Source organism: Schistocerca nitens, chromosome 3, assembly GCF_023898315.1.
Source record: "Schistocerca nitens isolate TAMUIC-IGC-003100 chromosome 3, iqSchNite1.1, whole genome shotgun sequence".
NCBI lineage: Eukaryota > Metazoa > Arthropoda > Insecta > Orthoptera > Acrididae > Schistocerca > Schistocerca nitens.
The window spans coordinates 665177378-665425366 of NC_064616.1; the positions used below are offsets into that span (position 1 = coordinate 665177378).

A 247989-nucleotide genomic window follows, 5' to 3' on the forward strand; every position below is an offset into this window, starting at 1 on the left:
CCACAGCCACAAAGTCCTCAAAAGTGACAGAATCACTGCCTATTAATTCCTGAAACTCTTGCAACATCTTCCACAGGAGCTGCCATCTCATTCTCACAGAATCCGCTTTTGTGAAACAGTTTCTAATAGTTTCAGCACTGACTTCCCTCCACGAGTACATAATTAAATTCATTGCCTGTAAAATATTCAGCTTCAGTTGTGAGCTCTGCTGGCTTCCCGGTTTTCTTCGGTCCATCAAATTCAAGGCCTTTTTTTTTTACAAGGGTTGTCCTATATTTAACCTTAAGGGTGTGTAATATTCCCAAGTCCAAAGGTTGCAGGTGGCTGGTGCGGTTGGGTGGCAGGAAAATTACTTTCACATTTCTCAGAAAGGATATGTCTGGTGGATGTGCCGCACATCTATCCACAAACAGCAGCACTTTTCTTGCAGCACTCCCCATTTTGGCATCAAATTCTCTGAGAAAACGTAAAAATATATCACTCGTCATCCATGCCTTGGCATTGTTTGTATATTTGCATAGAAACGTGGAAATGTTTTTGAAGCACCTCAGAGTTTTTGGCTTCCCAATAACCAAAGATTTCAGTTTTTCACTGTCATCGGCATATGTACACAACAAAACGGTAAGACGTTTCTTGCTCTTCTTACCGCCATGGCAATTTTCCCCACGAAAAGTAAATGTCTTATCCAGCATTAAATTGAAAAACATGCCGGTTTCGTCAGTGTTATAAATGTCACGCAGTTTGTAGCCATGTATCAGATTAGGGAGAGTCTGCATCCACTGAGTTACAGTTGGTTTGTCCACACTTTTACTTTCTCCACATTCCGCTTTGTATACAACACCATGATGCTGTCAAAATTTATTAATCCATCCATTGGACGCCTTAAAATTTTCTATTCCTAACTGCAGTGATATTTGAAGCACCTTCTCCTTCAGAATAGTTAAGTTTATAGGAATGTTTGCAGCGCGTGCTTGCTGAAACCAAGTTAATAAAACTTCCTCCATTTCATCGTAAGTCGATGGTTTCACATGCATACGTTTCGAATTTCCACAATTCTCAAACCCTTCCATTATCGACGATCTGTTTTCATAGTAGTGTTGAGTGTTGACGGGACCAGTTCAAATTGCTTCGCTAGCTCCACGTGACTCACACCAGGAGATGCCTCCACTTTTTTAATAACAGAAAACTTCTCTTTCAGAAAAATGTTCTTCCACGTTATATCGAAGACACACTCTCACTGGACACACAAACTGTTTGCTGCTCAGCTCACACAACATGCTATGAATGCAAAGCATTGACTGAAATGGCACCAAAAAGGTCGCAAACAGAATGTGCGTCACATTTCATGTGACTGGGTTCTGCCACTGACATATGAAATACACTGAGCGTGGGCTTTCTGAGCCGGTGCAAATTGTGAATCCACAGAACAGAAAACTGTTTCTACATCCAGTCACTTAAACGTTATAAAGAGGTAAATAATTGACCAGGGTTCCAAAAATATGAGCATTACATGGAGGAAATTGTAATATAAAGGAAACTCAGTAAAGAGGAAAATTTAACATTGTTTATATGGGCTTTTAGTCGGGACTGAAAAAAACGAATGTAATATAGAGGAAAGCATTATATGGAGGAACGTTATAAAGAGGTTTCACTGTACATGTGTCACTTTCATAAGGTACCATGGTAGTGAGTCAGATGTGTGCAAAGAGAAAAAATTGGAATGTGAAATAACTTCACGAGGCCCTCAGCCATAGAAAATCACCAACTACTGCACTAAAAAAAAAGTTACATTTGTGAACTGAGGATGAAGAGGAACTGGCAAAGTTGCTAGAAAAGGATACAGAGCTATTTGGTGCAGAGTATGTCACTTTCTTTGCCACTTACACAGGACCAGATTCCTATTAGGTATTCTGCGCTACTTTATTAGAAACCATTCCACACCACCTCCAGAGAGTAGTGGAGAAATGTATCTGTTAGGAGCTCTATGGTGGCTTCATAGAAGAAAGTGGCAGAGATTGGGCCAGTCCCATTGTGATTGTCCTCAAAAAGGCACAGGTGGAAGCAAAGCTTCATGGTTCTGTTACCATTACAAGCAGCTGAATCAGCACATCGATTTTTACCTTCTCCCAAGTATCATGGTGACTGGAAAATCTGACACAAAGTCATTATTTTACAACTATGGATCTGAACTAAGCTTGCTAAGGTCTGCACAGGTGACACTTCAGGAACTATTGGACGAGGCACAAAGGGAACAAATAAACAGGTTAGTGCAAGGGTTATTTATATATCAACTCATTTTCTTCCAAGAATTTAAGGAGTGCATGGAACCAATTTAGAATGTACTGGAGCAATTTTGTGTTGTCTCTTACTCAAGAGTCCAGAAAAGCGTCATTTAGATTTCTGATTGACTGACTTTGCAACATTATTATCCATAATGAGCTCCAATTATACCCCTGGCTCATGCTAGCTGTGCAGGAGTTCTACACCTAAAACAGTGAAGGAGCTGCAATCCTTCCTGTGCATGGTTAATTATTATCTATTAATGTCTGGTCCTTATGTATCTGGATTATCAAAAATCCTTCACGCAATGCTAGCAATTTTATAGGGTGTGTTCCACACAAAGAAGCAAATGGCCAGGAACACCCAGTAACTTATGTCTCCATAAGGCTAAATAATGTGGGGAAAAATTGCACAACCTAGAACTGATGATAGTATGCACACTGTGGCAGGTGTACAGTTGTATACTGGCAAGCTTGCACAAGCAAGTTTCTAGACAGGTACACACCTTATACACCTTAATAATGGTCAGTCAGGGAGGAGGGGAGCAGTGAACTACTGATCAGAGAAACAGGTGGGAGACTCCCGATCCTACAGGGAATAGTATTTTAATACCTTGCACCCAGTGAGCAGAACTTACTAATTACAAAGTAACTGGGTTAGATGTTTATGAACCATTCACTTTAGCTAAACCATATCTTCCTTTTGAAATTCTGCCACCCATTAACCTCACCTATAAATAGAACCATGGACTCAATCTCAAAAGCCTCTCTGAATTAATCCATCATCACTCAGTGAAATCTTATCAGGAAATGGGTACCTTCTAGTCAGCTGCTGTAACAGTTGATCGTACGTAATCCCTTCCAGAGCCTACGAAGACTACAGCATAACCACAGTGATTCACATGTGTGTAAATTCAAGTGGCCCACCAGACTGTTACACTGAATATGTCCATTTCGTTTCCTAAAACTGAATCAGAGATTGATGCAAAAATTGGACACGAGACAGTAGTAAGGGTCAAACCTGAGCCAAAGGCTGAACAGTCTTGTGTGCTATTATCTACACTACGAGAACAACTAACACTAATTTACCTGACAGGCCACCTCAAATTTGTGTGTACAATGGCCTGATTGGCTAACTTCAAAGCTAATTTACTCAGAAACGGGAACTTACCAAAGTTTGTTCTTAACAATTATTTCTCAGCATAACCAACCCTGCAACACCCTTGCAAGCTTTTCAGACTGTTCCTGACCACCCTGTATAGCTTTCCCTGCCACAGCATGCACCACATTCTTGTGAGGTTTGCTGCTTGGCAGTGGATTCAACTAAATATACTCCATGATCCATATGGGCACCAGCCTTAGAATGTTGTCTGTCAGATGCCACAGCATAATTTGCTTTCAGAGCAGCTTTGTCATACCCTCATGCACTGGGTCAGTCGGTTACAAAGTAAGAATAATGGCTGAGCAGTATTAGTAATGTGCTGGCCTCTTCATATTAGTATTAACTGTAATTTATTTTGAAATGTTTCATACTGCACTATGGATAGTTGTCACTTTACAGATTTTAAATATCTCCAGTACATTATGTTTGACTGAAGAATGCTCATCTGTCAACACTACTTGCCAAAACAGTAGACTGTACCTCATTTGCTAAGCCACCAAACATCCTAATCCTACAAATTTATAAAATAAAAGAACAATTACTTGAACTGATTTTTCCTGCAAGATAAAAGTTAGCAAAATGCAACGTGCAGATAGTAATAACTGCTGAGCCATGCGATATTTATAATTTGCCATACTTGTGAAAATTCAAGTGTAATTGTTAAACAGTACTGTCAGTGTAATTGACTTAATCTAGAAGAATGGTGATCTAGTATCATGCAAAATAAATATTGAATTTAATGACACTGCTGCTAAATGTAGAACATGTCACACTTTGAATTAAATGCACTTTAACTAATATTTTATTTTAGATGTATAAAATGAAAGTTTTGCATAGCACGTGTATCCACTTACTCAAAGCATCAATACACTGACTCGTTATGGTGTTTTTGAATGTGCCCATCAGCTGCACAGGAAGTGAATGCCATTTCTCTTGCAAAGCTGCTCTCAGTATAATAATAAAAAAAAATCATTACAATACCCTGAACATACCTTAACGGAATTTCATATGGATATCCAGTTCATCAATGAGTGTGCTGATTTTTTGCTGTTCAAAATATTCAACTACAAGACTAGTTCTATGCAGACAAATGTATCGTGTGAGATGAAAACAATACCTACTAAAATATAAGGCATAAACAATTGTCATATATATGGGTCACTTCACTGATACTGACATGTGCGAACACATGGCAAGCTGCACATCCAATTAAATATATTGTCTCACAGACGCTGCCTCATCCAGAAGCATTTATTTGAAGGTTATTTAATGGATGATAATGGTTGCTTCACATAATGACAAACACACTTGCTCTCACTTTGCTAGCAAAACTCAAAACTGGAACTTCTATCAAGATAGTACGTCCCTGATGATCTGTAGTCCAGTGTACATGGAAGTTCAGTGTAACTGCTCCCTCATACAACTTGTGGTACATCTCTAAATTATTTCATCTTTATGACTTGTTCACTGTTGGATTTTTATCCTATACTTGGCTTCAGTAAGGGCAGACCATAGTTGGTAAGGGGGATGACGTGTTACACTGACAGGAATGTCAAAACACACACACACACACACACACACACACACACACACACACACACACAGAGAGAGAGAGAGAGAGAGAGAGAGAGAGAGAGAGAGAGAGAGAGAGAAGGGGGGGGGGGGGGAGGAGGAAGGAAGAGTATATAAAAGGCCAAAATTTCTGAGTAAAAAAAGTTACTTTATTAATTTTAACTATAAAAAAGAACTAGTTACATCTCTAGCTGCTTAACTTTAATGTAACTGTTTAAGTCTCATATATAAGGCATTCAATAAGTACTGCAAGTCTTTTATAAAATAAGAAAAATTAACATACAATAAAAAATTTAAAACTGAAATAAATACAATTTTTTATTAATAAATTTTTTACTAAAATGAAACATCAATTGTAAAAACATACACTTTTAACAGTGTTCTCATAGATTTAATAATTTGTGAATGATTTACGTTTCAGGATAATTATTTCCTTAAATACAAATATTTGTATATTGTACAAACTTAATGTATGAGTTACAAACATACAACAGTTAGCTTAAGATTAGATGAAGTTCAATATCCAGGTCTCTTGCAACTTAGTGACAATTCATTTGAAATCTCTGGTAAAGGCCGAACATAGAACTTCTGAAAAACATGGAAATGTGTGTACGTGGGAAAAATTCTACATTTATTTATCTATCAAATGCCACAAATGCAGTCTTATAGAAAAGAACTTTATCAAAATGGAACTGTTTACCAAATGTTTCAAGCTACTACTAATAATGCTATACAAAAATTAGTAGTCCTTTATATCAGTTCAGCACACTGTTTAAAATGACCTAAAGCATTTCATTATTTATGATTAATACATAACACAATTTTAAATGCAGCACTGACATTTATCTCAGTCTTTCATTTTATGGTTTGACATAGGTTACAAAAATATGTTAAGTGGGTTTGTCACCTCTATAAAACCTGTAAAACTATAAGTAATTTTCCAAGTATCAAACACCGAGGCAACTAGCCACCGGCAAAACTGCTAGATTGTAAGATAATCAAGTTTTTGGGCCTTTCTCAAATTCAATCTTAGGACATAATTTTGATTTAGTTAACTAATATTTTGTGAATACCAAAGAATTTTTTCCACTGCTGAGTACTACACAAATATTTATGAAGACCATACACAGAATAAAGCAAGGCTCCCAAAAACCTTGATGTTTAATTTCAACAGAGCCAGTAGGAACCTGAAAAGGACTTGCTACAGTCAATAATTATGACACACTTATGGAAAGCATTTCCATGTCACAATGAGTTTAACAAGGGTGACTGTTTTACAAGCCAAATTTCTCTCCCCCACATATTCACAGCCCAACATGTCTTGTTGAGTAACGAATCTTTCTTCACTATTGCACAGATTTTCTATCATCATTCGAACAGGATCTCTCACAACTAATATATACTAAGGCACTTTCTCATTCAAACTGCTTTATGGGGAAAAAGGTATGCTACTGTAACTTCAGTGTGTTATAACCTCTTTCATAGTTAACTGAAACTATGCAGAAAATGCAAAACAATTATTTAAATTCAAGTAATGGCAGTTTTCTTCCAACATCCTGAGTGCGTATCCATGGACTTGATTCAGCTAGCCATCCCATTATGGAAATTATGGCCAGGATTGATTATAATCATATCTGTCCACTTTTTAACATAAGACAGAGATAACTTTTAAAAAGTAATAATGCTGACAAAGTTTTCTGTTACTAACTTATGTTGTTAAATGTGGACAGTGTCACACTACCTACATTTAGGATATAGTAATTGACAGTAGTAATTATCACCATTTCACGACTTGTCTAGTTGGTGAATCACTCACTCACTTTAGTGTAGTAGTAGTAGTAGTAGTAGTAGTAGTAGTAGTAGTAGCAGCAATAATAGTAATAATAATAATAATAATAATAATAATAATAACAACAGACAACAAGTAAACTTGAAAATCTTGTTTTTTCCTGACCATGAGAGTTTATTGTCTTAAGCTCAGGATATTCTGTTAAATCATCATCGTAGCACTCCAAGATAGATACAAGGTATTAAACAGGGTAATAGATATTTTGAATCCCTGTGTTCTAGCTCTGAACCTGAAGATAAAATGACTGAAAATTTCATCTACACTTTGGGAAAGATGATGGAAAAAGTGGAACGGGCTTTTAATGTGGGACCACTGGTTACTGCAGGATTCCAGTTTCCTGTCAAAAATCTGAAACAGTGTTAACAGAGCGGGGTGGGGGGTGGGGGGTGGGGGGCACAACACGTTCCAAACAAAGCTCAGACATACTGTTACAATTTCACTATTGGGAAATGATGTGAGGTCAACATTTCAAAACTACAAACTGTTAAGTTGAAAAACTAGACTGTAATACTTTCATATGCTACTCACTGAATAATTACAGCATGAAAAAACGAGTATATCAACAAATTTTCTTCATACAATTGCAAACTGATTCCAAATGCATGATGTGGAATTTCATTAATGTTGTTATCTGTCCCTTAATCATATCGAAGTTAAATGACTTACGAATATTTGAGTTTATATCTCTACAGAAACTTTCAGAGAAATACTGTTCATCATCCATTTCGTATACTCTTCAATCTCGACAATTAATTTAACAATTTTTTAGCAGTCAGTGCTTTACAATAATAAATCTCAAGAGTGTTTCTATAGTTTCAAGCTTTGCAGGACATTGCAGATTATAGAAACAATCAAGAATGATTCAACCTAAAAAGTAAACACATGGCATATGTTTATGGTCGCCAACGGAGCATGAGATGACCACAGTTACATTGATTATTATACTTTCTCCTGAAAGTAATTAGTGTGTAAATAATAGCTGTAAGTAAAACAGCCGAAGTCCATGGAACTTTCAGGAAAGAAGTGGCGTGAATCAAAAAAGTGCCACCTCACACACACTGCTCACAACTCGGACATGATTACAACAAAATTAATTTGAGCAGTAGAATTAAAAATGCTAGAGAAATTTATGAGGAAGCTCAAGAAGCCCGAACATTGTGAAATGACAATCAGGTAAAATTCAACAAAGAAGTTGTATCATGACAGTAAAGAGAAATATGGAAAACTATTTTTATAGCAATAAAAGTCAAGAAAGCAGTAAACTGAAATGAGAATACAGTCAGAGCCAGGAGTATTTAAAGTTGAAAAACTTACAGGATCTCATCATCTACAGCGAACATTTTCGAAAGACTACGTCACAATATCAAAGTAATCTAGTGTCTATATATGTAGCATACATCATTGACATTTTACACAGTACACTGAGATAAAGGGTGAATCATTACTATCAAATTCCTTTGCAGCTGAAAGCAATACAGTGGGAAATTAATAGAGGAGGAGGAGGAGGAGGAGGAGGAGGAGGAGGAGAAGAAGAAGAAGAAGAAGTCGGTGGTAGTACCATTACTACTATTTTGACTGACCACATTTCAGGAAAACTGTGGACGTATCATCAAAGTGGACAGAAACAGAAGAGAGAGACTACAATACAAATCTGTAATTAATATGCGAAATCAACGTAAAAGTGATTTTTGTCTTGTATTTTCATCCTCTTCCACGTGAGTACATAAAATAATTTTTCTTCATTAGCGACACTTTCACATAATAATCTTAAGCTCAGTGTAAATTTTGGTAACACAGACATTTCACAATTAGTTTAAAATAATATTATTGACAGTCATATATTTATATATATACTGATGTTAAAACCATCAGATACAAATTGTGCCCTTTAACAATAGAAACATAGAATCACATACAGTGCCTTGGTAAACTACATAAATGGAATGTCATGGACAAAATTGTCTAATTTATGTATTAGTCAATGAACAACTTTCTTTATACATCAAAATATAGATGTTAATATGGTTACTAGCCCTCACTTGGCACAGCAGACACCATTTTATACATTGTATGGTACTGTATGGAAACGATATCAAGACAAATTTACCATCAAATGAATAAAAATACATTTTTGTGGACAAATGATAGTTTTGAAAGCTATATTCAGGTAAGCATCCCGCCAAAAATTATGAAGAGAATATACCAATGTCTGAAATGTTTTGTGGTAAGTTTATGGAATAGATTACCACATTATACTTTATTTCACAGCATTTCAGTCCTGTAAATACAATGCCTCTTGGCCAAGGTGGTCTAATAGGTACAGTACTAGACTCCGACCCTGGGTGTCCTGGGTTCAATCCTCGATAGGGTGGGGGATTTTTCTTTGTTACAGTCTTTCCAAGATGCCCCCACATCTATTTGCCTGCTATAGAATGAGTACTTGGGATCTTTCCAGGGGAGGGGAGGGGGGGTTGGGTTAAGATGAAGAGGGTGATGAGTCCACTGCCCTCCCCCTCCTAGTGCCATGCTGAAGAAAGGCTGTACAACACCAACAGTCAGGCCAATGGCTCAGTCATGGGCTGGTGCCACACACTATCTTAAAAACATACAATCCCCCAACTCACAATACAAGAAACCCAGCATCACACGTTCAGTTTCACTTTTGGATATACTGGGGCTATCTGATTACATTGAAGGAGTGACCCTTTACAATGGCTGTGTATAAAATATATTACAAAATATATATATATACAAACTACAGAAATGAGGTAACTCATTTATGCAGTCTGAAGTGTGTCTTCTGCCCATTCAAAATATGGATAAAGTGAGAATATGTTCACATTACCACTCAATAATGCTGACAAAAATGTTCTCTCACATAACACAAAGAATAAGACCACTAGTAAAGAACTCTCCCATTATTCTCTGTTATCTGTTATGAGGACTTTAATGTCTAAATTTCCTCCCCACCTATCATCCTGTAAGAACAAAATTACATTTTTTTAAAAAAAATGTGATGAATATTGTACATTATCACTGTATCATCTTTTTACTGAGACACACACATACACACAAATACTTTTTCAAAGATGACATTACAAGTGTTTGTATACAATATGGAATGAAATATAAACTACTTTACAACCATTCAAAAATAAAACTTTAGGTACTTTTACAATCACAAAATTCACTTACAAGCGTCTACTGATAGCTATAAACTTATGAATCTTGTTTAACATCCATGTTTGGGATGTAATCCATAGCCATAAGGCAAGCAAAAACAGTCATTATCATTTTTGGCTTCACTTCAGTAATGTCTTCTGGAAGCGCATACACTCTCGCTCCTGTCTTCCTCGCCATAGAAATAGCATATTTCGCATTTGCCAAGTTGTCCTGAAAATAAATGTGTGTACACAATTACAAATGTCGATCACAATGCACAAACTAATAATTAATAACATGTACCAAATCATTCACAAAAAATTAACGAAGTACAAAATTTACAAAAGATCATGTAAGAATGCAATGTAGAGAAAAAACAAAAGTTGTCTTCAAAAATAATAGGAAACCCAACGTTTCTGGGAACAGAATCACACAGAGGAAATTATTGCACAGAATCAAGTTGGCCTACAAAACACATGGCAGTGTTATGTATCCATCAGTGCAAGTACACACATATGGACAATGCAGATAAACAGACCCATAAGAATTCCACTGAAGGCAGATTACTGATCATAATTAGTTTTAAGTTTTTATCTAAAGATTCACAACTATATAATACACACTCACTTCATCTATGTGCATACTTAGGCACAGGTAACAGGACCAATTGTATTGACAGCTCTACGTCCTACACTAGCGACCATGCAGTTTCGTATTATAAGGCAGTCGTTGGGCTTACAAGCATTTTAGCTGGTGCCAAGTCCACCAATAATATGGAAGGGAAACACACACAAAAAAAAAAAAAAAAAAAAAGAATTGCCAATGTTAGTGACCTCTCCAGGGCAACTGGGTCTCTCAAGGTGGTTGGACGCCATTTAAATAATAAAGAAAAAAAAAACACATATTTGACCTCATTTATAAAACTGGTAATTGTGACTGTGGTTGACTAGTCTCTAAATGGGCTAATGAGAAGCATCTATCACTGTACTGCACTGGTATCTCATCAGTTGGTTTAAACTGACCCAACTTTCACACATTTCAAAGGATGCTATCTAGTTGCCTCTTTGGTACTTCTGATGTGGCGCACTGCCATGAAATTCACACAGGCTGCTCTGAATGTGCAGCACTTATTGTGCACCTGCAGTCATTTCAGCCAATGCATTCAAATTGTACCTTAATTCTTTGTACCCACTGACACACATAACTGTTTATATATTCCCAACTATGTTACAATTATCAAAGATATATTTTACTTTATTTCTGTATCACACTCCATATGTTATTCTCAGATGCTTCATCTCTAATTAATTTATTGTGATTGTCAATTTAATTTACAATTTCCATATATTCTGATGTTTTACTATACGTAAATCTTCTCTTACGCTGAGTGTAATTTTTAATACTTAAATACATAATTATATGAATTACAAATACCAGCATCGCACAATTTCATTTTGTTCATACTGCCCTCCTCCCACTGCTGGTTTGCATAGGCAGTAATTCAGGCAAAAGCCATTACATTTCTGACATGTTAATGCCAGCGTCTGTGCCTCCTTCAACGTCTTTGTGGATTTATCTTTCAAAAACGCAACAAGACAATCATGGCAGGTCAGAACAGCATGGGTGACATGTGAAGGAAATCATTATCTAGAAACACTTCTGTCCTCCTTATAACATAAAATGCAATGAAGTAAAATATGGTGCACAGACACTGATACACCACAAACAATTTACACTGGTGGATCATCTCAGCACAGGAGGTGCCCACGTGTCAGTGGATAGTGTCCTAATTTCAGTCATGTCAAAGCCACTTTTTTTGTTTCTGTTAATATGGAAACACTGTTGCAGTCACCAGCCTGAATTTATTATTTTTTACATTGGTTGGTTTAAAGGTGGGAGAAGGGACCAAACTACGAGGTCATCGGTCCCCTGTTCCTAATAAAACAATGCCACAAGCGTGAGAATAAAACGGACAAAACATATAACACGTAATGGAAAGAAAGGAAAAGCCCCAAGAACAAACGGAAGGCAACGAACACTTAAAGGAACAAAAAAGGACAAGAAAACAACAGAGAGATGCTAGAAACAGAAGAGAGTAAAACATGAAAACCTCCACCCTAAAAGCACTAGGGTGGAGGACACAGAGGGACAAAAAACATGCGCTAAAACCTACTCTCATGGATAAAACGTAAAACTAAAGCTGTTGTGGAGGCATTGTGGCCCAATACTGAAGGCAGAGTGCTGAGAAGTTAACAGTCTGCTGCAGAGCGGCTAAAAGTGGGCAGTCCAGCAAGAGGTGGATGAGTGTCATTTGGGAGCCACAGGGACACTGAGGTGGGTCCTCGTGACAGAGTAGGTAACCATGCATTAGCCATGTATGGCCAATGCGTAGCCGGCAGAGGACAACTGATTCCCTGCATGGAAGACTTCCACACATTCTTAGTCTCCTTAATGACACGCAATTCATTGTGCATGCTGTTATGCCATTCCATCTCTCAAAGCCAGAAAACACTGCAGTGTAAGACAGAACGCAGGTCAGCTTCAGAGATGCCCATCTCCAGAAGCGGTTTCCGAGTCGCCTGTTTGGCCAGCCTGTCCTCAAGTTCATTGCCAGGGATTCCGAAGTGTCCTGGGGTCCACACAAACACCATGGAATGACGGGACTGTTCCGGGGCACAGATGGACTTCTGGATGTTCGCTACCAGAGGGTGGCGAGGGTAGCACTGGTCGACAGGAGACATGACTCGCCAGGGCATGAGCGGTGCTCAAGAGCATGAGATATGGCCACCAGCTCCGCAGTGAAAACACTGCAGCCAACTAGCAAGGAGCGCTGCTCAATATGTCCTCCATGAACATATGCGAAGCCTACGTGACCATCAGCCATTGAGCCGTCAGCGTAAACCACTTCAGAGCCCCGGAATACGTGTCAAGAATCTAGAGGAAGTGACAGTGCAGCGGTGGGGTTAACTGACTCCTTAGGGCCATGCAAAAGGTCCAGACAAAGCTGCGGCCGAGACGTACACCATGGAGGTGTACGTGAATGGGCCACAAGTAGAGGTGGTAAATGGAAGGACTCCAGTTCAGAGAGAAGGGACCGCAAGCGAACCGCAATCCTTAGCCCCGATCTGGGCCGCCGATGCAGGTGATGGACTCCCGTGGGCAGGAAAAGGAGACGGTAATTCGGATGCTAAGGGGAACTACAAATGTGTGCTGCGTAACTGGCACGCAGTTGTGCACGTCTGATCTGCAGTGAAAGGACACCAGCCTCCACCAGTACACTGGTCACTAGACATGTCCTAAAAGCTCCTGTCACTAATCGAACCCCACAGTGGTGCACAGAGTCGAGTAAATGCAATGCTGAAGGTGCTGCCGAACCATAAACCACACTCCTGTAGTCAAATCGGGATTGGACAAAGGCTCTGTAGAGCTGCAGCAGCGTACAGCGAGCTGCACCCCAATTGGTGTTGCTCAGGCAACGGAGGGCACTGAGGTGCTACCAGAACTTCTGCTTAAGCTGACGAAGATGAGGGAGACAAGTCAATTGAGCGTCGAAAACTTGTCCTAGGAATTGATGTGTCTCCACTACAGTGAGTGGATCGTCATTAAGGTAAAGTGCGAGTTCCAGATGAACGCTACGACGCCGACAGCCGTGCACGACACACGACTTTGCGGCTGAGAACTGGAAGCCGTGGGCTAAAGCCCATGACTGCGCCTTGTGGATGTCTCCCTGGAGGCACTGCTCAGCAAGAACAGTACTGGAGCAGCAGAACAAAATGCTTAAGTCATCTGCACACAGAGAAGGTGAGACAGAAGGCCCCACAGCTGTTGCTAGACCGTTAATGACCACTAAACATAGAGAGAGACTCAATACAGAGCCTCTCACTGACACACAATTCTTCCTCAAAATGTGGTAATGGCACCCAGGGGACAGCACAGGATAGCACATTACTTTCCTTGCAAGAGTCCCATGGTGAGGGGTCTCACTGCTTATTTCTCTGGATTCCTAAATTGCCCAGTATCCACCAGAAAGATACTTCTGCCTCTTGCCGTTACAGTATATGAGGTTTGTCTAATGTTTTGGGCCATTCTGTAACCTGGGTACATTTGCTGAAGGGTCTGTAGGGCTCTTACAAAATCTGAGCAGACAAGAATATTCCATTACATCTGCTCTAGTACTTTCAGGATTACACAGAGCTCTGTGATAAAGTCTGTAAATTTGTCAGGAACCCTAATCCTTAAAGACAGTGTCAGCAGAAACTACTGAGCAGACCTTATTAGATCAAGTAAGTGTAAAACGGTTATTTTTTGTACGAGAATTCTGGTACTTTGCCAACTTTAAACAGTTAACATCATTACTAACAAGGGAAGATACTCGTTACAACCTTGCATTAATAATTCCGGCTGGCACACCATGCTCTGTGAGCTGCTCCTTCACTTTAATCCTAGATGGTCTTAGTGTTGTTCTGTTATGTGCATACACCTGACAGTAGCACAAGATGATTTGAGGCTGGAGACATTGCGATTGCCTGGACTTTACATGCATGTCCCACAATGAGGAATTTCTGCTGGATGGTTAAAGAGGTTTGTTTCTCCAGCCTTAGCACAGAGTCTGAGTGTATGGTTTGTTCTGAAGACTAATATTACCAATATAATGCCCTTACGGTAAACAGTCCAAGGTCTTTATATAGGATGGTCATGCATAGCCACTATGAGCAGAACCTAGCCGAAGAAAGGTTGTTCATAGTCTTTAGATGCTTTAGGCGTGGCAGCATGGCACGGTTTTCCCCTCCCCTTGTCCCCTTCTTCCACTCCTCCTCCCCCCCCCACCCCTCTTTTTAATCGAAGTTTAGGTTTAGGAACTTGAAGTACAAGTAAATTAAAAACATGATGTAAATGATTGAATTTCACACACACGCTCCCTCACACAAGTAAATTGAAGCCTTTTGTTTTATTCTTCTTAAAATTGTTCACAAAAAGAGAGAACAGCAGACAATAATGTTAAGGACTACTGAAAAAGGTTCAACTTAACACACTTCACTGATAAGTCACCATTCTCTTACGTATCAGCCTGAGTGCATAAGAGCACTGCATCCACTTTACATGCATAGGCACTCAATCTCATCACACGTTTTCCACATGGCTCAGGTTCACATCACCTTACTTGTCTTCACAGGGGGTGAGCACTTCCAGACTGCAACTCAACAAGCACGTGCCGCCCCGGCAAGCCACTGTATGGTGTATGGCAGAGGATACCCCATACCACTACTAGTAATTTCCCTTCCTGTTCCACTCGCAAATAGAGCTAGGAAGAAATGACTGTCTATATGCTTCCACATGAGCTCTAATCTCTCTAATCTGATCTTCACAGTCCTTATGCGAAATGTACATTGGCAGCAGTAGCATCGTTCTGCAGTCAGCCTCAAGTGTCAGTTTTCTAAATTTTCTCAACAGTGCTCCTTGGAAAAGAACATCGCCGTCCTTCCATTGATTCCCACTTGGGCTCCTGAAGAATCTCCGTAATAGCTGCATGTTGTTCAAATCTACTGGTAACAAATCTAGCAGCCCAACTCTGAATTGCTTTAATTTGACCTGGGCAAATCCCAAACACTTTAACAGTACTCAAGAACAAGTCACACTAGCGTCCTACACGCAGTCTCCTTTACAGATGAACCACGCTTTCCTAACATTCCCCCAATAAACTTAAGTCCATCATTTGCCTTCCCTACCACAATCCTTACATGCTCATTCCATTTAATATTGCTTTGCAACATTATACCTAGATATTTAATTGATGTTACTGTGTCAAGCAGCACAATACTAATGCTGTATTCGAACATTAGGTGCTTGTTTTTCCTATTAATCTGTATTAACTTATGTTTTTCTACATCTAGAGCTAGCTGCCATTCACCACACAAACTAGAAATTTTTTCCAAGTCATCCCGTATCATCCTACACTCATTCAACGATGCTATATTCCAATCACCACATCACCATCCATAAAGAGTTACAGATTACTGCTTACCCTGTCCGCCAGATAATTTACGTATATAGAAAATAACAGTGGTCCTATCACGCTTCCGTGAGCCACTCATGATAATACCTTTGTCTGTGATGAACACTAACCGTCAAGTACAGCATACTGGGTTCTATTACATAAGAAGTCTTCAAGCCACTCGCATACCTGGAACTACTCCATACATTTTTACCATTATTAACAGTCAGTGGTGTAACACCATGCTAAATACTTTATGGAAATCTACGGATATGGAATTCGCCTGTTCTCCTTCATCCATGGTTCACAGAAGCTCACGTGAGAAAAGGGCAAGCTGAGTTTTGCATGAGCGATGCTTTCTAAAATGCTGCTGATTTGTGGACAGAAGCCTTTCCTTCTCAAGCAAATTTATTATGTTCAAACAGAGAATATATACAAGGATTCTGCAGCAAACCCATATTAAAAGATATTGGTCTGTAATTCTTTGGTTATGTTCCTTTCCCCTAATATACACAGGAACCACCTTCATTTTTTTCCTATCACTAGGGACTTTGCACTGGATGAGAGATTGAAGATAAATGAAAGCAAAGTAAGGGGCCAATGCTCTAGAGTACTGAACTGAGATTCCATCCAGACCCGTTGACTTATTTGTTTTCACCTTTCAGTTGTTTCTCTACACCAGCGGTGCTTATTACTATGCCCTCCATATGAGTGTGTGCGATGGTATATTTGTACGACTCTCCTGCATGAATGATTTGTTAAATGCAAAATTTAAAACTTTGGCTTTACTTTTGCTATTTTCTACTGTCACACCAGACCGGTCAACAAGTGACTGGATAGAAGCCTTATATTTACTTAGCAATGTTATGTAGGACCAGAAACATGACTGTGGTAGTTTTTGTCAGCTTTGAGCAATAATCTTTTTAAAGGCACACAAATTTCTGTTAACTTTCACCTGCCATAATTTATTCACAGCCTTTTGAACTAGAAGTGCAACAGCCTTTGCTTTCAACATTTTTCGTATTTTGTTGTTACACCGTGGTGGGAGTTTTTCATCATTAATCCACTTACTTGGCAAATACTTCTCCAGAGCACGATTTACAATCCATCTGAACTTTGACCTTAATTCATGTACCTCCATCATACTGGAACTAAATGATGTCAATTCATTGTCTACGTGGGCTGCTAACAACTGTCTATATGCCCTTTCTACCAGACATACTCTCCTACCCTTCTTAATTGATTTATTAACTTCGGTTATTAAGGCTGTTATGATGACATCATGATCACTAATCCCTGTCTATACTGATACCCTCGATTAGATCAGGCCTGCTTGCAGCTATGATAGCTAAATTATTTCCATTGCATGTGGGTTGCCGACCAAGCTCCTCGAGACAGTTTTTGGTAAACACGTTCAAAAGAACTTCCCAAGCCTTGCCTGTCTGCACCCCCTGCAGTGAATCCGTAGACACCCCAGTCTATACTTGGTAGGTTAACCCTTTGACTGCTGGGGACATGTAAACTCGTCATGCCTCGTTGTTCTCCTGACGTACCCGATGTGTATATGCGCGACCTTGGGTCTTCCCTACAGCGCTAAGGACATGTTTACGCGTCCCGCGCCACCGGCCTTCCCACCGCTAGGGATGAGTTTAGGCGTGCTGAGTCACAGCTATTCGAGTGCTAGAGACATGTATACACGCAGAGCTGTCTTTCCACTGTGCTCTTCCAGTAACTGCTCAGTGGTCTGACTGTATAGTTCGAGAGTGCATAAATGTTTGTTGCTGTGTTCCCTCTTTGCAGAATTCAACTTAGATTCCTGTATTTTTATCAGTTTTCTTGTGTTCTACATGAGAAATGTCACGTCGCCGTGGTTGCACAGATAAAGAAATCCTGGATATTCTCACTAAGAGTTAAAGTAAATGTGAATTATCTGACGTTGTTAACAGTGATGAGTCTTCAACAGACTCTCGAAGCTGTAGTCCTCAGCCCTTTACATCACAAGGGAGAGAAAGAATTACAGCCAGCAGTTCCTCTGAATCCGAGGAATCAGAAAGTGACAGTGAAACAGTTCGGAAAAGAGCACGCGTAAGTGACACATTTGACTGGAAAGAAACAGATTTCCAGCCATTGAACCATTACTTCGATGACTCGAGTTCTGGACACGAATGTCAATTAGATACCGACCCAAGAATTCTTTCTTTTTTTGTGAATTTTATGTCTCAAAAACTGTTGCAATTTATTGCAGACAAATCGCTTTTATGTTTACACCAGAGAAAATACTATAGAATCTGTGAATTCTCAACTGTCAAAGTGGAAAGACACTGGATTTGAGGAAATGTATTGTTTTGTTGCTGTTTGACTTCTAATGGCACAAATTAAGAAGTCAAAATTAAATGATTATTGGTCCAGAGATACACTTTTGAACACAGCAATTTTCAGTGGAATTATGTCCCAAGACCATTTTTATCTACTTCTGAGAACATTACACTTCAATGATAACTGCAAGTACTGGAGGCAACAATAAATTGGGACGATTGTTGACAAAGTTCGTAAGACGTTTCATAATTCATTTTGCCCACATCACAAGCTTTGTATAGATGAAAGTCTCGTACTGTTCGATGACAATCATATTTTAGGTAGTTTATTCCAACCAAGCGAAGTAGATTCGGAATACAGGAATTTGTACTGTGTGACTCTCAGAGTGGGTATATTTTGGATTTTATTGTATATATATACAGGCGCAACAACAGAAATTGGGTTCCACAATTTTGGTAAAAGTGGCAATGTCGTGGCAACTCTCATAGGACCATATCTGGAACAGGGTCATATCCTATATGTCGATAATTTGTACACCAGCCTACACCTGTGCCTCTGGCTTCACAACCAAGGAACAGCCGCATGTGGCACTGTTCGTAAGAATAGGCGCAACCTGCCAAAACTGTAGAAGAAATTAAAACAAGGAGAAACTGAGTTTAGGTCTAGTGACAAGGTCCTTGCTATCAAGTGGTGCGATAAGAGGTTTACATGTTGACCACAAGTCACACAACACAAATGGCTGAAATGGAGAAGATTGACAGAAATACTGGTGAAAAAATAAAGAAACCGCAATGTATTGTAGATTACAATTCGACTATTGGTGCAGTTGGCTGTTGTGAAATGTTACTGAGCTCGGTGGGATCAGTGCGTAAGACTATGAAATGGTATAAGAAATATTTTTTTCACATTCCGGATTTGTGCATTCTAAATGCTCATGCTCTCAGCCAGTCGGTAACAGGGCAAAAAATGGAACTCGCAGAGTTTCACTTTTCTCTTGTAAGGGAGACTGTAGAAAAATATGCTACAGAATGGCGAAAAGCTGGTAGGGGAAGGCGCTACGATGACGAGAATCCTCTGCAATTCACAGGGAGACATTTTCTGGCTGTTATCGTGAGTGAACATTTGCAGAAAATTACACTAACATGCAGACACATGGTTTGCATGAAACAGAAAGTGCGCCGGGAAACTAGATACCAATGCAAAACTTGCAATGTTCCATTATGTGTTGTATCCTGCTTTGAGACTTATCACACAAAGAAGCATTACTAATTATTGGGAACTAAATCTGAGAAAATTTATTGATGCTTCTGAATGAATTACCAAGAAAAATTCAAATATATATATATATATATATATATATATATATATATATATATAACTTCGCCAGTACTGGTCCAAAGCCCGGATCAAAAACAAGGATGGGAAATAGACGAAACAGGTGTAAAATTATTCAAACAAAACCTGACTACTTCATATGTAGCAGTTTACTGGCAAATAAATGGACTTCACGATTGAGATGGCGGAATCGCTGACCTGTGGCAAATGTGATTAGGCCGAGTACATTTTGTCAGTATAAAAAAACCATATATTACTCTGTGCACGATGCATTTAAATTATTAACACGTAACATGGCCAGTTATATTCTTTTATCCTTAGTAGTACAAATGTAGATTACATTCGGTCTACTTGTACAAAACATGTTTTCCATAACTGATTTAAATGCCTTTGATCAATGAGAAACAACATGCCAAAGTCAAAACTCTTTTCTCAGTGCAATTTTTCTTGCTATCTTGCCTCTGTTGTTAGCCAATATTGAAAATTAAACTCATTGTTCTGAGGGGCTTAAAATTTGTAGTTCGAATGAGACTGGCTTTGAAGCATTAACAGAAAATGGTACTTGAAAAACAAGTATCGAATATACCCAGTTTTCATCTTTTCATAAAAATCAACATCCTTTCGACTAATTTGTAGATTATTGGAAAATAGTAGGGGAATAAAAATTTCTATTCCTTATCATTGTGCAGTCAATCTATTGAACTCTAAATTTCATTTTCATCATGCATTCACACTACTAGATATGCTAACCTGAAGTTTACATTGTTTTCAGACCTGATTTTTGCACCCAACTTTCATTCCAGTTGTACAGTTTGGTATGTTTTACTAAGCATAGTTTTTTTTTAGCAAAATCGGAACGAAAATACCGCATTTTTGACGTTCCTACTAAATCTTCAGTTTTGCGCTTAATTCATTGAGTGCTGAAAAGTGCTATGGAAATGAAACTTTCTATTTAAGAACCTTGTGTTGTTAGGTTACTACGTGCCAAGTTTCACGTTCATCATAGCATTAGTTCAGGAGATGCAAGAAGCCAAACTTCGAAATTCTTTCGGGCGCCTATTTTTTTGGCCGATTTACCCACAATTTTCTAGCTCAATATTATTATTCTTAAGACAATTATTCTTAAGACAATGCATAAAGTTGTACAAGATGGCCAAATTTTATTTTTTTACAGAAACTATGGTCCGAGATATTACAGCTCCAAGTCAGCAAAATTTCACACTGGCTCTGCACGAGTCGTATTCAGCCAAGAAATATTCAGCACAGCGCGCGTTGGGCAGTGGGCTGATCCGGTCCCAGCGGGGACTCTGAGGGACGGGCACGCAGCGCAAGTAGACTGATTACGCCTCAGGCCGCAGCGCGCCAAGCAGGTGACGCGCCTTTTGGTTGAGGGCCATCCACGTGGCTCCAAACACAAGGACCCTGGTCAACCCCAGGAACAATGCTGCAAACTGCAAGCTCCACTTGCACCCCCACAACCAAGGCCACCAGTCTTCACCACCTCTGCCACCCACCTGTACAAACTGAGGACAGCCTCAGAACCCAAGTGATAGGCATCATCGGTGGTAACGTGTGTTAGAACTTGCAGTTGACTGAACCCTGCATGCTTGATAGCCGCAGACAAGGCATCCTCCACATCTCTGATTCACAATGCTTCATTCCTCCAACATATTTAACAGTGGACTACTCGACATGCCACGGCAGCCATGGCCTGAGGCGAACACTACTCTACTCTTCGAATAAGTGTAAGTGTTCAAATGTAGTACCCCAACTTCAATACCCTTAGTGAACCACTTTTCAAATGACAATACACAGAAGTAGATCTGTGGGGTAGGTTGGCACAGGAATTTCTAATGCAGTTGATCATGACTTCATGACATGTTGGCACTTGCTGGTACACCTTATCTTTTAAATATCCCTATAGAAAAAAGTAAGGCGACCTAGCGGTCCAATTAATATAGCCACCTCTGGCAATCCACCGAACAGTGTTAACATGGTCTAATCCCTCCTGTGCTTCAATTGTGTAACGTGCTGGGCAACATTCATGCTGAAACCACATATGTTGTCGAACGTCCAGAGCAACTTTCTGCAGCAGCAGAACCAGTAGTTTCTGTTCCAAAAATGTTCGATATTTGTGTACATTCAGTGTGCTATCGATAAAATATGGACCAATGGGATTCTTCCCCATGATTCCACACCACACATTAACCAAAGAAGGACGTTAATGGTCAACTCAGGGATTTTTCTCTGCCTGGGGACTAGGTGGGTTGTGTTATCATCATAGTCATCATCATCGGTCAAATTTCTGTAACCAGTGGGGATTGTCTACACTGCAGTAATGCATGAGATGGCCACACAGTGACCGAACAGTTATCATTGCAAGTGAAAGCTGTACCCTTTATTACTTTAAATGAAAAGAGTCGCTGGGTGCAACTGCTTCCCTATGGAATCTAACCCGAGGTTCCATATTTAACACTGTGTCTCACTGTAGACTATTAATCCAGGTTCGAGCATACAGAATAGGTTCCCCGATACATGAGTTTCTCTAAGACCTCAGAAGTAATAGAACCCAGTATGTTGTCCTCAATGGCGAGCGTTCATCAGAAAGGGTATTGTCAGAAGCACACCAGGGAAGTGTGATGGAACTGCTCTTATTCTTTATGGACATGAATTGTCTGACAGATAATGTGAGGAGCAATCTGCTGATGATGCTGTAGTGTATGGAAAGGTGTCATCACTGAGTGACTGTAGGATGATACAAAATTAAATTTGTAACTGGTGCGACAAATGGCAGCTACCTCTAAATGTACAAAAATTTAAGGTAATGCAAATGAGTAGGAAAAGCAATCTCATAATGTTTCGAAAACAGCTTTAACAGTTTGCTGCTTGAGACAGTCATGTTGATTAAATACCTAGGTGTGATGGCATGAACACACAAGGATCGTATCAGGGATGGTGAATGGTAGACTTTGGTTTACTGAGTGACTTTTGAGAAAGTGTCGCTTGTCTGTAAAGAAGAACACCTATATAAAACTAGTGCAACCCATTCTTGAGTACTTTTCAACTGCTTGGGACCTCCATGAGGCTGGATTAAAGGAAGAAGACATTGAAGCAATTCTGTTACTTGTAGCTTCAATCAACATTCAAGTATTATGAAAATGCTTAGGGAACTGAAATGGAGGAAAGGTGACGTTCTTTTTGTGAAGCATTATTGAGAAAATTTAGAGAACTGGCATTCGAAGCTAAATGCAGAATGATTTTACTACCGCTAACGTACATTTCGATAAAGGACCATAAAGGTAAGAGATAGTCGGGATGGAACAGACACATATAGACAGTCAAGCTGGTTTTTTCCCCCCCTCTCTGTGAGTGGAGGAAGGAAAGAAATGACCAGTAGTGGTACAAGGTATTCTCCACAACGCACCATATTGTGGCTTCTGGAGTATGTATGTACAGATATGTGTATGTGGATGTAAAACAAACAACTTCCTGTGCAGGGCAACCACAGCTCAAGGACATTGTGAAAACAATAAAACACTAATCACTTGAATTATCATACACACTATAACAATTTATGAAGTCAACAATGATTAGGTGCTGCCAAAGGCAACAGAGCTGTATGAAGGTGCTTTTTTCACAACTTCTTGTGCCACTTCAGTATAGCTTCAGGCTTATAGCTGTTATATTTTCATTATATAGATGGAAAACTATGGAGTCCCAATTTTCGGTTTGATTCAATGTGGATAATTTCCCAAATGCTGGGACACTCCAGTTGTCCATCTACAATATAACAATATAATCACTATAAACCTATACTGACGTGAAATCAATAGGAGCAAACAAAGGACCTTCATACACTATGGGGAACACATCATTCTTGACTTTTGTAACATTATTATTTTATGATAGTTTAAATGGTTATCGAGGATTCTTTTCTGTTGAAGATGTGAAAGCTGAAATAACATCTGGAGGAAGATAATTTCCCAATGATGATGCTGTTCACACACAGGTTCTCAAAATGCTCCATCATCAAGGAGTGGATTTCTGTTGTGGAGGAACTGAACGATCAGTAGATCGTTACAACCATTGTTTACAGATACTTTGCGACTTTGTTGAAAAATAGTGTCATGTATTTGTCACACTACAAAGTGCAAAGCATCTTTCAATAAATGTCACTTGGTCTGCCATAATAATGTGTAACTTACTTTTTGAAGTCTGCTTCCATTAGCATGCAAAGTGAAAAGTGGTGCCAATGAAAAGTATCCTAAAAGTGACTAAGAGGTTTTGTGGTTTCTAGAAGACACACTAAGCAGTTGTCAACAATTCATTTTAGAGGCTTCCTTATACTGCTAAGCTGCAGTAACTACATGGTCAGATGCAATCCATTCAGGGTTAAGGGAGGAGATAGTGACAGATTCCTTACAAGAATCAAGGTATTGTCCAACAGACCTCATTCAGTTGCACTACATTACACTACAAGGAGGTAGTTCTTTAACCCAAATCATTCTAGCATTGCCATATGGCAACGTAGCACAAGTGGCATCATTTCCATGAAATGGTGCTACACACTTGTTGCGTCACAGATAATCACATCGGAATTTCATTGTTGGAAACTCGAGTAGGCGTCCGGTATAAGCTTGGGTTGGTTGTTGCTTTGCCATCAGCGAGAGAAGACTTGTGAAGTCAGCAAGATGTCTGAGGAAGATGATCCCTTGTATATGACAAGGTAAAAGTTAGTTTTGAATTATTTACTTATTCGATGCAGTAATGACACCTATTGGAGATTCTTGTTGAAATATGAATGTTTATTTTAGTATTTTCATTTTCCAAACAAACTGTATTTTAAAAGTAGTTTTATGGTATATTGTATTTTTGTTGCCATATGGCAATGCTAGGTCATACAGCGTTTTTCCCTATTGTTGACATTTTTGGTACACTATTACATATTTTAAGTTTTTTTGAATAGTTTCATTTAGAAATGAAGCTCGATTACAATTGATGGATAACTTTCTCTCTGTTTACACATTATTTTAGGCGCAATTTACTGAAAGGAGCCCTTGATTACTTAGAGGAAATTATGGACGAAGATGACAAGCCAACAGCATTGTATTTACAACTCTCTGAAACCGAAGATGAAGCTGTTAGCAGAGAAGATGACGAGGAAGATGAAGCACGTGGGTTACCAGATAACGTGACCATGGACAGTTAAAAGGTAATTGTGAAATAGTTATGAAAAGTGGCAACCGTATTGAGACTACTGAACAAATGAAATCACAACAAAACATGGAAGCAGAAACTGGACTAGATGAAGAAATTTTGGCTGAAGTTTCAAAATGTTCTCAACCAACTGTGAGTACTAATAATGAAGATATTATGAACAAACAATCTTGCAAGCCTTCAGTGAAGTTACAACGTATTCAGTTAACAAGTTCTACATGTACAATTCCATCATTCAACAAGAACACAGATTTCAAATGCGTGAAAGAAGAATCAGAACCAATTACAGCATTTCATCCCGCTATTTACCAGGATTGTTTTGGAACGCCACCCAATGAACAATTCAAGAAATTTTTCGACAACACTCTATAACAACATGTTTGTGATGAGTCAGGAAAGTATGTTATATTTCTTGGGAAGCCTAATCCAAACATTACCGTGGAAGAGTTGAAAGTCTTTATTGGCATTTTCTTTTAACTGGCTACAACTATCACCCACATGAACTATAATTTTGGAGCAATGATGGTGATCTAAAGAAGCAGTTTATAAAGAGAAAACCACTAAGATTTGGATACAAGGTTTGGTCTTTATGCACACAAGCAGGTTACCTAATAAATTTCAAAATGTATCACGGTAAAAATCCATGAACAGTTCAAGAGTATGAAGCAAGATTTGGAAAATTGGCAGCTCCACTTGTGACTACCATTGACGAGTTTGAAACATATGCCCAGCAACTCCCTTTCTCATTTTATTTTGATAATTTATTTACTGGATTTCCATTGTTAGTGGTACTGAAATCTCTTGAGGTCTCTGGAATAGGAACTATCCATGAGAACAGAATTCCGAAAAACTGCCCACTTGAAAGCAAAGCAGTTCTAAAGAAAAGGCCAAGAGGGTATGTTACTTCTATCAAAATGGAGGATACTGGTATAATTGTCACCAAATGGTTAGATAATGCTATTGTAAATTTTGGATCGATATAATATGGAAAGAATCCCGTTTCACTGGTGCAGCATTATTCCAGAGAACACAAAAAGAAAATGAGTGCTAGCCGGCCCTGTGTTATCAACGAATACAACAGATCGATGGGAGGCATGGACAGAATGGACCTGAATATAAACCTTTATCGAAATGGGAATCGCGGTAAAAAATGGTGGATTACATCTTTACATGGTTGGTTGATGTGTACAAGCATAATGCATGCCAGCTACACAGAATTTCCCACCCTACCATATCTCACTTAGAATTTCACCGCCACATTGCTATCTACTACTGCAATCACTATGGAGAAAAATCCAAAGGCCCAGGATGCAACCGTGCATTACAAGATATACCTTATTAAAATCTACGTTATGATGGACTTAACCACTGGCCAGTTCCGATTGAGAAGAAAAGGAGATGTGCTGGTGGAAACTGCTCCACAACTGACCAAACTCCATGCTCAAAGTGTGAAACTGGCTATGCATAAAATGTTTTCAAAATTACCATTTAAAAAAAGTACTAAACACAAGTAAAATATTATTGTATGTTCATATTTCATGCAAATAATGAAATTTCTGATGTCTGTACACAATAAAAGCTAGTACGGAATGAAAAATGCATTGTACTCTTGTTTTCCTCTGTATGACCCAGTATTGCCATATGGCAATGTATTGTTAGGAGAAAGTGAGAAGTGTGGAGGGGGAAGAGAGAAGAAAAATAAATAAATAAATAAATAAAAATAAAAAAATTGATAGTTTTTAGTTACAGGCTTCTCTCTAGTTATGGTTACCAACATTTTTCGTCTTTTTTTTTTTAATAATTAGGGACATAATGGGTTAACTGAACATTCGTGTGTTATAGCAGATCACTACACATTTTGTCTGGTCTTAGTATTTTATTACGAGCCACAGTTAGTTTGGTTGTAACTCCTCCGAACTAAATAGGCAGCTGGTCTGTTCAGTGTTACTGAAGCTAAGATCCTACCATGCAACATTCTCTCAGGTAATTCCATTTGCATTGGAATGTGGGCTCTTGACTGCTATTAGATATTATTTGTTTGAAGTATTTCACAATTGTGTTGGCTAAGCTTCTGGTGTAAAGGGGCTCTGTCTTGTTTAATAACGGGTCAATGTATTGCACGAAAGTGTGAGGCCAAGAGTGGCACAATATTATTCTCAATATTTATGTCCAGGATGTGTCAGTTAGAACTCTTCCTTCATAGCAAACATGTCGGTACTCTATGATGTAGAAATCATGTATTGCAACTAAGTTGTTTGCCTTGCAAATCATAAGCAGAAATTATGCAGAATGAACAAAACAAGTCTGAAGAGTTACCTGTAAACATTTCAACAGATCAGGGGCTTATTCATGGCAGCATAGATTTGTAAACCACAACAACTAATTACATATTAAACAAGTGAATGGAATAATTTATCATGTACACATGCTGTTTTCTGTGTATGAGCCCACCATGCATGCTCACTGGAAAGCTGATCTGATCTTAACTGCCAATTCTGAAACTGCTACAAGTATGCTGAGCATTTCTGCCGTTGTGACAATGAGGTATTCAGTGTATCCTAAACAGCTGGAATTTCATATCTCAAAGTACCACATGGTGCTTTAATATACATCCTCCAACAAACTCCCTTATCTTTTGTAATTTACTTTCTTTAATTTCTCTGTGCACATTTATTGTGCAAATATACTTTGACTGTTGGTGTCAAATGGTTAATACACTGGAAGACTTTGGCTTTTTTGTCTCATTGATTATGTAAAGAGCTTTTACACAAGCAATGCAGAAGGCTGCTAGGCTGTAAGCAGACGGATCGCAATGGGACTTCACTATGTCACCCACCTGCCCCTGACGGCTTAATGGCATTCCTTCGTCCACCATGGGACTTAATGTCTGGCAGGTTTTGCAAATGACTTCAGGAGCCCTGTAGTGTTATGTTCTACCATGTCCTAGCTGCTGGGTTTGTGTTTAAATACAGCCAGGTATTGAAAATTACTCAGCTGATTTTGTTTAACATCCATTCAGCTGGCTTGGTGTCAGGTGCTGATGTATCTGGCAGACGGGTCCAAATAATAGAAGTACTCACACGGATGCAAGTCCTCTACCATTGCTCAAAGTAGATCATCAGCAAGCACAGGAGAGCAAAGGGACCGGTCAATGCTTGTGGATGGCCCATTTGCAGTGTTAACAGTGTGTCACTTTTTCTGTATTGAAGATGTAGAGATCTTTTGACAAGGATGATCTCTCCGCTGCTTGAGCTTTGGGTCAAGGGTATGTAGCACCTCATTGCATGCGATGCACATGGAAATCTTCCAAGGAGAAGAAACAGATGGAGGAATTAGTGAATGAAGTTTCCAATGGCCTTGTTATCCACAAGTTGATGAGATCAGAGATACAGGGTGCACAGAGTTATTCTTCGTGGGGTGGAAACCTGAACAACTGCTTTAAGGTGGGTTTTGAAGGTAACAGACTAAAAAAGGCATGCATTAAGGATGAAAATTTTAACTCCATCTTTAGGTAATCCTCCTCATGCATGGTGCAACCTTAAAGCACAGGGTTGTCTGAAGGTTTGAATACATGCCTTGTACGCACAAGCAGAAGGGCCCACTCAAGGTAAAAAGTCTTACTTATTCCATGTGTATATTAAAATCTTTCACAACTAATTGCACTACAGGATCCATTAATTAGAGAGCTTTTTTTCGTTTCCCATGGTTTTTTTTTTTTTTTTTTTTTTTAAATGGTGGTACATGTAGGGCAGTCAGTGGACACACAGTAATACTTGCCACTTTGTCAGCATGTTTCCAGTTGCATTTCAAAGCAATAGTGATCAGTCAACACTAACCATCTCTTATCAAATCATTCTATGCTGGGTTTCTTCCGATTTTGTGTATTTTGGGCACAGAATTTGGCTTTTCTGTTGCGCTTCATGCTGTTTGAACTGCTTTGTGGGTCCAGTTGTGTGTACGAATTGTCTCTGCGGTTTGATAGCGACCTCCAGTGGAACTGCTTTAAACATAGCCATAGGTTTAATGACACTGACATTTTATTGAATGGGAGCACCAACAGCACCAAAAAAATTGCAAGGTTGGTTTCAGCCCTAAGATCTTCCTCAGGTGTGCACAACTGAAAAGCAAGAGTCCTTTTGTCATTTGGAATGCTCTGAACACACACAACTGGAGCTGACATTCAATAAAATTAGTACTGGTAGCTGCAGAAGCCCTCCAACTACGAAAAAAATGTAGGACAAAATAACAAACATTGATATTATTGAGGCTAGGATAGCAGGCCTCTATGGGGGGTGGTAGGGTCAGGTCGGCAGAGGTCAGGAGGCCAGTAATCCATCATAGTGGGTGGGGTAGCAATGGAGTGGTAAGTCAATGCCTGGTAGCCATCTGTTACTACCCGAGCCGAGGTCGTATTATCAGGAGGTCAAGTGAAGAGTGGGGTTAAGTTATCCTGTGGAGCAGCAGGGTGCTAATGAAACATCATTCAATTACACAATCTTTCATTGTGTGGGAGTTTTACAATTGCTCCATCTTCTTCCTGGTGTTGCCTCGCAACCACCCTGCTGAGTCTGTGCTGCTTGAAACAGCAAGGTGGCACTTCAGTACCTGGAGAGGAACTTGCTAGGCGCATGTCCTGCCATTGTTTGTGGCCAGTGATGTGGCCTGTAAGAGTGTGGCAGCCATGTGTGTCTGCAGCTTGGCATCACTGCGGACCTCTGCTGGAGCCTCAGCACTCTCCACGAGTGAAGTTGCACTTACGATCAATACCGGAATACTGCATATCCCTGTAGTCAGTTGTTGAGATGGTGGAAGACTTAACAGCAACACTGAGGAGAGCCTGAGTGGTGGTCCCAGCATATTCCCACTAAGGTGGCTCTAATACTGCCCCAGAAGTCCCCACTCCCTATCCTCAGTCAGTCACCATTGTGATCAGCAGGACTGCAACTTGCCTAACAGTCTCCTTCAGTGTAGCAGTGGGCTACAAGTTGGCAGCAGCTTGTAGGCACTTGTTGAATTCACCGAAACAGCCTGCAAGTTAACAGAGCTTGTTTTCAATTGGTATCCGTGATGCCGATGGAATGGCTGCACTCTGAGATTGAGCTTGAGAGGGACAGAGGTTTTATAGCATGCAATGACACGATGCCCTCCCGCCACAATGGTGACTGAATGTGTTCCAGTTTTCTGAGCCTCTCAGCTGCTCTAGTGTTTAACTTCACAGTTTCGGGATGTTCTTATGACTTCTCTAAGTGGTGCTACTACATTTAGCCTCATTACAGACAGTGTTCTGTCCACTCCACATTGTTGCCAAAGTTCTGAATCAGTTGTTCTTGGCTTTCATCTCACAGAATCTGATGAAATGAGTGCATAGCTTGTTTGTACTTCGGGCCTCCTGTGCTAACATTCAGTTATGACGTCGCTGCCTAGTCGGTAGACAGGTCCCATTTAGTGACATCTCAGTCAGTGTCTAACAAAACTTTATTGCAACTACAATAATCATGGTGATGTGCTGAGAAATCAGCACCATCAGGATGTAAGTGGCACACTCCCTGCGAGGAGGTGTGGCTATGTGCAGATGGTATGACAGCTTGCAGCATTGTGCAGCCAATGGGTGTTGGTGGCAGCAATCGTGCAAGCATGCTGATCACAGTAGTGGGCAGCAGCTTGCAATTCAGACTACGGACTGCTAAGCAGCACAAGATGGGGCACGCAGAATCACACCATGGTTCCAGTATAGATGAGATGGCTCACAGCAGCAGCAGTGTCTATCCAAATGAGCAGAGGCAGGCAGCAAGGAGTTTGCTTAAATGGGCGATGGTGGCTGAAAAGCCTCAGGCTTGAAAGACAGACTTCAAGACCGGGGGAGGAGGGGGGGGGGGTTGGCAGTGACACAGGTAGGCCCACAGGTGTTGGAGGGCACGAAGTCCGCAGCATTGGACTCACCAGCAGCAAGGCTGCTTGCTGCAGCCAGAAAATCCAGGTGGAATCCATGTATACTCAGACTTGCAGACCATCCAAATCCTACTATTCAACAGGCATTTAACAACTGTATGATATCTAATGCATTAGATGGAATGGAAGAGGATGATCTGTATGAAGAACTGAGCAAGAACGAACCGAGTGATAGTGATTCAGAATTATCTAATTGATATTTGAAATATTTTGTAAAGTTTGCATTATAAATCTAATAAAATTTTGTTTTATATTTTTGCTCTTAATTTCACAAGTGTTGCTCGTCATACATTTGAAGACTTCACTAAAAACCTACTATGAAAAGCAGACTGGCAAAGCCTCTCGGTTCAATTTCTGTCAATATGGCTGACACCATGTCTTTGACATTTTCCAACTAGTGACAAAGTTCCAAAGAATTGTGAATCACGTACTCTCTTCACCGCACAAATAATATGAACGCAAACATTACACCATCTATTCTTCCACATTCACTGATATCTCATCTAAATCGTGTTCACCTAACAAACTCGAGTGAGCTAACGGCCGACGTGGAGGAATACACGTATTATGTAATGTTTTCATTCATATTGTTCTTAAACTGAATAGTGATACAGTCAGAAACGAAGCACGGCATCTGACTTCTAGTATCAATTTTTGAATCTTAAATGACTAGAAATTCTGTGCAGACAAGTTATGTGGTTTTAAATGTTTGAAAGAGTAAATAACATTGCTTAAGCTCAACTGCTAGGCATACAACTTGGACCAAACTACTGTAGCTGTAGCTTTATCCATTCTATCTAATTTGTATTTCGTGTTAGGAAGAACCAACTTTATTTCAACCACCCCCCAAATTCGAGTCCCATTTTTAGGTCAGTGGCATATGTATACTACAGGTCTATACAATTCAATCAGCCAGGTCCACACTTGCACAAGTAAGCCTCATACAACTGAGTTTTAGAATATTCTCCAGAGAGTGCTTGCTAATGATTGCTTGGCCTCAACAACCATTCATTCCATCAATATACAGCACACCTTGAGAACTTTTTTCGTTTGTTTGTAAATAGAGGTTTTGCAGGTGACAGTTACATTGGATACTAGCCTTATTCATTCGTGTAAAATTATAATACTAGAAGTCCACATGAAAACAATTAAGTACAAGCCCTAATGCATAATTGCAACATGTACATTTTCCAGGTTTCAGCAATAGAAGAACAGCGAGTTCTCTATCATTCTACGCTCACAAGCAGGAAAAAAGAATGCAGATTAATTCCAAGGTGACAACTTGGCAACAATGTACACATTTTGCCTTGAAAGGGGAAAAAATGCATTGTTACATTATACAACTGTACTCAAATCTGTTTTCTGCAGACAAAAATCTAAATGGTAGCACTGAATACATGTAATACAGCATTAAAGAATATTTTGTAAGATGACATAACGTATCCTCACACAAGCATGCCTATTTTCTCACAGTTGCTCGAACAGATAATTCTTACCTCTTCTGCGCCACCTTCTCGTACTAAGTCATAGTTAATAGTTCCTGGTTTAATTGCATCAATGAGGTCAATCACTACTCTTGCATCTGCTAAAGATGAATCCTGTAATGTAAACAAATAATAAGATCCTCTGCTGAAATGAAGTACAAAGAAAAGTGATTTTGAACATTGTGCCAACAATGATTATGCCATTACATACAGTTAAATTTATTTTATTACTGAAATAAGTTACTTTTATTTCATATTGACCATTTGATAACATACTGCACTCTAAGTCTGCTATCTGTCACACTTTTGTCGTTAAAAATTAAGACATAGATGGCAACAAATCCACTCACAATTTCACTTTTTTTTTTTTGACATAATGCGTTTCCAATTAGATGATATCTCCAAGGGCTGACACTACTACCTTCTCTAAATCAAATGTATAATTTTGTGTGTCAAGACATTATACTACGCTAAAAAATTGTATCATTTCATGACCCTGTAAAAACCTTCGAAATATAACAAACGTGTACAATACTACGATGTCACATTCCAACTGTTTTTTATTTCTGAAATTAAATTTTATCTGACTATTCTTCACTCAACACATTTGATGCCACTACAGATGCTACACTGCACAAAATCAAAACAAAGCACAGTCAGTCCAATTCAGACAACTTGCAGGTAAAACAACAATCCAAAAAATTAAGAATTGTTACCTGTCTTCATGTATTGAATTATGGAAATACAAATCTTTTCCCACTGCATGCTTTTTACCAACTTTGAACAACAAACACATCTGGTAAAATGTAACCCCAGTGTTTCAGTATTTTACATAGCAACTACAGATTTACTGCAGATACTGTAACAATTATCAGCACCTCCTGTGAGACACCATACCTATAATTCATAGTTGTCGGATTTTAGCACAAGTTCTGAACTGCCTGTGTGAGAGACAGCTACACATGTCTACTTCAGTCATTTACTGTCATATAGAATAGCAGTTAGACTTTCCTCTTGTCAGCATTTTTGCTGATTACAATATTGGTTTTTCTGTTACTCTGAGCATAATTTTTATCAAAAGCTTGTTTTTGTAAGTATCCTTTCATTCTAACCCAAAAGAATTCCATGGCATTTAAATAACATATGATGCAAAGGAGCATCTAAGAATGAAATGTCTTTATTAATTGAGGATGTCTTTAAAGTGATTGTTTTCATTACTCATAGAAGTAACTTGGGGTTTAGTTCAAGAAAACTGGGCGATAAACTAAAGTATTTGGCACTAATTGGGCTATATAAAGCATTGTATTTCCTTTCGAAACTATTAGCAGTAATCTCACCATTGGGTATTCACAACTTGGTTTAAGAAAAATGCTCTGTTCAGCAACAGATTTATCTCAATCATCAATTTAATTTACCAGATTATTACTAGAGAATCAGCATTTAGCATGGTGATGATCAATTTTCCCAATCAGTGTGTTTTAAACCGTCCACAGTCAAGTCTGACGATGCAGCAACCTGTGCCTGAACACTCCCCACTTTAATAACCTGACCTATTATCAGCTTCATTCTTCATTAAATTACATACCATGTTAAAATTTTGCAGCATTGATTGTGCAAATTTTTCCCATCACCTACTTTCTCAATCAATGAAAAAACACATCTCATTCTATTTTTTCCTAGACTTTATCTACCATGGTAAGTTTTTCATGGATATACCTTGAGCAGCTACACAATTAGCTGCTTAGGGCAATACCTTGGATCTCCCAGTTACAGTCACACCTGCAATTTTTGATTCAGTTAACAAGAGGCAAGAATTCACTGATTACATTTGTATCTTAGCACCAACGACTATAGATATTGAGATGAATGTTACAAAAGAATGGAAAATGTTACTTCTTCATATATGTGATGTGAAACAGTCTGCAAATTACCCAAGGATAGAAAATCGAACATTCATCTTCAAGAATGAAAATGTGGAGTAACAATGCATAAATTCAAGAATATTGTACAATATTCTTTAGACTTGTTTATGTACTGTGTAAGGTTATGTGAGATGGGGAAGACCTGCTGCAGTTCAATAGTCTTGTTAGAATGTTGCTACAAAAGCCAAGAGATTTATAATGTATTTAAACAGAGTTTAAACTTTATAAATAAATGAAAGCTGAACAAAAGAAAAATAAACTGGAGGAGATCAATGCAAGAAGTGTTTAATGTGTCGTAAAGCAAAGTTTTGCCAACCAATCTGATGAAAAATTCTAAGATTTTTTTGATCTCACCTGAAGTCCTAAGGTTGAAAGTTATCATACGGTTACCAAAACTGAAGACCGAAATACTGAAATTGGTATTCCAAAGTAGTTTCACAACATCAGATCATATTACGGTTTCTCTTCGCAATAGTCACAAAAATCCCAGTACAGACAGACATTGAGATATGTAATTTCAGAAAGGAAAATTGACTGGAATTGTTCAACACAGGAAAGGTGGCTAGGCCTGATGGGATATCTGTATATTCCAAACATATCATGCAAAATAATTTGCTCTCCCCTTTGGCACTAGTTTGTCACAGCTTTCACAGATCACTGGAGCAACAAAGTATCAAATGCAATTGGAAGAAGTGCAGCAAATTCCCATTTCAAAGAAGGGTTATCAGACTGATTCACTGCATTAGTGTACCTATAGTACATACACTAATGTGTTTCAGAATGACAGACCATTTTTATGCTCATGTCGTATGACATATTCAAGGACAGAACTCTACTCTATTAGAGTCTACATGGAGTCCACAAAAAGCTTTCTTCATTAGACTCTGTTCACTCTGTTTGACCATAAGATCTAGATGGCAGCAGTGGAGGTTGTGCCCAGGTTGATACCATGGTCCTATACTATCAGAAGGACTTTAGTATGGTTTCACACTGCTGCCTACTGTACACAATAAGAGCCTACAGAATTTCAGCCAGTTTCAAGACTGGACTGAAATACCTAGCAACAACAACACGATATGCCATTCACATTGAGAAGAAATTGTTGGGCATCAAAGTTATTTTAGGTATACCGTAAAGGTGTGACCGATACTTACAGCAGGGATTGGCAGAGGATGGTCAACATAAACAAAATGTTGCATACAATGACAAAATAGGGAGAAAGACCATTTACCATTTTATAACATGGTTGATAGTAAATTATTCACTACAAACATTTACAATCATAAACTATTAAGGAGTATGCATCACAAGCAATTTAAAGATAAAAACAGTCTCCATGTATTCATTGGATAATTCCTTAGAAGATTGGATCTATCCACAAAGGAAGTAGATTACAAAAACCAGATACAACCTTTTGAATAATGCTTTCTAGTATGGGTCACCTACTTAATGGGATTAATGGAGGTAGAGAAGATCCGAAGAAGTGGAAGATCTTGCCAAGAATCCAAGAAAATTATGGTCCTATGTAAAATGACTACGTGAGTAGATTGTTTGTATTCAGTCATTTGTGGACTACTTTGGTGTCTAAATAGAAGACAGGAAAATGAAAATAGAAGGCTAAATTTTTGTATTTAAAAAATCATTCATGCATGAGGATTACATATAATTATTTCATTGTCGCATTCATTCCCATATATGGAGGCTAAGAAACAGGCATCACTGTTATTGAGAAGCCACTGAGAGTTGAAAACAAGTACATCATCACGTACAGGTGTAATCTCAGTTTGGTTTTACAGAGGGTCCTCTGTGTCACTGACTCCACACTTAACTCACAGTTATTGTTACTCTCATGCCCAGCACAAAGTCCCAAGTCACTGGAAAAAAGTGAAGGTAACACATGTAAATAAGAAAAGTAAAAGAACGGCCTCGCAAAATTACAGACCAATATCCTTTAAGACAGTCTGCTTCAGTATTCTTGAGCATATTCTAAGTCTGAATATAATAAATTTCGTTGAAACAAAAAAGCTTCTGTCCAGCAATCAGCATACATTTAAAAGCACTGCTCGTGTAAAACTCCCGCTTGTTCTTTTCTTGCACAACATCCTGCCAAACAAGTATGAAGAGTAACACGAGGATTCCATATTCCTAACTTTCCAGAAAGCATTTTAACAGTGCCTCAATACATACTGTTAAAGTCTCAGCATATGGAATATGTTCTCAAATACACGAGTGGATCGAATACTTCAACTAATAGAACCAAGTACGTTCCCCTGGACATTGAATGTTCATATCGTGCACGGATATCGTCCACCCTCTGTAATAAAAAAAACAGAGAGAGAGAGAGAGAGAGAGAGAGAGAGAGAGAGAGAGAGAGAGAGAGAGAGAATCTGCAAGATACATCTAGATGCTCGCTAAGAAGCACTCACAACATAAAGATGAATATGGAGGGGGGGGGGGGGCAGATACAGCAGTACAATAGCACTGCTCTTTGTTCTGTATGTGCATAAATGGTCTGGTGGATACAATGAGCAGCAATCTGCCACTTTTTGCTAATGAAGCTATAGTGTACAGAAAAGTGTTGTCGTCAAGTGACTGTACAAGGATACTCGATGATTTAGATTGAATTTGCATTTTGTTGTTATGAATAACAGTTTGCCCTAAATCAGAAATGCTCAGAGCACAGCCTGCAGACCACATGTGGACCACCTTTGATCTGATGGCAACCCCCCTCTCATCGTTTGTTCTTTAATTTTAATTTTTTTTTATTTCAACTACCTTTTTTTTTCCCTCCCGGAAAATGTGGTAGGAGGGTCTTGTGTAAACCAATAAATGGCATATTCCAGTAGTACCGTTTATGAAACAAATGATTTAAACTATTTTTTAAACTATTGTTTATCAGTACACGTGCGACAGCATTTCCAAACACTGCACATAAAAATGGAATTTTCTGGTGCTCATACCTCCTGGTTCTGTCACTGATAAAGGTAGGGTCAATTGTTTTGGATAGCCCTTTGACTATGGACGACTTGCATACACAACAGAAGGACTGTCTTAGTGTCACTATTCTACAGTACAAGGGGGGGGAGGGGGGGGGGTTCGCAATGAACATTATGTACTTCCTCCTGCTTAGACAAATGGAGCAAATCGGTTGGTTCTTTTTGCATTTGATGTCGTCCACAGTGGGCTTGATATGACTTATGGAGACATCGTTAGTTCATGAGCAGTTCTCAGGAACCCCCACACCCACACCAAAAAAAACTAACTTTATTTTCACCACCAGCAGTGGACCAAAATCCAGCAGAGGGTTGCAAAATGGCTATGCAAAGCAAATAGCCGAAATTAACTTCACACAAAAAATAAACATATTTGCATGTTTGTTTAAAAAGACTGCCTCATTCTACCTTCCTCAGTACTTTTAAAAATTTTGGCATTCGAACATATTCTCACTTTTTTATGCTGAGGGAGAAGACAGTAGCAGTGGCAAAGAGACAGAAAAGTAACAAATACTGGAAGATAGTGGAGAGTGGTTGTGTTATAGAAAGAGCGAAGGACACAATGGCAGTGTGAGAGAAAGAGGACACAGCGAAAGGCAAAGGTCCCGAGTTCAAGTCTCGGTCAGGCACACAGTTTTATTCTGCTAGGAAGTTTCAATTTACAGTGATGGATTAGTGGGTGTGAATTACAGTAATGGGAGCTTGTGGGAATCTGAGGTGAGTTTCATGTTAAAAACATGCAAATATGTTTGCACATCAAAATTTTTGGAATAATTTTTACAGGAGCTGAGAGAGGTAGAATGTGGCAGCTGGTACCCCAGTTTTCAGTCTGTCTTTTAAATAAGCTGGAACATATTTGCATTTTTTGTGCTACGATAGCATTTTTCCACTGGTTTTATTTTTCTAGGGCCCTTGTGTAGTAACAGGAGGTGCTTGCAGTCCACAGTACTATCAAGTCTGTACACCCCTGCTCTACATGAAGGAAAGTGGAAGTTAATGCAGATGAGTAAGAGAAAACATTCAGATACATACAGTATTAGTGGCTGGCACAATCACATCAATGAAACGTATAGGAGTAAAGGTGCAAAGCAATATGAAATGGAATGAACCCATATGGTCAGTAGTAGAGGTGATCAATAGTCAACTATGGTTAATTGGGAAAATTCAAGGGAAGCACAGCTGATCTATAAAGAGTAGTACGTACAGAACCCTTGTTTGACAAGGTTGGATTAAAGGAAGAAATCAAAGCATATCAAAGGCATACTGCTAGTTTTTTTTCCCGGAACATTTGATCAACATTTATTACAGAAATGGCCCATGAACTCCAATTTGAATCCCTGGAGGTAAGACAATGTCCTTTCTATAGAACACTGCTGAGAAACTTTTAGAGAACCAGAATTTGTAACAAACTGCAGAAACATTCTACCACCACCAATATACACCTATTGTAAGGACTCTGACAACAAGCTAACAGAAATTACTGTGTTTACTCGAATCTAAGCCGCACTTTTTTTCCGGTTTTTGTAATCCAAAAAACTGTCTGCGGCTTAGAATCGAGTGCAGAGTAAGCGGAAGTTCTGAAAAATGTTGGTTGGTGCCGCCACAACTAACTTCTGCCGTCGAATATATGTAGCACTATGCAGGCATGCTTTGCAGGCACAAAGATAAATACTGGCGCCAAAACCTCTGTGTCAGTAAAAAGAGAGAGAGAGAGAGAGAGAGAGAGAGAGAGAGAGAGAGAGAGAGAGAGAGAGAGAGGTGGAAGACGAGCTTTTTTTCTCCGCCACGAGTTTAGACCACTGCATTTTCATACATTATCCAACGAAGTAAATACAAATTCTGTATTGTTCATCTTCAAATGTAGCAGCATTTCAATGTACTATGAAAATCCGACTTGCAAGACTGTTTGGGATGTTTGTCAATATGGCCAACTCTACATTCTGAATTTTTTCCAACCTGTGAGAAGAGATGGTTGCTAATAGGAACTTTTATGAATTGTGAATCACATGAAGTATTCTCTTTACCATAAGAATAATACAAATATAAACATTTTGCCACATATTCTTTCGTGTTTGCTTCTATCTCATTTAAATCCTGTCTGCCTAATAAACTATGAAACTAGAGTGAGACAACAGCAAACGCGGAAGAATATACATACAGGGTGTTTCAAAAATTACCGGTATATATGAAAACGGTAACAAAAAATAAACAAGCAGCGATAGAAATACACCGTTTGTTGCAATATGCTTGGGACTACAGTACATTTTCAGGCAGACAAACTTTCGAAATTACAGTAGTTACAACTGTCAACAACAGATGGCGCTGCGGTCTGGGAAACTCTATAGTACGATATTTTCCACATATCCACCATGCGTAGCAATCATATGGCGTAGTCTCTGAATGAAATTACCCGAAACCTTTGACAACGTGTCTGGCGGAATGGCTTCACATGCAGATGAGATGTACTGCTTCAGCTGTTCAATTGTTTCTGGTTTCTGGATTCTGGCGGTACACCTGGTCTTTCAAGTGTCCCCACAGAAAGAAGTCACAGGGGTTCATGTCTGGCGAATAGGGAGGCCAATCCACGCCGCCTCCTGTATGTTTCGGATAGCCCAAAGCAATCACACGATCATTGAAATATTCATTCAGGAAATTAAAGACTTCGGCCGTGCGATGTGGCCGGGCACCATTTTGCATAAACCACGAGGTGTTCGCAGTGTCGTCTAAGGCAGTTTGTACCGCCACAAATTCACGAAGAATGTCCAGATAGCATGATACAGTAATCGTTTCGGATCTGAAAAATGGGCCAATGATTCCTTTGGAAGAAATGGTGGCCCAGACTAGTACTTTTTGAGGATGCAGGGACGATGGGACTGCAACATGGGGCTTTTCGGTTCCCCATATGCGCCAGTTCTGTTTATTGACGAAGCCGTCCAGGTAAAAATAAGCTTCGTCAGTAAAACCAAATGCTGCCCACATGCATATCGCCGTCATCAATCCTGTGCACTATATCGTTAGCGAATGTCTCTCGTGCAGCAATGGTAGCGGCGCTGAGGGGTTGCCGCGTTTGAATTTTGTATGGATAGAGGTGTAAACTCTGGCGCATGAGACGATACGTGGACGTTGGCGTCATTTGGACCACAGCTGCAACACGGCGAACGGAAACCCGAGGCCGCTGTTGGATCACCTGCTGCATTAGCTGCGCGTTGCCCTCTGTGGTTGCCGTATGCGGTCGCCCTACCTTTCCAGCACGTTCATCCGTCACGTTCCCAGTCCGTTGAAATTTTTCAAACAGATCCTTTATTGTATCGCTTTTCGGTCCTTTGGTTACATTAAACCTCCGTTGAAAACTTAGTCTTGTTGCAACAACACTGTGTTCTAGGCGGTGGAATTCCAACACCAGAATAATCCTCTGTTCTAAGGAATAAACCATGTTGTCTACAGCACACTTGCATGTTGTGAACAGCACACGCTTACAGCAGAAAGACGACGTACAGAATGGCGCACCCACAGACTGTGTTGTCTTCTATATCTTTCACATCACTTGCAGCGCCATCTGTTGTTGAAAATTTTAACTACTGTAATTTCGAAAGTTTGTCCGCCTGAAAATGTACTGTTGTCCCAAGCATATTGCAACAAACGGTGTACTTCTATCGCTGCTCGTTTAGTTTTTATTGCCGTTTCAAATATACCGGTCATTTTTGAAACACCCTGTATCATGTCATATTTATATTCGTATTATTCTTATGCCTAACAGTGATACAGTCAGAAATGAAGCACGGCAATTGACTAGATTTTTAAATCTAAAATGACTAATTTCTGTGCAGAATGTAATGTACTAAGGGGCATCTGCAAAGATTTTCAAATGGAGAAAAATTTCCGCTAAACTGTCGTTCAGAACATCATCTATCATACGCAGTCTATTATTTGGTTCTTGTTGATCATTCTCAAAGAAAGCAGCAGTGTAAGTAACAGCAAATAGCAGTCTCTTGAGCAGTGACAGGTCGTAAATACTCATTATCAGAATGCAGCAAACAATGCATTTTCAGCTTTGAGTGACGTAAACACTTATAACAAAGAGAACGGCACGCATCAGATCAAAGAAAAATAAGCAATCGATTAAAACCAGACGAAGCACGTGAAAAAGGAAGGATACTCGTATAAATACAGATGGAGCGTCTGATGCATTGCAATGGCTACCTAGTAAAGCGTAACCGCTAAGCTTATGACTCGAACCAAACAACTGTAGCTGTATCATCATTCATTCGACCTAAATTGTGTCTCGTATTACAATGGACCAACTTTGTTTCGATTTAGAGGTGCGGCCTAAAACTTCTCTCCCCCCTTGAATTTCGAGTCTCAAATTTCAGGTGTGGCTTAGATTCGTGAAAATTTTTTTTTTCCTTCATTTAGAGTCTCATTTTTCAGGTGCGGCTTAGATTCGAGTAAATACGGTAGTGTTCATATGAAGACAGACATTCATTTTCCCTCGTTCTGTTTGCGAGTGGTACAGGGAAGAGAGTGGCCAGTAGTCGTAAAAGGTACCCTCCACTATGCACCATATGCTCACTTGTGGAGCATGTATATACCAGGTGATCAAAAAGTCAGTATATATTTGAAAACTGAATAAATCACGGAATAATGTAGATAGAGAGGTACAAATTGACACACATGTGGAATGACATGGGGTTTTATTAGAACCAAAAAAAAAAAATACAGAAGTTCTTATGTGTGAACAGATGGCACTTCATCTGATCAGAATAGCAATTAGCATAACAAAGTAAGACAAAGCAAAGATGATGTTCTTTCCAGGAAATGCTCAATATGTCTACCATCATTCCTCAACAATAGCTCTAGTCGAGAAATAATGTTGTGAACAGCACTGTAAAGCATGTCCGGAGTTATGGTGAGGCATTGGCGTTGGATGTTGTCTTTCAGCATCCCTAGAGATGTCTGTCAATCACGATACATTTGCGACTTCAGGCAACCCCAAAGCCAATAATCGCAATGACTGAGGTCTGGAGACCTGGGAGGCCAAGCATGACAAAAGTGGCAGCTGAGCACACGATCACCACCAAACGACGCACGCAAGAGATCTTTCACACATCTAGCAATATGGGGTGGAGCGCCATCCTGCATAAACATTGTACGTTCCAGCAGATGTTTATCAGCCAGGCTGGGGATGATGCGATTCTGTAACATATCGGCGTACCTCTCCCCCGTCACGGTAGCAGTTACCGGTACAACACCAGAATCACACATTTCCTCGAAGAAAAAAAGGCCCGATAATGGTAGATGTGGTAAATCCAACCCATACCGTGACTTTCTCGTCGTGCAATGGAGTTTCCATGACAGTTCTAGGATTTTCGGTAGTGCAAATTCTGCAGTTGTGGGCATTGACAGACCCTCTGAGCGCGAAATGAGCTTCGTCGGTCCACAACACATTACTAAACCAATTGTCATCTTCCGCCATCTTTTGAAACACCCACACTGCAAATGCCCTCTGCTTCACTAAATCGCCAGGTAACAGTCATGATGCCGATGGATTTTGTTCAGATAGCATCGGAGGGTACGCCTAAGTGCCAACCAAACAGTAGTGTATGGAATGCCGGTGCGACGTGCGACTGCACGAGCACTGACTTCCCCGTGCATACTGTAGATGAACCCGCTACAGTCTCCATTTCTTCCTGAACTGTCTCAACAGCATTATGCCTTGTGCTCGGTCGGCCACTACGGGGCCTATCGTCTAAACAACCCATGGCTTCGAACTTCGAAATCATTCTCGCCACAGCTGCATTTGTCAACGGACCTTTACCCATTTGAATCCCCTTCCTATGGCGATAGGATCGTAATGCTGAACTAGGACATTCCCCATTCTGATAACACAGCTGCACTAAAAGCGCCTTTTCAGGTAACGTCAACATGCTGCGACTGCTGGCGCATCTGATTCTCTCTCTCATTACAGCTCCTTTTATACGCGATTGTCATGCGCAGTCACTGATGTTTTGCTGTTCAGCGCCATCTGTCGGACATTTTGTGAACTTTGGTCGCCCCCCCCCCCCCCCTCCTCTAATAAAACCCCCATGTCATTCCAAGCATGTGTGTCAATTTTTACCTCTCTATCTACATTATTCCGTGGTTTATTAAGTTTTCAAATTTATACTGACTTTTTGATCAACCGGTATAGAGAGAGATATGTAGAAGAACAGTATGTTTCATCACAGGTTCATTTATCAAACGTGAAAGCATCAATTCCAGTAGCAGAAACACTGAAGGGCGATTGTTTACACTTTGCTGACTGGAAGTCAATTTTGACCTTAGTTCAGGACTAAACTACTATATCACAATAAACTTTGATCCAGCGAACAAGGATCGGTGTATATCCAAATTAGTTTGTAATATGCTTGGCAACACTAATAAAATCAGCTATCTATACAATTATTGTTCTTCAACTGGAGATACTAATCTCACATTGTAGATACACAATATTTATTACTGAAGTAGTTACGTTATGAAGATGGCAAAAAGTAAGCCTAAAAAGGTGTGATCTTAAAGCTTTTCCCCAGCTGAAAAGTATTTATTTTCGGATGTCTTACTGTGACAGTATAAAGACATAACAGAAGGTAAAATGTAGTGAAATTACTATAGCCAAAAAAGAAAAGGTTTTCACTATCTTTTTTATGGTTGGCATTAGTACAATAAATGTGAATGTTTTTGCACAGATTAGTATAGTGTCTCCCCATGTCCTTTTTAACATCTTTGGAATGTTGTAGGATGGGTAATGGCTCAATGCTGTCTGTGAGAACCATACACATGTTTATGAAATATATGTGCATAAAGAGGCAGCTGATGTGCCCAGTGTACCACTTTACAGAAGGAACGCTTTAGTGGATGGGCACTAGTATGGGTAAGTGAAGCAAAGAATCTAGTGTTGCCCTTTCTTTCTTTCCTTCTTTTCTTTGTAAGTAAGGCATGGACTTCATGTCCAAATAATTTTACTTGCTTTATACTTTGAACACGTTTGCTTTTGTACTGCACGTTTACTTCAACAGCCAGATGATGGGAGCCTGACTCAAAATGCTTTGCTTAGGATAATGTTCCTAATACTACTGGCTGTATGCCAAAATCTTTATAACTTCTGGAGTAAATCTCATTCCCTTAGTCTCTTTATGTGCCAGCACATTTACACTTATCAACAGTATAAATCACCACACCACCACCACCACCACCACCACCACCACCACCACCACCACCACATGAAGTGGCCATAACTGCAGTAATATGCTTGTGCAGTGCATGACCTCATTAAAGGTTGCATAATAAAATTGTATGATATCTCCAAGCTTTAAGGTCTATGCTGAAAGAGGTGAGAAAAATGGCTATAACTTACAACTACTGATCAGTCTGAAAGGTAAAGCCATTGTGGCACCTTTTTTTCCTTATTTCACTGATTTTAGATTTGCTTATTTCCCAAGATCTCTAACAAGAGTGTATAGAAGTAATTGTTAAGTGTCACACATTTCAACTGACCACAAAAGAATCCTTCAGTAGATGAAAGGTAATCTAGAACAATAAGCCTGAACACAGTGTACAATGCTTTTGATTGCATAATGCTTTCTTTGTACAATTGTGAAATTATAAATCAATAAAATGTGTCATTATTCCCATTTTAATATCTCAAGTTGTGAAGTTACACCTATAACTGAATGTTTTATCCATACTTTGGTAATAAAATTCTACTTGTCACTCCATATATGAAATGTATTCACAGTTGAGAATAAGGACAACCATTAGCTGTGAAATGGATGACAGCAATGAACATTTGTGCCAGACTGGGGCTCAAACCCGGATTTCCTGCTTATCACAAACTGTCACCTTAACCAGTAAGCTATCAAAGCATGCTTCACACCAGACCCAAACTTCCACATGTCATCAACCACTTGTCTACGACCTGCGCTCTTACATAATCCATTATGTATATTCCCGTACAAAGTAGACATTTTAATTGAAAATCACTTGCCTGGAATCTGTGGATAAATATGATATTGCAATGCCTGTGTTGTCCAGAAGTACAGTGCAATGTTCATGCATGCATCTACCGACACCAGGCAATCAACTTTCAATTAAAATATCTCCCTTTTACAGGAATATACATAATGGATGTAATAATGCAGGTTATAGACACATGGAAGTTTAGGTCTGGGCATGAAGCATACTCAGAGCCTGAGGGTGAGGTGATCGCTCAATCTAGGGTTTGAGGCCCTGTCCAGCACAAATTTTCATTGCCATCATTCCATTTTACAGTTGATGGTTGCCCATATTCACAACTGTGAATACATCTCAGGTATTTCATAATGGCTGTAGTTGGCACAGTGCTTGTTCCTTTGGACTTTCGTTCATGTCCAAAGGAGCATTGCATTGTACTTCTGAACACAGGCACTGAAATATCGTATTGTTACTCCATAGTTGGCGTGCTATAAGTTACTCAGTTCCCATAAAAAAATTGACAAATGTCTGTAAAGCTTAAGTTCAGTACATAACAAAGAAGTATGTGCACAAGCATCTCTGTTTAATGGAAACAATGCAATGTCGTATATCTGATTACCTGAAAATTCTTCAGTGTACTTTTCTTCCTAGCTTGTGCAAGTTTATTGTTGACCCACGTAACAATTTCTTTTTCTACTATTGGACTTCCTGTATTAGCCAGCTGGGTCAATATAGACAGCGTATATGCTCTCATGAGCTGCCATATAAGAGCTATATGAAACAAAACAAGTTAAATGAGGGTGATTTGAATACCTCTGAAATGCTCTCAGCTGTGCATCTCTAAAAATAGTATATTAATTAAATTAAAAAAAAAAGGTTGAAACATTTACAGAATACAGGTTACTAGCTGTAGCTTTTCAAAAGGATACCTTGCAGCTTAAATGACTTGGCATCTACACTACTGGAAATTGAAATAAGAACACCGTGAATTCATTGTCCTAGGAAGTGGAAACTTTATTGACACATTCCTGGGGTCATATACATCACATGATCACACTGACAGAACCACAGGCACATAGACACAGGCAACAGAGCATGCACAATGTCGGCACTAGTACAGTGTATATCCACCTTTCGCAGCAATGCAGGCTGCTATTCTCCCATGGAGACGATCGTAGAGATGCTGGATGTAGTCCTGTGGAACGGCTTGCCATGCCATTTCCACCTGGCACCTCAGTTGGACCAGCGTTCGTGCTGGACGTGCAGACGCTTCATCCAGTCCCAAACATGCTCAATGGGGGACAGATCCGGAGACCTTGCTGGCCAGGGTAGTTGACTTACACCTTCTAGAGCACGTTGGGTGGCACGGGATACATGCGGACGTGCATTGTCCTGTTGGAACAGCAAGTTCCCTTGCCGGTCTAGGAATGGTAGAACGATGGGTTCGATGACGGTTTGGATGTACCTTGCACTATTCAGTGTCCCCTCGACGATCACCAGTGGTGTACGGCCAGTGTAGGAGATCGCTCCCCACACCATGATGCCGGGTGTTGGCCCTGTGTGCCTCGGTCGTATGCAGTCCTGATTGTGGCGCTCACCTGCACGGCGCCAAACACGCATACGACCATCATTGGCACCAAGGCAGAAGCGACTCTCATCGCTGAAGACGACACGTCTCCATTCGTCCCTCCATTCACGCCTGTCGCGACACCACTGGAGGCGGGCTGCACGATGTTGGGGCGTGAGCGGAATACGGCCTAACGGTGTGCGGGACCGTAGCCCAGCTTCATGGAGACAGTTGTGAATGGTCCTCGCCGATACCCCAGGAGCAACAGAGTCCCTAATTTGCTGGGAAGTGGCGGTGCGGTCTCCTATGGCACTGCGTAGGATCCTACGGTCTTGGCGTGCATCCGTGCGTCGCTGCGGTCCGGTCCCAGGTCGACGGGCACGTGCACCTTCCGCCGACCACTGGCGACAACATCGATGTACTGTGGAGACCTCACGCCCCACGTGTTGAGCAATTCGGCGGTACGTCCACTCGGCCTCCCGCATGCCCACTATACGCCCTCGCTCAAAGTCCGTCAACTGCACATACGGTTCACGTCCACACTGTCGCGGCATGCTACCAGTGTTAAAGACTGCGATGGAGCTCCGTATGCCACGGCAAACTGGCTGACACTGACGGCGGCGGTGCACAAATGCTGCGCAGCTAGCGCCATTCGACGGCCAACACCGCGGTTCCTGGTGTGTCCGCTGTGCCGTGCGTGTGATCATTACTTGTACAGCCCTCTCGCAGTGTCCGGAGCAAGTATGGTGGGTCTGACACACCGGTGTCAATGTGTTCTTTTTTCCATTTCCAGGAGTGTAATTTTAGTAAGCCAAACAACTATCATTACACATTTAATTAATTACATAAATGTGCACACAGGAAAAATCCGACAGCAATGTCAAATGATAAAGAGGGAAGTGACTGCTGGAAAGGTGTGAACAACAGGTACAAAGAATTTTAAATGACTATTAAATTGATAAACTAGGGAATAAAATCTTGATTAGGTCAGTATGAAGCTACAAAATGAAAAAAACAAAAGCACAAAACTGCACAATTGCTATAAACTTAATAAATACCTGTTTTAAATGACGAAGGGAGCAGGCAAACAGTGAGAGAGACAGGAGAGCAAGGAGGTGGTGGAGAGAGTGACAGGTTGAATATGAGGACAAGGAAGAGACAGTGAGTTGGGAGGAAGTGAGGTAGGTTTGAGATAGTTACTAGTGATGACAGTACCACCTCATGTGCCCACCTGGGAACAGCCAGGGCATAGCTTGCATGACTACAGGGCACAAGGTAAACATATGTGGGCAGAGTTGGCAAAGCATCTTGCGCATTTTCAGAATGTGCACAATAGAGCCATCTCCCACGTAGCCTACACTACCTGCAGCTGCCTGTAAGCATGATACGGGAGTACTCATCCCCAATGGGAGGACAGAAGGTGGTGATCTTTATATGGACCGAACCCAGAATTTGTTCCCAGAATTTGCCCGAAGTGAGTGGGGGAACCGTGAAGTCTTAATTAGGACTGACAAAGAAGGATTAAAATATACAGAGATCTACATACTATTCAAGGTTGGCAATCACTGGTGCTAGAATGGCCAAACTTAATTAAGCCATTCTGCCTTCTATAATCAACTTGGGAAAAGGAAACAGTAATAATCTGTGCTCACAATGATTATAAGGGAAATGTGCAGTTGGTAAAAATTACAAAAACTCACAATTCAAAGCTCTAAAGAGTTGTTACCTCCTTCACCAGTAGGTCCCTGGTGCTCTGATTTGTCATTCCTTATAACCCTGTGTGGGATTGTAAATTATCTCACTCAGTATCTCAAAAAAGAAGGGATAAAATATAAATTACACGAGATACCTAGAGAAGTGCCACAAGAGACTAACAGTATATCCATCGTTTAAACTTACATACAAGAGTTTAGAAAATTCGTTCTTTCAATATCATAACTTACCTAGTGTGAGAGTAGCATTTCCATCATTTATATCCTGGCCTGCAATGCCAACCAAAGAAAATTTAAGCTGTTTACCAAGCTCAACAGCATAATTGCAGTTTTCTAATTTCTCCATAAATTTTCGTAGCTTGGAGAATTTCCTGGAAAATAAGAGGACAATTGTTCATACAATATTAGTGGTACAGTCATCATCTTGTGGTGTTACAGTTTAAGGTGAAATTCCTCATTCGAGAGAGAGAGGGGGGGGGGGGGGGGAGAGCGCGAGAGAGAGAGAGAGAGAGAGAGAGAGAGAGAGAGAGAGAGAGAGAGAGAGAGAGAGAGAGGAGGGGGGGGGGGGATTCTCTCCAACACCACCTCACACAAAAATGGGTGCACAGTACAGGTGAGGTGGTGTGGTGTGGTGTGGTGTGGTGTGGTGTGGTGTGGTGTGTATTATGAAAATATGAATTAAAAAACTATTACAATATTTTTCACAGAAAGTTAGTGCACATCTGTTTTAGAATTATGCTTGCTCATCATAGTATTTAACACTTTAAAGCACGAGCAATAACATATGCCCCCACCCCACCTCCACTCTGCTCAGTCCATGGAACTACCACTGTTGTCAATGATTTTCAAATGTACTTAAATTTCTGTTAACATAATTCAATCGGCAACCAGATCACAGTGAGATGGATTTCCTTGGCTTTAAACTGACAAAGTTTACCTTTTCTATGCACGGATGAAAGTCTTACGGGTGTTTGTGTGCATGAGGGTATTTGGGTGACCGAGTGCATTACCTTAGTTCTGCAATTTTTCATGAAAGGTGAAAATGAAAGATCAGTTTGTTCTCCAGGTACCAGGCATCAAAGCCATCACAGGACAACAGATCTCATTGGAATGTGGTGTTAATATTTTTTCCACAACTATGTATGTTTCACCTTGTATATGATAATTTGAAGCAGCAAATTCCCTACAATCAATAGTAATTAACTTTCAATTGCTTTTTGATCAGGAGATAGTAGATGTTGGTCATTATCAAAAAAGGTAGATGTTATTAACAAAGTAATCTGGGTTTAAAATCTCTTACATGAGCAATGTTTATAATGACACTGCTAAGAGGGGGGGAATAATTTTACACAAAAGGAAAAACTTACTATTATTTTAATTCTGTAGATTTTTCTTTATGAGAATTTGCTACTTACATTGGTAATTCTGTGGTGTCACTGCCAGACACCACACTTGCTAGGTGGTAGCCTTTAAATCAGACGCAGTCCATTAGTGTACGTCGGACCCGCGTGTCGCCACTATCAAAGATTGTGGACCAAGCGCCGCCACATGGCAGGTCTAGAGAGACTTCCTAGCACTCGCCCCAGTTGTACAGCCGACTTTGCTAGCGATGGTTCACTGACAAAATACGCTCTCATTTGCCGAGACGATAGTTAGCATAGCCTTCAGCTAAGTCATTTGCTACGACCTAGCAAGGCGCCATGTTCAGTTACTATTGATATTGTAAATAATGTACAGACAAGAGCTACGTTCAACATTAATGGATTAAAGTTAAGTATTCCACCATCTGCGTCCGTTTTTCTAAGTTCTAATTTCCTTGTCCTGTTCCAGACCTCACGCCAGCCTGCGTGAGATAAAACTCGTGCCTTTCGGCTTCCTCTAACCTTCGTGGGTTGGCTCTCCTGCCAATCCACAACAAATTCATTGTTAACTCAACTGACTGCTGAACTTTTCGTACATAGTTTGACTGATACAGCATTTGCAGAGAATATTGGATGTAGCACCCTCTGACACATCTTAAGTCACAATGCACCAGCAGTTGGTACCTCTATGGTGACTACTGACTTCCATACGAGAAATCTTAAGACAAAGAAGTAGTTGCGCAAGATAAAATACAATCTGAATTTAAATGTATTTCTGATACACCTACCTTCACATTTTTATTCCACTAGCCCCCATGAAGTATTTTAGAAGCTACATAGTGTACCAGAATAATATAACGATCTCAATGTACTTATGGTGCAAAGAAGAGTGTGGTAGTGAGTTTCAAACCATTGAAGCTTTACCGTTTTAATTAATATCTGCCATGTGTTTCCTATGCCAGATAGGTTAAAAGAGAAAACTGGGTGCCTAGTATGAGGGAACACACTGTTTAAAGCAGTTTGCCTCAAGATGGGTATGTGCAGTACTGCACAACATGGAATTTCATTGATGAGAACTGATACCTTGACTACCGGTTCTTCTCATGCCTTCTGTATAGCTTCCTGAAGTTACTGTTTTCTTGTGTGCAGTGATGTAGAACTGCAATATGAACAGAAATCCCTCTTACATCACGCTAGAGATACTGTGGGAGCCATAGTGAGTACAAAATCAGTTCTTGCTATCTTACAAGGAGGGTAGCACTCTGCACTGGAGTCAGCCGAATCCTGTTCTCCTCAAGTATAGTTGCTAAGGGCCATAGCCAATTTGATCACGAACAATATGAGTGACGGAGTTCTATAAAAACAATAAGCACCAAGAAAACCTCACTTGTGTAAATATGGACATAATGTGATAGCCCGTATGCTTTATGTAGAACACTGACCCAGTGTGCGCTGTGTAAAACAGTGCCTCAGATGACAGGTTCTAGATGCTGAAGAGCATCAGTGAAAGACCAGGATTTTTGAAAACTGCATGCAGGGGAAATTACACAAACAACTTTTGAATTCCATGCACCAATTAAAGCACCTGTTAAGATTGTTTCCAACAATTACCATTTGTAGATAAACTGGTTTGTAGTTATTTGTTAATGTGTATTCTTCTAGTTTCAAGATGAGTATTGCAATTCTCTGCTACTGCAAGTGTGGTTAATACATTTCCTCGTCATTTTTAATTAAGGATCTCCATCATATTACTGTTCTTGTTGAGGTGGTGTGGCATCAGAGCATGTATTTTGATATGTCTTTGGGGTCTTGTCATCAACAAAGCTTAAGTACTATTTAGTTCACAGTCATTAAAAGGAAGTTTCAAGTTCATAGTGGTTGAGAGGGAAAGGCTGAAGTGTTGCTTCTGCCAAGTGTGTGTGATATTTAAAATTAAAATGGTAATTACTAGAGGCAGACATTATGGCAAAGAGTTCTGCCAGAAGTTCAGCAATACTCATGGGATCTGTCTTAAAGTCTCCATTAGCAGATAGTCCAGGGATTCCTATGTGTAGACAATGACAGCAAATGCATCTGAGCTTTATCTATACTTCGGAGTATGGTGTGTGGAGTCTCATAGGTCAGTTCTTTAGTTCTTCATTTCAGTAAGTACAATATAATTCAGGTGTCATAATCAAAAAAAAAAAACTCCACACATATTCCACTGTCATTGCTGAAGGCTAGGGCTGCACATTATGAGATCCTGCTGGGTTGGTGTGCTATCCACCTGGGCACACCTATATTCAACGAGCAGTCCATATCAAACAGAACTGCCAGATTGTTTTTTGGTTTTTCATTTTTAAACAATCAGTCCAGTTTTTGTTCACTCTAACTGAAGGTTTCCCTCATTGAGTGCCACTTTGCATAGTTACAATTGCACAGAGCCCTGTGCTCCAGGAAGAATGGATACTGACTCCACAGGATGCAAGGTGAGTGAATGGCAGCAGCAGTAATGCAATCTCTGCATGGTCGGCTATATTAGTTTTGCATAATAGTTACAACAAAATGAGGTCCAAATCATCGTGTTGTAGGGCTTGGCTATGTTGGTACTCTTTTTCATCACCTATTTTAACAGACAAAAACTGCTGCAAGCCTATTCCAAACACAATCCACAAAAAATACAGAAGATAGTAGGACAGTTAGACTAGAGGCAAAGAAGGGGTAGTAGTACAGCATAGATTCAACATCCTATGCTCACTACTTGTGTACTCTCAAAACAATTTTCAGAGCCCTATAGGGTGTACCAGAATCACTTCCCCTGTTCTTGTAAATGGTATGCACGAGGAAAGATTATCAATACCTCATTGTGTTGATCTCAGTTTCTCTAATTTTACCATACTGCTCATTTTACAAAATGTGGATGGGATGAGTTAATAATTTCTTATATTGTTTAGGAATGTGGGCACTCTGGAGATTTTTTTTTCTTTTTAGGATCTCTCACTGTGGTTCTTTGAGCAATTCTGTGACACACTTATACTCTCTAAAACAAACTTTGCTGAATTTTCTGTCTCTTCTGTTGGAACAACTTCTGAAGTTGCAAAAAATTCTTATGGGAGTAGACGAATTTGGCTTTAAAAATTACACAATTCACGAGTGCATCAAGATTCTTGCAATAATTCTTTTAAGAGCCTTCCCTACAAATGACTGTTGATCATGTAACCAAACATTCACAGGCCTTACTTAACATTTACATTTTAAGTCAGCTACTAGTATCTGCACCAAGTGCCAGTCATCATCATGTGTGCATTTCAAATCCAGTTTTTTAAAACCATATGCATCCTCACTCCTCTGTTCCCCTTACACATTGTCCTCTGCAAACTGCCTCAAAGGTGAAGATATTATCTGCCAAAACATACATTTATTATGAACAGTATGGCTCTCATTACATTACTATGACATGCAGGGTTCCTACTTCCACTTCAGACAATGTCTTCCCATTAGTACTGGAGACTTACTGTGTTGTGTTTACTAGCAGCCTTCAATCCAACCACAAACATGTCTGAATATCCCATGACAATTCTTTGGTCTACCATGTGACAACATTTAACTGCATCCACTTCTGGAAGTCAAGAACAACAATCTGGACACAACAAACTATTGCCTTCCAAATATGTGAAGGAGCAGAACACATTTGATTCTGCTAGTGATGATAGTTGAAAACCCATTTTTATTCCCACATAGTAGTAGTTCAGTGCCCAAATAGGATTTCATATTTGATCACAATTTTTATGTCATAATACTATAAGAAATAGACTTCACTGAAAAATGTCTATGAAGCTGTCCTGGGGCACATCTTATAGATGGGAACAAGTTGAGCCTCTTTCAACACTCATTTCTCCAGCAAAATCTTTAGAAGACAACCGATTGAATCTAACCAGAAAATCTGAAGAACTGACAGTGTTGAACATACTACTGGTGAGGACTAAATGCAGGTAACTATAGCTAAAACTGGCTAATATGCTATGCACTCTGAAGGAGTGCTGGCTCTGATACTTTACATCCATGGATAGATTACCAGATATTTTATCTGCATGTACTGCGATAATATTTTTAGTACAGTGAAAAATGTTCACCGTGAAACTGAGGAGATCAAAACACTTTTTCGTGTTAAAAGAATTGTGTGTTCATTGAGGCATAAGGACAAAAATGATGATTATGATGAATTTAGGTGGGGGCACTCAAACATCATGGTCATCAGCACCCTGATGAGAAGTCAGCATGCCAATCTCATGGGTGGGGAAGAAGGCTATCCCCACATGCGGAGCAGTTTATAATGCATTAAAGGCTGCCTCCCTTTCCTACCAATTTACAGATGTGGCCTGACAGTTCACAAACTTTCACCACTCTTCTAACACTGGAATCGGTATTGGCGAGGATGGTGGGTGGATCTCAATCAAGCCTGAGGGCTGGCCTGATATCAGTACGTAAGACACATGCTGGCAAAATATGCTGAACTGAAAGTGGCACACCACAAACCTTACACAGTGGTGGATCCTTCCGCCAGGAGGAGGAAGCCATGTGTTAAAGCGCTATCTCCATTGTGCAGCCTGGTAAGAAAGAACGTCCTTCCAGCAGTGAGCTTGACATGAAGTCCACCATGCCCGTGTGGTCGATTTGTGCGAACGCAGTTTGTTTCCTGACACCTTCAACCATTCAGTCTCCCACTGACACGTGATGTGTCAGTCAGAAAATGAGATGACGGCATGCAACAGGATGGGACACTGATGGACAAGACCATCCCGACATGTTTCCTCGGCTGCTTTGTAGGCCATGTCTTATCCTTGTACCCTGTAGTGGCCAGGTACCCATCAAAAGATCACCAGCTAGCCATGGTGTTTGAGCCACTGTAAGGAGTCATGGATGAGCTGAATCAACTGGACTACTGGAAACATTTGGTGACGAGCTTTTAGGGCACTAAGTGAGTCGCCACAAACAAGAAACCTTGTACAGTGATGCCTGTGAATCCTCTCCAGTGCCATCATAATGCCATTAATTCCACAAATTGTTCCAGAAGATGTGTTTTGAAAACCCTATCAGAAAAAACAGCAGAACAACCAAGGACATTCTCTTGCTGGGATCCATTTGTATAAACAACAATAAAACTCTGTGTGTGTGTGTGTGTGTGTGTGTGTGTGTGTGTGTGTGTGTGTGTGTGTGTGTGGAGGGGGGGAGGGGAGAGAGAGAGAGAGAGAGAGAGAGAGAGAGAGAGATAGAGAGAGAGAGAGAGAGAGAGAGAGAGACTCAGGGCAGAGGTTCTGCGATGGACCCATGTATCTCAGGAGGGACTAGTGATCTTGCTGTATTTTTGGAATACGGTAACTGCACCAAGGATTAAAGGTGGATGTACCCTCATATGATAGCTGGTTGAGTCCACCTGTCAGGAAATCTCTGTGCTGCATGGCCAGCGGTGGAATCTTCGTCGGCATGTATGATTAAAAGGTCAGGATCAATTTTTAAATGGTGGACTGTAGTTCTTTCTCGAGCTGTGAAATCAGTTCCATGTTGAGGCCTTTGGGGAATTTTGGTGAGGCAAGGTTCAAGGTTAGGAAATCTGGGAAGTTTATGTTAAGTAATTTGGGAACAGTGGGGCTGAATCACAGATGGATGAGTAAATTGAGTCAGGCAGAGTTCAACATTTCAGTTGGGCCTCAGTGCCCATAGACGACAGTTCCTGTGCTTGAGGGGGGGGGGGGGGGGGGAAAGAAAAAAAAAAAACTTTGTCAATGGATGAATATATCTAGTATTCTTTTTCACTGAGCCTATATGCAACTCAATGCCTCACCTATAGGGCAAGTAGCAACCTGTCCTTTCCATACTGTTGTTACAGTACTTAAAAAACATAACAGAACAGAACAGTAATTGCAATACTGTTTTCTCATGTATGGGTACATTTAGTACAGTAGTTTAGTACTTTTAAATACTGTTGTGTAGCGTAGGCATACAGTAAAGGCTCTCCTTCCTACAAACTGCATCAACATTATGTTTCTTTTCTTGATGTTGTTGTTGTTGTTGTTGTTGTTGTTGAAGGTAGGTGAAATGCTATGCAGGCAGCGGAACTGTACAGAGAGCAATACCCTGACAAGAACCCACCTTCCCAATGGACATTTTGTCCTCTTGTTGTGATGCTTCAGGAAACAGGAAGTTTAAACCATGTCAACGCAATCGCTGTAGCACTCGCACAGACAAAGCTACCAAAGTTACTGCTCTCGCTTCCGTTGCTATGAATCCACATGTGGGTACAAAACAGCTTTAACACTATACTGGCATTCCTAAAACAGGGTGTATACGTGGCCGACGAAAAAAAATTTCCGGATTTCCCGGTTAAAAATACACTTTCTCCCAGATGAAAATACACTTTTTCCTTGTTAAGTAACAGTATACTTTTCCTCGGAACTGTAAAAGTTATCAATCCTTTCAGTGGTTGTGGTCTTACACTGGCATAGAATTTCCCGGCACTTTAAAAAACTAAACTCAGGGGGAAAAAACACATTTTGGAAAGGTGTCTGATGTGCAGAAACAAGTACACTGCATATTTTGTATTACGAACGTATAAATTCGAATTCCACCAAACACCACATGTTACTTTCCGTAGAATTGAAATCGAGATTGCAATGCGCTTTTGTTAGCAGGTCGTAGCTCATGTCAAGCGATCTCGCCAGCCGATGACAGCGGATATTCAGAGCATAGGACACGTGATGTAGACAGCCAATAGCAACATCACTGTTAAGTTGCGCGAACACACAAATCGGGAAAGGTAATGGTTTAAATTAATATACATAGTGTTACTAAAAGAAAAGAAAAGCTTTCACGTACCCTATAATATTGGCCTCTAAGATTAATAAGCTGCAAGAGAAGCTAGGCTTTCACACGTAATGTTGATCTTTTTTGCGGGCGTTTCACTTCAAGATACATCACAGAAATGTGCCAGTAAATTTTTTAACAACGACATAAGTGTCTGACATTCTGGGCTCGAAAATATTCTAAATGGTCGTTCTCAAAGATCTGAATTTTGAATGAAAGTCAAACGCTCTGTTTTAAGAAATTCATCGGACATTGGCGCACAGAGTTCATCTTGTATAAAAGGAAATTTATTTTACTTGAAAGTAACGCTTTTCAAACAACCATTCGGAATATTTTCCCGCGACGTTATATTCGTTTCAGCAGTTACGCCAGATGACAAGCGTCGCCGTGCTTGCGCAGCTACGATGACCCAGGAAGCCTGGACGTTAGAGGATACCCCTAGAGCATGGGAATTTTGTGAACCCTACTAAAATGCATAATTTGACTTAAAGTGCACATTCGTATGTCCAGATTCAGATGTACCAGTACTGTATTATCTCATAATTGGTTCTTTATTATGGCATAATGCCATACTTGCTAGACGATGAAAACGTGCATTTAAAATGTAGCGAACAGTTGAAACTGGGCAATAGTGTGGAATTAAACACTTCGTTTCAAATAAAATGACTGCCTCAGCAGAAAAGATTAATTAAAGTCAAATTTCTTTAACAAACCAACAAAGATAACTTCATTGTTCTGCAAGGCGATTAACGCTTGACTGTCATAAAGGTAGAAACAAAATAAAATCAGAGACTAATAACTTATTTTAGCCTTCCGTAATTATGAGTATGTATTTTAATTCGGTTGATAGCTCCCGACCACAGGAATCCGTTTTGTTTTCATTTGACGTGAGAGCAATAAACGAAGAGGAAACAGCAAAATTACTTAACGTAAACACGAGTCACATGGAGGCTACCACCTCCCCACTACAACTTAGACTGCTCTGTGCACCAGGTCCAGATCTACGATATTTCCGAATCAGGCCAATATTAGATAGTGGCGCTCCCCATCCCTCGAGCATTTGAGGTAGGACGCCAAAAATTTAAAAAAATTGACTTTTCAAAAACATCTTCATATTGTAGCGCACGTCTTTCTGAAGTGTCTGATACATAAAACATATGTGATCGAGGCAACGTAAGACACGTTATTTGGTCTTAAGCGTGTCTAAGTGCAGTGCCACGCCTCTTCATACAGCATTCTTCTACGCCACGTCACTGTATTTCTCTCTGTGGAATTCAAACATGTAATATTTTGTAATGGATGTCATCAAACCTGTATTGAGGACAGTGGAAATTAAAATGCACTGTGGTGCCTTTCCTGATCCCAGTCGACCGGTTTGACATCTTACATATCTCTTTTTTAAAAGACACACACACACACACACACACACACACACACACACACACACACACCCCTCGCAATTAATACTGGGTGGGATTATTTGTGACCGGCAGAGCAAGAACTCTTCAGAAAATTTGCAGTCTTAACTGCCTATTAGCTAATAACTTGCTGTTCTGTGTGACAAAATTATATATAGGATACATAAAACGAGTAAAGACAAGAGACAAGCAAGACAGTGCACATTTCTTCAATCCTTAAGTCCTAGCTTTATTTTCCTCTCTAATCTTGCCGCAGCTTTATATGGCGTACTTTCCTTTCTGGGAAAGGATCTATTACGCCATCGAAGTTCGTCAACGTTTTGCTACATGAAAAAACGAAAGGTCATTGTCTAATATCAGAAAAGCTGTTAAGGGGATACGGAATCGGATTTTGGGTTAAAAAATCGAATTTTTTTTGTTGGCGTATTATATTCTGCCATGTTTCCTCTTTAAAATGACGTATCATACATAGCTCTACTACAATTATAACTATTTTATTTTTATATATTTGTGAGATCAGGTATTGCGCTCTTCACAGTGGTATAATGTTCGCTATGTCAAATATCTGGGAGATGGTGACTCTAAAGCATTCAAAGAAGTTTTGGAAAGCAAACCATATGGGAACAGTGTAAATATAAGCAAACTTGAATGTATAGGACATGTGCAGAAGAGAATGGGTGCCAGGCTGAGAAGGTTAAAATCAGTTATGAAAGGGAAAAAACTAGATGATGGGAAAACCTTGGATGGCAGAGGAAGATTGACTGATTCCATAATAGACCACATTCAGAACTGCTATGGCCTTGCAATCAGGCAAAATACAGGCAATCTTGAAGAAATGAGGAGAGCTATATGGGCTTTATATTTCCACACCGCATCCACGGATGAGCATCCACAACATGGTTTGTGCCCCAAAGGTGAAAACAGCTGGTGTAAATACAATAGAGGACTAACAACAGGAGAGAAATACATTCACCACCACAGTCTACCATCAGCCATCATGGCAGAAATAAAGCCCATTTTCAGAGATCTGGCTGACAGAAGTCTTCTGATGAAATGTCTTCACGGAAAAACGCAGAACCCCAACGAGTGCTTGAATAGTGTGATATGGCATCGTCTCCCAAAAACAGTGTTTGTCGGAATTAATACACTACATTTTGGTGTGTATGATGCTGTGGCAACCTTCAATCTTGGAAATATAACTAAATGCCAGGTCCTTCAAAAGTTGGGTATGTGTGTTGGTTCCCGTACGGTACGTGCTATGTTCTTTTTAGATCAGCACAGACTAAGGCATGCTGATAATATAATCAAGACATTAGTGAAAAAAGCAAGACAGGTGCAGAGGGGTGCCAAAAGAAGACTTGAAGATGATTATGAAGACTGTGAAGGAGGTATTAGCTACGGATCAGGAATGTTTTAATCTTCTTTCTCCGTTTCCCGTAAGTTTACTTTTTACTTCATCTAGGAACATTATCTCAGGTACTGGTCAACCTAGAAGTCTGAAATTTTTATGACGTAGTGACATAGGTCCCTATTGCATACTGAAACAACGATTTTTTAATTACTTGATTCACAAAAGACTTAGGGGTGATAGTCTAGTAAAAAGCGATGGAAAAAATTTACTTAAAAATAAATGTACAATATCTCTGTAAAAAAATACTTTGACAATAAACTGTTGTTTCAGTATTGTTGTAACATATGAATGCACATACAGTAAAATTTTTACCTCTCTGTCTCCAGTAGTTTGTGAGAAAATGTTCCCTATAGTAGGCATATATTAACATTGCGGGGATAGGTGATTCCGTATCCCCTTAATACAAATAGTACCCAAGACTGGTGTGGTTTCTCGATCTGATTACGTGTATTTTGTCACTGTCTGCTAGATAAAACGAAATAGGCCTGCGTAATATTGCAGCAGTTGTTACACACACCAAATAAACGAGACTGTTTTGGCACAAATGGTCATTTTTATAACACAACAGAATATAATTCAGGAAGCACCAATATCGAAAGCCCATTAGGCCTACTACAAGCATGTATGTTAGGAAATAATTTCACATTTCATTCATACTCTCTAGCTTCAGAAGCATGAGATTGAAAAGTAGTAGTACGTAACTTTTATAAAAATTTGGAATTGTCATATACTTCCGTAATTTGTGACAGTCTCCGTTTGTTCTCCTTCCTCGTTCTAACAAACAATCTTGTCATCACTAATTCTGTAACTATTCCTGCCAGTGTCAAAATTTCTCTCTGGTTAACTTCACTAACCCTGCCACAATCACTGGTTTAGTTATCCTGCATTTTTTCTCTGGTTACGCGTTGTTAAGAGCTCATACAACGCGTATTCCGCACTACTCCCAGAATAGAACTTTAGCGGCTGCTAGCCGGGGTCTGGCCAAAAATTTTCTGTCAAAATTTCATTTTCTTGGATACACGTAATCTTAGTTGCCTGTTATTCCTGTTAGTCGTTTATTTCCACTCTGGTAGCCTGAATTGATGGAATTCGCTAGTAATTATAACAACGCTGATAATTTGCAAACCCAGTCAACCAGGAACAGTTTACAGCGATTTTAGTTCACCCTTTCGGCTTTATTCGCTCAGCTCGTATAGACCCTTCCCCTTTTGTCTGCAGGAAAGTATTTTTCTAGATGCGATGGGGATTCCCTGGCAGAAACATCACTTACACTATGCATGCATTCAAAAATCAATTTATGATTCATTCAGAAAGCAACCTAGAATTTGATCAAAAAAGTTCAAAAACCAACAGGGATGCGTTCAAAATCATATGAGTAATCGATAGACCAACGTGCGCTGGATGCTAGGTGCTTTGTGAAACAAGGTCTTTTTCCTCAATAATATGAATTTGGCCCCAAGGGAGCTGACATGGCTCCACAAGTATACAAGTTTGAGGGTGTGCACAGAACTACAGGAACATCATGAAACAGAAGGTGAGCACTTCCCCCGGCTACACAAGTATACAAGTTTGAGGGTGTGCACAGAACTAAAGAAACATCATGAAACAGAAGGTGAGCACTTCCCCAACAAGATTTTAACTTGATACTTGGGTTCACTATTATGAGCCAGAATCAAAAAGACAAGGCATGGAGTGGAAGCACACCAACTCACCTGTCAATAAAAATTCAAAACCCAAGCATCAGCAGGAAAAGTCATGTTGGTGTTTTAGGATGCTGAAGGTCCAGCTCCAGCAAGACAAGGCACGTCCTCCTATTGCTGAACCAACCCAGTGAAAAAAAATGGGCTGGAAAATACTGCCTCATCCCCCTTACAGTCCTGATTTAGCACCTAGTGATTTCTATTTGTTTGCCACACTGAAGGAGGCAGTACATGGGAAGAGGTTCCAGGACAACTAGGACGTGAAAAAGTTTGTGGGAAATTTGTTCAAACATCAAGATAGAGTTTTTTGCAGCCACAATAAAAAAGCTTTTAGTCCACTGGAACAAGTGCATAAATGTTCAAGAGGATTATGTTGAGAAGGAGAAAAGTATTCTTTTGTATAAATAAATGCTTGTTTCTTCAGACAGTTTGTCTCTCTAATTATTGAATACCCTCATCGATATGTCACTTATGCACTGGACAAAATTTCTTTGTGCTGCACCTAACTACCTATAAACACTTTATATGATGTTTAGTATTCCTGGTGTAATGGGATCAGAAACTGCAATGCTGATTTGAACATAATTGTAATCTTCTGAGCTCTGATTGATGTTGAAAAAAATGTCTTCATCTGTCAATCTATGCTGTACACATAATCACAAACTGCAACAAATTCCTCTACCAAACATTTTACTAAATGTCAGCTCAGTTGCACTATATGAAAATGCTTAGAGTACCAAAGAATTCTGCATAGCAAAAGCAATTTTCTGTTATCAATGGAATCATCGAAATCCACACACAATGGAACCCATGTAATAATGTAACAAACAAATGGAAAATCTTTTCCTTAAATTGTAAAGTTTCAAGTTTTGAGTAATGCCTTTATCACTGGATTGTAGAACAATTATTGAATCTCAAGGTAAAAATACATGCTTTGTAGATTTTAATTTAATACTGATTGTTCTCCGGTTGCGAGAGAGAGAGAGAGAGAGAGAGAGAGAGAGAGAGAGAGAGAGAGAGGTGACACTTTACTTTTATCGTAAAAATCATTCATCTAAATCAAAAACCCCAGTGAAAATAGCGGCCAATTTTCTTATATTTTAAAAGATCACTGCTTTAATTTTTTTCCAGTGACAAGTAAGAGTACTGCACAGATCAATCCTAATTGCACCCTACCAACACCATAGTCCTTTCCTTACAGATTTTCCTCCTCAACATGATTGTTCCATGGTGAAGTTTTATCATGTGAATAATGGTAAAATAGGCCCATTGTTCTGATGTTTAAGACATCTTCTGCATCATATTGTTTAAGTAGTTGAAGACAACATATACTGCAACAGGCCTGCGGTCATTGTTGATACAAATTTCTCAGCTTCACTGCAAACATCTTTTAACACTCAACTGTTCCTTTTATTTTTCTCTCTTCTTGTTCTCAAATGTTCTCTCTCTCTCACTCTAACATACTACGTTTAAACATCTATCATATCTTGTTAGTTACAGTGAGTATTCGCAAAAAAAGAAAACAAAAAGTATAAAGTATTTTCCATTTTGATGTTCCTTTGCTGGAGTTAATGTCATTGCTTTTATGATACAAAAATCGCCACCACCTCCTGCTTCCAACAAAATGGTAGCTCATTCCCATACAAGAGAAAGAACAGAGGAGCAACAGTCCTTGTAATTTCTGCTCATGTAGAAGATGACACTTTCTAATATTTGTTAATGAAATTGTTAGCGTAACATTATGTGTTTCAATTTTCTATAATTAAAATCAAACCTGTAATGTCATGATCCGTTAATTCCATAGAAATTTAATTTCTTTTACAGGAGGTGAACACTGGCAAAACCATGTGTCACAGGTAATTTACATCGATTAGAGACATTTTACCATCTAAAATTTCTATATCGTCTGTGACAGAGTGGTGTTTTCTAGAGGATACGTGATTTGGAAGAGGAGAAAAAAAATTAACTAACCCTCAGCTACAGCCATCCAGAATTTGTCCTCTACTTTTACAGCACACCACACAATTTAGAACTTGTGTAAAATCTGATGTTTTAGCAAACTACAACAGACCAGTATTCCAATACAAAAGGATATTTATAAAACCATTCAATTTTCAAAAGTAAACATTTCCTGTTACAAAACTTTAAGGAAACCATGGAAAACCTAATTCTGGATGGCAAGACAACAATTTGAACTCCTGAATACGAGTGTCTCACTCAGTAAAATCTAATAAAATATTGTGTGTGTTCGTTTCTGAGACTCCAATTCATGATAATAACTCCTCCAATTAAAAAATGGTATTAGTTACTAACCAAACAGACATACCAATCAGTTACCATTAATATGAACAACTCTAACATGGCAGATGTGTTAAGCTGTGGACTACTACTAATAGCAAGAGTTCAGGAAAGGTAAAAACTGTAGCAATTATAAAAAAAACACTCAATACAGTGACAAGAAATACATTTAACATACCTGTGTACCTTGTTCCAATTGACAATTCCTGGCTTAATAATATCGTAGAGCTGGAAGATGACAAGACCGTCAGCCAAGTCAGAGTAGAGCCAATTTACATATGGTTGCACACCCATTGAGTTCATCCAGTTCCTGTAAGCTGGTGAAAACACATTATTCTATGAACATTTGTATTCAAGAGCATGACGTGAAAGAAGATAATGTAAGTGTTATTTATATTAATGTAAAAATTACACTGAATACCACACAATTTAATTTAACTGCTATTTGACTAAATATACATGGTACAAGAGCCATCCTAGAAGTACCAGACTTAACAAAGAAAACACAAAAATTTGGACGGCCACGTGGCACTACTGAGACATAAGGCCATCATGTTCAGCTTTTGGCTCTGGCGCATCATAGGGCATCTGCAATAGCAATTTGAGCATTAATTGGCACAAGAGAAGGCCAGTCGAGGGCCTGAAACCAACCTGTCTGCATGCTAGACACAATAGACCTACACTTTGAGTTATGGTCTGGGGTGCGATTTCATATGACTGGAGGAGCACTCTCATGGTTATGCAAATTTGTACATCAATCTAATGATTTGACCTGTTGTGCTGCCATTTATTGACAGCATTCCAGTGTGTGTTTTCCAACAAGATAATGCTCATCCACATAATGCTGTAGCAATCCAACACACTATACAGACTGTCAACATGTTGCCTTGGCCTGCTCGATCACCAGTTTGGTCTCCAAACGAGCATGTAAGGGACTTCAGACGACACCTCCAGCGTCATAAACAACATTAACCATCAGTGTATTGACAAGTGCATCAAGCATGGAATTCCATCCAAAAACTGACATCTGGCACCTCTACAACACAATGCATGAAAGTTTGCATGCTCGTATTCAAACATTCTGGTGGTTACACCAGTTATTAATGTTTCAGCGTTTCCCATTTGAAATAGCTTATCTCATGCACACATTAATCTGCAATCTTGCAATGTTAACCACTTAAATACATTACCAAGACACCTGCATTCCCAAAATTTCATTACTCTACATTAATTATTCTTTGATGTTAGATTTTTTGTTCTCTGTCAGTGTATAACAGAAGTCGACAATAATGCAGGGGGTGGGGGATGTACAACTGTATTATGTATTATCAATGGCAGTTTCAGATCCACTTGAAAATGGCCAAATGTAAAGGCTAGAACTAGTTATGGCCTTAATAAATTTCTTATTAATAATGGGAGTTGTTTTTCATGAAAGTTAGAACACTCAAAACTCAGAAAATTTTATTAATACATTCATGCTCAAACTTAATAGAAACCAAGAAATGGGAGATTTAGCAATTTCAATTGGTTGCCAGTATACATAAAGAAAAAACCGACTGCAATAATGGTGTGCAAGTAAGAAGGCAGATGCATGACACAGTTTGTGCAGAGGGGTGGAGCGTATCTGGTGACCGTACCAGTGTGTTCTCTCTTTGTTCCATGACACACTCCAGCCATCAACTAGCCTGGTTACTGGTTGGCTGGCTACACTGGAGAGGAAGCACTATATTGGGCTACTCTTTCTGCTTCTGGCTGTCCCAAATAAATTTACACACTCTGAAAACTGTATCAGTTGCTTCTTAATGTAACACTTGTCGAGTTTCTGTAATTAACATTACAGTGGATAAGTACCTTCACCACACCTAAACTAACATGTAAATTTACACTAACTGTTCCTCATTTTTGTACACCAAAGCACACACTACAGACATCCCAAATGACATTCTGGCAACTATAACTAGGACAATGGCCACACGGTATGAGGTCTACATTCAGATAACCGTCAGTTGCCTGCGTATGCAGTTTCATGTCACTTGTTTTACAATACTTTTTACTGTTTTGGAAGAGAATGGAAGCTGTCACAAAATTTATAAATTTATTTTACATGAAAAATATTTTGTTGTGAACAATGATGTAAGTGATTAGCATATGTGCCTATCAACTTTGACAACATGTTTGATCATTTGTATAGACTGCCTTTATATTTTATGCATTATTTTTTTTTTTTAAGAAATACAAAAGGTGACCAAAAATGTTACACAATTATTACTGTGATATCTATCTATCTATCTATCTACCTACCTGACTAGAAGCTTTTTTCACAAATTATGCAGAATGCAACTGCAAATGAATAGAAGAGTAAAAAATATTTATGCAAGTCCCACTGACAATGCATTTCAGATACAAAAAGTATTAGCCCACATGTACCAAAGTAGTCAAAACTGTTACACACTTTTCTAAATGCTGCAAGAATTGTAGCACCTAGCTGAAGCTATAAAGATCTGTAGCCTTGCAAGTAAGTAAGTACTAGTCAGTGTGTGTGTGTGTGTGTGTGTGTGTGTGTGTGTGTGTGAGGAGAGAGAGAGAGAGAGAGAGAGAGAGAGAGAGAGAGAGAGAGAGAGACTCAGGGTAGAAGTTCTGGGATAGACCTAGGTATTTGAAGATGAACTGGTGATCTTGTTGTGTTTATGGAATAGGGTAACAGCAGCAAGGATTGTAGGTGACTGTGCTCGTGTCTGACAGCTGGTGGAGTCCATCCGCCAGGAAAACCCTGTGGTTCATAGCCACAGTGCTGGACACATTTGTTCATGTTATTATCTTCATCTTCCCTACAAAATTAGAATGTATTTTGTAAGAATACCAGAAAAAATGAAACAAAAAACCATGGAATTTGCACCAAGTAACTTACACTGAGCAATTTTTCAGTTGTTCACAAGTACATTTATTTTATGTTAAACAACATATATAGGTTTTCCTCTCTGTTGCTATTCTTGCCAATGAGGAAAACAATTACAGAAGTGTAACTTGAATCCACACTCATTGCTAGTTCTCGTCGCCAGTTGTTAGTGTCTGTGATACTGCGCCGACGTGGACTCTTCGAGTATTTGCTGCACTAAATAATTATAAAAAGTGTTGTTATTAAGCTATTTTTAAACGTGTACAGGTGTTATAAATATAATATAAATGTTGTTGAATTAGTGGAAGTGTTAGTGAAGTATAAAATAAAATTAAACGGGGTAAGAAGCGTATTTTTCTTCTCGCGCCTGTAGCACGAATCCTAGGCCTAATTTCACGTGCACGAATCGTAAGTAAGCAGTGAATTAAACTTATAGATAAACGTTTCCAGTTGGTATAAATATAATATAAGTGTTGTAACATTAGTTGAAGTGTTAGTGAAGTGTTAAAGAAGATTAAACGGGGTAAGAAGTTTATTTTCCTTCTCGTGCCTACAGCACGGATTTTAGGCTTAATTTCACGCGCGCGTATCTTAAGTAAACAGTGAGTTATATGTAATCACCAGTTTTTTAATTCAGTACTCTTTCAATTTATTTATATCTGCCTGAATAGTTTCTAGGGTCCTTTGTTTACGTTTTACTCACTACTTAAATCAGCTTATACGATTTCTGTTTTTACCATGAGTGAGAAGTGTGTGACATGCCGTAGGATCGTTAGTTCCGGGGTATGGTGTGATGGGTGCTGTAGTTTCTTTCATTGGGGCGAATGTAGTGGCGTGGGAAATGGGGACATAAATGAGGCTCACCAGTGGTATTGTAGGATCTGTAGTAGAGATAGGAAAATACTGGAACAGGAAGGGAAAATTGCAGCTCTTCAAGCTGACCTAGACAAGGCAAGGGAGGATCTGGACAGGTTAAAGAGGGAGAAGGGTGAACAGAGGTGGGAAGTGGCAACAGGTAATAGGGGGAACAGGCAAAGGAGAGCATCAGACAGCTTTGTCATAAATATTGAAAATAGATTTGACCTGTTGCCTCAGTCAGAATCGGATGAGCCTCATGTAGCTGAAGCTGTAGAAAGGGCACAACAAGCTTTCAAGGACTTGAAAAAGGTAGGGAAATTTGTAAAGAGAAAGAAAGTTCTGTTGTTAGGTAGTTCCCATGGTAGAGGTGTTGGCCAACTACTGCAGGAAAATCTAGGTCCAGAGTACCAGGTCACAAACTATTTCAAGCCTAGTGCAGATCTGGGTCAGGTAACAGAGGATGTAGGTGCTTTATGCAAGGATTTCACAAAGGAGGATGCCGTGGTTATAGTGGGTGGTCCGGGAAATAGCATTGGCAGAGACTCTGAATATTCCATAGAGAGTGACCTGGTGAAGATAGCATCAGCAACGAAGCATACGGGTGTGGGATTTGTGTCTGTGTTGAGACGCCATGATCGGCCTCATTTGAACTCTTCCGTAGGGAGGGTGAACTTTGAGTTGGAGTGGCTGCTTAGGACGGATATAGGGTCCCATATTGGTTTGATTCCTGTGGATGCTATCGATAGGTGGGACTACACTAGGCATGGCCTTCACCTCAATAGGAAAGGGAAGGGAAAACTGTCTGGGTTAATTGCAGAAAACTTAAGGGGGGGGACACTGGCACAAGTGGTAAAATACCAGTGGTCACAGGTGTCAGAGGGATGCCTTTTTTAAGATAGGGAAGGGGGAAAGAAAACGAGTTTTAAGAGAGATTGGCAGACACACTCAGTTTGAGAAAACAGATGAACAGGAGTCAGATTTTATCATACAGCCTCCATTTAAACAGTGTTTAACAGAAAGTAATCAGAAACTGCCAGTTCATCTTCTCCAAAGCAGTTACAATCCCATTAGTATGCAGTATCAGTTATCTTTATTACACCAGAACATTCTGGGACTTAGAAATGAAGTTGATGAACTACTCATTTGTATTGATGAAATGAATTCATCTAACCAAATTGACATAATCTGCCTCTCTGAACATCAAGTGACCACTGATATAGATATGTTAGACATTTCAGGATTTAAGCTAGCTTCCTACTTCTGCAGAGTGGATATGGATGGAGGAGGAGTTGCCACATTTATCAAAAACTGCCATAAATTCAAGAACATTGACATTAATAAATTCTGTTTAGAGCAGCATCTAGAAGCATGTGCAACAGAAGTAGAGTTCCATAACAGATCCTATATAATAATAACTATTTACCGAGCACCTGCAGGAAATTATAATCTATTCTTAGATCATCTAGAAGCTCTTGTGGGTTATTTAACAGGAAGAAACAAAGAAATTTGGATTTCTGGTGACTTTAATACAGATTTTCTAATGCAATCTTCCAGTGAACATTCACTGCAGTTAGTAATGTTGTCTTTCAATCTAACTCACACTATAAACTTTCCAACTAGGATCACTAAATCCTCAAGGACAGCCATTGATAACATTTTTATAGACAAATCAAAGGAACAAAATCATATAAAACCTGTTATAAATGGACTATCAGATCATGACATGCAGCTCCTTGTTTTAGATGTAAATTCTAAGCAGATTATCAAGACTGCTAAATCTGAGTACAGGAGAGTAGTCAATCAACCAAAAATTGAGTGTTTTAGAAAACTGCTCAAAGATATGAACTGGAAAGATGTTTATAGTGCTCATGACATGAATGAAAAATATAACACATGCATGAACAATGTCAGTACCATGTTTGAAAACTGTTTTCCTCTAAAAGTTACTCAAATTGAACAGAAGTCTATAATAAAACCATGGATTACACAAGGAATAAAGATTTCCTGTAAGACAAAAAGGAAAATGTATCTGTCGACCAAGAATAGCTCCAATGCTGATGATTTAGCTAAATACAAGGAATACTGTAAAACATTAAAAAAAGTAATTCAGACGTCTAAACAAATGCACTACGTGAAGAAGATAGCAATGTCAGGGAACAAAATAAAAACAATATGGGATATAGTGAAAGAGCAGACTGGTAGAACCAGAAAGGAACAGGAGCAAATATCAGTAAGGGTAGACGACACATTAGTAACTGATGGATATAGTGTGGCAAATCTATTTAACAAGTACTTTATATCTGTTACTGATAGAATGGGACTTTCAGGATCAGTAAATAATGCCCTTGATTATCTGAAACTAGCCTTCACAAATAGCTTCAAGTACATGAATATATCACTCACTTCATCAAACGAAATAACGTCCATAATAAAATCTTTAAAAACAAAGCATTCTAGTGGGTACGATGAAATATCAACAACGTTAATTAAGGCATGTTCGTGTGAGTTTAGTACAATTCTAAGTTACTTGTGTAACCAGTCAATTATAACTGGGACATTTCCTGACTGGCTAAAATATGCAGATGTTAAGCCTCTATTCAAGAAAGGGGATAAAGAGATACCATCAAACTACAGACCGATTTCACTTTTGCCAGCATTCTCAAAAATTTTAGAAAAAGTAATGTACAGGCAGCTGCTCAACCATCTGACCACAAATAACATATTATCAAGAACACAGTTTGGATTTCTGAAGGGTTCTGATATCGAGAAGGCTATTTACACCTACAGTGAAAATGTACTTAATTCATTAAATAACAAATTACAAGCAGCAGGTATTTTCTGTGATTTGTCAAAGGCATTTGATTGTGTGAACCACAACATCCTTTTAAGTAAATTAGAATTCTATGGTGTCACAGGCAGTGCTGCAAAATGGTTCAAGTCATACCTCACTAACAGGAAACAAAGGGTGTCAGTGCAAAGGACTAGTGAATTAAGTCATCAGTCATCATCAGAATGGGAAGAAATTACATGTGGTGTCCCACAGGGATCCATCTTAGGGCCATTGCTTTTTCTTGTGTACATTAATGATCTCTCATCAGTTACACTGCAAGAAGCAGAGTTCGTTTTGTTTGCAGATGACACAAGTATTGCAATAAATAGTATGTCAAGTGTAGTTCTAGAAAGATCTGCTAATGATATTTTCATGGATATTAATAAATGGTTTAAAACCAACTCACTGACATTAAACTTCGAAAAGACTCACTATATGCAATTCAGAACCTGTAAGAGGTTTCCACCCAGCATATGCATAAAATACAAAGAAGAGCAGATAGAAGAGATTGACAGTCTTAAATTCCTGGGATTACAACTTGACAATAAATTCAGTTGGGAAGAGCACACCACAGAACTGCAGAAACCCCTTAACAAATCTGTATTTGCAATTCGAGTGTTAGCAGACATAGGCGACATAAAAATGAAAAAACTTGCATACTTTGCCTACTTTCATTCCATAATGTCATATGGTATAATATTTTGGGGGTAACACTTCAAGTCAAACAAAAGTTTTCAGAGTCCAAAAGCGTGTAATACGTATTATTTGTGGAGTAAATTCACGGACGTCCTGTAGAAACCTCTTCAAAGAACTGGGTATACTAACTACTGCCTCTCAGTATATTTACTTATTAATGAAATTTGTTCTAAATAATTTATCTCTTTTTCCAACAAACAGCTCAGTTCATACATACAATACCAGGAACAAAAATGATCTGCACAAAGACTTAAAAGCACTTACTTTAGTTCAAAAAGGGGTCCATTACTCAGGAACACTCATCTTCAATAATTTGCCAGTAAACATAAATTTAGTTACAAATAAAGATCAGTTTAAAAGGAGCCTGAAAGACTTACTAGTGGCCAACTCCTTCTACTCCATTGACGAATTTTTTAATAGAAACAAATGATGTATTGTATATATTCATACTATTAGTATTGTTATTTCAGCTAAAAAATAAATAAATATATAAATAAATAAATTTTGACATGTTCCACATCCCCGAGGATCTCCTCAGCACGGATCTATGGAACGAAAACTAATCTAATCTACCTAATTTCATAGGCATATATACCGATCACTTTTCACAATAAAATATACTCCTGTAAAATAACAATTTATCAGTTTTGCACTTTCACACTCCTGCAAAATAGTACCAAAATATTGTAAAAAGAGTGACTCAGAATCTCATGCACAGACAATTGACTAATTCCAACGCAGGCTTTGTGCCACTTGGCCACTGAACCAGTTAGAGATGGCTTTCCTCCTCATGTATGCCTCCAACTGACCTAAATCACTGACCTAGTTTTTTTAATTATCTGGTTACAGGTAACGTATGTATGACAACAATTTCCTTATTTTTAAGTGTCCGAACGGTTACACGTGATCTGAAATGGATCCTGCTTTATTACCTTTAACCTAGTTTAAAAAAAAGAAAACGCACACACAGTGACCAAAACATTTCCACAGAACTTACTTTCCAATGGCTCTGCAACCAATGTGATGAATTGTGTGAACACCAGTGGTTCACATTGTCTGGCTGTTGACACTAAAGGTGCATTTTTGTGTGCAGAACCTTTTTTTTAAAAAAAAGGAGAAAGCAACTTGAAATAACATGTTCTCTGTAAAACAGTAGCCATACTGTCAGAACAATAAATACATGTCCACACACGCCCTTATCCACACGTATGGTTCCGGTTGCACACATGACGATGACGACGACATCCTGCTAGCCCTATCCTGAGGAAAATGTCAGGGAACGTGACAAACAGGCCAATAAAATCCCCTTACTTAGACCCATTCACGTAAACAGTAATCAAACCAGGCTGATCAGCCTGGCAATGTAAAATCTCGTTAAATTTAATTTAATAAATAAATAAATAAATAAATAAATAATCTGCAGTAGAATTCTTCCTGTCAGCAGTCAATTTGAAAAGTAACCTGGGCCCCTTTAGTTTCCAGGTGGCTCCCTTACTCCATCCCTGGCTCTGGACCTCAAAATGCCCCCACCTGCAGTAATTCACAGCTCTCCATCACATGGGTCCTTAACAGCCTAGTTGCCTATGGACGGTGACTGAACAGCCATTGCAGTGGTGGCTGTGCAACCAAGACAGAAGCTAGCAATTTCGGAATGGACAAAGCCTTGTAAGCTTCGCATACCACAATGCAAAGACGTCAAATATACAGCAGATGCTCAGAAACCTCTGCACACAGGCTAGCAACTAGACTCATGTATTAAGTCCAGGCCTTGCTGATAAATAAACATGGCCTAGCACAAAGGCCCTATACAGTTTGTGCAGACAAGACCTGTTGGCTCTCAAGATCTATGACCGAGACATTTAAGAACGTTTACAGCCTTGAGAAATACCAGTTTTATTTCATAAGGCATAGCAGCCACATTAGCTGCTCATCAAAGGGGAGGCCAAGATATTTCACCTTTTCCTTAGGAGTGAGAACAGCATCCCCAGTTTTTAAAATGGGTACTTTAAAAAAAGAGAGGGCACAATTAAAATCAATGCAAACAGTTTTCTCCAAAGAGAATTTAAAACCTGTGGTGTTTACCCATTCCTCCAACCACCTGATTGCCAAATGCAATTGCTGAGTAGCCGTTGCAAGGTTGGAGGATGCACAGAAGACTGAGAAACTATCCACAAACAAGAAACAGTACCAGAAGTCATACTGCAGATGTAATACTGTTGATTGCAATGGCACATACCTTGACAGTCTGCACATACCCCTGACGGACTTCATTCTCCTGCTTAAAATAGACAGGACACTCCCAACCTTGTATCTAAAATACCTGACAGAGGAAGGACTGTATGAAAGTGGGTAGATATCCATTGAACCCCCCACTGATAATAGAAAATAGAACTAAAACAACATACACTGATCAGCCAGAACATTACGGCCACCAACCTACTATCGATACAAGCCTGTCCACACGATAGCAGGAATGACTGCTAGTCAGACAGATGCACAGTTCATGTAGTGTCAATGAGTGAGCTGTCTGTGTATAGAATGGGGAAGGTGCGCAACCTGAGTTTGACTGAGGTCAGATTATGATGGCCCAGAGCCTCAGCACAAGCATTTCGGAAACTGCAGGACTTGTCAGGTGCTTGACGAGAACTGTGGCGAGTGTCTTCAACATGTGGCAAAACCAAGGTTAAATCATGTTCAGAAATCATGGGGTTGGGTGGCCACCTCTCATTACAGATGTCTGACATCGTAGGCAGGGCACACTGGTAAAACAGGACAAGTGGCAAGCTGTGGTGGAACTAATATCAAGTTTAATGCTGAGTGGAGTATAAGAGTGTGCGAACACAGTGAACCGAACGCTCCTAACAATGGGCCTCCACAGCCGTGTGCGCCAACCTGAACACCACATCAGCTCCTATTACTGAAAGGGGCATGTGACCATTGGCATGGGAGGGTCTGAATCCATCGTCCTCCAGAGCAACAGTTCCTTGACATCTGTACTGCTGGGCAGTGACAAGTTGGTGGCAGCGCCATTATGCTCTTGGGAACATTCATGTGGGCATCCATGGGTCCAATGAAGCTCGTGCAAGGTACAATGATGGCCAATGAGTATCATACACTGGTTTAAGACCACATACACCCCTTGATGACTATCATGTTTCCCGACAACAGTGGCATTTCTCAACAAGATAATGTGCCATGTCACAAGGCCAGGAGTGTGACTTAGTGGTTTGAGGAACACTGTGGTGAGTTCCAATTTACGTTCTGGCTCCCCAACTCACCAGATCTGAACCCAATCTAACATATCTGGGATGTGATTGAACGTGGCATCACAGCTCATCACCCCCTCCCCAGAATATACGGCAATTAGGTGACTTGTATGCAGATGTGGTACCCACTCCCTCCAGTGACCTATTACTGCCTTACTGCTTCCATGCCATGATGCGTCACCACTGTTACCTGTACCAAAGGTGGACATACTGGCTATTAAGTAGGTGGTCATAATGTTCTGCCTGATCAGTGTAGTATCCTAGGCCTTTCCCAATTCAAAGAAGACATCAAACAAGGTGTTTCTTATTAAGAAAATTTTGCTGAATTACTGCTTCAAGCAGAGTCAGGTTACCGAATGTTGAGTGATACCTCCTCAATGCACAATGGCAATGACTTAGTAAGGACCTGGTTTCCAGAACCCACACTAGGCACCAGTTGACCATATGCTCCAATGTCTTTACACAGCTTATCAGACTAACGCTACAGTTAGTCTGATCCAGTTTTAAAACTGGGATCAAAATAAATTCTTTCCACAAGTTGGGGAAGTCTCCTGTCATTAAATTTCAGTGAACAGATGAAGGAGGACCTCCTCCACCTCCAGGTCCAACTGTTTAAACATGCTGTATATTATCATGTCATGACTGGGTGTAGTATTATGAGCTACTGGCAATGCAGAATCCAAGCCCAACAGAGAGAGAGGCTGGTTGAATCCCTCCATGCTGGTGGAACAGAAATCTTAGTCAAGCCTCTCCTGTGTTTCAAATAATGATGAAAGCTGGACCCTAGCTATAACTGGCCATGGTGGTCTGAGATGATGGAGCCATCATCTAAGAAATGATCCTCAGTGATGTTATGAGACACCCCTGCTCACGTGCAGCTGTTGTCGGCAGTCCTGAGATCTGCGTGGGGATCCTCCTGACGGTTTCCTATACTTCACTTGTGGTTGTGGTGTGGACCTATTAATGGATTTCAGAAAATCCTACAAAGACCTCTGCTTACTCTATCAAATTATTCTCCCTTCCTTTGTGCACACCATCCACAAGGTTGCAAGTTTCGCATCTATAGGGCACTGATTGAATCTGCTTATAGCCACCCTCCCGACCCTGATCACAGAATGACACTCGTTTTTCACCACGGGACAGGCTGCTGCCTAGGTGTTCCCACTGACTTTGGGATGGATGCATCCATGGCATGGTGGATCATGGCTGTAACATTACCCATCCAATCCTGGATGCTGTCACATTGCTCAAAAACAGCCAACTGCTTGTAAAGCAACAAGTTAGCCTTCCTGAACAGCTATCTCTGATGCTTCCTTTCGGGACATGCTCCATCAGGCAGCACTGTGTGCACTGAAGTCCCCTAAAAGGAGAAAGGGATGGGGTAGTTCAACAAGAATGTGCATGATGATACCACTGCAATGGTCTTGTGGGATGGTATGTATGCAGTAGAGATGGGCAAAACTGTTCTTTTCAGAGATTGGATCAGAACTGTTCACTCCCTGAAATGAATTAGCTGTTTTTCATGACTCACCACTCATTTACATAAGAAAATAAATGAAAGGCACATTGCCCTTTAAACTTGGTTTATTCCAGTACTATACCTGTATTTTGATCTTATTTGATCCTATTTTGAAGTAACATAGATAATGAGTAAGAATTTTGTATTGTTTATTGAAATTTCCACGATATGACAAAGTTTTTGATTATTGATTTATTTTGCACTAGCGTGGTTTTTTGGGTGATCGGAAAATGTTGTAACTTGAGATTTACATTAACAATATATTTGGCTATAATGTATTAAAATTTCATTAACCTCATACAAATACATCGCAAGCCATATATTTTTCCTTTCGAAGACGCCTAAAATCGCAAAATCCGTACCAGAATAAGAAAAAAAAAATATAAATTTGACTGTAAAACGAAAGTGCTGCATATAGCCTTACGCAGAATAAAACAAGGAAAATATTGGTGTATCACATTTTGCGATACGTTTATCGGTTCGCTCGTAATTAAAGCGTAAATTCGAGTGTCCATAATAAAAATCCTATAGTAAGAGTAGTCATCAGGAACCTAATCTAATCAGTTTAAACAAATAAAAATAAAATAAAAACAATTGATGTATACATAACATAATAATGTAATATACATAGCGGTATTACTATGAAGAACAATATCCAGTGGGGACAAACTCCGATGCAGAGGCGCTGAGTCGAGCAGGTCGAGCCGCGAGCTGTATTACTGCGTGAGCTGAGACCGCAGAGACCAGAGTGACACCAGAGTCGCTTTGCTCGACGCTCTGGTTAGAGTTGTGACGGTGGGGTGAGCGTTGAGCGGGCGAGTTCCGAGGGTGGGGGGAGCTCACCCGCTCCGAGACAAATCGTCCGCTCCCTTGCGAGCAGGTTTTTGCAAGTAGTTCCTATGTTATCCGCTAGGTGGCTCTCTGTCCTGTTGCTGGCATCAACTGCCCAGAGGGCAGGACGTGCGACTGAAACGATCACCGACAGAGTGCGATGCGAAGTTAAGCTGCGCCAGACACTGCACAGTGCACACGGCAGACGACGCACAGAGACGGCCCGGCATATGTGAAACACAAAATCCAATGGGGCACTGCACAATGCAGGCAGCCAAGGTAGAAGCAGGGCAGAGGCCGGCGCTGGCTGTGTTGTGTGGCGTGCACTGTGCTCTGACCAGCAGAGGCGCTGCTGATATGCTCCGTCTCTCTCTCTCTCTCTCTCTCTCTCTCTCTCTCTCTCTCTCTCTCTCTCTCTCTCTCTCTGCCTGGGAAACGTTTGGAGCTACCGTTCTTTTTTTCTGAATCACTGATTGTTCACTCCTTTGAAAGATTGAACTCTATGAATTAGTTCAAGAGCGGATCCCCCATCTCTAGTATGCAGAGCACACCGTGACAGCAACACGGGCCATTCTCCGAGCAGCGAAAGCTTGCTGTTTTGTGGTGAAAGGCAAGGGTGAGAAGTTGACTATGTCCTTAATGAACACTGCTACCCCTCCTTCTGCCCTGTCACCGGTAAGGTCATCTTTTCTGTAGAGGTGACAGCATTTAAGTACTGGTGCATCAGCCCATTTAAAATGTCTCTCTTTGAGATAGTGGCAAGAAGATCCATCCTGTATAAGGAGTTCAAGTCCTACAGAAGATTCCTGTACCCATTAGTATTCCATTTGATTATGAGAGCTATTTCAGCAGTGTGGTTTTCATTTACTCCTATCCTTACACCAGGGTGGTGAAGCACTTTTGGAAAGAGGGTGAGTGGAGGGTCTGTCCAGGTCCAGTGACAAGACGCCAAAGTCCATAATATTTTCATCAGCCAGACGTGCCGGAATGACATCTGACGGCACCCAGGACAGATTTTGACCTGAATGTTGCGACCATTTCCCTAGTCCCCTTCCCTTCAGAGATGATGGAGACTGGGGGTGTTTAGAGGCACTCTGCTGCCTTTGGCGTACCCTCTCAATGCTCACTGCAAAAAATGTTCAAAAAATGTTGCTAGCATCTTCTGTCTAAGCTGCCTGGGTAGCTATGTCTTTACTCACTTTGCTTTGGCATGTACAGGAGCAAGTACAGGTGCTGGTGGTGGATAACTGTACACTGGACAGCATTTGCATTGAGGCGTCTAACTTGGGGACAGGTTTCTGCAACACGGAAGCATATGAAGTGGCAACAACGGGTTTTTGTCATCTTATATTCTCTTTCAACTTCTGTGCAGGGTATAGCTTGTTCACTTATTTCCTGAGTTTTGCATTTTGCAGCAACAAGAACAAAGCATTCTCAGCTACAGACTGGGTGCAGAACAGTTTATGCAGATTTATGGAAACAGGTATTCAGTCTCAGCTTTATGGGGTGTCCTTCCACACTTCCCACTGATCACTTCACCTCCACAATCCAGCATCACACTGCCACAATGCTGGAATTTGTAGCACTGCATACGGTTAAGTATGTAATGCCTAACTATCCTAGGAACCCTGCCAAGACATGTTCAGGTAGTGTTGGAGAACTGAAGGTCACGAAGGCGGTGGTCTTCTAAATTTCTGCATTATTCCTTTGCATCCTCTGCTCCACATCCACTAATCCTCTGCAATGTCCATTCTGGTTCAAGTTCTGCAGTGTTGATGTATAACCATACCCTTGTTTGAGTTGAGGGAGTTATGTAACTCAATAGTTATGACACAGTAACCCAATTTTTGTGACTTCATTTCTGCTTTGCCCTTTTAGTCTCAAATAATAAGGAATGATTTCATAACTGCTTAATAGACTAAGGTACAAGCAAGCAATTCTAAGTCTTCATGGATACATGAGACAGGGAGACACTGAAATACGCCCTATCTCCCCTTGATCACTACTAACACATTTGGATTTGACTCCAAGAGCCCCGTTACTAAACACTATTTAATTATCAGGAGGACCAGCCTAGCTAATTGTCTTGGATGAGTGGATGTGAGTACTCCCACGCAGTAGACCCATCACACTGAGTTGCTAAGTCCTAGTTTGAGGGTTTCATCTTGGTCCCACGAGCAGCTCCACTCAGGATCCACTCAAGAGTCCCACTGCCTGAGTAAGTTAATAAAAATAAGGTGCAGTAGTTTCCCTAGAGGTTGCCCACTAATGACTGTTTCATCTCAACAACCATGCATCTCACCGGCAAGCAGCACCCCTCAAGACAGAGGGTTTTCTTGAGAGGTTTTTACTATCCTTGAGATCTCAGTGGTCAAACAAAAATCTCCATACCCTGTGGCACACAACATTCCACTGCTGTGCCATACAGTGGTGGCTGAAACTTGCCCAGAGTTTATAGTGAAAGAGGAATGGTGGTACTCATCAGTCCCCAGCTCAGGAACCCCGGGGTCTCCAATCCTGTAACCAAAAAACAAATGCTGAGCCCCTGAGGGTGGCTGCACACAGTTGTTGAGCAGCTTCGAATGGGCACCCCCAGTAAACACTGAATACCACCCAGGAATCTAATACTGCTATGAACTTCCAACCATCTTGGGTCATTTTGCTATAAAACACCTATTTACAAGATCTGTCTCTCACATCTACTCTTATCGCAACCCTGTCAGGGACATTTCTTACCTCATATAAGTCATGTTACACCACATACGAACTTCAATGTACAGCATCTAATGAGCGTAGATCCAAACCAATGATTACCGCCTAGCTGTCGGAAGGCCAACTCAGCTACACAGCAGGCTTCATAACATAATGTAATTGAATTAACTGATGCTTCACAATCCACAGTATTTATATTCTCCCCTCTCCCCAACACACGGTTTTCTAAACTGCGTAACAGTTAAGCAACCAACTCTGACGTGGAGTTCATCAATCCTAGTAGCTGGTGAGTGGTGGTATGCTAGTCTCTCAGCAGTCCAGGAACAGATGCATTCAATGCGTGAAAGATCAGGAGAACAGTACCTCCCTCTATATTGAGACAGTTTAGGACACCATGGGCAACACGCATTGTTGCATTCTACTGTTGAAAGATAACTTCACAGTGACATCAAACATAGGGCACAGGTACAGATACACCTTAATGCATCATAAATTTAATGACTGCTGTCCAAAGGTGATATTATGCACCCAATGGAACCTCATACCATTACAACACATGTTTGTCCTGCATGACAATGACTAATGCAAACTGCAACATTTGTTCTCCTCAAAGCATCCATACATGAATACATCCCTAGTAATATACACAAAATTGGGACTCATCTGGAAAGATGAAATGTTGTCATTCCTGTGCCCAATGTTTTATTCAGTAGTACCAATGTGAGCATACCTCTCTGCTGCTTCACGAAGGGAAGGCACATCAATGGCTGCCGTGTTAACCGTGGTGTTTCAGTAGTCATACAGTCCACGTAGATACTTGCCTTTCTGCAAACAAGCCGATTACCTAGTTCAAGGTACATGACATGGCTGTACGGTCATCCACAGTCAAATGAACAAAAGAGTCACTATCCTGCCGCTGTAAAATTTCGACATGAGCTGGTAGGATCTTCCCTTCTTACATGAAGGCATGACGACATGATCTCGCAAGGAAACAAAATTGCACATTTATTCTCAATGAGAATCTCATCGCGTAATTTTTCCTTATATACAGAATGTAGATGTCTTTACTCCTATGTACTCTGTATGGCTGCACTGAACCACTGATCTGGATATCTGAGCATGTAGCACACCTCTCATGCCAATTTGACATTTGTTATGTGCCACCTCCTTGGTATTGCAGTTTTAGTGACCAGCAGTACATATTTTTTCCAATGTTAGAAGCAGCACCTTCCCATGTGTGCCCCAGTTTTAAAGGCAAGGGGGCGCACGGGCACGGATGCGCAAGGATCCACACAGCCACCTCCACACATATGCATCACATTGTAAGAAGGAATCTAAGCATGCTGCACTTCCTGATTATTAGTAAACCTGCATGGCCATTAGGCAAACACAGAGTAGAATATTTTTTCTACAAAGTATCACTACTTTTGCAAATTCAACAGTAAATGTTTAACCTCAAGGTTTAATCTATTGCTCATTGTCATTTTCCTCAGGCTTTTAGTTAAACAACTCTTAATCCCTATTGTATCAGCAATTCTCTAATTAATCTTTTGGGAGCTGAAAGCAAATTACCCTCATCTGATTGAAGAGGTCTCTCAAAAGTACAAAACTGACTCATTATTACTTTAGACCTTTCAACTTAAAAGTTAGAAGTCTTTCATAACTTCATATGACTCAAAAATACTTACTTTTCTCTTCCCTGGTTTCTTCAATATTCTCTAATCCTTCAATTTCACCTTCAGGGCGATCAAGACCAGGATGGTTATTGAACAAGTTGGCAACAAAAGCAAGGTTAAGTTTGTAAATTCCATTAGTCACATCACTCGGTGTGACAAAACTACGACAACCCAGTTTCCCAGCTTGCTGGAGCATTATTTCTGCACGTCGCAGAAGATCTGGCTCCTGTAACAAAAATCAATTCAATTACATTCAATGTAGCCACCCTCTTAAAATTACATACTGATCACTTGGGAGAAATGTAGATAATGCAGCTCTCATAACAGGTTTTCATGTGGCCCTCTACTGGTGATTTAAGTCATGGCAGTGAAGAGAGAGAGAGAGAGAGAGAGAGAGAGAGAGAGAGTGTGTGTGTGTGTGTGTGTGTGTGTGTGTGTGTGTGTGTGTGTGCGCGCGCGCGCGCGCGCGCGCTCGCGCACACCAGTTTATTTTATGGAATCACCACAGTAAGACATTCCACATGGAGACATGACACAGTGGCAGAAATGAGCTGTTGTGTTTGGATATTCCCATGACCGTAACACAAATGAAGCTTCACGATTTATTGGTGAATGAATGCGGGCATGGGAATGGGCATGGGCACATAATGTTCCACACAGCCACCTCCCCACATATGCATCACATTCTTTGCAGATTCTTTATAACATGGTTTGAGAAGAGTGGCCATAAAAATATCCTACCCAACAGGGATCACAGACAAGTGTCATATTTTATCAATGAAAGTTGGTTTCAACCTGACCATAAATGGCAGTGTCAGTGAATGTAGATCCATCTCACCCAGTTTCCATGTGAACACCGTGAAAGTAACCCCAGGCAATAGGCATTTGGAGTATGGTACCTCGCAACATGTCATCGCTCACACCAACATATACATCGGCATGTTTTCAATGAGCAAAGCAATGCCAACTGGACAGCAGCTGAATGAGCCATTTAATGTTGCCTGAAGAGTCACAATTTGTCCCTTTTCATTCAATCATGGGGTCACGTGAGCTAACAGCCCAATGACCCATCTAACTTGCAATGTGTTGAGGTTCAAGTTTAAGCTACAGATAATTCTGTGACTGGGATGTTTTTCATAGCATTATTTTGGCCCAAACCTTCAGGTTACTACTAACATGAACCAGGATGTTTATTTCAAGATTCCCAATGACTGAGTGTTGCCCCCTCTTCTAAATCTTCACGAATCGTACAATGTAACAGCTCCAGTCTGTAGCCATGTTCACAGTGCAACAAGCATAAAATTTGCTGTTTGACGAACATCTGGGCACTACATTACAGTGTAACTGACCTACTACATCACCTAATCTTCATTCGACAGAAAATGTCTGGGATTATTTGAAATAGTGGGTGAAATGTTACAGTCAATATCCTCTGATCTTCCAGTTTCTGCAGCACAATAACTGATCCATTAAATTTCAGGAGTGCAGTCACATAAACAACTATTACTACTATTAATATTTCACCCATATATCCTTCAGCCATCTTCAAGGTGAGCCAACAGACAAGCTATTGTTTTAAACCACAGATGTTCAAGAGCCAGAGACATTGATCAGTGGCACAGAATATGTGTGTCTACATGGTCAAGCCATGCTGAAATACTGAGGTACCATTATTAGCTGCACTGCAGCAACATCTTTCTGAATTTATTAATGATAACACCAGACTTCAAGATTTGTCCAGTTTCAAACTGGTGTATCTATCAAATTCTTCACCAAATAAATTCCAGCTGCTTCTTTTACAACTAAGTGACCAGTGTCGATGCAGTGCTCTGCCACAGCTGATTTATTGGGCTGTTACAAGTTGAGTACCTATGGCGTTCCATGCAAGTTTCATGGACGGTGAGAGTCTTCTTCCTGATGTATGGAAAGCTAGACTCTCAGAATATCCTGCAAACCCCAGCCTTGTGGAGCGTCAAGTCATCTTTAACAGAACTCAAAAGTGCTGCTGTCTTCAGTAGAGGATGAAAAATCACTAACTTCGTGAGGATGCAAACTATTTTGATGGTGGGTTTCCCCCACAAACAGCACGAAAACCATAACTCTGTCTTCTTCGTCAGTCTTCTTGTCATTCACCCTCATGTCCACCGTAGGTTTTATTCATAGCGCCTTATGTACCAGTTGAGGAGAATACCCATTTGCTTCATAAATGTCCTGTCAGTGCAAGAGCTCATCCTGTAGACTGTTCTTGTAAGCAAAGCTATGTGAACCAAGGTTCTGATGCCAATCATCATCTGTGAAGGGTGGTGACAGCTAGTTGAGGCACGCAAGTCGGTAGGCATTGGCTTCTGATAAACTGCATGCCCCATGGTGTCATCTCTGATGAATCAAAACATCCAAAAATGGGAGGCATCGGTACTTCTTGATTTCCATCGTATTTTGGATTTTTCCATGGGTAGAATTTAAACGGTTTAAAAATTCCTGTAATTTGCCTTCAGCATGTGGCCACAGGACTTGCATGTCATCAAAATACCTCAAAAATACTCTAGATTTCAAAGATGCAGATTCCAGTGCCTTTTCCTCTAAGTCCTCCATAAACAAACTGGCCACCAAAGGCAACAAGGGACTACCCAAGGTGACACTGTCACTCTTCAAAAAAAAATTGTTATTTAATAAGTAGTATGTCGAGCTCACGGCATGTCTGAACAAAGATGAAAGCTTCAAATAGCAACAGAACCAAATAGCTAGCCTTGTTGTTAAAACTCTGTGGGAAAGCGTGCTGTCCACATACACAATTATGTGGGCTTTATTAGCAAACTTAAATCAGAGCTGTACATTCTCAGTGGCTTGTTTGTCACATTTGGTATGGCTTCCCTGATCACCAACTTACCTCTTTCAGAATCTCTCTTATTGGAAAAAGTTTTGGTTAAGAGGTTTCAGCTTTTTAACATGTCCCCAACTGTGAATTCTTTTCACTCAATAGTAAATTTTTTGAACAGTGACCATCACCTTCAGTAGTCCCTTATCACCTTCTTTCGACAATTCCTTTTTGGGGGATCTTGAGGAGGCAGCATTGCAAACTGCTGGTTACAAACCCACAGTATTTTCGAGGTATGTTGACGTACTTTTAGTGTGGTCCCATAGTGAGGATAAACTACAAGAATTTCTAAACCATCTAAATTCAATCCACGAAGAAATTCCTTTTACAACAGAAACCGAAAAGGAGTAATGCCTTCCATTTTTTGATGCTTCAATTTGTTGCAAAGATGATGGCACACACTGGGACACGTAGTTTGGACAAAGACAACTCGGATACATTTAAATTTACATGCAAATAGCTGCTACCATCTTTCCCAGATGTCTTCAGAATCTTGGTCCACAGAGCACATAGCATTGCTGATGAGAACATTCTCCAGAGTGAACTTTTACACTTATCGGGGCTTCTGAAGTAAAGGGGTATTCTCAATGTCAGATACACTATGTGATCAAAAGTATCTGGACACCTCCAAAAACATATGTTTTTTATACTAGGTGTATTGTGTTACCACCTACTGCCAGGTACTCCATATCAGTGACCTCAGTGGTCATTAGACATCGTGAGAGAGCAGAATGAGGCACTCCGCAGAATTCACCGACTTCAAACATGGTCAGGTGACAGAGTCACGTGTGTCGTACATCTGTATGTGAGATTTCCACACTTTTAAACATCCCTAGGTCCACTGTTTCAGATGTGATAGTGAAGTGGAAACATGAAGGGACACGTACAGCACAAAAGCGTACAGGCCAGCCTCGTCTATTGACTGACAGCGGCCACCGACAGCTGAAGAGGGTCGTAATGTGTGAAAGGCAGACATCTATCCAGACAATCGCACAGGAATTCCAAACTGCATCAGGAACAACTGCAAGTACTATGACAGTTAGGTGGGAGGTGAGAAAACTTTGATTTCATGGTCGAGTGGCTGCTCAGAAGCCACACATCGCGAAGGTAAATGTTTCCATTGGACAATTGAACGGTGGAAAAATGTTGTGTGGAGTGATGAATCACGGTGCACAATGTGGCGATCCGATGGCAGGGTGTGGGTATGGCAAATGCCCGGTGAACGTCATCTGCCAGCGTGTGTAGTGCTAACAGTAAAATTCGGAGGTGGTGGTGGTGGTGGTGTTTTCATGGAGGGGGCTTGCACCCCTTGTTGTTTTGTGTGATACTATCACAGCACAGGCCTACACTGATGATTTAAGAACATTCTTGCTTCCCACCATTGAAGAGCAATTCAGGGACGGCAATTGCATCTTTTAACACGATCGAGCACCTGTTCATAATGCATGGCCTGTGGCGGAGTGGTTACACGACAATAATATCGGTGTAATGGACTGGCCTACACAGAGTCCTCACCTGAATCCTATAGAACACCTTTGTGATGTTTTGGAACACAGACTTCATGCCAGGCCTCACCAACCAACATCGATACCTCTCCTCAGTGCAGCACTCCGTGAAGAATGGGCTGCCATTCCCCAAGAAACCTTCCAGCATCTGATTAAATGTATGCCTGCAAGAGTAGAGGCTGTCATCAAGGCTGAGGGTGGGCCAACACCACATCGAATTGCAACATTACCCCCCCAATGGAGAGAACCACATACTTTTAAGTCATTTTCATCCAGATGTCCAGATACTTTTGATCACATAGTGTACATATTGTACTGTGAATAAAACCTGTGTACGTAAGGAATGAGGAAGACAGACAGACTTGTCTTCAAAAATAGGTTGAATCCTCACCAAGCACAAAGTTTAAGTGATTTTTTCAGCTCCACTGAAGACACCAGCACTTTTGAGTTCTGTCAAATGCAATTTGATGCTCCATATGGCTGGGCTCTACAGGATCCTTTGAGAATGTAGCCTTTGTACATCAGGCAGATGACTCTTACAGTCCATGGAACATATACATACCACTATAGACACACCCAGCTTTTACAGCCCAACAAATTAGCAGTGGCAGAGCACGGCATTGACTCTGACACATGTGGTATAAAAATGTCTAAATTCTAATATCGGCTTCATCTTTTTGGGACCCTGTTGTGAAAGAAGTGAAGGAAATTCATTTGGCAAAGAATATAACAGAGATAGTGGTTCCAACCTGGGAAAATCATGTAATCTTACACTTTCTTTAACAGACTCACAAAGACATTGCTACAGTGTAGTTAATAATGATTCATCAATATCCCACCATGGATTAACCTATAGCCATAGAGTCAATTTATGCACACTATCTGCCACCAACCAACATCTCTAGCACTTTTGGATCTGTGGTTTAAAACAATAGAATGAGTAGCACGCAACTGCTGTTGAGTTAAAAAGTCATTCAAGATATAACCTGACAATAGCCAAATCCCAGTGGCAACTTATTCCAGTGAGAAGACATCAGCAAGTGGCTGAAAATTTATCCAAAATCCATTGTTGACAAAGGGTACACTACTAATGTCAGAATTTATTGGCACAAGGAATAGGATAGGAGGATAAGAAGAGGGGGAACAGTCACAGTGAGGGAATGTACAGGGTGAGCTGGGGGGGGGGGGGGGCTGACATGACAGGGAAGGGAGAGGTGGGTGCTGAGGTGAGAGGCTGAAGAGGATGGCAACATGCATATGCAGGCTGAAGGGGGGCGGAGGCACAGATGCAATAGGGGATGGACAGGTGGGGGGAGAGGAGGAGGGGGGGGGGGCTGCGGAGGTGACAGGCCGACCAGGGTTGGGCTAATGGGTTGAGAGGGAGAGGCACAGTGGTGAAGGGCTAACTGGGGGAGAGGAGGGTAGGGGGGCAGGCAGCATACAGAGATGACTGCCTGATGGGAGGCCACGGAGGTGACAGCTGATGAGGAGAGGGGTAATGAGGTGATGGACAAGGATGAGGTGAATTGCGAGTGGGAGAGGAAGAGATGTGTGCATTGTATGTGACACACATACGTGGGTGAAGCCGTGGGAGGGGACATGGCTAGGATCTTAAATACACAGCTAAAACTTCAATACACAATTTTTTAATAATAGCATCAGTGTTATACGATACTGATGGTGATTCAGCTGCTCTTACTGCTGTCGTTTTATGCAACCTGCAGTGTTCTAGTTTGCCTTCATAAACCACATGCAAGATTTTCATATTTTCTTGCTTGCTACACGCAAACTGTTAGTCCTACAACAAAAATGATCAGGACCTTTTTGTATGAAATTTAATGTACTTAAATTGTATACTAGGCTTGAGGCCATTGTTTGAGTTATTCAAGAAAAATGTACAAAATTACCCTCAAACTCGCCCTATTCTCACACTCAGCCCCCATCTGTCAGGGTTTCTAGTATGATGTTCATGGCACTCCCTTCTACTACTGTACAAATATTAGTGACTGCATGAATTACTTCCCTCATTCAACATTTTTTTGTCTTTGTTAGTTCACCTTATTATGACACTCGCCCAGTTTTGCACTTAAATATTGTAAAATTGAGGTTTGTGTAAATTTTACATAACAGTTTTTTTAAATTTTAACACCACAAAAAACAATTACTTCGTCGTATTTGGCAGGCCTTCTGACTACCAAAGTACTGTGCTTGTAAGTGTCAAGTTTGCATCAAATTGTCAACGTATAATTAGTTGTTGCGTAACTTTTCAGAAGTTGTTTTTCATTCATTATCCTCATGTGCACATTTAAATTATTAATGTTGACAAAGTAGCTGACTATGCTGGTGGTGTAACAGTCCAATTGAGAGACAGAGAAAGGTCTAATATAGGGAATAGTTCAAGTAGTCACAAATTTTTGTAAAATAGGAGGAGGGAATGCCACGAACAACATACTAAGAAATCCTGACTGGTGAGGGATGAGTGTGGGGCGGAGTTGTGTTTGAAGGTAACTTTTGTACGTTTTTCTTGAAAAACTAAAACTGTAGTCTCCAGAGAAAACACATCCCAGTACAAAATTTAGCTACATTAAATTTCCTACAAAACTTCCTGCTCATTTTTTTCTGTAGAACCACCAGTTTGCACATAGCAAATGAAAGAATACAAAAATCTCATTTGTGATTTACGAAGGTCAGCAAATAGCACCACAGGTTTAATAAAATGACAGCTGCAGGGGCAGGTGAATCACCCTGTATAAACAGCATTACATTTTTGTAACTGTATTAACATATTCCACAAGGTCCTGAGGTGCAGGCAGATTATGTAAGTACCTCACCATGGTATTTTGGCAGACAACCATTCAACCATCTTGAGGTGATGGCTGAAAGTGGCTAAACAGTTATCAGAAATACCATGGCAATATGTCAACATCATCCGGCTTCAATCTCGAAAACTCATGGTACACTCATTACACAGAAGAAAACTTCAATAACTGTATAAAAGCATGTTGAGGTCATACTTGTGGTTCACAGTATTAACATGCTTTCTTTCAGCCTTCCTCTTTTAATACCAGAACAGAGTTGTCCACATCTGACTGTCAGCTCTCACTCCAAATGCTTGTTATTTCATATTTCATCCTTGGGAAATGAAGCTAGTAATAGAATACTGTGGATGATTCAGCTGGAAGTAGATGAGCTGACAAATCTCATTCCAGGTTTGGGAAAGACAGATGATCACTTCTTACAGGTTTTTCAAGTTTTCTCACTATCCATCCAGCACAGCACAATGGTATGTTCCACAAGAGAGATTAATGCAATTACAGAATTTTTGGATAACAAGCCACTTGTCTTTAATAAAAGTATCAAACAATTTTCTGATGTTGCAATCACTTCTGATGTGAATGACCTGCGAGCTCATTATCAGCTGGAGGCAAATGGCCAACAGTAATATGGTTGCAAAGCCCCAAGCAGTAAGCAAAATTTAGTACAAACCACATGACTTTCCCTTACACTTTTAGAAACAGATGTGTGGTCTTGACCACTGGTCTGAGTACATCTTAGCTGTCACAGGGCATCTCATCTGATGTTTTTACAGCTGATCTCTGTGAATGGACCCAACAAGCACAGAGCATGCTCCAACGTTAGGTAGATGATGGAGCTCAGTCAGAGAAATTGCAGGCAGTCAGGAAAAAGGCCTGCATTCACTTGGTAGGTCTACCATGAGATCTTGTCAGAGATGTGGAGGAGGCACTGCCAGTAACTACTGAGCGCACTGACAGCAGCTGGCTGCAAATCTCGCCTCATGTCAGCATGACTGACACCTGAAATCGGGGTTCAGTTGTCATCCTCTGTTACTGCAGATAGCTAGATGAAATGGTGAAGACAACTAGCCTCACATGCTGTGGGCTACTAGGATACTGGTAGCAATGTGTGTGTGGAATGCACACGTGAGGTGTTTTTAATGGAAACTCCTCTACAAGCCTGATAAGGTGCAAATTTATTTTGGAGATGAGACATCAATTATGGAGAGTATTACTGACATTGCAGGTCAGAAAGTAAGTTAGTGTAGAAGTAGTTAACTACACCAGCATTCATGAAAAAATTCAAGAAATAGTCTCACTTATAAACGGCAATAATGTGCACGTAGAACTAGAGTTGAAAGCTGTATGAAATTTCAAGTGAAGAGAAATAAAATTTTAAATTCAGATAGGAATGTCTATTTCAAAGACAGACAGTGATGGTGGTGTGTTTATAGCTGTAAATAAAGCAATAATATCTTAAAAGGGTAGTACAGATTCTGGATTCAATACAATTTGGGTTTAGCAAGTGTGAAAGGTGGTTCAAATGTGGTACTTAGAAGCTTTTTATGAGGCTCCAGCCTCAAGAGCTATACAGTGGAAAAATTTGAGAAAGTATTGTATAAATTTTCTGATAATGTTATAGGGTTCGGAGGGGGTAGGGGGATTCAGTTTACGACCTATAGACTGCGAGACTAATATGACATATGTGGATGGTAGTACAGCGATTACTGCTGTATTGTTCTAAAATGCCTTATCTCAGCACTAACTTCAGGACTTAGAGGATTGGTTCATGAGGGTAACACAATATCTCGCTGTTACAAACACCCTTGGACTGTCAAACTAGACAGAGGGCAAGCAATGTTACTTGTTTACCTTCGTCGAGAAATGGCCCTGTCTAGACAGTTTACTGTATTGTATGCAGCACGCAGTATCAGCTCTCCATACTTCTACTAAGCGGTTGGCAGAATGTTTATGATCAGTGTTATAGGATATTGTCCTTAACATTACATACGACAACCAGACCGCCTACATCTTTACTTCAGCACAACCTGGTGAGGATTTAGAATAAGTTTGTTATCAGAGCTATTTCCCTACTTTCTTCTTTAAAATGCTGTAACTTCAGCCTAATTTCATGTTTTGTTTACCTGCAAGCAAAGCAACCTGAAGATTTTCAAAGAAAAGAGATTGCTCGCATAATAATAATAATAATAATAATAATAATAATAATAATAAAAACGGCGGTGGCATTCATTAATCATGAAAACTTAAACTCTTTAACTGTTAAGACTGAAGCCGGGATCACGTTACCAAGACATTGAGCGAAGAGTGGGGTCGAGTGATCCCATAAAGTACTGGGGCACTAATGAAATATCACTCAATTAACAATCATTTATTAGTGAGAATTTTATGTCACACCGTTTTCTTCCCAGCACTGCTTAGCAGCGACCACACTGCTTATAAGCCAAGGTGACACATCAGTGCCCCACGATGGACTTGCTGAGCACAGATCCTTGCACTGCCTGTGGCCAGCACTACGGTCCTGTCAGAGGAGGGTGCAGCAGCTGTGCGTGCCTGCAGTTTGGTGTGGCTGTGGCACGTCAGTGCTCTCCAAGAGTGAAGTTGCACTTAGGCTGAGCCCAGGAAGTATGCATACCACTTTCATCAGTTGTCAAGATGGCGTGTAGACTTAAGACCCAGCAGTAACATTAACATCCTGAGTAGCAGTTCCAGTACACAGGCAGTGTAGCGGTACTTTTACTGCCTCAGTAGTGGTGACACAGGTGCCCTGCAGCTAAGCTGAACAATCTGCAGGTAAGCAGACTGGGTTTTCATCCATGAAGACTGGCCTAGCCTCCATTCCGAGTCAGTGACCACTGTGTCAGGCAGGACTGCGAGATGCAGACCAGTCCCCTCTACAGTAAGACAGCTGTGGACTTGCAGCTATGGACTTCAAGTTAGCGGCAGCTTCTAGACACTTTTACCATAGCATCCTGCAGCTTAATAGAGCTGGTATGTGTAACGCACATGGAAAGGATTAACTATCACAATGAGCTTGAGGAGGGTAGAGGTTTTATAGGTGGTGATAAATTCATATGCAACTTCAGACATGTGATGAAGGACACTATACAGCACAAAGTAGCACTTTCATAACATTTCCGATAGTGCTACTTTCCACACAAGCATAAAAATCCCAACCAAGTTTCCTGGGATACATCTCAGAGGTCAGTGCTCGGCACTGTAGTGTACTCTGTCCTCCTGGGTGTTCAGGGTCTGTATCAACCAGCTGTCTTGCTTCTTTGGTCCTGTTGATGAAATGTTTCACGTAATCATCCCAAGCATTGTGCAGTTGAAACTATCATTTTCGACTAGTGGCCATAGAGCAGAAAGAACGGTGTGAAGCCTGTAATATCTTGCTTCACTGTGTTATACGTCAACATCATGATGTTATATCATACCCCAAACCCTTTTATTTGACATCAACATATATCAAGAGCATATCTGCCAGCATTTTATTAAAGCATTGTATGAGGCCATTCGTATGTGAATGGTAGGCAGATGTCACCCTGCGGGTGATGCCGCAATATGAAATTAACTCTGATACTTGTCTACACTGGAAAATTTTTACATGGTCAGAGATGATCACACATGGTGCTCCATGCTTCAAAATGACACCTCCTACAAGGAACTTTGCAATTTCTGGAGATGCAGCAGTCAGCACAGCTTTAGTGACAGCATAACAGTTGAGGTAGTCAGTGCAGACTATTGCTCACTGATTCCTGTTAGTCAACTTTAGGAACCTCCCCAAGAGTTCTATTCCAATTCAGTGGAATTGTACTACTACAGGTGGCATTAGTACAAGACGCCCTGGAGACAATTGCAGCATATGATTCTGTCATTGACATTCCTTACAGTGGCTCAATGTCCAACAGATCCATAGACATCTGGCCAATTATACCTGTGTCTGATTACATCTAGAATCTTCAGGAATCTTAGGTGAACAAGTGTTGGGACTGTCATGAAAAACTTCAGGATAGCTGGCCGTAGTTTAGGCAGGATGATGACCAACCCTTTCTACCCCACTGGGTCATAGTTACTCTTATATAATGCACCATTACTAAAATGTCCTTTTGTCAGTTCCTCCTCCTTCACAGCTTGTATGCTTTTCAGCGCAGTGCTGGATCTCCCGCTGATTCAGTAGCAATGTCTTAATGTAGCAATGACTAAAAGTACATCATTATTCCTGTCTTCTGCCATACAATTCCTTGAAAGGCAGCCAGGGCCTTGTGCTTGCATCCACTTTCGGGTACCACTGTGATGTACTTCTAAAGCCTCAGTGCCCATTTCACTATGGATTCGCCAGGCTAACCAGCCAGCACAAGGGTAAATTATTTTGCAAATAACTATGGCTCGAAAAATCAACAGCAAGGCACTCTTTCTCAGTTGTAGAGCAGTTCCTATTGGAAATCATAGTCGTCTGGAAGCATAAGCTATCACCTTTTCAGCACCTTCCTGTATTTGCACTAGAACTGGCCCTATTCCAAAACCACTAGCGTCTGTGTGAATTTCTACCTTGACATTCTCATCATACAATGTTAGACTGGGAAAGACTTTAGTGCCTCCTTATGACAAAGGAAGATCCTTCTTGCGCTTCTTTCCATGAAAATTTGGGATTTCCCTACAGTAGTTCCTGTAGGGGATTTGCCTTGCAACAGAAGTCCTTTACAAATTACCATTACTATGAGGGCTGTTCAAAAAATTCTGGAACTTTGCCCACAAAGTCTGCTCCGTTTACCTTTCACCTACTGTGCATGGTCTCCTTCCAAAGACTCTCCTCCACAACTGATACACCGCTCCGAATGCCGTTTCCATTTCTGGAAGCTGTCTTAGTACACCTCTTGTTAGATCGCAGGAAGTGCCGTCTGAAATTTCTTTAATTTTTTTTTTATTTTATTTCATCTATCATTGCAAATCTTCATCCCTTCAATGGGTTTTCAACTTTGGAAATAAAAAAAGTCCACAGGGGTCAGGTCTGGAGAGTACGAAGGATGAGAGAGCACAGTGATTTCATTGTTTTGGTCAATAGTCATGCATCAACAGGGATGAATGTGCGGGCGTGTTATCGTGATGCAGTAGCCAAGAATTGTCTCACCCTATTTCAGGCCATTTCCTTCTCACATTTTCCCACAAGAATCACAATACGTCCCAATAGTACTATTGATTAACCTTTTGTCCCTGTAGCATGAATTCACGATGAACTAATCACTCAAAGTCAAAGGAAACTATCAGAATGACTGACATTTGACCTGACCTGACAAGCTTTTTTGTTCTTGGAGAATCTTTTCCAAGCCACTGTGAAGATTGAACCTTGGTCTCAACATCATAACCGTAGACCCATGTCTCATCACCAAATGTGTTTCTCTCAATGAACATCTCTTTCTCATTTGTGCGATCCAAAAGTTCTTAACAGATTTGAGGCGAAGGTCTCTCTCGTCTTGAATTGTAAGCAGTAAGACAAACTTGGCAGCAACATGATGTATTCCAAGATGCGGTGTTAAGGTTTCATGACATCATCCAACTGAGATGTTGCATTTTCTTTTTTTTTTTCCCCAATCTCTCACTCACTCATCGATCGGCACGCACAATTTCGTTGACGTTCCTGACATGAAGGTTGTCAGTAGACATCGCCAAAAGACATAACCCTTAACTCTGAGGCCATCAGGAGGTATGAAGGCAATCTTTTCCTAGTTAGTCTCATAACCTCAATTTGCCAACAGTCTGCCTGCATTCCCAAAGTTGAGAAACAGTTCTGTTCTTTCAAGTAGTCTAGGATGTCATCAATGCACAGCAATGAATAGACTTTTTTGTGATTTTGTTGAATCGTCAGCTGTTGACGCAGAAACACCATGCACTGTCCTCCTTCACAAGGACCACAGAAGATGATCAAGAACACACTAAACGTTGACTGATGTCATCTTGCAACACCTTCCCCATTTTCTCCCACATTATCCATCATTCAGCTACTGACACCGTGTATGAGACTAATTGGTGGATGATCCCTAGTTTCAGTATGGTATGTACCACGCCACTTGGTCTGTTTCTTCTCCACTCCCAATTTGAAAGCATCTGAAAACTGATACACAATTGTTATTGCTCGCTGAAGATGTTCCTCAGTCAGGACAGATCCTCCCGGCAGTTTGATAGCAGCTTGCTCCCTTGCACTGTCTCTTGTGGTTGTGAAACATGACACTTTATCAATTATGCAGAGCTGCACTTCTTATTCTGGTTCAGCTGTCCAGAAAACATACATTTACAGATCGGTTGTGGCTGCTCATCGCAATTAGTGATCCAAAGTTGTTTATGACAACTTACAATGCCTATGATCATCACTGGTGTGTAAATGTAGCTTTTGGACATCTACAAAAGCTTAACAGTTTAACTAGGCATTTCGACTGAAACTCTTGTGATCAATGAAGGCTGCATAACTACACTGATGGAAGAAAAATCATAATAACAAGAAATAATTAATGTAGAGTACTGAAATTTCGGGAAAACATTTGTCTGCGTAACATATGTAAGTGATTAACACTGCAAGATCAAAGGTTAATATAAGTACAAGATAAGCCATTATAAATGTATAATGCTGGTATATTAAAAAACCAATGTAGCTGCCGGAATGTTGCTTGCAAGCATGCAAATATGCATGCGTTGTGTTTTAAGATTGTGAGATGGAGTTCATGCCTGTTGTACTTGGTCAGTCGATACAGGGACAATTAATGCTGTTTGTGAGTGACTCTGCAGTTTTCATCCGGTGATGACGCATGTGTACTCAATTGGAAACAGATCTGGTGATAAAGCAGGCCAAGGCAACATGTTGACATTCTGTATAGCATGTTGAGTTACAACAGCAGTATGCAGATGAGCATTATTCTGTTGGAAAACATCTCCTGAAATGCTGTTCATGAATGGCAGCTCAAGAACACTTATTTCAGAATGAACAAAATATTTGTAGTCATGGTGCATGGGATAACCACAAGAGTGCTCTTGCTGTCACACAATATCAGACCCCAGACCATAATTCCAGATGTAGGTTCAGTGTAAGTATCACACATACAGGCTGGTTGCAGGCCCTCAACTGGCCTCCTCCTAAACAAAACATGGCCGTCACTGACACAGTGGCAGAACCAGCTTTCATGAGAAGAAACAACAGATCTCTGCCTTGCCCTAAAATGAGCTCTTGCTTGACACTACTGAAGTTGCAAATAGTGGTTGTTTGCGGTCAGTGGAATGAAGGCTAAGTCTGGCTTGGAGTTGTCCTTGACGTAACCAATTTGTATTGTGTCAGTGTGGTGCCAATTACTGCTGAAATTGCTGCTGCAGATGCAGTACAGTGTGCCAGAACAATACGCTGAACACTATAGTCTTCCCTCTTGGTAGTGCCACATGGCCATCCTGAGCCTAGTCGTCTTGCGATCATACATTCTGAAGACCCCCATTGCCAGCAGTCGTGTAGTGGCTACATTCCTCCCAAGTGTTTCTGCAATACTGCAAAAGGAACATACAGCTTCTCATAGCCCTATTACATGATCTCAGTTAAACTTAGTGAGCTGTTGATAATGGTGCCTTTGTCACTGTAAAGGCATTCCTGAGTAACAACTCACCACATCCAATTTCAAAGGTAACTAATGCTCACAAGCTTCCCAGCTTTAATTAAAAGCAACCCTTATTTACATCATCATAGTGGCATTACCAGCACCACTCTTATGTGACTGGCATGAAACTGGAATAGATATTGTCATTCAGATATAAAAACATGCCTACCAACTTTCACTTATGTCACACAACTCTTTGGTGTTGCTTGGACCTTCATTAGCAGTTTGGTTAGCGCGGGAGTATTGTTCCTCAGTCTGGGACCCTCTTAACATAAGAAATATAGAATGAGATTTTCACTCTGCAGCAGAGTGTGCGCTGATATGAAACTTCCTGGCAGATTAAAACTGTGTGCCGGACCGAGACTGTAACTCAGGACCTTTGTCTTTTGCGGGCAAGTGCTCTAACAGTTCTGCAAGGTTCACAGGAGAGCTTGTGTAAAGTTTGGAAAGTAGGAGACGAGGTACTGGTAGAAGTGAAGCTGTGAGGGTGGGGCGTGAGTCGAGCTTGGGTAGCCCATATGGTAGAGCACTTGTCCGCAAAAGGCAAAGGTCCCGAGTTCGAGTCTCGGTCCAGCACACAGTTTTAATCTGCCAAGAAGTTTCATAAGAAATATAAACAATTGAAAGGACAGCAGCCCATTTCATCACAGGCATGCTTAGAAGTGCTGAAGCAGCATAGGTATGCTCATCTAATTGAAGTGACTAATGCTACAATAGAGGCATTTTGTATCACGGTGATTACTGTTTAATTCCAAGAGCACACATTCCTAAAAGATTCACCCAAGGTATTGCTTCCGCAACATATATTCCGTGAGAAGATCATGAAGGTAGAATTAGAGATATCTGAGGCCTTACAGTAGCTTACCAACAGTTGTCCTTCCCAGGCACCATTTGCAACTAAAAAGGGAAAGGGGGAAGTGAAGGTGTTATACAAAGTTTCTTCTGCCACACAACGTAATGTGGCTTGCGGAGTATAAGTGTATATTTACCAAACTTGAAATTATGACAACCAATCTAAATTGTGTATCTAAAAAAATAATCAATGTTTGAAAATATAATTGGATGGGTAAAAAAAATCTACTCACCAAGTGACGGCAGTAGAAAACACACACAAAAGTGTAAGCTTTTGGAGCCAGTGGCTCCTTTTGGCAGAAGGGTTGAAAGAAGGATGAAGCAAACAGACTGGAAAAGTTTAGGTAATGGGGGTACTTACAGGAAAGACATCCAGAATGCCCGGTCTGGGGAGAGTTATTGGACAGAACAATATGGAAAGACTCTTTCCTTCTCATCCCATCTGGTAAGTCTCCTCAGACCCCGGATTCTGGGCGACTTTTCCATAACTCTCCCAATTTCCAAACCTCCAAACCTCACCAGTGCTTTACCTTCGTTCTTTGTGCCAATGGCACAAAAAACTTTCATGTGTTTTTTCTCCCTCTGAAACTTTTATGAGTAGATTTTTTTATTTATCCAATTATATTAAATCTAAATGGTGTAATGGTTTTAAAATGCTGCTGTTATTAGCCTTAAAGTCATGCTATGACAAAAAATCTTATCACTTGTTGACATTTCAAAATTTACAGAGCTGCAATCAGAATTTTTCATGAAGCTACAACCGGAAAAACAAATTACTACACAGCTTTAACCAGTACATTTAATTAAATAATCGCTAGCGTCAACTAGCAGCTGATTCTTGAAGTCTGTTAAAGCATTGGCAATCTTTGGTTAGCATCCTTTACTTTATTTCCATTATACTTAAAGAAACTTACCATTAATGCTTCCATTGTCACACCACTTTCTGGTGGTGCAATTTGCTTCAGCAGGTATGTATAAATTTCTGAATCTACAATATCTCCCTGGAAGTTGCCACACCTCCTATACGGACAAGTAATAGGAAAACTGCAGTTAATAGGATGCTCTATGGATGTCTACACACAATTTTTAAATCCAAGGAAATGAACAACAGAAACATGTATCCATAGATGAAACCATTAGAATAAAAAATAAATATAGTGAACAGAGAAAAATACCTGGCTACTCCAGCCCTTTCAAGGTGATGGTTCACCCATCTTAGCAAGATAGCTTCAGGCGATAGTTTCATTAGATCTTCTATGTGTTCCCCATCAGACAATAAAGATGTCAAACCTGGGCAGTTCTCCAAAGTTATCTGATTGAACAATCCAATCTGTTGGAAACAAAATAACATGTTACTGCACTGGAACATAATCAACAAATGACAGGGAAAACAGCCTGTTAAACTGAGTCCTGCATTTTGCATGGGATTTTTGGAGAATTTTTCTGTTTTGTTTCTATTTGGCACAGAAATAAGTCTATCTGTGTAACTTTTCCGTGAAAATTGTGTAATAAACTATAGCAAAGTTACTGCTGCACATTCTGAGCTGAACAGCCTCATCTATGACACGTCCTAAATACCACCAAACACTGGTTGGCTTGTGAGAATGTGCTACCTACATATACAATTTACACTCAAGTAACCACTGATTTCTAGAATGTGAAATTTATGTTTTCTGAGCATGTTGCCACTATCCAGTGTATCTTCTGGCAAACAAGGAATATCAAATTCCATAAACTCTGAGGCAAGAATATATTTAATTTCCTCAAAGTCAAAAAAGTATGTCTCGCTGCATGACTGGCCAAGTACCTGCCTAGTTTCGTAGCTGTAGCTTCACAGAATGTAAATGATACAGCATGTGGCTCATTCAGTGTTGAATGAACATGTTTGCATTTTGTACCACTTCTGTTGCATGAACAACCATATTAAATCTTTCGCTTCCTTTTTTACCCTAGGATAAAATTATGCACCCACGTTTCATTGTTTGTCCTCATATGCAACACTGGCCATCTTCAACAACCTTATGTGTCAAATAGGATAAATGAAGTGACTAGGATGTCAAGATTTTGCTGACATTTGTTTTGGAATTCAAGTGAATACATCTTGCAGTAATGCAAGTGATCAAGACTGGCATTCCACACCTTAAAATTTCTATACCAGTAATGCACTTTCAGCTGACAGAACAAAATGTTTTTGCCCCTGCACCACTTCAGTCATGACACTATTGGGTCGTATTGTGGCATATGGTCTTTCAACGTGATGCAAATTGGCAGCAGAATATTATATGTTTTGTCCTTTCTCTGAATGTGCACACAGAAACCTCTCATTGTGCAAGTGAACATACAAAAATATATCCAAGCAATACACAGATGGTAAAACAGGGCCTACTAAGAATCATGTCTCTGTAATATTTTAACTGTGGTACTGAAATGCTTATTGAACACTTCGGTTCCTAGTTACAACTGTCAAATAATTATCTGCCATTCGTAAGTGAAAATAACTATGGTCAATCATTACATAAAGGATATTGACCCATCCAACATCAAATTATCGAAACAATTATAGTTCATCACCGTGTAATGTGTTGGCTTGCCCATCCTTCAATACGATGACAAAGCTACAGTTACATGTCATTCTAGATTTTTTCCCTTCTTCAAAAATGCTGTTATTGTGTTCTTTCTTTCTCCCGAACACACCTTGTACATTACAAGCCACTACATTCTTCCTGTTACCACCTTTTTCTAGCTCCTTTGACTTCTTTTACTTGTGGATGTTTGGTGACAGTTAAAGATCCTTCTTCTAATTTTGCCAATAGAAAGTACTTCTGCTTTGCATGCCTTTGAGCTGCAATATTTTCAACATCTGTATGTATGACACTCTGTTTCCTCTCCCTTTCACCTCCTGTCCCCCAACCCATCATCACAAAATGAAGTTAAATTTAGATACCTTAATGCCCACATTTTTAAGCCCAACAACAATGTTCTTCGCTATGAATTGATCCTTTCTGACTATTTTATACATACAGCAGTTAGCCACAAAATTATGACCACTTCTCTACCATGGGAAGATGCTTGCCCACCCAATAAAGCAAAGGAGGCAACAGTAAGTTTCACAGCAGAATCACACTTACTTATACATGCACATAATCTAAGACTTTCAAGGCCATTACACACCCAAGTGGATCCTGAATGTCCAAGTAAAAAACCTCCAAGACCACAAATGTCTACAAAAATGCTGTGTTGGCATTGACATGTTACTTGATGCACACAGGTACATCCCACTTCCTTAACATTCTGTGGCAGGCACCACTTTGCCCAACATTGTCTTAACATGCATGAAGCAAGTTTCTGTGCATTACTCAACTGGAATTTGCAGCACAATATATTCAGTATTCCATTATATAATAATTTTCAGGTTCTTTAATGACACAGTCCTAGTTTTCCATTGCCTGCATAAGTAATTTTGTGCTATCTTAATTCATTGTATGGCCTCTGGTGCCTCAATGTTCAATACTGGAAGACTTTCTACACTGTTAGCGCTATCTATGGCATTGATGTCCCTTGCACTATTGTTGAACTGTGCTAATTGTTGGGCTGCCGAAGGTTGTACCACTTATGTGAAGGATGTGGGACTTGTTACAGACAGCAATGACAAACCAGTGGACTGTTGTTATTACTGACTATTTTACGGCTGGTGTGTCTCACACTGAACGTCTTATTTTACAACACAAAACCAGTGGTGGTAATGTCCAATATTGACTGTCTGCATCACTATATATAACTTCTTATCTACTGCACCATGTGCCAGGAGGATGTATCCAGCACCAAAAAGCAGTAAGTCTGAGGCAGCCAGGCTTACAGCTGGGCACACAATGCTTCCATCGTTCATGGGCTAATTTGGTCCCTCATTCCTTCCATAAATACAAATACTGACTGTCCATGCACACATGAATTTTTGCTATTTGTTTGCCTTCCTGGCAATTTGTTTTCTATGTTAATTACGAATGTTGCTTCTTTTCTGGACTTTTTCATGGCTATTCCTTATTGTGTGATTCACTGTAAGATCACGTTGTATTAAAATTTTAACACACCATAGTAGAGGATGTCATGGTTAACTACAAAGTTTAATAGAAACCAATAGTGTTGGATTTGGGGTACAAAAAGCTGTACAGTATCCTATTTGCCAATAATGTCTTACTGTGTTAGGCCACCCACTGTAATCACACCACTGTGTAGAACACAGGTTCTTAAACCTTTGCAGCCATGACTAAGAGGCTTAAACTATTACTGACTATACCACAATCTCTTGATAACTGCAAGTAAACTCTAAGAACAGCACGACACTACTCCACACTCCCTCCAAGCTCAGTTGCTCATAATATGAAAGTGTCCTATATTCTTACATGGGAAGTTACTGCTCAACACTAGGAAAGAAGCCCTGTAAACATAGAGCTGAAAGAAATACTTTTTTAAATACTGACTGTTCTTTCCTATAATAGTCCATTGTCTGTTGACACTACAACAGGTGTGCAGTGTGGTTCCACTCATTCTTACATGTTCTTCAGCCCCCTCCTCAAAGAATTACAAACTCATGTAAACACACCTGGCGGTTCTTCAATGTGGTGCGCATATAAAGTGTACACTTTGTTGGCAGATGTGAAACACACATATTTCTTTAAATGTCTCTACAGCCAGGTTATGCCACTACACAGGCTCAACAGATCCATCACTTATTAAAAGTCTGTGATGGAGAAGGTCATTTGCATTTTCGTGGTGACAAACATGCTGAAGTAGTTTCTTCAATTTCCTGAGGATAAGACAATACATTTCAGAGTTGATCGTTGCACTATGGGACAGAACAGCAAACAGAGAAGCTCTTCAGAGTCCCAGAAGACAGTCACCATGACTTTACTGACTGACAGGGTGGTTTTGAACTTTTTGCTCTGACGGAGAGGTGCTGTGGTGTCACTCCATGGATTGCCATTTTGTTTCTGGTTTGAAGTGATAAATCAATGTTTAATCACCTGTGATGAACAAATAATTGTCATGATCAGCCTTGTAACATCTAAGCAATTCCACACAGATGGTCCTTCATTGCTATTTACAGTCACCTGTTAGGCGGCGAGGAACCCAGCAAGCACAAGCACATACCTTTGACTATCCCAACTGGTGGATGAGTGCAGCAGCACAACGAACAGGCACATCTAGCTGAGCAGTGAGGTGTTTGATTGCAATTCATCGACCATCTCTAATGCTAGTGTCAGTAAGTTCCAACATTGCAAGAGTCACCACTGTGTGTGGCCAGGCGGCACACAGGAAATCTGACAGGTCTCTGTGACCCTGTTACATTGATAGATAACTCGCCCAACAACTCGCCAGGCTTTTGTTCACTGCTAGGTCTCCATAGACATTTTGCAAGTGCCTATGAATATCTGTAATTCATGAAACTACAGGGGCTGATGCAGGAATATTCCACAAGCTCCCATAACAAATTCTGCGTTTCTTCAATCAAAACTTGCCGAGAAAAAAGAGTGTTGTGTTACTTATTCAACACCTCTTGTACACATGTATCACGTATATCTAATGAGAGAAGCCTAAAAATCAGTCATGGTATTATAAAATTAAGAGGATTCAATTTTAGTCCGGTCAAACTAATTTTTTCCTAATGAACCTGATGTGGTTTCCCCAACTGCTCTCAATTCGCATCGGCCCATTTGTGGTAATTGTGGTAAAATTTGCTACCCCACTGAGTGAATCATGCCTGATCTATGAATAAAAACCAAGTTGTGAACTTCATTGTTCAGTCTTAGCATTCGTGGACAGAACTGCAATCTGATATGGTGGTCTTGTTGCCTGGAAGCTTTCACACACTGTAAGTGATAAAGTAAGTGCTTGTGTAGAATTTACCACACAAGAATGTTTTGCCAATTCTTTGCACATTTGATTTCAGGAAGATCCTCTAGTACCTTAACCCTTGCTTCTCCAAACCTACTTCATCCCTTGTCCTTGTCGCGAATGATCCTATGTCTGTGGGTTGCTGGATCAACCTTCTGAGCCTCTTTTACCCCGAGCCTGCGGTACTGTGGATGTTATTTAGCGTACATAACATGTGCCTTCCTATCTACACTGCTGGCTAAACCACAGCAAAATTTATTGTGTGGAATAATAGGGGCATTTCACTATTTCCATTATTCACACTTAATCACCGTTCTTATACTGATGGCTGCACAACCTCAACATGCTTGATTTAGAAGACAGTTTTAAGTTGTTCTTCTGACAACAGCACCATAGAGGATAAGTACAGAGCCAAACATAACCAATAAGAAATGAACAATGAAGGTAGTAGGAAGACTTGCCATGAGCAAGTACTGACCTTTCTCGACAGAAGTAGAGTGGGTCATGTTTCACCAAATATGGTGAAACATATAGTTTTGACCAGCGCAATCTCTAGTTCGAATATAGGTACTTTTTTTTAACACCCTATATATTATACTAAAGCCATTAGAGAATGACCCATAAGAAGGGCTTCATACTACTGTTTTCAGCGGCAAGACACCAACAACAAGATTGACACCTGATACATATAAGAAAAAAAGAGTGTGAAACAAAAAGCACAATTCCCCACCCACAAACATGTACTTCCAGATGACAAACAGATTATGTCTACGTAGATTTTTGGCCTTTCTTAAAAAAATTAAATAAATAGATAGTGATGGTGGATGCTGTAGCCAAATATCCACATATACAGAAACCACTCTACTGGTTTTTACCAAAAACATTGTGATATAAAATTTTTGGTATCACCAACTGCAGCCCACAAATGATCTCCGCGTTACTTCAAGGCTTCTGTGCCTGGAATTACATGAAACAAAACTGTCCAATCATCATACAAACAATCTAATGAGGAAGTGGAGCAGTTAGCCCACTTGTTAATATTGCAAATTAAGTTTAGGACCGAGGAGTTCCGCTGTTCTTATTGTTAAGGTTTTACAGGACAATTACAGAATGTTCAGTAGAACTTCTCCACATGTCAAATCCTAGATACTTCTACACCTGTTCTACCCCATTCCAACTATCTGGGATCAATACCAGTGACAATGGTTACAACATGTGCTTCCTATATGTACACTACATATCCACATTATGTGGTGGACTGGAAGAAGCAACTCTACCACATCAAGCTGTCACCTTTCCAACACTCCAAGATGCCAGTGAACCCTTCATCATACATTAAAACACCACGTCCTCTGTTAAGACAATTCTGCCTCTGAATGACTTACTGGCCCCAAATAATCAAGGGAAACTTCTGGAAAATAGTACTGAGACCTCTGTGTTCACCAGGTGACTTCACTACCAATGCTTTGATACCCTTATGAGAACGGGGAAGAAAGTGAGGAATGCAGCTGCCTCAGCTGGTCACATTTAGTATTATGACCACAGAGCCTTCCCTGTGTTGGTGTTTTGAGTTAGTTCCAAGTGGGTGGTTGACACCAAGAGACAGAACTACTTGTGTGACTCAATATATGGCGGCAACCTGCAGGACTGAAGGACCATCTTTGGGTACATTTATGCTGCACCCTTGCTGCTAGCTGCTAGCACATTACATCTCCTGACTTCCTAGGAGCCTTGTTAAATTAACATTACAAGCTTGCCGTCTGCACATCACTGCTCACACAGCACCTCACTTTCCTCCCAGGAACTTTTGTCCTGCTGCTGTTCACATCACTAGTGCAGTGGATTAATTGTAGTGCATAAATCAAAAACTATGTTCTGTGCATTGTCTGATGACAGTAAGTGGTTTGCTCCTGCCAAAAATTTAGTTAAAGACAATAAGGCAGAAGAAGAGGCACGGATGCACCCTCTGAACGTAGATAATCCACACTGCATATAGTTTTCCCAGTTCAATCAAGAATTCAAAAATTATTCAGAGCATTTTTCAGACAGTTATGAATGTCTTAACGAATTTTCTGGTTTATTTTACATATTACTGAACCAGAATAGTTTAAAATATGAAGATTCTACCCAAAAATATTTGTGTAATTGCTGCTGAAGAGTGATTCATAGTCCTCTTCACTCCGAAACAATATTTTGTCAGTTTTTATCCACACCTACATTGTACATTACAACTGCCACTTTAGGAACTAATTTCTGAAAGTTATTACTCCTGATATTATCCCTATCATCAAGTGGTTATGACAATCTGTATGTCTACGGTCCCAGATAGCTTTGTGTCCAGAAACAACTGAAGTAAGTGCCTGTTTGAAATCATCACTTACAGTACTCAGAACATTACTTTCTGCATATGGTGGTTTCATTGGTAGGATACAGGGAAATAACACACAAACTCTCTCACAACAGACTGCAAACAAAGTCTGAACTATCAGTATTAAGTGTGGAATCTAGAATACGTCACAGCTCCCTATAGCTCTTGCAGTGATCATGAAGATACCATTACTCTAGTTACAGCTTGCACAGTGGCATTTAACAAGTCATTTCTCCCAAACTCCGTAACTTAATCTATGGTACAAAGGAAACTATCTTCTGCCATGCACTTCACTTCACAGTAGTTTCCCAAGTATAGATGTAGCTGGAGATGTAAAGCATATATATATGCTGTGTGAGAAACTGTGCAGTCAGGAGCAGCCTCACACAGCACTCTAATGACCTTGAAGCAGCTACTCAAGGCAAAAGTTAAAGGACTAACAGCAATGGTTGCAAAATGAAACACAAACCAGCTTGAAATCAATGCCTGGTGTTGATCATAACAAGCCGTGGGGGCAAGTATTAATGGTGCATGGTGAGTATGCTGGTAAGATGCAGTGGGTTTATTTGATCACTGCCAGCAAGGTGGTCACAAACTCAATGATAAATCAGCATTTGCCATACCTCACCATTTACCAGTGGACAAATACAACTTTTTCACTTCACATTCCTCTAAAGTACAGATATTTTGCACGAGGAACTCACTATTAGGTGGATGCTCATCACTTTCTGACTGATTCATGTAGGTACTTCAACTTGACCATATTTATATTATAGAGACTTAGAATCTGTTGGATATTTGGCACAGTCTGAACAACCACCACCATCTCCACCACCACATATTACATTGATTTTTAGAGTTTAATGTTTCAAATGGTTCAAATGGCTCTGAGCACTATGGGACTTAACATCTTAGGTCATCAGTCGCCTAGAACTTAGAACTACTTAAACCTAACTAACCTAAGGACATCACACACATCCATGCCCGAGGCAGGATTCGAACCTGCGACCGTAGCGGTCGCGCGGTTCCAGACTGTAGCGCCTAGAACCGCTCGGCCACTCAGGCCGGCAACTATGTTTCAAATCAGTGATTTACTGTGAATTAAAATAACTGGAAACTAATATCTACTAAGTACAAACTAAATTAAGATAACAGGATGGTGGCATCCAGGCATTTATGAAATTATTTAAGAAAATATAAAAAGAAAGATATACACAGCTCAACACAATTAGAAGGACAAGAATTTGACAGAGAGTAGCACATATGCAGTGTGTGATTAAGATATATACTGTTGCTCTTAGTCTTCTGATGAGTTTTAATAATGACAACAATCCTCCACAATACATTTGAAAGCCATAGCTTAGTGGCAGCATTCAAATGTATCATGCTATGCCTAATAATAACGTGGACGAGAAATGTCTCACTCTGCCATCTAGTGAGTGCAAGAAACGAGTTCATCTTTATACTCTTTGTTTATGTTTCATCAGTCAATATTAGGCCTCTGACAGAGGCAGAATGTGTGGGCAGTGACATTACGGCAGGAAGGTTGGACTTAATGTGGCTTTATATATTGTTGGGAGTGCTTGGAAATGATTTCATGAAACTGATACAGTACAACCCCGCTTTTACGATCCCGGAATTAACGTTTTCCTGCCATTTACGAGATTTTTTTATTGGTCCAGTCAAATTTCCTATGCCCACAATGTTAATTTGCACCCGATTTTGCATCAACATATTTATAATTTTACCAGGATTTACGTATTATGAAAAAAACATTTGCAGAGAGGAAAAAAATAAAAAGTTTGCAGAGAGGGGGAAAAAAGAAAAACACGTTTGCAGAGAAGAAGGGGGGGAAAAGAAAAACATTTGCAGAGAAGAAGGGGGGGGGGGGGGGAAAGAAAAAGTTTGCAGAGAAGAAGGAGGGGAAAAGAAAAAGTTTGCACAGAGGAAGGAAAAAGAAAAACGTTTGCACAGAGGAAGGAAAAAGAAAAACGTTTGCACAGAGGAAGGAAAAAGAAAAACGTTTGCACAGAGGAAGGAAAAAGAAAAACGTTTGCACAGAGGAAGGAAAAAGAAAAACGTTTGCACAGAGGAAGGAAAAAGAAAAACGTTTGCACAGAGGAAGGAAAAAGAAAAACGTTTGCACAGAGGAAGGAAAAAGAAAAACATTTGCACAGAGGAAGGAAAAAGAAAAACGTTTGCACAGAGGAAGGAAAAAGAAAAACGTCTGCACAGAGGAAGGAAAAAGAAAAACGTTTGCAGAGAGGAAGGAAAAAGAAAAATGTTTGCAGAGAGGGGAGAAAGAAAAATGTTTGCAGAGAGGGGAAAAAAAAAATGTTTGCAGAGAGGGAAAAGAAAAACGTTTGTAGAGAAAAAAAATGTTTGCAGAAAATGTTTGCAGAGAAAAAATGATGTTGGCCGTCCAGTAGTGTTTTCAAGTATTACATGGTTAAGTTTCTCGACACCAGGCCACTCTACTCAGCAAATTTGAACTGGTAAACGTGTAAAAGTTGGACAAATTCGTGACTTATCTCCAACAGCCGCCAAGCTCTACTTGGCATGGTGGCTGATGGGAGTAACTAGGTTTGTTCCAATGAAGATATCATGACCAGTCACAACCATTTCCAAACTGTGTTTAATCATTGTGACACCTTTATCAAACCATATTTAGCATGTTTCAGCGTATGGCCACTTGGAGCACAAGTTGACACCATCATACACTTTTCATCACTCAAATGTTTTTAGTTTAAACACAGCGTCAGTTATGTATTTTATTCATGCTGAGCAAAGCGTGGTTTGACAATTTATTCTTTTTGTCAAGTGCAGATAACCTCAAGAAGACAACTACAGTGCAAGTACATATTTGCACTTGACAATGAGAAAAATTACCAAAACTTGTCATGCTAAGCATAGAAAAATATGTAAATAGTGCAATATTTCATTATTTAAATAATGAATGACAGCTGCAGGCTTTCAAAAACATCGATTATGACATATGAAATTGAGTCCAACGTTCCTACTTCCCAGACAGTTGTAAGTGCCAGTTACATCTGTAGTTTTTATTCGATAATAAACCTTCATTAGATAATAAACATGTCCCTGACAAGTCTTTTGATGCTTGTTATGTACACATATCATGCATAAAGTGCAAGGGGGTATCCTATACATAACTTTTACAGCTTAAAACGTTATTTCCCACATTTTCCATCATTTTTTTGAAGTCCCTTGAAAAGTGTTAAAGGAGGGTTTCACTGTATATACACAAAGCCAGGGCAAGGGAAAAAATAGGAAAATATCAGCAAGAGATGACTGATGTATGGTTAACAGTTCTCTCTGCCAGTACACAGCGTGTCCAGGACCTACAAAATGATCTAAGAGCAGAAATTAGTTGCAGTGGGAGTGGCCAAACAATATGCTACAAACTCCATGAAGCCAGTTTAAGACCAAGAAGACCTCGTCACATCCCTCACGTAACTAATCGGCACACGCCAGATCAACTTTGATTTGCTGAGGTACATAGGCATGGCACTGGCAGCTGCATCAATGGCACAATGTATTGTTTACAAATGAGTCGTGCTTTTGTCTAACATGATGTGATGGGCATACACATATGTCACCATCGTGGTGAACATTATAATGAAGCAGCAGTCCAGGAAATTGATAGATTTAGCTGCGGCTCAGTCATGGTGTGAAGGGGCACCAGAACTCATAGGCGATTGGACTTTCAGATACTCACGTGCTGACTTAGTGCTCAAAGGTACATCAATGAGATTGTACTGGGTCACACTGTGCCCACTGCAGCTGTAATGTGTCCCCAGTTTATCCTGCAACAAGACAATGTGAGATGATGCTCACCAGCAGCCACCATGCAAACATCACGGGACATTGCACTTCAAATTTTCGACTGGCCTGCTCTCAGTCATGACTTCAATTCTACTGAACATTTATGGGATATTCCGTCCTGTAGCACCTCAAACTCTTGCAACTTGCAAAGGTCCTTCCTGAGGAGTGGGAAAAAAATTCTCCAAGAAAATTTTCTCAGACTTGTCAGGTGCATGCCTTGAATACGTGAGGTGGTAGTAGTGGCATGTGGAAGGCCCACCAGATACTGAAATGTTTCTTTTTATGCCTTACGTGACTTAAATGAAAGAGTTTCCACTTCGTTTATGACAGTATATTGAATTTGTGGTCACAGTGGCGAATTGTGTGATGAGAAGATAACGGGATATGCATATTCCCGTTAAATAAAGGTTTCGTTTTCAATGACAAATGCATTTCACTCCAAACATTCCTGAATGACACAGGTGTTTCAATTTTGTCCCTCTAATTTTTATGAGCAGTGTACTTTTTCACAGTCTTAACACCATATCTTTTACATATAGTTCACAATCTACAACAGTTTTCATGAAAGAAACAAAAACATATTGTACATACCCTTATAATCTGCCACAAAAGACCTAGGACCAGATGAGGTTTTCCTTTAGCAAGGTCATGTGCATCAATGTTTACTATATTGCAACCAATAGCTTGGGATGATACTAACGCTAGAGTTAAGTTTTCATGCTTTGTGTACAGAGTCAGGTTCTTCTTATTTATGGCTCTTTCATCAATGGTATCAGGACAAGAGTGGTTTATTATCTTACTGCAAACAGGAAAGGTTACATGCTACGTTAGTGAAACCATTATTCTGAGTAAAACATGCACAATCTTTAAAATACAAGCTTTATATCACTGCACACCTCTGTGACGTTTTTATCAATCTATGTGATTAATAAATCTAACACTAAGTACTATCCTTCAGGTCATTAACAGAACTATCACACTGTTAATAACAACTGAGAACAAAGCAAGCTATTTCCACAATGAAAGTCAATTAACATGAATACTTCACAATTAACATGAATGCTTCATGTTAACGTAATTATTTCACACCTTACAACAACACAAACAGCTTTCTAGTAGCTGAACAAATAGTGAAAGTTTCACATGGACTTGAAAGATAAAAACATACAATAGGGGATTGGGGAGGGAGGAAGGGAGGAAGGGAGGAAGGGAGGGAGGGAGGGAGTAGTTATTCTCATCTACGACATAATTCAGATTTCTGCAGTGCACTGCAACATAAGACTGAAAGGAAGGAAGGAAGGAAGGCAGGAAGGAAGGAAGGCAGGAAGGAAGGAAGGAAGGTTAAAATCTTAACATCCCTTCCCCAAGACCACTGGGCACTGAGATTTGTCTTAAGTGGCCAAGGATGAGGAACAAATAAGATACAGCCAACTAGAGCACCCATTCCATTGCCCATACATATTAATTTAAGGACATAATGAAAAACTTAAATATGAATGGCTAAATGGGGATATGAACCCACCTTCGTGTGTCTTACCACTGTCACTCCAGTAAACAGATTGGCAATGTAAATGAACAGGAAATTCTTTTATTAGAACAACAAGAAAGGGCAACTCCTTTCATTTGTGATATGGGTGACTAGAAATAGATTCAAAGAAAAAATAATGCATGCACTATTTGTGCAGCAAGCTAAAATCATTGTGATCTGAGATATTGCTGCATCAATGACAACAATCAAAGCACTAACATTTCACTTAACTTGTTATAATGAAAATATTCCACCAAAATGATGACTGAATCATGATCTTCTAGTCTAACTCAACCCCCCCCCCCCCCGACCCCCACAGAGTTCTCTAATGCTCCATTACATACATGCTTACAAGAACAATATGTCCAGTCACACAACAGAATAGTAAAGCAATGAAAACTTACACTGTGAAGGAAAATCTCAATACAAAATATAAGAAAGGAGCATAGTAACTGATTTTCTCATCTTAGACTAATACATTCACAACTAGAAACAACTTTGGACTTCTACTCGGAACCCTCGGAAAGTGTCTTCTACACTCTTGAGAAGACATTACTGAATGAATGAATGCAACTTTGAGAACACACATTACAGTTTTAAACGTTTCTACTAACATGATTACTTGCTTTTGCCCTGTAGTCAAGTGTACACTGCAATTAACAATGTGAGACTTTAAAACTTTTATAACATTCTACTTAAGGACACAATTCATACTGGTTGTCAACCACAATGCAGTGGTTGCAGAATTATATGATGAAATCCAAGTGTTCTTATGCAAACTTCCATTGCTGGTCATACATAATGCTCCAGCCAACAAGATAATGCCCACTTTTACACATTTCCAATCTGCAACCTCCTATTGACATAGAAGTTATATTACTATAATTAAACGCTAGCTAGCAGGGTTTTTAAGCCCTCAGTACACCTCAAATATAGTTTGAATATATTCTACTGTAGCAATTTACTGATATTTAGTTCAGCGAACTTAGGAAAATGAAACTATCAGGAATAATACTGCTACTGCTGCTGCTGCTGCTGCTGCTGCTGCTGCTGCTGCTACTGCTACTGCTACTGCTACTACTACGAGAGAAACAAGATGCCAAACACTGAACTTTCAAAACGATGTTCAGGATTTGTCAAGTGGCGATGTAATTACCAACCACTGTAGAAATCAAGTTTTGTAAACTCAGTGCATTTTTATCATACCCAAGCAAAGAGTTTCAGCTAACCTCCTAATAATAATCGCCAAAATCTAGGGAGGGAGTGAGGTGATGGTCGGGCAGGGGGTGGGGGTGCATGACACCAAGAACAGAAAAGTAAACACAAAGAAAATACACACCATACATCTTTGCAAGCACACTATCATTAACAGTTTACACATAAAGGTTACAAACTACTTTACAAATGTTACAAATAGCAATAACAAAAGCCAACTACAATCAAATCACAATAATCATTTGGTTGTACTTTACAGCAATATTTTCATGAAAGGTGATTGGTCTCTTCCCAATAAGGAATGATTTACAGTCTTATGTAACCAGAGTAAGTTTCTAACTATATCTCAAATTATTTATTGAGTACTTATCTTACCAGTGAAGATGTATTGGTGTTCAAACAGAAGCACACCACAGCAAACATACAATAATATCAGAAAATGGCAAAGGACATTACTTACCATAACAAAATACCATCTTTTACTTTCTCATAAAGTGTCTTGCCCTCTGAGTCAATTGGTAGTAAGTGCTTCAGATCAGGATCAAGCCTCAGATTTGTGTTAATCCAATCAGAAAATGCCAGTTGCTCCTCCAACCTCACTGAATGTGTTGTACCTTCACTAGATGCATCTGACATTCCTCCAAGTGTTTCTAAATTCTCTTTTTTCGACACAACTTTCTTAAATGTGTTTCCAACTTCATTTGATTTTAGATCTAAACAGAGCTGCAGAAAACAAATAACATGCTGTTTAATAAAATCTTTTACTACATAAAGTGAAATTTATACGGGTGGCAAATGACTAAATCTTTCAACATATGCAACAATTCATGGCATTTTTTATTATTCAAGTCAAGTTTCTTGTCTCAAGAATGAGCAGAAAATCTCTTTTATTCAGAATGTAATCTAGTACATGGATGCCCTTGAGCAGATCTGTGGTGCTGGCAGGTTGCATGGTGTTCGTGTTATCTGGAATGTACATGTTGAGCGTATCAGATAGGTAAGCTTTCCAATGAGCAGAATTTAAATTTAACACATTTTAGTGTAGCAAGGGTGAAGATCATTATGGAAAAGTAAAAGTCTGCAAAATGCATTCTGACAAGTCCGAGACTGTGCAATTTTTAACAGTGGACTTCGATTAAAGCCTTTTGCGAGACACTGTAGTACGAGGACTGCAGCTATCACTGACGATGAACAGCTGCACTTATTTCTTGGAAGATAGCTACTTCATCCCCAATACCATGAACTAATTCTTAAGGTTTTACACAAATTGTGACAAGTCATTTCTGTGACCTAAAAAAACATCTTTATAATTGTGGCACATTTCATTTCCTAATTGAATGTGACAAAGAAAAATTGAAGGACAACACATAGTTACAACATAATCACAAAATTATAAATAAGAACTCAAGAATGCCTAAATATCTCGTTAAAATATATGATTGTAAATTATACAATCCTTTGACTTTTTCACCAACTTAATGACGGTATTTTTTGTTATTCATTAAAAATTAGAAATGTCCAGAAAACAGACATTTCTTATTACAAACACATGCTACGGAGAACACTTTCCTGTTTTAGGGGTGGTATTGGTAGTCATTTAACCCTTTATTTACTTGCAGGACTTAGCTGTCCCGGCATGTTTTGTGCAGAATTATGTAACTCAACAGCACGTTAGACCTGTAGGGACACATGTCACATTCCTAAAAGTTCATACTTCCTACACTAGATGTCAGCACAGACTACGCGCCATTTGAAAGCGTACACAGCAGCCTCGAATATGAACGTCTGTGCTGCAAATGGCTGCTTGGTGTGTGAAATAATGCTGTGAAGTTACGAAAATAAAAATTAGGTTTATAGATACACTGATGTGAGTGAAAATATTTATTTAGTAACTTTTATAAATACTAAGGTTAATTCTGATAAAATGTCTGTACAGTGCCGTTGTAATACTCAATCATAATGTGAAATATGACTGGTACTTAGGAGTCACAATCTGAGGTTGTATTGACGTTAGTTACTTTTGACATATGTAGCTTTTTCGCGTTTCATATTCTTTTAAAATAAAAATGTTTCGTTGCTGATGACAGTAAGGCAATTCATTTTATATAAAAAAATAAAAATGCCATTTATTTTGTTTTAGGCTATGGCAACCTATTACAGAAGAGGTCTTACAGACGATGAAATTCTTACTGAACTAGAAAATTTTCCAGATGATATTGACACACCATCTGAATGTAGTGATGGCAGTGAAGATGAAACAATGATTAGTAATTCAAAGAATAATAATGCAAAAACTCTTCGGGTATGTGCTAGCTCTGCACAAAATACAGCAATACCTACAGTAAATGCAAATGAAGAAGAGGAGGAGAATGAAAAGAAAATATTCAAGCTGTACCTGCCTCTGCTGTGCAGTGGAAGAAAAGGAATTTCTCCACAAAAATACCCATCTTTAGTTAACATTCAGGAGTAGTTTTAGAATACTTTGAGGACTGATACATCAGTTAACTTTTTCCTGTGTTATATTGACATCGACATTGTGGAAAATCTTGTTTTCCAAAGCAGTTTATATTCCCAGCAGAAACAAAGATGCATACCAGTAAAAACCTCCAATGACATATATGCACTCCTTGGCCTACAGTTTCTTTTTGGTTACCACCGTTTACCCAGAATCCGAGATTACTGGTCCTGTGACCCAAATTTAGGTGTTCCACTAGTAAAGCATACAATGACAAGCAAGATTTCCAAATTCTTGACAACCTCCATGTCACCAACTCTGATAAACTGTATAAGGTGCACCCACTAGTATTGAGTTTGAACAAGAATTTCATGAAACTTAGGGATCCAGCAAGAGTACAATGTACTGATGAAAGTATGGTGGTGTTCAAAGGAAGGTTTCCAATCAAATAATATAATCTCATGAAGCCCATCAAAAGAGGATATGAACTCGGGCGCACATCATCAGGCATGTCTCAGTATATTTATGAATTTGAAATATACCAAGGAAACCAGAATAAATTCCACTAAAATCTCCAAAAATAATGTTTGTTTAGAGGGTTCTGTCGTATTGAATTTGACAAAATCTTTAGAAGGAAAAGGCTAGTCATTATGATGGATAACGATTTTTCCTCTCCTAAACTTGTTGAGCAGCTGAAGGATGTTGGCATTTATTCCTGTGGTACTGTATGACCAAAACGTGAAGGACCTCCAGAGTTTGTAGCAGGTAAGTGTCTAAAGAGAGGAGAGTCTGATTTTAGATTCTCAGACACGAACCTCTTGTTTGTCAAGTGGGTGGACAATCATGCAGTTCACTTTCTTTCAAATTATCGTGGAAATGAAATATGCAGTGTATCCAGAACCCAGAAAGAGGGAACAGAGATTGAAGTGGGAGCACTGATAGCTGTACGAGATTATAATGAACACACGGGTGGTGTAGATAAAGCTGACATGTTTAGGTCTCTTTATGAAATAGACAAAGTCAAAAAAGTATTTGTATGGATTGTTTTATGCAATGGTAGAAATGATCCTTGTGAATTCCTGTATTTCATACTGTGACACAAAAGGGACACTTCCACTCATTGACTTGAAACATAAAACTACACTTGGGCTACTCACACTTGGAAAGCAAATGTCCAAAAAATGGGGAAGGCCAAAAGGTGATCAAACTTCTCCTCTTTCCATTCCAAATAGAAGAAAGGTAGCATTTTCAGTACCAAATGACATGTGTTTTCAGAATACTGGATCTCATTGGCCAACATTTGTCAATTCGAGAGGCAGATGTGACCTTTGTTCATCTACAAAAGTGGAATTTCTACCTCATTCAAAGTGTAATATCATCTTGTGGGTCAATAATAATAATAATAATAATAATAATAATAATAATAATAAGAAGAAGAAGAAGAAGAAGAAGAAGAAGAAGAAGAAACCCACAAAACCAGCATGGCAACACAGGCTACAGATCAGAATAGAAAAACTGAGAAAAGACATCGGACAGTTAACACAATTTATAAGAAATGAAATATCAGACAAAAAACGAAAAAGGTTAGGTAAAATCTCTCAACAAGAAGCAATAGAGCAATTAGATGAAAAGAAGCAAAAATTACAAGCTTTGGCGAAACAACTTAGAAGATACAAAAAAAGTGAAAATAGAAGGAAACAAAACCAAACATTCAACACAAACCAAAAGAAATTTTACCAAACAATAGGTAACACACACATAAAAATAGACAATCCACCAAACATAAGAGACATGGAACACTTCTGGAGCAGCATATGGTCAAACCCGGTACAACATAACAGGCATGCACGGTGGATACAAGCAGAAACAGATACATACAAGATGATACCACAAATGCCTGAAGTGATAATTTTGCAACATGAAGTCACCCGAGCAATTAATTCTACGCACAATTGGAAAGCCCCTGGAAACGATAAAATAGCAAATTTCTGGCTAAAGAAGTTCACCTCAACACATTCACATCTAACTAAATTATTTAACAGTTACATTGCAGACCCATACATATTCCCTGATACACTTACACATGGAATAACTTATCTGAAACCTAAAGATCAAGCAGACACAGCAAACCCAGCTAAATATCGCCCCATAACATGCCTACCAACAATCTACAAAATATTAACTTCAGTCATTACGCAGAAATTAATGACACATACAACACAGAACAAAATTATAAATGAAGAACAAAAAGGCTGCTGCAAAGGAGCACGAGGATGTAAAGAGCAACTGATAATAGATGCAGAGGTGACATATCAAGCTAAAACTAAACAAAGGTCTCTACACTACGCATACATTGATTACCAAAAAGCTTTTGATAGTGTACCCCACTCATGGTTACTACAAATATTGGAAATATACAAAGTAGATCCTAAATTGATACAGTTCCTAAACATAGTAATGAAAAACTGGAAAACCACACTTAATATCCAAACAAATTCAGATAATATCACATCACAGCCAATACAGATTAAGCGTGGAATATACCAAGGAGACTCATTAAGTCCTTTCTGGTTCTGCCTTGCTCTGAACCCACTATCCAACATGCTAAACAATACAAATTATGGATACAATATTACTGGAACATACCCACACAAAATCACACATTTGCTATACATGGATGATCTAAAACTACTGGCAGCAACAAATCAACAACTCAACCAATTACTAAAGATAACAGAAGTATTCAGCAATGATATAAGTATGGCGTTTGGAACAGACAAATGTAAGAAAAATAGCATAGTCAAGGGAAAACACACTAAACAAGAAGATTACATATTGGATAACCACAGCGACTGCATAGAAGCGATGGAAAAAACAGATGTCTATAAATATCTAGGATACAGACAAAAAATAGGAATAGATAATACAAAGATTAAAGAAGAACTAAAAGAAAAATATAGACAAAGACTAACAAAAATACTGAAAACAGAATTGACAGCAAGAAACAAGACAAAAGCTATAAATACTTATGCCATACCAATATTGACCTACTCATTTGGAGTAGTGAAATGGAGTAACACAGACCTAGAAGCACTCGATACACTTACACGATCACAATGCCACAAATATAGAATACATCACATACATTCAGCAACAGAAAGATTCACATTAAGCAGAAAGGAAGGAGGAAGGGGATTTATCGACATAAAAAACCTACACTATGGACAGGTAGACAATTTAAGAAAATTCTTTCTAGAACGAGCAGAAACTAGCAAAATACACAAGGCAATCACTCATATAAATACATCGGCTACACCACTGCAACTTCATAACCACTTCTACAACCCTTTAGATCACATAACATCAACAAATACGAAGAAAGTAAATTGGAAAAAGAAAACACTACATGGCAAGCACCCGTATCATCTAACACAGCCACACATCGATCAAGACGCATCCAACACATGGCTAAGAAAAGGCAATATATACAGTGAGACAGAAGGATTCATGATTGCAATACAGGATCAAACAATAAACACCAGGTATTACAGCAAGCATATTATTAAAGATCCCAATACCACAACAGATAAATGCAGACTTTGTAAACAACAAGTAGAAACAGTAGATCACATCACAAGCGGATGTACAATACTAGCAAATACAGAATACCCCAGAAGACATGACAATGTCGCAAAAATAATACATCAACAGCTTGCCTTACAACATAAACTTATAAAACAACACGTTCCTACATACAAGTATGCACCACAAAACGTACTGGAGAATGATGAATACAAATTATACTGGAACAGAACCATTATAACAGATAAAACAACGCCACATAACAAACCTGACATCATACTCACCAACAAAAAGAAGAAATTAACACAATTAATCGAAATATCCATACCCAATACAACAAATATACAAAAGAAAACAGGAGAAAAAATTGAAAAATACATCCAACTGGCTGAGGAAGTCAAAGACATGTGGCATCAGGATAAAGTTGACATCATACCAATTATACTATCAACTACAGGAGTCATACCACACAATATCCACCAATACATCAATGCAATACAGCTACATCCAAACATATATATACAATTACAGAAATCCGTAATTATTGATACATGTTCAATTACCCGAAAGTTCCTAAATGCAATATAACATGTACCGTACAGCAAAAAGGAAGTGACGCTTGATAAAGGTCCGCGTCACTCCATTCTTAACCAGACTTCTAAAAAGTCTGAGAAAGTAAAGAAATAATAATAATAACTCTTTTTATAAGTATCACCAAAAGCAATAACACTAGCCGTATGATTTTTTTGGGACTTCCGCCTGTATAATCCTGTCAAGAGTTTTGGGTGTTTTAATAACTTTGTATGATTTTTGAAATTAATTTGGCATTAATTCAAGAACAGTTGAAGTATTGAAGTAAAAATTTTGAGCCCTGATTTTATATTTTTTAGCATTCCAGTAAATAGAGGGTTAAAATCCGTATATTGAAGCACATTCACAGTCAAACCTGCAGTAGTACTCAACAAATACTGAAACTTCAAAGATGGTAAATGTAGACCAAAAATACAATATCACAACAAGAAAACAAAAAAAAAAAAAAAAAGAATCTCAGCGATTCCTGAAGCAGTTCGAGCTGTGTGTGCACACGCACAGAAGGGTTCACTGGCTGTCACTGGCCTTCAGTGTAGATGCACACCAAGCTCAAACTCTTAAGTGAATCAACGAGATGCCACAAGTAATGAGGCTAATGAGCAGGGGCACTGCATCAGTAGTGTGTGGTATAAGTTGAGAATTTGGGTCTGACGGTAGGCGTGCTAGAGTTGCCTGCTCAGTTATGGTGACCACTGTGTCCAGATGGCATAGTAGTCAGTGCATCTGCCTGGTGAACAGGAGATTTGGGTTTGATTCACAGCCCGGTACAAATTTTCTACTTGCCCCAATGATTTAAGTCAATGGGCACTGGCAGCTAATGTGTTTTATTCCTTTTCATCTCAATTCATAGTGGCTGAAGGATCAAAATGGTGTCTGTTCTTTGCGACATGTCTGAAATAACAGACACCAGAGATACAGGTATAGTTAGCTGAATGTAGCCATTACTGGAAGATGGCCTAATTAACTTACCATTCAGATAATTAACACTATTCAAGGACATTACACATGCCAGTCTTCACTGCCAGAGCACTTTTTTTAACTACCGAAGTGTTAAAAAGAGAATGAAATATATATGAACGAGCAGAGCCTGCACAGATATATTAAAGGCATGTCCACCTATTTACTTTCTTTTTAAAAGTATGAAAATGAGATTTATACATAATTTCGACCTAAGAAACCCGATTATACCTCCCCCCCCCCCCTCCTCACACCCCTTTTTCTGCTCCTCAAGTTGTTATTCCTGTAATGGTACATATTTCAGTGTATTTTAAATCAGGCAGAGAAAGGATTGTAGACCCAGTCAATTTCTGAAAAACATTCTTTTAAAATGACTCATTTGCAGTAATCCTCAGACTACTGAGTCACTATATTTTTATTTGAACACTCCATCTTAATAATATCAGCTCTTAATTAGTGCAATTTATTCCCTCCCACTCACTTCCAGCACTGTTTTCACATACATCATTGCTTACCTCCAGCAATTGCTTACCTTCAGTACTAAAATCCTCAAAACACTGGTAATATCACTTAGCATTACACAACACTTAAATATTTGCTTAGAACTTACGAAGAAAGCAGTATTGGTAATACTTGTCACAAGTAGCATAACAATGGTTCGCATGATACTTGCTGTGTAATTACCAGAGCCAAAAACACTGTATGTTGACTGAAGAAGAACTATGTGAAAATGCAGTCCTATGTAGTTGTTACAATGCTTTACTTTTTATAAGAACTGTTTGAAGTAGTTTCCTGGCCCATGTTATGTATCCAGATTTCAACGACAGAACTTGGCCTATAATACATCATTCCAAGTCCTATACTACATCATCAAACAGCGTATTTGGATAAATAAAAGTTTTGCACTCAGTGATACATGCAAATGTCTTTATTACAATCCTTTTTCTTCCATATTCATGACTTTAAAAAATCACCACCTTGTGATCAGATCTGTGGAAAATAATGATTTTGAAATGAGTTATTAATACAAACTAAAAACCAATACACCCCACTTCTTAAAAAAATCAAACTACCATGCATAAAACAGCTTCAAATGTCTGATTACTTTACATATAAATTAATGTGTTAAATATTCGACATTAACCATTTAAGTCAGAAAATTTGTGAAAATATTTGAAATTATGCTTGCTTAAAGTTTACTGGAAGTCGCTAAGTGCCTTCACTGCACTCCATTTTAAGCAAAACCAAGTTTTTCATGCAAGTCAGCATTCAGGACATCGTAGTTTCTATACCGGGTATCTTGCAGTGACATAATTTTGCAGATATTGGTTAAAAACAGTCTTGGTTGCAATTTTAGGTTTTTATTTTTCAACAACGCGTTTTGCCTTATTTAGGCATCTTTAGGTTATCTTTTCTAGATGGACGCGAGAGCCACCAAGATCTGCATAATGTGTTCCCGTTCACAGGAGCGAGTAACAGAATAAGCCCCCCCCCCCCATCTTACTCTGTACTCGCTCCTGTGAACGTCTGCGTTATGCAGATCTTGGTGCCTCTTGCGTCCATCATTGAAAAATAAACTAAAATTGCAACCAAGACTATTTTTAACCAATACTGTTAAGCACTAGTTTGCTGTATGCCACATATGGATTGGAAGAAGTTCTAATTTTTGCAGATATATTCAGTTGTATATGTGGATACTGTCTGCAAACTGTGTTATGAATACAGTTGGCAATAGAGAAGTAAAAAATTAAAACGTGTCTGATGTGAAGTTTTACTGAATGAACAGCAAAAAAATGTAAGTGATAAAATCTTTTTCCTTTCATCATTCTGAGGAAGATGTCAGTGACAAAAAGTTTGATAAAGGTTTCAAATTTTGTGTGAAGTTTGTTGGAAATCGCTAAGTGCCCTCATTCTCAAATACTGGATGAATCAAGTCCAGGTAGTTGCATGCCATCAGTTATGCTGCCTCACAACAAACGGTTTCTGGCTGTAATACTTGTCTTATTGTTTTAAAACTTTTAACGTAAGATTATACCTCTTAATGAATAGATAATGACAACATTTTAAATTTTTAAATTTGGTCAATAATGTGAAATACTGAAAATCAAATTTTTGTTGCTCCTGGAAGCTTTTGGGTAGGCAACTTGCAACTGGTAATGGGTTCTGGGATAGTCACTTAGTAACACAGTCGCCATCAAGAAAATTCCTTTAAATCTTTCACTGATAATCTATAATGGCCGTTTACCTCTGAAGGGAGGGTCTTTCTTCTGTTAAGGGGGAAACTGAATTACATACAAAGAATGAACTGTAAACATATTAATAGCTCCACTGATATAATTATATCTGTCATACATGACATTTCGCTGGTCAGTTACAATTCATTAAAAATGTTACATACACGATAAATATTTCATGAATAAACAAGGTAGGATAATTGGATGTAGGATTCACCTGAGTTGGTTTTCTACCTTAATAAGTGATCATGTGCAAATGCACTGACAAACTGCCTACTGGCAAATGCCTATTGGTAAATGCATTGTTACCAAATACTAACACCACACGTCATACGTAAATGACATTTTTAATGACAGACCATGACATATTGTCTTACGAAACATGCTATCCAGTAGTGGCGTCCTTGACAAGAACACTGCATGTGTTACTACTGCATTCATCGACTGACCATGCAGATTCGATGATTCACATTCTTCCACGGATTTTTGCATTTCTCGAATTTTAATTTTTTATGTGATCGAGGTATTTGCATAGCACAGGCAATATGATCTCAATCAGTATACTGAATCATTTACAAGCATTAGTTCATCAACTTTCTTCTTCTCTAACAGTATTCCAGTTGAGACTGTATACATAGCACATCACCTACAGATGGTTGCATAATCTGAACCAAGTGCTTTCACTCTAGCAATGTTGTCTGGCGCACCATTCTACTTATTTTTGTAATGCTTCAACCTACAATTCAATATCATACTGAACATTTTCCATTGTCCTTGCATGTCACTTAACAACACATCCTTCCTCAATCACATTTATCTTGTTTGCACTTTTATCTTTCTCACTACCTGCACAACATGGCATTTCCCCCTCTGCATCCAGTAGCAGTTGCTACAAATAACTGACACAGTGGTTTATTCAGCCAGAACACAATAGGAGCACAGAAAAATATGCGAGTTTCTGCTTTTTGTTCTAATACAATAATTACACCACCTGCGGTTTATTTTATCAATTGACGGTTGTTGCCATAACTGATCACGATCACGTGTTACTGAGTAGCAGAAGCCCTCTCCACTACTTCAGCCAGTCGATAATAATGAAACAGTATGAATTCAACATCAAAGACAGAGACGACCAAATTTGGTACAACTTAAAGCTCTGAAGTGCTAAACCTCCAACAAGAAATTTACTCCATTGAAAATCATGAATGACATCCTAAAAGAAAACCCTAATTGGGCAGGTATATTTAATTTATTTCTCTGATTTAAGCAGTACTCAGACAGATACTGTTGCTCAGAGTTCTTTTACATATTCAATTATATCTCCCATTTGTCTGCCAGCTTTATTCAAGATACCCCCTCCTCAAACCAGAAATAAAGTCATCAGGTGAGGTATGTAATTCATGCTCTGAAGGAGATGAGCTGAAAAATTTATACATAAGGAAAAATATGCCAGTCCAAGGGAGCATGTATGGCATCAACTGGGGTTCAAGTTGCTGTCCTCTACATCTGTAACATGAAGCCATCCAGTTCTGACAAGCAAGAATTCTGCATTTACCCACAGTAGTCACTATATATATATATATATATATATATATATATATATATATATATATATATATATATATATATATCTCAGACAGTCCAAACATCTTAGGGCTAAGTAAAGAGAGAGAGAGAGAGAGAGAGAGAGAGAGAGAGAGAGATCCACCATCTAATAGACAAATTAACACCTCTGTTATCATCTCTCTCTCACTCCATGAGACTCTGCAGAGAGGTTTGGAATTTAGAGCAGGGCATTGGACCCTTGCCAGGCCAATAGTTTTGATGAACTTTTTTTCCAGCCCAAGGATTTGAACTGTGTGCCTCGTAGTGGATATCATTTTTCTTCATCAACTTGCACAAAAGCACTTACAGAAATATCTCTTGCTATACTCACATTCCACTATGAACAGAACTGAAATAAAAAAGTGTTTTACATATTTGTCACGATGGAAGATACTAGAGCCTTAACTATCTGAATCCAGTGAGGTGTCACTTACAGTCATAAAAAGGTATTTAATGTCAAATGCATTTGAATTTTTTGGGTACATCTTTAGTTGCTGTCTACAGTCACAGTATAATTCTACATCTGCTGTTTAGTACTGTTTTTATGCTGTGAAGTTGCTCAAATTGCTGAAGCACATGCACACTTGCATGGTGGCGATGCACTACGAGGCACACAGTTCAAATCCTTGGGCTAGAAAAAAAGTTCATCAAAAGTATTGGCCTGGCAAAGTTCCAATGCCCTGCTCTAAATTCCAAACCTCTCTGCAGAGTCTCATGGAGTGAGAGAGAGAGAGATGATAACAGAGGTGTTTATTTGTCCATTAGATGGTGGATCACTCTCTCTTTACTTAGCCCTAAGATGTTTGGACTGTCCGGTAGTGTTGCCATGGGAAGTCTTCTGCCCCTCGCCAACAGCCACATTTTTTTGCACAACTCTTCCCACTCCAACATCGAGTGGTGCTACACATTATGAATTTTGTTTTCCGCTCCAATGTTGATCTTCATTCAACATGATTTTTCGCAGTTCTCACATGCTCAATTCTCGAAGCTGACAGTACTAGCTATCAATGGTGCTTCGTGCTGCCACCTAGGGGAATCTGTGTTAACTCTGTGTTAAACTGCTGCAGTTACGTTTAAATGAATGTTTGAATTATTACATTCAAGTTTGCCTATGTGCAGTGGCTAATTGCTCATTTTCAGTTCTGAAGAAGAGATTTTACAGCTTTTAAAGGAATCTCTAAGTTACAGTGATAGTGACAGTGATTTTGATGATGAGAGTTGTTCATTTCTAAACAATTCTAGTGAAGATGACAGTGAAAACATTGAAAATGTGCATTTTTCTGGTAATTCAGCAGAAGATTTGTGGCAAATGTGAGGCGAAAATGAGTCCAACATTACAGATTTTGCCTTTTGACAATTCGAAGTGTGGTTTTATCACTGAAACTGGTAATGTTCCATCACTGCCAGTCCATTTCTGTTAATTTTTACAGACAACCTATTTCAACACATAGCACACCAAAATACATAACATGACACCATTTCTACAACATTCTGTGTAGTGTGACCAAGGAAGAAATAAAATTCTGCCACGGTGCGCAACTGAATATGGCATTACAAATATTTCGGTAAAATTTTCATTCACTGTGTTTAATTTCGTTGAGTGTTCCAGTGGCAACTTGAATTTTTTGTTTTAGCTAAGAAATTGTGTGAAGTTCTGGTGATACTGGTGCTAATTGTGGTTTAGTAGTATTTATAGAAGTTGTTGCTTTCTTAGTAGAGAGAATTTTGAGACCACTATTGTAAGTTCTTTAAACAGTTCTACTGTTTTATTTGAACTTAGGTAACATAGACATTCAATTTTTTCAGTAAATGTTAAAAATTTTTCATGAGTGAGAAGTGTGGGCTTTCTCGTAGGTTTGTGAGTAAAGGGTTATTGTGTGGGATTTGTTCAAAGAATTTTGATTTGGGGGGGGGGGGGGGGATGCAGTCGGGAAGCCAATGGACATCCTAGTAAGATTTTTCTTGGAAATGTACAATTTGTAGCAGAAATAAGTTGATAGAAGAGCAGGAGAATAAGGTCTGTGTCCTTCACTTGCAGTTACAAGACACAAAGGAGGAACTAGATAGGTCAAGGAGGGTGAAGGGTGCTGTGGAATGAGATCTGGCAGTTGGTAAGAAGGCAGTACTTTGTGTATAACCAATAGAATTGACCAACTGTCAGAGTTGAGTGGGGAAGAGCCTCTTGTAGCTGTAAGAAACCTGTAGCAGTCCTCAGCAGTTAGGAAGCCTTAGTCAACTGCAATTTCTAACAGAAAGAAGAAAGTTCTGCTGCTAGGTACTTCAAATGGCAGAGGTGTGGGCCAGCAGTTGCAGGAAGTCTTGGGCAGTGAGTACCAGGTGACCAGCATTATGAAGCCAAGTGTAGGGTTGGCTTAGGTGACTGACAGCATAGCTGAGTAACATAGGAATTTTACAAGAGAGGATCAGGTAGACTGTGGATGGAGTGAGAAACTGTCTTTATATGGACAGGGAATATGATTTAGGTGGTGACCTGGTAAAGATAGCTACTCAAACTGGTGGCACTAATGTGCACTTCAACCAACTGTTTCAGCATCATGATTGGCTTCATCTTAATGCTGCTGTTAGGTGTATTAACATGGGGCTGGAGAAAGCACTGATGGCGGAGGGTGCCAGCTGAGTCTATCAATAGATCAGGTTTCACTAGGCATGGCCTGCACATCAAAAGGTATGGGAAGGGGAAGCTGGCAAAGCTCATAGGTGACAGTGTAGTGGATGGTGGTGGTGGTGGTGGTGGTGGTGGGAGCACTCACTGAAAAATTCCTGTAGTAATTTGTGTTAGAGCTGCACCTTTTTTAGCTTTAAGTCAGCTGATAGGTATATCTGCTTGAAAGAAGCCCTCTAACAAAGTAATTACTTTCACAGGAGGTCAGGTATCCAAGTAGAGAAGGAATTAGCATATTTCATCAAAATATAAGAGGTATTAGAGGTAAAGTTAGTGAACTGCTTATAGATGATGACTGACATTATTGGTATATTGGAGCACCACTTACATAATTTGACAATTCATATGCTTCCTTTACCACGATACAGATTAGCTGGCTGTTTCTGAAGGAGTTCTTTGCAGAATGGGGGAGTGGGCATGTATGTAAAAAACAGTATTCCATTTGAGTCCATAAACGTATCACTGCACTGCACTGAACAGGTATTTGAATGTTGTGCAGGGGCAGTTGAATTTATTGAAATTTCTGTTAGAAATTGCAGTTGACTAAGGCTTCCTAACTGCTGAGGACTGCTACAGGTTTCTTACAGCTACAAGAGGCTCTTCCCCACAGTTGGTCAAATCTATTGGTTATACACAAAGTACTGCCTTCTTACCAACTGCCAGTTCTCATTCCACAGCACCCTTCACCCTCCTTGACCTATCTAGTTCCTCCTTTGTGTCTTGTAACTGCAAGTGAAGGACACAGATCTTATTCTCCTGCTCTTCTATCAACTTATTTCTGCTACAAATTGTACATTTCCAAGAAAAATCTCGCTAGGATGTCCATTGGCTTGTTCTTTTTTTATAGGCGCCCTAGCCCTGACTTCAGAGCATTTCTGCCCAAGCAAGAGAGGGTTCTTTGTTCACCTTATAAGAAGTACCAAAAATTAGTTATACGGGGCGACTTCAATTTTAATTTTCTATGTGATTGTGCAAGAAAAAGGATGTTGGAAGACCTCCTAAACTCATAAGATCTGATGCAGACTGTGTTTTTTCCAACCAGTGTGCAGGTGAACAGTATCACAGGCATAGACAATATTTTCGTTCATTCTTCATTACTAGATAGCCATTCTGTTAATAAAAGGGTGAACGGCCTTTTAGACCATGCTGCACAAATTTTAATATGAAAAGGCTTTTATACTCCAACAAATGTCACATATAATTACAAACTATTTAGGAAGGCTAATCCAATGGCAACAGAGAGTTTCTTACACCTCATTACAGAAGAAGAGTGGCAGGATGTTTATAATGCCGATAAAATAGGTGACAAATATAATGCTTTTCTTAACACATTTCTCATGATCTTGAGAGTTGCTTTCCATTAGAGTGTTCTAAATGGGATACTAGCACTAATATACAGCCTGGGTGGCTGACTAGTGGTATATGGATATCTTGCAAAATGAAGTGGGAATTATATCAAAATTTTTGAAGTGGTCACAATCAAGCTACAGTAGTCCATTACAAACAGTACTGTAAGGTGCTTAAAAATGTTACTAGGAAGGAAGAGAGTATATGGAACGCAAATAGAATAGAATTCACAGAATAAAATTAAAACAATATGGTCAGTTTTGAAGGAAGAACTACGTCAACGGTATAAAGTCAGTTCGTAGTAAAAATATTTCTGTTACTAGTAAGTCAGATATATGTACAATATTTAACAATCATTTTCTGAGCATTGCTGGTGAATTAAATAAAAACTTAAGTTTCTACAGGGAATTGTATAACTCCCTTGGAAAATGCCTTACCAAGATTGAGGTCTGAAATATTCCTCTATCATACTGACAAGGGGGAGTGAGTCAATAATCAAAACAGTGAAGACTAAGGACTCTCTTGGATCTGATGGAGTGCCCAGCCGAATACTGAAGTACTGCGCTGTACATGTTAACCCTGTACTTAGCCATATTTGTAATTTCTCCTTTGGGAATGGTCAGTTTCCAGAACCATTAACGTACTCAGTAGTAAAGCAACTTTATAAAAAGGGAGAAAGGGATAATGTAGGCAATTTTAGACCTACTTTATGCCATCAGTGTTTGCTAAAGTTATTGAAAAGGCTGTATATGTAAGGATAATTGATCATCTTATACGACAATTTGCTATCATATGTACAGTTCAGCTCTAGAAGTCATTTAACAACTGAAAGTGCTATAATTCTCTTCTCTCTCTCTCTGAGGTACTGGACAGATTAAACAATAGCTTTCAAACACAAGGCATATATTTGATTTAACTAAGTCGTTTCATTGTGCTGATCACAAAATATTGCTCTGGAAGTTTGACCATTATGGAATATGGGAGTAGCTCACAATTGGTTCACCTCTTACTTTAGCAACAGACAGCAAAACGTCATTATTGATGTTGTGTGCAACATTGGCTCTGTTTCAAATAGTGCAGTTCATACTTACGAGGGCAGTTCAATAAGTAATGCAACACATTTTTTTTCTGAAACAGGGGTTGTTTTATTCAGCATTGAAATACACCAGATTATTCCCCAATCTTTTAGCTACACAACACTATTTTTCAACGTAATCTCCATTCAATGCTACAGCCTTACGCCACCTCGAAATGAGGGCCTGTATGCCTGCACGGTACCATTCCACTGGTCGATGTCGGAGCCAACGTCGTACTGCATCAATAACTACTTCATCATCCACGTAGTGCGTCCCACGGATTACGTCCTTCATTGGGCCAAACATATGGAAATCCGACGGTGCGAGATCGGGGCTGTAGGGTGCATGAGGAAGAACAGTCCACTGAAGTTTTGTGAGCTCCTATCGGGTGCGAAGACTTGTGTGAGGTCTTGCGTTGTCATGAAGAAGGAGAAGTTCGTTCAGATTTTTGTGCCTACGAACACGCTTAAGTCGTTTCTTCAATTTCTGAAGAGTAGCACAATACACTTCAGAGTTTACCGTTTGACCATGGGGAAGGACATCGAACAGAATAACCCCTTCAGCGTCCCAGAAGACTGTAACCATGACTTTACCGGCTGAGGGTATGGCTTTAAACTTTTTCTTGGTAGGGGAGTGGGTGTGGCGTCACACCATTGATTGCCGTTTTGTTTCAGGTCCGAAGTGATGAACCCATGTTTCATCGCCTGTAACAATCTTTGACATGAAATTGTCACCCTCAGCCACATGACGAGCAAGCAATTCCGCACAGATGGTTCTCCTTTGCTCTTTATGGTGTTCGGTTAGACAACGAGGGACCCAGCGGGAACAAACCTTTGAATATCCCAACTGGTGAACAATTGTGACAGCACTACCAACAGAGATGTCAAGTTGAGCACCGAGTTGTTTGATGGTGATCCGTCGATCATCTCGAACGAGTGTGTTCGCACACTCCGCCATTGCAGGAGTCACAGCTGTGCACGGCCGGCCCACACGCGGGAGATCAGACAGTCTTGCTTGACCTTGCGGCGATGACGACACACGCTTTGCCCAACAACTCACCGTGCTTTTGTCCACTGCCAGATCACCGTAGACATTCTGCAAGCACCTATGAATATCTGAGATGCCCTGGTTTTCCGCCAAAAGAAACTCAATCACTGCCCGTTGTTTGCAACACACATCCGTTACAGACGCCATTTTAACAGCTCCGTACAGCGCTGCCACCTGTCGGAAGTCAATGAAACTATACGAGATGAAGCGGGAATGTTTGAAAATATTCCACAAGAAATTTCCGGTTTTTTCAACCAAAATTGGCTGAGAAAAAAAAATGTGTTGCATTACTTATTGAACTGCCCTCGTATAAGTTTATGACATGTAGAAAAACTTATTCCCAATAGTTACCAGCTTTCACTCAGTTAATACTAGACAAAAATCAAATCTGCATTTGGATCGCACATCCTTTGTTCTTGTGCAGAAACGTATGCAGTATACTGCTGCATACACTTTCAATTAGCTACCACAAGAATTCAAAAATTCTAGCAGTAATTCACGTGCTTTCAAATCAAAAGCGAAGTGTTTCCTCATGCATCAGTCGTCCTATGCCATCGAGGAGACCCTTGAAAAATTAAGCTGTTTCTTATGTTATATTGTTGATTGCATTTACTTAAACTTATGACTTGTCTCTTTTTGGGTTCATAAACATTTTATTTTATCTGTTATTACTTTTATGTTGTAATTCATGTACTGGAACATTTTATGAGCTTGGAGATTTGCTGTTGAATTTGGTCCTATGGAACTACACACGTAAAATAAAAATGAACAGAAGTGTAAGAACTTGCAGGACTTTTTTCAAGACAGTGGTTATAATCATCTGACTTCTTTTCAGATTGTTTCACTTGCAGATGATGCAGATGATTTATGCAATTTTTCTGGGCACTTCATGTTTCTAATCCAGAGAGTGCTACACATGTCAACACTTAGGTTCAGTCACTTCTGAGTCAAGTGAAGAATGTGATTACTTGTGTCTCAAGTTTCTCAAAATTTATGAACAATATAGGTATTCAGCTGCTGATGAATCTACAGCATCATTCAAGGGTGGTGTGATATTCAAAATGTACAGATATTGAATTTAATAAGCATCTACCAGCCATACTTTGCTGAATTGTTTGTACTGTGTCTCTTGGCATCCAGTCATAAATGTCATTTGGCGCACAATTTGTGAAGTGAGAAACAAGCATTAACACTTTTACACTGGAATCCACCGTTTTCTACAGATACTGCACCTAAACCACAGTTAAAAGATCAGAGCATCAATTCAGTGCGCACAAGGCAACTGAACGCTGTTTACAACCTCAGTCACCTTTCCTGCCGACTGTAGGTACCAGTGACTCCCTATGACAATTCTTAAAACAATAAATGAACATCAAATACATAAGAAAGCCAAAAAACATCATTTTCATTTTTCAAACCAGTGACTGGTATCATCTTTATATTTCTCCCACGAATTGTTCAATACATAACACTAGAAATGACACTATAGTTATCAAGTAACCTCTATTGGGTTCAAACTCCCACTACATCTTCTGCAAACTTTTACTTATTTATGAGCTGAAGTGGCCACAGAAAAATTGCATTACCGTTCATTAATTAGGTAAGTTACATGGTTAATTGAATTACAACTGATTTCAGGTCTTCCAGCAGATTTGCCTTATGAAACCACGAAGAGCAACCAGGGCACTAAATTGTGGTTAAGCATGGAGTAAAAGAACAATGTCACAGATGCGTTTTTACGAAAATATCTATCCACTTAAATCACACGATCATAACTTGCATAACCAGGAATGAAATGTCACAACAGTCTGACTGGGAGGATACTTCTGCTTGTACCTGCCTACTGTCAGAACTACATAATATATCACTCTTCATTGTAGCATTATTTTATGAACGACTTTCCACAAGCCACCTAATCACAGCAACAAACAAATAATAATGTTGTACAAATACCTTCTCAAATTCATCAAAGGAGAGGCGGCCAGAATGGTTAGAACCACGGCTGTTAAATTCTGCTATTATTTTTCTAACTTCCCATCCAGGAATTTTGAATCCGCAAACCTCCAGGGCTTCTCGTAACTCTGACAAATCAATGAAACCATCTCCATTTTTGTCGATCTGTAACAACACCAAAAAATTATAAATCACTCTGTGTACAAACCTTAACTTAATGATTAATTATATATCATGTAATACTTTGTTTTGTATCAAAACAAGAACAAGACAATAACACCGAAAGACAATGTAGCCAACTGTTACTAAGGCATAATGACAGTGAGATTAATCTAAGTTCCCCCTCCACATTTTACTTGTTTTTACCTACTTAAGTTTGGCTGCAAGTGTTTCAGAAATAAAGCACTTAGTTAATAATAATATTATGAAGGCAATATAGTTTCAAACCACAGACGGAATTTTAAATTTTTAAATTCTTTCTAAAAAGTCTGATTGGCTGACTTACATACATGCTTCTTGAAAAATACATCTTATTTTATTAGCCTATTCTGAATGTTTCCAGCTATATTCTGCTTATAAAAAAGAAATCTTTCTGTAGTCCTGATTTTCAACACTCATTATTTCTCCTTAAATAATAGGAAACCATATTTACCAAGGAAGTGAACTTAACCATGCTTTGAATACAGTAAACACAATAAATTTGTGGATGGTTCATAATTGTGTAAGCATGATATGATTAGTATCAAAGTGCACTGCTTCTGAAGCATCCATGGCTAAACTCCAGTAGACAAAAACTAATGTTTTTCTGAACATTTTAAGTATATTTTGGTTAATGGATAAACACAACTGTGAACTTTCACTCTGTCAAGCCAGAAAGAAACGAACTTTAAGATGAGGTGACTCCCATTCAGAATTACTCCTTCACCTTTTTTGAGAGAGTTTGGCCATTTATTATACAAAATGGAGTTTAAGTGCTGCTGAACAGCCCTATCGGACACTTTCTGCCTGATCTGAATGATTGTGTCAAGCGTCACAATAGCATATAATCACACCAGAACAAAGAATACCTATTCCTGTTATACAATTACAGGTACATTTTATAGGGTTGCACTGTAGGGCTCGTGAAGCTGAACAGCATTCATGGAGTGCTGCACATATGGATCACAATATAATTGTGTGCTGCCTGTTTCACCAATGGTTCGTGGAACAGTAACACATTCAAAGACCAGGTTCTGGATGGCAACACACATCAAAATTACTGTGAATGCCTTTTATAGTCTGCACTGGTTATCACAACATCATCTATAGAAGAGCTCTGGAATTATTTAATACCTGAAGTTTAAATGTGGGCCATCAGAAATCACTTTTTGGCAGAAGAATGTTAAGCTTGAGGCAGAAATTGCAGGTAAGTCAAAGTGCGGATGATGAAACTGTGACAATGGTAAGTTGATATTTTACGCAGTCACACAAAAATTCTGAAAATATCCGTTCAGATTATTACAGTCTTTGAGACAACAAGAGTTGTTTCACAGGATTCGTGTTTACAGCGGGTTTTCTGTGAAATTAACTTTATAGCCTTTTCACTTCCCCGAATTCCTTTCCTTTCCTTCGAAATAGTGGACCTTATTACAGTGTCACCTCATTATACATTTTGCACAGTCTGCATTATCTTCAAGATGCATTTTTATATCTAACTAGTGGGTACAATTTACAAGGACAGTAGTAGTACTTGACTAAATCCGAGTAATAATACTGACGCCACATACATTTAGACCTGGAAGAAAAGGTAAAATGACCACAGAGCAAATGTATCTGACGCTACTGTCACAGAAAGAGTACTGGATCAGAACGAAACACACAGGAATCAATTACAATTAGCCTTTTTAATGGCACTGCCTGAGCTATTCCACAATTTGCCCCAACTGATTTAGGAACATTTAATAAATCAGGTTGGTGAGGTATAGAATTGCACGTGAGAGAGAACGAGAGCAGAGAGCAAGAGATTCCTACCAACATGCCTAGAATTTGCTTGTGTAAAGTATTGCAGCAAGCCTCAGATACACTATCTGAGAAATTATTAGTATATAGAACTGAAGATGAATATAATGTGTTTTAGGAGTCAAAATTAATTAAAAGATAATCTTTAAAAATGTGCAAAACCATGTCAAATCCATTAATTGTTTCCTCTAGTGTAGTTTGGTTAAAAGTAAAGTTAAATACCCTATTTCAGCTAACCATACATAGGAGGCTTACACTGGAGTGCTATATTTAAAATCATCTGAAGATCAGCATCATCAGAGTAGTGAAGATACTCATCAGCTGCAGTCAGCAGAAATTGTCTTCTTGTCCCCATTCTTTGGCATCATACAAAGTGGTTCAATATGCTAACCCAATTCTGAAGTCACATAAGACTTGCTTAGCTCGAACTCAAGCCACTAGAAGAATATGTTTATTTCACAGACCTCACAAATGCTTCTAAGGATTCCAGCAATAACATAATTTTAGGTTAATTGTCACAAATTTAATATTAAAAACTTTAATCTCTTTACAAACTGACTTCTGCATACACACTGAAAACTTGACAAATATTTCATATGATACCACTATATGTTGAATAAGACAGCAGCATTAAAGCATCCAGTTTTTACAGAGACCTGTCATGAAAGTGTGGTTATCCCATATTAACAAACATTTAAAGTTTAACTGGTTCATCCAATCCACTATTCGCTAAGGATTTTGAAGAACCTCCCACAATTCTGTCATTCTCCTCTCAATGAACTGTGTATCAATTTTATATGAACTGTTCTTATCTAACATCCTTCCCAAAATTTTTCTCAGTAACCGACATTTTTCTACACACAACAATCAAAACTGAAGATTTAAGAAGCAGGAATACAAAAAGTAACTTAATGAAAGTCTACATAAAAGTTGTACTAGACTGCTATAATGGGAAATACATTTACTTCAATTTGGTTATGAATAACAATGCTCTTTTTGTAGTGGGAGTATACTGTTATACAGGTTAATAACCACATTTTGACTGTCTTTTGCACAAGCCAACATACATTATATGACACAAAAATGTTACATCAATCATACTGTCAAGCTCACTCTTAAAGGCTTTGGTGGATGATACATGTTACTTAAAGTACAGTTATTTATCAGACTGCACACATTCTGATTAACATTGTTGTTTTTCACAGTAGCAAAAATGATCTAGTCACATTGCAAAGAATGTTAGTGATGACCATGGTAAAACTAATATCTAGGAAGCAGTAGCTGTGAGGAGGCTGAAGTGCAGTCCAAATTAAAACGATACCAAGTTTCAGTTCTGCCACACAACTTATATCAAGAACGAAACATGACTGTACCACATATAATCTGTGTGAGGAATAAATTTTAAACTGGTTCTGATGAACAACGGTCAATTAGTAAATATGACTGAACCATCTGAAGGACTTGAACGACAACGTTATGTGAACGCATTTCCTGATCTGAGCCGAAAGGTTCCCACGCATTTTCCGTGCGCTGAGTAATAAAATTAACTCACGCGAGAAAAGAATTCGTACGCGTCTTCGTCTAGCTCGTCGAATATGGAAACGTAACCGTTGCTTTCCATCGTGCCCAACGAACTGCCATCTACCACCTATTTGCTTCTGAGACAGGTATTTCGTCCCGTGCTGATAACCACTTACGTAAGCTGATAAAGGCGACGTCACGATAGCAGATTTTGCACGGAATGCATCTTTCATATTTTTTCCGTTATAGCTATGAACGATTGCAGACTGTCCCTTCCGCTTTCAACTCTAAGTGGAAATTAATTCGTTTGAGAAATAATTCGATTGTCGCCAGTACCACTACGAGAAATTACTGTTTCTCCCTAATTAGTAGGTGTTAATATTTCGGCTAATTTATGAGAGGCTGTCTCAGTAGTCTACAAATCAAATTGTTATTCTCTCTACAGATCTGCGTAGATTACTGAAGATACATAGCATCAACCATGAAAAATACATTTGCTAGAATCCCCAGAATAATTTCAGTTACTGAAGGCTAAATCAAATAATTTAGTAACCAGGGGAACTAAATTGGTTCTCGCTTGATCACAAAATAGGAAAACTATGACAATACGCGTAAAACTGGAGCCTCCACTAAAACGACTATGGAAAAAAAGAAGACAGCAGCAGTCCAACTAACCATCTTGTGATGTATTTGTTAATGTGGGAACACACAGATGGCTTTTTATACATCCAGATGTAAACATCTGAATTAACATGATTAAAATAATGTGCTCCGATTCATTGCTAAACGGACGCGTATAGCGTGCATAATTATTTTCAGGAGAAATGCGCATCATTCGTCATGCAGTGCTAGACTCCTTTCCGCCAGCAATGATAGGGGACGGAATCTGCGCCGGATTGCACAGGCGCTCACGAATGCTCGAAAATGTTGATGGGAGTAGTACATGTTCAATTAGGAGCAGTCTAACAAGACGCGAGCTGAGCGACCTGTAGGGTCGCGCTGCAGCCGCTATATTGCACACGACTGGATCCCCGACCGCTGTCAGCAAGTGTAAAAAGTGAAAAATTAATTTCATGCGCATAAATACATATTCCTAAGACGCACGCATTGTGTACAACGCCGGAAGATAGCTACAAACACATTTTTAAAGCTTTCTCACATAGTAAACTGTGCATCGAGAGAGCAGAGAGGCATTTAGCTAGCTAGGCATTTGCAGTAAGCTGCAAATCTTATCGCCGGAAGAAATTAAGGGAGAAACCTTGCTACTTCTGGAACCAGTCAGCCTACAGCAAAATGTGAGAGCCCAGCAAATGCTAAGGCGGTGCTAGTGAAAACTCCCTAAGACAAACGACTACGCATTTTGTGAACGGTTGTGCGAAAATATGCAGAAACTAGTGAACTGAAAATTTTTTTGTTCCTAACAACTTCCACTATGTATGCAGACTAATTTTTATGGTAACGTACAGAGGAAAATATTTATTACTGTACAAACTCGTCTGGAACTACTGCGGTCACCAATCCTACAAAAAGGGTTCTTGCAGCAGACTGTTTACGATCATTTTGAAGTACTGCGAAAACCGATGTTCTCTACGAGAAATGCTCTCAAAAATTACTAACCCTAATACTGGTTAGATGCAGTTAGCTTGGCAGCTATCCTCATTTCAACGTAGCTTCTGCATGCTACTTCACCAACGATCGTCCCAACGCACTCTCACTCAGACCTGCTCTTGTGGTTCCTACCTTACACCATCCCATCTACAAGCATTTCCAGAAACAACTCGTGCAATTATCAGTGTCCATCCATTCTATCTGGTCGAGTCACTGTGTTCTTTATTAGCCTTTTTTTCTAATTAAAGCGTTCCCGGACAGCTTCATTCCTAGCTCCACATCTACACAGATACTATGCAAATCACATTTAAGTGCCTGGCACAGGATTCATCGAACCACCTTCACAATTCTGTTATTCCACCTTCACAATTCTCTATTATTCCAATCTCATATACTGCGCGGAAAGAACGAACACTTATCTTTCAGTACGAGCTCTGATTTCCCTTATTTTATCATGGCGATCGTTTCTTCCTATGTAGGTCGGCGTCAACAAAATACTTTCGTATTCGAAGGAGAAAGCTGGCGATTGGAATTTCGTGAGAAGATTCCTCCGCAGCGAAAAACGCCTTTGTTTTAATGATTTCCATTCCAAATCCTGTACCACTACAGTGACACTCCCGTATTTCGCGATAATACAAAACGTGCTGCCCTTTTTTGAACTTTTTCGATGTACACCGTTAATTCTATTAGGTAAGGATCCCACTCCGCGCAGCAGTATTCTAAAAAGAGGACGAACAACCGTAGTGTAGGCAGTCTCCTTCGAAGATCTGTTACGCTTCGTAAGAGTCCTGCCAACACAACGCAATCTTTGGTTAGCCTTCCCCACAACATTTTCTGTGTGTTCCTTCCAATTTCAGTTGTTCGTAATTGTAATTCCTAAGTATTTAGTTGAATTTACGGCCTTTAGATTTGACTGCTTTATCGTGTAACCGAAGTTTAACTGATTCCTTTTAGCACTCATGTGGATGACCTCTCTTTTCGTTATTTAGGGTCAACTGCCAATTTTCGCACCATATACATATCTTTTATAAATCGTTTTGCAAGTTGTTTCGATTTTCTGATGACTTTACTAGTCAATAAACGACAGCGCCATCTGCAAACAATCAACCCATTTGATCTTTTTAGGCTCCTGTAAACACATTTATACAGCCACTGATCGAAGCTGCTGCCGCCGCTGCACATATAGCCGATGAGGCGTTGTCAGATAAAAGTAGCGGCAACGAGTCCGGTAACCCAAGATTTCGTCGCTGGGCAGTCAAAGTGGGACAGTACACCAGAATATGGGCCACTGTCAACCGGGCGCCGCACTGACAGTCAGGCGGGTCTTCACGGCGCAGGAGGTAACCGTGGGTCGCCGAAGCGTGGCCAATGCGGAGCAGGCAGAGGACAACTGATTCCTTGCGAGAGGCCCACATGGAAGACATTCGTAAGTCTCCTTAATGACACGCAGTTTGTTGTGTGTACTGGTATGCTATTCCGTCTCCCGAAGCCGAAAAACCCTTCGACGTAAGTCAGAACGCAGGTTCAGAGATACCAATCTCCAGAAGCGGTTTCCACGTAGTTTGTTTGGCTAGCCTGTCGGCAAGTTCGTTGCCTGGGATGTCGACGTGTCATGGGGTCCACACAAATATCACTGAACGACGGGACCGGTCCTGGGCATCGACGGACTCCTGGATGGACGCTTCCAAAGTATGGCGAGGGTAGCACTGGTCGATAGCTTGTAGGCTGCTCAAGGAGTCGGTACACAGAAGAAACTATTCCCCGCGGCATGAACGGATATACGGAAGTGCACGAGATGGCCACCAGCTCTGCAGTGAATACAATGCAGCCAGCGGGCAAGGAATGCTGTTCAAAATGGCCTTTGTGGACGTAGGCGAAGCCAACATGACCATCAGCCATCGAACCGTCGGTGTAAACGGCTTCAGAGCACCTGAACACGTCAAGAATTGAGAGGAAGTGACAGTGGAGAGTGGCAAGTGTAACTGAGTCCTTAGGGTCATGCGAAAGGTCCAGACGAAACTGCGGCCTAGGTGTACACCATGGAGGTGTATGCAGACAGACCTGGATGGGAGGTGGCAAAGGGAATGACTTCAGTTCAGACAGAAGTGATCGCACGCGAACCATAATCGTTAGCCCTGACCTGGACCGCCGATGCGGGAGATGAACTGCGGTGGGTGGAACAAAGTGAAAGTAATTCGGATGATCATGAGAACTATGAATGTGTGCAACATAACTGGCCAGCAGATGTGCGCGTCGGATCTGCAATGGCGGCCTCCACCAGGACACTGGTCACTGGACTCTTACTAAAAGCTCCCGTCGCCAGGCGAACGCCACAGTAGTGCGCTGGGTCGAGTACACGCAACGCTGAGGGCGCCGCCGAACCATAAACCAGTCAAGACGCGATTGAACAAGGGCTTTGTAGAGCTGCAGCAGAGTAGAGCGATCTGCACCCCATTTGGTGTTGCTCAGGCAGCGGAGGGCATTGAGGTGCTGCCAGAACTTCCGCTTAAGCTGATGATGGTGAGGTAGCCAAGTCAATCTGGCGTCGAAAACCAGTCCTAAGAATCAATATGTCTCCACTACAGTGAGTGGATCGTCATGAAGGTAAGGTTCTGGTTCCGGATGATCGGTACGACACCGACAGAAGTGCATGACACACGCCTTAGCGGCCGAAAACTGGAAGCCGTGGGCGAGAGCCCATGACTGCGCGTTGTGGATGGCTCCCTGTAGGCGCCGCTCAGAAACACCAGCACTGGTGGAGCAGTACGAAATGCAGAAGTAGTCTGCATACAGAGAGGGTAAGACAGACGGCCCTACAGCTACTGCTAGCCCGTTAATGGCCACTAAAAATAGTGATACACTCAATACAGAGCCCTGCAGGACCCCATTCTTCTGGATATGGGGGCAACTATGGGAGCATCAACTTTGACACGGAAAGTATGGAGCGACAGGTAATTCTGGATAAAAATTGGTAGTGGGCCCGGAGACCCCACCGTATAATGGGGCAAGGATATGATGTGTCATACACTTTACGTATGATCAAAAAAGACAGCAACAAAGTGTTGGCGTCTCGAAAAGGCTGTTCAGATGGCAGAATCGAGGGACACAAGATTATCAGTGGTAGAGCGACCCTGGCAGAAGCCACCCCGACATGGAGCCAGTAGGTAACGTGGCTCCAGGACCCAACCCAACCGCCGACACACCATACGGTCCAGCAGCTTAAAACAACGTTGGTGAGGCTGATAGCTATCCACATCAAGCGGATTTTTACCGGATTTGACCACCGGAACGATGGTGCTCTCCCGCCATTGCGATGGAAAGACGCCATCGGACCAGATCCGGTTGAAGATGGCAAGGAGACGGCGCTTGTAGTCAGACGAGAGATGTTTAATCATCTGACTGTGGACCTATTTGGCCCAGGAGCTGTGTGAGGGCAATGTGCAAGGGCGCTGACGAGTTCCCAATATGTAAATGGGGCATTATAAGGTTCACTGTGGTGTGTAGTGAACGAGAGGACTTTCCATCTGCCGTTTTAGGATGTGAAAGGCTGGGGGGTAGTTCCACGACACAGAGGCTCGAGCACAGCGCTCAGCAAAGTGCTTGGCAATCGCATTTGCGTCGGTACATAGCACGGAATTGATGATAACGCCAGGGACACCAGTTGGGGTCTGGTACCCAAAGAGACGTCTGATCTTCCTCCAGACTTGGGAAGGTGACGTATGGCACCCAATGGTCGACACGTACCTCTCCAAACACTCCTGTTTCCGTCGTTTTATAAGCTGGCGTACACGAGCACGGAGCCATTTAAAGGCTGTCGGATGCTTTAGGGAAGGGTGCCGCATATGTCACTGTAGAGCTCGCCGACGCTCTTTAATTGCCTCAGCGACTTCCAGCGATCACCAAGGCTATGTCTTTCACCAGGGGCACCCTAAAGAGCGAGGGATCGAGTTTTCTGACACAGACATGATTGTGGTAGTCACCTGCTCAACCATCACATCGATGTTACCATGTGGGGGAGAGTCAATGGTGACATCATCAGAGGTTAACGTTTCCCAGTCCGCCTTGTTTAAAGCCCATCTGGCCAGGTGTCTGTGGGCCTGACGCCGTAGCTGTGACAGGAAGATGGGGAAGTCGTCGTAACTGCCGTCTATGTCACGTCTGCTGTGCAGCAAGCTACGTCAATTTAAGTATTAACTGTATTTTTCTTACTTGTCACTTCTTCTTCCGTGTGTTTTTGCTTTTAGGAAGCTTTAATTGTAGAGTGCTAGTAATAGTGTTCCATAGATTTCGTGTTTGTTTTGAATACATTCAGAGAGAGTCCCTTTGTCAACCATAGTGCCAGTAGTGCTAGTGTTTGTTTTCAATACAGTCCAGAGACAGGCAGTGCTATTTTTCATTGTTTTCTACAAGAAGTGTCTACCAACCACAGTTTAGTCAACAATCAGCCGCCTTTAGTGAAACAATTAAAATCGCTCAAAAGAGGAAAGGCTGCTGGACCTGATGGGATACCAGTTAGATTTTACACAGAGTACGCGAAGGTACCAACTGGCGTGTGTGTGTGTGTGTGTGGGGGGGGGGGGGGGGGGGGGTTAACATCGCAAGCATCAGCAGAGCGATCCCTGTGTTGTCATTGTCAGTGGGCTACAACCAACAGGGTACATGGCGGCCCCACCACAATGGACTGGCTACCGTGCTGGATATGAGGTGCTAGCTGAGAAGTCCATGATCATCGTCAGCGCAGAAAATGACACTGCTAAGTGCATGGTGGAAAACGCACCCAGGGAGGTGTTCTCACCCAAGAGATGGAGAATGAGCGGGACTGCAATGCTACGACGAGAAACTGGGTTAAAGATCTCAATGCACGATGGACACAATGCACCATGTAAGGTGCCCTTCCCCAATTTGCTCGCTCTTCGGGAAAATCTAGAAAGATGGAGGTCAAACCCGACAGGGGACCATCACATAAAGGCCGAAACGTGTGAGACGCCTTTTAGTCGCCTCTTACGACAGGCAGGAATACCTCGGACCTATTCTAACCCCCAGACCTGCCGGGGGCAATTACCCATAGGAAAGAAGAAAACAAAGACGACGTACGGCACAATAACAGGAGTAAGGAAGAACCAGAAAAACGACAGAAGGACAAAAAACACTACAATGGACAAAACAGGAAAAGAAAATCAGAGACGCGCAAGAAACATGGAGAAGAGATTAAAAACAAGAAAGCAGATCACCATGGCTTGCTGACCATGAAAATAAAAAAGGAGAAGCCAGCCAATCTACAACACACAAAAACCTCCACCCAAAAAGCCCTAGGGTGGAGAACACAGATGGACAAAGGACATGCACTAAAACTCGGATCAAATGATAAAACCCACCCTCATGAATGAACCGTAAAACTAAAGCTGCTGTTGAGGCACTGTCGCCCAACACTGAAGGTAGGGTGCTGGGTAAGTTAAAAGTCCGCCGCAGAGCGGATAAAGGTGGACAGTCCAGCAAGAGGTGGACGACTGTCATTTGGAAGCCATAGCGACACTGAGGTAGGTCCTCGCGATGGCAGGGTAACTGTGTGAGCCATGTTGGGCCACTGCAGAGCCGACAAAGGACAACTGATTCCCTGCGAGAAGCCAGTAGCGAAGACTTCCACACATTCACAGTCTCCTTAATAACACGCAGTTTGTTGTGCGTATGTTATGCCACTCAGTTTCCCAAAGCCGAAAAACCTAGCGGTGTAAGACAGAATGCAGGTCAGGTTCAGAGATGCCCCACTCCCAGTAGCGGTTTCTACGTAGCCTGTTACGCCAGCCTGTCAGCAAGTTCGTTGCCTGGGATTTCGACGTGTTCTGGGGTTCACACAAACACCACTGAACGACTGGACCGTTCCAGGGCAGAGATGGACTCCTGGATGTTCGTTACTAAAGGATGGCGAGGTTAGCACTTGTCAATGGCTTGTAACCTGATCAGGGAGTAGGAATAAAGAATAAACAACTCACCAGAACAGGAACGGATGTAATGAAGTGTACGAGATATGGCCACAAGGTCTGCAGTGAATACACTGCAGCCAGTGGGCAAGGATGCTGTTCAATATGGCCTCTATGGACATACGCGAAGCTGATGTGACCATCAGCTATCGAGCTGTCTGTGTAAACCACTTCATGGCCTCAGTACAGTCAAGAATCGAGATGAAATGGGTGGAGAGCTGTGGGGTGAACTGAGACCTTAGGGTCATGCGAAAGGTCCAGACGAACCTTCGGCCGAGGCGTTCACCTAGGAGGTGTACGTGAACGGACCTGCATGCGAGGTGGTAAAGGGAAAGACTTCAATTCGGAGACAAGGGATCGCACGAGAACCACAATCATGAGCCCCGTCCCGGGCCGCCAATGCGGGAGATTACCTGCTGTATGTGGGGAAAGGAGACGGTAATCCAGATGCTCAGGAGAACTGTGAATGTGTGCAACTAATTGGCGAGCGGTTGTGCACGTCTGATCCACAATGTTGGGACTCCAGCCTCCACTTTGACACTGGTCACCGGACTCTTTCTAAAAGCTCCCGTCACTAGGCGAACGCCACAGTGGGGCACTGGGTGGAGGAAACGCAACGTTGAGGGCGGCACCAAATCGTAAACCACACTCCCATAGTCAAGACGCGATTGAACAAGGCCCCTGTAGAGCTGCAGCAGCGTAGAGCGATCTGCGCCCCTGTAGAGCTGCAGCAGCGTAGAGCGATCTGCACCCCAGTTGGTGTTGCTCAGGCAGCGGAGAGGATTGAGGTGCTGCCAGCACTCCCGCTCAAGCTGACGAAGATTAGGTAGCGAAGTCAATTGGGCGTCGAAAACTAGTCCTAACAATTGATACGTCTCCACTACAGTGAGTGGATCGTCATTAAGATAGAGTTCATGTTTCAGATAAACGGTACGACGCCTACAGAAGTGCATGACACACGACTTCACAACTGAAAACTGGAAGTGGTGGGCTAGAGCCCATGACTACACCTCGTGAATGGCTCGCTGTAGGCGCCGCTCTGCAACACCAGTACTAAAGGATCCCTAAGAAATGCAGAAGTCATCCGCATACAGAGAAGGGAAGACCGACACCCCTACAGCTGCTGCTAGCCCGCTGATAGACACTAAAAAGAGACACACACTCAATATGGAACCCCGCGGAACGCCATTCTCCTGAATATGGGGGAACTATGGGAGGCACCGACTTCCACGCGGGAAGTACGGAGCGACAGGAAGTTTTGGATAAAAATCGGGAGTGGGCCCTGGAGACCCCACTCATACATTGTGGCAAGGATACGATGCCGTCAAGTCGTGTCGTATGCTTTACGTAAAAAACGGTAACCAGATGTTGGCATCTGGAAAGGGCTGTTCAGATGGCAGACTCGAGGGGCACAAGACTATCAGTGGTAGAGCGACCTTGGCGGGAGCTGCCCTGACATGTAGCCACTAGGCCGCGTGACTCCAGGACCCAACCCAACTGCCGACACACCATACGTTACGTTCCAGCAGCTTACAAACAACGTTGGTGAGGCTGGTGGGCCGATAGCTATCCATATCAAGCAGATGTTTAGCAGGTTTAGCACCGGAATGACGGTGCTCTCCCGCTATTGCGAGGGAAAGACGCCATCGCACCAGATCTGGTTGAAGATGACGAGAAGATGTCGCCTGTAGTAAGACGAGAGATTTTTAATCATCTGACTGTGGACCGATCTGGCCCAGGAGCTGTGTGAGGGCAATGTGCAAGGGCGCTGACGAGTTCCCACTCTGTAAATGGAGCGTTGTAAGGTTCACTGTGGTGTGTAGTGAACGACAGGAGTTTCCTTTCCATCTGCTGTTTTAGGGCGTGGAAGGCTGGGGGGTATTTCCCCAACACAGAGGCTCGAGCACAGTGCTCAGCAAAGTGCTTGGCAATCGCATTTGCGTCTGTACAGTGCACGCCACTGATGATAAAGCCAGTGACACCTGTTGGGGTCTGGTACCCAAAAAGACATTTGATCGTCCAGACCTGGGAATGTGACTTATGGCACACAATAGTCGACAAGTACCTCTCCCAATACTCCTATTTCCGTCGTTTTATAAGCAGGCGAACGCAGGCAAGGAGCCACTTAAAGGCTATGAGGTGCTCTAGGGAAGGGTGCCGCATATGTCACTGTACAGCTCGCCGACGCTCTTTAATTGCATCAACGATTTCCGGCGACCACCAAGGCACTGTCTTTCGCCGCAGGCACTCTAGAGAACGAGGGATCGCGTTTTCCGCCGCAGAAATTATCGTTGTAGTGACCTGCTCAATCATAGCATCGATGGCACCATGTGGGGGGAAATTGAATCCTGAATTACAAGAAACGTGGCGAATACAATAGTGTGTCAGGTGGAGTTTGCGTTTATGTCCTGAACTCGGTATGTAGTGAACCTGTACCCCTTCAAACTCCTTCTGAAGTTGTGGCTGACAGGATACGGACGTCGCAGGAAATAACTGTCTGCAACGTATATCTCCTTCCAGATGGTGTGGTACCCCTGAATATACTGGCTGCACTAATACAATTACTCCCTAAACCTTTCCTACTTTTGGGAGATTTTAACGCCCATAACCCCTTGTGGAGTAGCACCATGCTTACTGGCCGTGGCAGATACGCCGATAATTTACTGTCCCAACTCGACCTCTGCCTCTTAAATACTGGGGCCGCCACACATTTCATTGTGGCTCGAGGTTACTCGGCTATTGATTTCAGTTTGCAGCCCAGGATTCTTCCGATCTATGCACTGAAGAGCACATGACGACCTGTGTGGTAGCGACCACTTCCCCATCTTCCTGTCACTACCCCAGCGTCATGCTCACGGACGCCTATCCAGGCCTATTCTAACCCGCAGACCCTCAGCGGGGGTCTTCGTGTTTTACTGTCCGTTTTAATACATATCAATGAAGCATATATAGGTTAGACTAATTTGGGGAAAAAACGCACGCACGCGCGCACACAAAAGCGCGCGCGCGCTAGTTGATAGCTCCATGAGGCTGTTCGCACACGATACAGTTGCTTCTAAGAAGGTAGCAAACGCCAGAAAGTGAAACAAACCTGCAGGAAGACATGCACAGCATCTATGGTTGATGCAGTGAGTAGCAGCTGATCCTGAGTGTAAATGAATGTTACGTATTACCACTCCCTGCAACAGGTGTCGTTCCTCTGCAAGTCTTCCTGCTCTTGGCTAAGTTTTCTAGCGTTGCGACTTCTCTGCAAACAGCGTCATCCATGAAATGACCCTTACAGCATCCGACATTCTACACTAGGTCATTTAACTACATTTTGAAAATTAACGATCTTATAACATTCCCTTAGGATGCTCCCGAAGTTGCTCTTACGTCTCTGAAGATTTTTCTCCATTAAGAATAACATACTAAGTTCTGTTCCCTAAGCACTCTTCAATCCAGTCAAACAGATGGCCTGGTAAAAGTTTTTGTCAAGTATCCGGCAAACTGTAGGAAATGGAGCTGCCTCGCTGAGATTCATTGAAAAGATCTTAAGGAAACATAATTCATCCACGAAAGAATTTTTTTTATATATACACGAGAGAGAGAGAGAGAGAGAGAGAGAGAGAGAGAGAGACGTTGTTAGGCAGCCGTTGTGCATCACAGAGACATTTACCAGACATTTTAAGACAGTACAGGAAGATTAAGACACTATTTTACTTCTGTCATGTACGTTTCGTGAAACTACCTCAACGAAAAGTCAGAAAAATTAGAAGTAATAGGGAGGGTTACCAACCATCATTGTACCCACACAAGTGGGAGTGGAACAGGGAAGAAGGGTTGGTGTGGGTGGGAGGGAGGGAAGGGATATAGTGGCACCAGGAGTACCCTCTGCCGCATGCCGTAAGGTGGCTTGTGTAGTTTAGACATAATGATATCACGGTGTAATAATCCCACAGAAAAACCTAGCTGGATAGCTGTGTGGGTCACGTGCCGCTCTCTGGACAGGGATACTCGCCGACCATGGATCGAATCCGCCCGAGGGATAAATGGCGAGGGTCGGTATGCCAGCCTGCCTGGATGTAGATTTTAGGCTGTTTCCGAAATTCTGCACGATTGATACATATTTACGGAACTCCTCCCACCGGAGGTACGAGTCCTCCCTCGGGTATGGTTGTGTGTACTTTAAGTAGTGTGGAAGTCTAGGGACCGATGACCTCTGCTGTTTGTCTCTTAGGAATTTACACACATTCTAACAGTTTTTAGGGAACTTATGCTCACACTCACATGAATAACACGACAGGCAGACTTTTAAGGTACACACACTTCGTCCTGGGGAGGAGGGGGGGGGAGGAGGGAGGGAGGGAACAGGGGTGGTGATAGGAAAGGTATCCGCCCACCCCTTAAAATTAAACATGGCAAATCCATTAATAACCATGCTGACCCAGCGCCAATGTGGGACGGAGGAGGAGGAGTAGTAATTATCTTGTGTAAGCCCGTTGACAGGTACTGAGAAGGTATGTTGGAGGAATAAACAATTTTTACAGCCTTCAGTTGCAAGGTAATTTTAACTCGTTTACCTAGGTTTCGATTCCAGTAATGGAATCTTCTTCAGAACCTATAAATTAAACCACATATGGACATATATTACTCACTGAAATCGTGATACTTACAAAAAATTAAATTATTTTGAGAGCCAAACACTGGCCATGTCACAGATTAAAAATTAAAACAATAAAGACGCATAATCATGAGGTTATGTCTGTCAAAATTAAAACCATTAAGGCGAATGTAGACAAAGCTACGCCGGCCATAAATAAGGACTAACTGTGAGCTACACGGAAACTAGGCGTCGCGAGCAGTTCCGCGGCGAGGCTCGGCCGCGGCCAAGCGCATGCGCGAGCGCAAGCGCAAGCGCAGGCGCGAGAGACAAACTGTCTCAAAATTCCAGAATGAGATTTTCACTCTGCAGCGGAGTGTGCGCTGATATGAAACTTCCTGGCAGATTAAAACTGTGTGCCCGACCGAGACTCGAACTCGGGACCTTTGCCTTTCGCGGGCAAGTGCTCTACCAACTGAGCTACCGAAGCACGACTCACGCCCGGTACTCACAGCTTTACTTCTGCCAGTACCTCGTCTCCTACCTTCCAAACTTTACAGAAGCTCTTCTGCGAACCTTGCAGAACTAGCACTCCTGAAAGAAAGGATATTGCGGAGACATGGCTTAGCCACAGCCTGGGGGATGTTTCCAGAATGAGATTTTCACTCTGCAGCGGAGTGTGCGCTGATATGAAACTTCCTGGCAGATTAAAACTGTGTGCCCGACCGAGACTCGAACTCGGGACCTTTGCCTTTCGCGGGCAAGTGCTCTACCAAGAGCAAAAATACATATAAACAAAATGTGACCGAAAGCAGTCTTACAAATGGACAACCTATCTATTGGTATGGCAACATTAAAACAATTTACCTGAGAACAAACTACAAAGCCACGGTATAAAAAATTTTTTTACATTTAAATATTATAGTAAGAGGGCGAAGCCCCGCTACAGTAACTAAAAAATTAGTGTCGAAAACCATGCGTGCTAAGCATAAAATGTCTAACATAACAACGCCTTAGTAACTATGTGTCATTACCAAGCATATTACGAAATACAAAGACACACATGTACAATCGCACTATAATAAAGGGGCAAAGCAGATAGGGAAACAGCATCGGCCATTCGAAGCGGACTGTGGGTCAACTCCACTGGAGTAAAGGTAGAAATCCTTCGAAATGACTTCTATTTTTTAGTTGCAACTGATCATTAAGTAAGTTGTCTCTATCAATAATAAAATGTTTAAAAATTTGCAATTCTTCGAGGGTGTCTAGCCTGCATCCCTTGACTTCAATATGCAAAAGCTCTGCGTCTTTTAGAGGCTTGGGAGCATGCGCCTTTTGGACCAGATGTTCGGCAAATGTAGATCCTCGTGTTCCATCACCGCTTTTTGTCGGCAGATGCTTTTTAAACCTGACAGACAGTGCCCTTCCTGTCTGGCCAATGTAATAAGGACATTCAGCACACCTGATCTTATACACACCTGACAGCGATGATTTTTCAGTACCTTTATCCAGAGAATGTACTAAATTCTTTTTGAGGCTGTTGGTGGTAGAGTATGAAACTTTACACCCTAGGTTTTTTAATAAACGACCTACCTTGTAGGATATGTTACCCATAAAGCGAACTGATATGTATTTCGTTGCCTGGTGTTGATTGCGGGTACCTGACCTGGAAAGAGTGGTAGTCTTCTTTCGTATTTTTTTGTTGAACACCTGTCTCACTATACTGGGATTATATCCATTATTCTGAGCGATGTTTTCGAGTACTTTTAATTCGTTCTGTAAGTTGACTGGCGAAAGCGGAATGGAAAGGGCTCGATGAATACTCGAGTGAAAAAAGGCCATTTTATGGGCCTGAGGATGGGTGGAATCAGCTGGGATGATGATGTCGGAATAGGTTGCTTTCCGAAAAATTTTGAAATTATTTTGTTGCCAATAATGGATAGAGTCAGATCGAGATAGTTTAAGGTCCTATCAGCTGTCAGCTAGACTATCAACACAAAACAATAAAATAAAACAAACACTCATATTAAAAGATAAAAACCCCCTGCCCGAATAAAACGTAAAACTAAGCCAGCCATAACAGGGTCATCAGTTAAAAGGGCAGGGAGCGTATCAGGCAGCGCAAATGTCTGCCTGACCACAGCTAAGAGGGGGCAGGTCAACAAAAAGTGGGCTACTGTCAAAGCCGCCCCACAGCGACATAGAGGTGGGTCCTCCCGGCGCAGTAAATAACTGTGTGTCCGCCGGGAGTGGCCAATGCGGAGACGGCAAAGGACTACTGAGTCCCTGCGAGTGGCTCGCAGGGATGACCGCCACACAGCTGTCGTCTCCTTGACAGCACGGAGTTTATTACGCATTGTCAGTTCGCGCCATTCATCGTCCCATAGCGCAAAAACTTTGCGGCGTAAGACTGCCCTCAAATCAGTCTCTGGGAGGCCAACAACCAGAAATGGTTGACCGGTGGCCTCTTTCGCCAGGCGGTCAACATGTTCAGTGCCCGGGATACCGACATGACCGGGGATCCACACAAAGACCACAGAGCAGCCGCAACGGGCAGGAGTATGCAGGGACTCCTGGATAGCCATCATCAGACGAGAACGAGGGAATCGCTACAGATCATGAAGGAATCACCTGAGCAGGAGCGGATATACTCTAGGGCTCGAAAGATGGCGACCAGCTCAGCAGTGTAAACGCTGCAGCCAGCCGGCAAGGAACGTTGTTCGGAATGGTCACCTAGAGTTAGCGCATAACCGACACGACCAGCAACCATCGAACCGTCAGTGTAAACAACGTCAGAGCCCTGATACGTGGCCAGGATGGAATAAAAGCGGCGGTGGAAGGCCTCTGGAGGGACTGAGTCCTTCGGGCCCTGTGCCAAATCGAGCCGAAGGAAAGGGCGAGGAACACACCATGGGGGTGTACGCAAAGTGGCCTGGAAAGGAGGTGGAACAGTGAAAACCCGAAGCCCGGAGAGAAGTTCTTTGACGCGGACCGCGATCGTACAACCTGACCGGGGCCTACGTTCTGGCAGATGGACGACTGATTGCGGGAACAGGAGACGATAGTTTGGATGCCCGCGCAAGCTAAAAACATGGGCAGCATAAGCGGACAGTAAATGTTGGTGCCTCAATCGCAGTGGAGGAACACCGGCCTCCACAAGTACACTGTCCACAGGGCTGGTCTGGAAGGCACCAGTGGCCAGTCGTATACCGCTGTGTAGTATTGGGTACAGCACCCGCAATGCAGATGGGGATGCTGAGCCATAAGCCAGGCTCCCATAATCCAGACGGGACTGGATTAACGCCTGGTAGAGCCGTAACAGGGTAGATCGGTCGGCGCCCCAGCTGGTGTGGCTCAAGCATCTCAGAGCATTTAGATGCCTCCAACACGCCTGTTTAAGCTGCCGAATATGAGGCAGCGAAGTCAACCGAGCATCAAAAACTACACCCAAAAAGCTGTGGGTCTCCACCACAGCAAGAAGTTCGTCGTCAAGATAAAGCCGCGGCTCAGGATGGACTGTTCGGCGCCGGCAGAAATGCATAACGCGGGTCTTGGCAGCCGAAAACTGAAAACCATGCACTACAGCCCAAGACTGCGCCTTGCGGATAGCGCCCTGTAGCTGACGTTCAACAGCTGCAATGCCAGTAGATCTGTAGCAAAGGCAGAAGTCGTCAGCATACAGGGAAGCGGAGACGGAATTTCCCACCGCTGCAGCGAGCCCGTTTATTGCGATTAAAAACAGGCAGACACTGAGGACAGATCACTGTGGTACCCCGCTCTCCTGGACTCGGGAGGAACTATGAGAGGCCGCGACTTGCACGCGGAAGGTACGATACGACAGAAAATTTCAGATAAAGATCGGCAGAGGGCCCCGAAGACCCCATCCATGAAGCGTAGAAAGTATGTGATGACGCCATGTCGTATCGTACGCCTTCCGCATGTCGAAGAAGACAGCGACCAGGTGCTGACGGCGGGCAAAGGCAGTACGCATGGCCGACTCCAGACTCACCAGATTGTCGGTGGCGGAGCGACCTTTACGGAACCCACCCTGAGACGGAGCCAGAAGGCCCCGAGACTCCAGTACCCAATTCAAGCGCCGGCTCACCATCCGTTCGAGAAGCTTGCAAAGAACATTGGTGAGGCTAATGGGGCGGTAGCTGTCCACCTCCAAAGGGCTCTTGCCCGGTTTCAAAACGGGGATGACAATTCTTTCCCGCCATTGCGACGGAAACTCACCCTCGACCCAGAGACGGTTGTAAAGGTCGAGGAGGCGTCAATTGCAGTCCACTGAAAGGTGTTTCAGCATCTGACAGTGGATGCGATCTGGCCCAGGAGCGGTATCAGGGCAAGCGGCAAGGGCACTGTGAAATTCCCACTCACTGAATGGAGCATTGTAGGATTCAGGATGGTGGGTGCGAAAAGAAAAACTCCGACGTTCCATCCGCTCTTTAATGGAGCGGAAGGCCAGTGGGTAATTGGAAGAAGCAGAATTCAGAGCAAAATGCTCTGCGAAGCTGTTGGCAATTTCGTCGGAGTCTGTACAAACTGCTCCATTCAGTGAGAGTGCAGGGACGCTGACGGGTCAGATAGCCATAGAGGCGTCGGATCTTGGCCCAGACCGCCGATGGAGAGACGTGGAGGCCAATGGTGGACACATACCGCTCCCAGCACTCCTGCTTGCTTCGGTGGATAAAGCGGCGGGCCCGCGCACGCAGCTGTTTGAAGGTGATGTGTTCAATGCAGGGACGTCGCCTGTTACGCTGTAGCGCCCGCCGGCTATCTTTAATCGCCTCAGCGATCTCAGGCGACCACCAAGGCACAGTCCTCCTCAGAGGGGACCCAGAAGAACGGGGAATAGAAGATTCGGCGGCAGTAACAATGCCAGTGGTGACCGATTGAACCACCGCATCAATATCATCACTAGAGAGAGGCTCAATAGCGGCAGTAGAGGAAAACAAGTACCCGCGTCAGCCTTATTCATTGCCCACCTGCAAGGGCGCCCAGAAGACTGACGCTGTGGCAGTGACAGAAAGATCGGAAAGTGGTCACTACCACACAGGTCGTCATGCACTCTCCATTGGACAGATGGTAAGAGGCTAGGGCTGCAGATCGAAAGGTCAATGGCGGAGTATGTACCATGCGCCACACTGAAGTATGTGAAGGAACCATCATTTAACAGCGAAAGATCGAGCTGTGCCAATAAATGCTCAATGGTGGCACCTCGACCTGTCGCCACTGACCCACCCCACAGAGGGTTATGGGCGTTGAAGTCGCCCAGTAATAAGAAAGGTGGCGGCAATTGGGCTATCAGCGCAGCAGGACATGCTGCGCGACATCACCATCTGGTGGAAGGTAAAGACTGCAGACAGTAACAGCCTGTGTCGTCCACACCCGAACAGCGACAGCCTCTAAAGCTGTTTGTAGAGGGATAGACTCGCTGTGAAGAGAGTTAAGGACATATATGCAGACGCCACCAGACACCCTTTCATAAGCTGCCCGGTTTGTATAATAACCCCAATAGCCACGGATGGCGGGGGTTTGCATTGCTGGAAACCAAGTTTCCTGAAGAGCAATGCAGAAGCAAGGGTGAAGGCTGATAAGTTGTTGGAGCTCAGCTAGATGGTGGAAGAAACCGCTGCAGTTCCACTGGAGGATGGTATTGTCCATGGCTGAGAAAGGCGTGACGGGACTGGGAAGGCAGATTACGCCGCTGGGTCACCTGCTGCCTCCGATGGAGCACCCGTGCAAGTGCTATCCATTGTGTCTGAGGGACCGGCGAAATTGAGGTCCTCAGCGGACGCAAGAATCTCCACCTCATCCTCAGAGACAGAGCGTGTAGGTAGCGGTGGAGTAGGTGCCACCGCAGGTGCCTTGGTCTTACGGGTCTTCAATGTCGTTTTCTCTCGCTGTTCCTTTGGTTGTCGTTGTTGAGAGGGCTTATTGGAGTCAGTCTCCGGAACCGAAGATGATCGCGAAGCTCGACTACCAGCGACCTGTGGCTTCTTCAGCCACTCGTTGGTATCTGCTGTGCCGCTGGTTTTGGGAAGGGAGTGACCCAAGGGATCCCTTCCGAGCGAGAGAAGCCTAAGAAGACTTACGCTTCTCCGGCTTAGAAGTGGGGACTGGTGTCCCCGTTGGTTTAGTGGGTGCTGCTCCCAAGGTAGATGGTGTGGGAGCAACAGCGAGAGAAGGGGCCCCCACTGTCAAGGGGGCAGGTGAGGTCCTCTGACTCTGAGAGCTGACTGTTTGTGGTGCAGCTAAAGGAGCTGGAGCAGGAGTGACAGTTGAGGCATAAGATGCCATCATGTGCACGGGATGTAGCCGTTCAAATTTCCGCTTAGCCTCAGTGTAAGTCAGTCGGTCCAGGGTCTTATATTCCATGATTTTGCGTTCTTTCTGTAAGATCCAGCAGTCTAGCGAGCAAGGTGAATGAGGCTCTCCACAGTTGACACTGATGGGAGGCGGAGCACATGGAGTATCGGGATGAGATGGGCGTCCGCAATCTCGATGTGTGAGGCTGGAAGTGCAGTGGGAAGACATATGGCCGAACATCCAGCACTTAAAGCACCGCATCAGGGGAGGGATATAGGGCTTGACGTCACAACGGTAGACCATCACCTTGACCTTCTCCGGTAATGTATCACCCTCGAAGGCCAAGATGAAGGCACTGGTGGCAACTTTATTGTCCCTCGGGCCCCGATGAACGCGCCAGACAAAATGAACACCTCGGCGCTCTAAATTGGCGCGCAGCTCGTCATCAGACTGCAAAAGTAGGTCCCTATGGAAAATAACACCCTGGACCATATTTAAACTCTTATGTGGTGTGATGGTAACGTTAACATCCCCCAACTTGTCACAAGCAAGTAACCTGCGTGACTGGGCAGAGGATGCCGTTTTTATCAAAACTGACCCAGAGCGCATTTTGGGCAATCCCTCTACCTCCCTAAACTTGTCCTCTAAATGCTCTACAAAGAACTGAGGCTTCATGGATACAAAGGATTCCCCATCAGCTCTGGTACAGACGAGATACCTAGGCGAATACGTGTCACTGTCATTCATTGCCTTTCCTTCCTCCCATGGTGTGGCCAGGGATGGGAACGATTTGGGGTCATAAACGTTACCTTTAAAATGAGCCCTCGAACGCTTAGAGATTGCTGGTGGCTGGCCACCAGCAAGAGATGATGTGCCACGCTTCATTGCGTGTCATCCACCCTGATGCTACCTACTCTGACCAAGGGCCCTCCCCATGGGCGCCACCAAGCCACAGCAAGGGCCACCTGGCAGGATGGCCATTGCCGGGAGTCCTGATGCCCCAGGGAGATGGGCATCTACTCCTTGGCATACATGGGGAGAAAACGGCGCAGGCATCAGTAGAGCGATCCCTGTGTTGTCAGGGGGCTACAACCAACAGGGTACATGGCGGCCCCACCACAACGGACTGGCTACCGTGCTGGATCTTAGGTGCAAAAATGTATGAGGTCGTCGTCGCAGCAAAAAGCAACACTGCACAGTGCAGCGTGGTAATCGCACCCAGGGACGTATCCTCGCCCAAGAGATGGAAAACGAGCTGGTCAGCACTGCAACGACGAGAAAGCCAGCTAAAGGTCTCGATGCACGACAGATACAGTGCACCATGTAAGCCACCTTCCCCAATTGGCTCGCTCTTCAGAACAATTTAGAAAGGTGGAGGTCAAACCCGAGAGGGGACCATGACATAAGGCCGAAACATTTTAGACTCCTTTTAGTCGCCTCTTACGACAGGCAGGAATACCGCGGGCCTAGTCTAACCCCCGAACCCCCAGGGGGGTCTGGGGCAGGTATGCACTGAGAGGCAAACCTATTGTTCTCCTTGGATTGACAGGTACTTAACCTATAGTTCTCCTTTGATTGACAGGTCATTGACCTATTGTTCTGTGAATTGGTTTTCCATGTCACTGCACTTAACCTATTGTTCCCCATCCCCTCAGGAAACCCCCACCCCTCATTGCTACAGGTACACCTTCCGGTCAGTTATTTGTATAGACCCCACTGTCACTTATCAATTTGACTGGCTACTTAAATTGATCAATTAATTAATCTGGTGGGAAAGTGCCATGCCCCCTGGCAAGAAGTACAAATTCCATCAGGTTGGCAACCTCTACAAACCTAAGAATATGGCGGGAAAGAAAGGGCACTTGGGCTACCTCCACTAACCTAAATCACCCGACTGCCACCTCTTCCAAGGGATAGGTGGGGAAGAACTTTACCTGTGCTGGACTTAACTCTATTTTGCATACACCAGTCTTTATTTACAGAATTAAAGGCAGTACCACCATCCAGTGTTTTCACCACGAGATCCGGACTCCAACTGACCTAGTACACAGTACTGCCACCAGAGGGTGCATTCGTCTGTTCTGTGATGTAATCCAAGATGGCGGGGAAAATGGCAGGAAACAGTGTGATCACCATGGGCTCCGGAATCCAACTGACCTAGTACACGGAAGCACCACCAGGGCGCTGTCATCCCTTCCATGATTTCATCCAAGATGGCGTTCTGTTGGTGGAGAGAAAGGGTCGCATAATGGGAAATTTAAGTGTATATTGTTTATTTATAAAAAAATCTGTTTGTGAGGGTTGGATTTCTCTTGTTCATCATTCTCTGCTATTAGGAAATATGTAGGTCTTGTAAGAAGTAATTACATGGAGCCCTTATGTCACCCCCATTTCCTTAAACTATTCTACACCTTTGATACCAAATTAAGTAATTAGTTGTCCTCCCACCATTTTCTGGTACACTTTTCGAATTTCACATCCTTTTGAAAGCCATTTCTGGCGAATTCTTCTTTGTCACCCACCAACACAAACTTTTGTGTTGCGTTTTACATAAAAATTATGCAAATTAGCCTAGTGTTCTGCACTTAAGCTGCTGTTCTGCTCCATTTCTCCAATCACGCACACCTCCCCCCTTAACAATTGTACTCCTAACACCACATTGATGAAAAAATTTATGCAAATTAATTAAATCGATATTTTTCACTTGCATGGGGTAGTTTTTTTTTTAATTCGCAGCATCTTATTGGTCGGTGAAATCAATGGAATACAGTTTAAACAAGAAATCGCTAATAAAAAAAAACACATCCCACTATTCGGCACCCGGCGCGCCGCTGCCCCTGGCACCGACCCCATCCCAGCTGCCGCCGCCGCCACAGCATCGCTCTGGCGTCCACGGACCGCACTCCCACAGGCTAGCGGGCTAGGGCTGCAGCAACCCGATTCTGCAGCTTCTCCGCCACTGCCATCACGTTCTCGCCGATCACGTAAGGTACAGCACACACCCCGGTCCACCTCGCCACAAACTCCAAGGCGGGCTCACACAGATCCCACACACGAAACGCCTATGGGCAGCAAGTGTGTTTCTTGTTGCTGACGCTATACCTATCGATACTGACATCACAGACCGCGCTATAGAAATTGTTCCAGAATAGCACAGGTTGCTTTCTCCCTAGTGATCCTAACGAAACATACGAGACGTGTCCAGCCGTGTGTACCTGCCCCAGTATGACTGACACCTCACCACAAAACGTCCGCGTGGCGAATCTCCATGTAAAAGGTTTTCAATGTTATTCTGATATCACATGGCTATGTAAAATACGAACAGAGTCGACCTCTCGGAAATTGTAGTGTCCCAGAAATAGTTAATGCTCGCTTCCTTGATGTCTCAGCTTGTATGCATGGAAATTCTTGTCTTAACAGAAACTGTTTACGAAAATAGCGAGGAGTAACCCAGCAATATATCACCAAGTACCGTCTCGATATAGTAAAACATACAAAATCGACCCTTTTACATCATTCATACCTACACCAGGAAGACAGCATCGTATACACTCCTTACAGCACTACATCCCCCCCACCCCCATTTTAATGGTAGACTGATGATGCATTCTAGACAGGGGGAAGTTGCTGCTGGTCAAGTTTTCCACTGTTCTGTCAAGATGCATCAGTCACATGACATAGCCCACGTGCACTCATGTGTTCTGTATGTGATTTAAAGCACTGTATTTGCGATCCTTAACGGTAAACCTGTCGTTCATCAGAAGACTTCTATCTCATGTGTGATGAAACGTGACACTTTCCTCTAAACGAACTTTGATTTATGATATGTACTCCATCCCACTGTCGCATGCGAGGCACTGCAATACCCGTGTAAACATTTGCCAACAGACATGCTATTTACAGACTTAGTGGCGCAATTACTTTTAATATTCACATGTCGGACGCTGCTGCTATGCATTTATCTGTTTCCTTATAAGAGGTATTCGCCGTTACTAACGATCATTTTATATAGGGCTGATGCAGGCATAGTATAATTTTCGAACCGTGATCGGATGTGAACAGTGGACGCTATACATCTCCGGAAAGCTATATTGTACTCTTACCACACAGAGCCACTGTTTTAAGAAAGTAGTTTATTTGTTTTACAGTTTGTTACCATAGTTTATGGTAGAGAAACCTGCAAGAAGGATGTATGTCATGCACTTGAAATATATTTCTTACACTGGAATATTAACAGCGCTACATCCCATACGACTGATAGGTCAGAAATGAAAGTGATCTAATATTATGGCCCATTTTAAGTGCAGAAAGTTGTAGCCTTAGGAGTGCATGTGTTTATGTTCTCTCTTACCAGTACCTTCCAGGTAATGATCCTGGACTCTAGAACAATACTTTTAGAGTTGATAGCTTGGTTGATTTATGTAAAAAAGCGTCGAACTCCATCTGTCCATATAAAAATCAACCATTTCTTGTTCTTCTTAACCGTATGCTATTACATCACGACACTTTCAAATCTGTTACTATACACTGATAAGGGGTGCTAACCTCCTCAACATCGGCACATCTTGAGAAATCTTGTGTACTTGGATGGGTGAAGACTCTGCTAGCTCCATTCATTCACGAGACGTTGAGTGTAACCGGCTACTTATAATTGGTTGCAGATTAATCAGTAACGGTGCTGCACGGCGGGTTAGTCAGTGACAGTGTGAGGGGGTATTTCACACTAATTTTACCGTAAGACAGCGAGAATGCTCTGTAACTCCCATACGCAGAGAGAGATATTATAAATTAAGCACTATGCTCGAGGTGTCAGAAATATGTAGAGTGCTGCCCAATATCCTTTGATGGTGGATGTGTTCGAGAATTAACAATGAACAGTCATCTATCCACGTTCACAATGATACTCGCAAAGTGGAGAAGGGGTGGTTTAGTTACGATACTGGAATTGGGAAACATGCTGTCGCATCATTGGTCTGTGTTGAAATTACTGTAAAAGTGCTAAAGTTGTTCGCACTATCAACTGTGGTGCTTATTATTAGAGTACATCGATGGTGTCTTTTCCATCCCATCTGTCCACTGGCACGCTGTTGGTTACGACATAATGATTGACTGACATCGCTTCTTTGAGTAGAAGAAAGAGTTTTGGGGGATGGAGAACACCTTCTGGGGTGGATAGCACCGAAACAGTGATCACGTACATGACTGCAATATGATGAATCAGTCGAAATGGAACGTACAGTCATCAGCTATTCCATGACTGACAGATGAGTTTAAATGTAGAGCTCGTGAATCACTTTCAGACTGTAGTTTTGAAACCATCCGCAAGGCTGCAAAAACTCCCCCAATTTGCTTATGTTGTAATTCTCTTATTTAAAATCATCCAGTGTTTGTGGTGTGTTATGGTAGCCATAGTAACGATATGATTTACATTGTGCGACATCTAGTTCCCTGCGAGAGGCTGTGAATCAGAATGTCTTAATGTCAGTTTAGAACATGACACAGACCTCGAAGTCATGGCAGAAAAACAAAATGTAATGCAGTGTACAAAGCGTGTTACAGCAGAAAAACTAATGTTTCAAAAAACGAGACAGGGCCACAGGAAGCATCTGTTACTATTTACAGTATAGTCTATGGGTATGATCATCCTCCTGCAGTACAGGCGATGAAGCCGTAAACTAGCCTCTGCAGTGGATCAAAAGCTGTATATTTAATAGGATCGTTCTGCACCGGCAGCAGCAGCAGTTTCACAGGTAAATTCAATGACGGACAGGGTGTACTATTAGGACTGCTAGGAGGAATGCTATTCTGGGAAGCATTGCAACATATCTCTCTCTCTCTCTCTCTCTCTCTCTCTCTCTCTCTCTCTCTGCACTTGACGCACGTCGCAGCTATGCGTCATCGCGTCAGTAACCGCGCCTAGATGAGGTCTATATCAGATGAAGTTAGTGGAGCTTTTATAGTTTATAATTTTTCTCTGTTGGATGGTACAGAATAACGATGATAGCATGTTGGGCTGATAGATGTGTATGGACTCTGATCTTCTTCGGACTGTAGTATCTGTATCTGGTTTGGAGACGCACCACAATGTGCACATTTCCACCGAATGGTCGAAACACTGTCCTCTTGCACTAACTCATGTCATTCTGTTTCTACACGGGTTGCAGAAGGTGCTGGATATGGCTTTCTCCGACTTCTGCTCAGTTCAGACTTAAATTGGAACTATCAGATGCGCAAAGCTGCAGAAATGGGAGCAGTTGCAGGATGCGTAGGGACTGATTGAAACCACATTGGAATTCTACTGTAGCAGATAGCTTCGAGAAAGGTGACTCGTTTCGAGATATGGAAGTGCCAGAAATATGATATGGCAATGAGACAGAATGCATAACAAATACTGGAGAAATATCTAGTGGCGGTGGCGTGAGGGGGGGGGGGGGGGGGATGCAAATGCCTGTTTCATACCACGCTCCTTAGCCGAATCACTTTCAAAATTCGATAATTTTATTACGAGGGCGCATCTGGGGCTGTGTGTAACCGCACTGCTGGTGTGATAACACACACTCCTGCAATCACCGTCCCGGTATTTGTCTGGAGAAACCAATTCATTTGGAGGTAATGCCATACCTTGATTTATAAAGCCAGTATAGTTTTTAACATGGATACTCGTGTGCACCTGTAGAACCAAGACCTTTTGTGACAGTAACATATAAAAGTTGTTGCGATGGTTTTTTTTTAACATCTGGCTGATTACGCCTATCTTTCTAAGACACAGTGGTAGTCAGCATTATTTTGTATCATATGTAATCATTTATTGACGAAGTACTATACTTAGTAGTAGTAGTAGTAGTAGTAGTAGTAGGGGATGCGTGATAGGTTCATCTTGAGCACCAGGCTTATAATGTATGTGTAAGTTCAGACATGTGCAAAGGAGATGACTGTGGAACACTGTGATAGCAGAGGGAAGAGTATCTAAACTGATAACGATGGTACAGATATTTCTATTTCCAGAGCCACTGCCCTCAGCAGGGTGTATTTCGGATACTTCGCTCATTGTCGAATGTCCTTCAATTGAGACCGCAATCCTGACATTTAGTTGTAAGTACATGCATAAAATATTTATGAGGGTGGTTTCTTAGGATGACGGTTCTGCCTCTGTGTGCAGAGTAGGTGACCTGTGCACAAATTATTCATGTTTTCCGTTAACGGTAGGAGCTGTCAGAGGGTACGAATGTAGATGAATTAACCGTGTTGTCCTCTAGACGGCCAAATAGCGAACTAATACTTAGAATGTGTTGGATAGCTTTCGTGATAGCGAGGAAATTTGAGAAGACTGAATAAGGAGGTGTGTTTACGCTGGACCGTTATTCCCTCCCATGTAAATTGTTTGGTTGACTGCTTCCGCACATTTCGCGCCTTTATTTAGTTGAGAGAATATCGATTGAGGTGTGCATCTAGCATGTGGAAGACACGTTTTACAGTTCTGTAGACATGAGAAACACCTTAGTTGACCTAGTAAATTGTAGGGATGATTTAGAATCTGCTACATCACCGATATTGGCATTCGCGTGTAGAAATATCCGTTTTCTCTTTTTTTCCGAGTTTCCGAGTAAATGTCTTTGCACACGGGATAAGTTTCTAGTTAGTCAGTGGTTTACAGAATGCCACACCTAGCTAATGTTTCGGGTTTCTAGAGAAAATTTCCAGTCTATATCTTGGGAATTATCAGTAGGATACTGCTGTGTGCAAACTATGCGAAAATATATTTGTTGTTCTAATCCCAGAGTCTGGAAATGGGTGTAGGAAACCAAGCAAGCAGGGAAGCATGTCCAGACCAGAAACAGTAACGGGTTTGTGCCGGGGAGGGGGGGGGGGGTTGGGAGAGGGGGAGGCCGCATTTCTGGAACAGTTCTGAGGGCGCTCTGGTCACCTGCCGGGGATGGATAGCTGCCGACCTCACAGGGGAATACCTAGTGCTGTAAGGAGTGCATACAATGCTGTCTTAGTGGTATATGTACAAATGATTTAAAAGGGGCGATTATGTATGTTTACTACATTGAGACGGTATGTGGTGATGTTTTGACAGGTTGGGGATCTGTTTCGTGTTCTAATATTCAAGCTTCTGTCCTCAGTGGGAGAGCAGTGTAATTGAGTAAGAGTCTTTCTGTATTTGACTAGATGTAGGGCATGCTGCAGGGTTTAATTGCTGGTGCAATATGGTGATCTGTACAAAATACAATCACAATGCTCTATTCATTCACAATACATCCTTTGTGCTGGGACGTAGGAGCATGTACATACTGATTCGAAAAAATTTGGGGGGGGGGGGGGAGCAAGGTATGTACGGAAAGTTCTGAGAAAGCAAGTGTCAAGTGTTAAAAGACAGGATGAAGCAGACAATCCATCTCTGGTGGGGATGCTGTCACTCACTCGCCACTGTGGCATTAAGACATCTCCAGACCTGTAGCTGTACGATACCGAAAATTCTGGCCATTTTTTTCTCTTCTGTATGACATTGCTTCGAAGGACAACGCCGGAAGCCTCGTGCAGCGCCGCGAATTTCGTGAGCACAGCGGACAGCGCAACGGGTTGGTGAGCCGACTGGCACCGTGCACGCCTCTAGTCAGGCAATAGGTACCTTTCTTCGATTCTCTCTAGAGTAATGATAATCAGATCCATTACTTTCTCCTAAACGCATTTTAATTTTTGTTCTTGCCTAAGCTATCCGAGTGTGTAATGATGAATGTCTCACACTGCCAGCTACCTTTTCCAAAAGGTAATTACTCGCTCTTTTGTTAGAAAGCTACTTTTTTTCTGCCGTCCTTGCTTTCTTAATGCAAGTTTTTCTCCGACTTACAGGGCTAGTAGAAATCGAAAGAAGGTCAACGCTCCGGTTTGTGTCTGGAGGTCCGCGCATAATGCAGACAGTTTTTATTAAAGAATACTCAGTCTGCTTCGGTGTTTCCTTTCGCTCTTGCCGCAGGGCGTGTACTCTGTACTTCCTGATAACGTTTCATCTTTGAATTCTTACTATTCACACGTGCTTCCAGCCTTATATAAGGGGTGTTCAGAAAAGAAACGAGCCAGAGGCATAATTACAGAAAGCAGTACCTATATGTTTGAAGTATTGACACTGACTGTTTAGCACTTGTCCCACTGTGACAAGGCGGTGAATGGATGTCTCATAAAATTCCCGGGGCTGCGATGTTAACCAGTTCCGCGCGTACAGCTGGACGTCGTCGTCCGAGGTGAATCGTCTGCCCCTCAGAGCCTTTTTAGGGGGACCAAAAATGGCGTAATCACGGGGAGAGGTCCGTGACTGTATGGATGGTGGCCGAGAACCTCCCATTTGAATTTATGCAGGAGTGCCGCGACTGTATTGGCCGTATGAGGCTTTGCATTGTCGTGAAGCAGGATGACCCCACGGGTGAGACTGTGTGGTCGTTTTGATTTGATCGCTTGGCGAAGGGTGGTCAAGGTTTGCGAGTAACGCTGGGCATTCACTGTTGTCCCGTCCGTGTTGCAGGCATTGAATCAGAAGGAGGCCATCTTGGTCAATGAAGAACGTCAACATAACCTTTCCTGCACTCGTGTGGACGGCGACGTCCAGCCGTACATGCTGAACTAGTTAACATAGCAGCCCCGGGAATTTTACGAGACAGCCATTCACCAGCCAGGGTCAATACTTTAACATATAGGTACTGCTTTCTGTAATTATGCCTCCGGTTCGTTTCTCTTTGAACGCCCCTTATATTTCTCCCCTCTCAGGGTTGTAACCTCTTTCACCACCCGGCACAAAGCCACTGATCTTCCTAGGTGTCAGTTTCTTCCACTGGTCACTCGCGTTGAGCTCTGAGCAGCAACGGTATCGCAATGTACTACAAAATGCAGGTCCCGAGATGGTTGCCAATCCTCAAGTATGACTATATCTTTGTTCATTATACCGGCATTTGTATGTTGTTGAGGTATTAATGGTCATTAAGTGACATCTGTTCTTTCGAATTAAATTATCGCTCAAGGCATTTCAGTTTACAGATTTTAAGTGTCTCCAGTTTCTGTCGTCTGAACTGATCTGATCCAGATGCAGCCGTATCGACAAATGTGGTCATTTTTCAGTCTGTTCCTTGTTCTGAAATGAAAGGCTGTCTTCATCTGACAGCAGCGTCCTTTCCATTTGTGATACTTTTTAGCTTCAGGAATCTTATCGTTTTTCCTAGCGAGTCTGAAGTACCAGGTGCGAGAAATTCAGGAAATGAACTTGTGAACTGTGCATGTATCATCACGTATTCAGCTGTTATTCGTCCTCTACTAATAAATATAAATTAAGTACATAATATTTCTTTGATTGTAATGCCATTCCATTTTCAATGTCGTCTAATGATACGTGGATGATAGCAGGTGACAACCTTGAGGGAGCAATCACGGCAGATAAAGTCGTAGGTGATACTTTAGTTCCTTCTTCCGTCGACTGGGTTTTACGACGAATTGCTTATTGTTCTTGGCTGCTGACTAATGTGTTTCTCGATAGACAGATAAATCCAATTAATGGAGGCTTTTTGTCGGGAGCGTCTCTACTAGTGTACCTTCTAATTTTTCGACATGTGCAAACTCGCAAGTAGCTACGAGTCTTTTTACAACCAGGTGTCACCAGATATCTGGAAAGCATTGATTGTATCACACAACCAGGCATATCCTTGGCAAGACTGCTTCCCACCTGTGACTGGGGATTTACTATCGGGATATAGCCCTGTATATTGGCTGACTCTTGTTTACGGAGTACCGTAGTGCAGACTATTATATTTGAAAGAGATTACTTAACTCAGTTTTCAACCATTTTGCAAGAGAGATTACTGGTCACTACTTCTTAGGGATAAAACTAGGCATGAGCAAAGTGAAAGACGCATAGGTTTAAAATAACTTTGAAAAACTACATTACGTCAAAAACGAAAATTCAGCAGGTACTATCCGTGCTGTCCTTAGTCGGCAGCAAATGCCGATACACTAGATAGGTCTATGCCGAGCGATCTTATAATCGCCAGAAAAAAAAAGTTTCCCAGTGGCGTTCTGGTAAGGAATGCTTGATACGTGAACTTTTCACTCGTCAAGAACTTATGGCCACAATAAGTTCTGCCGCTGCAGCAGTGCCGCAATGTGTACCTTCCGCGTTAAGGCGCCTTTTCACGGGCGCGGATGTCTGGAAGACCAGACGGGGCAAGTGGTCTACCAGTTCGAACAGCGTGTAGGTGGACGTGCGTCTGTATCAAGTCTGTCTAGTCAGCCCTTTCGAAGGAGCGCTCGCGTAATGTTGACTTTTGAAGTGCTCGCTGTGGTAAGGTATAGCCAACTGCTCGGCGGTGGCCCCACGGTCGCGGCGACGATCTAAGCGATCAGCCGTCAAACCGGTCTGCCGGGCCCATTCACAAGGGGGACAACGCCTGCATCAACCATCCTCGCCACAGCCCTAACCCGTCTGGCTGTGAGAGACGGATCGACAGACCGACCCCATCATGTGCCCAGTCAAGTGGCGCCACTCATCTCTCACGAATTCGAAGGGGAAATGCTGGTGTTATGTTTAAATGAAGACGAAAATAAAGAACGCTTATGAATGAAAGAACTGTTACGAGAAAGACTTAGGTCGCTTCGCAAAGATGTTGCATACCGTAAGGTTCAAGAGCCTGCAGACAAAAAATATTTACTTATGACTTCAACGGTTAACTGGAATAAGTGATACGCCCTGTAAAAGAAGGAAATGCACACGTGGCATACCCCTACTGATGAAACGGTAGTCTCAGAAATTTTGTTTTCTGGCTACAGGCAGCGGTCGTGTAGTCATGAAATTTATCAGTGCGATTTCACTTCAATTCCATGCAAAAAACACCTCTGGAATAGGATGCGCCCGTTTTGGTAAAGTACAGCCACATTCCTTCGAGTAAGTACACTATCTTATATTCTGGCTGTTGGTGTACGTGTAATATGCAACCAGTCGCAGTTCGTAATGCACGATTGATATAATCAATACTATATTTAATTACATCATCGTAATAATTTAAGTTTTTTATTAAATTGTACAACTTTACGCAGAAATTCTTAATTTACTTTTTACGTGAAAATCGCTTATTTTCCCGAGTCCCAAAGTCGATTGTTATATAACTGCATATGCAGATTTATTTCTGTAGTCTGAATCCGTGAATCAAGTTAAGTTCCTCTTCTTTGTAACAAGATGTGGGTCAAAATTTGTTTCTTTAATATCTTTTTGCTCTCTTATTTCTTGTAATTCCAGTCCCATGTTGTTATGAATGCTGTGATATCGTTCTCTGGAGGACTATCTTCACTTCTGGAGGAACATATCATCGAACTTAAAGATTTTCAGCGATGACATTCTCCAACACTGCTTTATGGAATCTCTAGACGCTGTACTTGGCGGGCTTTCAGGTGAATTGTAAAAGACGTGTTTGCGTCTATGAATCGGTTTCAGTTATTTGTTGTCAGTGACAAATTATGAAATGATAATTTGGACATTTTATTATTGTATGATACTTCACATACACTGGTTCCGAACCTACACAGGTTGGCCCGCGAGGAACTGTCAATATTCACGGATGACACGAACGATCACGCGAAACAAAAAGAGTCAAATAAACATGGGCATGCATTCTTCAAGAGCTATAAACAACTTTCCCGTAGAAGTGGCGGATTTCACAGTAGCAAGATAAACAAAAGCCCATGTTTACTGGACTTCATGATTCGGACGATCGTTCTTGTCTTATCCTTGAATATTGACCATTTCTCCTGGGACACCCAGTGTTTAAATACGTGGTAAGATTTATCGGGGATCCAGAGTACACAAATTCTAACATTAGTAGTGCGGATGAGGGCAGACCACCCAAAAAGTCTAATATCCAGACGAAGTTACGCTGGCAGTTCTATTCCAGTACGCGAGATCTGTGAAACATCTACATCAGCGCAAATCGTTTCATGGTTCTCTTGCTTAGAAAAAATCTTCAGTATGTGTGTTAGTTTGGTCAGATGCACAAAATACGTATGCTTCCTAGCCACCTACTGGCCGTTAAGCCCCAGAACATTTACGTGCATGCACGCACCTTTAATATTCTGAATTCACTCCAAGTCTCCATAGAAAAATAAAACGCTACACGGTACAGTCCATACTCTGCTGCTATTAATAGTCTAATAATTAGGAGTTCACAGAGTCACCAGAATTTTTTTATTTATCAGTCTCGTTGGTCGTACAGGTATAGTCCAAATTTAACACGCTGAAGTACGAAATTTCTATACAGAAACGGTGTATGTTCATCACTATGTCATGAAATCGATGCGAATCGCTGCTTAAAATGTGTCGGAAACTATGAAGAAGTGCAATGAAGGGAATGAAAAACTACAGCAATTAGATAAAAGATAAAGCTGACAGTTCTCTACGGATACAAATAAATTTTTAAAAAGTTATGTTGCAAAAGAAGGCGTTCTGCAACTAATCTGTAACAGACATTACTGCAAGGTCTTATGAAGCTACGAGTGTGGGCTTAGCTACTTAACTACACGAATTTCGGAATAAAATATAAGTACGAGATATTGTGAGGCGTGTCACAGAAGCAACTAAGTTCCAGGTAACAGTTCACTGACTAAACAGCAACGATGTTGCTGGCGCTACTGGTGCAATAAATGATCACTGATTATTTTGACTGACTACTGCAAGAAATTGAATCAAAACGTCTTGTGCAAAATCGCCTTCATGGATTCTTCTCAGAACGCTTTCTAAAGTGAAAAGGAGATGAGGCCACCGGACATTGAAAGCAAACTGGTGTAATAACTGGATCTATGAAATTTAAGGCCTTAAATACTTAACATGAGATGCCGAGTATTATAGTAAAGATACTCTGATGGGCCAAAACATTATGCCAACTGGCCAGTACGAAACACTAAGAGAAGTAAAGGGTGTTATCAGTGGATCGATTCGTCTTTGTTAGTACTGTAAAGTGCTATATCGGTTTTACCATACGAAATATAAAACTACTGAACGAATAGCCTTAGGGATTGAGTATAAGGATATTTGTTATATCGTTCTTTGGAAACAATACATTGCAACTGGAGCTACACCATACGTTTTGTAAGGAATATATGTCAGTAGAAGGGCCGCAGCTCGTGGTCGTGCGGCAGCGTTCTCGCTTCCCACGCCCGAGTTCCCGGGTTCGATTCCCGGCGGGGTCAGGGATTTTCTCTGCCTCGTGATGACTGGGTGTTGTGTGATGTCCTTAGGTTAGTTAGGTTTAAGTAGTTCGAAGTTCTAGGGGACTGATGACCATAGATGTTAAGTCCCATAGTGCTCAGAGCCACGTCAGTAGAGGACGATAGTACGGTTTTATTAGTTGTACCTGACTAAATTAGCCTTCTCATGTTGACCTTTAGTAATTTACCATGATGTTAACAGATCTACACAAAAACAATGTATGAATTCTTATATTTCTTTTATATTATTTAGTGGATCGCTTAACCAGTACGGTACGAGCGACTACGCTAGATTTTAGCGTCTTGACGATTACCAAATGGGTACGTATTAGCCATATTTTAACCAGACAATTTTTTTTTACTTTTATTGTGATTTAACAGTTCTGTATAGGTAAGTTGTATGAGCCAATTAATGATCTTTTGCATAAAATTTGGTGGATAACTTCCTCACTAATATGTAAGCTGAACAAACATTTCTTGATGCAGTTTAAACGTGATATGCGACTATCTTCGCTGATGGTATTTTGTTATAACCGGTTTTTTTACCTACTACATCGGAAAGAAGCAAGGTGATTAGCTTGCAATATTGAGCGCGTTACTGACACTATACGACGCAAACTGAGAAGCATACGGCGACATGTAGTGCTGCGAGTTCGTTGTATTATGACTCGATCAAATGGTATGTCTACTATAATGGAGCACTGCTATTGGGTAACGTGGTGGTTTTCATAAATCAATTCTGATTCTGTAATTTCCTTGTATTTTAGCATTGAAGATGGCTATTTATGGCTGAAATATTGATATGCAAGACTAAAAAACTATGGGACTACGACTGACGGTTGTGTTCCTATCCTTTCTTATAATAGCCTACAGTCGCTGTGCGCAACAATTCCTCATGGAATCAAAGTTGACTATTTACTGAAATTTCCACAGTTGCTATTTCGACTTTCAAGTCATTTTCAAGTCGTTATGATGCTAAAGACATCAGCTGTCAACATTGGCACCTGTCACTTGAAAATCATGTAAAGCCGAAATGCAATTGTGGAAATTTCAATGAACAGTGCAGTCGATGGCGTAGATGTCAATGAAAAATTCAACGAAACTGCGATCCCAAAGACAATTTAAAGGGAAATGAACACTCATTTCTATAATATAGATGCACGAAATAGTTTATTACCAGAATAGCAAACATTAATAGGTCAGTATGCCTTTAAGTAACCTTCGTACGGAAAATTTATTAGGGTTACAATCTGTCGCGGGCAGGCGAAATATTACGGCACCGGTGAGACACTATACAACGCTGTTGAGTCGACCTAAAAATAACAGGCTTAAATGACATATGCAGGCCAGCGTGAATCACGCTGACAGTTCTGCGCATGTTTATGGCCGCGGTCACGTCGTTCTCAATGCGCTTACCATTTGCGGCAACTGGCTACGCTGCCACGCAAGTCGGACGGCGCGCACAGTTCAGTTTTCCCCGTGTAAAAACCAAAATCTGACGACTTCTAATATGCTCATTTTACGTCGTTATAGATAGAATTAATGTCTTACTCGTTTATCTTTGTATCTGTACTGGACTGAAAATATCTGCACAACAGTACATTGTCGATAGTATGCACTGTGTCTTGCTTGCAAACTTTTTACATTTATTCACGAGACAAATGTCTTACTTTAATTTTCGCCCTCGGGCTTCCTTTCTTTCAGAACTTCTCGGGTATGGTTTGTTTTCCGGCAGTCTTAGATTTACGTTAACAGACGTACATAGCAATAAGGTTAGGTGGCAGAAACACACCTTGTGAAGGGTTCACTAAATTGGAAATCAGTACGACTAAGCTATTTTGAGCCCTTCCCACAGCGACGGCAACAACATCGCAGTACTTTTGCATTTGTACATATGTGTCTACGCGAAACCAGACCCTTCCGTTTTAGGATTGCATTTTCGTTGTAAATTCCTATTAGACCAAACTGCTGAGGTCATCGGTCACTAGGATTACACACTATTTAATCTAATTTAAACTTACGCTAAGGACAAAACACACACACACACACACACACACACACACACACACACACACACACACACACACACACACACACGCTCGAGGGAGGACTGTAATCTCCGACGAGGGGAGCCGCGCAAACCGTGGCAAGGTGCCTCAGAACGCGCGACTTCCCAGCGCGGTTAGTATTGCATACTACTGGCTCTTTATCTGCTGTGTAGTTATTCTCACAGAAACAAACATAACTCGGATAAAAAAATCCAATAAATCAATTATATTACTCGTCTACATCGAGACACCGAAGAGAACGGGTCGTTTATACCAAAATACTCAAAATCTCTCTTGAATAACAAACGATGATTAGGAAGTGACAGGATCACTGGAAAGTGGTCACTGTCACAAATGTCGGCATGTAGCGGCCACTGTAGGGAAGCCGTGAAATTAGGGGGAGTGATCGTTTGGATGATAGCCGGAAATGCACCATTAGCGGCACTGAAGTTTGTGTAAGTACAGTCACTGAGGAGACAAAAATCGGAACGAAGCTAGTCAATCATAAGGCCACTACCAGAGGGTGATGCGCACTTAAGTTCCCAAGTAAGAGGAAAAGGCCGGGGGGGGGGGGGGGGGGGGGGGGAAGGTCGTTGGATTAAGGTCTCAAGACACGCCTGCCTGGGTGTAAACTTACAGCTACAAATAGTGATCGCTGGGGTGGTTTCATTTTCATTACTATTGCTTCCGAGACAGTACAGAGGAGAATCCACTCACTACCGACATCTCTGCGAAGCAATAAACAGAACCTTCCAGTTGCCCTCCCAGGGCCAGCACGATTCCGACAGAATGCACGGTAACCATGAATTGTTGGGGAATGGTCAACAGTGAAGTGAGTTTATTGGATAGCAACACAGGCGGCAAAACAGGGTTCAAAATGGTTCAAATGGCTCTGAGCACTATGGGACTCAACTGCTGAGGTCATTAGTCCCCTAGAACTTAGAACTAGTTAAACCTAACTAACCTAAGGACATAAACATCCATGCCCGAGGCAGGATTCGAACCTGCGACCGTAGCGGTCTTGCGGTTCCAGACTGCAGCGCCTTTAACCGCACGGCCACTTCGGCCGGCTGGCAAAACAGGGGGATATTAGTTTTTGTGTTTCTGGCATTTAATATCATCCAAAACATATCCATTTAATTCTTTCGTTGAGGTTGTCCTGGTTAGGCCTGAAGGGTCACGTCACGCTCCAGGATCATTGTCACCAGTGTGTGTGGAACAACATGGCGAACATAGGTTCGCAGTCTGATGGCGTGGGGAGTTCTAGTGTCTCCGGGGTGACTGCAGTAGCCTTCTCCCGACATCTCCCCCCCCCCCCCCGTCCCCGCCCCCTCTCCCAGCGCTTGTGGCGGTCGCGAATCTTGCGATGGCTTATCCGCTGTGGGTGTAGGAGCAGTAGTGGTGAAGGTAGCGCTTGGACCCAAAGTCGCTGGTTCATTCAGCCTCAGACTTTCGGCTGGGTGCAAGAAGTGGTACCGAAGATGGTGGTGCAGGAACCACGAGATGGGAGAGCCTATCGCCCTCGACGTGGAGGAAGTAAATACGCCAGGCATTGCCAACAATCTGGTCACAATAGTGACAAAGGTCTATGCCACAGAGGGGATATTAACTATCATGCTTTCTCCCAGATTCAGAATGCGGCAGGCGGTCGGCGACCTTCAATTCCTGAATTTTGCGTTATTAATTATGGCAAAATACTTCAGGGATCTGGGAGGGTGGTTGTTCCTGCAACTGACACTGACAGGTAGTAGTGTACGCGGTAGATTTTCGTGAAGTGGCCGGTCAAAATCTCTAGACGAATCATGACCACTGGACGCCAAATATTCTCAGAAACGAAGATGCCTATTCCGCTCTCAACCATATTGTCTGGTGGGCCTCGACGTACATGAAGTATGAAGTAGATCCCTCACTTGGGCAATTTTTCACGTCGTTCTTCATCCGTGTACAGCGTTAGGTTCCGGTGAAAAACCCTGCATCATGTTTAGTTCAGGGGTGCATCACCACTTTCTTTACAAGAGGATACCGCCTGAGACTGGGAAGGATTTGCGGTCAGAACTAAGATCGTACCATTTCATAATTTGCTAAGTGAAGAGCTTTCACCAAATACGTTTCCAACATTCTCCAAAAAAATGTTAGTTTAGCAGAGAGAAAAGACCCGATTGATAACTGGTCGTTTCATCACATCAAATCTCCTGCTCCTCCTCCACGATGCCGCTAACTCTGAACGACGACCGTCCCCACGTGCGCCACCCAACCAGAGCACAGGCCATCTGGCATGCTGGCCAGTGGCCGGAGTCGCAGCGCTCCCAAGCAGACAGGCACCTACCCCTCAGCATGCGCGGGGAGGTAGCAGCTCAGGCATCAATAGTGCAAATCCATGTGTGATCAAAGGGATACTGCCGTACGAGTACCTGACGCCCCCATCCTCCCCCGCTCCCTACAAGAACTGGCTACCATGCTGGATGTTGAGCGACCTTCCCAGCACTGCCCACATAATATGTAAGTCATTGTTGAAATAGTAGAGGTCAAACCTAGATATGAAGGCTGAACGTAGGTTAACCGAAATATGTGGCGTGCAATAAGAGAGAAAGTGGGAGAAGCCAGAATAAAGTGCAACGAGCGAGCTACATTGTCATCGGAGAATATGTCCTAGAAGAAAATTCGGAGAAAAGATAGAGAGTAAAAACCGCTGCATAGCAAAGGAAGTACTGGAATGGCTTGGGAACCCATGCTCGCCATCCATATACTCACGAAAGAGTTGAGCCTCTCAGGGGATGGGAGGCAGTGCGTACGTTTAGTGATCATTACATCATTCTTTTACGTAAGGTATTCCTTAATTCCACTGTACAACAAATAACCGGTTTCCTCGCGCCAATGGCTGCTTTTAGAGCAGTCGTAAGGTCCATCCTCCAGCTGCTTCCAAGGATTCAGGTACAAAATCCATCTACAATGTCAGTGTAATCGAGTACTTTATCCAGGAATGGACGTGCAGAAAGCTCTCAAATGGTTCAAATGGCTCTGAGCACTATGGGACTTAACATCTATGGTCATCAGTCCCCTAGACCTTAGAACTACTTAAACCTAACTAACTTAAGGACATCACACAACACCCAGTCATCACGAGGCAGAGAAAATCCCTGACCCCGCCGGGAATCGAACCTGGGATCCCGGGCGTGGGACGCGAGAACGCTACCGCACGACCACGAGCTGCGGACGAAAGCTCTCAAAGTAATAGGAACACCAATGGCATACAACACAGTATTACTGCGAACCACAATCTGACTACTCGTGCATTGACTATACTTTGGCACTGGAGTGAGGTAACCTTTAATAGTACGCTAAGCAATGTATTACACAGTAATCTATGAAACTGAAGATAAAGATGAGGCAAATACATTCAAAAAGCTGCCGTAGTTGACAGTAAGTTTGAGCGACTGCGTCGTAGATTGTGTGTGTCTTCGGTGTAGCTAGAGCAACAGTGTACACGGGAAGTGTTGTCACGATTCGTGACTGGAATTACGATCAGCCAAGCGAAGTAAATTAAAATAATCGTGTGGTTCGTATTGCCGATTGCTGTGAAAGGGACTGGAAAAAAAAGTAGTAAGGGTGGATGTAGTATGCGACCCAAGCGCGACACAACTGTAAAAGGGAGGGCGGCAATACTGTATCACCGATTTTGTTGGTAAATGCTGTAATATCCACCCCCCCCCCCTCCTTACTAATTCCTGCTATTGTCCACAATAAGCAAAGTCCTTTATAAAAAATTTGAAAGGAGCGAAGATTACAATACACTTTCTAGTTTACTCAGCTTTTCATGTAAGGTTGGCTCCAGTTCTCCTTGTCTAGGGGTCTGAGTCGAAGCTGAAAATCTCACATTTTAGGTACTCCATGGTTGAATTGATCTAAATAAATTTGAAGATTGTTGTTGCAGAATTTTTGTTGTTACGTTAATATATTTTGTCACATTTTAGTATACTAAAGCCTTTTGAAATTTCACATTAACAAAGCCGAAATTACAAAAATACAAAAATATGTCCGAACACATCAGAAGCATGCTTACTACCACCTGACTCTGCGGTAGTAACCGTATTCCAAAGGGTTTACAAGTTTTCCTGACAAATGAATTTCTGACTAGTTTCGATTATTATTTTATAATTGAATCCAGAAATAAACATAGTAAACAGTACTAGATTGCGTAATTATTAACAGAAATTTTAAGTGTGCCAAATAATTCGTAATTTCAAATATTTCTAAAAAATTTAATTGTACATTCAGAGCTAGGTACCATGAATATAGCACTTTTAGCCAAAGTGCTTGTGCCTAATACACTGTAACTGTTTACAACAGCATCCCATTTCGAAATTCCATCAACAGTGCCATATTCATTTGCTACTAATTACTGAGCGATTTTAAAATGTAATTTTTGTATGTCTTTTGCGTTCACGTCGCCAACATTTAAAAGAGGTCTTGTGGACCAGTGGTTGTGGGCAAACCATTTGACAAACGCAACTTCATCCACATGGTACCGCTGATTATGTTGACTGTGGCTGTACTAACGCCTTCAACAGCAACAGCAACAGCAACAGCACCCAAGTTTTGTAAATCCAAGAAAATAACCCGAGATTAAAAACTTCGTTATAAAACACCTTTCCCGTCCCCCAGCCACCTTCATGTCTCACTCATAGTATAAATTTTCAATTTGTTTATGTGAAATATACTGATAAAATATTGTCAGAGTAACAGGATAATATTCAATCAGGGAAAAAATCATAGATTACTAACGACGAAGAACCAGCGTTATCACCAGCAATTAAGGACAGTGATTAGGTCAAACACTAATTCATGTGTCTCATCATTGTCTAAAATACAACGCATATATCAGATAATCTGGTGGCTACCCTCCTGTCAGTGTATATACTGAATATATATTTGACCGAAATTTTACGCCACAGGCATCCAGCACTGGTGGCTATATTCGTTGGAGAAGGAATGCATGCGTCATCGGTCAACGCCCCATTCGGAGGTTGGTTAAGACTCCTGTATACTGCCAGAGCGAGCAGGAGGCATAACAAAGCTAGCTGGTGGATCATAAATTACAGCTAACATTACTACCCGACTCAGTTCCGGAAGTCTTTAACGCCCGCTAATGCGGTGGTGCTCTACTCTGAGATAGCAGATTCGAAACCTCGTCACTGAAGACACGTCTAGCGTCAGTATTTCACCAGCAAGGCGAGGACACGCTATGGCGTGAAGTTACTTTCATCACAGGTACTGGGTTAAATCGCAAACATGTCCGTCTTGAGTCTGAATGGGAGCGTGTGATATTGTTAAGAGACGATGGATGCTTCAAACTCGTCCTCACTCCCTTTTCCCAACGCCCGAATAAAAAAAAATAAATAAATAAATAAATAAAATGAAATAAAAACCAATACCAGAAATGCAGTACTAAGTAATTACATGCCGTCATCACTCACTCTGAATAGTTATACTTCATATTAACACTTCGTAAAGGAAGGTGTCTAATTTACTATTTTTTCCAATTTAGACAGTCGACCGCTACGGTCGCAGGTTCGAATCATGCCTCGGGCATGGATGTGTGTGATATCCTTAGGTTAGTTAGGTTTAAGTAGTTCTAAGTTCTAGGGGACAGATGACCTCAGATGTTAAGTCCCATAGTGCTCAGAACCATTTTTGAACAGAACTTAGCAGCGTTACTAAAGGTTCCCACATACTTTCCTCCGGTAACCTGAAATCATTTCCTGCCTCATTAGGCTGACCAGACGTTCCAGTTTTGCCGGGACGGTCCCGGTTTTCACATGAATGTGCTCGTGTCCCGAGAAAATCATTCGGCAGACACAACTGACTCCATTTTTAATCGAGAAACAAAATGGGTGCAACGATATTTCTCATTTAATTAAATGTTTGTGAAAGACAAGTTTCCTGGAAGTAGAACGTTATAGAAACACTTTTTCACGATATGTAGGCCGACCGCATTTGGTTTATCTCACCTGATGCTTAAAGAAAGATTAAGATATTTTGAAAAGAAATGCACCTACTGTCTACTACCGCCTCTTACTTGCCGACCTTCCACTTTATGGCCATGGAGACAAGTGAAAACAAAACCAAAGGAGGTACAAAGCAGCATCACTTGAATCATTTCTTCTAACGGGAATGCAGCCATTTGGGAGTTAACTTTGTGAGGAATGTGATTGATGCGGCTTGTGTTACCAGTGCTTACTGAATACTGTTTGGCATGTCTACACGCTTACCCTAACAGTCAAAGGAAATCTTAAATTTTAGTACGAAATGTATAATTTGCATCTGATTACTGGTTAGTAACATTACATAATTTTTAGGATTAACAAATTGTACCTGAGAACCTAGCAAGTGACTAAACATAGCGCCAAATACCTCCAGGCAATTACAATACGGAAGTATCTATCAGTCCCTTTTTTTCTGGCGAAATGAATTTTATTCCTGCGTAACGTACATACATTTTCCTTTCCAATTCACGAAACGGAGATACATTCTTGCTATGGGTTTTTCAGCTGGGGGTATCGTCATAGGCCTATTATCGATTTCAAAATATCACTATAATCGATAAGAAAGGTAAGTGTTAACATAAGTATCCGGTTTCTCTTTGTTTGTAGTATGGTCAGCCTATGTCTCATCAAATTATGTTACTCTACTTTCTTCCACATACACCTTATTTTCTAATGTGATAGAAGCGTGTGAAATTGACTCTGTGACTAAGGATAATTAAAAAAGAACGAGTAATAAAGCAACAGGCCGCCTGGCCTCGCGGATGGAGCCAAAATTAAAAAAAAAAAAAAAAGGCGGCAACAAGTGTTCCCTGCTAGAAACGGTTCCTCAATAGGAGAGGGCGGAAGGCTTTATACAGGGCGGCTATCAGTAATGAGCGAGATAAAAGAGGGGCGCCAAGGTCAAGTACGGCACAGTGCAGCAAGGCGAGGCGAGGCGAGGCGAGGCGAGGCGAGGCGAGAGGTGACAACGGAGTGCGTCGCCACTGGGCGTCGCCGTCTGCAGGCATGCGCGTCACGCCCGGCCAGCCGGACAGCGCTGCTGCTGTCTGCGCTCAGGCCTCCAAACTACGCACACAATTTTATCTCCGTCTCTCGTCTCAACGCAAGCCCAGCTCTGACGACGTATCAACTTCCTGCACAGTTAATCACTAATTACTAGTGTAATTTCAAATTGCATCTACATCTACATTTATACTCCGCAGGCCACGCAACGGTGTGTGGCGGAGGGCACTTCACGTGCCACTGTCATTACCTCCCTTTCCTGTTCCAGTCGCGTATGGTTTGCGGGAAGAACGACTGTCGGAAAGCCTCCGTGCGCGCTCGAATCTATCTAATTTTACATTCGTGATCTCCTCGGGAGGTATAAGTAGGGGGAAGCAATATATTCGATACCTCACTCAGAAACGCACCCTCTCGAAACCTGGACAGCAAGCTACACCGCGATGCAGAGAGCCTCTCTTGCAGAGTCTGCCACTCGAGTTTGCTAAACATCTCCGTAACGCTATCACGCTTACCAAATAACCCTGTGACGAAACGCTTGCGCAGCTTCCATGACGTAGGAAGCCCGTATGTACGTACGTGTAAAACATGAAAGATCATACATTATGTCATAAAAGAAACAAGACATCAGAGGGTACTCCAAGAGCATCGAAATTTCGTGAACCATACTAAAATGTGCACATTTAAAGTGCATACTTAAAACGCACATTCGTATTTCCAGAGTCCCTATGAAGTAGACCTCGCCGGCCGGGGTGGCCGAGCGGTTCTAGGCGCTACAGTCTGGAACCGTGCGACCGCTACGGCCGCAGGTTCGAATCCTGCCTCGGGCATGGATGTGTGTGATGTCCTTAGGTTAGTTAGGTTTAAGTAGTTCTAAGTTCTAGGGGACTGATGACCTTAGAAGTTAAGTCCCATAGTGCTCAGAGCCATTTGAACCATTTTTGAAGTAGACCTCGACCTGATATTAAGCTTTTCAGTGTGGTTTTCGGGATGTAAATTTTCTTTGAGCACCACTACAGTATTCTATCATGTTTGGTTCTTTATTATGGCATAATGACATACGTGCTAGAAGATGAAAACGTGTTGAAATGCAGCGAATAGTTGAAACTGGGCAGTACTGTAAAATTAAACACTTCGTTTCAAATACATTGACGGCCTCTGGGGAAAAGGTTAATAAAAGTCAAATTTCTTTAACAAACAGACAAAAATAAATTCATTGTTCTGCAAGGCGATTAATGCTTGCCTGTCAGAAAGGTGGAAATAAAATCTGAAACTAATAACATATTTTAGCCTTCCGTAATTATGTGAATGTATTAATTCACTTGATAGTTCCCGGCCACAGATATCCGTTTTGTTTTCATTTGACGTGAGAGTAAACGAAGGGGAAACAGCAAAATCACTAAATGTAAACATGGGTCACTTTGAGACTACCCACTGTAACTCAGATTGCTCTGCCCATTAGCCCCTGGTCTACGATATTCGCTAACAGGGTCAATAACAACAAAATCGAATTTTCAAAAATATGTTCATCTAAGAGGACAATTTTAGTAATCAAAATGGATAACGGCACAAATGGGCTATAATTTTTCCCAAAATGACTATAATGCGCTAATGTCACCCTAGAAGAGATTTGACTTTCTGGTTTGAAACTGTTCCCTTAAAGGTCTTACTGTCGAAAACTTTGCTGTCACATATCAGAAATTTTAGTTCTCAGTTGGGTGTAATACATGCATCAAAATAAGCATAGAACGTTTAAGTTTTGTCTGAAACTGCTTTATTTCAGAGTTATGCTGTAGAGTAGGAACCACAAATGCATCACAAACACAAAATTAATGCTTCTTGGGAAGCAACAACACGTAACGAATCGAAATACAGCACAACTATTTACATTTACCGTAGAACCTGCTCAAGATGGTGTGCATGTTGACGAAGAGAGTGAAGTGCTCGACATTGTACAGCTCTCTGAATGCTGCAAGCTCTGTTCATCTCATTCTGCACAGCTGCACAACCATTTTCAATTCGCTACTGTATTTGTGCTACATTATCGCTTCCAACGCCATAAAGAGCTCCTTGAGACGGCCCCAATGGTAGAAGTCCAGCGGTTAAGACCCGGTGATCTGGTGGGCCAAGCAACTGGGCCCGCACGACCTATCCACTTATCGGGATAAGCAACACTGGGATACTCTCTTGCCTCCCAACTGAAAGGTGCAGGGACACCGTCGTGCAACAACCTTAAGTTGGTTCGTGTAGCGAGTGTGACGTGAAGCAGACCACCCAATTCGTCTTCCAAAAACTGTCGATATACTCTGCCAGTCAGGCGCTGTGGAATAACGTGCGGTCCGAGAAACTCACTGTCCACTATAACACCATGCTCACTGCCATAGATATCATCGTACTGTAGTTACGCGAGGATTCTCCTATACCCACACGTGCCCCACAGTGCCACAGAGTACAATGGACCACACCGAAGTGAACGGCATTTCGTACCAGAATCAACCGAGGAGTGTAGAGGGGTGTACGAAGTAACATCAGTCGATTTTCGAATAAGACACACCGAAACGGTGCACTAGTCAAGAGTGTAATGCCTACCACAAATGACTGTGTATCATAGCTCGGAAACGAAGCAATTTTCAGTGTACGGTTACTTTTGAATCATCTTGGATAAAGATCTACTTTTCGCTTTCTTCCGTTTCTAAGTGGGAGGTAAACTCTTTCGTCAGTGTGGTCATTTTCTACTTATAGTTGTGGAACTCCTAGGAAGAAAATATGCTAGATTTCTTTTTTACCGGGTCTTATAATGTAACCTATTCACAGTGGTTGTTAAAAAACTGTATGACATTTTCTGTACGACGCAGCCACTCCATAAAACTTTGTTCACAGTGGAGGGAAATTGTGTAATGAATCAACATTTCATGTCAACAGCGCGATGAAGATTGCATACAAAGCATGCACTATCCTCTGAAGATGAACAATTCTGTTTCGAAACTGGTGATTGCTCTTTTGCATTCAAATAATAGTAAATAACAGTGGCTGGTTTCTGTCTTACTATCAGTAATTCTTCGAAGGCATTACGGCAGTACTTGCATCACTAATCAAACATTTTCCCTATCAGAAAGTGGTCGAAAAGCTTATAATGATCCACTCCGCGAGCAAAATATTTGATAGATATCGAGCTAAGGCATAGTATCTCGTGGCGCAAATTCTGTAGTTCCTGATACACAGTTACATCAAGACCAGGCAGATCTCATGTACTGACGGACAGCGACCGTCGATCAGTATGGAGGGCGATCGTAAAAATGGCACGAAATCAGCGGAAGGAATCACTTTTGAGCTGGAAGTCTAGCTAGCTCAATGACTCTGCGTAGGGAGCTAATAAGAATGAGCACCTCCTCATAAGCCGCACATTTCTGTACTCAATGCTATGCGACGCTTGAAAAGCGACGTCACTATACAGTGGATGACTGGAAACGGGTGATCTGGAGTAATCAATCACGTTGTAACCAGTGGCAATCCGGTGGGAAGGTTTGCGGAGTTTTCGTAGTTAACATGTGGTGTCGTCACAGCGCTTAATTAAACGCTAAATGGGGATGGATATGAACACATTTAACAGCACTGTGTACTGTGTACAGCGCAGGAACAATTCGGAGACTATAATTTTATAATCATGACAATGCACACTGTCATAAAGCAGCATCTGTGAGGCAATCGTTTCTGGACGATAAAATTCCTGAAATGGACTCGTCTGCTCATAGTCTACACCTGAACCCAATGGAAACTTTTGAGTTGAGTCAGAACGACGGTTCGCTCCGGACGCCAGCGTCCAACATCATTACCTTTTCTGGTTTCGGCTCTTTACAAATAATGGGCTACCACCTCCACAAAAATTCAAAACTCATTGTCAAGCCTTCATAAAGGGGAGGGAGCTACACACTCCATATTAATGCCCACTAACAAGTATACGGATACTTTTAATCAATATAGTTCATCGCCGGTAATTTGCTTTTAGTACTATTATGTTAGTAAAATATGGGAAACCAAGTAACATGGCTATTCTGAGACCGAAGCGTATGCAAAAGGAAATACAAGCACTTATAAGCTTCAGTAGTTATGGAAGCATAAAACAGAGACAATGCAAGCTATCCGATTTGAAGGGACATCAGTGCCGTTTTCTTCATGTAAATATAGTTTCTGTTCCATTCATTTACTGTAGTAAGTCTAAATTTTTTGCTTATTTTCCTTGCTACTGTTGAGTTGTCGTCAAGCTTCAATTTCATGAAGAAACAGCTTATCTGCATACCTGAACCTCGCTTACTATTGGGTTGGTGCATAAGTTCGTAGCGTTTTCCGTAAGTTTGATAAGCAAGACATATACACATAACAGAGACTTTCGTCATCAATAATATATTGTCCTTTACTATTTGCAACAGTCTGCCAAAGCAGACTTAACTCTCGATTCCGTGACTGCAGAAACCACATGGTTCCGAGGGCGAAGAACTCGTCGAACAATGTTCGGAGTGCATTTTCATCCGGAAAGTTCCTTGAAGGTAGTTCGATAGAGGGCGGAAAATGTGAAAATCTGAAGGCGCAATATCAGGCGAATAATGTGCGTGCGGAATGACTTCCCAACCCAACTCCTATGCAGTGTTTTTTGTCAGTCTAGCAGAATGCGGACGGACGTTATCGTGGAGTAGTCTCACTTCCTGGTCGTCGTTCTTTGATTTCGTCTGCAAGATGTCTAAACTATTGACAATAAATGTCAGCAGTGATGGTTAAACTTCGGGAAAGCAATTCTTAGTACACCATACCGTTATTGCTCCATCAGATGCATAACTTTATCTTTTGAGGATGTGTGCAGGTTTTGTATGGGAAGTTGCTGCTTTGTTTGGGCTCAACCATTCCTTCTTATGTTAGCATAAAGGCACCATTTATCGTCACCAGTAACGATACTGTACAGGAATGGTCGGTGTTGTTCACGCACCAACTGATGACGTGCAAGCAGATATGCACATATGGCCACCCGCTGATTTTTGTGAGTTTGGCTTAGAGCATAGGGTACGTATACACCCGATTTTTGAACGTTCCCCACTGCATGCAAATGTCGCACGAAGGCGAAATGATCACAGTACAACACATTTTCCAATCCTCGAGTACACACTCGTGGATAATTGTGGATTAATGCGTTTAAACGATCTTCATCAAACCCCCGAAGGTCTTCCTGGACGTGTAGAGCCACTAATGCCGAAAAGATTCTCCTTAAAACGAGAAAATCATTTTCTTGCCGTGCTCTGTCCAGTAGCATTATCCCCATACACGATGCAAATATTTCTGGCTGCCTCCGCTGTCACCCCTCTATCAAACAGAAGAATATGTCTAAAATGTTCGGAGCGTCCATAGCTACACACATTATCGACCAAATGACAATATGTGAACTCAAATGGCAACTGAACTACAAATAAAAAATTACAATGTATAAATAAACCCATAGAAAACGGAATACTAACATGCAAAAGCTTACGCGTCAACCTAATAGTAACGATACATATCCGCCTCATTCCCCACCACTGTTCTCCACGGATCAGAATGCGAAAATGTATGAATGACATCAGCCGAAATGGGACATTTTATGTTAAACGATCTCGTAAGAAATATCCCATTCCTACGAAACTTTGCGTTTCATTAACGGAAGGCAAACATCCCCATTTTTAAATCGTATTCTCCAGAAACTACAGTGTCAAGTGACTATAGCCCAGTTACAGGTATACTACTCATGCTACGTACAAATACGTTTACATGTTGAGTCTAATTAGCGTATCGTCGGGCTTTCATGAAAAGAATCAGTCACACTGATTAAATTTCTAGCGTACCATTACGAAGTTACAAAAAGGATCAAACATATATCAACTGTGCTACGGCCACATGGAGACTTGAAAGAGTTACGGGGGTAACGCAAGGAAAGTTTCCCCACAAGTGTATTCCCAACCCAGCGTCCCTGCCATAGACGCGTATGTGCAGTTAAAGTGTTATGCATACGCGAAACTGGAAATAGAGGAAACAATTGAAACTGAAGTATAAAGCGAAAATAACCACCATAATGGAAGGATATAAACTACTACTGGTAAAAGAGCAAGCCATTGCAGATGTGCAAGCAAAGCTTACATATTGAATACAGTGTATCTAAAAAAATTGGGTATGACTTGGGAATACAGAATATCAGCGTCTACTGTTAATACCAATGGAAAGTGGGCATATAAAGGAGTACTTGCACAAGTCAGTGCATCCATGGACATTTACTATATTAAAGAACACATTGTTTTTATAAATATCCCATTAATATTTAGATTTGCTTAAAGAATGACTGTTACACTGTATCTAAATGTGGTGGATTGGAAGTTTTACACCTAAATGTCAGAGCTCCATGAGACTGGTCAGAGATGATGTGGTTGTCTGTAGGAGAGCAGCAGTGAATTTCAGAGGACTGCCAGTTGGTACAGAGACTGGATATCAATAAATAATACATCATACACACAGGAGAAGAAATCCTGTACTGAACATTTACATTATTGGCAACGCACTACTGAGAAAAGTAACTACCTCATAATACCTAATAGTAATTGTACAGATCGACCTAAATTTGAGTGACTTATAAAACAACTTGGAGGAAACACACATTCTATGCTGTGGTTCACTGGGAGAATCTTAGGGAAATGTAATTAATTCACAAAAATAAGTATGTTAACAAAACCCTTTTTAGACTGATTTGTCAGTACTGCTAATCAGCCTGGGACCTTTACGATATTGGATTAATAAATGAGAGGAGATAACAAATAGTAGCACACTTCATTGTGGGATTGTTATGGAGATGATAACCAACAAACTCCAGTTTTAGATACTACAAGAGAGGTGTTGTCACTCAGATGTTTACTACTGAAAAATCTGTGGGACTATGTTCCAGGCAATGTATTATTTACTTCCACATAAGTCTTACGAAATGAACACTTCAAGAAATTACACCATACACTGTGAAGTGGTACACAGGTGTTGCAAGTCTTATTTCCAGTACAGACAATAGCACCATCTGGTGAGCAAGACAAAATAGTCTGCCTCCAATTAGCATATTTGTTCCACAACACTTTAATAGCTACACCAATAATTAAGGACTAATGGCAGTGTGATCCATATTTGATGCTGACCAAGCTGTGGCCATATACGGCAGTGGGTGTGAGGAAGTTTAAGTGGTATAAAAACTAGTGGAATAATTAAAGTTTCCAGCAATTTGTTTACTAGAGTGGTTAACTTACACACAGACTATGTGGAAACAACACTATTTATTATTTGCTAATCATATTACCAAATTTATGAAGTACCCTGACTAAAGATGATATTAAGCTATAGTTTATAGCTCTAATGTTTCATTCTACAAAAACAAACACTAAAGAAGTTGAAAGAATTGGTATGCGACAGTTGAAAAAAAGGAGTCTTTGTACCTAGATTGATACATTCATTGAGAATCATTCTGTTGGAATGAGGGAAAAATACCAACTGCAAAACTTTAATTGAAAACGAATTTTGTAAAACTTTGAAGTCATATACTTCTAAAACCAGTATAGGGTTACTGTGTCATAGAATTGATGATGTAGGTGTAAATAGTATAGTAATGTGTCTATCACCTCTCCAACGTAATGCGATCTGGATTGTTGGGAATCCTTCCCACATTTTGTTTCAGATGAAGACATAATTGTCTTCATCGTATCTTGTGGTGGTGGCTTAAGTGTGGCAAATTGATTAAACTTTGTGTAATAGTGTAATCTGTACATAGCAACAATGTATTTATGTAATGCACTGTAGTAATGTGTTAAACACTAGAAGTCTCCCATTTACAATAATCTATGTGGTCTTTGGGTGACTACCTTGAGACGCATTTGAAAATGAAAAATTGGGCAAAAATTGTAAGAAATTGCCTCGAAACTGATTTCTGCTGTTGTTACCAAAACATTATGCTGATCGACCAATGTATAGAGCACAAATTACAAGTCCAGCTTGTGATTATGGCTGTTATGCCCTGATGAGTGGTGGGGGTAAGACAACTTTGACTGGTGGCGGGGGTCAAATCCCACAGATGGGGTAACCCAATTGGCCTAGGAGTGTGGGGATTTTGAAGGTGGCCATTTTGGGTCAAGTTATGATAACTAAGATAATGCTAAAAGTATCTGATCATAAATTAACCTAGCATAAACCTAACTTGAGAGCACAAGTGAGTGGTTTGTTTACACTAGACTAGAGCTATAAATTGTCCTCAACAGTGGAGGGGTTTACTGGGGCGCTGTTTGTTCACATAAAGAAGTTAGACCATGTGGCTGGTTTGTTTACATAAGGAGAATAGTCCCACTGGCACTGAACCAGCTCCGTTCCTCTACTACATGAAAGGGGAAAACTGAGGCACTGCAAGTAATATTGATGCGAGAGAAGAGCAATAACTGACGGAGTTTTAAGTAACGGATTATATCAGTATGCGTATCAGAGAGCAGACAAGGGGTACACAGCGCTGATCTGTGGCGAGAAAGACCTCTCCCACATCTGTTCCTCCAACAACCTAATGAAGGGCTAGGACAGAAATGCAATAAATAAATCCTTCTAGCTGAGAGTTACATAATAGCAGAAGTGAGAAGCTTAAAAATGTAATGAATGTAAGGAGGACTGACAACAGAAAAAAGGTGAAAGAAATAATCAGGACAGTAAGAGTGCAGTCTAATGTCTCCCAGGATTCAGCAAGCACTGAAAGGGCATCGCTTCCACAATCACTGCAGCCCCCAACCCAATGGGAATAGAACCCACTCAGAGAGAAACCTTAAACACCTTTTTAACTGTGTTTTTTTGCCATCAGTGTCAAGGACAGGGAATCATTACAATCATGTCTTCACTGGTGTTCTCTGCCTATGAAGTAAAATAGGATAAGGTAGGAAAACTGCTAACTGCATCTAAAAATAATTAAAGAAGAGAAAAGGAGATAATCAAATCATCTGATGGTGAAGATAGGGTCGAGGGCACCACTGATCCCCATTCAGTGGGAGACACACTAGCTCCAACCACACTGCTCCCACTCCAAAACTAGTTTAAAACTGAGGGAAAAAAAAATATCTCAGAGGAAACGAAGAACCAGTTCAACTCTCCACCAATATTACTGGCCAAGAATCTGGAAGGCCTTGCTTGGTATGGAGAGCCAGGACGAGAGGGCATTACACCAGGATGTGAGCTACTGTCTACAAGTCTCCGCAAACGGAATATGAGGAAGGCTCATTACATAAGATTAAACTCCGGGTTGTTGCAATGGCTAATGCGGAAGACATAGGATGGAGGATTCCTTCTGTGAGGAACAGGAGGAGGAGCACCATGTGACCCTAGTCTCTCATTGTGTGGCGTTTATTAGAGGGGTGTAGCCCATCATCTACTGTTCCGTCTGCAAATAAGTAGAAGTCTGCTTTGCAACTGCAAATCTGTGCCTGGAATTCTCAAAGTGAACATCGGATCAGTACCTTTATTTCTAATCAAACCAGTCTGTAGTTCATTTCCCAGGATACCCACACGATTTTGGACCAGGGTAACAGTGATCAATACAATGGAGACTGCTCATTGAGCCACTAGTGAAAACTTTGTTTGGTGGAGGTTTATTTAATAAAATGTAGGGCTCTGCTAATTGCTACAATCTTCGTCATACAAACACTACACATTCCTGAAAATGAAAATTGTTCCCAATAGCAGGAGATGTAAAAGCATATCCTATCATATCCAGGGTTCTAGAGAAATCAGTGTAAATGGCTGCAGAATCCTGATACTCCCAAAGAGATAAGAGGCATATATGCTGAAAGGTCATGGGGGCAAGTGGAACTTCAGATACTTCCATCTCTTGACAGGTCAGTCCTAATTTATGGTCTGGGAACTAACCAAGAAGTGCACAAGAATACATAGGGAGCACATTCTAAAGGAAATAGGTGGAGGCCTTAGCATAGGGCCTCAAGTCACATTCCAACTGGTTATGCCATCAGAGGGTGACTGTCATGCAGTTAATGCCCCTTATATGAAAAACAATAATATAATTTGGATAATTAGAATACTGTATGGTGTTTCCAGAAGTGAGCAAGATTTGGCACTGAACAGGTAAGAACCCCACTTCAGCAAGGAGAGTCTACAGGATCAGCCTGGAAAGCGCTCGTGGCTAATTTTTCTCCACAATGATGAACTTGGTCCAACAATTTCAAAGCTGAAAGTGTCACTGAGCCATAAACCTGACAACCATACCCATGTCAGTATGGGACTTGGGCACACTAAATATGAATTAGAGTAGTGTAATATGTAGTGCAAGAGGTATGGGTGACAAACAATAAGCATTTAACTTTCACATAAAGCTGGTCTTCAGTTGACGAATCTTTTTATCGAAGTAAAGTCCCATAAATCGATATTTAACAACAATAGCCAAGTCCTGAGTATGCAAATACAGTGCTGTGTTAGGATGAACTGTGCTACAAATACACAATTTGTGTTTTCACAAGAAAATTAGATTCCGTGGACAACTGTCCAACTTGAGGCCCTTCGGGTGGCTCCTTGGTGCCGACATTCAGCTGAGCCTACAGATTGCTAACTATGTCAAGGGAAAAACGTCGTTGACATATGTCATATGTTAACCACTTGCCTGACAGAGGTCAAAAGCCCACTGATGGAGATTAAGAGACACACTCATCACAGAGCCCCAGCGAAGACATTCTCTTCGACTTGTGGGGAGCTGAGTTGATTTAACTGTAGCCACAAACAATTTGTGGAATAAAAACTGGCTAATGAAAATCAGTAGGAAGTCTCTAATACCTGATTCATGGAGGGCACATAAAATGTGATGGCACCAATTAGTAGTCTCTCATACTTTATGCATACGAAAGAAAGACTGAAATGAATGTTGGCATTTACAAAATGCCTATCAGACTGCTGTTTCCAACCAAACTATCTCATTGATTGTGCATCCTCCTTCCCAGAAACCATGATGGGGGAGGAAAGACCTCCTGATTTGAGAACCCAGATTAATCATCAGGTTACCAGCCTTTCAAGCATTTTTCAGAGCACACTGATGAGGCTAATCCATCAGTAGCTCTTGATGGGCATAGGTTTTCACTTGGTTTTAGGCTTGAGACAATGATACTGTGTCAACACTTTGAAATAACAACACCTTTTAGTCAAGGATGGTTGAAGACCTTGAGCAGCTGGAGTCTGTGAAACAGACATTCAGGTACTGGATCATCTGCTTATTATTGTACTCAGGGTCTCGGGCTGTATCACGTGCTTAGTAAATTCCTGAAACAGTTTGATGTGACTGGGGTGGGGGAATGGAAGTTGGTAGGTGGTACATGATAAGGATAGGTCTTCAACACGTCTTGTGTGTTCTTAAGGTATATAGGTTAGAGGAGAACATTGACACTGCCACAAAATGAAGTGTGAGGTGTTCAGCAAGAACTGAAGCATTCATACAAATACCATCATGAAGGAGAACACCCAGACAGTTTATTTCTGGCAACCCAGTAGTCTATGGAGTATGGTTCAGACCTGGGATGAAGGGGCATACATTCCCTAGGAGGAGACAGGTGGAACTGCTTAGAAGTTATGAGGGCAATATGTGAAGGGTCACATTCAAGACATTGTAAAGCCCTTCAGAGTGTTGACTACCTGTCACACTGCATTTGGTTTACCACAGCACCAGTCGCTGGTAAAGGGATACCTGTAGAAAGGGCGACAGCAGTTACAATGGAGCAAGTGATCACGTCACCTCGTAGATGCAATCAGACAAAGGGTACAAAGGAGATAGCAGAGGTCAACAACTGCTAGAAAATGGTAGGGGGTGAGGGCAGGATGAGTGCAAGAGTTGTCCGATTTGGTGCCCATCTCAAGAAAGTAAATACCCTGCTTAGCGACTGATCAGTGTTACAAATGGTTATCAATGGGGTCATTTACACTCTCGCTGGCATGGAACGGAATCCGCTCACTGACACCATCTGTATGAACCAAAGTATAGACCCCTCCAGATGCTCTCAGGGCCAATACAGTTCTGACAGAAGGCACCTCCAGGAGTTGAATGGTCATCATTGAAATGCGATTCTTGGAGATGAACAGAGATGGAAGAACAAGAGAAAATTATTTGTTTTCGTTCTTGCAATACAGTTCCATTTTTATCATGTTAAGGGTGTCCTGATTAGATGTTAAAGGACCAGGCAAATCATGTGTGAGGATCACTTTGTCATCAGTGGGGTGGAACGATACTGATGGACTGTAGTCCAATGGCACGAGATATGGCATCACCAGTTTCACTGGAGTAGCTTCATCCCAAAATTTATTCTTTTTCTCTTCAATTACTTTAGAAGGGCAGGCCTCTTGCAAGGGCTTATCCACTGTGGCTGAAGGAACTGAAGAAGAGTAGGCAGCCCTGGAACCCACATTCCATGGTTCAGCCACTGGCTGGTGTTGCGTCATTGGTCTGTTTTCATGAGGAGTTGTCTATAGGGAGCCCCATCACTGACAGACTCCAGAGTAGACTGCTGCTTTTCTGGGTGGATGTGAGTTGAGGTCTCTGAAAATGGTGCTTCAGGAACCTCAATAGGGGAGTGTCTACCCGATCCATAAGCTAATTTACTTGCACGACTACCAGAGGCTAATGCTCAGGGGACAGTGAGAGTAAATGCATGACATACTGCTAATGATTTGGTCACAGTAGTGGAGAAAGTTGATATCACTGATAGGGGATATAAGGTATTACACTTTCACCAGACTTCAAAATACGAGAGGTGACTGGAGATATTCAGTTACTGTGTGTGTGTGTGTGTGTGTGTGTGTGTGTGTGTGTGTGTGCGCGCGTTTTCTTTTAATTACAGTGGCACACTTCAGGGAGGGTGATCATCTCTGCAATTGACACAGACACATGGAAGCTCATGTGATAAGTTTTCATGAAGTGGCTGAGCACAGTTCTCCCAAGCACACTGGAAAGACATGCCCAATGAGTTGACATTTCGAGCACCATATCACAGGTCCGAAATAAGGTTCCACATGAAAACAGTAAACTACAATTTTGACTCTCAGGAAGTGCGACCCATTAAAAGTTATGAGGATTTCTGCAGTGAGAAAATTGTTGTCTGGCAGGCTTAAAATACACAACATACCAAGAGGATCCTCTGCTTAACCAAGTGTTTGTGTAGTTCTTCAGTCATCTGCAGCATTAAATCCCAGTGAAAAATTAAACTCGCTGCCAAGTTCAGTCTCTTACAGGGTGTTATGGTAACAGGTACATCATGAAGTTTTTTTTTTATCCAAGGCTGGTGCCTGCAACTGGGTAGGATTTGGTATTTTAATAGAGACAGAAGCACTTTGTAGTTTAACAAGGGATGAGATTTCTCCCACTAAATTTTTAATGTTCTCCATAAATAACATACAACAGTAGATAACGATCATCTGTCTGGTTGCAAACAAGAACAGAGATTAGTATGTTTCTTCAGTTTGCTTGAATTTGCTTACCTCAATGTTATGACCAAGAAGTGAAAATTCGTACAGTACTAATAACCTGAACCGAAGAATTCCTGTGTATCCGAAGAGACTGCCAGACCCTCATTGTCACTGTTAATTTTGGTCTTTTCACTGCACCAGACGTTCGTAATTATGCCATTTACTCATACTGAGGGCTCTCCTCACAGGTGCCACCAAAGCCCATCAAAGCCAGAGCAATGGGCAAACAGATTGATCACCATTGCCCACAATCCTGGTGTCCCAAAATGGACAGGCGTCTAATCCTTGGGAAGGAAGTAACAGTTTGAGCATCAATAGTGTATTCCTTGTGATGTTGGGGGCTACCATGCGGACTGACTAGCATCTCCACCAATGGTGGATACCCACCCCCATTCAGAGGTACAGCATATTTTGACTGACTATCGTTGTCAGGCAGTCATAGTCTTTGAAAGAGAAATGATAGAGGTGAATGGCTAATTGACATCTGCACGGAAAGGCAGCTGATAGTGGCAAACACATGGTTCAAGAACCACAAGCATATTCCACACTTGGAAATCACCAGGGGATACATACAAAAACCAAACTGATTTTATACTGGTAGAAGAAAGATACAGGAATGGAATCGAGAAGGTGCAGATATTAATAGCGACCACAGCTTACTTATGGCATAAACAGAAATTAGAATGAATAAACTAAGGTAGGCGACCATGGTGAAGAAGTGGGACCTAGAGAAGAGAAGATCCAATAAAGAACAAATTACAGAAATGCTGTCACTTGAGGTCTTAAACACATTACGAGACAAAGAACCACCTGATGATATCAACGAGTACTGGAATATGCTGAAAGAATGAATAATTAAAGCAGGACACCAAAATATAGGATATATCCAAGGGAAAAGGGCAAAAAAACCATGGGTCACACAAGAAATGATTTCCAAGATGGAGGACAGAAGAAAATTTAAAAACAAAAACACTGAAGATGCAAGAAAGATGTACCCAAGGTTAAATAATGAACTGCAAAGAGAAAGAGCAGGCTAGGAAAAAAATGGCTAAAATAGCAATGTGATGCAGCAGGAAGGGAAGATACAACTTACTATACAACAGAGTAAAGACTATGACACTGGATCAAAACAGAGCAGGAAGTGCTACTATGGAAATTTTGAGTAAAGACAGAGGTAGTGTACAAAGATTGTGACGATGTCCTCCAGAGAGGGGAAGAATATCTAAAAGGGCTACATGACACAGACCACAAACCAGAAACTCTGGAACTTTAAATCATTCAACAGTGTAAGTGATGACGAGAAAGGACCAAGCCAGATGAGGGTGAGTCATCTCTGGCTGAAGATAGGGATTGGTATCCCCGGTGGATGGGGAACCATTGTTCCCAAATCAGATGTGGGGAAAGCAGCAGGAGAGCCCCCAAGCCATCAGGGGGCAGCCCTGAGGGCTCACTGTATGACACATAAGGGGTGAGAGTACTGTCATCAGACTGGAGGATGTCGTAGCTGTAGCTTACAACACTGTCAATACATTTAGATGCTCTTACTTTTAGATGCTCTTACTTTTTCTTGAACTCTTGGTATTTCAGTCACTCGAGAGTCTCACTTTCCTGTTTTTTTTCCCCTCTGTGAAAGACAGCAGACACTGGTGAGTAGGGAAAATGGTGCTGTCCATTGTTGATATTCCACTGCACAATTCTGGGACAAACAGTGTTCTTTGACAGCTGTCTTGTTGGGACTGATTAATTCAGTGTGCTGCTGGTGTTCTCAGCAATTTTCTTTGACAGTGCGTATTACTTGTCCAGTATATGTCTTGCCACAGTGGCATTTATCCAATATAATCCAGCTATCTGCAAACTGAGATCACCTTTAATGCTCCGGAAGTACGCGAGAGTTTTATTCGGTGGGTAAAAGACAGTTCTGAATTGGTGCTTTTTCTGAAGAAATTTGACAAGCTATCCCACTGAAAATGCCATATGCTGAATGTTCTTGCATTTCTGAAGAGGTGTCATGCAGAGCAGGTTGTGACGCATGACCATGGCGAAGTTCGGCACATCAATTCAGCAGCAGCAGCAGCCAGGACACTTGAGAAGTGGGCCAGCCTTGCCTTGGTACATGAGTGGGTATACTTTACGTGCCAGAGCCTTGAGTACAACTCAAAGTACATTTACAGGTGGTGAATAACTAACCTCTAAACAACCTGAACTGATGATGTTACATGAACGACAGCCAATTCTGTACACAGGAAGGCCACAGACATCAAAGATCAAATTTTGTACAAAATTTACTATCACTGAAGGCCTTGTGCAGGGCTGTCATCAATCTGACAGATGCAGCTGAGTGGCAATAGAGAGGGAACTTAACTTTGCTCCCACCCCTAAGTTCAAACCAATGTCAGACATCAGTGAAGTTGAATGGATTGCAAAATAACACACACACACACACACACACACACACACACACACACACACACACACACACACACACACACACACACACACACACACACAGAGAGAGAGAGAGAGAGAGAGAGAGAGAGAGAGAGAGAGAGAGAGAGAGAGAGAGAATAATTGGGACCATTCTCTCCAATAAGGACTATATTCCTGGTAGATGTCCCCTACAGGAAAATCAATGCTGACCCCACCAAGAATGTGGAGAGAAAGACCAGGGCACTTCTCAAGGACTGATTTGCCACAGGGGGTCATCAAGAAATTGTTACTACAAGGACCTGCACAGTCAAGGCTTAAGAGATTCCCAATGTCCACGAAGTGGGGTGCCATTACACCCCATTGTCAGCACCATTAAGGGATTATACAATTATTGGCAAAATGCCCGATAGAAATACTAAGTCCTTATACAGGTAAATGAATGCATCACATCAGCAATTTTGTAAATCGCCTCAAAGACTTCATGCTGAAAGACTCAGATATCCTGGCACATTTGGTTGTCATTTTGTTATTCACCAGACTGCCTCCACAAGAGTCACTAGAACTTTGAAATTTGATGGGAAGACCACCAACCTTTCCAGGCATGTCCTGGCCCATATGTATGAGGGCAAATAAAGTCTTTGCCCCTACTTTTTTAGCCAAATTATGGTTGTAAATGCAAACTAAACATACACATTTCCAGCAGTTGCTCTTTCTTGGACCAGTCCAGCCTTACCTGCCAGTAGCTCTGCAGACAGTGCTGCTGTCAGTTGTTGAAGATGGTGGTTGTGCTTCCCACATACACAGCAAATGAACAATGAAGCATGGTTCGTTTTCTACAGAGAAAGTGACGAACCCTCATAGAAATCCAGAGGAGAAACGCACCACACGTGAGGTAACATGTCGCTTTGCAATGTGCGAGGTGGTGCTGTTGCACGTTCACAAATGGACCTGAAGATCTGTGCGACTGATCATTTGTGGAGACTGTTCGTTGGTGAGTGACAACATGTCCCGCATGGATGAAATTGTGAATGCAAATCGGCATGTGCAGCTCAAGGACATTTCTGGGAGCTTACTATTTCATATGGAAATGCTCACATCATTCATGGATCCTTAGAGCACCAGAAGATTTCTTGTTGGTGGGTGCCTGAGCAGTTGGATGACATTATGAAAGACAAGCAAATGATTGGTTCACTGAATCACCTGGAACAGTACGCTGAGGAGTGTGAGTTTCTGGACCACACTGTTACTGACAATGCTGCAGTCCAAATCTAAGCAGCAAAGCATGGTGTGGAAACATCTGAGTTCACCAGTGACAAAAAGATTCTGTTCGGTGCCATCTGTTGAGAAAGCAATGTTAGCTGCCTTCTGGGATCACCATCCTCCTGGATTTCATGTCACTAGATGCAACCATCAACTGCGGCAGTTATTGCTCCACACCGTCATATTTGAGGGCTGCTATCAGGAAGTAACACTGAGGGATTCTAGATGTGGACAATGTAGTTATCCTCCACCACAGTGTGAGATTTCATATGGCATTCATAACCAGTGACAAGCTCCAGTCATTTTGCTGGATTAGTCTGGACCCCTCCACCTTCATACAGTCTAGATCTCAACCCTAGTTATTTCCATGTTTTCAGTCCACTGAAAGAGTTCCTGGCACAACAGCGATTCATATGCAATGATGAAGCTGAGACAACAGTCTGATTGGTTTCACACTAAGTGAGGCAGATTCTATCACCAGGGCTTCTCAAATTTAGTGCTGTGATGGGACAAATGCCTGAACCAAGGGGGGGGGGGGGGGGAGACTATGTGGAAAAATAGTGTAAGGTACATAGAATAGTACATATATTTGTAATTAACTGTATGAACCTTATTTCAGCTAATAAAAATGGAGGAAACGACTGATTCACCCCCATATTACCTATTTAATGGAGAATATTATGAACAAAGTAAGGGAGTTGCAATAGGCTGCCAACTTTTGCCCGTGGTTGTGAATTTGTATATGGAGCACTTTAAGGAAGAAGCCTTGACGTCATCCAAATGGAAACCCATCTGATTTTTCTGTTACATGGATGTCACGTTCATCATATGGCCCCACGGAAGGAACGAACTTCTTTATTTCATTGCACAAGTGAACTCCATACATCCCAACATCAAATATGCTATGGAGAGCAAAACAAGAAAACTAACCATTCTTAGTCATCGTGGTCAAGATAAGAGCTTACGGAACCATGGGCCACAGCGTGTGTCAGAAAAAAATGCACACTAACCTTTGTTTGCATGGAGACATGCTGCTACCATCCTGCATGGAGTAATAGGGTACTAAAAACACTAGTTCACTGCGAGTGCACCATCTCAGACACACAGAATGCTTCACGATCTAGAACAACTCAGAATTGTGTTCAGAAAACAACAGTTCCTCAGAATGACACATGAGGCGCGCTCTCCACCCCACCACTACAGTATAAACTGTGGAGATGCAAGAAATCACGGATGAAGAGGTAGCCACTGCCTTTATACCGAACACTGGCGCACTTTCGGAAAAAAATCGGACGCATAGTGAAAAGTGCCGGGTAATAACAGTATTTTCCCCTCCCAATAAAACTCCGGTAGAAGTACTGGAGTGCGCCAAAGATGACCCATTTGCGGAAGGCCGGCGTATATCAGACTCCATGCCACAGTAACAAGACATATTGGTCAAATACTGTGCACCATCGAATATCGATGCCGAGAACACCAGTGGCACACATTACTAATGTGTCCAAACTAGTCGGCGGTGTAACAGCATTGTTTGTCGGAAAATTATAAAGTAGAATATGAACGTACCAGGATCTTGGCGTAGAATGAAATACTGTAGCAGCGTCGTTAGAGAGACCATCTAAATTCGCACTAGGGGCAAACTCATCAACTGGAACTGTAGTCTCAACAAGGCTCCAGAACCAGCACCAGGTCTAAATCAGAAGACAGAAAAGAACGATCTGGTAGTTGGGGGCGGGCAGAGTATCTACACCTCCGCTACCACAGATACCGATGCCATCGCCTTTGCTGTTGCCGATGCGCGCCGTCGGCGCGGATCGTGTCGGTAACGGCTCGCGGCGGGAGAGGATGCAAGTTGGCCACGCGCCCTCAGGAGCTCAGTTTGTCAATGCACATAACGATGGCAACATGTCTGATCGCCAAAACTTTGTGCCCGTTGGACACTATGGAACGGAATTACAAGCGTGTGCAGTTCCATAGACTTTCTTATTCCTTCTACCCAGCTCACGACGACTTCGGCTTGGTTACAGATTACGCTTTAGTTCAGGAAACGGACATTTTAGCTACAATGCTGGGTAACGGGCGACTTTCCCTCCATGGCCCACCCTGTTGTTTAAGTGTTTGAAACGGTGAGGTAAAACCCAGAGGTGAGGACGAAACATGAGTTAACGGAAACGTTGTGCAAAATATAGAAAAAAGTGGGAAAAGCCATAATCTATGTCCTAAAGAGCTACCTAGGTTGACAGCAAGGAATCTATCCTAGAGATCAAGTCTGAGTAAACACACATTCGGAGAGCATGATTGCATCACTTGAAAGGAAGTAGTACTGCAATCGCAGGGGGGCCCAATATCGCCACACATACTAGAGTTATGAGTGCACTGTGGGTTAAAAGGCAAGGCTCAATTATGTTTGCTATATTGGTGACTTTATTTTATGGGTATTAGGCCGTGGTCCAAGGCATAGGTCTCTGCCTAACGTTTCGTCTTTCAGTGATCAGAGGCTATAATGACTCAAAGCAGTTACAACCTCAAACAAGCTTAGCAAGCCAAACTGACAGATTATAACTATCTTCTGAGTCATTACAGTCTCTGACGATGTTTCCACCATTGGAAGACGAATTCAGGAAGATGCGTGCCATATGAATGTGTTGTGCTCATATATGTAATCTTCAAAGTATCGCAGCAGTAATTGTTGGAGGAATAATTTCCAGAAGATATCACAATATTATCTTTTTATGCTTATCCATTACGGATATTTTAGAACCGTGACTGTATATTAATGTAAATAAATTATACACAACTGCAACCAGTCACTAATGAAAAAAGTGACTGGTTGCAGTTGTGTATAATTTATTTACACAATATTATCTGTCTCTGGTGTCTGCAGCAGTAGAGTAAGCTTTTAAAGAGAGGTAAAGTTACGATAACATTTTGTCTCGGAGCCGGTTCCCGAAAATAACGCCGTCTTCCCTCCGCGGATTCCCATTAAGTGCCCGATCCACTTCGTTTTGTTCGAACCTACCGTTAACAAATGTAGCAGCCATCCTCTGAATTGCTTCGATGTCTTCGTTCAATCCAGTGTGCGATTTGCAGGGGGGGGGATGGGGGATTCCCCCCCCCCCCTCTGCATCAGACCATCCCCTCCTCTGGTTTTAGTTTATGCATCCCAACCTGGGATGTTTATTTCCCACGCACTGGAGTAAAACTTTATATGTAATGTAAATTTGTGGAGCCGAACAATGAAAGTTTTTAATAAGTCTTACTATTAACGCTATTAATATGTTTCAGTTTTCTACCATCAGAATAAGTACAACTTTTCACAAATGTGCCTCTAAGTTTTGAATTCCCCTCGTACATCTGTACCCGTATGTAGATGATTTTGTAAATAAGCTTTACCTATAATGTACTTTTAAAGATATAACAAGAGATGGCTTTTCTGATAGTGCATACGCGTCAATAGTAAGTTTCGGCGTTAACATCTATTTATAAATAGCTGTTTAACCATGCGTAACGCCACGGTCCAAGCTAGTAACATATATAATTCTACTAACCCCCTAAGACATCCCCCCCCCCCCCCCCCACTGGTAGAAGCACAAATCGCACCCTGGTTCAATCCGGCCTAGTACGGATCCCAAACACTCTAGCAGTACTAAAGAATAGGTCGCAGCAGCATCCTATATGCGGCCTCCTTTACAGGTGAACTACTCTTTCCTAAAATTGTCCCAATAAACCGAAGTCTACCATTTGCCTTCTCTACCACAGTTTTCACATGCTCGTTCCACTTCATATCGCTTTGCAACGTTACACCCAGATATTTCAACGACTTGACTGTGTCAAGCTGGACTCAGAACGGAATATGGCTCTAAACACAGGAATCTGAGTGTTTAAAGTGGCTGACTCACATCCTGTGACTTCTCACACGGAGCATTTTCTTACCTTTTTGTACCATATGCTACGCCTTTCATACTAGCCGAGTTACTGAGACTTATAGTACCATCTTTCCGATTTAGAGGTAATTTCCGTTTCAGCGAAGTTCATTTTTCCCTTCTGAGATTACATTTATTTTTTTATCCTCTCTGAATCTAATTGAAACACCGAACCAAAACAAAAATTACATATTACAAACTTCTCTTTAAAGGCCTGGCAGTTGTCTAAGATGAGTTTGGATTACAAATTAATCTAACATGTTTTGTGATTTACCATTCCTAAAAATGAATTATATTAGTATAAGACGCCACAGAATATTGCTGAATGATAACAAGTACTTCCATTTGCTGTTTTTCTCTCTCTTCCAGAAATTCAAGGCCATGTAGTGTGAAAGTGGCTGAAATGACTTAAAAATTACCAGAATTTGAGAGTTTTTAGCTCTCAATTCAAAACTCGTCATTATGAAAACCAAGAACGAGAAGGTGCGTTTCTTATTAAATCTCAGCCACTTATCCAATTATTCATTACTGTTTTAAGCTATGGGCTGCAGTATATGCACAATTTCAGGCCATGGTTTTTTAGTTTACATTGATACAAAATACAGGAACATACAGGATTCTCTTTTACTGTTCTCATTCATATGGAATGAATTCAACTTGCGACTAAGTGATGCAATATAAATTTGAGGATGTCAAAGTAATGGCCAAGAACTGCGAAGGACTAACAACTCAAGATATGTCCGTTTTCCAATGTGGTTGCAGAGATTCTATAATTACAATAATCACTAGCCATCATGAAGTAAACATAAAACTGTTTCTCATTTAAATGAATTTTCAACGCGAACGAACGTTTTTAGTATTGGAATCTTTCTATACTTGTGTACTGCGCCCACAGACTTTTTATGAAAAACATTTCCACACTAACTGATAACTTTTTAAGTTTGACCCTAGTGTTCATGATCAGAAGTCGAAATATCTGACTTTAAACTGAGTCCATCGCATTTTCTTCGTTTTCTATTACAGGCAATATCAATTATTCTGTCCAGGTGGTGATTCATTCGTTTAAGGCCACTCTCCCCTTTCCACGCACACAAAACCATCACTTTTCCGCCTCTATTTGCATTCAAGTGGACCTTAAAATATTTGGTCACACGCATTTATCCTTCAATCTGCTGTATCTTCATCAGTGTATTGATCTTCACTCGCTGTCAAATCCTCAAGTCACTGGACCCGGAAATTCTTTAACAGTTACTGCAATTAGTTAAAAGAACAGAAAGAAATTACAAGAATACTGGGGTCTCCTGCGAGATTTTATCGACTATTAAAATAGCATTCGTACGAGAAGGCGAACTGAGTGCCTATTGCTAATGAATTGTTTGAACGGTGATAAGAGATGACTGGATGTTCAGATAATGCGAAAGATAAAGGATCAATTTAATTTACGTGTGAAACGACCTTCCTGTAGTGGAAAAATATTTACCGACTCAATGAGAGTCTGAAGCTACAATTCTGAATATTTTATTTATTTGGCAAAAAATTATTAAGTGGCCAGATAATTCAGTGACACCTGGATATTAGTGAGAAATGTCAGAGCTGCCCTAAGATGCCACAAACAGGAAGAATAAGTTTCCATAGCAGCTCTGTTTCTTGCGCGGATCATAGTGGCTCGCGCTGCTGAGCAGAGTCCGCGCTGTCCAGCACTGGGCATGAGACCCGAAGCTGAAGAAACAAAATACGAGTACTAAAAGATTTACAGCATCGGGTTTTATCCAAAGCTACGATAATGTCTAGCCTGGAATAATATTCTGAGACAGTGCGGGCAACCTATTCCATCAACTGAGATATGTCAAACTGAGAAGCCTACGCAATCTGAACAGTAGAGTTTGCTCTAATGTAATCGCTAGGAGTTTCATACCAACGACTCATTTTAGGTTAACAATATTTATACAATTATTGAAGTTTAACTATAAGAACAGACTGCTTCAAAAGACTGAGTTTGTAGCTAAATGACTCATGGGCGAGGCTCGCTTTACCGAGTAATTTCCTGTAGCGACATATGATTTTGAATACAATTCAGAGATCTTTTGGAAACCACCATTCAATGTCATGTATAAGCAGCAATAGCACAATTACTCATATCTGGACTTCTGTTTCCACAGCAGCCGATACAGCCTCCTGTTTTCGTGAAACGCAATTTGATTCACCGTCATATTTGCATATTTCCGCTTTAGTCCTGCAATGCTACATGCACCTACATATAGGAACATACAGTTTCTACATTCAAAGAGTAAATTTCTTACTACTCCATGACGTTCCAAGTACACTTTCTGTCGTTACTTTTCCTTTTTTAAAATAAACACTGCATAAGCTAATAAGAGGACACTATTCGAATTTTGAAGTGATTGCAAGTTATACATTTAGATATTACTTACAGAACACCTTGCACGAACAACTCTCAACGTTACTCACCTTGTCACTGCATTTCGAAATCTTTCTGACACGGGTCATTCAAACTACTACGTTCGAATTTTCTTCCATACTAAGAAACTTCAGTCAACTGTGGAAAAATATAGTTCATTACATTTTTCAGGCAGCTGAAACTCTTCGTGAAACCCTTCATAGACCTCAAAAGCGGATCGTACGCCTGTGTTTCTATCTCACGTGTACCGTCATGGTATTTATTCTGCTTACCCTACACAATTTCCGTCGAAGAGCAAACCAATAGTCAAATCCTCCAAATTTCGCAAGGCATTGGGCAGTGGCCTGTGTCGGGGCCAGAGGCGGCCAGTTTGTTTGTATGAGATGAAATGGAGCCTCTGGTGTGCTTTTAGCCTGGTTGACAACACAGGAAGCTACGGTCTAATCATTTGTACGTTTGTTTACTTACAGCACAGTAGTTAACTCGTACCTTTAGCAAGACAATCCATAACCCCCCAAAAAGTTGTGGACACTGATCAGGCTAGGTCTCCAACAGTTTCAGTGGTGCGTGGTGTTGACCCCCATGATGTGCGGGCGCCGTTAGTTATGGAGTGTTCCGAAACATGGAGGACTTGCAGAGGGAAGAGAGTACATAATATTTTGAATAGGAACCCGTGTCTGGAAGCGTCATCCAACGACACTACAGAGCGTCGAAGTTACAGGCGTTGCCGTCTGTAGGTGTATGTATATGCAGAGTGATTCTGTGAAGATGATACAAACTTTAGTATGATGGAGAAGGATAAACGTATCAGTTTTTGAGGTAAGGGTCCCTGTACCGAAAATTAACGAGTCTAAAGTTATAAGCTGAAATCTTTCTGATACCTGCGACTAGCAGAATGGATGTACTGGTACTGTTGTTGCTAAGATTGTAGAGTAGGCAACTTTCTGAGGTTTTAGCATGGACCAAAACGTGGAAAAAATGTCCAGTACGCGTGGTCTCTAAAATGCATGTCTGTGGAGCTATGAGCACTACATCTTCGCTAATGTGAAACATCTCTTCTATTGAAGAAGTGCTCATAGCTATCAACGTATGCATTTTAGAGCACATGTTTACTGGACAGTTTTTCTTATTTTGGTCCATACCACCACCTCTGAAAGTTGCCTACCTTACAGTCTTAGCAACAACAGTACCAGTACATGGATTCCACCGTCAGAGATCAGAACGGTTTTGCTTATAACTTTCGATTCGTTCGTTTCCGGTACAGGGATCCTTACCTCAAATTGATACTTTATCCTTGATCATCCCGGAAAGTTTGCACCACCAACACGGAATCACCTTGTATATACATACATCTACAGGAGACAGGGCCTGTAACTGTGTACTACTCCCCTATACAAATCCTACAAGTTTGCAACGGGAATTTCCGAACACCCTGTATAATGAATGCAGGAGTGTCTAATCCTATTTCTCACCCTTCTGTTTTTTATGCTCCAACAGCAGCCGTGTTTTCAGAATATATTATGGGCAATGGGTTGCGCCTGTTTACGCAAATCAATCTTCTTATGTTAATTTATTTGAGAAAGACGTTTTAGCGAATTCGTGCCGCCGTAATGCCTCGTTTGGAACGAATTTTTATGTATATCAACAGACATGCATCAAACCTAATTAGTCTCATCAATTCCATAGAGCCCAGGGCCAACGCCAATAACCCTTTTATACGTACTTCGAACTTTGTTTCGAAATCCCTACAACCAAGAAAGACCGTACCATTTACAAAATAAGGAACAAGGTATTGACAAGCTTGGATTTTACGTAGATCCATGAAGCCCATTACGAATCTTAAGAGCGTTTATCTCGCACAATTAACGGTATGCTGGGCACGGCTAGAGTTCAATGACAGGCTGGTCCAAACCAAGAGGATCTTTTCTATAAGCAGTAGATGAACTACTACGAAGGGAATTAATCCGTCATCTGATGTGTCCACATGTTCTTCCGAGATTCTAACAAATCACTACAATGTCGAGCATCGTACGGCATCCAGGACAGAGACCACAGACCAAACTAAACAGAAGTCGCCAGATACGCATCAATGTAATACTTCGCCAATGACACTTCAACTAAGTACCTGTGTTCCGGCACTAAAGTACGAGGAAGGGTTCTGCCTTTTTCCTATATGAGATACAGTCTTTTACAAATAGTCACCTAGTCCCCCAGAGTTGTCAAACCAATTTCATCGCGATGTAGCCTGCATCGATAAAGATTCATGCCAGGGTTGAGTCTGAATTTTCATAAGTACGAATGATTATGCCATGGCATACATGCCTGTAGAGACGCATCATGAAACATTGTATAAACTACAGTAAAATGAAAACGAGACAGATAGAAAAAGATAAGCAAACTATTTATCATTTCAAAAGTAATCGCCGTAACTGTTAACATATTTTTCCCACTGTGAGACAAGGCGATCATTGCGTTTATGGAAAAATGTTTACGGTTGCCTACACAAACAAGAGTGTACCAGGCGTTTATCTCTTCGTTAAGCAAATCTACGGCCACTGACGCCTTTCTGCAGGGCTTCAAAAATATGGAAACCGCATAGGGAGGGATCGGAACTATATGTAGGATGTGTTAGGACTTCCCAGCGAAGCTTCTGCGGCGTAGTCGAAACAACAGGCATTCCAACATCAGGAAAGTCATGACGACTTTTACATCAAGAGCCCGGTGCTCATTGACTTTCTGGCAGACGGCACCACAATTAACGCACAGCGGTACATGGACACTTTACAAATATTTAAGAGCGCCATCTAGTGCACGCGCCCAGGAAGGTTGAAGGACAGCGTGATTCTGTTGCAGAATAATGCACGTCCATAATTTTATGTTGCCAAGGCTGTTTCGACCACACTGTAGAAGTTTCGCTGGGAAGCCCTCGCACATCTTAAATGCAGTCCCGATCTCTCCCATGCGATTTCCCTGAATGGACATTCGCAGCCTTCAATTTGCTTCGGACGAAAGGTGCATGCCTCGGTACAAACATGGTTCCGTAGGCAACTGCATTTTTTCCGTGAAGGCATTGACCGTCTTGTGTCACAGTGAGGTAAATGTATTAACAGTTATGGCGATTAATTCTGAAATACTAAATTTATATGCTTTTTCCATCTGTCTCTTTTTCATTTGACTGCCCCTGTATTTGAAGTTTTTTCACTCGTTTGTGGCTGAGGAAAAGGAAACATTCGAAAACTTTGCGTTCATTCGAGCGAATGAGTGAGAATGACGAATCTTTACCAGGATTCTGTAACGTCACTTTTACACACGCCCTCTGATAGTGCAGGCCATTGTGATAGTTTTAGAAAATAATTATTTCTGAGTTCACAGGTTTCGACCATCTCGCGGCTCGATAAATTAGAAATTATCAAGAGGCATTTTGGAAATGCGCACAACACTGAAGTATTGTAGCAGGTCGATTGACAGCTACCGCTGAGGGTGTTCTCTTCAGTGAACGTTCTCTGGGGCAAGGCGGGTTGGTAGTATTTTTAGAGAACCGGTCTTCCCGCTTCTTATTTGCAGTTGCAATACAGGAGCGATGAGAACCCTCAACGTCAGTTACAAAAACCGGGCTGATACCTGAAGCTTAGTCCTATGAAATACGCTTTCTGACTGTCATAGCTGCGCAATTTCGCTTGCTACTGAACAGCAACATTTAGTAACTCGCGCGAGCTACTTTGTTTGTCGGGTCTTTGTGTTGGTTGTGACTATCGTTATATGATCTTTGCTTTCCGTGCGTACTACGAACCTGTGGAGGAGCGCTAATGACAAAGCTGTTTACCGCCCAACAATTTTAATGCCCTCCAACCATCTGAAGTAAAGCGTTCCCTCAATAATGAATCCACCGCAGTCACACTGACGTAATTAATTGAAAAGCGCGTCGCGGACGGAGAGCGGCCGCGCTATTTGTGTAAGCTGACCCCGCCCATGCTACGTTAACACCATACATGGCTGCCGTACTGACTCATTCCGCAGCACTTCCGCGCAGCGCATACGTCATGGGAACGCTGCTGTGTGTCACCAGCTCACTACTCTTCGCTTCCGTGTTCGTTTCTTTGTACTAGGCGGCAGCTTCAAATTTCCACTATGAGAGAGGTGGTTGTAGTATGGGAACATTCCATGGTTATCTTTATCGCTTGCATTCCAGGACTTACTAAGAGTGGAGAACTGCTCAAACCACACAGGGTACTACTGCTACGCCGCCTAAATCTTAATCTTTCCAACTACCGAACAGTTTTCAAGATACGTCCGTCACAAGATAGGCACGAATGTAAGGAAGAGTTCCAAGCAAAATCAAATTAGGGGCCTGACTAACGTTACTGGTACAAGGAATTATCATAGGTGTCGATGGATTCTTTCATTTTTAACGCTTCACTTTGAATCCACTTTGCAAAAGTAATACTGGTATGTGAAGATCACATAGTCTTCGCCCTTTTAAAAATACTACGTGGATCAGCTAAGCCATAGTGTACACTAATTGTTCACTGATCAGTTACAAACATATGTAAAGCTCTCAAAGCAAAATTCTACCTTAACATGCTTCATATTTGGAGCATGTTAGTTCTGAATTTAATTCTCATAAATACATTGGAATGACTTTACAGCTAGAAGTAGGACTGACAACTTTTACCTCAGACAAACTTCTACATTTGAAAAATACTCATTAGCAAAGTGAGGATCTAATACCGTAATAAGTATCAACCACCCATCCCAAACAAAGTAATGTAACGGTGGGCTTTTACACGGGTAACAGCAAAGCAAGAACACAACACATTTTGTATTACATTCAACTACAGCTACATGATTACTCTACTAGTCACAATCAAGTGCTTTGCAGAATGTTCAATGAACCACCTTCAAGCTGTCTCTCTACCGTTCCATACTCTAACGGCGCGCGGGAAAAAACGAGCACTTTTCTATGCGAGCCCTCCTCTTACTTTATCGTGATGACCATTTCTCCCTATGTAGGTGGGTGCCAACAAAGTTTTCGCAATCTGAGGAGAAAACTGGTGATTGAAATTTCATGAGAAATTTATGTCGCAACGAAAAACGCCTCTTTTTAATGACTGCCACTCCAATTCACGTATCATGTCTGTGACACTATCTCCCCTATTTCGCGATAATACAAAACAAGCTGCCCTTCTTTGAACTTTTTCGATGTCATCCGTCACTCCCACCAGATTCGGATCCCACGCCGCACAGCAGTACTCGAGAATAGGGCGGACAAGCGTGGGGTTTTTTTTTTTTTTTTTTTTAGGGCGCAAAACTGCTATGGTCATTAGCGCCCAGCCCGTGACTTAGGAAACAGTAAAAAACCGAAATTGAAAACCAGCAGCAATGGGAACAAAGTCATAAAATTGGAGAAACTAAACGCAGAAGGAAGGCTTAAAAATCCACTACAGAAAGGGGTTGGTTGTCCCCAAAAAAAGCTTCAAATGACTGACGTCATTTCACTGGCACTAATAAATTGGAGAACGCGGTCGGCTGAGCGCGTGTCATCTGCTAAAATCGACGATAGATCAGGCGATAGCTGTAGACGGGCGCGTAACGGATTAAAATAGGGGCATTCAATTAAAAGGTGTCTTACCGTCCACAGCTGAGAGCAGTGGGGACAGAGTGGGGGAGGATCGTCGCTTAAAAGATGTCGATGGCTAAAAAGACAGTGCCCTATCCGGAGTTTAGTTAAAATTACTTCCTCCCGACGACGCGTTCGGGAGGAAGAAGTCCAAGCGCAAGGAAGAGCTTTCACTTCCCGCAATTTATTATTGGGAAGTGTTGACCAATGCGCGTGCCATAAATGAACAACACGACGACATAAAACGCTCCGTAGATCGCAGGAAGGAATCGATGGAATAGCTGGCCGAGGAAGAGAGACTGCAGCCTTGGCTGCAATATCGGCCGCCTCATTTCCACAGATACCAACGTGTCCCGGGAGCCAGAGGAACGCCACTGAGACGCCCCCCAGGTGGAGCAAGCGCAGACAGTCCTGAATCCGGTGGACCAGAGGGTGCACAGGGTAAAGAGCTTGGAGACTGAGGAGAGAGCTGAGAGAATCTGAGCAGATAACGTACTGTATCCGCCGATGGCGGCGGATGTAGTGGACAGCCTGGAGAACAGCGTAAAGCTCCGCAGTATACACCGAACACTGGTCGGGAAGCCGAAATTGATTTGGGGTGTCGCCAACAATATAGGCACTCCCTACACCTAACGATGTTTTCGAGCCGTCGGTGTAAATAAATGTGGCGTCCGTCATTTGTGCACATAGAGCAGCAAATGCCCGACGATAAACAAGTGTGGGGGTACCATCCTTGGGAAATCGACAAAGGTCACGGAGCAGGCAGATCCGGGGACGGAGACAAGGCGGTGCTGTACCCCAAGTTGTCAAGAACGTTTTAGGAAAGCGGAAGGAAAGAGAATGGAGCAGCTGACGGAAGCGGACTCCCGGGGGTAGTAGGGAGGAGGAGCGGCCTGCATACCCTACATCAAAGGAGGCGTCGAAAAAAAGGTCATGGGCTGGATTAGCAGGCATGGAAGACAGATGGCTAGCATAACGACTCAGAAGGACTGCTCGCCGATTGGACAGCGGAGGTTCAGCAGTCTCAGCATAAAGGCTTTCCACAGGGCTAGTGTAAAAAGCTCCAGACACTGAACGTAATCCACGGTGGTGGATAGAGTCGAGACGCCGAAGAATAGACGGCCGAGCAGAGGAGTAGACTATGCTTCCATAATCCAATTACGAGCGCACTAAGGCGCGATAGAGGCGGAGAAGGACCACTCGGTCCGCTCCCCAGGAGGTACCATTCAGGACACGGAGGGTGTTAAGCGATCGCAGACAGCGAGCCGAAAGATAGGAAACGTGGGAGGACCAGCACAGTTTTCTGTCAAACATAAGACCCAAGAATTTAGCGACGTCTGAAAACGGAAGGTTGACAGGACCTAGATGTAAGGAGGGCGGAAGAAACTCCTTACGTCGCCAAAAATTAACACAAACGGTCTTACTGGGAGAGAAACGGAAGCCGGTTTCGATGCTCCAAGAGTGGAGGCGATCGAGACATCCTTGAAGACGTCGTTCAAGAAGGCTGGTCCGTTGAGAGCTGTAGTAGATCGCAAAATCGTCCACAAAGAGGGAGCCCGAGACATCACGAAGGAGAAAATCCATAATTGGATTTATAGCGATGGCAAACAGTACAACACTCAGCACGGAGCCCTGGGGTACCCCGTTTTCTTGGGAGAAAGTGCGGGAGAGAGTAGTGTTCACCCGCACCCTAAATGTGCGCTCTGCCATAAATTTGCGAAGAAAAAGGGGCAGCCGGCCTCGAAAGCCGCAAGAGAACAGTGTGCGGAGGATGCCTGTCCTCCAACAGGTATCGTATGCTCTCTCCAGATCAAAAAATATTGCTACCATTTGGCGTTTCCGGAGAAAATTGTTCGTGATATAAGTGGAGAGAGCAAAAAGATGGTCAACTGCAGAACGATGCTTTCGGAATCCGCATTGGGCAGGTGTTAAAAGACTGCGGGATTCCAGCCACCACGCTAAACGGTAATTCACCATACGCTCCAAAACCTTACAGACACTACTCGTGAGAGAAATGGGGCGATAGCTAGAGGGGAGTTGTTTGTCCTTTCCAGGTTTCGGAACGGGAACGACGATAGCTTCCCGCCATCGTCTGGGAAAAGTACTGTCGGTCCAAATTCGATTATAAAGGCGAAGGAGGTAACGCAGACTATGGGTTGATAAATGCAGCAACATTTGGACATGGATACCATCTGGTCCTGGGGCGGAGGAGCGAGAAGAAGAGAGGGCATGTTGGAGTGCCCGCATGGAGAAAACAGTATTGTAGCTTTCGTGATTTTGAGAGGAGAAAGCAAGATGTCGCACTTCCGCTGCACGTTTCTTCGGGAGAAACGCTGGCGGGCAATTTGAAGAGCTCGAAATCTCAGCAAAGTGCTGACCCAATGAGTTAGAAATTGCGACGGGGTCCACTAAGGTATCATGCGCGACAGTGAGCCCAGAGACTGGGGAAAAACTAGGCGCGCCTGAGAACCGTCTAAGCCGACTCCAAACTTCCGAGGAGGGAGTGAAGGTGTTAAATGAGCTAATAAAGAATTTCCAGCTTGCCTTCTTGCTATCGCGGATGACGCGACGGCATCGCGCACGGAGTTGCTTATAGCGGATACAGTTGGCCAAAGTAGGATGGTGACGGAATATGCGAAGAGCACCTCGCCGCTCACGTATTGCGTCACGGCATGCCTCGGTTCCACCAAGGAACTGGGGGGCGCCTGAGCAATTCGGAGGTGCGTGGTATTTAACGTTCCGCAGCTGTAAGAATAACGTCGGTAATATGTGTGACCTCATCGTCGACGCTGGGAAAGCGACGGTCATCGAATGTCGCTAGAGATGAAAAAAGTGTCCAATCAGCTTGGGCAAACTTCCAGCGTCGCGGGCGCATATATGGCAGTTGAGGCTGCAGTCTAAGGACACATTGGAAGTGGTCACTCGAGTGTATATCATCAAGGGCGAACCATTCGAAGCGCCGAGCGCGCGGAACAGTACCGATCGCAAGGTCCAAATGAGATAAATTTGTCGTGGAGGCAGACAAAAATGTGGGGACCCCAGTGTTGAGGCAAACTAGATCCGCTTGGTGGAAGACGTCTAGCAATAGGGAGCCACGTGGACAAGGATGTGGAGATCCCCAAAGCGGGTGGTGGGCATTGAAGTCCCCAACCAGCAAATAGGGGGTGGAAGCTGACCAAGAAGATGAAGGAGATCAGCTCGTGCCATTGGTGCGGACGATGGAATGTATACAGTACAAAGAGAGAACGTGTATCCGGAAAGGGAAAGACGTATGGCGACAGCTTGGAAGGAACTGTTTAAGGGGATTGGGTGATAATGGAGAGTATCATGGAGAAGAATCATGAGTCCTCCATGGGCTGGAGTGCCTTCAAAAGAGGGGAGGTCATATCGGACGGACTGAAAATGAGGGAGAACAAAGCGGTCATGGGGACGCAGCTTTGTTTCCTCAAGACAGAAGATGACCGGCGAGTAGGATCGTAAGAGGATCGACAATTCATCCCGATTGGCTCGAATGCCGCGGATATTCCAGTGGATAATGGACATAGGGTGAACAGAAAATGGAGGATTGTGACCAAGGGTGCTGTCTACGACTGCTCAGAGCTTGCGACCGACAGCATGGAATGGCTTTCAGCCGAAGGCAGAAGATCCTGATCCATAGGTTGGTCAGGAGCAGCTCCTGCCACCAGCGATCGGCTGGTTGACCGGCCACCAGCAGTGCGCCTCGGCGACACAGAAGACGGCCGAGGGCGATTTCCGCCAGGTGGCGCTGTAGATGGGACACGCCTTGGCGGAGAAGGAGAGGAACTGGGTTTCTTTGTAGCCTTCTTGGAAGTATGATGTTTAGATGAAGGAGGAACCGATGGTTGTGAAATTGCGGTACGTAAAAACTCTTCACGAGTATGCTCTTTTTTCGAAGACTTGGTGTCTGACTTTTGGGCTCGAGATTTAGCAGAACCCGACGAACGGTGAGCCATAGAGTAAGCAGGTGAGAGTGGGGAGGCTGAACGGGCGATCTTTGCGCTGGCCGATCTGACGACCGTGGCACTAAAGGTGAGGTCGCAAGTATGCGTGGCCGCCTCCTTTGTTGGCCGAGGAGAAGCAAGGACAGTGCTGTATTTGCCTGTCTGACGCACGGTGGGCTGTCGACTGGCGAATAATTTTCGAGCAGCAAAGGTCGACACCTTTTCCTTCACTGATTTCCTGGATGAGCTTTTCGTCTTTAAAAATGGGGCAATCTCGAGAGGAAGCAGCGTGGTCACCCATACAGTTGATGCAGCGAGGGGATGGAGGTGGACAAGCACCCTCATGGGCATCCTTGCCACACGTAACACATTTGGCCGGATTGGAACAGGACTGGCTGGTGTGATTAAACCGCTGACATCGATAGCAACGCGTAGTGTTTGGGACGTAAGGGTGAACGGAAATTATCTCATAGCCTGCTTTGATTTTCGATGGGATTTGAACTTTGTCAAATGTCAAGAAGACAGTGCGGGTTGGAATGATGTTCGTGTCAACCCTTTTCGTAACTCTATGAACAGCCGTTACGCCCTGGTCAGACAGGTAGTGCTGAATTTCTTCGTCAGACAATCCATCGAGGGAGCGTGCATAAACGACTCCACGCGAGGAATTTAAGGTACGGTGCAGTTCCACCCGGACAGGGAAGGTGTGGAGCAGAGAAGTACGCATCAATTTTTGTGCCTGGAGGGCACTGTTTGTTTCTAACAACAGGGTGCCATTCCGTAATCTGGAACAAGACTTTACAGGACCTGCAATTGCGTCGACACCTTTCTGAATAATGAAAGGGTTGACTGTGGAGAAGTCGTGACCTTCGTCAGACCGAGAAACAACAAGGAACTGTGGCAACGATGGAAGAACTGTCTGTGGCTGAGACTCAGTGAACTTACGTTTGTGAGCAGACATAGTGGAAGGTGAGGAAACCATTGCGGAAGAATCCCCCATGATTACCGGCGTCTCCGATGGCGCGCTCCTCCCTTGTGGGGGCCCTCACTGAGGGCACTCCCGCCATAGGTGATTGTTCACACCTCAGGTCACACTTCCCAAGAAACAGACGGAGGGACCAATCGGCACTTTCGCAAGTATCAGCTCGGGTAATCACCCCTCCCTGGGCCTGGCCGTTACCAGGGGGTACGTACGTGTCTTACCTGTCTACCCGGGGCGGGGAATTACGCGTTACCCCGTCACCGGCTACGCATGGAAGTGCGTGGGTCGGCCTTCAGACACGCACAGGGAGGAAAAAAGAGAAAGGGAAAGGAAAGAAGAGGGGTCTCAAACGCCGCAGCGGAGAAAAGGGCAAACAGAAGAGGGAAGGAAAAGAGAAGGGCAGATGAAGGACTAAGACTTGCAAGTGTTGAAAGCAAGGAATTTGTAACAGTTTCGAGCGTCCGTCTCCGGACATAGGCACAAACCATACTCCCAGAGGGGGAGAAAGGGAAGGAAAGAACCAAAGGCGAGGGGGGGAGGGGGGGGCGAAGATGAGGGACGGGGAAGGATGCGGAAAGGGAATGTATGCAGCCCGGAAAGGAAGGAGGGCCACATTAGCTCGGGGTCCCGTGCTCGCTACGCACGTGTCCACAAAAGAGTTGTGGACCCCCTGGGGGGACAAGCGTGATGTAAGCAGTCTGTAGTAGACCTGTCGCACCTTTTAAGTACGATCGTTCCAATTTAGGTTATTTGTAATTTTATTCCCTTAAGTATTTAGTTGAATTTATAGCCTTCAGATTTGTGACTTATCGCGTAATCCAAATTAGCGAATGTGTGAATCCCTATGGAACCAAACTGCTGAGGTTATCGGTCCCTAGACTTACACACTACTTAAACTCACTAATACTAAGTACAACACACCCATGCCCGATGGAGGACTCTAAACTCCGGCTGGAGGGGCCGCGCAATCAGTGACATGGCTCGAAATTGGCAGTTTTCTTTTAGTACTCATGTGAATACACTTTTCTTTATTCAGGGTCAATTGCCACTTTTCGCACCATACAGACATCTTATCTAAATCATTTTGCAATTCGTTTTGGCCATCTGATAACATCACAAGACGGTAAATGACAGCATAATCTGCAAACACTTTAAGACGGCTACTAAGATTGTCTCCTAAGTCGTTAATATAGATCAGAAGCACTAAAATGCCTGTAACACTTTCTTGGGGAACGCTGGGTATTACTTCTGCCATACTACGAACTGTGACCTTTCAGACAGGGAATCACGAATCCAGTCGACAACTGAGGCGATATTCCATAGGCACGCAGTGTGGTTAGAAGACATTTGTGAGGAATATACATTCAGCAAATACTTCATGATGACAACTTTTGGGCAAGATCTACTGTACTTCACGGACCCAAGTTCTGTTTTGCTATGCACTGCTTAGAAACCTTATTCGCTTCAAATATCAACTTTTTTTTAAGTTGGTGGGCCGAGAAACTAATACACTTTACTAGGAAAGAGACTAAGAGAGCCCTTCCATCTCTGGCAAGATGCGTAAATAAAGTAACGTAATCTCATGGTATATATTCAGTCAAAACATAATTCGTGTAAAGCAGTTGCTAATTCGCATTACAATTGACTTCTCACTGGATTTTTCCTCAATGCTGCACCGAAGGTGTTGCACAATTCACCAAACCCTTAAATTACTGGTTCACAAGTATCAACTGTCATCAGCCTACAAAATTTTCACTTTACTTCAAGAGCGTTTGTAGATTGCGTGTTTCATACACATATGTGTCTCCTCTTTATCATTTTTATTACCAGTATATATACATCCCCCAGGCTGTGGCTAAGCCATGTCTCCGCAATATCCTTTCTTTCAGGAGTGCTAGTTCTGCAGGATTCGCAAGAGAGCTTCTGTTAAGTTGGAAGGTAGGAGACGAGATACTGACAGAAGTAAAGCTGTGACGACGGGGCGTGAGTCGTTCTTGGGTAGCTCAGTTGGTAGACCACTTGACCGCGAAAGACAAAGGTCCCGAGTTCGAGTCTCGGTCCGGCACACAGTTTTATTCTGCCAGGAAGTTTCATGTATATATACTATACGGATTTCAAGATTATTTTGTGCAACATCATTAAATCAAATTGCAAATTATGTATTAAATAGCGCCAAAATAAATCACAGAGCTTTGCTGAATTTTTGTCACCTCAGCGTCTCCCTCTCTCGCTCGCTCCCTCTCTCGCTCGCTCTTTCTCTCTCTCTCGCTTTCTCGCTCCCCCCCCTCTCTCTCTCTCTCTCTCTCTCTCTCTCTCTCTCTCTCTCTCTCTCTCTCTCTTTCTCGCTCCCTTACTATTTCTCGCTCCCTTTCTCTCTCCCTTTCTTCCTTCCTTTCTTTCTTTCAACTCCAGTTCGTACTTCTGACTGCAGTTTCAGAAATTCATGTGCTAAAACTTTTCTCCTAACGACTACATATTAACTCCCTAACTGGCTTTTACCCTCATAATCAGCTAAAGCATATTCCTGCCTAGAAACGTAATTAAGACCACTGAGTACCGAAGAAACATAGCCTACCCGAGCACTAGAAAGCCGAGTCCGTTTTACTACCATATATGCTAGTGTACTGACCCGAAACTATCGTTGGGTTTAGGCAAATTATTGTGTTTTAATGCGTAGAATTCTGTTTGCTCAATAACGTGTACTGCCGTCGTGTATGCTACGAACACTCGTCGTTTATGCGCCATACCTCTCGGTATTTAATTTCGATTCTCTCCTATAGGTTTAAAGACAAGGCTACAATCTGACAGCAAGAATGAACAACGACAGCGACAAGAATCTGACTGTCCTACCTCCATCACCACCGTACTGACTGCTATCAAAGTAAGCTAGCTCCAATTATGACCGCGGCAAATCTATCTTCATTTACTGTTGAGATGTCGCAGAGTTAAAAATCTTTCCTTTGCCACATGAAAATTTGATCAAACAGGCCGTAACAGCAAATAACCACAACAGCTGAGATGTTAACTTGTTACAATGGGCTGCACGAATATCTGGAGTCAAACTGTACGTCGCTTTACTATAAAACTACATTAGTTATTGATGTGGTCTTACTAGAGTGTATGCTCTTATCTTCCTCTGTAGTGAGAACATACTCAAACAGAGCGTTTTGAAATGGGAGGCGGAGGGTAAAACGGCATCCAAACAACAGTAAGATTTGTAATTTGTTAGATACACCAACTGACAGATATGGAAGTCAGTCTTAAGTGCCACAGTAACTCTTAACTATCCTGAAAATGAACTTCGCAGTCAGAAAATATCAACATGGTAGTAAATCACAAGACAGTAAGCCATATCAGGGTAAGGAACTTTTGTGGAATGTCAAAGCTAATACATGACCGCAGCATAACTGTCAGACGTTTGCAATTGCCAAATAATACTAAAATTACTTAATACACCCTGTACTGAGTATCTCACAATAACATCCCTAATAAAGTGTACAAGATGTGTACAGCCCAAACTTTATACACATGGACGAATTTTGGGTACCAGTTGGATCATCATCCTCAGTGGATGTTTATTTTTAACAGAACGTGCACACTGGGACTCTTCAAGCTGCCACCTTTCCCACGCAATCTAATAAGCAACGTTACATTTCTGCCCCTTTTTTACTTGTGCATGCGTTCTCTCTGCAGTAACTAAACAAAACTTTTCAAAGGAAAATCGTGAATTACTGGTGTGGTCAATTTTGGATTCAGTTTTACCAGAAAGATGTTTTCTTAAGTGTTTTGGAATTGTGTACAACATACAATCTTTTAAAGCGGTATAACACTACCCTTTCAAAAGACGTATCTATGACTCCTGTGCTCTAATCTGTGAAACGACAATTCTAGTTCGGCAGCGAGTACCAGTAATTTCGTTGCGATGCGGTTTTGGGTAATTATTAATGACTGGTCGTTGTCATATCTCCTATGAAGATTGTTGAGTATCCACTTTAATGCCGGTTAAATCGACTGTCTTCTGGTACAAGCGTTACGTGGTCTTCGTTCAAAAACTGAGCGTATATGATGCCCCAACACCTGAATTCTACAACATTAAACATTTCCTCCATTTTTACGACGTATTGTTACTAACTCATGATCAGATGATAACGATGATCATTATCTGGCTTGAAACCAAGAGTCAGGGTGCGGCTACCGAGCATGGTACGCCTAAAACTGACTACAGTCTGAAAACACAGTGCTAACAATTTCTGCAATTGGTGAATCATTGTGGGGTAACTGATGAGAAGCTTCTCAATTCTGACACTAAAATTTTATTATTGGATTCTGGAAAAATGTAATGGAAACTTGCCACTGGAATAACTGTTACCATTAGACGTACAAATATGAGAAAAAATTCATCTCAATCGTGTGTTTTATTTGTAAACAATATAAAATTGGTTGATATATTTGTTTGGGTCGCTCAACCGGCTAGTTATCATTGGCCTTACAAATACTTTCATGAGTAATATGGTTACGGCATTTCAAATTAAAACAATGGCATAAAAAATTAAGTAAAATCGCGTTCACTCTTTGAACTTCATATTCGTAAAAAATTATCTTCCCGTACAAAACGTAGTCGTTACTTTAAAATGTACTGTTCATACAATTACAAAAGAAATGTGGTTAGTTAGTACATTGATGAGACAGAAACCCTTGGAACAGACAATTTCTTTCTTACAATTTTGAAATACAAACTCAAACTCATCTCATGTTCACAAAGCTATTGCTAGTTTCTCTCTTACATTATAAATAGATGAGGTAGCCGCCTGAATTATGCAATCCGATCTTCCACCTAATAGTTTCGGTGTTAGCAATGTTGAACTACGTCAATAAACGTCATTTGGAATAGAGGCGATGACCCAGTAGCTGCTTCTTAGGATACGAAGTACACTGAAAATGTGCCGTACTGTCATAAGTACACCGCAAGAACGTGCGCCTGGCAAGGGCGTTAGGCCAGAGAAGGGAAGATGCGTCACAGAGGTGTGTCCTACCTGGAGACGTGTCAAGATGATTTCATCGTGTCAAGTGGCCCGAAAGAGAAGCGCCTCCTTTACGCAGGTTTTACCGTAAACCTGTTATCCATCACCTCTAGACATTTTCCACGCTACAGGCATAAAACGGATCTATTCATCATTAGATCACGCTGATGCATAGTACACAGTCATATTGATTACTCTATATACCTCCTCGGCTTCATTCCAACGTGTACCAGCATACAGCAGGAGGGCAAACTGGAGAAGTGTGTCCTTGATATTATGGACAGTTTTGCCTACTGGGTATCTGTGCTGAATTGTCTGGAGAGAATTCCACAAATATATACATGTAAGCAATTTCGGCCCCTGATCAGATCACGTCTACGTCTACATCTACATCCATACTCCGCAAGCCACCTGACGGTGTGTGGCGGAGGGTACCCTGAGTACCTCTATCGGTTCTCCTATTCCAGTCTCGTATTGTTCGTGGAAAGAAGGATTGTCGGTAAGCTTCTGTGTGGGCTCTAATCTCTCTGATTTTATCCTCATGGTCTCTCCGCGAGATATACGTAGGAGGGAGCAATATACTGCTTGACTCTTCGGTGAAGGTATGTTCTCGAAACTTTAACAAAAGCCCGTCCTTCCGAATTACGCAAGTGTATGCATCAATAGCATGAAACAAATTAGGGAGACTGAGTCTGAAGACTATGTGGGGAAAAACGGCTAAGCAGCTTGGAACCATTACTTTATACTATTTTAACACATCTGTACTAACTTATTATGTTAATAAATTTAATATTTAAAATGTAGTTTTGAGTAAACAAGTCTCTGAATTCATGATGTAGCATTATTTCTTCGCGTCCGGCGTCAGTACACCTAACACTCTCATACCAATGTCTGAAATGCTGCTGCACTCGCGTTCCGAACTACTTCGTCGCTCTTTAGTTATTTCTGTACAATCGCTACAAGGTTGCAGAGACACTAGTATTACCAACAGATTTACATGCTGTACTTCGCTGTTCGTCGATACGGCTATCTTGTCCTGACGTACTTTAACCCTAGAGCAATAAAGGAGGGGGGGGGGGGGTTTGAGGTTATATTACTACTAAACCATCGTAAATTTTACTGTTTCAAATTATGTTCAAAGGAAGTCATAATTTATACTTTATGCACCACTTAATTACAACTATTAGACTTCCAGTGGTATGCTACACACAAAATAAGTACAGAAATCCTGTTTTATACACCATACTGACAATTTTACTGCTCAAAATGTTATCGGAAAAAGACATAACTTACGCTATGCACTAGTTACAAATTATTGCAATTATGACTCCAAGTGTATTTTACACACAAAATGAGTAGAGAGTCATTGCTTTCTTCCATGGTCACCCAGGGAGTCTTTATACGACTCCTTATTTGCTGCTTCAAGTCTGGGTATACATCACTGTCATCTGTACACACAACACTGACTTCTTGAAAATCTTCCTCTTCGTTAAATAGTCCATTGTCTTGTGCTAATTTCAGTAGCAAATGATACTAGTACTGAAGTGGGCTAATGTGACGATATAAGCTAACGCTGTGACTGCTTGATATTACATCTACAATGCCACATTAAAATTCTTCGCGATAAAACAAATATGACGACTATTAAAAAACAGGCACCCATTAGTAAATATTCGTAATATTTACGAAAGGGCGCCAGTGATAGCAAACCGCTGGAGTCAAATAATTCAGCCACTGTTTACTACTATGTTTTCCATGAAGGTACTAAGGAACAAGCGTCAGTAACGTGTCCATATTGGCAATAAGCACAAAGAGATACCAACCGCAATCTTAAATTTTACGAGATGTACAGCATATCGTGTGCTTACTATTTTACCTTTTTCGCAAAAAAAAAAAAAAAAAAAAAAAAAAAGTAAATGACGTGTGACTAGGGCCTCCCGTCAGGTAGACCGTTCGCCGGGTGCAAATCTTTCGATTTGACGCCACTTCGGCGACTTGCGCGTCGATGGGGATGAAATGATTATGATTAGGACAACACAACACCCGGACCCTGAGCGGAGAAAATCTCCGACCCAGCCGGGAATTGAACCCGGGTCCTTAGGATTGACATTGTTGCGCTGACAACTCAGCTATCGGGGGCGGACAGCTTTCTTTTTCGCCGATGTGAATGAAGTGACACGGGGGTTTAACATCTCGTCGACGGAGAGATCATTAGAAAAGGAGCCAAAGCACGGACAGGGAAGATATGTAGATGGGGAATGGCTACGTCCGTTTCAAACAGACCATCGCTCCAATTGTCTCAATAGACTAATACGGAAGCCACGAAAACCCTGAATTTGGTTGGCTGGCTACGGGTTCGAACCGCCACTCTCCCAAATGCGATGCAAGGCTTACCTCTACGCCACATCACTCTGCAGTTTTGGAAGATATTTACATAGTCCAACACACAAACGTTCTTAATTTGCTTGTAAGATCAAACTATTCACTTTTTTCTTAAACATTGTAGACCATTTTTATTCTCTCGTTTATTTCTTCTGCTGTCCATCCAGTAATTGAAGACAACTGCCCTAAACACAAATGTTTATGTTAGATATAACAACATATAAAATGACTGTTTAGATGCGCAAAGTGACAAAGAATATGATGGCTCATTATTGTAGGCACATCATTCAACCTAAGTTATGACAGTTACATACATGCACAACCTCGTTTCAAGTCCAGCCACTTTCATCATGGCAGTGAACTTCTGGATATTATATTACACTCTCCAATGCGGAACTACTGAATATACCATAACCGAAGTATTTCTTAAGCACAGATCGTTTTAAAAACGGTACTCAGGTTTCTTGGCTGGCTTCGGACACCTGTGCTAAAACGAAACGTACGGCCGTCAACGAAAGCTCCCACTGGAACTTAACTTCGGAACTGGAAATGTATCGTTCAGACAGATCTTCGTTCTGACCGGACTACGTGTATACATGGTGCCTGGTTATCTGTTTTAGCCCTAAATATTAGTCATTTCTGGCGCACGTGAGCAGTCTGCCAACTACCTTCTGGTGCACTTTTAATACTACACAGGATGTAAAAGTAGACTACACGGAGGCTAGTAGCCTACACTCACTCCTTTACAGAATAGAATGCGTTTCGACTGAGCATATGAACGTGATCTCAAACCCATCAAAATATTATAAATGTGGCTGATTAGAACACGTCAGAAACGTACGTGGCTCCATTTAGAGAACGAGATATTTTAACGGTGCCCGAGCCATATGGAAGGGCGCTGCCAAAAAGGAACCATTCAACGTCCACTTCGGACTCCTGTCCTCACAGTAGGCAGACCCCCATCAATCTCAAAAAGATTTTGGAAGATCTGTTAAGATACAAAGAAATCACACGATTGGTCCTGCGAGCTATAATAAGAAATGATCTCTCCGCCTGTTACGTCTATATTCTCTGTGTGTGAAACAACATTGTAACACACAGTACAGGGAAGATAATCCTGCAGTCGCCCAGACCCCTCTCATCCTGGCGACTAGCCCCTGTTGCACGCTATCACCACTCCTTCAAACCAATATTCTTGTCTATATTTCGTTGAGTGTATCTCACTGCAATAAACATTTTTCAATTCTTTGCACTGAAATAGTTTTGCTGCGTACACGCCAGTTATTCTCACAAACGCTTCATCAACTGCCGGCTTGGAACACTGAAGCTTACGAAAATTGTCGAATTAATTAAAGTGACGTTCAATAAGTATAAAACTAACTACGCTTCTATTTTAGTAGTAATTCGTGCCGTAGAATTCAAAAGATTAATGTACGCCATGTGGTATCCAAGACTATACAGGTTGACGTTCTTGTGAAAAGTACTTAAATATCTCCAACTCCCATGGGGATTCCTTACACTAATGACGGGAAACTTTGTTATCAACAAACTACCATGATGGTAGTGACGACTCAACGGGAGAGCGCGACACACACACACACACACACACACACACACACACACACACACACACTTGCATACAAAGCACTTCCTGTAAATGTGCGGAAGCACAGTTCCCACGCCACAATACCACTGGCAGGTAAAGTTTAAAGACCGAAAGAATAGCACAATCTCAGCGTGCTCCACTACTGTGACCTAGAGGAATCACCTCGTTATCAGACGCTGACAGATGGCTACGTGCTTATCGAGCTTCTTGTAGCTATCAGCTCTCACCACAAGGAAAACTATGTAGAGGACACCTGTCAGTACCTATGATATCGGCGTCTTATCCCAAGTAATTATCAATGCATTAAAACGTGATAACCATACTCTCATATAAAAGGCGGCTTTTTCAAGAACTATAAGCACTATAAATGACAATGCGATTAATTATACCAATTAAAGATGATGCCGTTGATTTTGAAATCATTATCACCAGAACCAAAGTGGCGCCAGAAGTAGTGGTTCTACACCTAAAGAGTGGCCGGAATACTGATATTTTGAAATCCAGTAAAAGTTTAGAATTACGCACATTCACAAAGCAGAAATGGCGGATGCAGTTACATAAAGAAAAACTGTTTCATGAGAATCAATTGAAGCCTCGAACTGCACATGTTACAATGATTATTACAACGAAGTCACGAGCGGTTCTAGCGAAGAAACGCTATTACCAAATGCACTGGACGTCAAAATGAAGGAAATACTTATATTCTGGAAAACAGCACAATTGATACGTTGTACAATTCATACAATGAGGCTCTCGTCCAATCCTGCAATGAAACTGCGTAGTCTACAATACACTAAACAGGGGGAAATGCTTACTCGTGTGTCCAATGAACTCAAGAGAGATTTGACTGATACACAACGAGAACAGTGATGCAGCGTAGTTAGTCGCAAGCAGTTGAATGTAGAACTTCGGTGTGGTCCTGGAAGTATTTGGGGTTAACGCAATTGAGACAAACTTCAAACTTAACAAAATAAAAGGGGAGGTTAATATTGGAAGAATACTAACTAGAATCTGCGGTCTATGAAGAGAACTGTCGCCAACTGGTGAGCAAATGTGACGTCAAAATTAGAGTAGCACCCGCGGCTAGGAGGTCCTCTCCCATCATCAACCGACCACGACCTAGGAACGCACCGACACGGCGTACGTAAATGGTACAGAGTTCATGCATAATTTAAGATTAGTACGATCCAATTAGTCATATCCGCTGATTCCACCTATGCTCATGGTTTATGGAAAGTGAATCTACAAATAAGCTAATGCGTTGTCTGACCTGGTGGTCTACCGGTAAAACGCGTGTCTGGAAACCGAAAGGCCACGGGATCGAATCATGGCCCGACGACGGTTTTCTTTTCAGTTTGCTTTTAACTCCGCCATCACCTCTAAATTACATGAAGGTTTTCCAGAAACGACATGTGGTTCGGATTCCACGTTTAACTGTAGGACCCCTTTCCCCATTTGGCTCACTGGAGCAGGATAGGGACACTATGTCGCGAAAGTGAGCCGTTGAGCATATGTGAGCGTATTACGGTGAACACGGAGTAACCGATGCTGTGGGCCACAGTTTCATGGCACTCCGATGGCCTATTTGTAACTGAAGATGATTATGAAGACCATTATTATTTGGACATTTTAGTACACCAAATGCATCATATGATACAGGTGGTGTTCACAAACAATGTCGCCCCCCCCCCCCCCCCCCCGTACATGACGAAGGATTTAAGTCCAAGGCGTGGTTCAACGTACTTTTAGGTAAAATACAATTTTTCGGCCCTGCCACACACACAACAGTACCTTTGTTCGCGTTAGACCAAAAAACTTCTGAATTTTCACTTCCCCTTGTTGCTGCCTGATACATGCGTCATGCAAAAAAGTGTGCGAAGCCCTCCTAAAAACTACTCAAAAGTTATGCACACGTGCCGCAATGGTTTGCAACTGTATTAAACTTGTTTACAGTGGTGGTTACAGCAGTTTGACAATGAACCCAAACCATGACATTAAAGGCCATTTTTAGGTATCAGTAGATATGCGTATCAGCAGTTGCAATGTGCACCTGTACACCGGGAAGGGTGCACCGTGTACTACACTGCCTATGAACATGGCACTAAACCACTGCCTTTTAAGGAAGCAAGACGCGCTGGCACCTTTGTGGAACAGGCGAGAGGCTACTGAACCTCGAAATTAAAACAAATCGACAGATTTCATCGAGACTTCGAATCCACAGCTACGTTACTATCTGCAGGGCAAAGCTATCATGAAGACGGGGACAGCCACCGACTGACGGTATGATTATATTCTTAATTTATATTCATTTATTTGTCCTTCATAAAATTTTGTGATAGTTGGGCATAATAACCAAAATGAATGATGGTAAATTCTTTACGTCTAGCAACTACACGCAAGTAATCGCGCCACAGATGTACTCATTTCAAGTACTTCCCGGAACAGTACAAGCAGTCATGACTCAACAATCTTGCATAGCGAGAAAACAGAACTGGGTACATTCCCGATAAAGAGGATATCCTCCATCTGCGTCGTTTCAGCTACTGAAGATAAGATAACCGCAGCCCCCAGAAGACGGGAAGTGCCCGAGAGGCTACAGCTCAACATGAGATTTCTACCGAAGTTTGGTCCCATCGTGCAAACATACCACGCAGACTTTTCCACGAGACAATAGCGGGTTTTACGTTTAAAACACACTCGCTACTATAAACTGCCCATAATGTTACAGCTGGAATTTATCACAAATTTTGAGTTGCCATCTACAGCTGTAGTTTTCTTGCTTAGACTGCCATGTGCAAACTTGAGCTAACAATAATCCCTGTAACCTTACAGAAGTACGACGACACTGTCGTTTGTTGACTTTCTGAATTTCGACTGTCCTAAGCAGACTAAATATTGCTCCACAGCAACAGAACAAGGTCAAGAAGTTTAAGGAAAGTACAATTGTACCTAAATTAAATTACCTTGAGACGGGTAGAATTTAACGTCCTTCACCGATACCCCCCATGGCATATCGAAATTGGCAAATACGAGTAGCCTCTACAACTGTCTGTGCTATTTAAAGCTTTATACAGCCATTTCACTTACATGGACAGTTACTGAAAATTTTTGGTCCATAATATGGTGACTTGTTTTGGGGCTCAAAACAAAAATCAATCAAAATGGGCTTCGTAGGGAGGCTGGTAGCAGCGGAGTAACGGATATAGATGCACAAGGGGGGGGGGGGGGGGCGATTAAATTGTTTCCCATCGAAAGCTGTACAGTTCAGAATCGGTATATCAATTGGGCAAAATCGCCGTGAGCATTGAGGCATTAATCCCACCGACGCACCAGGTTGAAGACACCCGTTTGATGAAACAACGTGTCCTGCTGGCGTCAAGAAGTCGGTAACTGCCTTCTGCACATCCTCGGCCGACAGGAATCGTCGACCCTTCAAGGCTTCTTTTAAGAGACCGAAGGCGCGATAATCGCATGGGGAGCGATCAGGGCTACAGAGCGTGTGCTCGAGTGCTTCCCACTTGAGTTGGCGGAACATTTGAGATATGGAGACGTGCGTTTTCATGAAGCAGCAGCAACGCTTACTTTTTCACAACAGTGCTTTTTAACAGACCTACTGCTTCCTACAAATTCTTCATTGTCCGATGTATGTCTACCGGTGTTTTTCCTTCGACAGCTAAGGAAAGAATAACAGCACGTTGGTCGTGTTTGAACGCCTTTGGTATTAACACCGCCATATTTCACGTTTCTGCATTTACGGCACGCACGTAGGAAAGACGCGAATGCCACACTAATCCCTTGCCTACATGTCGGTGCTTATATACTCGTATCTGTGTGGCAAGTACGTTGCGTATGCGTTGCTGCAACGCCCTCGAGCACATTTTTGGATCGTCCCCTTACACGCTACTTCCACGAAGCTATACTACTTCCACGAAGCTATACTACTTCCACGAAGCTATACTACTTCCACGAAGCTATACTACTTCCACGAAGCTATACTACTTCCACGAAGCTATACTACTTCCACGAAGCTATACTACTTCCACGAAGCTATACTACTTCCACGAAGCTATACTACTTCCACGAAGCTATACTTTGATGCATTACGCACGACTGACATATTTGGGAAATCTGACGACAAGGCTGAGGTTGTCTTCAAAAACAAAATTCTATGTCATCCCGAATGCAATTTAACGTAACCAAAGTGCGATGACACCACTGTCAAAATACCGGGTGATCAAAAAGTCAGTATAAATTTGAAAACTTAATGAACCACGGAATAATGTAGATAGAGGGGTAAAAATTGACACACATGTTGGAATGACATGGGGTTGTATTAGAACAAAAAAAAAGTATTGCTAGACGCGTGAAAGATCTCTTGCGCGCGTCGTTTGGTGATGATCGTGTGCTCAGCCTCCACTTTCGTCATGCTTGGCCTCCCAGGTCCCCAGACATCAGTCCGTGCGATTATTGGCTTTGGGGTTACCTGAAGTCGCAAGTGTATCGTGATCGACCGACATCTCTAAGGATGCTGAATGACAACATCTGACGCCAATGCCCCACCATAACTCCGGACATGCTTTACAGTGCTGTTCACAACATTATTCCTCGACTACAGCTATTGTTGAGAAATGATGGTGGACGTATTAAGCATTTCCTGTAAAGATCGTCATCTTTGCTTTGTCTTACTTTGTTATGCTAATTATTGATATTCTGATCAGACGAAGCGCCATCTGTTGGACATTTTTTGAACTTTTGTATTTGTTTGGTTCTAATAAAATCCCATATCATTCCAAGCATGTGTGTCAATTTGTACCTCTCTATCTACATTATTCGGTGATTTATTCAGTTTTCAAATTTATACTGACTTTTTGATCACCCGGTACATGTGAATTATTTAAGACAATATATGAAATCGCGTAAGAACTTTTAGCAACAGATGAATAAAACCAACTGCAAACAACCTACGAAATAGCCCTCAGTTTCACCATAGCCAGCCAACAGTTCGGCGCAGGTTGGCATAAATAAAACCGCACTAAAAACTGTACACCAAATACAAATCTCTACATAATGCAACGACTGTTCAAAGCATTGATGTCAATTTTCTGGTCCGTAATGACTGGTGTTCTGCGAGTGCTAATACCACAGTTGACTAAACCATGCTTCACCTGAAGCCATGAAAAACTAAAGAGCCCAATGATCTGATGGTACGTCGATCAAAAGTGACTAACAGAACTGAACACATGCAGATTGGTCTGAATGCGTCAGTCCTGCACAACAGAAAATCTGGGCAGTTAAAGACGCAGGTCCTTTCAGCAAAGTTCTGACCTGACAATATCTTAATTCCCGTTTGCTTAGCTAACTGGATACTTTTCTTCAGCCCATATTTCACTGGTGTGATGTTTGTCTGGTGTTTAGATTCGTCTACTAAGTTTTCTAGAGATCCCTCTGCTGTTTAGCCTACGCTGTCACGAAACTTCTAAAACTTCTTGTATTTGAGAAATGTAAAAAGTGGTACAACAATAAAAAGTGATATTAACAAATACATTATTAGAAGGAAAACTTACCTTTAGTGAACACTAGTGTATTTAACTTCAGCAAAGAAAGGAGTTAAACACGCAGTTGTATAACAATGTAGCTACGGAAATAAAAGTTTGACAAACGGCTTAATTTTTTGTTTTCGAATACAGATTGAAATGGTTTCGCCTTAACAGCTCTTCCTATACCGCACTAGAATTCTACAGAACTTTGACAAACTGACATATACAGGACACTTAACTACATGAAAAAAACTTAAATTAGTTACAAACCACAGCCACACTTTATTCAACATGTTAACGTCACTACTGATATTCGGACTTAGGTTATGACATGTTCGTTATGCCTGCCATCATTGGTGATGTGGCGCAGACTAAGAGTGAAATTCTGCATGACCCGCTAAAGTGTCGGAACATCGATGCTGTCGATGACCTCATGAATGGCTGTTTTCAGATCAGCAATTGCTTGCGTGGACGTAAAAAACAAAATTTTCACTTGCTGGACGACTTAAGGAACAAACTTAAAAGAGAGATTCGTTATGTTAAACAGTCATTCGTAATAAGAGGTTAGTCAGGCTACAGTACTTTGACGCTTATTGTCCAAAACTCTGTACAAGTATGTGGGGCAACATTCATTCTGCTTTATGAACTTCGTCACTTATGTTTATGTTTGTTGTTTCACTTTTTTTGCGTTCCACTATATGATACTCTCCCGGTTCCTCTTATGTCCGTTGCTGCTGAAACATCTCCGTTTACCTTATAATTTTTTTTGGTACTACACCCATATATTTCTTTCTCCAAGCTGTTATTTCTGAGCCAACCTAGAGTACAATGTCCTCTTACCTACTAACCTACAGAGCTGTCGCATACGAGTGGAAAACAATTGCTAAGACTTCTGCTGGCCTTACTTCATAGGCCACCGACAAGCCTCAGAAGCAACCTCCCTTCGAGTCCTCGACTTCATTCCGCTCTAACTTTTGACGTGTCAAGCACATGTATCCACACTGGTTCTCAAAACAGTGTAACTTCAGTGTTTGCAACGATACAGTCTATAATTCTTGGAGGCGATTCTGGTAAGTTTACAGACAATACGTGCACTGCAATTACTGCTCTCGTGTAGAAAGCTCCTGCCTAAAGATTTGGGGAACCGTGCAATTTTGCATTTCCTTCTATGGCGCCTGAGAAAGATGATTTCTGTATGATACACTCGTTTTTGCTAGATCATTTTGACAGTAAAAATCGTAAAGTAGAGTCGAAGTCTCATTGCATTTCTGTTCCAACTTTGCTCTGGAAGGCCCTATAACTGGTTGCCATGTCTACTGTGTATAGAAATACTACTACGATGTTAATAACGCAGGGTCTATCTAGCAACGGATGATTGACAATTTGCCAGAACAAGGAACCAGATACGAATCTTTTCAGGTTGCACTTTGTAATGTCTCTCGTGGTGGTCGTTCTCGAAATGCAGACATTGTCTTTACTAATATTTCGGGTGAAACCGCACTATTACACCAAAAATAGTTTCATAATATCTGCTTATAATTTGTGGGCGACAATACTGAAAGATCAATTAAGTTTTATATCCCGTCGAAGAGATGGACATTAGTGAAGAACCACACGCTCGGATTGGGAAATCTGCCACATCTTTTTCAGACTAACTACTCTGGTATTTCTCTTATCGATTAAAGGAGAACACAAAAACCTAAACCTGAATGGCCGGTTGAAGATTAAAAAAAAAAACTGTCCTCCAAAAATGTGTTACCACTGAGTCAACTTGTTCGCCGTGAAAAGCCGAGGCCTGTCCTATCAGCTACAGGCAGAATATTTATTATTTGACTTTTGTACACTCCATAAAGAGAAGTTATGTACACAAACGAACAACGCAGTTAGCACATTTCTTACATATTATTATTGAGACAGTCCCCCTAGGTCTAAATCTAGATGACTACCCAACAATTCACACATAAGTGCCTGGAGGAGGGTTCATCGAACTCCTTTGAAACTATTTCTCTATCATTCCACTCTGTAACGACGCGTGGGAAAAAGAGCACAAATCTACAAGTACGAGCTCTGATTTACCTTAATTTAGTATGATGATCACTTCTTCCTATGTGGATCGGCATCAGTAAAATACTTTCGCATTCAGAGGAGAAAGTTGGTTACTGTAATTTCATGAGCAGATACCGCCGTACCGAAAAATTCCTTTGTTTTGATGATTGCCACCCCAGTTCGCGTTATCATATCCGTCGCACACACTCGTCCCACACCCCCCCCCCCCCCCTCTGATTCGTGAAAACGAGGTGCCTTTCTCTGAAATTTTCTATGTCCTCCGTCAGTACTATCTGATGAGGTGATGAGGATTTCCACACGATCCAGCAAAACTCCAGAAGAGGGCGAACAAGCGTAGTGTTGGCCGTGCAATAATTATGTTTGTGTGGCAGGCAAACCAAAGAAGGTGCTTTATTAGCAAAAGATTTAGAAGATGGAACAGGTCTACAGTAGACCTTTTTCATCTTTTAAGTATTTTGCTAATAGAGCACCATCTTTGGTTTGCCTTCTACATAAACATAATTATTGGTACCAAAATGTGTTTGCATAGTAGTCGATGGCACTACTGAGCACCAGCGAAGACAGAGGAAGTACATTGGCCCGGACAGTATTACAGGAACTATCGTCTCTTTTACTTAGCGTAGTTAAGGAAAAAAAACCTTGAAGACCAGCCATAAATCTGAAATCGCTATTTCATAACAAGGCCAGCGTCAAATGCTGCACCACTCCGCACGCAAAGTTAATTTACAATTAGTCACGTCATATTATGACTAGATCCGAAAGCGTTGACTTTAATGTTAGGCTATTGGCGAATATGACAATGAATCTAACAACAGTGTTTTAGTAGCATACACATCATTCACATGTAGAAGACTGCGAGTCTAATTATTCGACTGTGGGGAACGAAGTGCCATAAACTATCTACAGTAAGTTGCATGAAGATCGCACAATTTAAATGTGGATGGCCTGACAAGGATTTAAACTGCTTTCATCCAGAATGGAATTTCCTTTCTGTTGGCCTTCAGGACGTGCCCATTCAGCCATCTGAATAGTGGTATGTCAATTATAACGACACGCATGTAATGAATACAACATCCAGTCCCCGAGCGAAGAAACTATGCAACCCGGTTGGGAATCAGACCCGGGCCCCTTCGCTTAGCATTCCGCTGAGCTGAGCGCGCAACTACCGAGGAGGGTCTCTTGTGTCTTATCTCTGCCCCATCTCGCTCGGGCCACTATGGAGAAACCAAATTACAGCAACCTAACCCTTTCCGGTTGAACTGTTCATCAGATATGGCTAAATAAGCTCCTCACGAATTAAACAGCATATTTTAATATTACTTTATACAGGACAAATCAGCTAAGACGGGACATAAATATATCAGTAACAAGTGAACGTACAGTGGTACCCTATCTTTTTTGCCTGATGACAGCGACCATCTTTTATGTAATTACGCACTTATTTCTCTGTAGATAGAGCTTTCGAAGAGAACTTCAACGACAGAACACATGTGGAACTTGATCAAACAGCAAGATAACAGTGTTGGAAATCTAACAACTCTCCCGCAGTCAGAAAGAGGTCCCAACAATCTTCTTCCCTACAGTACGAAACGCCAGCTAATTCGGGTACGGCCCGTGTGCTTGTAGACTATTAGTCAGCTCTGCTGTTGCAATCAACTCTGTTAATGCTACTCAGACATCCACAATTAGTAAGACATTCGAACACGTGGATATTTCTTTTATGATGAATCTAATACGACAACGAAAAAGAACAACTGATGACAGAAACGCAACTAACACTTCTGCAGCGGTAACACAATCCACGTTACCTCCTCGAGACAGCTTTAATGTGGGAGTAGGATCAACCGAGGGAGTATTCTTCGAATACTACATTACACCTCACTTCCTTCAGTACTTCGCTCTGATGACAACTTCATGGCAACAACTTTGAGAACCTGTTACAGTTTCCAAACGGTGTGTACGAAAGCTGCAGAGTGACGCAGCGTTTCCATGCAAGACCTTGTTATGGTTAAAGCCTCGTTTACAAATCGCGATTGGGGAGGAGGGAGGGGGGGGGGGAGGAGAAAAATAGTTAAGGTGACTGAAGGCGGGATTATCTTCCCACGTTACGCTGATGAAACGTCACGAAAGAACATTCTCAGAAAATCCAAAGGGGTACCTACAGTTAAAAGGCATTATTTAAGGCATATTTGAACAGTGGTGGGGCTGGAAATTGTTTTAGGCTTAAACCCTACATCAAGGTCGACTAAAGCGAATTCGAATCCTGCAATTGTCCAAACCACGACTCCAAACCAATACTTCACACCATTCAGTGACGTTGTAGCAGACAGACAAAGTTACAGCAAACATTTACGAGCAACAATGTCAACATCAGTAAAATTCACTTACCATTCGTTAAACAAATGGCTCCTTTCACTAGTTCGAGTTTACAAAACTTTAGCATAGGACGGGATACAGGTTGAATTAACAGCACGACATGGATTTACTGAAGTGTTCGATACCACTTTGCCAGCTCACAACCTAATCTAGACCCCTGGTAACACTGCATATCAGTGTCCCACAAACTGTATTACAAAAAATACTATAGACCCAAAATAAACTTTTAGTACACTTTTCCTGATTGCGCATCTATGACGTCACACACCACCACCCAGGACAAAGCCTACACTCAATATCTGTAAGTTTAGTTAACCCAACATGACTTAAAGATGTTCCAATACAATTCTCATAATTGCTTTTAGAGAATGGCAATTCAACACTGGAATTACCTGACACACACTAAATATGTAAACTTCAGGTGTAAACACTGTTTACTCCAATAAAACTACATCCATTCTAGCAGTCTCAATAATGATACAATGCTGTCTGCTTTCCTACCTCACTCTTGATATTAGTGAGGAATTTATATTTTGCCTTTAACAAATGTCAGATGAAAAAGTGCTACTAACATAATGCAGTTGATAACTTGTGGCACTGCCTGCATAGCACTGGGGAAAAAAACTGCTGAATCTCAACATAAAGGAATCCCCAGCTAAAAAAGGAAAGGAAGATTTGTTACATTACCAACATTAGGAAAAACCACCACCTCAAGAGCATACCTACACTCACCACCACAACCACCACCACCACCACCAAGAAAATTAATTAACCTTTGCTCATTATGTATATTCATCATGTAGTGATTCTACCTACATTTTTCAATAATTTTCTGTAATTACTTTATGCATGCACTATCCCAACAAGTTAAATGTTAATGCAGATCTTTTACTCATGCTTCCCACAGGTTTTATTTCCAAATTTTATTGTCACTGCTTGGAAGTATAGTAAGGCTTTCCAGTATGGATTCTGTGTCTGAAATGCTGAAAGTTTTGTCTTGGGTAACAGCAACAAGAACTGTACGGCAATCCACAAAGAAACAGGCCACTTAGCACACAAAGGATACAGCATGTCTTTCTCCAGGGACATCACTACTACATCTAACACTGGCTGTTGAGTGCTCTTTTATTTCAAAATTTTTGTTCCATTTGAAGCCATATAACAGAAAATGCCCTGAATTAACATGACTTTACAAATAAAATTGTAAAATCCAACCATTTGGTTATCAATCTACTCAGAAAATTTCCACATCAAACTTAACCACTGAATATACTGTAAAAGCCACCAATGCAACTGCATTAGTAATACAATTGCTCTTGTAATGTATTTTTTACTGGTTCAGCCACATCTTCCACCTAAACTGCTCATTTTGCCTGTTGCAATAACTGCAGACATTAATCTACTCACGGAATAAATGCCACAATATCGAAACCAAATGAAAACAAATTCATAAAGAAACAATTGTTTTAGGAAAAAGCATAGTACAGAATATTTTAACAAATTTGCACAAGCAATGGCACTTCCTTTAAGTGTGCTAATAACAGTAACAATGTCACAGTTTCAACACATACAAACTTATGAAGAAATGTTGCAGACCACATTACGTTTGCACTTATTAACTGTCTGAAATAATTAAAACATCGAAATAAACTATTAGGATTCTTAGAAGACATGTGCTGACAGAGCCATCAAGGAATCTGGTCAAAACTAAGTTTCCTTGATGTGAGGTATTACCCAAGTCTCTGCATATCTGCTCCATCTGAAGTTTATCACCTTCTCTCTTTAACAACCATCTTTCCACGTCAATGGTTGGAGCGAAGTCTGCTACTTGCATGCCAAATCCTTTGATGACTCTTTTGCTCTTATAGGTACGTTTTGGCTCCCTGTAGTCCAAATAATGACACCATTCTGTACTCATCCTCCGTGTGTGTGTGTGAGTGTGTGTGTGTGGTGGGGAAGGTAATTTTCAACTATTTGTTGACACCTAGAACCAGTCAGTTACTCTGTCCTCTGTCAACATTACTGAACAATTATAGGGTGAAAGCTTATGATATATAAATATTGCGGAATTCTCTAGTTCCAATCACAGTGTCACACCTTCACATGTGTGAGGCAAAACAACAACAAAGTAGGCCTAGTGTAGTTTAGGGGAACATCAAGAAGCAGGCATCATAAGCCAGTCATCAACCTGAAAATTTCTAGTTCAGTCAAAAGCACAAAAAAACAATTCAGTACTTTTCTTTTTACTTTACATTTTCTGAGGTCCGAGTCCTTGTTAACAGAAAAATTCTGTGACACTGTCCAGTAATACTGTGCTTAAAATGTCGTCATGAGAATTTACACCAGAAAACCAAGCAATGTGGTCTGATGTCTTATCACAATGGGAAACACCAATGCAAAATACTTCTATAAAGTATATGATGCCAAAGTGTTTCACATAAGGCTACGAATTCCTTGACAAAATTGTTTTACTACTTCCCTGATACAGAAGGTAGCCTCCAAGTGCAAACTGCTTCTTTGACCAGGATAACACGAAGAACTACAACATCGTTTTCATTGCATATCAGTTGCTATCAAAAGAAATGTTTACTGAAGAGTTCCAAATATCTTTGACAAAAATATCACCAACAAATTAATATCACATATTACATCAACACACCACATTTGCGCAATGAAAACTTCATGATTGTGCGATATTTTCAAACTTAAAATCAAGCACGGGCAGAACAGCTTTTCACACTTCCATTTATTAACAAAGTGGAGGAGCCTGCTGAACTACTGTATTATACGCTGGCCAACGCCCCCTCTCTTTAATTCACAATACAGACACCAAGCAAGGTATGTAAATACAACCTTAAGAGTATATATCAGAAAGTACACAATACTAATTTCAAATGCACCCTAAACACTGAAGTTATAGCAATATTTAGAACACGAGTCTTTACGACACGAATCAATGCCGTACGCACAAAAAATGCTTTGATTGCTGGAAGGACTTTATGTTCATACTATTGAAACAACAGTAGTTAATGGACATACATCACAGAGTGTTGCATCGTTTTCGAAAATTAAGTATTCTCAGGCTGTACAATACTTTACCCAACTTCGGTGACTGACGAGCCAAAATTCTGATCACAACACTGCTTTTATATTTAACGAATACAATAATATAGTTTTAATACGTAATAAAAGAGATGAACGCCGACGAACAATACGAAGAAATATGCATTAATTCTGCAACGTCAAAAATCACTAAAAGATGACAAATAAGATGCCTAAAACTACTCTACTGCATTACACTAAGCCTTTGATTACAAAATGTTGTTTCTCTTAAATTTATGCACGACAAACACCATCCGAAAACTGCACAGCACACTACTCAGCCTACACGTTTATTAATGTAAATACGACACCGTATCCACATACACACAAGACATTGAGGAGGCTATCCCTTCACGCAACTTCAGAAAATCTACCCAAATGACAAATGTTTGAACCACGCGCCACAAGTAAGCACAAACATTGTGAGATTATACAGCTACTGGATTCTTTTTGATAAGATAACTACTCACGGCAGTAAATTGTTCTTGCAGTTCAGATCGCTCCTCTTCCGTCAACGGACCTCGCGACGCCATAGCTACTTCACTACTACTGAGTGCTGTTTCTTCACCCTCGAACCAAAGATTCCTCGCGTTTCTTAGGCAACGATGTACCACAACGTATTCCAGCAACTACCAACCCGTATCCAGAACAGACTGTAGTCAGTTTCCGGGTGAACAGTCATATCCTAACCGTTGAAAAGCACAACACAGTCAAGACTAGTAGTAGCGTGAAGTGAACGAAAAGCGCATACGTACTTACGACATTCATTATTCCGTATTAACACGTAAAGGGGTGCCCATTGCTTCCATCAAAATTTGTAATCATATTAAAAGTTTGACAGACAGGAAAGTTAAATTTAAAAACAAACTGAAAAAGTTTCTCCTTGAAAACTCCCATCTATTTCGCAGGTGAAATTCTATTTATGTAACGGCAACTAGCCAGCTGGTGGTGGTGGTGGTTGATGGGATGTTTAAGGGGGACTAAACAGCTAAGGTAACTAGCCAGCTCTGTTCACTCAACGATAATCTTCAGATAAAAAAGTAAAAGTAAAACGTTCATAAGAATTAATTATCAAAATATTAATAAGCATCTATTAAGTAATTACAATAGGCAATCCAGGATGGAATAACGACAGTATTATGAAAAGGACAGAGTGCTACTCACCATACAGAGGAGACACTGACTCACAAAGAGGCACAATAAAAAGCCAGCTATACATTTGAGCTTTCGGCCACAAGACCTTTTACTAAAACACACACACACACACATAACCGCTGTCTCTGGTTTCAAAGTATATAATTGCATTAAATGTTGTTAAACATTAATTCAATTGCAGCATCTCTCATGAAATATATCATCCATTATCAATTTGTAAAGCTACAGAAGCATGTATAGATACAGGGAAAGATAGCTGCTGCCTATAGGAAAATTAAAGAAACCATTGTAGGAAACAGAGGCCCCTTCATGAAAATTAAGACCCTCAATGACAAACCTGTACTAAGAAAAGAAGTCAAAGCTGAAATGTGGATGGACTGAACAGAATGGCGTCGTGAGGGAAATTGACTGGAAGATTATGTTATAAAAACACCGAGGTCATCAGCCCCATCAGATTAGGGAGGGGTGGAGAAGGAAGTCGGGCGTGCCCTTTCAGAGGAACCAATCCCACATTTGGCTGAAGTGATTTAGGGAAATCACAGAAAACCTAAATCAGGATGGCCGGACGCAGGTTTCAACCACCGTCCTCCTGAATGCGAGTCCAGTGTCTACTACATCACCTCGTTAAAAGGGTGAAGCATGGTGAGTAGTGTCATGGAGGTAAGGACTAGTTTCATGCACACTTTGTGCATGCATGACTCCTCTTTTCAATTTCTCAATTGATGCCTGGCAAATGTGGATAACACCACTCCATATGTTCAATGTGACATGAGATACAGCTTCAACATCTACTGGTGGAGGTACTCAGGGATGACCACCTTGTAGTATGTTGACTGAGTAGCCAAAATGAGGGCATCGCTCTTTGTGTTGTGCCAATTGCACATTGAGTAACTCTCGAATAGCATCTGGGAAAAGTGAACACCCAAATCTTTCCGTGCAATCTCCGATTTCTCATATTTTATCATTATGGTCATTTCTCCCTATGAATGAAGATGTGCTGAAAAGTAATGCCTCAGAATCTTCCATGTGAACGCATATAGTTTTTCAATAAAACAAAGTGTATTAACATTTTACATTTTTATCCTTCATATTTATTTCAGGACATAGTCACCCTGGCAATGAAAATATTTCTCCCAATTTAGAGACCAGTTTGTTGATACCATCACTGTAGAATGTTTGATTTTTTTGATGGAGCCACAACCTCACCTCTGCCTTCACTGCTTCATCACTATCAAAGTGTTCTTTAAGTTTTTGAAACAGATGAAAATCTGATGTGACCAATTCGGGACTGTATGCAGGATGGTCAATGGCAGTGAACACAAAAAATTGTATTGTTGCAGATGTCGAAGTGCTCGTGTTAGTGTTCAGGCAAAGTCATGCTGAAGGAGAGAGTGATCCATGAGAGGATGAACTCTTTGAAGTTAGGTTTTCGGTTTTCTGAGGGATTAGAGGACGCTGTTCCTCATGCATCGACAAATTTATGCTCTACACTGCCATGTTACCCTACAGTTCAGAGTCCTCTAGCAGCAGAGGGTTACAGCTTGGATCAGCAAAGCGTAAAAGTTGACTGAGCAATATGTGTACATATCAATCAATATTGAGAAAAGAATAAATAAATTCTACGACTTTACTGTTCACCATGCCCTTGTAGTTGGGAGTCAGAAAAACACTTTCGCATTTGGACGAGGAACTTCGTGATCGAAATTTCGTAAAAACATCTCGACAAAGCTACAAACGCCTTCATATTAGTCGCTCCAACATCAACTTGCATATCAGATTCGTGATACTCTTTCCCGTATGTCGCAATAATACGAAACGAGCTGCCTTTCTCTGAAGGTTTTCAATGTTCACTGTGAATTCCATGTATCAATTTGTCCAAGAAAACAAAGTATTTGATTTACTTTTCCACAACATTTTCTGTCTGATTGTTACAATTCAAATTGTTTGTAATTGTAATCGCTAGGTCTTTAGATAAATGAACAATAGTAGAATCTCTATGGCGACTCTGGTTCACTTTATTGCAGTGTAAAAATCATCAAGACAAGACGGCCCCTTTATCTGTGACATCATTATCATGATGTCATAAGCCATCTCCTTATCTGTGATGTAATGATCATGACATCACAAGCCACACTGCTTTCTCAGTGATATAATAATCATCAAATAATCTCATATTTGTGGGAAAATTTTGAAAAAGCAAGATGGCAATGGCAGGAAAATAAAAAACTCCAAGATGGCATAATATGCACAGTTACACTTTGACAGAACACTGATGCTACAATCCAAGGTGGCTCCATATTCAAAAGTATCTGAACATCCTGAATTTCTTTCTTGAATAGTATTTGATAGTATATCAAAAATACATAACACACACACACGCACACACACACATACACACACACACACACACACACACACACACACACACCTCACAAGTACACTCATGGCATAGAAATTTTTGAAATGTGTAACTTACACCATTTCCACATATGCTTCATGATCAGTAAATTTCACCTGTCTCTGTTTTATACATCACTAAAAAAAATCTCAAATACTGTTCTAGCTCAGTTAATTTCGTCTCACTCTTCTATGTATTATTCTTTTCTAAAAATGTTTATAACAAATACTGCAGTCCCTTGGAAATAAATTTCATCAATAGTTACTTGACTGAGGCACCAACAATATGAGATATTGCAGAGGGAAATATAGGAAAAAGCCGAACAAAAACATTCTACATACAAATTTCATTTTTTACAACATCATTACATTACAAAGAAAATTTAAAAGCACAGTTGGTTGACTGCACACAGTTTAAGATAATGATTTGTTACAGAACCAGTGGTAGGGAAGGGTAGATAATTTACCAAGTTTAGCAGCAAACTATACCTGCCTTTTTTAAATTTATCCTGATATGGAAAGCATACTTGAACCAGTTCTACTTGCAGTCAAAGTAGTAACTCTGGTTTGCATTCCAGTTAAGCACCTTTACATATGCCATTCACTATAGCCTGTTACAGACACCAGCTACGATGAAACGTATTCAGAGTTTAATCGTATAATGCTTTTACAATAAAATCAGTTATGAATCACACTTAATGGAGTTACATCTCACACATACATAATAAAATTAGTGATCGTCATGTTTCCAGTGCTAATGAGTTCCAAGCTAAGGTATTCATATCAGTTACATATCACGTTTCAGGGTTTTACTTTTTCATACATACACAATAAGATTACTGATCATCATTTTTCAGGTGGCAGTTACCCCCAACTACTGTATCAACTTTATCTAGAAGTATAAATCATGTATTATGTTGTGTTGTGCTCAGGAAAATCTACGAGAATTCTTCAGCTTATGTTAACATCGGCGAATCAACTCAAGAATTCCGCATCATGAGGGGTGTCAAGCAGGGCGATCCCATCTCCCCAAAACTGTTCTCTGCTGTATTGGAAATGGCTATGTCAAAGTTGAGGTGGGAAGGTAAGGGAATTAGAATTAATGGAAGATGGCTAACCAACTTGAGATTTGCTGATGATATTGCCTTACTGGCCAAAGACTTCGCAGAGCTCCAAAACTTAATTACAGATCTTGCATCGGAATGTCAGCTGGTTGGCTTGAGCATGAACCTTTCCAAAACAAAAGTAATGTCCAACAAATGGGTCCCAGCTGGAGATGTGAAGGTCAAGGACAGTCTGCTAGAAGAGGTCAGTGAATATGTCTACCTTGGCCAGATTATAAATATGAAGGGAGACATAAGGCCAGAAATCTATCGACGCATCAAGCTTGGCTGGCAAGCATTTGGGAAGAATTCAAAAGTGTTCAGATCAAAAATGCCAGTAAATTTGAAGAAAGCAGTATTTGGTCAATGCATTCTTCCTGTGATGACGTATGGCTGTGAGACATGGACACTGAACTCATTTACAAAAGGGAAACTTACGACAGCACAGAGAGCCATGGAGAGATCAATGCTGGGCTATACAAGAAAGGACAGGAAAAGGGCAGATGACATCCGGTCTGTGACGAAGGTTAATGACATCTTAGAGACAGTAGGTTCCTTGAAATGGCAGTGGGCTGGCCACGTCGCAAGAAGAAAAGACAACAGATGGACGAAGCTAGTACTGGAGTGGAGTCCGAGGGAGCACCGGAGGCCTAGAGGAAGACCACCAGACAGATGGGACAAAGACATCAAGAAGATCGCTGGTAACACCTGGCAGAGAACTGCCCAAGACCTTCCCACTTGGAGAAGACTGCTGAAAGCCTACCTGAATCCACGACTCGAAGAGGCCACATCATTTAATGATTGAATTGGCTGATGATGATGATGATGCTGTGTTGATAAATCTAGAGTCTGTCATTTACAAGTAGAAATTAGGTGGCGCTGTGGTCAGTTAACATGTTGTGCAGGTGTTTTAAATTCAGAATTGCACATATAATCAGCAGTTATTAATGGCTAATTCCTTAAAAGAAGACTGTTCAACACCCTTTGCTCTGTGCATTATACATCCTGAAACAGGCTCGAGTGCATAAATTATAGCTCATAAACCAACAAATTCGATACTGGTAATAGGTTCACTTTTCAACTCAACTTTCATTAATCAACTTCCGTTTTATTTACAAGTGGAGTGTTATATCTGTTATTTACAAGGATACCTAAATTATCAGAGCACGTGTGTAAATCACATTTGACATATTCATAAATATCTGAAGTTTGAATATGGTAAATTAAGCTATAGCTTTGTGTGGAACAATGTCTTCCATACTTTGCCAGCAACTTGTTTAGTATGTATCCATAATGAATGTCTATAAGAAGATCTTTGAAATATATAAAATAGCCATTTCTACTGCTATGCGCCTATCAAATACTACATTAATCATGCTTAATTGAGTCAAACTAAATTTTCGTTAAAATAACACTCCTTTGAAAATTAGGGCTTGCAATCAATGCAGCTGCTTCTTACCTACCTGCACAGGATGTCACTAGTATTGTGTTCCTCAGCTTTTGCACATTTTTCATACTGATCTGAACAAAAGTTTATTTATCAGTTTGAAAATATTTTTTTCAAAATCATTGCTTGCATTCATATATTTATGTGTATTAATCTCAATGTATGACTTCATCCAAAGAATTTGCCTAAATTAGAAAATGTTATGAAGCTTTTTAATACTAATTTATGATGCAGACATTCTTTAAATTTATTTAGTGAATGACATAGTTTTTCTTATCATATAAAATCGAAATTAAATTCTTTGGTTTGCTACTTTCAGATAGTGAAATCTTTTTCTTTTTTTCAAGAAATATCGGCAAAAATGAATAAAAATCGTGAATACTTTCAGGATATTCGAATTCTGCTTTCAAATGTATTCATTGTCATAAGCAGCTAGTACATTTTTCATATCAAAAGTTTCATCTCTATGCGTAGAAAACCATACAAAACTTGGCACTACAGGCATTGTAACACTGCTGAGCTGTAAAGACTATTCACATCCAGATACACTGTCCAGTTACAACAATGTGACCACCTGTCAAAAGCCTGAATATCCACCTTTTTCCAGTGCCCACCTCTGCTGTACATGCAGGAAGACTGTCAGCAAGGTTCTGGAATGTACTGACATACCTGTGGAACCATGTCAACTCTAGTGCTATGGCCATCTGTGCTAGGTTTCTTGCTTGAGGAGCCAGGGCGCGAACAGCCCAATTGAGGTGGTGACACAGATTCTCAGCTGGGTTTAAATTCAGGGAGTTTGGTAGCCAGAGTAGTATGGTACATTAATCCGGATGCTCTTCAAACCAAGTACATACACTGTGAGCTGTGTTACACGTTGCATTGCCCTGCTACCAAATGTCATGATGCTGAGGGTAAAAAACCTGCATCTAGGAGTGGATGTGGTCCCCAAGGGTAGATGCATACTATATTGATTCATTGTGCCTTCCAGAATGACAAGATCACACAGGGAATGATATGAAAACATACCCCAGACCATTACACTCTTTCCCAGTTTGATTTCAGACGTCTCATATTATGTCTGATGGAGTACAAAACGTGATTCATCTGAAAAGTCAGCTGTCGCATCTCAGTGGACGTCCAGCTGTTATACTGGCTTGCAACTTCTGGGGGTTGCTAGTAGTGAAACAGTGATCGTGTACATGAGTGCAATATGAGGAATGAGTCCAAAGGGTACACATAGTCGTCACTGTGAGAGACTAGCCTTCACGGCTGATGGACAGCAGTCAGCATGGATGCATGAACCAGGCTCTTGCTGTGTAAGTCCATACACAGCAACGTCCACTGAACTGTCATTGAGGAGACATTGTTGGTTGCCCCTTGGTTCATCTAGGCAGTCAGTTGCTCAACAGCTACACGTCTATTCGATGATATACATCACCACAACTGTCATTCACCAGAATCGTCTATGGTCTGTAGTACACCACAGCTGCCTCGGCACCGGGTTTGAACACCGCCACTTTACTATCCACCTCATACTTCAACAACAGCGGTACACAAACAGCTTACAAACTTAGCCGTTTAAGAAAAGCTTCCATCCGTTGCCTGAAAGCCAAAGATCATGCCCTTTTAGATGTCAGCTAAATCACTCCATTTCCACATAACATCAATGACTTGACTGTTTTCCATGTCCCCCAACATGTTTTATATACCCTTCAACGCTAGTGCTGCCTCCTGCCATCTGTGAGTGGGGAGCACATTGATGTTGAACATAGTTGGTGGTCACATTTATGTGAGTGGACCATGTATATAATGTAAGATTCGTCAGTGTTATCGTCATAACTAGCCATGAAACTATTGTCTCCAAGAGCTTGTCTGCAAGAGGAATGAACAGTATCACTTCTTGTGCCTCATTCATTAAACTGCAATTGTTCAATATCGGTAATAATCAGCAATTCTGCTCTAGTAATTTTCGGAAGAGTATCCAATGCAAATCCAGGTGAAGTAATGTAATGAGCAGCAACCAGTTAATACATTCTAAGACACAGGCTACAAAAGTTTTTGAACGCATCAACCAGTAACAGTACATAAGCTTTTAAATATAAATTAGAATACTCTCCTAGTGTCTTTCTTTTCAGTAAATTACATACACTGCAGTCTCTTTGGTATTAGCGTTCTGTTACCGTTTCACCAGTAAACTTCTCCATTGGAGAGAAATGATAATGAAAGTATATTACTCACATACTTATACAGAAAATATGCCTTCCTGACTGTCTGAATTAAACTCATAATCATCAAGACAATTGAGTTCATCTGACTTCCAAGTATGAAGCACACGTTTTACAGAGTACATAAAAAAATTAAGTTAATCTATAAATCGGAAATGTGCGCAATGTGGTACATCCCCAAACTACATACAAGTACTACAGATCCATGCCCATTCAAATCAGTCAGCCCAATATGCTGTCATCGTTATTCTCTGCCTCCCAACAGAGAAAAACTGCGAAATATGAAAGCTCATCTCATTTAGAAGTCAACTAGGCACCAATGCTGGCACACTGACGCACAGATGTGCTGCGGTCTAGCACAGAGAAAGAGATTTCACAATACTCCCCAGAATAGCGCAGGGTGCAGCCAGCCAAGCATTCCTAGAGACATACACAGTCCCTCTGCGAATTTTCAACTCAAACTGCTGCTGCTACTGCCTCCTGTGTCTTACAACAAAAAACCATAACACGCCACACATCTGCTGATTTTAAATAAAAGACACTTACAACATAAGCAAACTCAAAGACTTTTATGGCGTTGGCGTAGGTCTCCAAACTATAGTCCAAAGTTGATTCACGAGTTCTACATTTAGACTAGTCTCTCACACTGATGGAATAGCTGACGACTATGCGTACCCTTTCCTCTCATTCCTCATATTGCACTAATGTATGCGATCACTGTTTCACTGCTAGCAACCCCCAGAAGTTGTTGTCCATCCACCAAAACTTTTTCCCCAACTCAAACAAGCCATATCAGTCAATCATTATCTGCTAACCAATGCAGGGATAGGATGGAAAAGACACCATCCATGTACTCTAATAATACACTTGATAGCGCGAAGAATTTTACACTAAGTTCAACACTGGCCAATGATGTGACAATATGTTTCCCCAATTTCAGTATCATAGCTAAACCATGCCCTCTCCACATTCCGAGTATCTTTGCAAACATGGATAGATGACTGAGCAGCACGTCCATTTAGTCTTAATTCTCAACACATAAATCATCAAAGTATACCAGACAGTGCTCCACATATTTCTATCACCTGAAGCATAGTGTTTAACTTACTATCTATCTCTCTGCGTATGGGAGTCACAGAGCATTCTCGCTGTCTTAGGGTAAAATTAGAGAGTGAAAGATCCTCAACACAGTGTCATTGACCAACCAGCCCTGCTGCACAGTTAGCGAATTAATCTCCAACCGACCAGAAGAAGACCGCTACACTCCACATCTCGTGAATGAATTGAGCTTTCCGAGTCCTAACCCGTCCCAGTGCACGAGGTTTCTCGAGATGTGACCATGTCGAGGAGGTTAGTACTCCTTATTGATGTACAGTAACAGATTTCAAAGTGCCATCATATAACAGTAGACAGTTAAGAAGAACAACAAACGATTGATTTTTATATGCGCTGGATCCTCAGACAGATGGAGTTCGAAGCATTTTAACGTAAATCGACCAAGCTATCTACTCTAAAGTATTGTTCCAGAGTCTACGAGCGGCACTTGGAAGGTATTCGTAAGAGAGAAAACATAAACACACGTACTCCAAAGGATACAACGTTCTGCACTTAAAACGGGCCTATAATATTAGATCTCATGCGTTTTCGATCTATCAGACGTATGGAACTGTAGCATTGTTAATATTCCAATGTGACAAATATATTTCAAGCTCTTGACATACATCCTTCTTCCCGGTTTCTCTACCATAAATTACCTTATCGAACCGTAAAACAAAAAACTTTCGTAAAACACTTGCTCTGCGTGATACGAGCACAATATAGGTTCCCTGATACGTATAGTGTCCACTGTTCACATCCTATCACGGTTCAGAAACCGAGCGAGGTGGCGCAGTGGTTAGACACTGGACTCGCATTCGGGAGGACGACGGTTCAATCCCGCATCCGGCCATCCTGATTTAAGTTTTCCGTGATTTCCCTAAATCGCTCCAGGCAAATGCCGGGATGATTCCTTTCAAAGGGCACGGCCGACTTCCTTCGCCATCCTTCCCTAATCCGATGAGACCGATGACCTCGCTGTCTGGTCTCCTTCCCCAAAACCAACCAATCAACCAACGGTTCAGAAATTATACTATGCCTGCGTCTGGCCTATATAAAATGATCATTAGTAGCTGGGTACACATCCTACAAGGAAACACATAAATGCACAGCAGCAGCGTCTGACATGTGAAAATTACAAGTCATTCTGTCACTAACTATGTAAACCGCACATGTATTGGGCAATTGTGTACACTGGGATTGCAGCGCCTCACAAGCTCCTATCGCTAACTTAGTTATGACGCTGAAGTCTCAAATTTACACTCAGGATGCAACAGGAAGGATCGCATAAATCAAAGTTCGTTTAGAGGAATGTGCCAAGTTTAATCACACATGAGATGGAAGTCCTCTGATGACCGACATGTTTACCATTAACGATCGCAAGTAGACAGTACTTTACACCACATACAGAACACGTGGCTGTATACGACTAGACCGACTGATGCATCCGGACAAAAGAGGGGAAAAAAAATTGACCTGCAGCAACTTCTCCTTCTCTAGAATGAATCAGTCAACCATTAAATCATACCTCATTACAGCTCTATCTCAGTTGATCACCCTGTCCTCTCTCAGTTGTCCTTTAACGCAGGTGCAAGTAATTTTAGTCACGAATCGTCCTCTGTCTTCCTGAAAAGCATCAAATACAGTAGTCAACTCACGTGTATTACGTGTGTACCTCAATAGGCATACAGTATAATACTGAAACGACGGAAAAAAAAATTGACTACCTCTCTGATTCCAATCGTTTCGATGTCGACGTTTTCCCAGATTCCTACTGGTGCCCCATACTTGCTCCTATGAACAAACTGTTCGGCGCAAACCGGAAGATATCTAAGTACTTCCTCAATATCACAGCACTTCGGTGTATATTCTGTCAATTTATACCTATTCCGTCGTCATTTTCGCAATTATATCGATTTTAGGTCAGATCTATCCATGCGATCACGACATAATAACCTCGTTCTGTGTTCTACATTTGCCTGTAAATGTATCACATCCGCCAACACCTAGCCCAAATGCACTGATAGGGAAGCGTAATATAGCGCTGTACTCGACTGTATCCAGTCACCTCCACATTCGGAGAGTGTTTGCCCTGTTTCCTGCATGTCCATGTATATGAATACCTCATGCACGGCTCCCAGGAGACAGCCCCCTTCGCTGGTGGACCAAACTTTGACCATAGAATACATGGCCGAACGTAACGCATGGTTGGTCCACCTGCGAACCCTACTGCAGATGTGGTGTGTGGTGGATCCATCTCCGAACATAGGTCCGTATACAGGGTGTTACAAAAAGGTACGGCCAAACTTTCAGGAAACATCCCTCAGACACAAATAAAGAAATAATGTTATATGGACATGTGTCTGGAAACGCTTAATTTCCATGTTAGAGCTCATTTTAGTTTCATCACTATGTACTGTACTTCCTCGATTCACTGCCAGTTGGCCCAATTGAAGGAAGGTAATGTTGACTTCAGTGCTTGTGTTGACATGCGACTCATTGCTCTACAGTACTAGCATCAAGCACATCAGTACATAGCATCAACAGGTTAGTGTTCATCACGAACGTGGTTTTGCAGTCAGTGGAATGTTTACAAATGCGGAGTTGGCAGATGCCCATTTGATGTATGGATTAGCAGGGGGCAATAGCCGTGGCGCGGTGTGTTTGTATCGAGACAGATTTCCAGAACGAAGGTGTCCCAACAGGAAGACGTTCGAAGCAATTGATCGGCGTCTTAGGGAGCACGGAACATTCCAGCCTATGATTCGCGACTGGGGAAAACCTAGAACGACGAGGACACCTGCAATGGACGAGGCAATTCTTCGTGCAGTTGACGATAACTCTAATGTCAGCGTCAGAGAAGTTGCTGCTGTACAAGGTAACGTTGGGTTGGGTTGTTTTGGGGAAGGAGACCAGACAGCGAGGTCATCGGTCTCATCGGATTAGGGAAGGATGGGGAAGGAAGTCGGCCGTGCCCTTTGAAAGGAACCATCCCGGCATTTGCCTGGAGCGATTTAGGGAAATCACGGAAAACCTAAATCAGGATGGCCGGACGCGGGATTGAACCATCGTCCTCCCGAATGCGAAAGGTAACGTTGACCACGTCACTGTATGGAGAATGCTGTAGGAGAACCAGTTATTTCCGTACCATGTACAGCGTGTGCAGGCACTATCAGCAGCTAATTGGCCTCCACGGGTACACTTCTGCGAATGGTTCATCCAACAATGTGGCAATCCTCATTTCAGTGCAAATGTTCTCTTTACAGATGAGGCTTCATGCCAACGTGATCAAATTGTAAATTTTCACAGTCAACATGTGTGAGCTGACGAGAATCCGCACGAAATTGTGCAGTCACGTCATCAACACAGGTTTTCTGTGAACGTTTGGGCAGGCATTGTTGGTGATGTCGTGATTGGGCCCATAAGGAAGCAAACTGAGTACCAAAAAGTAAAAGCAGTGTGAAATACAGAACCATTATAAAACCTATAAGAGGGTGAAAATAGCAGCAGTGATGGTACTGACATTCAGCATAAAAGAGTGAACAATCTATTCTCGCAGTGTGTACATGATGACCAACCCAATGAGTTAATACATTGGCTACAATTTCTCATGGCATCAGCTGCTGCTTTTAATACAGGTCATTTGAATGTGATTGTTTAAGTAATTTGAGAGCCTAGAGAAAGAGATATCACTGAATAAGTATGGAGACAGCATGCAAAACATACCTTGTAGATGAGTTATGATTAATGATTTGGATGGCCTATGGCAGGCTGGTCTTATTGATATCAAGGAGTGTTCTTGTGTGAAAAACTATTACAAGTATATTTTAATGCTCATTGATAAATACTTTAAACTTGCGTGGGCATTACTTGTGAAAACAAAAATGGGGAGAGATGTTGCAGAGGTGTTTGAGCGTTTGTCGCAGACAGGAACGAATCGATGTCTGGACATCTTTTTGATAATACAACTTCTTGATCTATCAACACTTAAGGCAGTTCAGTATGTTGTATCATCGGTACTATATGGTTTTGAAAATAGGCAGCACACTTATGCCATTGTAGTAGATCTAAGAAAGCTATCTGGCACTCTCACAGATAGAATTTAAATTAAGGAACTTGAAGGATATGGAATAAGTGAAATAGAACTAGTACTACCATATTTGACAAACAGAAACCAAACAGTTGTAAATTCAAACCCTTCTTTGTATACAGGGAAGACAGATGTTAATTTCAGGCAGTCTGGAAATGTTATGTCTCTACACTTCCTACTTATAAGGTGAGACAGTGGAATGTGTATAGAATCTATTACATTTTTAAGATAAAATTACAGAAACCATGTATGTCTTCAGTTCTGGAATCGCTCAGTGATCTGACTACAACCAGTGTATCCTTAGGATAGATAGTTCTTCACCCAAATTTTGACACATCTACCTCCAGCTCTGCTTCCTGTGAACTGAGGAGACTGTCCATATCGTCATTGATACTATGTGCTGAGCTATTGGATGAAAATAGCGGCGTGTTACTTGCAACAAATTTCATTAAGCAATAAATATACTGAGAAGCAGTGGCTAAAATACTTAGATCCTTGAACAGGTTTCTAAATGATATTTTTGAATTTACACCAGCAATGAGCCTTATTACTCAGTTCTGCACTCTAAAAACATTTGCTCAGTTTGTTGAGTTACCCCAGAATGTGATCCCATATAGCATAACAGAATGAAACTAAGTAAAGTTTGCAAGCTTTTTTATATTTTTATCTTCTACATCTGGCATCACTGGTATTGCAAATACAGGCTTTTTTAGCAGCTTCATTCTGTTTATGCACTTCCCAACTGAATTTATTATTAAGTTGTAATCCCAGAAATTTAATACTGTCAACCTCTTCTATCAGCATGTCATCGTATATTATACACATGCTGGAAGTTAATCTCTTACAGGTTCTGAACTGCACATTGTGGGTCTTTTCAAAGTTTAATGACAGTGAATTATCTTTAAACTATTTATTAATGTCAGCGAAAATTTGATTAGCAGCCATTCTTAAATCTCTGCTTGAGTTGCCATTTATTGCAATGTCTGTATCATCTCTGAACAAAATAAACTTAGCATCTGGCAATGTAACAGACAAGAGACTATTAATTAACACAAGAAAAAGCAGTGGACCCAACATGAGAGCTTGAGGAAGACCACAGGTAATTAATTAACAGTCAGATGAAGACTGATTGGTTACACTACAGGCATTTCGCAATGACACCCTTTGTTTCCTGTTAGTTACATAAGACTCGAATCATTTTGCAGCACTGCCAGTGTCACTATAATATTGTAATTTTCTTAAGAGAATGTTGTGATTCACACATTCAAAGGCTTTTGACAGGTCACACAGAATTCCAGTGGCCTCTGATTTGTTATCTAATGAATTAACTACATTCTCACTGAATGTGACGCTTCAACACAACCTTTGCAAATATTTTTACGGTTCTTTAACAGAGAAATTCCAAGAGGGTGACCCGCTGGCAAACAGGGAAACACTACATAAAAAAAGTTCGATGCCGGCTGTTTATCGCAAAGAGCAAGCAAAGTAGTGAAATCTTTTCGGTCTAGTCTTGGGGGACTTGCTAGCTCACTTTCTCTCAGTACTGTTGTATTCCAAATTTAATGTGAGTTGTGAGAGTGTAGAAAATAAGATAGGCTCTGTTTGTGCTAAGGAAGAGTGCAGTTAGAATATTATGTTAAGCTGATGATGGAAAATCTTGCTGGTAGGCTTCTGGCAGAGAATTGGAAATCTCAAATAGAAACAAACTGAACTATAGCTCAGTAGCCACATATATAACTTCTAAAAATATACTGTGTTTCAAACAAGTCTAAAACTGTAGAAATATTATCTGTAACGTTTCAGAATAGAGGTACAGTATTTTACTTTCTTTTATGAAATCAACCTTCAGGACAACGTAAGTAGTTCAAGTGCATTGGGTATGATTTTATTCATTCTTGATTCGAAATTGCAGTACCAAATCCTAGGTATTTGTAGCCTAGCTCCTATTGCAGATATTTGTAGCCTAGCTCCTATTGCCAGGAATCTTAACTTCACCATCAGCCACTCATATGGCGATATTTGTTTCCTCATACAAGTTTCATTACTAGGATTTGTCAGAGTCAAAAGACAACTACACATTTCTAAA

At 41.4% G+C, this 247989-nt stretch overlaps 1 protein-coding gene across 2 annotated transcripts; it reads right to left on the reverse strand.

Moving 5' to 3' along the window:
- Positions 1-9316: 9316 nt before the first annotated feature.
- Positions 9317-232975, reverse strand: LOC126248625 (plastin-2). 2 transcript variants are annotated; one of them, XM_049949796.1, is made up of 12 exons: positions 232862-232975; positions 130862-131026; positions 111792-112054; positions 109180-109387; positions 97661-97815; positions 97400-97505; positions 80822-81035; positions 63704-63842; positions 48729-48868; positions 45838-45989; positions 32330-32431; positions 9317-10255 (listed from the first exon to the last, which is right to left on the reverse strand). In XM_049949796.1, exons 1-12 carry the CDS (start codon positions 232922-232924, stop codon positions 10082-10084), a joined length of 1881 nt encoding a protein of 626 aa, XP_049805753.1. In that variant the 5' UTR covers positions 232925-232975; the 3' UTR covers positions 9317-10081. The 2 variants fall into 2 exon arrangements, with proteins under 2 accessions (XP_049805753.1, XP_049805752.1); XM_049949795.1 differs by lacking the exon at positions 232862-232975 and adding an exon at positions 134412-134529.
- Positions 232976-247989: the final 15014 nt, after the last annotated feature.

Coding starts and splice junctions, on each gene's coding strand:
- LOC126248625 (XM_049949795.1), bottom strand. CDS start 134,480: ATGGAAAGCAACGGTTACGTTTCCATATTCGACGAGCTAGACGAAGAC. Junction 131,027..134,411: donor CGTACGAATTCTTTTCTCGC/GTGAGTTAATTT, acceptor GTGTTGTTACAG/ATCGACAAAAATGGAGATGG. Junction 81,036..97,399: donor TGACAATGGAAGCATTAATG/GTAAGTTTCTTT, acceptor TTTTTGTTACAG/GAGCCAGATCTTCTGCGACG.